At 40.4% G+C, this 223,275-nt stretch overlaps 8 protein-coding genes across 17 annotated transcripts; 4 read left to right on the top strand and 4 right to left on the bottom strand.

Annotated features, from left to right (window-relative positions):
• The first annotated feature begins 5,734 nt into the window (after nt 1–5,734).
• On the top strand, nt 5,735–14,580 carry LOC148325844 (vimentin-like). The gene is made up of 9 exons (XM_088311903.1): nt 5,735–6,328; nt 8,275–8,335; nt 11,220–11,315; nt 11,478–11,642; nt 12,715–12,840; nt 12,911–13,131; nt 13,953–13,996; nt 14,066–14,151; nt 14,224–14,580. The coding sequence occupies exons 1-9, from the start codon at nt 5,790–5,792 to the stop codon at nt 14,263–14,265; spliced, it is 1,380 nt and encodes a 459-aa protein (XP_088168029.1). The 5' UTR covers nt 5,735–5,789; the 3' UTR covers nt 14,266–14,580.
• Nucleotides 14,581–16,140: 1,560 nt separating this feature from the next.
• pde1cb (phosphodiesterase 1C, calmodulin-dependent b) lies at nt 16,141–106,626 on the top strand. Of its 5 annotated transcripts, none has more exons than XM_088311121.1 (19): nt 16,141–16,686; nt 34,663–34,713; nt 35,805–35,970; nt 55,312–55,338; nt 84,410–84,523; nt 85,790–85,972; nt 87,215–87,281; nt 87,974–88,090; nt 90,018–90,158; nt 93,586–93,686; nt 94,829–94,957; nt 96,709–96,810; nt 99,197–99,317; nt 101,602–101,683; nt 101,936–102,056; nt 103,225–103,400; nt 105,018–105,230; nt 105,669–105,731; nt 105,853–106,626. In XM_088311121.1, the coding sequence occupies exons 1-19, from the start codon at nt 16,443–16,445 to the stop codon at nt 105,870–105,872; spliced, it is 2,238 nt and encodes a 745-aa protein (XP_088167247.1). In that variant the 5' UTR covers nt 16,141–16,442; the 3' UTR covers nt 105,873–106,626. The 5 variants fall into 5 exon arrangements, with proteins under 5 accessions (XP_088167247.1, XP_088167248.1, XP_088167249.1 ...); XM_088311123.1 differs by lacking the exon at nt 16,141–16,686 and adding an exon at nt 30,096–30,421; XM_088311122.1 differs by lacking the exon at nt 55,312–55,338.
• A 4,640-nt stretch (nt 106,627–111,266) lies between these two features.
• neurod6b (neuronal differentiation 6b) lies at nt 111,267–121,698 on the top strand. Of its 2 annotated transcripts, none has more exons than XM_088311108.1 (4): nt 111,267–112,010; nt 113,218–113,302; nt 118,902–119,187; nt 119,372–121,698. In XM_088311108.1, exon 4 carries the CDS (start codon nt 119,377–119,379, stop codon nt 120,397–120,399), a length of 1,023 nt encoding a protein of 340 aa, XP_088167234.1. In that variant the 5' UTR covers nt 111,267–112,010; nt 113,218–113,302; nt 118,902–119,187; nt 119,372–119,376; the 3' UTR covers nt 120,400–121,698. The 2 variants fall into 2 exon arrangements, with proteins under 2 accessions (XP_088167234.1, XP_088167233.1); XM_088311107.1 differs by having other exon boundaries at nt 119,369–121,698.
• Nucleotides 121,699–134,498: 12,800 nt separating this feature from the next.
• On the bottom strand, nt 134,499–152,875 carry wls (Wnt ligand secretion mediator). The gene is made up of 12 exons (XM_088311965.1): nt 152,478–152,875; nt 146,642–146,914; nt 142,407–142,531; nt 142,132–142,293; nt 141,781–141,917; nt 139,950–140,118; nt 139,741–139,838; nt 139,587–139,650; nt 138,618–138,761; nt 138,432–138,515; nt 137,718–137,886; nt 134,499–135,325 (listed from the first exon to the last, which is right to left on the bottom strand). Exons 1-12 carry the CDS (start codon nt 152,581–152,583, stop codon nt 135,216–135,218), a joined length of 1,641 nt encoding a protein of 546 aa, XP_088168091.1. The 5' UTR covers nt 152,584–152,875; the 3' UTR covers nt 134,499–135,215.
• A 1,108-nt stretch (nt 152,876–153,983) lies between these two features.
• On the bottom strand, nt 153,984–172,688 carry scinlb (scinderin like b). 2 transcript variants are annotated; one of them, XM_088310860.1, is made up of 18 exons: nt 172,516–172,688; nt 168,917–169,104; nt 166,688–166,842; nt 165,121–165,153; nt 164,190–164,351; nt 162,590–162,739; nt 161,722–161,811; nt 161,407–161,539; nt 161,195–161,283; nt 160,807–161,022; nt 159,894–160,015; nt 159,702–159,792; nt 158,050–158,220; nt 157,796–157,970; nt 157,003–157,118; nt 156,832–156,909; nt 156,667–156,727; nt 153,984–154,687 (listed from the first exon to the last, which is right to left on the bottom strand). In XM_088310860.1, the coding sequence occupies exons 2-18, from the start codon at nt 169,095–169,097 to the stop codon at nt 154,527–154,529; spliced, it is 2,184 nt and encodes a 727-aa protein (XP_088166986.1). In that variant the 5' UTR covers nt 169,098–169,104; nt 172,516–172,688; the 3' UTR covers nt 153,984–154,526. The 2 variants fall into 2 exon arrangements, with proteins under 2 accessions (XP_088166986.1, XP_088166987.1); XM_088310861.1 differs by lacking the exon at nt 165,121–165,153 and having other exon boundaries at nt 172,516–172,682.
• A 4,829-nt stretch (nt 172,689–177,517) lies between these two features.
• ccdc18 (coiled-coil domain containing 18) lies at nt 177,518–196,515 on the bottom strand. Of its 2 annotated transcripts, none has more exons than XM_088311921.1 (24): nt 196,080–196,515; nt 195,384–195,537; nt 194,853–194,959; nt 194,348–194,476; nt 194,066–194,162; nt 192,961–193,082; nt 192,588–192,876; nt 192,358–192,445; nt 191,591–191,808; nt 191,352–191,462; nt 189,700–189,831; nt 189,312–189,446; nt 189,151–189,228; nt 188,763–188,879; nt 187,720–187,887; nt 185,925–186,067; nt 185,203–185,366; nt 184,450–184,663; nt 183,703–183,802; nt 183,483–183,614; nt 182,238–182,351; nt 182,003–182,140; nt 179,008–179,418; nt 177,518–178,634 (listed from the first exon to the last, which is right to left on the bottom strand). In XM_088311921.1, exons 2-24 carry the CDS (start codon nt 195,513–195,515, stop codon nt 177,960–177,962), a joined length of 4,014 nt encoding a protein of 1,337 aa, XP_088168047.1. In that variant the 5' UTR covers nt 195,516–195,537; nt 196,080–196,515; the 3' UTR covers nt 177,518–177,959. The 2 variants fall into 2 exon arrangements, with proteins under 2 accessions (XP_088168047.1, XP_088168048.1); XM_088311922.1 differs by having other exon boundaries at nt 179,008–179,352.
• A 637-nt stretch (nt 196,516–197,152) lies between these two features.
• Nucleotides 197,153–206,662, bottom strand: mtf2 (metal response element binding transcription factor 2). Of its 2 annotated transcripts, none has more exons than XM_088312106.1 (15): nt 206,477–206,662; nt 205,432–205,618; nt 204,917–204,998; nt 203,759–203,869; nt 203,583–203,683; nt 202,684–202,802; nt 202,488–202,583; nt 202,046–202,114; nt 200,469–200,592; nt 199,972–200,039; nt 199,712–199,873; nt 199,409–199,499; nt 199,239–199,297; nt 199,007–199,108; nt 197,153–198,798 (listed from the first exon to the last, which is right to left on the bottom strand). In XM_088312106.1, the coding sequence occupies exons 1-15, from the start codon at nt 206,479–206,481 to the stop codon at nt 198,423–198,425; spliced, it is 1,752 nt and encodes a 583-aa protein (XP_088168232.1). In that variant the 5' UTR covers nt 206,482–206,662; the 3' UTR covers nt 197,153–198,422. The 2 variants fall into 2 exon arrangements, with proteins under 2 accessions (XP_088168232.1, XP_088168233.1); XM_088312107.1 differs by having other exon boundaries at nt 202,684–202,799.
• Nucleotides 206,663–209,566: 2,904 nt separating this feature from the next.
• Nucleotides 209,567–219,658, top strand: dipk1aa (divergent protein kinase domain 1Aa). 2 transcript variants are annotated; one of them, XM_088311579.1, is made up of 7 exons: nt 209,567–209,853; nt 209,963–210,039; nt 214,790–214,924; nt 216,692–216,799; nt 217,192–217,368; nt 217,434–217,565; nt 218,368–219,658. In XM_088311579.1, exons 2-7 carry the CDS (start codon nt 209,986–209,988, stop codon nt 219,046–219,048), a joined length of 1,287 nt encoding a protein of 428 aa, XP_088167705.1. In that variant the 5' UTR covers nt 209,567–209,853; nt 209,963–209,985; the 3' UTR covers nt 219,049–219,658. The 2 variants fall into 2 exon arrangements, with proteins under 2 accessions (XP_088167705.1, XP_088167706.1); XM_088311580.1 differs by lacking the exon at nt 209,963–210,039.
• Nucleotides 219,659–223,275: the final 3,617 nt, after the last annotated feature.

Here is a 223,275-nt window from a genome sequence, read left to right as displayed (position 1 = left end):
ATGCGGTGTCATTTATGTAAAAGCTCCTTGGCTGGGTTCTGTGTTAAAGTCAAACACACAAAGCTGACCCTTTTGTTACTTTTTCAGAATCTCAGTGTTAAATATGTCTGCTCAAACTAGAAGACTTTGTGAAAATGAATGAAAGGAACAAAAGTGGAACACAGTTGACCACAGTCCTCCTAACAGGGAAGACAGGCATACGATGTATTTTGACTTAAGTTATAGTGCAACTTCATGCATTATTCAATGCAAACGAAAGGAAAATGACAAAAAAAAAAAGAAATCTTCATCTTCATCAAACTGTGATATAAAAAACAGATAGCACAGGAAAGGATGGGATTGGACAAAACATGAAAAGGTGAGTGAGTGACTCAGTGAGGCACGGCCAGTGAGAGAGGAATGCCACGAGTAGCAAAAAGGACAGGATAGGACAGGAGCGAGATATCGTTAAAAAGTAGACCGTGCAAAGAAAGGGCTGTCACAGGACTGAACAGGACAAGACAAGATGGTATTGGACAGGACACGGTAAAAGCCAGGCAAAACCTCATCCTCTGAGGAAGGAATGTGACGACGAGAATTTAAACGCGAGTGAGAGGACAATCCACAAAGAAAGTAATCCCAAAGGAGTATCACTTATAGAGTGGCCACACGCCCGAGCGACTAAATCTCATCAGTGTGTGTCTCAGGAGAAATGCCGGTGAAACAACACGGTGTTGCATATTTTTTTTCAAACAATCAAGACTGAAAATCCAATCCCTGTCCCAAGTGGAACAGAGTGTTCATTGGGCGATGATTGAACAGTCCACAAAAACAACCTCCTTGGCAGAGGTGAACCCGTGATACATTCCCCGCGCGGAATGAAAACAATTTGGCCCAAACGGCGACAACAGCAAACACCGGTGGGAGCCCGACAAACAATAATTAGCGCCGACTGTTTGCATTCTGCTCGCTGACCAGTCAGCAATACCCAATCCCTGCCTGGCTGCTACATAAAGAGGCCTGGGAGCAAGAATTTTTACATCACCCACCGCCCACCCCCCTCCAACCACACTCCCTCCCTGCCTCCAAGTGAGTTGATCATGTGAATGTCGATTGTCACTTTCAGCAAAGGGGCTCCACTGTTTACTCACTTTGAGGCCCCTGGGAGCAAATTTTTACTTCTGTGTTGATCATTTTTAAACCAATCTTGCTCCAGCCATTCAACTATTAACAACTATTATGCTTGTCTTTGCATATTATCGACTGGAGTCTCCCTGGGAACCGCATTTTCCTATTGTTGTAAAGGTTTGACCCATTTTCAATGTTAATAACAACATAGTGTGGTGGGGTGTGTGTGTGTGTGTTCTTCAGAAAATCTGGTAAAAAAAAACAAAAAAACACCTTTAAATTAGATTAAAAAGATTAAACTTCATAAATTCTCAACAAGGCGGCACAGTGGCCGACTGGTTAGCACAATGGCCTAACAGTGCAGCGGTTGCGGGTTCGATTCCGGCTCGGCCTTCCTGTGTGGAATTTGCATGTTCTCCCCATGCCTGTGTGGGTTTTCCCTGGGTACTCCGATTTCCTCCCACATTCCCAAAACATGCATGGCATGTTGATTGGACACTCTAAATTGCCCCTAGGTATGAGTGTGAGCGTGGATTTTCGTTCATCTATGTGTGCCCTGCGATTGGCTGGCATCCAGTTCAGGGTGTCCCCCGCCTACTACCTGAAGATAGCTGTGATAGGCTCCAGCACCCCCCCACAACCCTAGTGAGGACAAGCGGCACCAACAATGGATGGATGGATAATTCTCAACATTGTCATCCATTCTACGATTTCATCTTCTACTCAGGGAACCCTCTTCTCCCATTGGCTGGCCAATTTTAATTGAAAATATCCATCCATTACTCAGGCAGGCCGACATTCCGAGATGTCGTCTTGCTTCAGATAGCAACACTTGCCCTAAAAACTACATTTAACTTTTTTTTTTTTTAAATATCGCAAAGATGTCATGATGCTACATTTAGAGTACATTATATTCACAAACTCCATTATAAATAAATATTATGTACTGCAAAAAGCATATTGCTAGCTATGACGTCTAAAATGCTGCTTTGTTCATGAAGTAAACTAGTAACTAAAGTGCAAGGCAGCTTTCATGTCACTTACTTAATTTGTTCTATGTGCGAAATCGTTTTGCCTCTGTGCTGTACTGGAAAAATGCAAATCTTTTTTTTTTTTTACATACATAGTGAACATGAACGCGCAAAACACTGAAGAGTGACCATGTAGTTACCAACGAAGGGACTCAGCAATCAACCTTTTAATGCCCGTTAATGAATGATAGTCTGTATGAGTTAATTATACAATTATTGTGTGGTACGGCACTGAGTCCAAGGACGACCCACCCACTTGACCACACTACTTTATCTCAATTTGGCGCTGCTATTTTGGTTAGCAACAGTAGTAAACTAAGGTAATAATAAAGTGCTTGTGTGTCGGTGTTTTTCCAGTAAATAAATAAATAAATGCCTCCCCCAAATAGATGTCTGTCTGACTGAGGCAAGCCTTTACAATCCATTCCAATGTCTTGGTCTTAGTCAGAGGGCGAACATCTCAAGCTACACAGATTTTTAGAATGCAACATAACAATGCTGCATGTGAAATATTGTCAAAAATAAGATTATGGGCGCCACATTTGCACCAAAAACACTGGCTGCAATTCACAATTATTTAAAGGATGTTGTTTAACACCCTTTTTGTCCTCCTTCGCACATATGAAAAACAAGTAGAGTCTAGCGCACTCACATTGCCAGAAGCTAAAAATGTGAAAAGGTTGTTTGAAAGAAGCATTTGTGTGCCCGACGAACATGATGAGGCTGAACAAAAATCCCCCTTTCACAGGATTCTTTCTGGTTTGCAAGTGGTTGTTCTGTCCAACGGGTATCGAGGCTATCAACTCGAGAGAAACACGCGTCGCTAGGTTATTGTTAGCTCAACATCACTGGTCACCTCCCACTTTCTAACTCCTGACACTCATGTGTTGCACCACTTATACAGCGCCAATGCAATTTGCCAAATGAGATCTTAGCGCAAAATGATGAGTGCAAGTAGCCGCTCACCAGATCCAGCAGATAGAGCTGTGTTGGGAAAAAAAGCCGTTTATTTATAATATTTACCGTACACTAATTACGTAAAAATGTGAAGAATTATGCCCATTATTTTTAGATCCCTGCTGTCACACCCCGTCCTTTTTCTGAGATGTTTGATGGCTCAGATCTCTCCCCTTCTTGCATAGAAAATAAGAAAATGAGAAAAAGTTGGCGGCACAAATCATGTATTGCTAAAGGAAGTCTGCCTAGCAACAAGTGGCAAATGTGGGATGTGGCCAGAAAAAAATCATTCTCAACAATTTAGCAAAACAGGGGCTATCGAGATAAAACAAATTTTTGCGCACAAATTTCACGTATTTTAGAAATAAAATGTTAATTCAATAATGTAAAATCAAACAATTCTAAAATAGTATACAACCTTTTTCTTTTTGGACTTTTCTCTTGTTTAATTATGACTTGATTAACTTGATTCTCATAAAAATGGTGACTTTATTCTTGTAGAAGCAGAGAAATTCTTGAAAATGTATTTATAATTTAAATGTATTTTTTTAAATATATGTTTAGCTTTATTCATGGAACATATATTATTGTGTAAAATTGTGCCAACCCCTCCACCCTCACTTTTACTGAAATAAAATTATGACTTTTACTAAGTATACCTTTTTCGTCCAAAAATTTCACCTCTTAAAAACCAATGGGATTCTTGTAAAATGCTGACTTTTTAAAAATATCACGATTCTTATACAATTCTGACAAAAAACATCTGACTTTATAAAAGTACAACTGACTTGTAAAATGACAACATTCTTGTAAAATTTACAACATTCACATAAAACAGTGACATTTTTTTATACAACTTCTTGTTAAATTCTGCTTCTGCTGCGAAAAAAACACTTTATTCATCATGGTCTGTCTTTGTTATTTTAGTTTTTTTCATGTTTTTCCTTGCGGTCCTTTGTGTGTCTGCCTTGTTAAGCTTATTGTGTCCACCTGTGCTTGTCGTCCCATTCCCTAGTGTTAGCCAATCAGCTCCAGCCAACCCTTCAGGTCTTGTCCAGGTGTTCCTTATTGTCTAATTAATTTGTTTGTATTTTGTTCCCTTGTTTCCTTCAGTCCTTGTCTGGTGATTGTCTGCTGTCATGTGTGTTGTTGATTCCATTCGTCCATGTCCTTTTCCAAAAGTTTGTTTTGAACTTTCGTATTTACATTTATCCTAGTTCCTTTTTTGCCTTTTAGATTTATTTTGGAAATTAAACACTTTTTGGGGGGGGGGGGTTGAACCACTCACTGCCTCGCTCCCCTGCGTTTGTATCTTCCACCACCACTAGAACCTGACGTTATTATTCTACAGCTCTCCAAGTTTGCTAAGAAAATAATGACTTTAACCATGCGCAATTAGAGATTTCCAGAGTTTTTCCTGTTGTTTTATTCTTAAGTAACACAAACGCAAGACCTGATCAGGTTTTGAGCTGTCAGCACCTGCAGACTATAATAGCATTTTTTTGTCAACTGGGGGAGGACTGTTTGGGGGCGATGTCCCCCCACCCTTCTTCTCTTTTGGAGGTACGAGGATTCTGTCTGACATCAACAATATTTGGGCTACTCTAGCTGTGATGTGGGCCTTGGTGTTAGCTATGTCACCCAAGACAAAAGTGTGAGAAGACATTTAAGGTTGAACACTGGCTCAAGTTCATGAGTCTGTCTATGTGTATGTTGTGTTGAGTGAATGGCCAATAGCAACTTTTGGATGAATGCCTATTCCGTTATGCATCTATGATGGTGTTAGAAGGGAATTGCGCGATGACTATAGAGTTGGGTTTAGGATAATAACCCGTTAGCCCATTTTGAATCCCATCCCCACTCCAATTTTGATTTTTTTTCTATATGTCCTTTTAAAACATGCAATAAAAGTTTATAATCGTATAAAATTAAAAAATAAATTGTTTGTTCCACACAGTCTCTCCTCTTCCACCTAACACAGAGCATCACGCTGCCTTCCAATGTTATACATTTGTGGTGGAAGGACTGAGCTTAAACCAGGTTTTTATATTTTTCTTCCCATAACTACTACTGCTCATTAACAGTTCTCAATTTGATGCACTTAAATACTAATTTTTAAGTTGCTAGGTAGTAGTAGTTCGCTGATGTTTTATCTGTATGAATTGGAAGGATAGACACTACCAGTTATGTCGTGCAACTGACAAGCTTGATGCCTACTTTTGCACGAAAATGCACAAAAAAGTGAAACATATGGATCGTGCCTGGTTGGAAGCTCAGCACCCCTAAATTTCTGATCCGAGAATCGCCCTTTGATAAAAATAAACCGTGTCCCTTTGGTGAACACACACAGTCGATAAGGGGATTGTCAAAGCCAAAAATGCCGAATCTTTTTGTCCCAGTCCAGCCCTGCCTCTGCAGTACATGCGGTGGACCCCATGACTGGGTTTGCCTAAGTCCCCCCCAACTAACAAAGTACAACTCCTCGGTGGCACATTTGTTCGTCTTGAATGCAGAATGAATAAATGAGGGAGGACCCCCATGTAGACCCGGGATGGAAGATGGTGGGTGGACGCTTGTACCTAAGACGTGATTGGACGCTTCCACCGTCCCTCCAAAGAGGAGACTATATATGCGCAGGCGCGGGTCGGGTGATGCTGTCGGGACTTGCACGCAGAATAGACCCGTGGAAACACCATGTCTACTTTCAGAGCAGCACCTCCCCAGTCTTCATACAGGAAAATGTTCGGCGGAGATAGAACCGTGAGAAGCAGCTACTCCAGCCGCCAGTATTCCGCTCCCATGCGCACCACCCGGGTGTTGTCCTTCGGAGCGCCCGGGGGCGCCGGTGGCATCTACGCCACTAAGACGCAGCGTCTGCGCAGCAGTGCCGCGGCCATGCCCCGGCTCGCTTCGGAGCAGCTGGACTTCACGCTGTCCGACGCAATCAACAGCGAATTCATCGCCAACCGCACAAGCGAGAAAGCGCAGATGCAGTCGCTCAACGACCGCTTCGCCAGCTACATCGAGAAGGTGCGCTTCCTGGAGCAGCAGAATAAAATTCTCCTGGCCGAGTTGGAGCAGCTCCGCGGCAAGGGAACGTCTCGAGTCGGCGATCTGTACGAGGACCAGATGAGGGAGCTGAGGCGCCAGGTGGACCAACTGAGCAACGAGAAGGCCCGGGTGGAGGTGCACCGGGACAACTTGGCCGACGACATCGGGAGGCTCAGAGACAAGTAGGTTCACTCGCACGGTCACTTCATTAGGTACACCATAATGCAGCCCAAACTCGAGTTGTACAACGTTGAGTGTTCTTCAAGCTTCCTAACAAGTTACCAAAACATGTACATTAGCGTATATCATGTGTAATTTAGAGGCTAAATTGTGTTTATAGGCGTGAATGTGAGCGGGAATAGTTTGTCAACATGTACCCTGCATTTGCTTGGCAAGGTGTACTCAGCCTCTCGCACAGTCAGTTGACCCAAGTAAAGATCAGTCGTAAAATTGGTTGAACATTTTCACTGTGCTTAATTAACTAAAGGGGGGAAACGTACCTTAATAATGACTTAATGAAGCTAATTAAAAACAATGTACATTAATAAATGTTTGAATGATTAAATTCAAATGTATGTAGCTTAAAGTTAAGTACAAATTAATTGTTCATAAGTGTACTGCGCTGGATTAAAAAAAAAAAGTGAAAGCAGACATTATGTGTAGTTTCAACACTTACATTGAACCTAACTAGGTAAATAAAAATGTTTTTCAAAAGTATTTAGTTGAAATGTTGTACGCATAAAAGAACCACAGTTTGACAAAATAATAGTTTGGAAACAAACCGTTGTAAAGATTAAATACAAATGTAGAAAAAAGTTGGGTGAACTCAAAAGTTGAGGGCCACAAACTGACAAAATTTGAAGTTGGACAATTCAACAAAATATTTTACATTTTGCGAATGTGAAAATCGTATTTCCCACAAGAAATTAGTTCACAGAACCACTAGTCGCTTTTATTGTACTCCAACTTAAAGATATCAGAAAAAATAAAAAAACTCCGCAAACTGTTTTGGGGCTAAAATTGCTCTTTGTTGTACTAACTAACGAACTAAATAATTTCTAATTTTGATTTGTGCCGACTTTGTACAACTGAGCTATACTTAACAAGTACTGTCCTGATTAAAGACAGGTTTAATGCATTGTAACACTCTGCACTGTTTAAAGATTTAAATCAGTAGTTCTGCACTCACCACAAGAGGGAGCCCTTGTACCATGAGCATTACACATGCCACACATGGAGAATCACTGACAGAGTGTAAAAAAATCGTTGCCTATGTAAAGATATGTCAGACTAAAAAATGCTTGAATTTGTTTCACGATAAAATTGGATTTCCAATTTGGGGATCCAAACATGACACCCCAAAACTCTTTCGGTCCCACCCACTGGAACGTTAGAAAAACAAAGTTTCACAGAAGTTACAAGCTCAGCAACAGAACGAAGTAAACACTTAAGTCAAGGTACAACTGAAAACTGAAATGATGATCTTATCCCAACTCACATATTTTCTCATGTAGTGTGAAATCGAGGCCTGTTAGAGTCGGCATTTTCATAGTTCTGCCTGTCACTATACGTGCTGGTATAGATAGAGAAGCGAAGACACATTAGTTGGCAAGTAAAACACTAAAATAGACATGGCAGTCAAAGTGTCACCATCAAGACCAACATTAAAATACAAGCAGCATAGTAGGCCAACACCGTTCATCTAAAATTAAGGAGTCTTTATTCCTAAAAATATATATTTATTATTATCATTGTAAACCAGAGTAACATTCTTATTATTAAAGTTTGAACATAACACTGTACTTAGGTATAAGGAAAAAAACTTGAGAAAAATTTAATCATCACAATGTTTTTTTTTTCATCAATAAATAATGAATTAATTTCTGAATTAAGATTGGATTCCAATGAATAATTTTTTTCTGGTTCTAAAACAATTACAAATTTGTCAAATACACAAATTTACAGATGAAAATCTTTTGATGTCTGGGGCATTTCATATGTACAACAAAAAACATATTACAACAAAACTTTGAGAGATGGCATTACATTTTCCAGGTGTGCGTAATGAAGTGTCCAGAGGCTTGAACAGATTCAAATTCCTTGCCTAATATATCGTGTGTCATGCCAGATTGCAGGATGAGATGTCCCTGAGGGAAGAGGCCGAAGCAAACATGCAGAGCTTCCGGCAGGTAACTTATATGATTCCAACAATTGCACTACACACACAATTTTATTAAGTAAGTGTTATTTTATTGTGGGGCATTCAACTTCCTACAGTAGGTTCCTCTGCAAGTTGATTTAAAACTGATCCTGAGATACTAAACGATCACGAGTCTCCCATTCATCTCTGTGACTGTCTCCATTCTCCCTGGTAAGACAGGAATGTGCCCCTGTGGTGGCACAACAGCGGATTGTAGCCATGATCCCAAACAAGCGGAGAGCAGGGCCCGCTCGGACAAGACAGGCTTGGTTGCTTGCTCGGTTGGCTGGGACGATTGTGTTCAATCAGGCCTGCTAGGAGATGAGGTCTTTTTAAGTCTGACTGGTCACGCTGAATGAGCCGGACTTGAGCAACAACAGTGTGGGCGCAATGTGGTTATCAGAGCGAGAGGGCAAGCTACCGTGAGATCAGCCCGCCAGCCAATAGCAGCCGTTACGTGTTGGGGATTAATGTCAAGTCAATGGCGTCATGATGATGAGTCATGCAAGTAGGAGCCATAATAATGGGTCGGGGTCTCACAACCCTGTTTTCATGGCGAATACTCAAAATGATCAGCAATCTTTGATGCCATGCTGGCGCTCGTTTGGAGTCGCAGTTCACCAAAGCACAAATCTGGGAATTAACCCAAAATTGCTGCTTCAAACAAAAACGTCAGATTATCTGTTCAGTTTGATGCACGGGTTTCCTGGACTTTTTTGTGCATTCTTTTATGATTTAAATGTCCATCCAATTTCAGGTTGATTGGTTGTGTAACAATTTTAATGCTGGATCCTTGAGAAGATCTTCAAACTTTGTCCTCATGCTATGATGGCATCAGAAAACAGGTTTGGAGACTTGCTTCCAATTGGGGCCAATTTGAGTTCACGAGTTCACCCTCGAATTAGCACCCAAATGGTGGCTTCAAAGCAAAATAGTTGACTTCCAGTTCCATTTCGGATATGGCTTCATATGCCGTTCTGGCTACAGACAGCGAAGTCTAATACTGTACAATATAATACATGCGTAAAGCAAAGCAAAGACGAAGCAAGAATGAAACAATGATTTAAGAAAGTAGGTAACTTATATCAATATACAAGCCTGTATTTCTTTTTTTTGTAAACAATTTTTATTAACAAGAAAATTCAAACACACACACCATTGTACAGCAACATTTTTACATTTTACGCCAATGAAGCAGAAAAATCCAACAACACCTCCATGAAACAAACGCACGCCGCAACTTAAATATATCTCTGTTGCTCAAATATTAACCTAAAAAAAAAGTTATGAATAAATAAATAAATAAATAATTAATAAAAAAAGGACAAAAATTCGACTAAACACTAACTCCAGCTAATTAACCTGTGTACTCAGAAAAATATACACACAAAGCCTGTATTTCTACAACTCTCTGTTTATATTTTGATCACTTCCACAACATTTTGAAGAAATTACAATGTCCCACCACTTGTGTACTGTTTTTAGAATATGCTTGTGGGTGACTCATGTGGTCTTCTGGGGCTGTGCCCACGGGCCTCATGTTGGTGACCCTGTTGTATGTCCTATTAATTGTGGAAAAAGTTTTAAGATGATTTAAGTGTAGTTGGAATAAGTGTTTGTTGGCACATACTAGATATAATGTTGGCAAACATCTGCAGTGGATGCTTGCGTGGGTAGCCCATACATGTTGTGTAAGAATGGCAGGAAGGAACTCGGTGTGACATGCCAACAATGAGGCATTTGCCGCCTGCACGCTGGCCCGCTCAGTCAGGCAGACAGTCACCCTCCAAGCCCCCGACCCGTTTGGGACAGCCGGGCTGAATAGTGCGCTTTGTTTGTGGCATTAGCGCCGGGCAAAGCCGCTTCATTTGCTGATACCTCATTTGACGACCTGCCAACGTGCTGAGGACAAAGCTTGGCAGTGTGTCGTTCTCAGGGGAAATACAAAACAAACGCTAATTGAAAATGGGCAATGCCATTGTTTTTATCGTCAGGTGAGCAACGCAAGGCTGCTAAATTAAGCCACCACAGGTTTAACTTAGGGGAAAGTTTGGTCGAAAATGAGACTTGGTTGGCTGTAGATCTTGGACTTGTACGCTAAACCCGAAATCGCTATTTGTGTTGGCGATAGCAAGTGACTTTCAAATGGATTTGTATGGATCACTTAAAAAAAAAACATCATAGAATTTGTTCAAAATGGTAAATGGAGTGGTTGGTTTACAAAGCAGCACATTCATTTATTTGAAAACAGCCACAAACGACTGTTCTACTGACCAGAAGAAGAACCAATTCCCCCAAAACACAAAGAAAAGTGTCCATTTGGTTTGACGAAGGGATTTTAGGGTCATTTCAACCATTTCCGAAAGATCTGTCCGATCAGTCACGAACACATTTTAAGGTCAGTCAGTCTCACCCTAGCAACATGAATTTTTTTGGCATGTATATCATCATTAGAGCCACAAAAAAAATCTCAGTCACCTCTTTTGGTTTGAAGAGGTCAATTTCTTTAAAAGTGAGATTTTGTCCAATGGTTACCAACTTTGTACCACAAAAATTAGACAAGTTGTAGTCCAATCTTTCATATCAAGTATTCGCACAAAAAAATACCACCAAGTCAAAAAAAATAGATAAAAATAAATAAACAAAAAGCAACTCTTAATGACTCAATTTCACAAGGTCAGAGCCGGAGCAATCATTGTGTGATGAAGTTCACCACTATTACGTAGAATATCTGTGTAAAGGATTCGGCACAGCATCCAGAGCGGTATGCATAAGAGACATTTTTTCCCCGGTGTCAGCAAAGATCCAATATATAATTCATGTCACCTTCAAATGTCTGCTGACTAAGTCAGATTGCGGGTATCATGGTGCAGGATGTGGACAACGCTGCCCTCACCAGACTGGACCTAGAGAGGAAGGTGGAGTCCCTTCAGGAGGAAATCGACTTCCTCAAGAAGCTGCATGATGAGGTAAGCCTTTTTTTTTGTGTGAGTTTGTGTGACTACTGAGGAAATGCTGCCCACACACAACAAAGGGATCTATTGTCTATCTGCTGATGGGTCAAATCAATGCAGGAATAGAAATTCTAATGAGACATGAGCACATTGCACTTCCATGGCTTCCCGTGACAGGAAATGCTGGAGATGCAGAACCAGATCCACATGCAGCAGCATGTGCAGGTGGACATGGAGGTGGCCAAGCCGGACCTGACGGCCGCTCTGAGGGACGTCCGCCTGCAGTATGAGAACCTGGCCTCCAAAAATATCCAGGAGTCTGAGGATTGGTACAAGTCCAAGGTTAGGATTTAAGACCACACAGTTGCAATGTGTTCACGCCAAAAAGAATTATTGGCTATGTTGAGGGATTTAGCGCAAGTGCTGTTGTCGCAGAGCAACACATGAAAGCCAGAAGGAAAGTGCGAGACTGTCCAAATTCTAAGATGAGGGACTGGCCAGGCATTGCAGACACACGCATTCAGTTACAATCACAAATACAGCACTGTAAAAAGCATACATGACAACATGAGTGACCGGACAAAAAACTGAGATCCTAACATACAATAGAACATTACTCAAGAATCTGTGGGGATTTTTTTTTTTTAAGCTATCCTCCATTACTGATGGAAAAAGGCATCATATTGGCCCTTTTTAGTTCACAGACTGAAACCATGTCTACTGCAAAAATTTGCTTCCACCATCTTGGTGCCAAGTAGCTGTTGATGTGAAGGGAGGAGCTTCGTTGAAACACAGCACTGTCTTATATGCAAAAAAAAAAGTGCTCTGCTGCCACACGGTGGCAGCAATAGGCAATTACAAATTTGTTGGGCGTCAATTAGTTGCCAATTTTGCCACTGATTCATGGTACTTCATTTTACAAGACTACAGTCATAATTTCCCAGAGACTAGTCATTATTTTTTAGGAGTGATGTTTTATTTCTTCAAATAATTGGTGTAGTTTTACAAAAGCCAAAGTTGTATAGTAGGAAACTAGTTCATTTTTTTAAGAATAAAAAAAGCTTGCTGAGAGGTGACAATCTTTTTTTCCCCCTCATGATTTAAACGCTTTGCTTCTGGTGGTCTCAAAGCGAGTTTCTACTGCTCTCTGTGGGAACAAGGTGGTACTGCACTAGAAGCTGCTCTCACTCTCTTTCCATCCAATATCCGTTCCGCTTCTCCTCACTAGGGTCGTGTGCGTGCTGGAGCCTATCCCAGCTGTCTTTAGGCAGTAGGCGACCTCTGAACGGAGAGGCCATTGTGCTAACCAGTCGTGCCGCCTCTTACACTCTAATAAAGAACAAAAACAGGTTTCTTTTAACCTCATTTCTTGCCCATTTTGCAATTTCATTATTTCCTCTCATTTTCCCCCAAGTTTGCCGACCTCACCGAAGCGGCAGCCCGCAACAGTGAAGCACTGAGGCTGGCCAAGCAGGAGGCCAACGACTACAGACGCCAGGTTCAGGCTCTCACCTGTGAGGTGGACTCCCTCAAGGGAACCGTGAGTATCCATCAGTCCTTCTCATCAAGCTTTACGGTGGAGGCTCCAACGCACGCTCGCTTCCCCCCAGAACGAGTCGCTGGAGCGGCAGATGCGAGAGATGGAGGACAACTTCTCCGCGGAGACGGCAGGCTATCAGGATACGGTGGCTCGGCTAGAGGACGACATTCACAACATGAAGGACGAGATGGCTCGCCACCTGCGGGAGTACCAGGATCTCCTCAATGTCAAGATGGCCCTGGACATCGAGATCGCCACCTACAGGAAGCTGCTGGAAGGAGAGGAGAGCAGGTGACTATGTTGAAGTCATTGTATTGTGTTGTGTTTTTTGTGTTGCTGTACATTTTCCATTTGTTTTTATACAAAATTTGTGTATTTCTGCTTTTTTTTTTTTTTTTTAATGTTTTGATGTGTATTCTTCATATTTTGGGTATATTTTGTGATATTTGAAGCGGCAATTTTCCGCCCTTGGATTCGGTAACAAAGGTTATGTCTGTATTTTTCCCCAGCTTTTTGTAATTTCCATTGATTTTAGAAAATAATTATATCTATTTATTTATTTTTACATTTTTGGACCATGTTTCTGTAATGCTGCGTATTATTTCCCCTTATCGTTTTTGTTTTTGTGTCGTGGATTTGGAATTATATTCGTATTTGTTTCAATTTAATTTCTTGTTAAATTTTTTTCCAATAACACAATAATTTTCAGCTAATATTTTAGTATTTTGAGTAGTTTTAATAGTTTATAAAATTTTAAATAAGGTTTTAGGATTTCTTGTCAAATATCTTCAGAATTTCTCCTAATATTTTGGCACAATTTAAATAATTTATTTATCGTGTATTATATTCAAAAGAGTATTTTTTCCTAACATATTTGTGTCTTAAACTGAATACAGTGGTATTCTGAGATTTGAGTTTAATTTGTTGAAATTAATGGAAATGTCATTAATCAGTACCAGTCATTCCAAAAAAAAACATCTCAAAGCTTATTTAAGCTTATTTTTACAGATTGTCGAAGCTAAATTCGATTTTATCTAACGTGGGCACAGCATGGTGTCAAAGTAACCGCTTTCCATCAGGTGTATTCTTACCGGTGTTTACCTTATTTATAGAATCTCCACCCCAATGCCGAACTTCTCCTCTTTCAACTTAAGAGGTAGGTTTACATTTCCACACTTTTACTCCATTAACACGGCTTTGATGAGTAACACGAAAATCTTTACAGAAACCATGATCGATTACAAACCTCAAGTGGAAACCTCAACCACCAAGAAGGTTCTCATCAAGACCATCGAGACCAGAGATGGTCAGGTACAAGACGTGCGTTATTTGTCATGACTTTAAATTGAAGATTTACATGTACTCAGCTGTGTCTCTGTTAAGGTGATCAACGAGTCGACCCAGAACCACGATGACATGGAGTAATAAAGGTCTCGCTGAAAACAAAACACACAAGCAGCAGGAAGATGTTCACCGGCTCTGCACTCAATGACACAATTAGCTTTGAAAAGTGCCTTTTATATGTCAAGATTTGGTAAGCGATTTAGTTTGAAAAACAATGTGTTTAGCTTCCATTTCTGTTCATATTTGTCTCAGACACATTCACTAACAATAAAAACTGTAACCCACAGAAAACATCTCACCCGTAGTCAACCATTTGATAGATTCAGTATGCACACAACCAAATGCTAAACATGTCACCGATGCCTTGTATTCAGCAATAAACTAATAAGACTGTGAGCGAGGTGTGACGCTTCTGTGGTGCACTTACCTTGTCAAATAATAATAATAAATGAACTAGTCATCGAACGCACTCCCCTTTTCCTAAGCAACTGTTCCTAATGGATTCCTACCTCATTAGCACCTGCATTGTCCCCACAGTGTGATGTCAAAATTTGTTTAATAACTTAATAATGATGACAAGAGGTGTGGAAGCCTTTTGAAAGGCGAGGAAGCGAGCAAGATGATTATGGCGTGATGGCGGTTGGATCATTTGGATAATTTTACATCAGTGATTTGTTACCAGTGTGCCGTGAGAGATTGCAGAAATGGTTACTTATTTGGATGGACTATTATTTCTTTACTTTAAAAAAAATGTGTTGTTAATTTATCTATGACAGCCACATATAGTGAGTGACATGTAGATCTATGAAATGCTTTTCCACTAGATTACAGAAAGTATTGGGCGTAATTAAGCCGACTATCCATTTGTGAATCGTTTTGCTAAACTGTGTGCCGTCAAATTATTTCCCTTGAGAAATATGTGCCTTGGCTCGATAAAGCTTAGAAAACACTGTTACAGTAATATGTCACCTAACAGCCACAAAAGATTAGAAGAAAAAACACACAGTGGTGCCTTGAGATAAAAGTGAAATTAGTCTTGTGCGTGTTCATAATGCAAAAAAATGGTATCTCAAATCATTTTTCCACATTGAAATGAAAGAAAATGACCCAGTTATTCATACAGAATTGACATCCTTTAAAAGCCAAAGTATGTCACTGATGGTGTAGTGGTACACTCGCCTGAGCTGTGTGTGGGCAGCGTGGGTTCAGTTTCCACTCAGTGATGGTGTCTATGTCTGCCCTGTGACTGGCTGGCGACCAGTTCAGGGTGTAGTGTGCCTTTAGCCCGTAGTCAGGTGGAATAGGCTCCAGCACCCTCCCGCAACTCTGTACAGGATAAGCGGTGTGACATGAAAGCCAAAGTGAAAAAAAGGAAGAACATATTAAGATTTTTAACCCCTCCAAATTCTTCCAAAAATGCTGATGAACTTTCTATTTGTGCAAGGGAAATGGGATGAAAAACAACTGGGGGAAAAATAAAATCTCAAAAAGTTGCAAAATTGCGAGTCCTGAACTGTTGAAGTTTACTGCAAACAAACATCAAAGGAAGAGACTTAACCCATGTGGAGTGATAACACTGAAACAACTTGGCCAACTTAAGAATGGCCTGCAAACTTAATGCTAATAAAAGATGGAAGACACAGTTGAATTGCTAACAAGTAATAGTCTCAGTCTGTGTAATTCACTAACATTTAATCCGTTTATAATATTTTCACCAATGAATAATTTTAGTCTAAACTGCTTTGAGTAATTTATTTCATTTTATTACAAAAAAAAACTAATGATGATAATGATAATGATAATACATGTCTCAATTTAAAGGCAAAGCAAGTCTCGCGATGTCTTGGAAAAACGAGACTTGGCCTAATCAATAAACGTCACTTAACTCAAACCCCACCTGTGGTCCAATAAAGTCGTGTTTAATAATTGTCGTCAATTGTCAACCATTACACTTTCCGCTGGATTAAAATGGCTCACTTCCGGAGCGGGGTGCCCCCTTGAGAACGGGGTTCGTTGACCGGGCAACTTTCTGCGCGAATGACGCGTCTACGGCGGAAAAGCACACCGAGGGAGACGCCGACATGACCCGACTGAACTCTGTTGTACCTTGATTGAAATAACGCTTCGCCGCCATTGAAGGCGACATATCACGGCCAGGGAGTTGAAATCATCTCTCAGGTGAAGAATTGGAGCCCAAGTGTTTTAGCTAAAAGTGGGACTCCCCCTCCATCCCCACCACGCCACCTCCATCCCTGGCGATGGGCTCCGTGACTTCCGCCCTCACGAGGACACGCCACGCGCTGGTCAAAGTGGGCTCGGAGCCGGAGAACCACGACCCGGAGAGGAGCCACTCGGCGCCGGAGTCCGCCAGGAAGAGTAGTCACAAGCCGCCCAGCCAAGTCGCGCGACAGTCTTCCCGCCAGTTGCTCGTGCAGGTCCTGAGCCGGCAGGACTCGGACGGAGGCAAGAAATTAGCTGATGTCCAACCGAACAAACCGAGCGGTGAGTACTTATAACGATGTCCACCTGTTGCCATCGAAAGGTCGCCTCATGATCGGAGGGCGAACTTTTAGCTCAATTAATTCTCATATAGTTATGATTAGTTGATTTATGTTTAGTAAAAAATATGTAATTAATTGTGACCTTTAGGTGTCAAATATTTCGTTTTAATAACATGTTTGCATGTTTTTTAAATGCAGAATTTGAAATGTTCAGTGGTGCATTGAGATGCGAGTTTGATTTGTTCCATGACCACGCTTGTTAAAGGATCAGACCGATCAAAGTTCATTTTCCAGCATTCAATTCGTCAGTGTGGATAAGGACTAAAAGTGCATATATCAATGGCATCTCATTTCCTGAAAAAAAGCTTGAAGCCGATTAAGTATCAAAACAATGACATAACCTGTACGCAGCCATATTGGACATTTTGGACCGGTTTGTGTAATCCCTGTCATTTCACGCGTGCTGTACATTTATTTCGGACTTGTGTATTGTGCTACTCCTACCGTCTGGCAATATATTCTTCATGGTAGAAAATGGTATGTGGGGGGGGGACATCAACAGTGCAAGTACTGACAAAGTAGTCTTCCAGCCTCCAATGTGATCTCCATCACAACTCTACATCCGTAAAACATCGCCTATAATCACCCAAATTTATGTGCGCAAGTTGAGGCATAATCATTCTCTGAAAATATTCAAAAAAATCCAATTGTAATAGTTGGATGGAAACCCAACTATTGACCTTTCTGGAGTCTGATAGTATATGAATCCAAAATTGGGGCTGTGGATTTAATCAAAATTCAATTACGATTACGATGATCACACTCAACAATTACAAAATTGGCATAAGCGTAACATAAGCGTAACATGTTTTTATATGTATGCATTTTACAATGCCTAATACTATAGGGTGTATACTTTAGTTCAAAATTTGAGCATTCTATTGAAATTGTTCATTTAAACATTACAAGAGGTTTATAGCTATTTATAACTGTATAACAAGTAAAACCCAATGCGCTGTTTCTTTATACAAGGATATCACTCCAATTTATAAATTTGCACCTTTTTTAAATTTTAAAATAACTAGTTTTGTAAATGTTGTATCATCATAGTGTTTCAAAAAATTATTTGTTGTAATATTGTTTACATTTTACATTTTTTTTGTTCCAAAAATGAAAACAAAATGGTTTGAATAATCAGAATTTTAATTATAACTAAAATAAGTGCGATAAATATCTTTTTTTATTTTTATTTTTTTTAATAATTGAGCAGCCCTTGCCTAAAATAAAAGATTTAACCTCATGGTATATTTCAATTTCCAAAACTTGGTCTTGCCTTTGTGTGGAACATGAGGACTGCGACCCCAATTGGACAAAAACAAAACCTGCACGTCACTTGCATATATTTTGGTATCATATAAATGAAGCTTTAAAATTCGTAAAGATGATTAATTTGATTGCGTCTTCACAGATTTTGTCTTTTGGTCTATTTGTCTATCTGTTGTATCAGTGAAACGTCTAATTCCTGGAGGTCCGACTGGTGGGGGTGCCATTGCATCACCCCATCTGCTTATTATTGGTAGTGGTGAGGCCCGGAAACTTGTTTTTGGGTATCGTCGTTGTTGCTGTCATCCAGGACTCTTACTGGTGTTGATTGCGCTGTTGTTGTGCCCATTGTTCTCTTGTTCCTTCCCCAGTCGCTTCAAGGTTTTGTCCTCACCTCTGTTAAGTGCTTGCTTGTTGATTTTCTTATGTATGTCCTGTACAGTCTATAATGTATTCGGACTGTGGTTCTTGACATGCTCGATGTATAAATTGCCTTGAAATAACCTCTCTTTTGGACCGGCATTATAAAAATAAAATTGACTTGACTCATATTTTTTAATTTTGTGGAAAGCTGGTTAATATCCCTTGAGCTGTTTACGTCGTAAAGGTAGGTTTGTAGCCTCTGTAATGTGTTTTGGCTTGAGTTGCATTGAACAATGGCTTGTTTTTATTTGGAAAAGACCGCATGCATGATTTAAAAGAGCCAGCATTTTCTCTGTCAAGGTGGAAATGCTCAATTACAAAGCACTTACATGTGTTTTGGCTGTATACTCATCAGCTGAAGGTCAGGCAGAGGTTTGTCTTCAAGTGAAAGCATCACAATTACTGTGTGCCAAAATTGTTATCATGGAAACAAGAAAAGGAGCGGCGGCACGGTGGACGACTGGTTAGCACGAGGGCCTCACAGTTAAGACGTGAAAGGTTCAATTCCGGCTTCGGCTTTCCTGTGTGGAGTTTCATGTTCTCCCCGTCCCTGCGTGGATTTTGTCCGGGTACTCTGGTTTGGTCCCACATTCCAAAAACACGCATGGTAGGTTGAGTGGACAGCTTGAACTGCCCCTAGGAGTGATTGTGAGTGCGGATGTTTGTTCGTATTTGTGTGCCCTGCGATTGGCTGGCAACCAGTTCAGGGTGTACCCCCGCCTACAACAGCTAGGAAAGGCTCCAGCACCCCTGCAACTCTTGTGAGGAGAAGCGGAACAGATAATAGACGGAAGAAAAGGAGCCTCAGAGGAGACTAGCCCAAGGGCTCATCTCCTTTGCACTCCAATTGTCACTTGGCAAAAACAACAACAATAAAACAAAACCTTTTTTTTTTTCCACGATAATACTCTTTTTTTTTTTTTTTTTTCAGGGGCATTCGGTTCCTCCTACGTATAACTGTTGTGTTATTTCCTGCGGCTGGCTGGTTGCGTGCTTGCATCTGTAGATGAGAGCTAGTGGTCACATCAGAGGTAGTGTTTTGCATATTCTCCTTGAAAGTAGCTATTCACTGGATGAATATCACGCTCCTTTGAAGGCCAACCTCAATACATTCAGCATATCTCCACTAGCGCTCGCTGCAAAAGTGTCCCTGAGAATGGAATAAGCACGACGACCACTGTGTGCTCTATTGTATGCTCGTCAAATTAAAGAAAGGAAGTTGAGCTGGTGTGCTAACTTTAATAGCGTTAGTGAACCAAATTGATGGCTTGCAATTGCACGGGGAGGAAAATCACTCTCTGAATGTTCTGAACCCCATTTGCGGCGAGGGAGGGCACAGCAGATGGAGCGGCAATCAATGAATGCAATGTGACAAAAAATGTTTAATACTTTTTAATTCTGTTTGTCATGACAGTCCGTTTTTATAAGGTACAGTATCATGGAGTGCTATTTTGCCTCATTACAACACACATTGCAACATTTGTTGAGTTTTCAGTTCCGAGCGTCATCATGGAACGAATTTAACTCGTAATTGAAAGCATGACTGTATTTTTAAATATAACATCCAACAATATGTCCCCTTTAAAATGCAAATGGTCTCGTCTTATTGATCCATTCAACTCTTCCAAAGCATCCTTCTCCTGTAAGATTCACTGATCCCTGTTTACAATCCACTCACTCGATCGCTGCTGCCTCAAACGCCCCCAGGCCTCGAAGGGAAGGCCTTTTCCCGGGTGACTCTTAAAATATAGTCTCTGCAGTGGCGTTTCCATGACTGTGTCGGAGCGTAGTTCACCGTCCTGAGTTTGCTCTCCCCTCAGACCGATGATGTTTGTGTGTTGACGTGTCTTCTTCCTGACTGTGTGTGTCAGACAGTCGTCCCTCCAGTGTTTTAATCTTAATGACCTACAAGTGCACGTGACACAGTTCAATTAGTTCGAGATCGATTAGCGATATCCCTTTTTTTGCGTCGAAAAACAAAACACGGTTCTCACTAAAGCGATTCCAGTAATAGTGTCCAATCTAGCACCCGTTTTTTGGGGATTTTGAGCACTAACCGCTGAGGTGGAACCACTTTACTGGAATTGAATGTTGATACTCACATGTTGGTGTGACGTCTTGACGTCCATCCCCAACATCTGAATAAACAAACTGGTGCTTCGTCGGTTGTTCAGGGAATTGACACAGAAGTCACTACAATTCTGGTTTGCCACCAAAGTGAGTTTAGCACTTGTTCTATTGTTGACAAATTTTCAGAAAATGCTGGTATTGTTTTTGTGTAAAATTGCACTTTTTATAAAATGGAGGAAGCCATCTACCTGTTTACTTTTTAAAAAAAATGAAAAGTAACAAAACATGTGTTTTTACTAGATTTGTCCTCGTTGCAATGTGCCTTTACTTTTGCAGGATGTCAGCTCTTTCTTCTATAGACTACAGCCCAAGTGATTCATTGATTTGAATAATTTTTATCCAACAATTTTAGCAATTTTCACAATGGTCATAATCAACCACAGCATTGCTCATTAAATTTTCATGCGTTGCTCTGTTTCAATTCAATCCAATATGTGTCTTTCCCGAGAAGATACAATACCATACAAATATATTTATGTATGCGGGGGTGTGTGTGTGTGTGTGTGTAGGTGCCAAATTATGTACTCTATTTAAGGATGACTTTTGAAAGAAAATTGCATAGACCATCAATAGTGTTGTTTAGTCAAGAGAATACCGTGCTAATTCATGTTTCAGCCTCATACATTTATTTTGCTTCCTGAATAAATTATGTCTCGGCCTATAGCGGGAAATTACTTTTATGATTACATATAATCTATAGTCTGAAGTACTTTAAAGATTGATGTGGTCAACGTCTAGGTCACACCAAGCTTGTTGATGAGATTTAATTGATCAGTTTCTCTCTCTGTTTTTTTATTGTGAAAATGAGACAGGTTTTCCTTTTTGATTAACTCATGGCATGAGACTTACTTGCCTCTTTCGGGCCCGAAACAAATTATTCCAATAGATATACTGCAGCCTCGTTAAGTTGTGTCCCAGAAGTAGGTAAAACAAAATGCACATATATGGTGTGAAAGAAAATCGAACAACACTATTTAGCTGGTCTGGCTTTTTAATAAGACCAACAAAACATCCAATGTGCCACTACACTGGCTACATATCCAGCTGACTAATACATCCCCATAAATCTTGCAATGCCTTTAAAAAAAAAAGAAAAAAAAAAACCATGAGGCAGCCCCCCCTCTAGTGGCCAGATCGTGTCAATGTAAACATACATTAGTTGCTCAATACATTTGTCTCTACTCATAAGTTATTAAGAAGCCAGAAATATGACAAATAATGACAGTGATCTGCTTTTGTTGTGTATCCTGGGAATGGTCTCATGAGGTGTTTCTGCAGCGCAAAGGTAGCTAGTGGCAGATCATCAGGCAGTTGGAGAGAGACAACCAATGGGCAGCACAGAAAATATTTCGCTAACTTTAATTGCATATTGTAAAGATTGCCAACTATAATTTACATGAAACCCATTGAGAAGCTCGAGTGCAAACGTCACGTGATCAAACACTTAAAAACTTAAAAAAGCTTCTTTCTACTCCTGTGAGTGACGTCCGCGCACAAGTCACCGCGTCAGTGCCGCGCACAGGTTATTTTTTGTTTCACACTCGTGCACGCACATGCGACATTTTGAAAATGTGCTGCAGTTTCACTCCAAGTCTGGGGGTGTCGCTCTGGCTAATACTTGCAAGGGCACCACAGGATGTACTTTCCTTTACATGTCATGGCCAATTCCAGTCGTAAACAACAAACAAAGTTAGAACGACCACAGCGGCTAGCAGAAAGGGATCGAGATGATTAGATAAGTAATTTAATTGTATCACAATATCAATCAAGGAGGCGGCAGGATAAAGGCTTCCTCTTTGGTTATTTCCCAATCGAGAGGTTGTGGGTTCGATCCCTGACCATTGTGACCACATCAAAGTATCCTTGAGCAACATACTGACCCCCGAGTTGCACCTGATGGGATGTCATCAGTCGGTACATGACATAATCGTGTGAAGCGCTTTGAGTACCGAAGGTAGAAAACCGCTACACAAGTGACAGCCAATTTACTTAACATGAAAAAGACTCTTACCTTCTTCCACATGAAACGATGTTTTAACAGACTGACGGGAAAAAAACAACCCACATTTGCGCTGACCATATTTGCTATAACTATAGTAGGAGTGTTGCATGTTTTTCGTTGAGGTAATGAGAGAAAATGACATGTCCAGTCTTATGTATAATTTTCTTTTGATGCCGTTCTCTGCAGAAAAATCACCCTTCACAAAGATTGGAGGTTGGAAATGGAAGCAAGATATTCAGAGGTTTTTTTTTTTTTTTTTTTACCAATTTTGATGGCTTTGTTGCCTCATTTGCGAGCCACATACTAGGCAAAGTGAGATTGGTACGTGTGAATCTTATTTCAGGTCATTCCAAATTTGAATAAATATGATAAAATGCTTTTTAACCCAAATATTCCGAGTTTTATCCACTTAAATCTGTCTCGCCATTTTTGCACTGTGCATATTTTTACAATGCCAAATATGAACTAATCAATGAAACTTATTTTATGACGAATATATGGGCAGTACTGGTTTTGACTTGCCCACTACAACTTGGCTCAACTCAAAGTCTAAATGTCACACTGACTAAATGTGTGACTGTTTTCACAAAGTACGTGCACTTTTATGTTTTGCATTGTTTCTTTCCTGTACCCGCGGAACTGAACACTGTTTTTTGACGTGGCATTCGAACTCGACACTGTATGTTGTTAACAAGCAACTTCTTGCGTGGAAGTGCTGCTGTTGTTAATTAAAAGCATATCAAAATGTGCAGTTAGTGGTTGAAGCCTTTAGGGGGGAATACATCTGCTCATTAGTCCGACGGTTTTAGCGTCATCCAAACGTGACGGATTAACATGCAGCTTAAGTCCGCCGGGAAGGAAATGTGTGATGCCGTGGCAGACTCCCATTTCCAATCAGCATGCTCTCATTTATTTATTTTGTTTATTTTTTTTGCTTCTGTTGACCCAACACTACCCACTGACTGTGTCTGCCTCATTTTGTACTGAAACCATGCTGGTTATCAAAAAAAAAAAAAGAACCAAACAAATCGTTAGCCATCTTTGACATTAGTTTGTCCGTGTTTCCGTCAAGATGCTGCGGCTGGTGTCCCACATGGCTGCTTGTCACCGAGTTCCCTCAGGTTCCCAACATTACCTTTATAAAGGTGCCTCTAATGAGCATTTAGCAAGGGAAAAGGAAGGTGCCCGGTCTCTCTGTGTCTTAATTACAAGACTCTGTCACTGTGGTGACAGCGGTGTGGGGACTGAAAAGGCCCGTGCCATTCCGCAGCCCTGCAGAAACCTCTAATGAGCTTGTTTTTGTTTTTTGATTATGTTACGTGTCGTAGTGTAAATAACAAACAAACTGCCAGTTGATTTCCGGACGAACCCACATGTTTATACATTGTACTATCAGAAAGTTTTTAAAATAACAAGAATAGACTAGCCTTTGACTTGACTTAATGCACATTAAATGATACAAATTCCAAATAAATGATCTTGTGTTTTTTCCAAGGTAATAAATTAAATAGCATACATTATCTGCTCTATGTGTACGGACAAGGGCTATGTCATATGGCTTTTTAATTTTTTCTAGATTTTTTTCAAATAAATTTATTTCACAAGAACAACTGAGGGAATTAGAAATTACAGAATTGTTTCATGTATACAAACATGCAAGAAGAGATAAAAATTAAAAGCGAAAGAAAGCAGGTTTTTGTGCCACTATTTTGTTCCTGACTGACTGTGTTCCGTCATGGTTGTGTTATTCTGCTCGTTGCCGCTGATGTCATGGAGGGGAAGTATCAACACTGTCGTCTATACAAACACACAGCCTAATGAGTGCCATGTGCCATCCTAACCTCTTGTCACTGTCCTGGTGCAATGCATGTGTTATATCTGAAACGTCCCGCCGTTGCTAAGCAACAGCAACATTGCCCTCGCCGTAATGACCCTTGTAAAAAAAAAAAAAAAACTTAACAAGGATTTGGCAGATGTACTGCGGCCGACGACACCTCTCTGAATTACTTTTGCACAGCATGCGTTTTAAAAAAAAATGGACAGAGCCATTAAAGACAATTATTGGGTCAGCGTGCCGTGCACAACAGAATATTAGCTGTTATTTGGGTGCAAGTGCACTGGAAGAAATAATGTATTTTTATGACACATTACCAGTTTAGCAAACAGTAGAGCAATTGTTTATTATAATTGAAGAAGTATCTCTCTGAATGTTCAAAAAGTTCTCTTTCAATGCCAGTGTCGTTGTCAGTGCATTACAGCCCGGGAGGGTTTTACTTTCGTGTGACTGTAGCTCAGCTTCACAAACAGTGAACCCCGGGTCTCTATGGAACTATGTTGAAGTGAGGACAGGAGCTTTATCGATCGGTCGCTGTTTTATGCAAAAGAACTGACAATTCGAGCAATATTACCTCTCTTGCCTCCTTGCTGTGATGTATATGCTGAAACCGGAAAAAATAACAAGTTGAGCTCCAAAAGGGGTCGTGCCAATTTGTCGTAAATCTTGTCATTAAAAAAAAAAAACTTAGATCACTACGGCGTCTTTTAGCGGGGAGCATTTTAGAATTGATGTCGTTTTGACATGCAAGCCTATTTTATAAGTGCCAATGTTACCGCCAGTGCAGTGTCACTTTTTAAATTTCCGAAGAAGTACATGCTTGCAGCACAGATTTGCAAATTACTTGTCCCTCACTTGTGACTGTCTCCGATCAGTATCAGAACCAGGCAGAAAGATTTAAACTGAAAATTGAATCCTTTGTCAAATGTAGTATATTCAATCCAGAATCCGTTCTCTGAAAGAGACATTTAAAAAAACCAAAACAATATTGCTTAGCATTTGTGAGCTTTTGTCAACTTACCAAAAGGATGAAGAATAACAGCACAGCGTTACCTTTTTTTTCATGGAAATCGGGCTGTTTAGATGTGGATGATCCTGTCTCTTGCAAATGAGGCACTGCTCACCCCGCCCCCCTCTGCTGTGGGACAATTGATGAGATGAGTACATCTTTTTCAGCGCGGAGGGGTAGGGAGCAGGGTCAGGATGAGGCACTTGTAACTTGTGGAAGCAGGAAGCCATAGGACAAAAAACAAACCGTGAGTGGCCAAAACGACAACAAAAGCATAGATTATATTTTCACTCACGGAGAAAGAACTTCATCATCGAGCCGCAGATTTACACTTGCCAATAAGTATTGAGGATTCCAATGGTTGCATGTGTAATTTCACGGTTGATGGGTGAGCAGAGACTCCAGACTCCAACTATTTGGATAAAAGCAATTATCTAGTCAATTTTCTAGGGAAAAAAGAAGGTAGTTTTTTGTTCTTTGTAGAAGAAAGTGAAACCGTGCCCTTGTATTTGTCAATACAAGCTTTCTAGAAAAACAATACAATTAATGAAATTCATCCATAATACCCGGCCTTTCTGTGTTATGATGCTATCTTCTTTCAGTTGAGAGTAACCATTCAACTTCCTGGGATTTTTTTTATTTTATTACCAGTGCCATATATAATACATGCCTAAATGGTGAAAATTCAGTGTTAATACACATCTCGCAGTTGACTAAAGCATTATTGGAGGGGGGGGTAAGAGGTAGAAACTCAGCCTCTTAGTTGAGTGCGTTATGTAATGTCCTCTGCAACTTTTAAAATGCATTGCATAATACCACATGCATTGAATGGGAACATGCACAGGTAAATATGCTGTAATGAAATTTTACGAGAGAAAAACAGCTGCATGTTGTCAGGAATTATTATTATTTTATTGAAGAAGTGAGGTGCCCATCAGTAGAGGTTGAACAGACTATGAGTCAACTACCACTCCACTTTGTTATCAAAAGCTTAAAGTCGTTTAATTGTTAATCACTTGTTCTTGGCATCTCGTCTTCCAACCGGTGAATTTATATGGGACTTTTGACTCGGTCGTCTGGTGCCGTTGCCGGACTGTATTAAGCAGCGCAATTCTGGAGAACAATACGCTTATACGTGACAAATATGTCAATGTTGCATAAGAGAATCCTGCACATTTTTCAAAGTATTTTTTAATTTAGATTTTTTTGTCTCAGGTCTGTCAAATGTGTTCGTATTTATGAATAACGAGAGTGGAGGACACTGCGGTAGACCGGCACCTGGGACAGCAGTCTAAAACTCAACATAAGCTTAAAGTCGCTTGCTTAATAAGTCAGAAAACTGCAATCACTCGTAATCAAAATGTACGTCGACATCTTATCTCTCGATATTTTGGATTATATGGATGGAGCGTTGTCTCATTACCTGACATTAGCTTTGTAGTGAACACATTTATGGAGGGGAAAACTCCAGTGCCATGAAATACATATACTTGGTAATACCAATACAAAGATGTGGGGAATTGGCAAGGTGCCAGCATGAGATCGAGTCAACTGTTTTAAAAAAAATAATGGCAAGGGGAAAGAAACTGTTGGAATGTTTGTCAGTTGTAATATCTGTTGTTCAATAGCATGCAACCAGAGGGAAGGAGCTAGAAAAGGTGTTGTAGAGGACTGAGTGAGTCCAAGAGGATTTTGCCTCATCATTTTAGTTCTTGCAGAGTCCTCGCTGTCCATTGCAGTTGAAATTTTGTCCGTCTTAGTAGCAGTACCAAACCAAACAAGGATGGATGAACACTGAACTACAGTGTAGAACTGCCTCAACAGCTCCCGTGACACGCCGGGCTCCCTCACTAGCTGCAGGAAGTGTATCGTCTGCTGGCACGTCCCCATAAAATATCATTCTTAGGAACTTTAAGTGAGTAGGACTACATTGTTGTCTTCTATGCGGTGTTGCGGGCGTAGCCACGTGCCGGTGGCACAAGTGGGATGTTGGAAGAAAAGGACTTGTGCCTACTTTCCTAAGCCCAGAGAGTAGTTTGAGATCATGTCTGCAAATGGGTTGGAATGGCAGTTGGGGTCTTTTCCTTGAAAATGAGATTGGGGGGGGGGGTCCAATTACTTACCTAATGGTAATTAATGTCAGGACATGATCTAGCACTGGCACGTTGGCTAGAATGTCCTGCAAGGTTATCATGGAGACCAGACTTTTGGTTTGCTGATAAGGATCATGACCTCAAACTACACTCGTAACAGGGATGGTAATTTATATGGCAGTTGTGTCTTGAGATAAGAGTTAGATTTATTCCATGACTGCACACTCATCTCAAAACACTTGTATCTCAAATAATCTTTTCCATTGGAATGAATGGAATTGCGGGTAATCCGTTCCAGCCGTTTCTTAACAAGGAAAATATTTGCTTGTATCATAAAACACTTGTTTGTGGGTTACACGTAGCTAATGGCACCACGGTAATTGCATTGACAGAAGTACTGAGACACCTTGACCATGACTTTGTTTCAGTGGACCTGAGTGGAAGTCATTGTTATAGCTGCAAAACAGGAATCTATTCCATTTTTGATACTAATTTTCCTGAAGGTGTAATAGCTTGGATCTCGCACTGTGCAACAAAAGTAAGATGTTCACAAATGGCCAAGTAAGGTCTGCATTGGCTCCAGAAGCTTTCCGAGCACTCAGCGGGACCAGCAGCCAGAATCAGTCAGTGGGTAATTATCTAACAAGTGGTGGCCGTAATGTGTCTCTGCAATTGTGGCAGCTTACTGTGGCTCACCGTTCTAATTGGATTGATAGTTTGATTATAATGGATCTCCATGTCCGGAGACACATTCGCTACACTACCATGTTGGCATCATCTGGTGTCTATGGTGTTGTTTAATCTTACGATTACCATTTGGTAGTCCCCTGTATGACTCGTGTTATATTGTTCATGAACTGATTATCACCCACATGACACTCACATTTATGTGCAAACACTCGGTGTGTGATCGCAATGGACGACGTTCTTTGGAGGGATGCATTGCCCCATAGAGCTGCAATTGGGCTTTTAAGTGTATATTTTACAAAGATACTCTAAGCTGATGCTGCAATGATGCATTGTAAAATGTTTTTTTACTTTCTCAGCATGAGCCAAAATGTCTTCAGTGTTGAGAGGTTTCTTGATTTAACTGTCATTTATCAGATTCTCAACTAGTAATAGCTACTACATGGAAGCTTCTCTCTCACTGAGAGCCAGCAAAATTCCCCTAAAAGAACACCCAGCATTTACAGGGGTTCCTCGGTTTTCAAGACCGGGTTCCCTTTCTGTATATGGAAAATTTCAGATTCAAATTAAACAATAAATGTGCAATTTATGTCATTCAGTAATCCAGTTTTCAATTCAAATATTCAAGTTAAGCAATTCTAATTCAAATCAATATTATTTTGATTGCCTATCATTCAATGTGACGTCATTCCATCGGGAAGGACCGGCAACAGAAAAGGTGCGATTGGAGGTGTTGAATGATATCTGTATTGGACAGTTCTCCAGTCCGCAATATCGTGATCATATCGGAAGTGAAAAATAGTGTCATCGGGACTCCCCTACTTTTCAGATTGAGTGCCCTTCTGGTCAAATGGACTCAAACGGTTAACTGTTGTGAACAATAGCTTCTATGAGCTGAAATAATTACCTCGTACGTTTCTTGATAATTGTCTATTTTTATGGAGGTGATTATCTCAAGTGGATGATGCTACTGGTGACACCAGCGTCTATTAAAGAGAACACGACAAAATACAAGTTCTTAGCTGAAGAGAATAATTTGGTTTAGGCTTATTCTAAATTAGTATGTAGATACGCATCCTTGAAAAGTGAATTCCTTAATATATGAAGTGACATTAAAAGGGATGACACGTGGCGAATACCTCGCATCTCCGCTGGAAGGGAAAGTGCAAAGATGACACGGATTTGTCGGGCAAATGAAAGGGGGAAATAATTTTGGAGCTAAATGTCAGATGCTGTTAATAAGAAGAGCATTATTCTTTGCTGATTCCGTGTGTGTATGTGTGTGTGGAAAGCGAGTTTAGCAAACACAAAAGGATGATATCTTGCAGATAATAGTCAAACTAATAAAGAAAGTCCTATCCTTGCTCTGATGAGAATTCATTGGAGATGGCTTTTGTGTACGCTTATAAACACTGTATAACCATTGAAGCGGGAACACTGCATAGTCCACAGAACAGAGCTTTTGTGTGTGAGCGTGTGTGTGCTCATAATGGGCTTCGCCTTTCTGTGCCTGGGTAAATAAGCGTCTACAAAATGAAAAGGCAGTGGCATTGATTCGGTGACTCGTCAGGACTCAAATACATATCATCACTCCTGTTCAGATTGTCGTGACATGTTATGTTAGACATGTCTTGATCAAATCTTTTTTTTTTTTTTTTTTTAATGGACATTTTTAGCCTGCAAAACGAGAATGGATTCCGACATGAGTTTGTCACGCCAACTCTGAGCCTACGACGCTGAAAATTCTTCCTAGTAGGAGGAGTCATGTGCTTTTAAAGATCTCAAGAGATGTCCTCCCCCCCGACCGCCCACGAAACACCTACCGTACCTCTTAGGGGAGTGTACGAGCGAGCGAAAGAGAGAGAGTGAGAAAGATATAGTCAAGAGCCATAAGTTGAAATGTGCTTGTTGAGGTGTGAGGAAACGTCGAGAGAGAGCGAGAGCGAGAAAAATAAAGTCAGGGTGGGGTGGTGGCGATGGAGAAGAAGGTCTGTGTTGAAAAGGTGGCCAGTGTGAGAGTTCTCCGCCAGCACTGAGCACCAAACGGAGTCCGACGACCGTTTCTTTTTAAATTTTCACAGTTAATGATCTGAAAAAAAAAAAAAGACTCAACAACTGAAAAAGCAGACTAAAGGCACTGTGCTGCCTGAGGTATGGAGACAAACTCAAAGAAGCATCACTTCCGAAAGGGTCGCAGTGCCACTTTCAGCATTGACGGCTTCAACATCACCATAGGTAAGACTTTGTGTGCATGTTACATTTGAGACCGGACGCTCAACTCAGCGCATTTGTCCAGTCGGTTGAAGTTGATGCTTGCCGCTGCGCTGCGAGCCCTCCATGGAAACAAGCGAGCTTTCAAACTGTCGCTGACGTCACCTGGGATTCATGCTATTGTCCTGACAACCTGAGTGTGGATCAACTTATGTGCTTGGGGGGGAAAAAATACACAAGAAACAAAAACAAACAAATGTATTTAACAGTTTTGTCACACATGGCACATCGCTGTGAAATTTTTCAAGTCAACTTGCCTGCTTGTGTGGGAAGAAAGAACAAAAGTGTGAAGGTTTCTGGACTGGAGTCACAAAAAAGATTATTTTTTAACTACAAGTTTTCCGCTTCAACGTTTGCTTCATTCAGTGAGCGAGAAGAGGCAACTCATGGCCACTTCACCGTGACCCCATGCTTGCTCACAGTACCTTGAGCATGCAAGAGTTTGTGGTCGAGAAGGGGGGAAAAAAACATTTATATATCTTTATCAAGGCTCGAAATATTTTTTTTCCTTTGCAGAACAATTTTACGAATTAACAACTTCATTTGAGGAGCAACTTTCTAACTTTGTGGTGTTGCTTTATTCTGTATTTTTTCACATGTTAATCCCAGAGAGTTGAATCAAGGGTTTTACTAAACAAAAGAAAACCTGGCAATATAATGAATGCACTCTTGATTTAAAAAAAAAAACAACATTATTATAATTTTTTTTTATAGAATCAACCGTTTTGATTTCTTAAACTGGTTTGCAGCAGAGTGTGAAGAAAGTACCATCACTGTTATAGATATGGTAAAAGATAACTCACAAAAAGGGTGTAAAATTGTCCTCAAATAATCTCCAGGTTTCTCATTCAAGAAGAAAGAAACGTAACCCAGAGCGTTTATGGCCTTGCGTTAATTCACTTTGTTTACATGGTCGTAAGTCTTAAAATCCACTCTTGTCACATGCTGCCCATATTTCAATGCTGCGCTCTCGCTAAGCATGGACAGTTGCCTTGGCAACCCAGACGAATCACAATCAATGGCTTCACCGGGCCAGGGTTTTTGGAGCACGCGGTTCGCCAATCACTTCCTCTGAAGCGTGACTGCGAAGCACGGCTCCCTCATTGCCCCTCATGTCCAGTGCTCTATTAAATGTGGTGTTTAGCCACTGATGTTTGGACTATCTACTGTGGCGCTTTGTCACAAGCAGAGTTTGTCAGCATATAGAATAGAATATATAGAGAATTTTAACTTCTTAATTCAACTTTACTCAGCATTTCATGAATAGTAGTTCTTTATCGAATTCCTACACTTCCTAATATTAAAATAAAAAAAAAAAAAGAAAATGAATAGGTCAAATTGACCCGCTATATAACAGATAGTGATAGACACGGGGTCTAGGACTTTGTAATGTTTCCGTGCTAACAGTTAGTGGTCCCCATTTATGCACAGGGATTGATTCAACCCTCTTGAAACAATGGTTTCTCAAGAACGGCACTCGTGTTTAGGTGTCAGAAACAGGCAAGCAAATTCCCAAAACATGCGCTGAAGCCAATATAATGACGACCTTATAAAGCTAGAAAATTTTACAATGGTTTATTTTGAACCGTAACATAACAGGACGGTTACATTTTTCTATATATTTTTTACCCCTTCCTTACTCTTCTGTCTTTCTCAGCATGACATGTTTTCTTTTTTTGTTGTTTTTATTCGTTTTTGTCTTTATTTTTGTGTGACGTGATAATTTGCTCTCACCTTGTTTATATTACACCTCTTTTTAGTCGTTTTTATCTTGTTCAAAATGTCTGTGTCTTATGTTTATATTGATATATATATGTATATATATATATATATATATATATATATATATATTTATATATATATGTATTTTTAAAATAGTTAAAATATGATTGTGCATTGTCCAAAGTATATATGTCTTCTGTACGTCTCTGATAATGGATGGTAGACCGCTCAGGAATAACAGGTGTGTTTTATTTTTTTATTTTTTTGTATTGTTAACTGTAAAACAAAAACAATTTGTGTGTTGGCACGTGAGCAGTTATAGTGATGTTATTGTTCACGTGCAACAAAAGTGCATCCCTGCTTCTTCCTCCCAGTGTGAGGTCTCCCCCAAAAGTACACAGCAATTTTCTCTTTTCAAGCGGCGTGATCTTGTTCCTAGTTTAATTTTTTTTTTTTTTCATGTTAGGGTCAGTTCTGTGTTTTGCTCATGGTGTGCGTGCGTGAAAGAGAAGTAAAGAGAGCGAGGTGATGTATGACAGAAAATAGGCTGGAGAGTATGTGTGGGTTTGCGATGTTGACCCTTAACTGGTCGCTCTCTCTTTGGCTGCTTCAAAAGTAGATCCTGGGTCAAAATAGTTTGCGCCTCTCTGCTCGAAAGGACCTTGTGAAGGGTGCTTGTGGCTGTGCCAAATATTGAAAACACAACCAGATCTATAGTCCCTGAAACAATTCTATGCATGTGGATTATGTTAATGTTCTTAAAAATCAAATGCCGTGGTGTGTTGAATGTCAGTCGTAATTCGTAAATATAATCTACCACCTGGTTGTTGACCCCCCCCCCCTTAGAGTGGTATTTTTGCCCCCGTCTTTCATCTGGTTGGACTGCAGATGGTCACGTCCACCCAGGATTTACATCTTGCAGTGGGCCAAACCCAGAGACATAGTTCAACAACGGAGGAAGCGAGGGGTACCATCTGTTGTCATCTGGATGCAATTTAAAGTTTCTTACCCCATAGTGGAATATGTGTGGACTTGAATCCAGGACTTCTGGTTTGGTAGTTGTGAAAAGCAGCACGCTACCTTGCAATCCGATTCCAAACACGGGAACTTGGGGTGCTTTCAAACATATTTCCTTTGTTTGTCATTAGCTTATGGGTTTAAAATGTTGTTTCATGGGTTGGTTTCTTGTCGATTGGTTAAAAAATGTGCAGGGATAAAGATTTAACTCACCAATTTGCAACCTGCAGGTGCCAGTCACAATTTGTCAGCAAGATCAAACACAACTGAGCTAAACCAAACTGAACATCACCAGATTTCATTTGGCACTGACTGTACACACTGTTGATTTGCGTGCCGAAGTTTGTGTGTGCACCAAACAAAACTCAGTGCAGCTGTGCTTATGTTTTGACTTTGACACGATTATCTTAAGATATCAAATTTAAAGTCTGTCTTTTTTTTTTTTTTTTTGTAATTTTCAAAAGGGAATGGAAATCATCACAACTTCTACGCTTGCATCTCAAAGCATAATGTCGGCCAATCATCTTAGACAAACTTTTATAGCCAAGTCAATCGTATATGATCGCACCCTGTATTTAGTTGTTCAGTATGGTACTTGATTGGTGTGCATGTACTTGAGAATTCATGGGTGAGCTCGAACCTGTCCCCGCTAACGTTATGTTGCGAGGCAAGGTACAACTTGGACTGTTCCCCAATCGCTCGCAGTTCACATGTGGACAAAGAAACATTCACAATCACAACTCGTAACAATAGTGAGTCTTAACTGACCTAAGGTGCATGTTTATGGAATGTGGGAGAGAAGCCGCAGTATCCAGAGAACATGAATAGTCTGATTCGAACCCAGAACCCCTCGACTGTATAAAATAATGAGTAATCCCAAATGTACATGGATGACTTTTAAAAACTTATTATATTTATCTTTGTTTGCTTTCAATCCACAACCTGCAGGATTTCACAATTTGTTTAACCTCTCTCTCTGACTGTCTTTTCTACTAGGATTATGAGACACCCAAAAAAAAAAAAAAAAAAAAAAAACAGTTCACTGCCCCTTGCCAAGAAAAATGCAATATTCCCGTTCCAAAACACACTGAAAGCGCCTGGAGATATGTGGTGATAAACCTGACAGTTCAGGTGTGCGTTGTCTATGTACAAAGATGGCACACTCTCCAGTGAGCCACATCACCATGGTAACTTAAGCTTCTGGTCTAAGATGCTCTGGCACAAGTTAAAATAGGGGGGAAAAAAAGACAGAGAGAGAACATTATAGAGTAGCTAATTAGTTTTCCTCAATAACCTGTCGCTATAAGATCCTTTCAACCAAAGTAAATGTGAAATGGGTTCAGCAATATTGCACAACTTTGTCAATTTCCTGACACCGTTTCATTATTTGTATTCATTTTTTTTTTTCATGCTCCCAGCTGGGCTTTCTCACTTGGCTTCATCATTTTTGTTTTTCTCCTTTCCAGTGGCAAACGAAGATGGAGAAAGCTCAAGTCGACCGCAGGCCAGTTTTGCACGTAAGTGTATGAATTGCACCATCATTCATTCGCCTAACGCCGTCCACTGTATGCGAGGTGAACATATAACGACTCTCAGTCATGTGCAATCAATATACTTAAACTTACTTATGAGAACAGGGGTCTCAAACTCAACTTCTGGGTGTGTCTGGGCCACATCAAGTGTTCCTCCTCAACGGTTGTAGTATTAAAAAAAAAAAAAAAAAAAAAGTACAACTAATCCAATTTTCTTAATCTTTATTAAAAACAATTCGGAACATTAACGGTTCTTCAGAACGAGAACCCGATTGGCAAACCAGTCATCTCTCTTATATTCCTGCTACTTTGCATACTCATTATGGTGTCACGACGTCAGAATTTTAACCTACAGCAACTTTCTGTTTGGGTTCCCCTGTGCTCAACAACAATGAAAAAAATCAATCTCCCTATTTTCTTGAAGTTGGCTGTTCTCGTCACCAACCTTTTTGAAAAAGACATGACTGGGACCGGGTGACAGGACAGGACATTTTTTATCCCTCTTGGTGTCACTTCAGAGTTATAGCTCGCCCAAAGCTGTCATGAGTCCGACCTAGCCCGAAGTGATTTAAAAAAAAGAAAATACACAAAAACACCCACGACAAAAAAACGCACCAATATTGAACTTTGATGTCAAGTAGTGGGCCACAAATATCTTCCACTGAGCCGCAAATGTTGCACCTTTACAAACTACTTGAAGCTCCAGCTTTTTTCATTCGTCAGTTATACTTTTGAATGCAATTGCTGCAAATTAATCCAGAAGAGATTTTCTAACCGCAAACTTCAACATGAACAGATTTCCAATCCAAATTATCATTATGTTTTATACATGTCATTGTGGGACAAAGTTGATAATATTATATATATTTGTTGTTGTTTTAATCTATATATTTTTTTCCTGTCATGTCGTGTCATTTTAGCCTGTGTTACATCACACACCCACATGATGGCAGCATTAGAATGCTCCTCCAGTCCTCTTAAGTGACTGAGCTTCAGTGGTCCTCACCAGTAAACAAACTAAACTCCCTGTGTACAGCACACAGACACACGTAAAACATCTCTTGTCATAATTGCAGGCTCCAAGTCCCAAAGTGCTTTATGGAACGCCATCACAGCAGGGATGGGCATCAAAGGTAAAGAGCAGAAGCCCACCCAGAATGACCCCCGGACTCCTGAGGAGATTCTGGCAGATGAGCTCCCCCTGACGGATGAAGCAGACGCCACAGAGAAGACGGCCATCAGGTTTGAGATTTCTTAGAAAGCTTCACCGATTCGAAACCGTATCTTTTTGAGTGTGAGGCAGCTGTGCTGATCATCACGCTCCCTCAAACTAAACATCTCTCACCCGTTCCATTTTGTAACGCTGTGTCCTTTCTTGTATTGCGGGTGAGCTGGAGCCTATCACAGTTGACTTTGAGCGAGAGGCGGGGTGCACCCTGGACCGGTCTCCAACCAATCAAATGCAATGCAATTGGCTGTGAACCTAACATTCATGTTTTTCGGATGCAGGAGGAAGCCGGAGTACCGAAGTCAAATTGGGTGCATTGGAGCCAAAGGTTCAATCTTGTTGGATTAATACGATTTATAAATTCATGTGGAAACCAAAAACAAGTTGCCATGACTTTGTCTTCGTCTTAGTCGTCGTCTTCTTCTTTTAAAGCAGAAGGACAAGAAGAAGCAACTTCATCTGGAAGTATGGAAGTTGAGCACTGTAGTCATGACAACTTGGGATTCGCTTTCCCTTAAAGATTTGCAAGTCTCATTAACCCACCAGGATTCTACCTTTTGGCTTCAATGCGACACATGATTTCGGTTCAACCAATTTAAGGCAAAAAGACAAACTTCAATATGGTTTTTAAACCGGCCCTTTATTATCCTTGTGTGCTGTCAGAGGCAAAGTACGCTCCGCTCAAATTTCTGAACACAGCTGTTTACTTTCCTCGTACTGCCTAAACTGCACCTCATTTTTGGGGGGGAATTATGAATAACTGAACAGCACAATTGAACGTCTTTCTTTCCAAACAGTTTGAGTGAAGCAACATGCTCAGAGCGGATTACTGAACACATGCACGATGAGGGAACTGGGATTTGGGGGACGATAAGATGTCCCACGTTCATGTTCACGAGTTTTGTAAAACACATTTCCCCATTTTTAAACAAACAAAAAAAAAAAAAATCTACAATTTTTGAATGGTTCGACTTGGAATGAAGAAAAATCGCAATAAAGGCCGCAAAATAGCGAGGTATAACTGCAACAGATGAAGTTATGGATGTAATGAAAACATGATAAAGTGACGCCTCAATAACTGAACCGTGGAATAGCGAGGGAACATTGTCCACTTAAATATCACTTGCATACAATAATTTTATTTACCTATTGATGCTATACATATAATAAATATGTTATGTAGTCTGTTACACATAATTGTCAGCAAAACTCTCATCAGCACCTTTCTTTATTGTATTTTCATTATAGTGTCTTTTCTTCTTCAATCACTGCCTGATCAATTAATGAAGCTATGTTTAGTCATTCACTTTCCCAACCGTAACTTCGACTATGACGTTTTCACTGTATATTTCATAACGGCGCAATGCTCCCTGGGACATTCATGTGACACTTGAGTGCATTCACCGGGGAGATAATACATACAGGAGAAGCATACTTACATACTGTATGGCTTTCATTTGCATTGGGTCAATGCGGCAGTCGCAATGTGCACATTTAGTAAGTGTCTATGCTTCTTGGCATTCAGCGCTCATTTTGTGATTTGTTTTATTTATTTGACTGTGAATTTTGAATTGACGAGGCACCATTTGAAGAGACGATAATCTCTCTCACATTTAATCCTACCTGCACACTCATGCACATACAGTGCACACGCGCACACCACTGTGCTAATTGCTATGTAAGGACGTTGACCTCAAGGGATGTGGCCGAGATTTACTCCACCTTGATAACAAGGACTTCAAACGACCATTACCATAATGCCTTGTCACTTTTGGAATATTGAACAACTCTTAACCGTCTAATTCCAATTAACCTTCATGGCTCCGGAGACAAAATTGCCACAGGTGGCGCCACACGGGCATTTCCAGGCGCATGGTCCAAATGCATTTTGATGATTGTATTCAAGATTTGAATTGGAGATGAGATCATTTTGTTTCCTACCCTTCTAGTGTCTCTGTTTTCGTCTGCCATTTCAAAATACAGGGCAGTTCTTGTCGCCAATAATCTTTGTCTCTATGACACAAACATTCATTTCGCTGAGGGGGGGGGGGGGGTTAATTTCTTTCTGAGGCTTGCTCCTGTGTTATTTTAAGATATAGATAGCTTAGCATGAGCACGCTATTTTAAATACTGCACTCATCTCATATGAAGTGTTTATTTGCATTACAGTCTCACATTTAGATGTTCAAGTGTCAGTAAGGATGTGTTACTTGATTTGGACTGCAACTAGTGATTATTTTCTTAATTGATTTTTTTTTTCAATTAATCAATGAGTTAGATAAAAAAAAATATTTCTTTTTCCTCCCATCATTTAAAAAACAGGACATTATTTCAAATGAATAGTGCAGAAAATGCACAAGCACTACTTTGGTCTGTAACATTTGAAATTTTTCACATTGTTTTTGAAAGTAAAAGCGGATGTTTACCAATTTCTTATTTTATTAAACACAAAAATAATTCATTCTGCTTTGAAGGTCTACAGAAATCTGAGTTTATAGACTGAGAGACTGAACCTCCGAGGGTTAGAGCAATTTTATGTTAAATGTCAGTCAATCAATTATCCAAATATTTGTGGATTAATTTGATTACTCAATTAATATTTGCACTTCTATGTGTGAGTGATACTTAGAAATGTTTGAACCGTTTTGATTGAAATGAAAACAAAAATCAGCAAAATTCAAGACATAATGGCATTATCAAGTATCGGTAATTGGTATTTGCAAGTACTCAATTTATATACCGATAAACTAAATCTTTTTTTTAATGAGTCGTTCACTATGTTACCAAAGTTTTTCTTATTGTGAAGAGATTTGTTCACTGCCGCTGTATAGCTCTTATAGTTCAAGTTTAGGCTCGTAAATCAAAGCAAAATAGTCTATCAAAACATGGCTGGTACCCCCAGAAATCTTAAATCTGCTCCCTCGTATCTCAAGGCACCACTATAGTAGGGAGTCATTAAATGAGCACAGTATTTTGCAGTAGTCCATAAAATGATGTAAATGCTGTGTCACCTCCGAGGCCCGAGCTGTTTTTTTTACACTCTGGGGGCTATGAGAATTAGATTTTATAGAAGGAGAAAGTGCTGGCATCAACTGCAGCTGGCAGGACAGGAGTACTGGCTATTGACTTTCCCGATTTGAACAAAGTTAAGCTATATTACACATTTAAAAAACTGCTCACGTCGCATGAGCGGGCGAAAATGTTCAAGAGTCGCACTCGCCGCATGTTCAAGTGCCTCAGTGACTCACTGTAAACAATATAGAGCCATTGGTATCTTAAAAGTCGCTGACTCATCTGCCCAACTGGTGTCACGCTCCTCTTGCCGTTTTATGTTTTAATGAGCTGAGCAGTGAATCAACGGCCTTTTGCTGAAGGTGAAAACAGAAATATTTGTCAATGGCGTTGGCGTATGTACCACAAGTGACCCACTGTTTTGTGCGCGGCCTCACTCCTCAGCTGGTACCGACTGCGGGAGACATTCACAATGTTGGTGTTTGATTACGGAACGACATCATTGCTACATTGTCATTTGGCAGGTTAGTGTCATCTCTCCTAGGTAACATTTAAAATGACAATTTTGATCAGGAACACACATCAAGACTTGAAGAAGCATTTTAAAACGCGTATTTACAGACTACTAAGGCATACTTGCGCTTCGACATCCACAGATTTGCATATTTGTGGATGTTTTTAAAATTTTTTTCTTTTTAATATTTTAGAATATTTTCACATTTATTTAGAAAACGTTCTATTATGCGCATAGTATTTTGTAAAACTTACAAAACAAAATAAACTCGAGGTTGTTCAAACATCTGCGACATAAACTCAAGTCCAGTCATTCTTATGCTGTATTTTTTGGACTAGACGGCACACTTTTTTTCCCATAGTTTGAATGGACCTGCGACTTAAAGTCAAGTATGACTTTTCTATATTAAAGGTAAAGCTCGGACTCCTACCCAATATCCCCATTTCCTAATTGTGTTGACAGCAGCAAAGAAGTTCCATTTGAATTCAAAATTTCCACTTCTAACTACATAAAATTTTTTTCTTTTAGTTTAAAATGATTTACCTTAACTACAATGTGTCACATCAAACGTGAGATTGACTTTATTTCACATGACCCCCAACATCCAATTCAAAATGCAGTGGCGTCACAGACTTCAAATTCACACGGCCGCACGATTGACTTCAGAGGCCCGCATGGCTTCTGCGGTCAGTGCTGTGATTTATCTGCTTGCTAATTGGACGACGCGCTGCGCAGCTGATTAAAGCGTCCGCCTCTGTGGCAGCCCTGTTTGCGCTGGCCGACCCCTGCTTTGGCTACCGCTGCTTTCATCACAAGTCCACAAAGCGGCTAATGAGCCTCCACTGATGTGTGAGTGTGCGTGAGCGAGAGTGACCGAGAGTGCTTAGACATCGACCGAATAGAGCGTCACCTCGCAGTCGTGACGTTAAAACTGCGTGCCTGAGGGCACGTCATTTTGACATTGGCTTTTAATACATTTGCACTACATTAACGGGCCGTGTTGCCGTGCCGAGGTTCCCAAAATCCCACGCTGGCTATTGTTTTGTTTATTTTCCATAAATTTCATCAATGTTGTTGGTGAAAGGCTTTTAACCTTTGCTTAAATCAATATGTTGCCACCGTGTAAGTAGCCCCTAAAGCCCTGCTAATTTTACTTCGCTAAATTTGAAAACACACAGCAGTGGAACCTTTTTTGATTATTTTTAGACATCTCAGTTAGTAAACACGCAATACACAGATACATATTGAGTAGATATTAGTTTGTACGATAGTGTTACTTTTGGACTTTGCCCCATTGAATCACACATTTTACCCACACTTTTAAAGCTGGCATTTTTCTCAAGTCTCCAATGTACTAATTTTGTGTAAACTGCCTGAAAGCCCCTTTTACAATATCTCTAAAAGCCGGACAGACTTGTTTTATTTTTTATTAAATACGAACAGTCACTTGGCCAATTTTTGTTGTTTCTTTTTTGTGTTTACAGGGCACTCAATTCATTTTACAATAGCAGCCCTTTGGCAAATAGTAAACAGTTCTTAGTAAGAGGCTTCAAGCTGTTTAATTCCACTCTAGTTGAAGTTTGCTAACTAAGCAAAGCAAAATGTCCGTGCATTACACATATAGTACATTTGGAAAGCATTCACAGCGCTTAAGTGTTTCTACATTTTATGTTATGGACTCATTCCAAAAGAGAATCAATTCTTTATTTTTTTCCCCTGAAAGCTCGATACACCACACCCCATCTTAACATTGTGAAATAATGTTTCTTTTTTTTTTAAAAAAATGAATATATAACAAAACAACAAAAAACATGATGAAATCACATGTATGTACTGTATGTATTCACAGCCTTTGACTCAAGCTCAAAATTGCGCTCAGGTGCATCATGTTTCCACTGATCATCCTTGAGAGATTGCAACAGCTAAAGTGGAGTTCACCTGTGGTAAATTCAGTTGATTTGACATGATTGGAAAAGCACAGGATTTTCTCAAGAGACAAATACGAGGAAGGGGACAAAAAATGTTGAAGGTTCCAATGAGCTCAGTGAGTGGCCTCCATTGTTCGTTTTTGAAAGGCGTTCCGAACTCGCTTGGATTTTCTGAGAGCTGTCTGCCAGTCTAAACTGAGCAATCACATGGTGCTGGCCTCATGAATGTCAGGCGTCCTATTTAGAGGTCAACAATACCCTCCTTTCAGTGAAGCATGGTGGTGGCAGCATCATGCTGTGGAGATGTTTCTCACGGTAGAAACCAGGAGACTAGTCACGATTGAGGGAAAGATGAATTTCGCAAAGTACAGAGACATCTTCGATTATAACCTTCTCCAGGGTGTTCAAACCTTAGACTGAGGCGAAGCTTTATCTTCCAACAGCACAAGGACCCTAAGCACACAGTCAAGACAACACAGAAGGAGTGGCTTCAGGACAACTCTGTGAATGTCCTCGATTGGCCCCGCCAGAGCCCACACTTGAATCCAGTCGAACTGAAAATGGTTTTCCATCTATGCTTGTGGCATCATATTCCAAATGACTTCAGGCTGTAATTACTGCCAAAAGTACATCAACCAAGTATTGAGCAAAGCCTGTGAATACTTTCAGTGTGTACGTATGTTTGATTTATCTATTTTTTAATTCCCCTCCAAAAAAAATGTTTTTTTTATGTTCCCATTAGGGCGTACTGTAAATTTAATTTGGGACATTTTTTATTCCTTTTGGGATGAGGCGGTAACATAAGAAAATGTGGGAAAAATTTTTAAAGGTTGTGAATAATGATAATGTGACATTCAAATAGTGATAATGCTTGGTGCAAATTTTTTTTCTTGACCCATGACCTCGCTGGCAGCGGTGAGTCAATGATTTATTATTTTTGCTCCATATTAGTGTGTCATTTATTGATTGTTGTAGCCTATAACAATATCTTAAGGTGTTCTTTAGCTGTACAGTATTCACATTGTATAGCTCCATATAAAATACTAAATGATGTGCATGCGTCACAGATGTCTATAGTAATCTGGACTGCTAATGCCGCCAAAATTTTCTGCGTGAATGCGCACCTGCACATCATTTTCATGCCCCTCTTATTATTATCCACGAAGCAATATATTTTTTTTAACCGAAACAGTTCCACAATACAATTAGGCCTTCATTATAACAATACTCAGTTCTATCTTCTTGAGCTTGTGAGAAGCTGAGTTGTCCATTTTGTACTGATGTCCATGTTTTTCTTCCACTGCTCCCAGGTGATTTAATTTTGTCATTACAGCAAATATTTTTTTTTTAAAAACACATGACATACTAGTTGTCGTGCAATTGTTGTAATATTATGCCTCTGCCAAGTAAAACGGACAGGTAACCCTGAATTCGCCGCGCAGTTGCCATCAATTTAATAGCACAGTGTCAAGCTACTTATTCAGTTATGAGTTCTAAAATGTGGAAAGGAAGCATGAATCGCGTGAAACGTAAGTACATCTAGCAACAAACGTCTAATCCAGTCATTTTAGTCAAAGTTTACATGAAGAGCACCATGGTCGAGCTTTTTTTTTTTTTTAAAGTTTGTTTTTGCTCCTGTAAAGGGCACTCTGGCTTGCAACAACCCAGGAGGGGAGGCACTTCAGGTGAAGGTGTAGATCTGCAGGGAACTTTGTCACTTTTACATGTTTGAGTTACCGCCAGACCGCCGCTTGCCAAAGCCTTGACCCTGAAGTGAACTCGGGAAACAGAAAATGGCCATGCGTCACCGCCCGGGACAGCCGTTAGTGTTGACAACAGAGAGATGAGCCAAGGTTGGGATGACGCCCAGCGTCTGGCTCAAAACTACTGAGGCAAAAACCAATGACTTTATCGACAGCTACTGAGTGATGCAATTTACACGTCGCGCTCATTTAGACCAGAGCGACCTTTTTTTTGTAGAGTCTATACTCTTATTGGAAGGGCTTACTTTTGCAGTTTTGGCCTCCATCTTGGAGATGGAAAAAATCCAACTCCTCCGGCCAGCCATCCTTTTAAAAACATTTCAATTCAATTTGTCAAAATTGAAAATGAAGTCAACTCTCCATTTGTCGTCGTAAACATGATTCAAAATACACAGTTTTTGTGCAGGAAATCTTTTTTTTTTTTTTTATTTACTTTTCTTCATGTAGAATACAGAGAACTTGTTACTCGCCTCAAGTGTTATTTGCCTGACCGTGCTTTGTCATCTCCATCCACCCTAACCCTAAAAGTGTGAATGTGGATGAAATATGCAGGGTTGTTTATTCTTCTGACAAATGAATGATCTTTTTGGTGGCCTCCACATGCCACTTGAGATACAAGCGACTCGATGTAGGAGATTTTCAACATATGTGCTGTCCTGGCAAACATTTTGCTTTGCTTATATTGCAGTAGTCAATTCTCTGGGAAAAATAGTGAGCAGTTCTGAAAAAAAGGGACTTCAAGCTGTTTAATGCCACTTCCAGTTGAGGCTTACTGACAAACTAAATGTATATCAAAGAGAAAATAATGTATTTAAAACAACCAAATCGTTTCATATTTCACTCTGGTTGCTAAATGCTAATGCTAAATAGCATCTATGTTGCGGTGCTAACACTTAACGCAACGGATGTAACAGCATTCCCTTATATACTTCTTTGTCTTCTGAAAAGAATGACGAATAGTCCCGTGCTGATGAGCTGAGAGATGTTGAGACATTTCAATAATGTCTGTCTGTCTGTCGTGTACTTCCTCCTGGGGTTGAGTGCAATATTCAGTGCTCATTTTCCTAATTAAAATATGTTATGATATGAGTGTTTTGAGGATAACTGTGGTCAAGGAACAAATTAAGATCATGTCTCAAGGCACTACTCTGTGTATCCATCCAGGTAAAATGCATTTATTTTAGGGATCTTGCACATAATACAACCACTTTTAATTCATGGAAAGCGCTTTGCTTTACATGTATGAAAAGTGCGATGCTAATAGAGGTTGATTGAGTTTGACTGAAAAGGTCTCAAGGAAGGACACATTCCGAAAATGTAAAAGAAACTTTTGGCCAATCCCGGGGCTGGTTGTCTGACAAACACTTAGTAGGGAAACACCAAAGAGAGCCGCAATTAGAAGCTTGCGTTTTAGTTTAGCTAGACTGATGGGTGACGCAAAATTGCATCACCCATTTTGCCTACGGCATGTAATGTTGGTCCAACCTGGAATTTCGCAGCGGTTTAAAGAATTCGCCATGAAAACGGGTCAGAGGGCCTGTTTGCAGCTTTAATATTCATTTTGCATTTAATCAATAAATTGGATTGGGCCAAGTTAATTCTTCGTCTTCACCAAGTCACGCACACTCTAAAATATCTCAAACAGAAAAGTGTTCTATTTTTGTTTTTTCATTTTCACCTCCAGTCATTGTCCATGTTCTTTGGTATATGTTTCCTCGTCCGTTTTTTGGGGGAATTGAACATACAGTAGTGGCTGGATGCTCATGCAACCTTGGACTCTTCCCCCGTCATCCAATGCAAAAAGCAAAGTGATGCCTCGATGGGAGATTACGTATTATGACGGATAATGATCCCAAAGTGTGACTATTACTGGCACCCGCATTTGCTATTTCGATGCATAGATAGCCTTAACGACTTGCTTGGGAATTTAATGAGATCTGAATTTTTTATGTACCTCCAAATGGCCGCCGCCGTTAATGTCGTGATTGTGATACGTGGGCTTTAAGGCGATGGGTGCTGTGACGAGAATAGCTGAGCCGAGTGCAGTTGTCACGATGACGAGCATATCTTTGGCCTGTGTCATTCGCAGCCTTTGTCAGAGTCATTTGAGTCATTAATTTTTGGACGACTTGATTGTTGAGTCTTTTTGTTTTGTCTGTCACTGTGATCGTTATTAAATTCCGAAGGCGAAAATTTAGAAAATGTAAATTCCACTGTGTCATAATAACTCATTTGGATACATTTTGTCACATAGTGAACTTCAAGGCGAGACTTTAATTCATCCGGCAATGTCCATCCATCTTCTGTACCGCTTCTCCTCACTAGGATCGCAGGGGGTGCTGGAGCCTATCCCAGCTATCTTCGGGCAGTAGGCGGGGGACACCCTGAACTGGTTGCCAGCCAATTGCAGGGCACACAGAGACGAACAACCATCCGCGCTCACACTCATACCTAGGGGCAATTTAGAGTGTGAAATCGGCCTGCCATGCACGTTTTTGGAATGTGGGAGGAAACCGGAGCACCCAGAGAAAACCCACACAAGCACGGGGAGAACATGCAAACTCCACACAGGATGGCCGGAGCCGGGATCGTACCCACGCCCGATGCTGTCTCTCACTGTGAGGCCATCGTGCTAACCAGTCGGCCACCGTGCCGCCCATCTGGCAATGTGTCGCTCTTAATGTCTTTTTTTTAACATTCCTGGAGAATTTTATGTTAGTGTAAGAACCACAGGCAAAAATATAGCAACCTAAAACCCATATCCAAATTTTTGTGCACTTTTTGTTTTTTCCATTTTTTTTTTGTCTCCTTAGCTTGATAGAGCTCATTGAATTCCCTCAAGCCTTTGGGAGCAGCTATGTGCGTTAGCAACTACCTGACATATCCCTCTGGTTGGTTAGTTGTATTCACTCCATGATAAGTTACTAAAAAATCATGACGAGAGAGTGTTCCCCCAGAATCCAGCTTTAATCGAAGCAGACTTTTCTAAAACAAAATTATTGGGTTGCTTTATATATAAAGTGTAATTCTCTGCGTTTTTTGTTGAGATTGAGAGTAAACTTTGATTGGGAGTGGCTTTAAGCAGATTGAAGTGCCTATATATACGTCAATGTGGGCATGTATTGATCCGTGAGTTTATGGCGATGCTAATCTCAGAGTTGTTAAGTTTGAGAATTAGTGTTGTCCCATCACTATCAATAGTTGGCAAAATAACTTTTTTTTTATGTGACTGTGAATTTTGTATTTATCACATTCACATTCTGTCAGTAGCGAATCACATTATTATTTTTAACTACGTCTCCCTTCATCATTGTTATTGTCACATTGCAGACCACATCTTAATTTACTGTATTAACCGCAGAGCAAATAAACAATCACAATTGCTTTTCTTTCTATTTGTCTTTTCCCATCCGCAAGGATATTTGCTATCATTATTGTTCGACCTTGGCGAAGGTCTGCGCTCAGCTGATTTTCTTTGTTCCACTCTGTCTGCGCTTGTGTGATATCAAATCTTGATGCATGTTGCACAACTAATGTCGCCGGGTGCGTCATTCACTTAAGACAAATGAACAGCTCCCTTAAATAGAAGCCAGCTTTTTCCCATTTGGAAACAAAACTCTGGTAGTGTAGTCATAACTAACTATCTCACCTCATATTGTTTAAAAAGCTAAAAATGCTGAGCCATAGCCATAACCAAAATAGCAGAACTATTAACCAAAGCACAGCTCGAGTCTCTCCAATGAATTTAAGTGTGAAGAACCTTTTCAAATTCACTATGCAACATCAAAGATATTTGCAGAGATGGCGTCTTTAGCGACAATCGGCATTTCAGCCGAGTCTGACAATATGATCATCTTATGATGATGATGTTTATGGGCTCGTGTTATTATCCGTTGTAGTCATCTTTAATGTGTTTTAAAACTCCAGTTTCACTTGTCATAAATTGTAATTTACCTGTGGTTCTCCTACTGGAGGCCTTGTAATGCAACCTGTTGATGACTAATGCCCTCAGAGAACATCCTTTTTTAAGTTCATCCTTAAAGGGGAAGTTGACCCCAAAACAATCTTTACAATAAAATGTTCAATTTGCCTTCACAAGTCTAAACATGGCATTGTGTTTAATATTGCTTGTGTGGAATATGAGTGAAGCAGCAAAATCCACCCGTTTTTAGCCATCTCATGGGGCCGCCATTTTGCCACACAAATTAATGGAAAGTTATCACATTTGCTCAGGGTTCATGTACCAATCGCAGCTTACCTCTTTTCTGAAGAAGAGCTAGGATTGGTCGTTATCTGAGCAACTGTGATCTCTAATATGGCTTGCTGCTTAATCCGTATTCCGCAGACGCAATATTAATGAACAAGTGCGTCTGCATAGAACAGTCTTGTAAAAAAATTTGGGTTTAAAATTTCACAAAAAAAAAATTCCAATATCCCAACCTTTTTCGCGAGTTTTGTATTTGTTAATATTGGTAAAATCAGAAGCCATCATCCCATGTCGGTGTGAAATATGACATGGCGGAACCAGTTGTAACATGCTCTTCTGCATTCACAACTTGCATTCAATTCCGAATGCTGACTTTCCAAGCTTTTTTTTTTTTGACATAGCCGTTGTCCTATTAACACTTCCCGACCTCCCTGGGATCCAGTTCCCGGGTGTGCAAACCCGCGAACAGCAAACCGTGAAATTTCCAAGCAATTGGTGTCGACACTTTCCCCTCGCTCTGACCTGCAGTCACCCGCCTGCCGCTGCAGGTCCCCCGAGAGGGCGTCATAGTTCCACAAAAAGCCGTGATGAAGAGTGCATTTAGGCAAGCGCGCCTTTGAAGAGTACATCAGCAGGCTTCTTGATGCCCGGGTGAACCTGTTGCACCAGAGCCATCACCGCAGATGAAAGGGAGAGACGCGTTTGAGGTGTTGCCCCGGCTTTATCCAGGCATCATGCATCAAGTAATTGAAAGACCACAGAGTGTGGCAGGGAAGGCGCTTTGGTAGGCCGGGTTGAGTCATTCTTGCAAGTTTCGGAGAAAAGAATATGAAGCTTGATGTTCTTATCACCTTGTTAGTTGACAGAGGAAAGAAGTAAATATACTGGTCTCGTTTGCGGAACGTCAATGCTCAACCACAGTCTTGTTTCGCCGTAGGAAATGATGGACAGTGAATATACGACTATTTAGGTTTTGGAATAAACAGCTAAAAGCCATTTTTTTTTTTTTTTTTTTTTTTAGGAATTTACAAATTCTATCTGCCATGCTCCATTTACATCTGCGAAGTTGTGTCACCGTTCATCCGTTCAAATCGCAACAAAATTAGTGGCAGGTAATTGACACACCACAACCCAACATTTTGGGGGACATTCAGCTGAATGTGTCAACGAACAGTTTGAAGCCGCTTTTTTCTTAAGAATATTTACCAACGTTGTCTGCCAAACTACTCCTTGTTGTGAAATGTCACTTACCTTTATAAACCGCTCGTATCGTTTGTGCTTGCAAGTCAAAGCAAAAAACTAGCAGATTGATGGCTCGAATCTCAAAAAACAAGCAAATAGTGTCGCTCGTATCTCAAAGCACCACTGTAGTGACCATATAAACCACAACAAAATATTGTGACCTCATCACACCGGCCTAAGTCTCACCCATTTTGCTGTTTTTGCAACTATAGTCAACAGCGAGAGGAGGGATTGTTATGATTACGTGCCACAATGCCGCTTGTGTTGGGGCTGCCCATGTGAGATGCTGAGATGCTCTCATTGGATCAGCGTAATCTTGGTCAGTTCAGCGTCAACGCCGCTGTCTGCATGCTAGTTAATCCCGCTCTGCTCTGCAAATGTATTATTTGCATGTTTAGATGACAACAGGCTGTATTTCTGATCATCACAATGTCAATGTCAGTTTATATCAGCTGGCAACTGTATAGATTACTTTTGCTGCATTAATGTTAATCCTGTGCTGTTGGGTGTGTCAAGAGTATTTTTTCCCCCTCCCTGGGGGGTTCCCTTTAAATTCAGATGACAAAAGGATGCGCTGGAGTACATGAAGTGCGTGCAAAATGCATTGACAGTAAAAAAACAAAACAAAACTGCAAGATCTACACTTGCGGATGATGTCAAGTTGGCTGTGGGTGGGCACTTAGAGACGCCTTCCAACCGTGATTGTGCATCTGTATGTGAAATGTCACCAACCGCCCTCCTGTTTTTGGAAGTATCTGACATTGTTACAAATTGAATAAAGCACCTATATCTCAAATTTGTGCCAAAAAGTAAAAGCAAAAAAATAAAATAAAATAATTGGCCAAATGACGACTCTATCTCAAATCCCCTAAATCAGGTCACTCATATCTGAAGGCAATGCTGAAAAATCTCACTGCACACTGTCAAAAAAAAAAAATGTCACGAAACATATATATAGTATATTTAAATAAATTTCACTTTTGTCTTAATTTACCGACAACTTTACTTATTAGTTTGTTAACCAATTTTTGTTATTAATGTGATATTTTTCAGTGATTAAGTGATTGGTTTGATAAAAGAAATGGAAAATGGGGATGGCAACCCCAAGTGGATAAAAATAATAGCTGCATCTCACGTGCAAATTGTATTACAGTTATGCACAATGCTTTAAAATATTCCTTGTAAATTATGAGGATTTTGTGGGTGTGGTCTATTACACCTGCATTAAATGAGGATTAACATATTGATATTCCAAATATTTTTTGCACACCTTGTATGTATACAGCTTCTGTGCTGCCTCTTGCTTGCAGTTTTTTCATTTTCTTCCCTCAAGACACCCTTTCAGTTCTTTTTTTTTTCCCTTCGAATTTTAGTGGCTTTTGTTGTCATGTGAACGTTTTCATAGTAATCCTGCTCATTCAATACCGTCATCCACTCTTCTCTTATCTCCCCTCCCTCTTCGCCTGCCAGCGGATGAAACGGAACATGGTTTCTCATTATCAGCCCTGACTCCTCCCTCTTTGACTGCCACCGTTTCTCCTCTCCCTCCCCGGTGTGTGTGAAGAGCTCGGCAGTGGTGCGCGTTAATCCCGGATTGCGCTGCCCTGCCGTCATTGCTGAGCGTCATTGCTGAGCGAGCATGGCACGGCTGCAGGACCCCTGTACTCGCGCAGGAGACGAGTGAGCATTCCGGACAGTTGAGAAAGCGCACAGCTGCCTCAGCTTTTAAGACTCTCTCGCAGAATTGAACAAGAGGGGACAGAAAAGATTAAAAGGGGGGGGAATGGAAGCGTGCCGGCCGGCACAACGTAGCTGTGGGCGCCAGTGTGAATGAAGAAAGAGGCAACGTCGGGTCACACATTGCCATCTCGCTCCCTTTCGCACGTGAGGGATTAAAGTTTTTCTTCTTTTCTGCCGCTCTCCCGTTGGCACAAGTGTCGTCACTCGTGAGTGCGCGCGTGTGTCATGGAGTCTCCTACCAAAGAGATTGAGGAGTTTGAAAGCACGGCCCTCCAGTACCTCCAGCCGGAACAAATTGAGAAGATCTGGCTCAGGCTCAGAGGACTGTGAGTATTACCACTTTTCCTCAACAAGTGTGTGTGAGTGTGTGTCAGTGACGTATGAATGATGCCAGACAGAGCTCGCGAATCCTAAACAATTATGATGAATAATGGAGTGTGTTTCGGGTGACGCACCAAAAGTAGGTGAGGGAGCATGTTGAGACAAAAAGCCAGGAAACGTTAAAGAAGTTGTTTTTTCAACGCTTGTCTGTAACACTTAAACTCCCAAACCGTAGAATTACTTGATTTCTGGATCAAATTGACAACTCTCTGTTCGATTACATGCACTCCCCATTCCACCTCTGAAACCGGGAAATTTGTGGCAGACCTTCATGCATCTCGTGCGACTCACTTTCATAAACAAACTCTGCAAAAGAGAAAACAAAATGGCTGAATGGAGTTTGTATTTGAGAAGCCAGTAATGCCAAATGTTGAAATTAAAATTATAGCTCTCCATCTGATTGACATAGCAGCCAAGTTACAGGAATTTAAAATGTGAATCTGTGCTTTATGCTTTTTCCTCCCGCAAACACAATTCGGTGCATGACAGCGGCAGTTTCTGCTGTGACAAAATTTACATAAACTCTGTTATGACTGCGAGACTCTTTCTGGATGAGATAACTTGTTAGTGCAGTTTGTATACAACTTGTTGGTCAGAGACACAAAAGGGAAGACAGATCTGAAACTTCAAATCCCAACTGACGTCCTAACTTCAAATCTGTAAAATGTTGCCATGTTGCTACTTTTCACACCAAACGGCAACAAACACAAAAACTAGAGGCAGTCTGAAAAGGGATTCAGAAGGTTCAATTTCCTGTTAAGCAGAATATGAATCGTCAGCCGCTCTAGTGTTTTGCGATGGTTGACGCAGGAAATTTACTGCCTGTTCACGTCGCCCTCGTCCTTTCTCTCTTTTTGTGCCGTTTTTTCATTTGATTACACATAAAAGAGGCGGACTCAGAGCGTTGACATTTTTACAAGATATTTTCAAACCGATGCCTGTTTGCCAAGCAATCAACACCTTCCTTGACCTTTCTTGGCTCCCGGAACTCAGCGTTGCGTTCCGCGCCCAAGATGGAGTGGCAATTAGCTTTTATGCGCTCTTGAGTTCTCGTCATTGCGAGCCAGCAACAGGGGATCTAAAGCTTTCGTAATGCGATTGTGTCCTTGTTCTTAAGCGTTATCACGCTATCATTAAGGTTGCTTATCATACTTTATTCCCATTCCGCGGATTGGTCCTTATTTCCTTCTGTCTTCCGCTCCCCTTCACCGACCTCCATCATCCGCTGCCACATTGAGTTTCCTCGGCCGACTTCCATTTTGTCACAGTCTTAACTTTGCCATCACAACGCTGTCCCGTCCAGATATCTGACATTTGACAGTCAGCCCGGATGATGATCCGCGTGAGTCCTTAGAGTGTTCCCGAGGCACATCAGATGTCACTTTAGTCGCTGTCTGAAGAAAGGGAGCTCCAGATGTTGACAGGGCGTCAGTGGACTCACATGTGGACAGCGGCGGTGTTGTAGAAACCGCTTAAACCGAGACAGTGCAGAACAAGACCACCACTGAGAGATGCAGCTTGATGATTTGCTATTTTTAGTCACGGCTGGTCTTAATATAGCCAGATTCGCCAATGTTTGAATCGGAGACGAGCACAAGTTAAATGATAATGTATTCAGAGTCCAAAGTTGTCTTAAATGACATGCATTTTTGGCAGGCTTTTTCTCAAAATACCCCAGGAGTTAAGAAATACAGCACGTGTGCACACGATTTATTTTCAACCCCACTCAACTCAGCCTGTTTCGAGATCAACAATGACAACAATGCCAAGTACATCTTTCATCGCGATGACAGAGCTATCGAGTGAGCTTCCAGAAAGAAAGCAATTGCGTTGTCACCTGTGCTGCTGACTTACATTCGTTCCCAAATACAAATAACTTCATCAACATTCAAGTATGTGCAAGACTCGCACACCGGAGCTGCTGTTGGCCATAGCTCACCATGAGACACTCACACGCAGACTCGCTGATGTCACACACTACTCCCTAAAGCCCCGCCTCCTAAAGGCATATGTACAGTAATCGATACAATAAGTACAGAACTTTTTTACACTTTATGCTTGGATTTTTTTCTCTCATATCTTACTTTATACAACTATAACTAACTACGCTTTAAAATATTTCCCCGTATTAGGGCTGGGAAATTATGGGGAATGTTATAATCATAATTATTGTGATTGATATTGAAATCATGACTAATAAAAGTGATTGATTGATTCTGTTTTGCAGTATCTTAGACTCATGCCCATCCATCCCTTCATGAAAACTTTATTTTTTTAACATTCTTTTTGTCAAGTCCAAAATGACTTTGTAAATGTCATGCTTCTAACATTTACATTGTGCTGCTGCCCCACATTTGTTGCATCCATACTTTTGCTGTATTGCGTCTTTGCACACATTCAACCCGTGAATACTCATCTCTCATCTCTTTATCGTATTTATTTCATCGTATTCTTGGGACTTACCAGGCTAACCTGGGACATCGGGTATGATATTTCATGCCATTTCACGTGGAAATGTGTGTTGGTTTAACAATAAAACTTAATTAAATCCTGGAAAACTCAACTTGGAATATAACTTGATAGACCAATCAAAAAATAAATAAAGTACTAAATAATATACTAATAGCGATTAAAAAAAAAAATAAAAAAATAAAAACATAAAAATGTGATCCTTTCGGCTGTGCGTGTGTTAGCCTCATAGGGGCAGTGTGGTACCGTCCATGCACAGTATGGAGTGCACGCTTTCAAGAGATGAGAAGAGTTGAAGGAAGTTGAGATTGAGCTCTATTAATACATAACTTGTATTTCCCAGATTGAGAAGAATATTTGCCTTTGAGTACTGTCATATGTGTTCCTAAAATGTTTTTGCGTGAATATTCGATTCAGAAGTCGATGCGAATTTCTCCTTAGCATGTCAATGGGATTTTACATTGACTTTAGCGTTAGCACTGGCAATGTTTTCAAAACGTTGTATGTCCCGTATTTACATACATAATGTGTGTTATTGTGTAGTGTGTACTTTCACATTGTACATGGCAATCGCTGGTTTTCGATTCTAATATTTTAAGATTGAGCAAAGCCAAAATCAAAATTCAAGATTACGTTTCAATTAATTGCCCAGCTCTACTATACATCATGTATTTTCACCAATCGAAATGTCTCCTTTGAGAGCAAAGCTCACTCAACACATGGCCGTTTGGCATGTCTCTATGGTGATGTGGTGACATTTACTGTATGCGCTGTAAGCTGCCATCCGACTGCATGATTGGTGCGCCTGTCATGACACAGAGTGTCTTACGGGGTGCACCAATCACCCGTAGATGGTGAGCGTATTGGCTTTAGACACGTTTTGTCCTTTCTACGCAGTCAATTATGCGGCGTCAAATTTTGTGACATCCCCGAACAGCGTGTTGTGCTTTACTATCCCGCCATATTCTACCCCAATTGACAAATTGCCCCTTTATGCCTTTGCATTGTTTCCAATGGATTACCATAAATAAATTACACGTCCGCCACGGACCGACCTCGCTGTTGACACCCCTGATTAAAGGAAATCAATTAATTATTTAATGACTTTATCAAGAGTTCATCATGGAAGGCTCCCTTGAGGGATAGGCGACTTTGACTCAAGGTGGAAGACCACCAGATGACAACATGAAATAATAATTTACAAATGTTATCCAAAAAGCTCTCTCAAAACATACTCATGTTTTAAAATGAAATGTGTAAATCCAGTCATTCAAATTTTACAATTTGATGAGCGGGTTGAAGGATGTGGTGATAGGTTTTGCCGTCCTGTTTGCCCATCGTCTTCCCCTTTTAACCTCCGTCGCAACTCAAACAAGATCTGGCACTATGAACACGACAGAGTGCGTTCATGCCAATCGTTTAAATCACTGGACGCCGGCCAGATAATAGCCGTTTTCTTTTTTTCTATGGAGTTCCTCAGCTCGAGGATGGAGCTCTACCTAGAAGGATTGAGAAACAAATCAAACCAAGTGCTGTCAATTGTGCCTGAGCAGCATTTCAATCCAAGCCCACGTGTTTTCGGACTCAAGTGGGACCCCCTCAACTCGTCGATGATGAGTGCCTGAAGTGTGTGTATGCATTGGGCTTTTAGAGGCACGCTGGCGGAGGCGTGGGTGTTTGTTTCAGGCCAAATGTTAGCGTAAGTGATAGTAGGTGTGTGTAGGCTCCACGTCGTATTAAAGTAGGCAGGATGTCAGAGGGTGGAGTGGATGTGTGCACGCGTTTGTGTGAGTGAATGCTCATGTTTTATTCATGCTGTTCTCCTAAATTATCTGCCTAAGTAATTGCACTGTTGTTGAGTTTACTGCGTCTACTTGACAAGCTTATGCTATTTCTGTTATATAAATAAATTAATCTCAATAAATGTCAGACAGGATTGCTTTTGTATTCTTTGCTTTAACCACTTTTGAAGTCTGTATTCGTAGTAATTCTGTGGTTATTGCATTGTCTTTGATAGTTTCTCATTTGCCTTGAGTACAAGTACTCTTGAAAGTACTTAACAGTCAATCCAAATGTAACTTGGTGTTTATCTTTGGCAGGCGGAAGTACAAGAAGACATCCCAGAGGTAAGACTTGACGATGGAACATTGGACTACCCTCATCACATCCCAGATGATTTTACCTCCATCACTTTGTTACCGAGGAATATTGGGGCCGCATAAGAAAAAAAAAACACTACTGAAGATTCAGTGTTACGGGAAGAAAGTCGCTATTTTTTATTCGAATAAATAAACTGTAATCCATCCCTCTATTTTCTTTTGCTTACTTGGTGTCGGCTCACAGGGCAGCATTTTAATTCGGGAAGGCCACACGTCCCTCTCTCCACCTACTTTGTCCAGCCCTTCTCGGGATCCCAAGGCGTGTCCGGGTCAGGGAAACATAAACTCTGAAGCGCGTTTTGGGGAATCCCCAGGGCCTCCTCCCGGTGGGACATGCCCGGGACTCAGATACTCGAGCCTCCTCATCTGGGTGCTTGCAACGTGGAGGAGCAGCAGCTCTACTCTGAACCACTCATGGATGATTGTGCTTCTCACCCTTTATAAAGGAGAGCATAGAAAACTAATTTCGGCGGATTGCATCAGTAAACTTCTTTTGGTCAGGTCATGACCCAGTGCTGATGATGGTTGGAACAGAGGTCGACTGGTAAATCTAGAGTTTTGCCTTTTGGCTCAGTTCCTTCTTCATCATGGAAGACCGATAGAGAGTCTGCATCACTGCAGTGCTCCCGCTCCATCCCTCAGCACAATTAGATACTCCTACTCATTGGGCAGTATCTCAACTTCAACACAGAGAGACACCCAACCAGTTTCAGAGATTCAGAGATCATTGAATCACATCCAAAGTACTTCACACTTAGCTGTGAACATCTCCAGTGAGAGTTGAAGATTGTGGCTTAATAAAGTCAGAAGAACCACATCATATACAAAACAAAGACTCAATAATGAGGTCAAAACCCAATCCTCGATGACTCAGCTGCGCATAGAAGTCTGTGAAGGTTAAGAACAAAATCATTCACTGACAAAGGGCAGTCTTGTTAGAGGCCAACCCTCACTGGAAACAAATCTCAGGCAATGTGGACCAAACTCTGTCGTCACTCATACGGTGATCGAATATCCCACCTTATCCTTAAAATCACCCACGGGAATGATTGAAAACCTTCTCCAAGTCTACAAAGCACATGTAGACTGGCTGACGAACTCCCATGTACCCTCGAGGACTCTGCTGTCCTTTGTTCCACGGCCAGAAAGAAACCACATTTGTACTCCTTAATCTGAGATTTGATTTGTTGATGGACCCTAAATGAACCTGTGTATGATCCCGCTGGGTTCCCTTCCACACCACCACCGCTTTTTGCCAATCCAAATTCACGGTCCCCAATATCCACTTGATGTTGCAAAACCATGTCAACCAGCACAGTCTCACGGCATGTAGAGACTTGAAGAACTCCGTGCGTATCTCAACCAGCTCCCAGGCTTTTCTACCGACAAGCTTTTTGACCACCTCAGCGTCCTCAACCCCAGTCTCTGCTTCGTCATATTTGGATGTGTCAGTAGAATTGAGGTCTTCAAAGTATTCTTCCCAACGACTCACAATGTTTTGAACCGAGGTAATCCCATTATACCTGCTGCACCCCACCCTGAGACGCTGGACGGTTTACCAGAATTTCCTCCAAGCCATCTAGAAGTCATTCTCCCAGGCCTCACCTGAACTCTGGCAACAAAAAAAAGTTCTTAATGTTATGAGAAAACAAGCTGCAGTATCAGGCAAATAAATTTATGATGAGTAAAGAGATTTTACGAGTCACGAGATTGAAGTAGTACTGTATTGAGGAAAAAATCTTCATTTTACGAGGATAACGCTCTAATCTTAAGACAAAAACATCCTAGTATTTCAAGAAGAAAAAATTTCCTTTTTATAGAATGACAATGTAACGAGAACAAGGAAATGTTATTAAAAAGTATTGTAGTTTTTATGTTAAAAGAATAAAATAGTTACAAGAAAGATGTTGCAGGTTCATGCAAACTAAGTAATGACATAAAACCGCTTTGCTTTGCAAGACTCAAATTGTTAATGATATTGGAAAATGTTGTAATGTTATTAGAAAAGTCTTAAACTTGTTAAGATTAGGCCTCTTTGAAACCAATCAATAGGTTGCCGGTTTACCTCTGCTGGACCTTGTATTTTTAATGCCAGCTACACTGACAGTAACTACCAGAAGACTGTAAATTCTTAGTAGAACTGTTTAACAGATGCCAGAAAGATTGACACAAGGTTGTAGAGCTTTTATACTGCCAGGTGTCCCCTTCTCCAAAATGATCCCTATTCTTAGATTTCATTAGCCGCACCCACCGCTAGGAGTGCAGCCTCTCCAAAACAACATGTTTGTATGTTCTATGTGTGACTTCAATGTCTTAACTGGTTTCAATTGGTAAGTGTGCCAGGATGCAGATTGATTGGACGATGCAGAATGAGGACAAAGTGTGCCGTAGAGGCCTAATCTAACAATATCGCGAGAATAAAGTTCTAACGTTTTGACTTTTAAGTTACGCAACTGCACGTCAATAATACCTCACTTGCATATATTGTCTAATCGCTGCGCCACAGATTTCATCTGTTGCTGGGGTGGTCTGGAATATCACTCCTGCAATAAATGAGCGATTCCAGTATTGCATACTGTAACTCAGGGCAAATGTATGAAAAGAATATCGCAAATCCTTGGTTCTCCATGATTACGATAGCAAGTGCACTTAGAATGAAAGTGGCCATGACATGTTTACCTGTATACAGTGTGCCGTTTCTTTGCGCTTCCATTTTTTTCCTCTAAATTGATACTCCCTCCCCAGGTTAGACATTAGTCCCGTGCTGTTACTTGAGTCATAAATATCTGATCGCAGTATGCATTCAGAATCACTTTGTCTTATCCCCTTGTCTCAATTGATCTCCGCTTGTGATTGAGAGCTCATTGTTAGCCCGGCATTTCGAGACTGTATTTATCTGTGTCGTAGGCAACCTCACCCATCCCTGACAAAATAAATCTCATGCCACATTATTGACGGCAGTGTGAAACTTTTCATTTATTTGCCCCCTGTCGGAGACGCCCGAGGGAAATCGGGCCCTCTATTAACTTGACTTAAATGCATTGTGTTACAAGCACAATTGTGACGGCTTTAATTAATGCCACCGAATGAGGAGGTAATGGATATTTAAGTATCATTTATAAAAGCTGTGTCTTTATTGATCTCAAACATGCCATCGGGGGCAATTATTCTTTTCAGGTCTCTCAAGTGATTATTTGCTCTGACTAAATTCAATAGATTGAGCAACCAAGAGGCATTTTAAAGTTCTGATGTTTCAATTATCTCAAGTCAGAATGCATTATTCTACTTTCTACATGAATACTTGGAAAATTTTGCGGCTCTGGCCCCCCATGTCCCTTATACTGATAAAACTCTACATTTTTAAAAAGGGGTTGAAAAGCAGTCTTTTTAGTTATTAATTTGAATGTTGACATTTATCGTGAATGTTTAACAATAAAAGTAATTTGCATAACTTTCGCTTTGCACAATAACATCAACAAGGACATTTGGATAAAATGCAACGCTTAGGGGTTTAAAGCACAGTTGGGGTACCCAGCTAGGGTTCAAATTAGTAAGTCGGTAAGTGAGGTTTTAAGACAAACACTTTAACATTTTATTTGCGTCGTCCTCGAGATGAGTGAGCCCTGCTTGCTGGGTGAGGCTGCGATGATGCGCAGCCAATCAGCTCACGGTATAAATCCACTCGTGCGCTCATTGGTCCATCTTGCGTCCGAGACTATTTCACGGTTATAGGGTAATAATATTTTTGTGAAAGTCCGCAGAAAAAACACTGAAGCACGAAGTGGAGAGGGGTTCCCTGTATTCTTTATCCTCAACAAAACAGTTGCAGCTATTTCAGTATCTTACTGAGTCACTTTTAGTAGTATTAGAAAAAAAAATACTATTCTTCTTCATTTGTCTCTGTGTGACTGTATTGTCTTTGTACTTTACCATTAGTACTGCCTCCCAGTGGCCAAGGCCGGCATAAAAGAAGGGGTAATGAAACCAATTGCAGCAATGAATCATGCTGTTTTTACATTGTATTTAATTGTCTTGCTACTGTTTTAATTACATAATCTTTGTTTATTTTATGCTATTCTTTTATTAAAAAAAAATGTTTTGGTGGGGTGGGCCATTTCCACTCCTTTCAGTCGAGAAAGATGATTTGAGAGTGTTTTCCGAGCATGGATCAAATTAAATTCGTATCCCAAGTCACCTCACCATGGCCACCGTATGTGTCGTTCCAACCTTATATTGTATATAGCTTAAATATCTGTATATTAGGTTGTTGTTGTGCTCCTGTTACAAATTGAATCTGCTGCCAGCTGCCATCTGTAGAGTGCGTTGGCACAAAGTGCATTAAGCAAGAAAACAGGACATGGCAAGGAGTCCATAAAGCTGGCTGCAAACAAATCAAGTTTTGCAAGGCACCACTCCAATGCCGTTTTCAACGCGACCCGTGGGATTGCTTGCGCAGTTAAGTGTAATTGAGCAACCTGGTACTGGTCGACGTAGTTTGTGGTCTCTCTTTCTTGGTGGCAGGAGGGAGAGTTCCTGTTTGGAGGAGCGGCGTGATTGACAGCTCCACATGTGTCCGTGTAATTACGGCCGGGCTAATTGGCAGAGAGGAACACTGGGACATTGTCATTACTGACACACCAGGACAGCCTCTCGTGCAGATGGAGAAAGAGAAAGAGAGAAGGAGAGAATGTACTTCTTGCAGTGATGGAAAGAAAGAGATGATTTGTGTGGGGGGTCTATGTGGGTTGGGCGTTGGTGGAACAGAAACTGTTTACCGGTTGCTATTTTGGATTGTGTTTGATCACAAGGTCACTATTATTGTCATATGGTAGTCTTATTTACCAGTTTTCAAAGCTCAAAGTATGTTGTGCAATGCGTAAAACAGTAACACCAAACTGTACAATATGATATATAATATAGATATTTTTAAAATATATATATATATATATATATATATATATATATATATATATATATATATATATATATATATATATATATATATATATATATATATGATGGATGGATATGGCCAATCGGAGTTCGAACAATGCCTCATGGTTACATTTTATCTTTAAATTGCCTCTCAGATTTTGGCATACTATGCCCTCTAGTCACCAGTCTGCCAATTAACGTAGTCAACCTTATTCAAGAGATTCCAACACCAGTCAGCTCGTGAATGGTTTTCTTAGAATGCTGCTCACCAAATGACATGGCCGGTTTGCTTTCAATAAAAGTGTTTGGACAGTACAACCATGTTGGCTCCCAACCTATGAAAGGGTTTTTGTATCTACTCCACTGAGCTGCCGATATCTTTTCCAAGTGGTGACGTCTCTCTTTTTTTTTTTTCATAAAGAGGAGGTCGTGACTACACTCTGGCATTTCCAGTCGGCTTCACTCAATCTTTGTAATTATGAGTTTGCGCGGGCAGCGTTATATTGAGAATTGGAGGTGGTGCGTTTCAGCGTGTGATTTGTCTTTGACATTTGAGCCGACGCGGTTGCGTCCGTGTCGAGTGGTGTCAAAACAAATGAAGTCAAATGGCCTTCAAACAAAGTCAAATTGTTAGCCATGTTTTCATTTGGATAGATTTAGTTCAACTTCAAATCCAGTAGTGATGTTTATAATTTAATCCTGAAAAAATAGCCACACCTTCCTTTTTTTGCAACATGAAGCTAAATTTAATGTGGTGAACCAATCAATACGGTTCTCTAATTACTGTTTTAATTTCTTGATCATAATCTGAGTTAGGGTGGAATAGACGCCAACTGGTTTGCATATCCACCTCACACTTCCGAGTTTGTGGATTCTCATCTGGGCTCCGGCCTTCCTGTGTGGAGTCTGCATCATTTCAGCCATGCCTGTGTTTCAATTCACTGCCTAAGACAATTACATTCGTAAAACAAAATAGTCACGCCCCCTGACAAACTGTTTTGTTTGTTTGTTTTTGTTTTTATGAGATGAGTGGGACAAAGTCTGGGCCATCTCTGAAGTTCAAGGTTGGAGGCAATTTTTCGCCACAATTGGGTGGCAATAGTGGATGATTCACCAGCCAACCTGAAAAAATTGAAAGGAGGAAATGGGTTAGGGGGCTAAGAAGGGTGAGCCATACTGGAGGACGGAGGATTACAAATCGCTGACGCTCGAGCAGGGTATAGTGATGCTAAACGGACGGCAAAGATGTGATCATTGATTATGACGAGAGAAAAAGGAAAGATGACGTTGCAGATTTAAAAAGTCAAGTTAAACAATCTGTGCCATGATTCAGAATTGACGCAAGGATAACTCCTCCCCGACGGTAGCAAAGGTAAGTTGCTAACCGCACGCTGTCATAACGCATTGTCCTTCAGTCACATGCATGTCATTATTCTGCTATAATAAACATGTCGCTAATACTCATGTATGTATAGATGGCGCACCGGTGTGTAAATATGGAAAAGAAATATGTAACGCCGAGATCATTAGAATTGTATACATTTATACAATTTCCAGATTGTGCATCCAGCAAGGACTTTCCCACTCCGGTTGGCAGAGCAAAAAAAATGTAAAAAAAATTACTCACTGGTGTAACTGATTTTTTTTTAAATGAATTTTTAATATATATATATATATTTATATATATATATATATGTATATATATATATATATATATATATATATATATATTTGTAATTCACAGGCCTACATCAAGCCTAAAGAGTTGCACTCTGAATGTCCTGTTGAAATGTAAAAATTATAAATAGTTGTAACTTGGGTGAACAAATACACATGCGCACCACACGCACGTACACACACATGCACACACAGAAATGGACATGCACGCTGCTCGCATATTGTTCAAAGTACATACAGAATAAAAAGTGTAATTACTGTAGTTTTACTTGCAAATATTATTTTAACATCAAAACTACATTGTTGGTGTTGGTTGTGTTGCTGGAAAGAAGGGAAGCAATGATCAGATGTTTGAGATGCCACAAAAAAAATAAAATAAATCAATAAATATTCTGTGGGCCATGAAAGATCAGTAAAAATCCTTTAAAACGGCTGGAAAGGTGGAGGCGACTGCTCGGAAATTGGTTGGCAGTGACTGAGTTAATGATGGGTACCGAAACCAGTTCTTGTTGCAAACCGTTTCCCAGAGTTTCAATTCCTCTGGGTCGTTTGCCGTAAATAATTCCCCTATCAATTCCAGTCGGGGAGGAATGACGTTATCGCGCATGTTGCGTAGCAAAGTTATTTACTAGCATGGCAAGTAAAAAAACAATGCCCGAAGGTTTGGTTACATTTTACAAGAAAGGATTACAACCGGGCAACTTTCAATACTTGCAGTTTATATGAATATTCAGTATAAGCGAGGAAACATAACCACCATACAAAAGTTTTGGACACACAGCAAGCAATAACTTTTTGATGACAGTCGCATGGTTGAGCGCTATCTCTTTCTCTCTTTCTTTACGGGCATTCGGCTCTAATAGATGACCCCTCCCCACGATTATTCCGTTAAATTGAGGTTCTGCTGTATGTGACTGGAACTTTGGCTGTGAATATAAATCAACTGAAAAACAGGTGGTAACTAAGCTTGCATTCGAACGCCGCTGCGCATTCTATATGCCTGTTCTGCACTATGTATTTCTTGCAAGGAAAAAAAACCTTAAAAAAAAAAAAAAAAAAGCAACTTATTTCCACATCAAGCATTTCACTCTTTGGCATGCGATTAGCATAAAAATAGCAACAAGAGAGCACAATGAATAAATCAGGACGTTGACAGAGACGAGTGTGACGGGGGAGCAGAAAAGCCACTCACTGGGGAGAATTGAACTCTGGCTAATGTCAGTAATCAGGGAGAAAATCTTGCAGGCATTGGCTGCCTTCAAGAGCAGCCCATTAGATGCTATTACCCAATGCCTCTTGTGTCTCCTTGCCATTCGTCACTCACTGCAGCCGCTGAGGCTATTTACTAGAGAGCGTTCATTAAAAATGCCACGCCGTCTTGATTTCATTCTCACGTTTGTATTAGCTGGCAGCACCGGCCAGTGCGGTAATTGTCGTAGAGCAAATAATTGCTTGGCGTGAATTACATTGGCGTTAAAGATGATGATACACACCATTAACTAATCAGGGAATTCACATAATGTGTATGCTTTTTAAAAAATTTTTTTTGTTTTATATATACCGTATTTTTCGGGCCTTAGGGAGCTCTTGAAAGTCCCTAATCTTCCCCAAAACAAACAAAGCGCCTTGTAAAGCGACGCGCCCATTATATGGACTAAGCATCACTCGCGACCATCAACCCTTTTACTCGTTGGGCTGTTCGGAGTGCATGTTAGCACACCCTGCTGGACAAAGTCGGAGTCATCTATGCTTCTAATTGACCGTGACTTATACATTATGTGACTATGGTGTTTGGGTGATGGTGTAGGAGAAAGCTGGACAAAAGGGCAGCTGTCCACAATGTTGTAGTCTGTCTTATCATTTATGTTTTTGCAAGCAAGAAACATACCAGGTTTAGACAACAGACTGCAAAAAGCCCAAAGCACAACAGCACATCTCTCTAAACAGCCATGTGATTGGCTGAGTCTGAGTGGCTCCCAAGAAGCCATTGCTGTAATTGGCTAAGGCTGAGTGGCTCCCAAGAAGCCATTGCTATAATCTTTTTGTGTTATTTTTATTTCTTTTGGGTATATAGATGGCTTGAGAGATACATGTTTTGTGTTAATCTCATTTCTTTGTTTCATTGTTTGCTTGTATGCTGAGTTTTTATTTTGGTTTTGATTTGAAACCGTGACTCTAGTGTGGTGACCAGTGAAGTCCCTCCCCTGACGGTGTCTAGTAGACTATTGCCAAGACACCTTGTATTGGTTGGTGTCATTGGTATTGGCAATGATTCCTAATAGTTTCATGACTCAGGCAGCAATCCCTTAGGGGATTGAGTCCTGGTGAGCTGGCATCAGCTCGCGCGAGCAGCCGAGCTAGCGTGAGCTGATGCCAGCTCACCAGCACTCAGTCAGTCATCGGTGTTAACCTGGGCATATCCTACATAAAAATGACTTTAGTTTGGTCCAGTATGTTGTGCATCGCACACTACAAACCTTTGTTAGCCGCCTAAACAGACAAAGTTTTGGTCGTGTGTGCGGCTAACGATGCTAACAACAATGGTTCAGATTTCAATAAGGTAAGGTCACAATTTCGGTTGGTCATGCAATCGAGTCAGTGCCCTTCAGAATGAAATGACCTGGATGAGAATATTCCCAGATCAAGGTTGGACGAGTTTGCCGTCTCTATGGGCTACAATAGAAATTGACATTATTCACAAATTGAGTGAAGTATAGCATGGAAAACTAAGTGCATGAAAGTTGACATTTTCAACCTGCAACATTTTTGATCTGGTGAGGTTCCCAAGACAGGGAAAGTTGATGTCTATAACCTTGTAAATATAATACCATGATGGCAAACTTTATGCCATTGGTAATTAGTCTAAAATATTAAAGACTCCAATGTGTCATTTACTCTACTGTTCTACAAATTGCATGTGAGGAGCAATCTAAAAGGAAGGAAGACGGGCTAAGTTCGAGACCTCAATTTCAACCATGACTAACTGTGTCCTTTCTGCAATTGTGCCAATAAATAATGGAAGGGTTAGGATCTTGTTCCACGTTATTTTCTATTTTCTATTCCCCCCCATGCTCAATGCAGTCTTATAGCAGTAAAGGTTTTGAATGCTCTCTTAATGGGAAAATGTGTTTTCCCATGGCTCACAGGACTGATTGCAACTCCTGGCTGTTGTTTCTTTTGTCGCCTTTGTCTTTCTCCATTCATTTCTTCCTCCTGTTGCCACTTCTCCTCCTTTCTCCTACCACCTGATGATTACTGGGGTAATTGCCCTGTTCACACCAATCTCAGAGCTCCTGCTAATTATATAGTTTTTCCCCCTTGGTCCCCGTTCATCCTTCTTCCCTTCATTTTAGTTTCTCATATTTTTCATTTTATTTTCCTGTATTTTTTCACACTGCATACAAGTGGAAGTGAAAAGAAAAGCTTTGCCTCCCTACCAAGGCTTCTGGCTGGGAACCCAACAGTATCTTCTAATATGATATTCTCAGGTTTTGCCATTAGCAATAGTGCCATTTTTCATTCTAATATAACGATACAATACATCACAATTGATATGTCATACCTCTAACGCAGGTGTGGCCAAACTACGGCCCGGGGGCCACATGCGGCTTGTTAAACGTTTTAATCCGGCCCGCCGAACTTCATAAAAAAATTAATGAATAAACCATGTTAATGTTTTATTTTCTAAATACTTTGGGTTTTTTTTTTTCAAATACATATATTTTGTCGTAATGCTTTTGTTCACTTTCATTTAGAATTAAATGTATTTTTTTTCTCCGATGAAGTGAGGTTACCAAAACACTCCATTCATCTGCTCCTGGTTCAGCCCCTCTGTCAAATTTTAGAACCCATTGTGGCCCACCAATCAGAAACTTTGCCCACCCCTGCTATAACATGATGATGAACAGCGATAATATTGATACCTGATATCAATACTGTACCAGTAAGAGGTACAATATATATCAATATTTTGTCCCACACCAACTTGGACATCGTGCTGCAAAGTTATCTATATCTTTATATAGCATGGCCACAGCAGTGAGAGATGATAATGTGCTACAGTGAAATAAATATATTTTGTCTCAAAGCTAATTTGGACAGCAACAGTGTGGACACCTAACGTAGCATATCGATACTGTGCCATTAGAGATAATGACACCAGTCAAACCGTACGTTGCATGGTGGAATCGCTATTTAGTTCCCAAAGTATTCACCGTCTTTGCATGCTCAAGTGCATTGTCTAAGTATGCATAAGTATTTGCATTCCCTCCCCCTGCTGATTGCTTCCGCGCTGATCATTTTCTCCTCTTTAGCCAGCCTCAGAAAGCATTATTGAGCCAAGTGTATTCCGCCGTTCCCGTGATTGATTCTGAGGCTTTCAAGTGTTCATCCCCGAGTTTAGGCTACGGCCAGCGATAATAAAACATCACAGGCCGCTCTTGGTGCCGGTCCAGCTCTCTGAGCTTCCTCTCCCTGCCGCCCGCAGCAGATAATATTGCAGATTTATGGTGGAGATTGTCTCCTTAATCTGGTTGTTTATATCCACCAACCCCTGCATCTCCATCCCTTTACCTCTGTGGGTTCCCACTGGATGTTTGTCCATAGTTCATTACCTCCTGGAACACATGCAGGTTGATGGAGGTGCAGGAATTAGGGGCAGGAGCAGGAGTTTTTATGAGAACAAGAAATCTGTCAGTTTGAGATATCGTGGCGGTGGGGGCGGGGGGATCTTGCAGTTCTTGTTTTGTATGCCGAATGTGTGTAGTTGTGTGTGAGATGCCTGGCAGCAATCTGCATGCATGTGTGTTTCCATTCAGCTATCTGTCAGCTCACCTCATTCATCTCCTGCTAGCCCAGTGTTTTCAGTCAGTCAGAGTCGCAGCTTCTCAAATGGTGTATTCAAATAGCTCAGCTTCTGTGCCTTCAAAATTGGATGAATACATCCAAGTCGAATGCAGGAGGACTCGAGAATGCATTTTTATGCAACGGAAAAAAAAACAAATCACAGTCAACTGTCTTCGAATGGCTTCTTTATTCCTTGATTTTTTTTTTTGAGTGTCCCTCAAAAGAAAACACTTATTTTGACATTTCCTGGGATTGCCTAAAAAAAGAACACATTTTTACCCCTAACATTTCAACGACTTTTAAATGTCATCGTTAGGTGTAGGTCATGTCCTTCATTCCCAGACTAGAATACATCATATATAAATCCTTTCACAAGAGCTCAGTGATCAATGAAGTCAGTCTAAAAAAATAAATAAATAAATTCCTCCATCAAACCACTGTTGACGGAGCAGCATAGAAACTAGAAGTGACTAAGACTGTACACTCTCTCTCGAGACAATCGTGACCCGAACACTAACTAACACTAACCCTGAATCCGAACCACTAGCCCAAAACCACAATTTTAAAACTAATCTGAACCCGTAATGCCCTAATCCCAATTTCAACCCTAATCACGCCCACAAAATTTAACCCTATTCCCTAACCATGAGTTTTCCATCCTGACCCTTACCCTAACTCCTAACCTTAACCACAACCACAATGTGACCCGTTTCCTTCAACTTTTCTTCATCTCACAATCCCAAACAACAAACAATGACCTTCCACCCGATTCATCAACCCTCACATACCCCCCTTAATGCTAACCTCATCCTAATTTAACCCCAAACATTCGAACCCAAACCCATAATCCTATCCAACATCTCCCTTCACCCTCATCCTAACACACAACCATGTGACCCTTGATGCCAACCCTCGCCCCAGATTTTTAACCCTAATCAACTAAACCAAACCTATACTCCTAACCCCAACTCTAAACCATGACCATGCCAGAGAACAGTTTTTGTAGTTTTTTTAATTGCTTTAATTTCAACCCTCAGTCTTACGTGAACCCTTTAAATAAGGTCTCAGAATATCGTCTGCTATGTAGCTGTCTATTCTGGTAAATTTCCACCATACAGTGGTGCCTTCAGATATGAGCCATCGCTCGGCTGATTTATTTATTTATTTTAAATAAATAAATATTGGATTTATGAGTGCAAGTTTGACACACGAGCACTGTATGGCAGCGAACTCAACTAAGGACACTTTACAATCAGCAGCAGTTTAGCAAATGATGGACAATTAACCAAAAAAGAGGCATCAATATGTTTATTGCCACTTTTTACCATTTAGTCAACAGATATCTGAATACAACACATAATAATATAGCATAATATATCTTACAGGCATAGATTCTTTATCCTCTATGAAGAATGACTTACAATAGGCTACTCCAGTACTAACAAACCGAGAGTGAGGAAAGTAAGTCCCTATGTCTGTATTTTACTACCCCCAAGTGGCCAGAATGAGCAGCACAGTATGCATTGTAGGAGAAAGTGTGAGAAAACTTTTTAAATACTTTTTATTACCATTTAATTATGTCCGTACTGAATTTTCTAAAGAATTAATCTAAAGTTCAATCTTCAAGAACCGATTAATTGTGTTTGCATTCATTTCAATGTGGGACGGTGATTTGAGTTACGAGCGAGTTCACGGAATGAAATGAGCTCGAATCTCAAATCACCACTGTTAAAGAGTTTCCATTCATGGTTTCAAGCTGCTTGTTTGTGCAAGTGATCAGGGCCATGTAGCGCAACTGATTGGCTCCCTCTTCCACAAACGCCTCTCCTCTCCCCAACGGACGAAGACATTCAATCGGAGAGGTTTCAGCGGCCTCAACAGTGCTCTCGTCCCTCGAGCATCGTTCCTGAAGAGCATAATGAGGCAGAATCGAGACATACATGCGACATTCATTTTGGAATCCTCTCTCGGGGACTCCACATTATGAGGTAGCCTATCTCATCGTGAGTTGAAGAAAGTTCCTCTACTTTGCAACAAAGCAATTATATTCAGTGGGATGGAAATATCTTGGAGGGGAACAAGACAAATGGAGCCCACTTGGCTCTGGCTCATTAGCTGAGTTTAATTTAGTAGCAATTTTGCAATTTCAGGAGTTAATTTATCTTTCTTTCCCTGCATATATGAAGCTCCAAACAATAGATCTTCTTAGCGCTGTAACTAATGCTCATATTCATTAGCAGCATTTGCTGAATTGTTGATGATTATTAAAAATGATTGCAGATTATTCTTCTGACCATGAACAAAGACATAGATTGGCGCAGCTCCCGTTAAATAATGTACAAAGTAGCTGTAACAAAAAGAAATTAGAACACCTACCGTTTTCGCCATTAAATTCATTTAGATAACCTTTTGGATGAATTGGACTTCAAAGTTGTTTCAATGCAACATACTTTTTTTTTATTTGACCGAGAGACCTTTGCCTCAAATGAATGATTGACTAAATTTTACCAATGAAACTGCCAGGCAGTCTTAGCGGCCCAATAAAGAAGCAAAGTTTTGATGAGTGTATCCGGACACAAATGATTTTATGAACGACATTTTACACCATTAAAGTAGCGATTGATTGTCACGGGTCAAAGATTCTTGTATTGAATGGAGCCAACATGTTTTACCCACCCGGACTCAAAATAATTATGAGTTCAGCCTCTTGACAGCATCAAAGTCTTGCCGAATGTAGGTACTCTTCCTTTTAATGAGGTAATTTGCAACGTTGTGTGAACTTACTGGCTTCATTTCACCAGTCTGATTTTGAAAGTACATACGGATCTCTACCTCCAACCCTCTGCATATCGACTTCGAAAGGCTGGCTCCAGTGTGTTGATATAATGGATTTGTGTCTCATAGTGAGATTTTTCTCCAAACTGTCGATAAGGCCCGTTGTCTTTTTCTTCCAGAAACTAAGCATTGTGGGTAAAAAGACGTCTACGAAACGAGTCTATTGCGTTGTCATACCTGTTTTATTTGGAAGTCATTTATTTTGACGTTGGCCTTGTCAGCACGTATGAAAAGTGACTGGCTTGACTTTTATTCTGAAAGTGCAAACCAAATAAAACTTACCTGAGGCAGAAAAAAAACTGTATTTTCAATTGAGGTATCAAAATAACTTTAAGACTATTTCACCCCTATATGGATCAATCTGTTTCATATGATAGGAGTGTAAAATGATGTGTCCTTGAAGTAATACACGGGACTCAGATGTACGAATATAGCGCTGTCCTTGTTTCTCGCAGGTTGAAGGACGGAGCATTGGTGACTTCACTCACCACAGCACACCACTTTTCATCTTTTATTGATTGGTGGGCGCGCATGTGTGTTCATGCATGTGGCAGCTGCGATTACCTCCTCCCCGTCTTTTGCGTCTCACTCTGTTGGTTTTGCAATTAGCCACCTGAATCATCTTCCCTACGCCATTTCCAACGGCTATATCTGCTATCACTGTTGCTCAGCCTAAGAGGATCGGCCTCTCTCGTGTGTATGTTCACGCGCTGATGCACCTGCTGTTTTATCACCGGCCGCTCCCCGCTACCTGGATTACAATTGTAATAATCTGATAGACTCACAGAATTATACACTATCTTTTATTGCATCTCCGGGATCAGCATCAACCCGATAATCTCATTGATTCCACCGGTTTTATCTCACTGGTCCACAGATGAGTGGCCACCATCCTTCACAAATGTGGTTATCTTGAAGTTGTCTTTCAGGTTATCCTACCTATTTGTTCTCTAATCTTCAGATATCAGCGGTTCTCAGGCCTGCCTCTAAAGACACGTTTCTACTTGCCGCCTCCGGCTCAGTTCGATTAGCAATGGATTGCGTTTGCCATTCCAGTGTGAGATGGTGATGCAGCTACATGGCGCGTAAACGGTACTTGCACAGTAGTGCCTTGACTTCAGGTTTTGAATTTGTTCTGTGACACTGCTTTTAAGTATCTTCGCCGGAATTCTCAGCATTCTGAACAAATTGATAATAATGCTCTTCCATAGTAAGATTGTTACCCCAAACGTGTAGTCGTCAGTTTTCTGGCTACACAAATGTACGAGTAAACCCAACTTTAATGCTTGATGGAAGCGGCAGGCATTTTCATCTCATTTTCATTGACGTACTTTGTGTGTCACCCTTGCAAGGAGAGTCAAAATCAATCGATATCAATCTGGAAACTATCTGCTTCCTTTTCTATTTAAATCATTTTCAGGGTCGGAATGTTCATTTTAATGTTTTGGGTGGCAAATCTTGGCTAATACTAAATGTCGGAATATAAAAGTCATACTCAAATTGATTCTCTCCATTGTGTCAGCTCTCTGTCATCTCATTGACTCACCCATCCTTTACTGTATTTAAGATTTTTCAGTGTGCCATCATTTTACGCAATGTTTTTAGCTTTGGAGCTTGACATGCCCTTAATGTGCTTGACAGCCTGTGATGGCAGGGGGAGAGGGAAAAAAATCGATGTTGAAATCATTATTACAGCATCAGAATTTGGCAGCGACGACACCTGTTGTTGGCATCCAGTGTGGCGCTTGCAAATCAACGTCCCGGAGCTACAAATGACATGGCATTACAAAAAGATGGACTAAATGCTCTTGTTGCAATCATTACTGTATGTCATATTAAATCGGGATAACGTTTTTAGTGCGTTGGGACTATGCTGCATTTTTGACAAGTGGAGCATCTGTTTTCTAGCAAATAATTTTGCTTTGACTCACAAAAGAAAACTCAAGATAGGCGAGCTGTATGGTGCCAGGTGAATCCCCACTTCACAACACGCTGCCGTTATAATTAGTGAATATTTTTCAAAAAAGAGACTTCAAGCTGTTTATTGCCACTTTCAGATGAAGGTGATTGACAAAGAAAATATTTGTAATTGTCTTTGTTTTATACCATTCAAAAAATGTATCAAACAATAACATAGTTTCCGCTACCTGAATGCTAATATACAATGTCAACTCAAACCACACATGGGCTAACAATTAGCATCTGCTTTATGTGGCAACGTTTTTACCTTTGGAACGCAAACATTATACTTCGACAGATGATATAACAATACTTACGAGTGTATACAGACCTGATCAAAATCTTAAGACCAGTTGGAAAAAATGCTGAAATTTGCGGTTTGCACATTTGGATCTCAATGAGGGTTTTAAGTAGAACCACAATGTGCAAAAGTAAGAAGGGCTGTGACAAAAAGCACTTTGAAAAAGTTATTGGAAAAAAAACAATATATTGACAGTTTATCACCTGATCAAAAGTTCAAGGACACAGGCTATGAAAGCTAAAAATCTGCTTAAAATTCAGCTTTTCTGTCAGGGATTCACACAATCATGCTTCCCTGGTAAAACGCTTTTTCTTTTTGAATGTGGTCGGATCGTCGAGCTGCATAAGCAAGGCCCCTCGTAGCAAGCCATTGCTGCTGAGGTTGGATGCCGTAGACACTCTTTCTAAATATTTTTGAAATCTTTTTGATCCTTAGCATTATAGAACCAAAAAGTAGTAACCCCATAAAAATGACACATGCAGCGTCTCTATTAAGACGCTGGGCACTCCTCAACCCAAATTGAGGCCCTGGGCTGATGCCGACTGCCGCGCACTAACCATCACATGGCATCGGCAGGGTAAAACAAGAAACAAATTTGTCTTGACCTCGTCTCCTTCAACACCACAAAAGTGCCTATTTAGACTTTTCCACGAGGCATCAAACATGGGACATTGAAAGATGGGAAAATGTATTCTATGATGAGGAAATAAATTAACTTTGATGGTCCAGATGGCTTCCAACGTTACTGGCGTGACAAGGAAATCCCACCTGAGATGCACAGTGGAGGGGGGTCCATCACGATCTGGGGTGCTTTTTCATTCAGTGCATCGCTGGAGCTTCAGGTTTTGCAGGGTGGTCAAGCGGCGGCTGTTTACATGCAGATGTTGCAGCGAGAATCCCTCCTGACTGGTGAGTGGAGGCCCTCGTCTGTGTGGTAACTGCTGGTTTTTCAACCGAGCCACATTGGATGAAGGACTTCCTCGGGGAGAATAAAATCGCTCTTTTGGACCATCCTGCATAGTCCCCTGATTTAAATCGCATAAAGAAGACAAGGGGATGGATGGCAAGGGAAGTTTATGAAAATTGCCATCAGTTAAAGACATTTGATGTCCTCCGTGAAGTCATCTTCACCACTTGCAGCGATGTTCCCATTCGCTTCCTGGCAACACTCGCATCAAGAATGCCCAAATAATTTTTTGGAGTGATTCCCAAAAACGGTGGAGCTGCTCATTATGGAGTCATACTGAGAGTTTTTGGTTATTATTTTGGAGCGATGGTCTTGAACTTTTGATCAGTTGATAAACAGCCTATTTCTGGTGTGGTTCCGTTGTTTTCAAGTGCTTTTTGTCAATCTTGCTTTTCCAGTTTGTCGCTCTACTTAAAACATCATTGAGATCTAAATGTGCAAAAGGTAAATTCTAGTTATTTTTTAACTGGTCTTAAGTTTTGGATCTGTTCAGTATTCTTTATGCTCTGCAAAAAAATGACCAACATTACTGCTTAACTGAAAACACGAGAGGGTAGCTGAGCGTCCAATCCGATCATTACGGAACGTTTATGTAACGCATGATATTATAGAGAGATTTTCTTATTTAAAACACATTGCAAAAATTGTTATGGTCTTTTTTGGAAGGCTGCAATTGATTAATGCCATTCATTCAATAGGAAAAGAATATTTGCCATATGAGTATTTTGAGTTGCGAGCATGGTCGTGGAACAAATTAAGCTTGTCTCAAGGCACCACTGTGTGACATTTTGGTTTGCAGCGCTTGCATCATGACACATATTTGACTTTGGACAACTGCCTGCCTCCTCGCCCCCGTTCCACCTGCTTTCTTGGACTTGATTCATAAAGTCTTTTCACCTCGTATTCCCAAGGCTTTGCTCATTGTGGACTGCTGATTTTGAATCTCAGGCCTTTAACCTCCTGAGGAGATGGAGGTCACATGCCAGTTGCAGGTGGCTGATTGGGTTCATCTCATTCCACCAGAAGAACGTGGGTGGCTTCTATCCAGAAGGACAATCGCTACACAGGAGTGCTGTCATGGTGGCTTGGTGGTTGGTGATATGTTTTGGCAGTACAGTTATCCCTTGTGTATTCTTGGTTTGGCATTCTCCCATTCACTGAGTTTTTGGAAGTCTACTATCGTTTTTTATTGTCTCGAAATCTTGCCTCCTCTTTGTTTTTGTGCTCAGGCAAAAGCCATGTCTTTATATAACACTATTGCTTTGGCCCAAGGAACTTAATTTAAATGTGGATAAGATCTTTATTCTGTTTGACCATAGCCTTGTCGAATAGAAATTTTGTAACCTCAAAATCATCTCGTGACCGTTGTAGACCAAAGACCCCAGATTCATTGGTAAAATTTATCTGTTGTATTGTTAGTAGCTGTTTTCCTCCTTTTACGTGGAGGCTAAAAGTCGGTGCCTCCATCAGTTGGGTGTGAAACAGCCTTTCAAATGAGAGGTGAGACACGTCTCATGGCTCAGCGCAACTTCCTTAGTATTGAATTCCGATAACTGAGGACCACGGAGAGACCGAGTTATTTACTTGAGGTCATCGTAGGGCCATTTTGAGAATTAGAAACCAATTCCTAAACTCTGATATGGCAAACCATTGTTGGAACTTCTAGCAGTCAAATGCGTTTTCTTGAAAATGGCTTTTCGTCACACTTCCGGCTTCTTTGGCTGTACAATGGTTCTTTGAGACACACGTTTATTTCATTCCATGACAGCGCTGAGAACTCCAAACAGTCAAATCTCTGGAGGTAATTGGGCTTGAAAATGAACTGAAAAATGTGATTAGTCGCAGGAGATTCATGATTTGACATGGGCTGGCATGGCTCAGTGGTAGAATGATTTTTCCGTATTAGCAAAATGTTTTTAACGGGTGTGAGGCTAGAATGTCATTTTAATTCATTTCAAATGGAGAAGGATGATTAAGGTGCAAGTGGTTTGAGTTATAAAACGTGGTCCCGGAGCAATTTAAACTTGTATCTCAAGGCATCACTATACACCGTTAGCATTGAACAGCCACAATATGTGACTGAATATATCAGCCAACATCGTTAAAATTCAAATTTTCTCTTTGGCACATCCTTCTCTCCCTCATTCACACCAATGCACATTTGGGATTCAACTTTCAAGTATGGACACATATCATAGGAGAGTGCATGTTTGACAGGACAGCACGCGCCGGAGGTAATGCCCGCTGGACGCAAATCAAGAGGCAGGATTTTGTGAGATTATGGATGATGTTTTATTTTGTTCTGCGGCTCTTTCTGGTTTTTAAATGATCCCTCACAAGCGTCCATTTGATGTGCTGTTTTCCTGACCTAAAAGGACAAAACAGAAGGTCAACGTTTTTAGCGTTCAGTGTACTTTATGGACACATATGTTCCAGTGACAAGCTGATGTGCTGTAGATGCTCTGGTCAAAGACTATAAATAAGGTCCATGTTTATTATCCGGTGTGTTCATCTTGTCCTAGTTTAAATAGTTGAAGGGACAGAAAATGTGTTGCTGGGTCAATTAGTGCAGTTGGTTTGTTTTGCGTCAGGCCACTGAACTGAACTGATTACACAATGAGCTATTCTCAATTCAATTCTACCATTTATAATTTCCCGTCATTTCAAAGTCTGTTACGTTTGAATGGACTCCAGTTTCCCTCCGCTGGCTTTGCTAACCAGGTAAAGATGCCAGTGAAAATGGGAAATTAGGCTTGTTTTTATCAGTACTTCACTGTCTGCAGAAGAGGTTTTTGGGCTCACCGCAGCTGTAAAATGTCACGATTATAATATCAAAGTTGGGGTTTCCTGCGTAATAACTGAGAGAGAAGGGCTGAGACAATATTGTCTTTTTAGACCAATTCGGAGGCCACATATTTGCAGGCAGCGATACAAAGGCTGCATCAACACCCGTTAAATGAACCGTTTCACCTTTGGGAAACTTTCTGCTTCACAAATGTTCAGTCCTTTCCTCGCATCAAAGGCCAGCTCGCAAAACATGTTAACATTACAACCCCACAGAATGTTTTGTTGTCCTGTTTTCTGGCATTAGGTTTCAAATGAGCGAATCCAAGCATATTTATTCAAATATAATGGGGCTTAGGGCTGGGCGATAAACCGAAAATGTACCGTTACCGAAATGTATTACTATGACCGAAATCATTTTGCCCACGTCGGTGTTTAAAAAAAAGAAAAGCCTTTTCTGTCTGCGGCAAGGTTCATGCCCCTTTAAAGACCGCTACAGCGCCTCTAGTCACGTGACTCCACCCGCCTGATCGAGAAAGAAAACAGACGTCGCTGTCGTGGCTGGCGATTGAAATCCAGAAGCTTTTTCACCACCCACAACACAACCATGCTGTGCTGAAAGTTCAAAGTGAGAAGCAAGGTTCGACAAGTGACAACAGCCCATTAACGGAGGCGACACCAAACGAGAGAACATCTCGGAGGTGGACGCGATAGCCTAGCACATAGCTAAAGATAAAGCTCCTCTCGTTCCAGTGGCGCGCACAGGATTTAAACGCTTCATGAAAGCCGTATTTCCCGATATGGACTACATCGGGCCGGGAGCTTTGACATGTCAAGCATTTTGCATCCACATCCGACTTGTGGTCGGGTCGCAACATGGATCCCTGATTGAGCCTGACTGTGCATTACGTAGATGACGAGTGGCGGCTGCGCACCAGAGTACTCGAGACGGCACATTTTCCCCGATGATGCACACTTGTTTATTTGGCTTGCATTGACATTATCTTTCATTTTATTAAGCATTTTTTTGTTTGCCATTATTTACATCATGACAGCATCTTGGTGCAATCTATTTGCAGAAAAAGATTTTGCAAGAGGTACCCTTTTTCTTTGTGATATTGTTCAAGTCATGCAAAGCAAGCTATTTGGAATGTTTATACAAATGATTTTTGTACTTTTATTTTTCATTGAAAGTAATGTGTACCAGTTGGTCAATAAAAAAACAGTCAATATGCATTTCCTGCATTTATTTTGATTTTAGTCCACGGGGGAATTTATCGTGCATTTATCGTTATCGAGGTAAAATTGCTCAATTTCTCGCGATATGGATTTGAGGTCATATCGCCCAGCCCTAATAGGGCTGCTGTATTTAAATGAATCATGGAAAACTAAGGGAGCCTGCGCGAAGCTCATCGCCTCATGTTTTCATTTTTGAGTCACAGAGCTGCAATTCATTCATTGTATTTATGCCTTTATCTTGATGCATATTGAATAGATTTTTTTTCTATAATGTTTGCCCTTAATGCGTGACTCCTTACTACTTTTAGTAGTACTGAACATCTTTTCATCCTCTCCGGATATTATGACCAAACATAGTCTGGGCCCTATCACAATTTGTTGTGCTTTCTTTCACATGGAAATGTCCGCAGAGGTGAGCATGACGGTAAAAGCCCCATATGCCAGATGAACATTTGGGCCTTTAAGAATGATGACTCGGCTGCCGCTAAAACTAACACCGAAACGGCCCATTGCTTTTCATCGACTCGTGCGGACAAGAATTTCACAAGTTAATTTTCTTACAGCTTTGAAGCTTCGCTCAGCAGATGTTTGTTGCACTGAATGAGGTGGTTATGCCAGTTTTTTTTTTTTCTGTGCACTCCCAATTATTTTAAATTATCTCTGTAGTTTCAAATCATTTTTTTTTCTTTCAAATTATTATTTTTTTTTTTTTTTAATCACAAGTCTTTGGGAATTTGGCTGTTTGTTGAATTGGGAGGACAATAAATGTACACTCACGTTTCTAAAAAATTATGCTTAAGATGTTAAGAAATTATGTGTGGAACCTGCTATACATACACAATTTCTAGAAACTGACATTTAGACTCTGAAAAAAACATGAATTTAAAAATGTCCGGGCGCGTCATCGTCCCTTCACTAAATAAACACCTCACTTCAAATCAATGCCTTTTTGTGTTGGCATGGCCCAGAAGGTTTCTGTAATTACTAGGGATGAACACTATAGATTAAAGGATTGCCTAGAATGATGTCCATTTGTGTGCTAATTGATTGTTGATCAATCGTAAAATGTTAAGTCAAAAAAAAAAAAAAAGGGAAAAAAAGACAAACCGTTGCACTTTCCGAACAAGAAAAGATTTACACTTGATTGGGATGTTTAATCTTTTACGATATCTATTCGTTTTAATAATTGTTAATTTATTGGAGATTCTCTCCTAGCAGTTTGTCCTTTTTAATTTGAATTTGATTCTTGTTTCCACAAAAGACAGGCTGAAACTGATGAATCCATTTCCATACATTCCAAAGAGAAAAGATGATGCTCTTGTTTTGAGGTACGAGCATGGTCACAGCTCAAATGAAATTTGTATCTCAAGGTGTCACTGTCATTTTTTTTTTTTTTTAATCATTCGAATTTGATGGGGATGTGAACGCTTTGCTCTGGTGTGTCAACTTTAGATGAAAATACAGTATTTATTTTCACTTGAGACGGCCTTTACAGGACGTGGCGCTAATCCGCATTCATTTGGCGTTTTATTTGATTTGAGTCACTCTCCGTCTTCATCTTTTAACTCCATTAGGTGCGTTTGATTGAGACGCTGACATGAGTGGGCTGCGTTCAGCCGAGCAGTGATCTTTTTTTAAGGATTCTTCTCTTGTCACATCTGTCACGCGTCGCCTCCCACAGGAAGGGCTTTGTTTAGAAACGCGTATCGGATATTTTCAAGGAGTCGCCTCTATTGTTCAATGAGGCGCACCAAAAAAAAAAAAAAAAGTTTCATTTAATTAGAGCGGTGGCAGCATTTTAGTCCACACAGCAGCTGGTTCCTTCCCAAACTCAAGTGTGGGTGTCACTTTATCATTTTTATTTACGTAACACAACACGGAATGAGTTCCATTAGGCCTACTTTTATTTTTCTGCTGATCACACAGCAACTTGAGATCAAATCACATCTCTGCTGCCCCCCCTCTGGTCTAGTCACAAATCATGGTGCGGCTGCAGCAGCACCTCATCTCAGACATCGTGTTTTTACAGTCCTCATGCCGCTTATCTTATCACAAAACAGCGCTGCGTGTTCCCCGAGCGCACACGCTAATCTCCACGGGTGATTACATTGACCCCAGGTCATTGATTGCCCACCGTTGAAGCAGGAATGTCATCGGAAAATGCAAGCAGTGACCAATTGCTAGATCCCGACATTCTCATGCCTCACCTTATTTTCTTTTCGCGCTGGTCAAGGCTGAAATTGGCCTTTTCTTACAATTGCAGTGCGAGTTGGGATGAATAAAGTTCATCACATTTTCCCGGGAAGAATGTCTTTTCTGTGTTGTTCCACTGTTTGCTTGTTGTGCTTGGTGCACAACTACCTGCGGGTTACGGCTGGCTCGTTGACGTGGCTAATCACGATGCAGATCTGTCGAAGCAAAATATAAGCTATGTATAATAATAATCAAAAAGGATTTTCACAATTGAGTAACTAAGATGTAATGTTGTATGTCTACATGTGTTGCCTCACCTTTGTGTTCAAATATAATTTTTTCTATTTATAACTACTGCAATATGGGTGCCAGTTTTGTTAGCCTGACCATGGTGTGTTGAATTCTGTTAGCATTAATCTTGCAAAATTTGTGTGATTGAGTGGTTGAATGAAGTATCTTTTTATTTCATTTCATTTCAACTAGGAATGCCAATAAAGCTTGAAGTAAGAACTTGGCCTGACTGAGATGTCACCTTGCTCCACTTCGGAGTACCACTGCATAGACATAAGTTTTATTAGTGAAATAACATTTTACAGTGAGGTACACAAAGGTCTTGTGAGATTTCTGAGACACTGCACATGTGCCCGACGTAAGCTTGTGAGCATCTGGCGTTTGACGCGCGATTAAAGCGCATCATCAGAGGGTCAAGTGCTTACCTCAGCTGTCAGAGCAATAGTGAACGCACACACACGCGCACACACACACACAAAGGGACTGCAAACAAATATTAGCGACCTCATAGCCTTGTAGCGCTGGGTTAAACGAGTTGTACAACGGTCAAACCATTAATACAGCGGTACACTCGAAGGTCCAATGTCGACCTGGATGTGTGACGTCAGTATAGAACGCGAGCTGCGAGCGTACCTCACTCGACCTCATTTTAGCCCGTGGCAAAAGGTTAGCTGTGCTTGTGTGTTTTGATTTTTTTTTTTTTTTGTGGCTTTTCTGAAAGGTAATTGAAGTCGGAGAAGATTATGATAGAGGAACAATGCTGTAAAATAAGCCGACTTTTCTGCCAGTACTTGTGAAACATTAAGCAAGCATTTAGTACATGTCCCGACTATTTTTTAAATTGTGAGAACCCTCACGTGACTTAGTCAACTGCGTGTTTTTACTGCTCTCATTGAACGCAGTGCACCCCCAGTTGGCCAACATGTGTGACGATAACTGCAACAGTACCAAGGCTGACCTGTGAGAGGTAGCACCATGCTATTCAGACTGTCAGATAACAAAGTGCATAGTGAACAGTGCCTTGCTCAAGGGCTCCTTAACAGCAGACAACCTCTCCAACAATCAGTTGCCTTTTTTTCCTTTTCCGCTGTGCAACTCAAACCCGTGACCCCGCAGATGAGCTGACACCCCCCTTTATCCCCCGCCACTCTCATTTTGTCACTTTGCTCCGAGCCCGGCAGTTACTTTAAGCCACTGTAGCTGGATTTCTATTTCTCCATCAAGGTGGAAGGAGACAGTTTTGTTTCCTTTGGTGATTGCATCAATCACTCATTCCTCCTGGCACTAATGCTGCGTGAAACAGATACAAATTTTATATTCTAATATAGGTATTTTTTTAACCCGATAACGATATGTACTATACATCCTATGTAGTTTTTCCTTAAAATTAGATGAAATGCGTAGCAATTTGCTTTTTTCCTCCATTAATTTAGTAAACAAAAAAAATGTGATAAAATGAATACAACTTTTTTTTTTTTTTAATGGATTCTAACTCCTACCTTTCCCACCAAAATTGAACGTTTTCTAATTGGTTATATACTGACTGTGATTTTTTTTTTTTTTTCTTATCGTCAATATGTGCAGGGAAGCTCTGTGGCACACAGCTGCTCTTAATAACCATCATTAGCTAACCAAAATCACATGTGCTGATGCTCCCTTCATCCAATCACTTCCTCATAACTCTTTAAATAGCAGTATAGCGCAACACGGGAATGGACAGCTGTGAACAGACATAATATGTTGCTTATTAGCATCAAAAATAATAATCTAACGTTAGCATCGGCAATAAAGGCATCAGGGTAGGGCTGAACTCTTTTGAATAATTTAATTGTTATTTAAATGCAGTAAAAAATGTGGATGCAGCAGAATGAAAACGCAAGAGGCTTATATTGCACATGATTTATCCAAGGTCATTTTGTTTGTGACAAAACGAACAGTGTTCAAGGATAAATCGTTCAACAAGCAGGGTTATTTTTTGTTTATATAATTTTTTATTTCTTTAAGAAAAAGAAATCCTAGAATTGCTGACCCTTTACTTGCCCTTGAGATCACAGTTCAAAACAACTGTCTCTAACCTTATCAGGAATATTTTTTGAAAATTCAGCCCCACAAAGGCAATTTCACTTAGCAACATGAAATTTAGTTGCCATTTGTATCATGACAAGACACACAAAAAAGTTTGAATTAAACTTTCCTGAAAACACTCAGGAACTTTCAAAGACAAACTCGTCTTGGAAACTTTGTCTGATTGCTCCCAAATTTTAATCACGTATCTCGCAACAGGAGAGAGACGCTTTCTTTTGAAGTGTTCAAAATTTCATCATTGCTGAGAGCAGTGTCATGACTCTGCACTAACCTTGGTCCTGATGCTCAGAGTTTCTTCAAATTCAGTATTGGATTATTTCCCCTTTTAACTCATTTTGTTTCTTTGAAGGCTTTACTGTATTAAAAATTTCGTAACTTGGATAGTGGTGGTAACATATGCACAGTGGTTGGCCCATTATATCCAAATCATACCTCAGTAGCTTCAAGCCCCCAGAGGATTACAGAAGATTAGATGCCATGACTATTGCATTCAAAATCTGGCACACCTTCAGAATTTTCATTTTTATTTTTGATTATTTTTTTTTTTTTTTATGTAGCAGGGAACTACTCCTGGAGAATTCAATGGATCACCACCAAAATATAACAAATGGACCGAGTTTGATAGCAGACCACACGATTCACCACAAAGTGGGAAATTCTCACAACTTGGCTACGCAAGCCTAAAATGTGGTCGGGGTCATTAGATCAGAAAACAAATCCAAACCACGACTCTGTGTCTTCAAAAGATGCATTATTAGTCACTCTGTTTTCTCTGGCCTTGAGCTAAAACAGAGTGACATCGAGCTTGACATGATGGATTTGTGACATTGATCAACAGGAATTCTGAAGGGGTCCATCTGCTTTTTCAAGGTTAATGTGTTCACCCACTTTTGCAGCATAAACACAATAAACGGATAAAATCGGCCGCTGACATTGGTTAAATGTTTCCCCGCCATCGGGCAATCTTGGGCCGTTTTAGATAACATGCGTATGTGAATCTGGTGACTGACAGTTTTAATTCTTTAGACAGCCGTGTTGGGAGAATTGTTGCATGCCGAAGCCTTCAATTAGGAGGGAAAATATGGCCACTGTCAGGGAAGCTAATCAATGAGAGCATCTGAAACCTTTCCGCTTAATAATTCAGCAATACCTATAGCCTGCATGGGCTTTCACTGTGAGCGATCACATGACCCTCCAGCTCAGTGGCAGCAGCAGGTGGTATCCTGCAAGACCTTGAATATGCCAGAAACAAATTACCCATGGTCGTGCATTAATTACTATTACTGAAAATGCCACCTGATAGGTTTATTGAAGGTGCACTTTACAGCTATTTATAAATAATGTCTGTCATATAATGTTGTCAAATTTAGTCGATTAATCGACAAATAATTGGTCATCCTTTTGATCTGCAAGTATTTTGATAATCGATTTACTTCTGATTTCAGCCTCTCAAAAGTAAATATCTGTTTCCGGCAGTCCTTCATGAAAGCAGATTATATTCATAAAATAAGACATCTGCAAACATGTAATTTTAGTTTGGATATCAGTGATCAACATTTTTACCTATTGTCACGGACCCAACCGCTAACTGAGTATTTATCAATTCATGGATGAAATAACAGTTGCAAAAATAATCGTTATTTGCAATCGTAGTATGATTAGTTGAGCCTGAAGCCTATAAATGAAGTCATTTGCATTTATCAGTAACCAAGAAATAGCTCTGAGTTTCAATGTTGGTGAGAAAATCTCCCCCATTCATGTGATATTGTTTGTTTGTTTAGATTTGTTTAAGCATTACACAATAATTGGTTTAGAAACAGCAAACATAAAAAGATGAGTTTGCAATACATCTTAATGCAAAATACATTTTTTTCCGATTAATCAAATGGAATAATCAACCGTAAGTATATTTAATAGTGACTGACATATCTGACATATCTACAGGAAAAAAAGCAAATATTGGCACGACCAAAAGAAAAAGAATACCTTAAATGTAAATATTCTGAATGTAATACTCAATAAATAAGAGCATCTTATCCACTGACATTCACTTCAGCTGTCATTGTTGTTGACAGCTGTGGAAGGACAAGCACACTTTAAAGAGGTTAACGATGGACGCTCTCATCAAATATGTTTTTTCAAAGTCATCTACCTGAATCTGACACTTGCAGATGGAAGGTAGCTATTAGCTATTTTTAATGTTGTTAATTATCTCGTGTTTGACCCGTCACAGTGTCCCTGTAGGGATGTCATTTCTAAAAAAGACTTACTGACTTTGACTTATCCCAAACCTCTTACTGTATTTATGAAATTACAAAGGTGCCTTGAGACACGACTGACCTGACTTATGAGTTTTGTGAGGCTTGATCTTCATATTTTTTTCAAAGAAATTGAAATAGATGACTAAATCTTTGTTTTAATGCATCCTTCATTAGCCTTTATCTTAGATTATGACTAAGATGCACAAATGTTTTCAATTTACATGTATTAAATTTAATACTGTTTATCGTGGTTTTAATGGAGAAGCATTTATGGATCGTGTTTGTTGAAAGACGAAATGCATATTCAATCACAATGACTATATTGGGTCGTATATTGTATTACGGTATTTTCCAAAATCCCGCAGCCTTAGTTTACATTCAAATGAACTGAGGAATTAACTTTTTTTGTATCTTCGCGTGAACAGTAGCTCTAAACGGTGATTATTTGCTACCTCTTTTTCCTGACAGGAACCTAGAGGTGTCCATTTAAGGGAGGATTTCTATTTAGCTCCTACTGTGCCTCTGGCGTGTTATTGATCATTGCCACAATGAAAAACAAGCAGCCGAGGCAAACTAGATGATTCGAATATTAGCCAGTTAATGGCTCATGTCAACATAGCAGAGGAGTTAATCCACTTTAACTGGCTTGTTGAACGTCTGTTTTAGATTAAGATGTCTGGTCAAACAACTGGAGAGAGGCGAGGCTTCCCTTGCCGACCTCAAGAAGAACCTCGAGTATGCAGCGTCTGTGCTGGAGTCGGTCTACATCGAGGAGACGAGGTGAGCTATGAAATCCGTCGGTCTATCGCCATGCTTTTTATTTTTTTGCAGAAGCAGAGATGAAATGATATGAACAATTCATGTGTCATGACTGTTGTAAGCAATAGGATAGTGATTATCAGTATTTTTTTTAAAAAAAATCTTTTATGGTGGTAGTAAAATATTACTATTTGGACAGTTTGGCAAGAGCCAAAGCAATCATACTGAGGCTATCACAAAAAAAATAAATCTATAAACACAAAAATGTCATTTGAAAATAGTTTTAGAAAGTTAATTAGAAAAGAATACCTACATATTAGTCACACAAAAATACAAAATATATTAATTAAAAAGCACAAATCGCCGTCAATCGTCTCTTCTTGCAAAATTAGGGGCGAATAAAGCGTTAATTCAGATTTACGCAGAAATCGGAGTTGCGTCGCCAGTGTAGCGAGAGCCGCCTGCCCAAATATATTGCAAATACAAGAAATAAGTTTAAAAAATAGACTTTACTGTTACAAAAATGTCCATAAAAAATACATGAAAATTAGGAATACCACAAACATTGTAGAAAAATGCCAAATATCCAATGAAATATGCCTCTCAAAAATTTTGCTAAATAATTTGCATTCTTACAGTCGTCATATATATACTATATTAAAAAAAATTTAATGAAAAGGAATTGAAAATATCACTTTACGTGACTAACATTGTCTGAGTGAAGTACAGTATTATTGATAATTACTACTTGAAACGGTAATTCTGAGTTTTTCTTTTTTTGGGGAGGAGGGCTGGACTCTTTCATCCCTAATGTGGGGCAAGTGGAGGTGAAAGAATGGTGCGTGTGTGTGTGGGGGGGTGTGCGTGTGTGTGTGTGGCCTGCAGGTCCAGAGTATGAGATATGTCCAGGATTATGGAATTATGTAAACCTCTCCATCATGTGGAATCCAAACAGATTAGGGCCGGCGATAGCACGACCACCCTGGCCGGGATGGAGGATGATGAAACCATTAGAACGTAGGACTGCGCTTACCAGCTGTGATGCAGGCGCTGTGGCCTTGCGATCACAAATTGTGCTTGGTTCAAAGGCTTTGACGGTACACGTCAAGCGAAACACTGGCGAGAATGCAGTCACACAATTGGATTTGAACAGCACATCATGGCATTTTAAGAAGCAACGTTACATAAGATGTGATGAAATTTGATGGGTATCGCTAGGATTTGGCTTTGATCCCCTTGCCAGACTGCCGCTAGCTGAATTTTACCCCCCGCCCCTTCTCCTTTCAGGCGTTTGGTGGACACAGAGGATGAGCTCAGCGACATCCAGTCCGAGTCGGTACCATCGGAGGTGCGTGACTGGCTGGCCTCCACCTTCACACGTCAGATGGGCCTGATGCTGCGGCGCAATGAGGAGAAACCTCGCTTCCGAAGCATCGTCCATGCCGTCCAGGCAGGAATATTTGTTGAGAGGTAAAACTAAGTACAGTGTTCTTTGTCTTATACACAAATCAACACTATATATAGGCGCCATTTTGTACGAGTGACCCGTCTTAAGACGACAAGATAACAAACCGTTGTTTGGCCTTTTTTTTTTTTCCCCCGTGATACAAACACTGCATGGTGGCGCTGAACTCAACCCAATTCATTTTACACTTAGCAGCACTTTGGCAAATAGTGAAGATTTCAGCCAAAAAATTTAAGCTGTTTCATGCCAGTCTCATTTTTAGTTTCCCGTCAAATTAAACAAAAAGGAGAAAATTTTAAACACGTTTGCCTTCTGAAAAAACACCATTCAAGAGGTCGCATCGGAAGTTGCAGCAGATATTTGAACAATGGTGGAGCAACACATTTAGTCAGAAAAATACAATACTCAGAGGCATATATTGATTATTGTTTCCGATATATAATATTACCGCATCCGGCTTAGTCACTTAGTTTTATCCTTCCTCATTTGTTTCTGCTTGACTCAACGATTAGACTGCCGCGTGGTGGCCTTGGTGGGTGCATCAGAAGGAGCAGCACAATCAATTGAATTGCAGCATTGAATCCGAATGCACAAGCTGTTTAATTCTTTACGTTCTATTTGATTATTAATCTTTTTTTATTTTTGGGGCAAATTACAATATTATAGTTTGGGGTTTTAATTTCGAACTCAAGTAATCTGTCAGCCATTTATTTTTAGGTTGTAATGATGCAAAATGTGTTTGAAATGATATTGAATAGTTTTGGGATCATCGTTTGTGCTGTTTGATATTTTCTCTGAATGTCGTCAATTGAGCGGTGAATGTACGCAAGTGGTTCAGCACTTTTTTTGTTGGGTTTTGTTTCAAGTTGCAAAGACTTTTGCCAGACGTTCGCAAACATTTTCTCTTGTCGCCAAAAAAATGTAAACGAGATCTTTGCAACCCTGCCAAAAAAATATTCACTTACATTCACAAATGCTCACAAGCCTTCATCGCTTCCCCAGTTTCAAGATATCCACTTACACAAGCATGTGATTGTTGTGCTGCGATTGTTTGGACTACAGCAGCGTTGGAGTGTTGGGCCACATGCAGCTTTAATATGCCTCACGAAATATGCCGCATGTAACATTACAAAATGGAAAAACGGTAGCGACAGCAGTTGTGTTTTTCTGTAAAAGTGTAATTGTGTATTGTTGTTTGGGGCCACTTGTGTTTACGCTCAGCTGTGTGTTTTATCTCATCCAAACAGGATGTACCGACGCACTTCCAATTTGGTGGGACTCAGCTACCCCCCTTCCGTTATATCTGTGCTTAAGGTATTAACGCATGTTCTCCAAGATCAACAACAAGTAGATCAGAAATAAGACATTTTGCACACACACAGTACTATTACAAGGCTCAAATTAAATAGACTCCATATTGTTGCTGTCAGGCAGAACATCCATATGTCCAAATATGGTCAATTTAATAACTTGTCACAATATGATTGATTTACCCGCATGTCATTATTTATTTTTAATGAATTTAGATGGTTGAAAAGAACAAATGTATTAATGCTATTGAACACTCAACAGTCTGACAAGTGTTAAAAAAAACTCCACCTTTTGCCTGACCATTGCAGATCCATATGACATAATTGTGACCAAATTAAAGTCGTTTTTTTTCAACCATGTGTGAAAAATTATTTGGTGACTTTTTAAACAATAACAAGGGAAACTAATCAGGTAAGATATGTTACCAGTTTTGTTAAAATCCATCATTGCCATGCTTATAGATTAATTCACACCTGGTAGATGTTTTTGTCAGCTGGTTATTTTATTTGTTGCATCACTTATGGCTCTAAAAACTATCTAAAAAAACACAATAGAAGAATTTCATGTCAATCTATCAATAATTATTGATTTTTTTCTCACCTTTTCAAAATGAGAAAAAAAGCTAACTCCAGTTAAATTATAAATTTGTGGAAAAAAAAAGAGTACAGCATATATTTTTTTCTTCTCACACACAGAATGTTGACAAGTGGTCATTTGACGTGTTCGCTCTGAACGAGGCCAGCGGCGATCACGCGCTTAAATTCATTTTCTACGAGTTGCTCACCAGATACGACCTCATCAGCCGTTTCAAGGTAAAGACACATTACTACTACCTTCTTTGTCCACATACTTAAAAAAAAGAAAAGTGGAACAATACCGTAATACTAAAAAAAAAATCCAAATTTATTAGATGTAAAAATTGACTGGAAAAATGTTTATATATTATATTATTTCATAACTAATAATTAATAATAATATAAGTAATATAAAAAAGAGGCACGGTGGATGACTGGTTAGCACGATGGCAAAATCGGGCGTGGGTTCGATCCCGGCTCCGGCCATCCTGTGTGGAGTTTGCATGTTCTCCCCGTGCCTGCGTAGGTTTTCTCCGGGTACTCCGGTTTCCTCCCACATTCCCAAAACATGCATGTCATGTTGATTGGACACTCTAAATTGCCCCTAGGTATGAGTGTGAGTGCGAATGGTTGTTCGTCTCTGTGTGCCCTGCAATTGGCTGGCAACCAGTTCAGGGTGTCCCCCGCCTACTGCCCAAAGATAGCTGGGATAGGCTCCAGCACCCCCCGCGGCCCTAGTGAGGAGAAGCGGTACAGAAGATGGATGGATGGATAATATAAAAAAATAAATAAATATATGATAGTTAGAAGTGTGTGTGTAAATGGAACTTACACACAACAGATTTCTAACTGTTGCCACAAAGCAAACATTTTTATGTGGATTTCTTTGGGGCGTTTACAGCCAAAAGTAACCTTGACGTTATTCTGGGAAATAAAAAAAAAATAAAAAAAAAAAACAGCATAACTTTGTCAGTATGTTAGGTACAGAGACAATGATGGTTAAATAGCACAAGAAGCGCAGCACAGATCCGTCCGCGGTTCACATTACGAAACATGCTCAGAACTAGAGACCGCTTTTCTACAAACATTTTGTGTGTAGCTTGAAAAGTTCATAAAAGGTGTCATTTGTAACTCAAGTTTCGGCTGCGATTTGAAAACATAAAGCATACTCAAAAGTAATACAAGGATACTAGACAAAAGGAAGCGTCAAAATCTTCCAATAATTTAAAATGAAAACAGAGGTTAGTGGAAAAAAAAATAATTTTAACAATGCTCAAGAAAGTATGAAGAAAAAAAATGGAAAATAAATATAAATAAAAAATAAATATGAGTAAAATACGAAAACTCTACTTGTAAAATTGTCTGGCCTGATGCGGCAGTGACAATGACGCACAAGTTGCGCACCAGATACATCATAGACTGTTTATAAGTCAAAAGATCTTTTTTTTTTTTTTTTAAGTTAAAAACAAAACATTGAAATGTCGCTGTCTGTGTAATGTGCAGCACTGACTGAATTATGCAGGAGCTTGGACACACTAGTTTGTGAAACATTTTTTTTTTTTTACTCTAATATCACCGCACTCCAAGTAGTGACAATACGTTAGTGTAAATGATGGGGGCAGTGAAGCGTGCATGAATATGTAATCAAAGTCCAAATGATGCACAATCCATTTTACGCCACCAACCTTTGTTGCTGTGGGGCAGCAGTTTATAACATGATGCGCGTACCAGACATCTGTTTGTCAGTGTCATCTAGCAACATAGCATGTGGTCGGCCGGTCTATCGTGAGTAGACGTGCAAAAAAAGCAATGCCCAAAAACCATTTTGGTTGGAAGCGGCCATTTTAGGGCCATTTCCAGGCATCCTTCAATAGCGGACTGCAACAGGTGATTTTCTCCGCCCCCCTTGGAAGGTTGGAAAAAAATGTCAATTTACAAATTGACAGAATATCAGTTTTAGTACGATGAGGGTCACACATGAAAAAGTCTACAGACCCATGCCCAAAATTGAATAGGAAGAAGATTTGAAAGCAGCCATTTTGGGGCCAATTCCAAACCTCCATTTGTAAAATGAAACCAGGGCTCAAAGTCTGATGGTCATTTTTGAAAAGCCCGTTTTTTGCTGCTCACAGTAGTGACAAACTTTGTTTTCTTTGTTCTCCAGATCCCAATTTCTGCAGTCGTGTCATTTGTTGAGGCCTTGGAAGTGGGATACAGCAAACATAAAAACCCCTATCACAACTTGATGCATGCTGCTGATGTTACGCAGACTGTTCATTACTTATTACTCAAGACAGGCATGGTGGTGAGTATGTCGAAAGCACATTGCACCTGTTGCTTTAGTTTCAAGTGGAAATAGTAGAATAGTGAACATTATACCACCTATATTGTTGGCAAAGTCCCGTTGCGAATAGCAAAAATTTGCGAACTATTGACCCTTGCCCTAAAAGGGGTTTGTAATTGCTTATTAACGCCACAAAATGATGTCAAGACCCTTAAAACCAAAATGATCATAAAAGAACAAGTACTTATTTATTTTAGTCTGTAACAACACCCCAAAAAAATATGCAAAGCATCAACATGCATCTAGCATGCACACAGTGTCATACCCATGTTGTATTAATGACTGTACTCAATAATTCAATGCAAACAAACCATCTTCACGTGAGGCTCATCACTCGTATTGAAAAACTGAAATGGTGTCACGTATGGGCAAACAAATGCTCGCACGAGCACCTCAGACAAACAATATAAGTCATTAAACTCACCTCTTGGCATTAACTCAATAATAAATGACTACAAAAACATTATTATAATTTTTTTAAAATGATAAAAGACTAAACCAGCTATTATTTGAAATGCTTATTGCTTATTGGCTTTACGCCTCCATTACACTGTTGTGACCCCCCCCCCCCTACTAAAACTGTACTCCGTAAAACTAACATGTTTTGTATTTAAATACAATGTGCGCAATTCTTTGTTGGGTGTTCAGTTTTACAGTAAACCCAAACTGGGTGTCATTAAACAGCTCAAAGCACGCTCAGCGAAGGCAGAAACACACACGCTTCACACTTGCTTTGCAAACCACATGGTGCATTCAGGGTACTTTCACAATGTTGGAAACTTGTAAACGCACCTACACATTAATCGTTTTTCATCTATTATAGTGTATTAAAGATCGAGAAAAGCCAGCATTTAAATCAAGATTCGAATTTTGATCATTTGTCCAGTCCTAGTTCCCAGTCATATATTCTTTATCATCTGCGAAGATTAATATTAGTACGGATCTGCTGAGAGGAATTGAGACGTCTCAATGAACATTACAGTCGACACCAACACCAGGGCCAGCCCACAAATAGAAAAAAAATCTGCAAAGAGTTGATGCCCAGTGAAATTTGCATGCATTGGGGCGGATTTCATTTAATTTTTTGTCAATACCATAAAGTACTTCAAAAAACATTCATTATAGTTTTCTCTGAAAAACACATTAAAATGGGTCCAAACAAATCCTCGGAACTCAAAATATATAAGATTATTGAAAAAAAAAAATGTAAATATTTTAACTGTCATTTTTGTTTTAGCTTTTCATAAACTTTCTCATTAAACTATACATTACAACAATTTTTGCTATTGTCTTGGGAGTGTTTTGAGTCACTAGCGTGATCATGAGAGGAGTGAATTTCATAACTCCAGGCATCACTTTATTTGCTTTGGCCTGAGCACAAAAACGAAGTACCCTTAAAAAAAAAAAAAAATCAGTAATCAGCAGGAAAACAAAATGAATAAATAAATGAATTGTCAAATTTGCAAATACTGGACGACCATTATGTGCGGGTCAAGTTTAAAACATTATATCATGTTCCTTTTAGTACTTAAAATAACACCACTGGATCAACGCTTACTTATTCCTCCACACAAGAAAAATAGCACCAGCCTCTTCTCATACCCGAATTCCATCCAGCCACCCCTCGCTTCCACAGTGTTTTTCTTTAATCACCTTAATAAGATGGCCGTGACAGCCGGCGACATGCTGCCTTTCCTGCAGGTCGTGCCTCGCACAGGAAACCGTATTACTGCTGTGACCACGGGGCTCCTGGGAGAGCTGCGCCAGAGCATTTGTCATTCCGCACGCCCTCCAGACTCCATTAAATCAACAATCAACAGGTCATTCATAAAGCAAGCCCACGAGCAAAATGCACCAGGGGGAGGTTGTGGCCATCTTGCTCTCTCTTGTTCTTAATGCCTCGAACCCCCCCCCCCGCTGTTGATTAGTCAACAATATCGAACTGAATTCTCTCTGCAGACATGATCGAGTGCACTCTGCCAAAATGCCCACTCACAGGTGTGTGCATGAATGTGTGTAACATAAACATCCACATGAAATCTTAATAAACGCTGACGCATGCACGCTCACACATCAAAGTGCCGCCATAATATAGTGGCAAGGTCGGATGACGTTTATGACATGAAGTCTATTCAGAAGGGATTTGGTGTGCTTTTCCTAAATGAATAAATCTCTTACAAAAACTACGCAGTGCGAATACTAAACCATACATATACAGGGGTTTACTGCATAGGTATAGTAAATAAAAAAATCAAAAAGTCACTCTATTAATGATTCAATTAAGGTTTCTTTAGCAGTCTACCTAAATAAATAAAAACTAGCTGAACAGTTTTGAATGATGTCATGCGAAGGCATTCTGCTACAAAGTTAAATACAACTGTGCTGTACTTAAGCAGTGATTCTTTTGTATCCACTAGAGCAGGTGTGGGCAAACTACGGTCCGGGGGCCACATGCGGCTCATTAAATGTTTTCATCCGGCCCGCCGAACTTGAAAGAAATGAAATGAATAAACCTTGTTAATGTATTATTTTCTAAATACTGTGGTTTTTCAAAGACATATATATTGTTGAAATGCTTTTGTTCACTTTCATTTCAAATTAAATGTATTTCTTTTTTCTCCGATGAGGTGAGGTGACCAGAACACTCCATCCATCTGCTCCTGGTCTGGCCCCTCTGTCAAATTTTACAACCCATTGTGGCCCGTCAATAAAAAAGTTTGCCCACCCCTGCACTAGAGAGAGCCCACGTCCAACTTGTGGTACTCGTACTGCACTTTGAGGATCACACACAAAACCCGTACGTGTTGACATTGGCCCGGCAGGAGCGAGGATGGAGCGACTTGTGGCTCATTTGCATAAGACAAGCCGTGCTGTGCTGTAATTTTTCAAAAATATGTTAAGTATTTGGGGTAGCACATTTGACATTGCGGGGGGTCGTCTGTCCTTTTAAAATGTGGTGTTACGTACAAAGAATATGCTGTCGAAACCTGATTTAAAGAAAAAAAAATGTTCACAGTGCACCTTTACCTTCAGGGGCCTCTCATTCAACAAGATGTAAAAAGAACACTTTTAATATTGAATTAGTCTTGTCTAAAGTTTCCTTTTTGCTCTTCTGACCTTGACCTCGTCTTCCCCCATCACACAATTTGTTTCCGTTCATCCCAAACCGTAATGTATTCCCTCCTACACATCTTCATAATGCAACCTTCCTTGCTTTTCCATTCGCTGCCTTCCCATTTCTCATCACGTAATTCCTGTCCATTATTCCCTCCTCTGTGCATTCTTTCTCACTCATGGCTGCCCTTTCCATTGTATCGTCCTCCACCTCTTCCACCCCCGCCTTCTTGTCTTCATCTGCAACCCCCCCCCTCCTCTCCACCACCTCCAGCACTGGTTAACTGAGCTGGAGATCTTTGCCATGATCTTCGCCGCGGCTGTGCATGACTACGAGCACACAGGGACTACAAACAACTTCCACATTCAGACAAGGTAATGGCTCATAAAATCAAAAGCGCTCAGCTCTTGACTCTGAGATCGATGCCGTCATTTAGGAAGGCGAGAGGGGCCTTTACACACGCGGATGCTGGTGTGGCAATAACATAAGAGGAAGGGCAAGAGACCCAAATAGAGTGCCAAAGCCTGCAAAATAAAGACTTATTTCACTGTATAAGGATGCAGGGAGGGGCATTCAAAGAAATATGCTTGCTCCTATATCATTAATTATTTTTTTCTCTGATGGAATCGTTCATCCAGCCGGTGATTAATGACAACCCCTAGCTTGCATAATAGAAATAATCACAATGGCTTGAAATTAACACCAAAGACAGGAAAGTTCTAAAATTGCAGTGTTGTATCATGAAGTATGGATGAGTTCAAAGCCCCGGCTTGACACATTGACGGGTCTTATAAACTATGCAGTCGTGTGTCCTGAGAGTTATGAATGATGACCATTACTTTGCGTAACAGAGTAAAGTCAAGACAAAGTAAGCGACAAAGTCAGGCAAGTTGCACTCCTGCCGTTTCAAATCATGAAGTGATGGCACGGAATGATGCTTTTGTTTCTCATGCCGGTAATTAATGATAACCACAAACTCCATTAGAATTAAAAGTGACTTAAAGTGTGCTGAAGCAAAAATGTTCCTCCAATCGGTTATTCTTGAAATTAAGAAATTGAGTCAAAATAAGATGCACTTGTGCAGAAGTTACAGTTTCCCATCGGTTAATTATACATTAAGTAGCAAAAGAAACAGCTATCACTTAATGATACAACTCTGCGTGGCTGTAACTTGCACAATAAAAGTGAAGCGATAAACTCAAGGTAGGACACATGACAGTAATGCAGTTACTGGGTGTCGTAATTTCAATTTAAGCAGCAAAGTAGTTAGGCCTGAATTGAAATCCATTATGTTTTCATCCAATTTAACCTCATTGATATGAACATTACTCCGATCTAATTCCACTCAGGCGATAAAATTCCCCCACTAACCAAAATTGAAAAATCCTGGGATGAGTTTGAAATATCATGAAAGCCATCTCTCTAATGATACAGATGAAAAGGAGCAGCGGTGACATTAGTCGGTCGCCGACGGTCATAAACGCCGTAATGGACTATTTGCTTGGCCTCCTCCCAGGTCCGACGCGGCTATTCTGTACAACGACCGCTCGGTGTTGGAGAGCCACCACGTGAGCGCGGCCTATCGCCTGCTGCAGGACGACGACGAGATGAACATCCTGTACAACCTCTCCAAGGACGACTGGAGGTCAGAGCAAAGAGGAAGGAAGAGGGAGCTGAGTGAGGACTACAGGGAAATAAAATAAGAGTCCTGCCTCGATTAACGAGTGACACCATTTGTTAAGTGACGAGCCGTCGCGTGGTCGTTTTTGGGCTTTGTGTGATGAGCAAGCTTCAGATATGTCACCACTCGAGTGAAGTGCGGGGGGGGCGGGGCGGCGGCATCACCTTCACCTGCACACTTGAGTTCACAAGTGGTCGCGTCTCAGCCACTGGTTTTGCGGCAATTCAAAATTCGAATCGCGGTTGCATGGTGTGGTAACTTTGCATTATATCTAATCAAAATGCACGGAAGCGTTCACCCAGGCGTAAAACCCATTTTGCGGCTGCAAGTGAAGGAGATTATGGTAAAAAGCAGAATACGTTTCATGCCTGTAACATTCTAATGAATGGGACCGAGCTCTGCCTTTCAGCATATCGCCATTTTTTTCGTCTTTATTCTCACCCATGTCCTCTTTCTGTAGCAACCTGCGTCTGTTATGGATTTTAAAAAAAACATATATATTGAATGAGGAGCCACAGAACACAAGACATCCTCGCACAGTTTACATAGCAAGGAATCCTTATGCTAAATTTCCCACCTGGCATTCTTTGCCACGGTCAGGTCGTAGTGGGATTCGGAAGCATCGCGCAGTGTGCGGCAGCCCTAAAGGATTTTGTGGTCGTTAAATTCAACAACTGCAATCCAATTTATTCATCGAGTAGGTTTTCAATGGGTAGGCATGAAAAAGAATCTCACCCAGTGTGTCTTTGGAATTCAAACCACTTTAATGACTGGCAGATGGCAATCATGTACAAATTTAAGATCAGCCCAGGTTTTGCGTTTAAGATGATCAATGGGAGATCTCGGCTTGAGATATGAGGTAGATATGAGACTATGAGGCAGAGAAATACCAACCCGTTGGAAGTCTCACGTTTAGAATCTTGTTTTCTTCGCTATTTGGCGAGAAAGTGTTATTTTGTGTGAAGTCGACCTATGCTCTACTGCTGATTAGTTAAGAATAAAAAAAGCTAGTCACAAATGTTGGTCTGGTAATAGAAGAGTTTATATTTCTGACATTGTCACAGAACACAATATTTTGTGGTAAAATGCGCCGAATGAAAATTGCTGCGACTACTTGTTGCAACCTGCAGTATTTAAACTTGATAAAATCTTTGAGTTTTTAATCCAATCCAATCTTTATGAACAACTTGTTGCACAAAATTGCTGGTTTAGGGGGGGGTGGCTGGAGCGGAATAATATAATTTCAATTAATTTCACTGGGTAATCATCCATTTGAAGTAAGAATAGAGTGGCAACAGAGAGCATTAAACTCAATTCAAGTTAGCACTGCACCAAAAATATTGGCTGTGTAAATATGAAGCAGCGATACAAAAGTTCAAGCCCTTGACCTCCGTGTACACATTACACATTCTTCGTGAACTCGCTTTTTGTTCCGCGGGAAATGACAAGCGCTTTCAAGGTCCAACAGTTCTGCACTCAGTGAAACTGTGATAATATATTAAAGCAGACAGCAGCAATCCAATTTTCATAGCATGAGCCCGGACCTGTCAAAGCAAGACATTTATAAATAGCTCTCAAACGCTATGCCGGCTGCTCGCTTTGTGCAGCAGAAAGCTTTTAATTCTTTTATTTCTTTTTTTTTTTTTTTTTTTTTTTTTTTTTTTACCCCTCTCAGGTGAGTGACTGTTCAATTTGTCTTGTGTTTGTTCTCACAGAGAACTGCGTGCTCTGGTGGTGGAAATGGTGCTGGCCACTGACATGTCCTGCCACTTCCAGCAGGTGAAGGCTATGAAGAACTTCCTGCAACAGCCCGAGGGGTCAGTTGACGTTTTTCCGCGATTTCCGTTATACTCCACAGTCTCCACTTGGCTGCACCATTCACCCTTTTGCGCTACAGCACTTGTCTTTCATACTCGCATTCACACACAGTTTATGGACATATTCTACTATTTATAGTCACGGCTGAGAGTTAGGGAGCGTGGCATGTTTTCTTATTCCTGGGCGTTTGGTATAACAGAAACCGTACACCCCAAAAATGCATCTTATCTACGGAGGAGCTGGGTGAGTGATCCCTCAGTGACCTCATGAGCTAACTGCTGGCTAGCGCCTCTCATGCCGTAGTACATGGAATATATTCCAGCCAACGGAGGCTTGAAACGGATATATTTTCAGTTTCTCCAGGATTTGTAGGCATAATAAAAATGTGTGAAATTTGATCGACAGCTGGGCGGGGTTTGGTTGGACCGCATTCAGCGGACACGCTCGTAAGTGTTTGAGAAATGTTTCATTTTCACATTTTGAAGCCTTTATAGCCTTTATAAATGTTTTATGTATTCTTCTAAATTGACAAATTTGTTGATACTTTGTGAACTGTCAACTTTACGAGACATTTATTTGCACTTTACACGGACTACTAAATAGAATACTAAAATGTACTTTTGATTTATAATCTTATCTCCTAGCTGGAATCAATTCATGTCATCGTTTGAGCTGGTGAGACATTCCTGCTTGTGTCGCAGGTGTGGGGTGAACCTGTTGACCTCCATGGTGTCATTTCCGAAAGTGCCCTGAAGGCATTGATAGCAGCTAGGTGACGGCTTCAGATTAGTGCGCCTGGATATGTGTGTGTGTGTGTGTGTGTGTGAGCGAGCTCCAAGCGAAAGCCCGAAGAGTGCTGACTGGAGGGTCTCCTTCCATCACACGCACACGAATGCTCAAGAGATTGCACTATGTAATGCTGAATGGACTGTAATGTAATTCGAGGACGGCTGCTGCAGGCCCGACGCAAATGGGATGAGGAGGGGAAATGCGAACCGGTCTTTATCACCCCCCGTGTTTAACCTTCCGTGTGTGTTTTTGTTCGTCTCTTTTCCATTTTTGGATCCATGTGAATCCGTTTGTCAAGCGTGACTTGGTTTTAATGCTATCTGGCACCAGTAATGCCCGATAATGCGAAATGATCTTCACAGCGTATTGCAATAAAACAGACAATTAGTCTTAAGCAGGGAATCGCGTTATGTGGGGAAATAAATTCAGATTTGAGGCTGTTTTTTGTTTTTTTGTGGTTGGCCAAATAGTGGATTGAAGAAATATTTGGTTCTCTTTAAAAACTGCTGGGTGCAGGTGGTATGTTTTCCACATTTTTCCACACCTGTCGCCCCAATTTCCCAGAGTCTTACCTTGTGTTTTCCCGCCTGCCTCTTGTACATCTCGTATTCCATTTGGTCATGACTTAAAAGAGTTTTACCATCCAGCACCTGGTTCTACAATAAACATTCTACAGAGTGTCTGCTGTGGACAAAATGAACAGTGTGATGGATTGTCCTTTGAATACACCAATAGGTTATGTGCTTGCTTTGTATCTTTCTCAACGCAAGGCAGTTTTATTTCTTCAGCACATTTCATACACAAGGCAACTCAATGTGTTTCACACAGGCAAAGTCACAGTACCTACTATCCATTTACAAACAACGATGAACAACTATCAAGAATAAAGCCGAAAAAAACAAAGTATCTTACAAAGATGACAAAATTGTACGTTGAAATGCAACAGAAAACTTCAAAAGAAAACGTTTAAAAGTAAAGAAATAAAAGAGAGTGTTTAAAAATACTAAAAGTTGCATTTATACCGCGCTAGATTTTCCTTTTGTGCTGCAAATAAGAAGCCGAGTTGCACCGTTTATGGAGTAAGACATGAGGCAGTTACTGTTCCTCATGGGAGCTCGATATGTCTAAAATCTACATCTGTGTCATCACGCCACTGTTGCATGCTCTTAAGCGAGAATAAATGCCTGAGTTGCTTTACCTATTTAATATGTCTCCATTTCAGTGTGCATCATTTGGAAGATCATTGCAAAACCACAACAGTGCAACTAAACGGTGTGTTAAGTGACCCACAGCAAACCTGGTGGGATCCTCCGAGCAATTAGCATTTACATGACCGAACACTCACACTCTCAAATATTGTTCCTCTTGTTCCTGCACCGGTACACGGCGTTCCATTTTCATCTCTTAAGGGCCATTATCTGTCAACCCCCCAATTGGCTGTCTCGTCTCTTGAGGTTTCGGCTGTGTATTTCTGCTTTTTCCAGATTTTTTTTTTTTTTTTTTTTTTTTTGCTTTAATAACCTAATCCACTTGCTTATACCTGCATATTGGTGCTTTGGTGTATTAACACGACACTCTATTTATTGTCATCTGTAGCATTGATAAGCCAAAAGCCCTGTCCTTACTGCTGCACACTGCTGACATCAGCCACCCAGCCAAAAGTTGGGACTTGCACCACCGTTGGACCACATCTCTGCTGGAGGAGTTCTTCAGACAGGTGAGCGTCAACTGAGAAAGAAAGCCAAGGAACAAGCAAAACACGGTGACAATTAGTCGTTTGATGAAGCTTGTGCTAACATGATGGTGCAAACCTGAGAAGACATAAAAATGTCACAACATAATGTGAAAAGAAACATATAAGGGATTTGCTCGAATGTTTAAAATGCTTAAAACAAATACACAAATGTTTGGAAAATAAGTTATTTAAATAAAAATAAACAAATAGTAGAAAATAAAGAATTAAAAAAAATACATAATTGAAATAAAGAATTGAAAAATACAAAAACTTCAAAAGAAAAATATACCAGACTCTCGCTCTCGCCTTCCATAATTAATTATTGGGACGCAAGATGTGTTCTGAGATGTGTGTTAGCATGTTTTTCCCTAAATAAAATAGGAACAACATTTTTTTTTCCAAATTAAATTCACATGCGTCATAAGTCATCAGCCAGTCTATGACGACTGCTGTCTGGCCCGGTCCTCTGTCTCTGCACCCCCCTTCAGACATGTCTGAACAACTTCCACTTGCTTGTCAAGCGTCGCCGTTGCTAATGGCTCTGAGTGGCCCTTCGGTGCCTCCTCAGTCTGGCGCCATGGGATCACCGGGTATTACACTACTAGGGGTGGTCCCGGCCTGCCAGAAAATCGTCAACAAGGATGGCAGCCTCGCGGTGAGGGTGGGGCTATATGGCTCGGGTACGGTCGTCTGTACGGGGACAGTGACAATTGCATCAAGGTGCTGGAACTGAGTGAGGTGCGTCCTTTTTCAGACGTACCTATGGTGTCGGACAATACCACAACTGTTTTGAACAAAAACCACCAGGAGCAGGACGGCGCCTGCCTGGTGTTTGCAGGTCTCCCAGAGTCTCCTCACATGGGCTGCCTCCCACCAAGCCAGTTTGCAGGCCGTGTATCTTCCGGGAGCCCTGAACCAGGTTGCAGGCGCTCTTTCCCGCCGCGACCCGCCTCCAGGGGAGTTGCATCTCCACCTTGAGGAGGTTACACCAATTTGGGTTCTTTTTGGCAGAGTGTCAGTCAAGTCAGTGAGGCTTGTGTCGTGGGATTAGGTTCTGAGGGACTGTCTTCTGGCAGGGGTCACTAGTGACTAAAACTTTAACGGAGATCAGTCACGCACTTTCTTCTATTATCAAACATTTTGTTGTCAATATGGCTCCTTTTGTTATCGCGCTTGCTATCGCAAGACTTTTTTGCCTCGAGGGCTGCGCTTTGTCAATTAACAGCTTCTTCGAACAACGCCAACTCCCACCTCTGTATCTTGTGTGTTCAGAACGGGAAAATGAAACCTGTTTCAAAGGCAGTCGCCGGGCTGAGCCGGTCATCAAGCCTGTTGAGCGGTGTCACAAGAGCAGGGTCCCCCTTCCCTAAACATAGAACACGCACTGAACATGGGGCCTCATACTCCGTGTAGCATGAAAGCGAAAGAAGAGGAAGCTTCTGCTTCATATGAAAGTGGGTATGTTTGCTGCTCATCAGATAGGAATCGCTGTCTCCATTCTCTGTCTAGGCTGAAGATTCCTGCCAGCCACAGCAGGCCAGATTAAAACGTATTTAATAGCCTGTTTATGAGTAGTAGTAGTAGTAATGGGCTAATATTTAATTATGTAAATACGGCTTGCTCTTTTCAATGACCTCCCTCTAAATGTTAGGCAAGCCTCCTCTCTGTCCATCGTATCTCTGGCTTTTGACTTTGTAATGTTTAGTGTTTTCTGGTGTTAACTGTTTTTGTATTAAGTTGTTGTCGGTGTTTTTTATGTCTGATTTGCACTCCATGTACAGCACTTGCATGCTGGAGCCTATCCCAGCTATCTTCGGGAGTAGGCGGGGCACACCCTGAACTGGTTGCCAGCCAATCGCAGGGCACATAAAGACAAACAACCATTCACACTCACAATCACTCCCATGGGCCATTTTGAGCATCCAATTAACCTACAATGTCTTTGGAACGTGGGAGGAAACCGGAGTACCCGGAGGAAACCCACAGAGGCACAGGGAGAGCATGCAAACGCCACACAGGAAGGCCAGAGGCGGATTCTGTGCTGTGAGGTGGACGTGCTTACCAGTCAAACCCCGTGCCTCCATGTTCATTATTATTATTATTATTGTTACTACAACAACTGTTAACTGTTCAAAAAAAAAGCTTATCAGATGGCATGTTGCAGTATGGTCATGAAGCGCTTTGGATGGGGCCTCCAAATAAAATTTTGCCTGGGGCCGCCCTGAGCGAGAGCGTGGTTTTCACAAGTGACTTTTGTATTTCCCAGGGGGACAAAGAAGCAGAGCTCGGCCTTTCCTTCTCGCCGCTCTGTGATCGAAAGTCAACAATGGTGGCTCAGTCTCAGATCGGTGAGTCACGATAGCACGAATCTACAATTGTCTTGTGCTGTATTGATGCCATGCCGCAATTAACCTCTAGGTGTGTCATCCAATTTAACAAATAAATGCCCCGCCTCTAATAAATTCCTCCTTGATTGGGAAAATAACAGGTGGTTTCATTGTAATACTACTACAATAATATAGAAAACGACATCTCATTCAAAGCAATTGAGAAACGTCCATCTAAAAACTTGCTCACTACTAACCTGCGAATGTGCTCAGGTTTCATCGACTTCATCGTCGTGCCCACCTTCACCGTACTGAGCGACATGATGGAGCGCATCGTCACGCCGCTCATCGACGAGGCCTCGCACTCGGGTCTGGCGGGCTTCCGGCGCTCCAGGTGGGCTTTGTGCCAAAAGAGGCGCACCATTTGAGGCGGTCTTACTTCAATAGCGACGTATCTAATAGAAAGGAAAATGCAAGTCGCGCCGTGCACAATCCGCATTATCCATGTGGATAAAGGCATTTCTGTATCCAGAACCTGCATTTGCCTCAATTAAGTTTTATTAGCATCAAGAACTGGATCCAGAGGAATCCAAGGCCACTAGCGACCCCGCCAAAAACATCAATCTAATGACTAACAACTATCCCGAGAGCGCTAATTAAAAAGTTTGTCTGTGTAAAAGGGCGTATTAAGCCTCCCTTCAGCCCGCACATCAATATCAGCCTGCTTATCGGTGCGCTCAGCAGCTGCCATTAGAATCACTTAGCGGGGTATGGAACTTGGTGGCCTCCCATATTGGAGCCAACCGAGCATAAATCTCACACGGCCGTGGCGATTTCAACTCACCTGATGGGCTGAAGCGCGTCAGAGCTCTCATCTTCCTTCACACCGCTTATTGCCGCTTTCAGTTATCTGTAGCCATCTAGCCGTTATCGCTCGCCTCTCATCGCTCAGACAGACGCACCAAGTCCAAAGTGAATCATCTCAACGCACGGCGGATGGATCGCTTTGCCTCGCGCATCTTCACACGGTTCCTTTCCCCGAAGGATGAATGGCGCTGACTTCAGTGACATCCCGTCTTCTCTAATCCCTTCACACAGCTGTCACATGATGGGACTCTGCTTTTACTAATCTATTCTATTGATGTTGGGGGGGGGGGGGGAAGCCGACAAAACCGATTTAATCTCATCACAAGTTTATAGGAAACAATCCAAGTTAGGCGCTGTACAAGACTTCACACACTCGTGATGTCACGATTCCAACATTTTAGCTTAATACTATGCCTGCACAAACTACCTTGATATTGAAAGGATATCACCATCTGTTAAAAGTAGTGAAATAATATCTGACATCTAAATAACTAAATTTTATATATATATATATATATATATATATATATATATATATATATATATATATAAGTATATATATATACTTATATATACACAAACTCTATGCACTGTATGTAAATTTCGATGATGTAAAATAAGAATAGGAGGAACATGATAAAAATATGCAACGGTTGTCCGTGCTCTGAGCTCCTCGTCTTTTCCTTTGCACGCAGTCTTAACAGTATTAGCTCCGAGGAGGCCAAGAGGCACAGCGTGAAGAGTATGGCCTGCGACAGCTGCTCGTCGGGCCAGAGCCCCCTGATGGCCGTAGACATGAAGAACTTCAAGGCACTGTGGAACGAGGAGGTCTACCAGAACCGGGAGCGCTGGAAAGCACAGGCCACCAAAGGTGCACCACTTTCTTTTGAAAAAACTTTTCAAATGCACTTCACAATTGCAGCTCTTCAAAAAAGGATTTAAGATGTTTAATGCAGCATCAGTTAGAGGTCTACTGCCAAACTACGCAGGAAACAGAGAGAATTACACCTTGTTTGAAACAACCATATGGTTTAGCATTTCAGTCCCACTAGCTTAATGGCATCTGTCTTAAGATGCGAAAACCCTTAAAGTAACAAAATTAACACAAATGGTCCTGCAACATATAACATGTACTGCATCTATTCTTTATCCTCTGCAAAGAATGACTAATATTAGTGCCGCTGTGCTGATGAACCAAGAAAAGTATATTAGATTGTCAAAACGCCCCCAGGTGGCCAAGTTAGGCACACCAGATAGCGATGCAATGTAACAATAATAATTAATTTTGTCAATTTTGTATGTTTTTATAAAGTACCTGCAATATCATAGTGCTATTTTCCTCATTAAAATTCATAATATACAACCTAAATGAATGAAAATGGCCATTCATTTCAATGGGGAAAGATGATTTGAGAGTCAAGTGTTTTGAGTTGCGAGTATAGTGGAATGAATTCAACTCGCATCTCAAAGGGCCCACTGGACAAAACGTGAAAACTTCTTGAGTTGATTTTTGTTTTGCCTAGCATGTTTAGTATTTACATGTGTAGCATCTGTGCACACCCACACAGTCTGCGAGCTCATTTTTGCACTTGTTACAGCTCCAAGCTTGGCATGAATACAAATTCTAAGCCTTATTTCATTTCACTTCTGTCTACTTCCCACTCATTAAAAAGCAAGCTGACATTTATTGGTTCCACCAGGCTCAGTGAGCCGGCAATTTGGTCTTCATCAATCAAATAAGAGTTTGTCATTTGAATCAATAGCAGATTTAACACCTTCTTGCATATGTCTGACTTTTCCCTTGAAATTCTTGCATTAGTTACAGAGAAATGAAAGGCAATGCAGGCAAGAAACGTGTTTTAAGTTATATCTGATTTTCTTTTTTTGGATATGCATTTGTGATTAATGCAATACAATATTTTTATTAATACAATGATAGTTTAAGACACAGTAATACTAATTTAATGTTCACTTTTATTTGATTTTTTCTGTTCCTTTTTTATTGAGTCATATTATATAATGGGTTGCTTAAATATATTTCTAAACAATAATCTTATTCAGAAAAAGGTTTTAATAATCATATTTGTCTAGTTTGATTGTTTTTTTAAATGTACATTTTGTGCCATTGTTAGGTTATTCTAGATTAATTTATGAGGGATTAATGATTACAAACTACATTCTGGTAATTCTAAATTGTAATATAATAATTCAATATGTTTTAATAATTTTAATAAATGAAAATGTGTCCCGTTAGCCACTCCAATTTTTCCAGGTTAGTAATTGTCTCGTTGTAAATATCTTCTAATATATTTTTCTCAGTTGTTTTATTTTCCATTTTGTTCAATTAAATAATAAAATATAATGCAATCTTTTTTTTTCTCTCTTCTTACTTCATGTTTTGTTTTTGAAAAACAAACTAATGATTGAATGACATGGTTCAACACACTCCCTGACTTGTCGCTGGGTCGTGCCTCATTTTTAACCTCAGAAGCGGAGGAACGAGCCAAAAGGGAGGCGGAGGAGCGAGCTCAGCAAGAAGACGCCATGGAGCCTCAGGAAGACCACGCCGACTCGATCGAGCCCAAAGACGGCCAACAGGAAGCGGGAGACCAGGAGGCTGAGTCAAAGCCCAACGCTGATGATGTGGCCCCGCTACCGCCGCCTGGGGGTGCCGCACATGAGAGTCCCTCGCTGCAGAATGGTAAACTTGTCTTTGTCTTTAGATTGGGTGAAGCAGCACGTGACTCATCATTACCCAAGGTTGTTTTGAACAGGCAATTGACAATTTTACGTTTGGGACCACCATGTTGAGATATGAGCCCTCATTTAGCAGATTCTTATTTATTTGTATTTTTTTTACACTTTGACTTCAGACATGAGCGCTTCATGGTGGATTAAGGAATGGATATTTGAACACCAATGGAGGCGCAACACATGCAGACATAACAATACTCACAGGCATATATTCTTTATGCTTGATGAATTATTACTAATATTACAGCATTCTAATATGAACATGGTCTCCAATCTGCAATCTAATCTATCAGTCTATTTACAGTATTTATTTATTTTAAATCTATCTTCTTCCAAATAATACTATAATAATACATTTAATAAGTTGGATCTTTTGATGGCTTAGGTGAGTTGCCTCAAGGCGGAGACTCACCGGGAACTGAAGATACCAAAAACACAGTGATTGATGGTGAGTGGACGTCAACAACCCTAAACCAAAATGTGTTTCTAGCATTTATTTGCTGAGCATCATAATTCTTAGATGTGACTGCGATTGCTCCTCATGTTTTCTATTTTGTCGTTGAACACAGCCGAGGTGTCTATGGAATGAGAAGGGCCTTGGACCACTGGTGAGGGAGGGAGGGAGACAATCAGTTGGACTTTGTCGCCCCCTGCAGGAACATGAAAAACTGACTACGCGGTCCTTTTGTGACTTTTTGTTTTGACTTTACATATTCTGCCACGCTTCTGGTTTTGTCTCCTTTTAGGCTGGATAACTCAACGGCATTTCTTTTATAGTTCTCTATAGTTTCAAGCTCTGTGAAATGTACATTTAAACTGAGAAGGGAAGAAATGTTTGTTGTTTTGTGTACGCATCCTGTGCACTTGTTTTTTTTTTTTTACCTGTATTTAGTTTTGAATGTAAATGTCTCTGTTGGTAAAAGAACCCAAAGTATCTCCCTGATTTTTTTTTAAGCATTTTCTGTTCTTCTCGATGCCTTCTCTCGTGTTTTTGTCTTTTTGCTGTCCCGCTTTCCCCCTAATCTGCGACTATAAAATGCAAAATATTGCTGATTGTGCATATGTAAAATAACAAACCTCTGCTTTATCTGTTATTGTAAATGTGTATTTGCAGTTAAGAGCGAGACAAATGGGCAGTATTTGTATTCCTTTATTAACATAATTGTGCACTTGTGCAATATTATTTGGGTATAAATCCATAGTGCCAAGATGTTGGCATGTGATGTGCTTCTTTCTAAACCTAGATTCAAAAAGGGAGAATTTAACTGAACATTTTCTAGGAATGTTGGAGAACCTTATGGATTATTTTGACCTTTTTTTCTGTTTGACATGCTTATATAAATATATATGTATATATATATATATATATATATATATATATATATATATATATATATATATATATATATATATATATATATATATATACACACACACAATAGGGTGACGTCATGTGCTGTGAAAAGTTACTTTTCTCTCTAATCTACCTGTGTGCCTCTTACTGTTCATGTAACTGCACCTGTAGGAACCAGCTGGCATTGTTCCTGCAACCTGATGGTCATGTTTTGTGTGCTTTTTTTTCGTGGCAGTTCTTTTCCTCTTTGCCTTTTCTTCATTGGCCAGTGAGTTTCATTTATTTTACTTTTATTTTGTATCGTTTAGTGACTCACCTTTTTTTTTTTTTGGGTTAAAATAGTTTTTTTCCTTCCTCCCATATTTTTATTTAAACTTTTTTTGCATTTCAAAAGTGATATTTTTTTCATATTTAAAGTAATCTTTTCTTTTATTTACTAAATTTGTTTTATTTGTCGTTTTTTTCAATGTTTTTTCCACATTTTTAAATCGTTTATGTAATAATACTATCAAAGTAGATGGCTTTGATAATTTACCTTGATTAATTTTTCCTCATATTTACTTTCAGAAAGGCTCCGGACTTTACCCCTTAAATTTGACTTGACTTTAGCTCCATATTTCTGCCCATTTACATTATTTGTAATATAGTGGAAATGTGAAATATTTACTTGGCAATTCGATGTGTGTGCCCCGAAATTCTAAATTTCTTACTTGCACCCATAAAATTTCAGGTTAGGGTTCCTCTGTATTCCTGCTAAAAAAATATATATATACACAGTCTGGAGCTTTCATTATATAAATTATATTATTATATAGTTGGTTATTTTATAAGAAGATTGTTTTATTTAATCTTTTCTTTTTTTTCAAATTTTTCCCCTGTTTTCTTTTTTTAAAGTTAATTTATTCTTCCTTATTTTAGTTTTTGGGGTTTATGCATTTGTATGTTCTGTATTCCTTAAAACTTGCAACTCGAGTGAAAAGAAATTCTCGTTTATTTTTTTTAATACCACATTCAATTCATTTTAATTCAGTCCACTATAGTATAGTGGACTTTCTCATTTTTGTTTGGATTTGTTTTAGAAAACAATTGGATTAAATAGTTTGAGTTTCTTTTTTTTTTAATCCCATTGTCCCCATGTTTTTCCACTTTCGTTTTACTTGAATACTTTTTTTTTTCACATTTTGTTGAATATTATTGTAAAATGAGTTGCATATTTAAAGGTTGTGCTTTCTCCACCACAACGTCCATATTCTTTCATTCCCTTAAAACAGTTTTTTTTTTGTCATGTTCTTATGACCTCTTTGTAAACTTTCTTGTGCTGTGACAATGTGTTTTGTTTTTTTTTTGCTATTTTTTTAGCAATGTATCTTTTGTGTGAGTGTGTTTTATAATTTCCTCAATGTGTTTCGAACAAATACTTGCTTGTGACATTGTCAAGTAGCCTGTTCCTGCTTTTACATGCTCCCTGCTGTATGGCATATTTAGCAGGCGTCGTCAACATCATAGTCACATTTCTTCTCTACGTGGTGTTTTTGTAACAATTTATCCCTCCTTGCCCCCGCTCCCACTCCATCTTAGACGACTGATCTCAAACGTCTCGAGGTCAGGTGGATGTAAAAAGTGTGCGAGGTTTAAAAAAAAAAGGAAAAAAAAAAAAAACAATACCGGAAAATACTTAATGTGTATTTCTGATCTCCTCACTGTGACCTGCTCTGATTATGACTGTGCGTGAATGAGTGCGTGCGTCAGTGCGTGCTTGCGTTTATAGAGATATGGTGGACTGCCATTCAGCTTTTTATTTACGCGTCATTTGGATTCTTAAATACATGTTGGATATTCATTAGCAACTTGGTTATCTTCTGTGTCACTTGACAAAATCCAACCTACAGTGGTGCCTTGCGTTAAGAGTGCCCTGACTTGAGTCACATGATTTGACTTTCACTTGCAAGTGGAACTGAAAAACTAAATATAAGACAAAGAAAACTACACTGTTCATTTAAAACGACCACAAAAATTTGCTTTAGGAAAGTTTTAGCTTAACACTAACATATATTCGAAAATGACATTAACAGGCTAACAGCTAGCATCGGGAGGTGCGGTTTTAGAAGCAACAAATGGTGGAGCAACACTTGTAGACCGATCCAACAATACTGACAGGCTGATATTTTTGTGAATCTCGGTTATTTATTTCTCCTTTTGTCTGCATAACTTTATACAAAGTCAAAGCAAAAAAAAAAAAAAATCTGAACGTTGGCTCGTATGTTGAAAAAAACTTTAATTCGGGTCACTGGTATCTCAAGGCGCTAATGTTTCCATTCACATTGCATGCTACAAGAATAAAAAAACAATCAGATCAAGTATAATCATTTTTTTCCGCTTTGGTGTTTAAGGAATTCTCGAGGTTTAAGCGACTTATGTTTGATTATTGTTGATTACAAAATCACAAGATGGATGCCAGACAGTCCACCAAATCTCTGATTGGAATGACCGTGAGTGAGTGTGAGAATGTGTGCATGCAGGTGCGTGTGTCACTGTTTCATCGCGGCCGCGTGCGTGTGCGCCACCATGCTATGTGACTGCACAGCTGTATCAATAAAGTGGACTCAAAGGGCTCAGATCCTGTCAGCATGTCTTCATTCTTGAAGTTGTTGTCTTGCTCAGGTGGTCGCGTAAGAGGCCACCGCTCCGACAGGTAAGATGCCTTCAATCGAAATGTCTTCTCATCACATTTTGATTTTATCTCGATGTCTCTGCTGCACTTAATAAACCACACGCGTGCGTCAGAGGCCTTCTTTCTTGGGTGAACATGATGGCACAGTCACCTCTGCTGCGAGTTTTTATGGTATCCTCTTGGAAAATGACACTGGAGACTTTACGTCTCTTGTTTTGTTGGTTCTAACTGCAGCGTTTGCTATGGTGGACCATAGTATTCTTCTGGCTCTATTACAGCACCAGGTGGGCATTTGTGGTAGCGTCATTAGGTGTTCCGCAAGGTTCTGCTTAAGGGCCCTCGCTGTTTTCATTGTGTACTTGCTGCCACTATGATCCATGCTACAAAAACATGGAGTTTACGTTCTCAATTTATTTATTTCTACATCTGAACCAAGGATGGGGGGCTGGTGGCCCATGGGCTGCCCTCTCGAAGTAGCCGCCGATTAATTTTTGAAAATAAAGTTTACTATAGCTAAGATGTCTTACGTTGTAATAACAGCGTTTACCACTAGATGGCAGGCATCCCTCATCAGCACCTTCAATCCCAAGACTGTATTTTTCCACTAGAGAAGAAGTACGGATCCTTGGAAACAGCCATGGCCAAATTAGGTCAAGAAATTTGTATTTTCTGGAAACTATATTTTTTACCAAATGTAAAAGTAAACATAGTTTGTTTAGAGACACTATCAGCTATGAAACCTTTCACATTAGTCGCCAATGAAACAATCTCAAAAGTACACAAACAACAGCAATTCCCCTCACAAGAGACGCCAGCAGCTCATTTGAAGTGCATTAGGATTTAGTAAATGTGTCATTATTTCAAATAACATTTTTGTTCATACATCTTAGCGATATGGCACCAGTTAAGTTGCACATCCCCGATTCTCAGCAATACTTAGGCAGTAATTATTTTTGTACACCACAAGAGGGCGCCAATGTACCACCGGTGGAACGCGTTGCGCATTTTGACAATCACGAACACTCACGAGGTAAGACACACGCCGCAACAATCCATAGTGGTCTGCATGCATATTCATGTTGATGTGCGGAGATGGCGGAGGGCGACAAGCAGAAGGCCAATGTTAATTCAATTACACGCCAGCTGTTCCCCTAAAAGCCCGTGTTTGCACTGGAACACACGTCTTCTATTAGGCCAGGAGCCCCTGCAGCAGTAGAAGGCTGCCAGGATGCCACCACTTCTTCTTCTTCTTCTTCTTCTTCTTCTTCTCTTCCTCTTCTTCTTTGGGCTTGCGGCTGATTTACGGAGCCTTTGTTTTGCACCATTACTCTATTTAATAGTCAATCTGCGCGCAAGTGAGATGTGCAAATGAGCTTGTACGCTTCTTTCCAGACATGCTTTGTGTACGCGCGCGTGAGCGTGAGGAACTAAAGGCGTGCACACACACACACGTACACGCACTTATCTTATATGGATGTGAGTTCACTCGTTTTATCCATTGCACGCTTAATAAAGCAAACACATATTTCACACACGACGTTGCTGCTTTACATGTGCAATTGCGCTCCAACCATCCATCCGTGCGAGCGTGTGCGTGCGTGCGTGCGTGTGTGTGTGTGTGTGCTGTGTTGGTATTTGTGCTCCACCCCACCTCCTGTCCCGACTCGGGCGGAGCTCCAGCATGCATCTATCGTTTTCTGGAGGAAGAGGAGGGATGGCGAGGTGGTGTCCTCCGCCAGTCTGTCCTTCTGTTGCACTTTTGTGTGTTTGTTTCTTTCTGTCCACTTGAGGGACTGGCCTCGACAATACCACGTTTCATTTTTCTTTGCAAGGACTATTTGGCATCCAAAGATATGTCTGTCTGCATGTGTTATTCCCCCGTTGATGTTCAATCAGTTGCTTTAAGTGTAATACAACGCAATATATGAGTGGAATTCTGTCGGTTGTCATGTTGTATCTCAAATCATCTTTTGGTCTTGAAATGGACATGTCAACCGCTCCAACCTTCCTCCCAAAAAAGCAACAAATCTCATCTATAGTGCACTAATATTAGTCATTCTACACAGAAGATAAAGAATTATTATTTTGTCTGTCTGCATGTGTTATTCCCCCGTTGATGTTCAATCAGTTGCTTTAAGTGTAATACAGGCTGCTTCATTAATACACAACGCAATATTAATCAGAATGGTGTGTTTAGACTATAATGTGGGTGAATAAAACATTATACAGTGTTTTTCTTTGGGCTTTTTTATGTTCCTTAATTTTTGTGTATCTTCATACCTCACGTTTATCTTTTATTTTTTTTTATTTATTGTAGTTATTGTGTCATGTATTCCCACTTTGTCGTTTTCAGGTCTAGTTTCTGTTTTTATGTGCAATGACAGACATGTCCGGCATGTAAAGGAAGCGTCACGTGTGTAATAATTCAATTTGCAGTGAGTGATGGAGGCAGTGTGTGTAATTGTGACTTGGCTGTAATGTTAAAGAGGCGAGCTCATCTCGACCGGGGTGGGGGGGGGGGGTGAGGAAGTGCTTCTGTTGGCAGACGAGCATTTACTTCCTGGAAGCTTTTCAAGTTGGAGACGGGGGTTGCCTGCCAACTCTCTTCCATCCCCCACCCCGACGGCAGGGAAGACCCCCATCCAACTTGGTCCCATGCAGACGTCGTGTTGGCCGACAGCAGATGCCTCCTGACAATCCGTGTAAGATCTCACTTCTTGTTTCCTGTTTGTTGGAGTGCGCAATTCCATGTGATCACATGTGATCCTTCAACTTTGCTCACTTTTCCTGTCCTTGGAAGCACCGCCCTCTTCCCCTCTTTTCAGCCAATCAAGTCTCATATTTTGTGCTCAAGGGTTTATTTATTTGTTGTTTCACGTCAGTCTTGACCCATTCACGGATGAGAGTTTGATTTATACTTTATTGCAGAGGATATTGTGGAGGAGGGGAAGGGGGGCAATGAAATTATCACTTTGCTATCTTGTGGCATCTTTGTGCTGAGGAATTAAAGTAGAATGAAGTGAGTTGAGGATTTTCATTTATACAAAGCTTTACCGGAATCTTCATGCGAAGGAAATATGCTGAAGTGAATTATGCAGCCTCATTTAGACAAAAGTAGTGTCACCACCTGTTATGAAAAGACACAAACCGTTTGTTGATATTCATGTTTTTTTTCAGTTTATGCTGCCCAAAAATATTCCAAAAAGACATCAATTGAATCAAATGCTTAAGACTTTAACAAGTTGTGAGGGCACACTTCTTTAGCATGACATGTCGTCATTCTTTTGACATTTTCTAATTGCAATCAACGTGGCGCTGTTTTAACACGGCATCGACACGCTAAATGTGTTTAAAGACAGCTGGCACGATGTCACGTGGGGATATTTCCAACGAGGCCACACTTCAGAATTGTTCATCGATGCTAACTTTGATGCAGTTCTTTACGTTCATGTTTGACGGGTTCATGAGAGGATCATTGTACAGTATTTGGGCTGCAACTCACCATTATTTCAATAATCAATGAATCTGTCGAATACTTTTTCGATTAATTGATCATCAATTTTTACAAAAAAAATGTTGATATGAATGGGAACACTCATTATTTTCTTATTGTCTTCCTTATTCTTAATTTAGCTTCTAATTTATATGTTTAACATATTTATATTTAGTACTAAACACATTTTTAATTGAAATGGATTCCTACAAAAAATGTTAATGAATATTTATTATCGTCAAATCAATTCACCGTGAAATGGAGCATATACTGTATGCGGTGTTGTGTTCCAGCTGTTTCCCAAGCGGCTGCTGGCAAGTTGCTAAGGTTAGAAGTCTGTGACATGACTTCATTAGTGGCCTCTAAAGAGAAAGTGTGGCTCACATTAAAAGCTCACTTGATGTCACACTTTTTAGCCGGAGAGGAGGAAAACGAGGACACTTGATGAGAAGCAAGGAGGAAGAAGGGGATTGTCACATCAACGCAGAGAGTGTCGATTAGGTGAGGAAACACCTGTCAATCATCACAGCATCCGGTCTAAAAAAAAACTTGAATTGCTATTTAAAAAAAAAAAGATTTAAAAAAGAAAGAAAGTAAAGTTAGCGGAGAGTTCATTGTTCTCGATATGGGGGAATCTTCAATTTTAACTGACGTTATTTGACATTAACTTGTAAGAAGATCATCGCCATTGCCACACTGCAACCTAAAACCGCACTTATTCAAACACACTTTTTAAAGCAGAGCAGGGCACCCTTAAATAGTGTCGGATTTATGGCATTGTCATTCATTTCAGTGTGAAAAAAATGATTTGAGATACGAGTGTGAACATGGGATAGATTAAACTCGTACCTCAGGGCACCACTCTTTATTGTACACAAACTATAAATAAAAAAAACATCTTTCCATATGTCTCCTTTAAGATCTGCACATGTTTATTACACATTTATGCTGTTGTCATTACAATTCATCATCGACTTTATGGAATCCGTACATAAAACTCATTACCAAAAGCTCACTTAAATATGAGCGGCTGACTCGTTTTAGCAAAAAAAAATACAAAAAGTATTTATCTTGTCGCTCGGCGAAGCGACAGATTGAGCGCATGCGAACAGATTGCTTTCGCTTTGGGGGGAGAAGGAAAAAAAAAAAGGATGGTGTGCCCACGGCAACATCTCACACGTCTTGTGACAAACATCTTTACATTCTACATTTTCAACAACACATCCATTATGCATGACGCCAGGCTGCACACACCCACGGAAATACCTGACTGCCATCTACTTCATTGTCATATAGAAACCGTGTGTGCGTGTGCGTGTGTGTGTGCGCGTGTGTGTGTTTGTGAGTGGGAGGTGTGGCCAGCCCGAGTGGCGCAGCATATGGAGCTTCTAATTGGCTAGAACAGCACAGCTGGACGACACCAGTGCAGTGCAAGCCATGACCCTCCGCTAATCATTCCCACAATCGTCAGAGCTCCTCCTCCTCGCTGCAGCCGCCATTGTGCCGGTGGGTGGGTGGCTTGGTGTCACCGTGTCAGGGTGCAGCAAAGCAACCACCGCCAAAAGCCACTCCAGTACTTCACAACTGGAATCGTTCACATTATTTGTCCTCTTTCTTTGATTGGGCAGATATGAACACTTGCCAAGTTAGCATTGGCATCAATGCTGAGGATTTTTCGAGTCGTGAGTGTTGGTGCGGTGCTCTTACAAATTTAACTGAAAAATGTAGAATATACAAATGTGATTATTCCTGTTTCTGGAATTTTCTGGCCGTCAGGCTTTATTGTTGTGTTCAACTGTTCATTCGAGTGTGCCAGTGTTATACTGAAAAGCTCTGACTCCTCCTCCTTAATTGGTTGCCCTCTTGCCTGATTGGGCCCACCTATTGGCGTTAAGGTTGTTGTAATTAACATGAAAAAAGAAAAAGCTCAAACTAAAACTGCCGCGTTTCGTTGTTTGGATTGTATTGGGTTTGGTTTTGTGTTAATGTCTTGTCTTCTTGTGGTCCCGCCTTTTTTTCAAGTTTATCTTGTTCGGTTTTTGTGTCTACCAGTCTGCTGCCTCAGCCACTCGTGTCTTGTCCCGGTTTGCTTGTGTTTACTTCCCTGGTTTTTTTTCCGTTTTGCTGGGCTTACTTGGGTTTATTTGACACAAAATGATGTATCGCTTTTTTTAATGATACAATTTGATACGCTAAAGCTGATTTGATCCCATATTTCAATTACTATAACAATGGCTTTTGAGTTAATAAATCTATACTAATTAAAGGTAACTTCAAATAGGCAATGGACCTGTTTTATTGGATTGTATTCTAAACCAACTTTGCCTTACTGATTCCAAAATGTAAAAATAAAACACAACAGAATTGATTTCAGAACAAGATCAAGAACTTTTCTTAATATTCTAGCATAAAAAGTGCAAAAGAACAGGCTTGTTCTCTTGCTTTATCATTAGAATAACATGGTTCTTCATATGCATTAAAACATCAAACCAAACCCTTATAAAATGCTTCATATATCTGAACAATATTAAACATTCTCATTTGTGGAACAAATCAAATCATACACGTGTTAAAGTTGTATACTTTTCACATTAAATTTACCTGCTGTGACTGTTCTGTTAAAAGAAAATGCAACAGTCAACAATCTTGTTCTTTTTCAAAAATATCAGCTGGTCTACATGTTGTCTTGCATGAAAACATGCATATGCAATAAGCTATGTTTGCAAAAATAAAATGAATACATTATATTGAGAAATAAAGTTGCTGAACCATCGCTTAGACTTGGATCCCATTGCTTGTCCTGTCATGCCCCGATTTGGAGTTTGCTATGATGTGCCGTGATGCTCCGAGCACTTCTCAAGTGTCAGCTTTTACAAAACAATTAAAAATAAATAACTTTTTTTTTCTCTTGGTATTTCTGCTGACTTAATAACTCCACCGCGCCGCATCCCTTCGGCGCTGACATCCATTGAGTAAAAGCGTAAAAGCTGATAATGTGATAATTAAAAGCGCTGACAGGCGGGAAGGCGTCTTCGACAAGCCCCACCCCCTCCCCCGCCACGTGTCACACCTCCTTAAAGCCGCGGCGGCACTTTTTTAGGTGATTGACGGCCGTCGACCTGGCACTCGCGAACACGGTCCGTAGGCGGAAAAAAAAGATCAGTCTCTCACGCTCTCTTCCCCCTCTTCTCGAGCACACCGTGATTTATTACCTGAACAGACAAGAGAACTAATTAGCGGAGTAATTAATTAATATAAATTTGCATATTTGCATTTGCAATTAGTGCAGTCGACTGATTAGTCTGAGACGGGGAGTCGGACTCATCGGATGCTCCTGAAACACAAACACACGCGCGCACGCACGTATTGTATATGTATGAAGGTATGTCTTTTGTCCTCATGTCTTGTAATGTCCCATACAGCAAGATTGATATTGGGCTTTAATTGATTCTCCTTGTAACAAGGTCATTGGCTGGCATACGTGTGCGTTTGTGAACGTGCGTGTGCGCGCGCGTGTTGTTCCGCATAACTGAGGCGCGCATGCAGCCATATCAAGTGCCAGCTGTGCCCCCCCCCGGTGTGGAGTTGGCAGCCTGCCACCGGGCCTTTCTTTTTTTTTTCTTTTATATATTTCTATCCTCGGGGTACACTTAATGTTTGGACTCCCGAGGAGCTCCGGTTTCAAACGCACCCCTTCATCATCATCATCATCTTACCGCATGCTGAAATCTCTTCTCTAATGCGACTGGCACCATTGTAGTTGAAAATATAACAGAAAAAGAGAAGCAACATCGGAGGAGTCATTTCTAAACTGCTGGGAGACATAGTAGTGGTACCTTGAGACAGGGGTGACTTGACTTGCGAGTTTGGACTTCAAGTAGGTTTGCTGGTGCGGAACTCAAGTCAATTCATGTCACAATACGCATCCCTTGAAAAGATAACAGTTCATCAAAAAAAGGAGGTATCAAACTGTTAAATGTCAAGCAAGCAGTACATGATTTTTGTACTTAAAACAAGCACATTGATTGGACTTTCCTCTGCTAGCTTCATGCTAATGCTAACACGTGAAACACCCAGGTAACCCTTGAAGCAACTAGTATTTGACACACATTCAGTAAACTAGTCCTCACTGTCCAATATTCTTTTCCTCTACAAGCTATAGAAAAAAAATCTGATTTTGATGATGTTGACTGATGTTTTTGTTTGTGTCTTTGAGCAGAAGAACACGTCATAATTAAAAAAAAAAGAATTAGAGGCAGACATTGAACAAAGACTATTTGAAATAATGACCATAGACAGCAGATAAGTGTGACAGTGTGTCAAAAGTGGTTTTATTTTGAGTCTTTATATTTAATTGTGTCATTGCTGTACATTTTCATGAAGTCAAATATTATGAAGTGATATTTTCCCCAATAAAGATGAAGAATCAAGATGATTTGCAACATGAGTCAGACTTATGAAACTGTTCTTGTGCTTTATAATGTTTGTGACATGCGGCGCACTGACACACAAAAATACCACCACAGTGTCGACAACTTACCCAAGGAATCAAGCACAATCAACCCCCACGTATTTTAAGTGCGTCATTTCTCTGTTTGCAGAATTTCAAGGGCGTACCTGTCCTCTATTAGTTGCTGAAAAACTCAACTATTGGCGAAATTTGTTCTATGAAACAAGACCATGTACAGACCCATTCCCAAAGCCCATCCTGAAAACATGAACCAAAACTCAATGCAGCTCTGCTTACCTTTTGCTTCTGATTCTCCAGTTGAACATGAGTTTGAATGTGATTGGTTAATTCCAAACACAGTCACGTGCGCTGTTGCAAGTTGTTCACAGTTGTGCACTCACGTTATTGCAGTTGTTTATTTTTTACATAACTCTCTCAAAAAGATGTTTGTGTTTTTACGTTATACATTAATGCTGTCAAGTGTTTCGAAGTGATTTTTCTTGTTGTCATTTTATTATATCGCAACAACCTGGCATGCTCGTCTGCACTTGGTCTTAATGACACTCCTAGTCCACAACATTTGATCGAGCTGAACCACAAAATTTCTGCCATGATAGCAGAGAACAAGCACATTGCATGTTTTCCTGCTTGGTTTTATAGTGCAATTCGCACTTTGCTCAGAGTAGAGTATATAAGAATTTACAAGGTCCATCAAAGGCTCCGTTTGAGACATTTATGTGTAAGCAACGAGAAGGGAACAGAAGGAACACCTTCACCCGTTCTTCTTTAGGTTTTACTTTCCCTCATAAACGTGCCTTCAACTCACCGTATGACTTCGTATAAATGTGACAACGTGTTTATCGTCCTGCATTGACTACAATGTCAAAACAATCGCTAATGTTGTTTTACTACAATTTGTGCTTTTAAAATACGATATGATTTTTTTGCTTTGACTAACAATTGCAAACTGTGACACAAACATGATTTGGTGGCAGTGAATTCAACTCAACTTACTTATAATACTTACTTAAATAAGCAGCAGTTTGGCAAATTGTGAACAGTTCTTAAAAAAGGCTTCAAGCTGTTCATTACTATCAGTTGAAGTTTACTGTCAAACGTAGTATAAGAAGAATTACAGCCATTCAGTCCACTTACATAAAGCCCAAGCTAAATAGGATCTGTTTTGCGGTCCTCTAACACTTTAGAACACAATCAGCAACACATGTAGACCAACCACATAACTATATATTTATATATATATATATATATATATATATTTTTTTTTTTTTTTTTTAATTTATTTCAATTCATTCAATTTGCCTGTGACTATGGCACCAAATAGTCCGCATACCAGTGGGTGGAGACCACTGCATTATCTTTTACATTATGCAAATGCCAAAATATTCCAAACACATCTCACTGAGCAGTGCAGCAACACTGTTAGTCAGTTGAAAGTGTGTTTTGTACTTTAACAGATAATGGGAAGAATTGCATTCCCAAGGTGCTCCATTCTGTAAAAATCGATTTTTCACATGAACATGCATGAACAAACGTACCTGTATACCTGTTGACAATGCACGCACGCGCATGAAATTTGTTTTGCACGGCTCTTACTTGTTATCTTTTCTCTCCAGCTCTGCGCCATGCAAGAGTCCCCAGGGACCCGTCGAGCACGTGGTCCGAGCTGCCATGAGACGTCAGCGGCAGATGGCACCACCACCGCCATGCATACCGGCTGCTGGCACCAGTGGCAGACAGTCCTGCAAAAAGAAGACGACGGCGACGACGACGAAGAGGAGGAGGAGGAGTAGAGGAGGAGATCGAGAGGAAGGCTCAGTGTGCTCTTGTCATTATTGTTGTCATCTTTTTGGGGGGTGCTGGAGCAAGAGGAGGTTTGGGAACATGCATATTTCGCGTTGACCCCCCTCCCTGCATGGTGAGTTGTCTTTTTTGTGTTAAACTCGTGTTTTTGTCTTCTAAAACTAGAAAAAATAAAAAGTTGAAATGCCTTTAGGGGTGCAAAGATGCCCGCCAATAAGTTTTCTCTGCGGTGGAATTAGGATAATTAAGTAAAAACCTTCAAAGCACTTTAAAAAAAAAAAATGTTTCTTTTTCAGCAGGAACTATGTTGACTCTGCCATTCGACGACGCGCACACGATGTGTGAGCCCCGCTTCGGTGCCGGTTACCCCCGCGGAGGTACCCCCGAGGACCGAGCCTCCCCTCGCGCTCCCCACCACCTGCACGATGACGACGAAGACGACGACGAGCCATGCAGGTCCGCCGGGGACGACGCCGCCTCCTCGGACCGGGACTACGAGCAGGACGACAGCGGCCTCCTGCTGCACAAGAAGCGCGGGCCCCGGAAGAAGAAGGCCACCAAGGAGCCCCGCGACCGCTCCAGGATGCGGCGGCAGGAGGCCAACGCCCGGGAGAGAAGCCGCATGCACGGCCTCAACGCAGCCTTGGAGAGCCTCCGCAAAGTGGTGCCCTGCTACTCCAAAACGCAAAAGCTGTCCAAAATCGAGACCTTGCGCCTGGCCAAGAACTACATCTGGGCTTTGTCCGAGACCCTAAGCGCTGGCAAGAGACCCGACCTGCTGGCGTTTGTGCAGACCCTCTGCAAAGGATTATCGCAGCCCACCACCAACCTGGTCGCGGGCTGCCTGCAGCTCAACTCCCGGAACTTCCTCACCGACCACAACGGGGAGGTGGTGTTCTCCGGGCGGCCTCCTTACGACCCGCTGTACTCCTCGTCCGCCTACCCGGGCTCTGAAGTGGGCGCTCCAGCCGGGCACGGCAGCTCCGGCCCGTCGGACCCGGCCAAGCCGTTCCGCCACTACGGCTACTCGGCCGCCTACGAGCCGTCCTACGCGTCCCCGGAGGCCGGCAGCCCGCACTTCGAGAGCCAGCTGAGCCCGCCCGTGAACCTGAACGGCATTTTCGCCTTCAAGCACGACGAGCCGCCGGACTACGGCAAGGGGGCCCACCACTACGGGATGCGCTACTGCGGCGCCACCGGACGCGCGGCCCTGGCGCACGGCTCCATGTACAGAGTGGCCCCGGAGGGCCGCTACCCGTACGATCTGCACGTCCGCGGCCAGTCCTTCCAAGCACAGGGGGAGCTCAATTCCTCCTACCACAATTAAGATGCACAAACTCTCATTTTTTACATCCACAACTCAAAAATGCTTCGTCTTTTCCTCCCTCAGATAAACTCCGTCAAAGTCGGCACTTTGGAAGCCAAAGCACAACAAACTTTAACATTTACAGAAACAAGTCAATTAAAATGCCCAAAACTGCACCCGAATTCAACGAAGATGCATATTTGTTTGGATTTAAGTGTCATTTGGGGGATCTTATTATTATAAATTTGGATTGAGCAGTCAAATGGCAATGAAGCTATGCAAGGCAATCGTTCAAATGACATGACAACGGTCAAAACATTTAATCTAAATTGTTCCCGGGAGTACTGAACAATTCAAAATACATGTGCGGGCGTGAGTGAGGAGTAAATTGTTTTAATGAGGTTGATGTAAATTATGATTATTTATTTATTTGAGCATATTTATTGACAGTCATTGATAATAGGCTATAAAATAGAATTATTGTACATTTCAAAACAGTGTTTTGTGAAAGATTTTATGTTGTTATTGTTGTCATTTATTGGCTTGAGGGGGGGTTTATTATTATTATTATTTTGTTGACATGTGTCACATGCCTTCAAAAGGGACCACTATTAATATGCAATGATAGTGATATTTTGGAGTGGATGAACTTTTTATGCATTGTGTCACAAATTGTGTCTTTTTTGGGGGGGACGGGGCGGGCACATTGTTCCAACTCGTTATGGATCGAAACCTTCGTGAAGGAATGTTTGTGTTCTGTGATGAGCTTGTGTCATTGACCACGATTTAATTAATAAATGAATTAGGGGGAAACCAAAAGTATTTTTTTATTGATTTATTTGGAGAAATTCCAACATTTATTTTTATTGTAAATCCACTTTTGGGCGAATTGTGCACTTGTAGGCAGGCTTGGATGTGTTGGAGTTGTACTTGTTGGATTTGGGCCAGACTGCACAGACTGTGCAATCCAGGGTAAAGGTAATAATTGTTTTGTTACATTTTTTTAAACCTCTCGAATGAGCACTTGTCGCATTTGAATGCCAAACTCCAAAACGTTTGAACTCGTGACACACTAATTTAGCTGAACGTCTCTTTGCGGACTTCCATCAGTGATCTCGATTTTTTTTAAACAATTAGTCAAACTAATAGAAACACCCCACCCGGTCTTAATAAGGTTCTGCTCGTGGTTTGGGTAAAAAAAATTAACTGACTTCTGCAGTTATAATTTTACATTACGTACACAGGCCTACTGAATTATATATATTCTTTAGTATTTCATAGATGGACAGTTATACAAACTAAGAGAACCGTCCTCCGAAAAATTAAAGTTAACTTTCTCCAGTGATTTTTTTAATTTTACACTTGTTAAATTTGGTGTGGTTTTACGTATATTTTAAGTTGATATATTAATTTAATATGTAGTTAATATAATGTAACACAGCCCGTAACGTTACACACATTTGTATTCGTTTTTTTATTTAAACTTTATTTCTGCCTCCATTTGAAAACAAAAACAGAATTAGTCATATATTGTTCATGTGACTTTTTTATCGCAGAGCTTTTGACACTGCCAAGAAATATGTATTTCTAAGTATTTCAAGTAAGAGATGTATGCAACAAAAACGCGCACATACTCATGTTATATATGAGGCCATATTTATACTTAATAACCATCTTTTGAATTGTCAACACAATTTAATAAAGTGTATCGTATCGTGAAGCTATTTGACAAATTTCAAAACGATATCTGTAATATTTTCCCACAGAAACACAACAAAGGAACAACTAAAAAATCTACATGGATTTAGGGGTTTGTTATGTTTCATGTTTTTTTCCCCCTGAAATCCAATACATATGAAAAAGGTTTCAAAGTCTCACACGCCCCCCAAAAAACTAAAATGAAACAACTGAAATTCCTTTCATTCAACAGAAAATGTGTGTGACACGACATATGATGAGAAAACGTGTTTATTTCATTCCACTCATTTTCTCCTGCCTCATCATTAAAACCGGTGATCCCTCGGGGGCCCCGAAAGGGCCTCTTTAGCCCCCTCCCAACCATCCCAGCCCACCCCAACTCAAACTCCACGTGCACATTTGTCCCATTCAGTGTCCCACTCTCTGGCTTGTCACTGTGTTTGGACAGGGGAAGCGAGGTTTGAGTCCTGAGGTGGGGTCGGTGAAGTGGGTGTGTGCGTGTGTGGGGGTGGTCGACGCCCACGTGGTCCATGAGCAAGCAAGCGACAGTTTAACACGGGGTCAAAAGTGTACGTGTCACCCCCCAGCCCCCCCCCCCCCACACACACACACAAACGCACCCCCACACACACACACCACCACCAATACGTTCATCTGCTCATTATCCACGCAGCATCTGGCCCACTTGTGTGGGCAGCTCACAAAGACAAACACACTCAATATATTGTTTGTGTACATTAATACATGGAGGACGCAAATAATTGAACACTTCTAATGATCTAATCGGGGGAAAGATGAAAGCGAGAAAGCAACTAGTTGAGGATGGTATAAGAGGAAGGACCGGAGGAAGGGAGTGTGGGAGGAAGGATGGAAGCAAAGGATTGAGAAGGGAGACAAGAATGGTGTCAAAGAATGAAGAGATTCCAGAATAAACGAAAGATGGAAGGAAGACATATGATGTTAGAAAGGAGTGAAAGACAGAAGAGAGGAGAAAGGATGGAAGGGAGGAGTGATTGATGGAAGGAAGAGATGGGGGAATGTTATGGAAGGAAAGAGAGAAGCACGACTGGTGTAGTAGGGAAGAAATGAAGGAAGGAAGGGAGGACCATGTAAAGGAAAAAAGGAAGGAAATTTTTTCGGGACTTCTCTAGACCAACCCACACACCCACTTGGACTTCAAACTACGACACTTCTTGATGCGCTTGCATGGCCTCCTTTGTCCGGCGCTTGAAATGTTGGAGGGATGGTTTACATGCAACGCCAATGACAAACACTAACCCAGGCTAAATACCCTATTTTGGGACCCTCACCCTAGTTTGAAACTCTGCATTAAATTCATGAGATTAAACTACGTTTAGTAAATGAAATTGTAACAAGTAAATATTCGATGTGCATGGGGTACAATGAATAAAGGCCTGCTTTAATTATAGACGTCTCCAGCATCGATCCATTTGTCAAATTACGGTTTCTATTGTCAGCAATGATCTGTGGTTAACTTCTTTTTTCACTTGAAACATATGCCAGTTCACAAAGCTAAACGGTTTCCTAAAAAGAAATCTGATTGATAGTTTTACCTTGAAACACGCAAAAACATTTCTCTTTTCAGTAATAATATAGAATTTATGAGTGGTATAAAAAAATACTTTTATTTTATTTCATTGTCCTATTTTAAAATTTAATATGATATCATGATCTTATTTAAATATAAATGATATACTTTGGGCATTTAAATTTGTGTATTTTTTTTTCATTCTATTAAGGCAACTGAGAACAGATTCTCATTTGCAATGCCAATCTGACTTTAAGATGGCAGAGAAAAACAAAGTAAATATCAAATCAAATACAAAAAACACACACACTCACACACGCACGCAGACACACGCGCACGCGCACGCGCACGCACACGCACACGCGCACACACGTATACACGCCAGCACTTTTTTGCGCAGCAAAATTTCAGCACTCAAAGTTTTTGGGTGGAAATTGGGAATCAAAGGAAGTAGGCCAAAGGTCAAAGTTTAGAAGTGACAGCTTCACACGGGTACATTTTATTTCAGTTTTAATTTCCGCTAACCTTTTCCTGTGACCAATATATGAAGTTTTGTTCCCCACATCTAAACTGTAAGGCACGAGATCAACTGTTGTTGTTGTCGCCCATCTCCTCAAATGTGAACAAATGCCGTTCCTCGTCAACAAGGGTCCTCAAAATTCCGTGCATTTCCCAAGCCCCAGATGGTGATGGTGGCGGGACGGGGACACATTTTTCCCATTAAATTCCTAATAATCATTTGGAATTGTGGATGGGAGGGTGTGTATATATACGTGTGTGTGCGTGAGTGTGTGTGTGTGTATTGGCTGTCTTGGAAGTGATGATGGGGCTGGTGGGTGAGGGGAGTAGTGGGATTTGGTGGTTTAATTAGACAGATTTAAGGAGATAACCCCCCCATGCCACCAGCGCCCCCCCCCTCTTGCTCCTCCAAATGTGTGGATGCATGTGTGAAAGAATTAAACATACGAGCGTGCGTGGGTGTGTGTGTGTGCGTGTGTGTGTGTGGGTGTGTGTGTCAGGTCATAGTGGCGCAGCGGAGAGGAGGTTTGACGCCAGGCCACGATCTCATTAAGGTGTCAGATTGGTGGATCAGCCCTTCTGGCATCCGACCCGAACCCCATTCAGCAAGCTTCGTCTTTGGGTTGCCGACGCTGGCGTGGGCCTGCTTGGATGGTGGTGAGCATTTATTATCATATTTGGTCGGATTAGATGAACATGAAGCTGAAGGGTGGTGCTCTGAGAGGGGAGAGCAAGGTGAAGCTATGAGTTGACTCTTCACGCGCACGTTTTGTTTACAGGTGTTCAAAGTTGGGAGAAAGAGCACATAACGACAGTATACACTATATAAAAAAATAAGAATTAAAAAAAAAGAGACTGGTGCAAGTACGAGTCCTGGACTCATAGGTGTTCTTGGGCCATTTTTTGGGGATGCTCAAGCACCCCTAAAATTTTAGTGATTTTTTTTTAACTCTCTGTCCTTTTTGAATGAGCTATAACGACTCAATACCTGGTTGAAACGGCATATTTTTACAATAAAAATAAAGCATTGCCATTGATTCAGCAAAGGTTTGTTCCACACAGTCACACCCGTCCCCAAGGGTGGGCCATAGGGGGCCAGGCCCACCCACGAGATGCTTATGCTCCCCTACATGAGGCACAGAGCGCTTAAAATAAAAAAAAAAACTGCTATTTTTGTGCTGTGAAATATTAATTTTAAGTTCTTTTTAATCAGTAAGTCCATAAAAGAAACAATCGTATCGATTTATAGACTGAAAAAATAAAATAAAATAGATTCGTTTGACCAATGGCCACACGTAACTGTAAAAGCCTTAGTGAAAATAATGTGAGGTGAGCAGGCCGACACACAACCAATACATCAATGTTTTATGGAGTGAATTTGTGACTTTTTTTTTTTACATGACGTTGTGTAATGCGGCACGACATGTCTCTAAAATATGTATTTGTAAATAACAAGAGCCGAGGACAGACTGGCTAGACTGGCACACCAAAACAGTTAAACACAAAAGATTAACTATGATTAGAATCAGTCATTCATCATGAAGATTTTGCAAAATAATAAAAGTGTAAGCGTTCGTTACAATGAGGTGAATATTTGCACGCATATCAGTACAAGTCTTGTAAATTCTCTTTTAGTAATCATTCTGACATTTTGCTGTCCACCCTGTCATTATGGGGTAACTGATTACCAATTAGGGAAACTCTCTGATCTTTTCATTGACAGGATGAGCAGCCTTAGTTTTTTTGTTTTTTTTTTGTGGCGGTTGAAACACTGGAAAATGACAGAATAAACTTGTATCATATTTTTATTTTATAATTATAGCTGGTATGCTGTCAATCTTAATATGCCCAATCTGTCATTGTGAAACATCAATTGTTGTTAAAAAATTGCAGAATTTCAAATATTTCTCAAGTAGCTAAGTGACGGTTCGCTATGTAGTCATTAAATGCGAACATTAGCCGAGCATGTCCATCCCGTCGCGAGATGTGATGTGGACAAATTTCACATTCCAGTAGACTCTGCCATGTGTTGATCCCGCCAATGACACTGAAGGTATTGATTGCTTAGCCGTTGAAGGCCGTAAATCGTGGCTTCGGGTTGGGGACCCGTCTTTACACACGTCCCATGAATATGGAAGACAAGATTTGAAGTTGACAAGCAGTGAGATAAAAGGATAGGATGAGAAGTGTGAAGAACTGGAAAAAATGAAATCAAAAAGTGGTGGAGCACGCGCGAGAAGAAAAAAAAAAACGGTGGCGTCACAAATCCTCAGATCCATTTCCATTTTGGAAATGAGGAATGGCCCGGCATTAAACATGTAAGAACAAGTATAGGAACTTTCCTGGACTAATCACACAGGATTCATTAGCTCCATAATTAACTCCATATTAGCACAGAGAAAGAATCCATTCGTAACATCCACTTTTCTTTTGTGCTCCGGTGACGTATCGTTCCATAATCACGCGCCCTCGGATTAAGAAGAATCTCCTTCGCCCATCGAATCTATCAATTATCTATCACCGAGATGGCATGTCAGCGTTTATAGTACAGTACAGTGACTTGGAGCGGCATGCTGCACAACAAACGTCCCCATATACAAGATGTCTCCTCCGTCGGCTCCTTTTAGTATTCATCTCCACTGCGCGCCATCGCCAATCTGTCCCATACTGCCTTTCAAGCATTTCCTGTGGGACTCATGCTGTGTTCACCCACACGCACACACGCACACACACACGCGCACACACGGCGCAGAGGGAAAGTGAGCTGTCTGCCGAGGGTTGGATTTTTGGTGCCGGTCCAAAAATGTGTCACCGGGGACACGCGTGGCCTGCTGGAGGCTGGGATGCTGTCGCTAATGGGCCCCGCAGCCGTCAGCACCACCTGGGGATACATGCATGCAAGACGCCATGCGTGGATGGAGGGATGGAGAGATCCGAGGAGGGGGAGAAACACACAGTAAAAATCAGGATCTATCTATCTATCTATTAATTTGTCAATGGTATGTTATTCAATCATCCGTCCATCCATCCATCCGTCCATCCATCCACCCATTCACACATTTGTTTTTCTATTCATAAGTTGTGTCTGTAAGGAAAAGACGTAAAACTGTAATGTATCTCTATCGCAGTTGTCCGTGAACGTAGTACAGTTTCGATATTTAAATGAGGAACTATCCAAAGGCAGACTTTGCAAAAGTCTATTGGACATGAAAAGAGTTGTTTGCATGCAATATGTTGTTTGAACTTGTGGAACTAATGCGTTTTGCAGGAAAAGTCAATGTTGCTTCGTGGCTGCCATGAAAGGCGGCTTATAAAAACAAGGGAAAAAAAGGCGAAGAAGGAGAAGAAGTGAAGGCATAAACAGGCGGGGCAGGTGTTGACGATGCAAATGAAACGGATGACAGATGGCGAGCCTCGCGATTGCTCACTGTGCAGATAATGGATGGAGGTAATCAAATTCCTCCGAGGCTTTGGGACTTTTCTTCGCAACTTGCCCATCAATTGCACCATCAAACGCTGCCGTCGTCAAATGAAGCCCCCCCCCACCCCGCACCGAAGCCCCCCCTCCACCTCAAAAGATGCCCTACAAAGAACTTACAAGATGTTTTCTCATCAGCGAGAATTTGGTAGCAAATTCTACAAAAACTTAACATCACTGTGTCTCTTTGAGCTTTCGGTAAAACGCAAACATGCCAGAAATGCAGCACTTGTATCCAAATAGAGGAACAAATATTGCACCATTCTTGATATAAAATCAGAATTACACTTTGTGTGTTTAAAACTAACACATGGGTCCTCCACTAGCTTAATACCACGACTAAATAGCATCTCATGTATACTGTGGTGCCATAACCCTTTCAACAATGGGTTGAACAAAAACGGTGCAGCAATACATATAGACCGACAATATAATAGTCACCACACTCATGCATCTTTTATTTTCTGCATGGAGCAGCAAATATTAGTGCTGTACTGATGAGCAGAAAGAGAAGTTGTTTGTCTTGTACTGCCCCCAGGTGGCCAAGGCAGGCACAGCAAGAAAGAGCAGCATAATGGCCATTTGAGAACCTGATTTAAAACCTGAATTTGTGTTTCAAACCACTCAACCGGGCTTGGAAACCTGACTTTGAAACCTTGTAGGTGGCTTGGAATCTAACTTTGAGCCCCTTTCACTGGAATTTGACGTTTTCATTTTGAAACCCAAACCCTAAATCTTGTTTGAAACCCAAACTATTGTTTGAAAACCAAAACCCGTCTTAAAATCCAAGTTTGAAGCCAGAACTTGTTCTCTGCGTGTTGGTGTTGTTCATACGTGTAAACAAGCATGTGTATTATTAATGACGAGCTGCAGCTGTTGGCGGGAAGCAACGATCCCCCAGCGGATCTGCAGGGGAGCGTCTGCTTACCCCCCAAACAAACTTTTTCATGTTCTCTGATGTGATGCTATAAATTATTTGATCAATTATTTGAGAACCGCCACCCATGTGCTGAAAATGTGAGATGTGCTTTGATTGCATGACATGCTCAGTAGTTCATTTTTCTCTAAAATGTAGTTTTATTTTTCTTTAAACTACGCTTGTATTTCATTTCAAGAAAGAACATATTCCTTATCCTAATTTGAAACCCTAATTTCTAACCCAAACTACGTCTTGAAACCCTTATTCTTTTTGAAACCCAAATGTGTTTTGAAACTCTTCGCCAGGCTTAAAACCCTAATTTGAAACCCAAATATGGTTTGAAATGCCACTTTCAAACCTTTTAGTTCGGCTTTAAAATTTCGATCCCAACCTTGTCTTGAAACCGTAATTTGAAATTCTAAGCCTGGGTTGAAATCTTAATATGAAACTTGAACTTTTTGCTTTAAAGGGTTAGGGTGAGCCTAGTCTTGTAGTTTAGGTCACGTGTGGGCAAACTGCGGCCCGGGGGCCACGTGCGGCCCATTAGACTTTTTAATCCGGCCCACCGTACTTGGAAAAAAATGAAATGAATAAACCTTGTTCATGTTTTCTTTTCTAAATACTGTGGTTTTTCAAAGACATATATATTGTTCTAATACTTTTATTCAGTGCCGTTTAAAATAAAATGTTTGTTTTTTTTCTCTGATGAGGTGAGGTTACTAAAACACTTCATCCATCTGCTCCTGGTTCGGCCCCTCTGTCAAATTTTGCTCGCCAATCAAAAAGTTTGCCCACCCCTGGTTTAGGTTAACTCCAACCCTTGTTTCTGAAACCTTAGCCCTTATTTTTAAATCCATGCACTGGCTTGAAATCCTAAAAGCGAATTGATAATCTAATGTGAAACCCCTCATTTGGCTTTAAAGCTAAAGTCCGTTTTAGAAACCCTCATTTGAAGCCATATCTTAAAAGCCTTCTTTGAAAGCAAATTGTTTGTATGTTTACACTGGGCTCGGAATAGTAAATACTAGATTGGCTGACAACTCTGCGTTTTCCAGCGTCGTCCTCGTCACCAGCACGGTGACAGCCGCTTGACGTTCACGTCAAATCTGAAGGTCAGTTTAATGGCCCGTTTGCGTGTTTCCGCTCGTCTCGCTTCCCCGAAAGCCTCCAAACAAACGAGACATGAACGGCGCCATAAACGAGTCAAACGCGTCGTTAAAAACAACTTCCACCGAGCGTGAAATCTGCGACGTTCCGCGGCCATCTCGGGCGCAGCGGACCGCGTTCACACTTTTTTGCAGCGGCGCTCACAGCTTGCAGCGCGACGTCATGCCGAGTATCGCAGGGGCAAAGTGAGGAGAGAAAAGTTGTGAGGTGATGCTATTTTTTTTTTTCGGAAATATGTCTTCATTTTGCGTGTATGAACGTGTTAATTGCAAGCGCCAAATCTCAGGACGGCCGCGCACCAGATTGCTCGTGTTCAAGGTGCAAAAAAGAGCGGCGGCGTTTCTTTTGTTTTGGCTGCGTCGAGGATGGCGTTAATGGAGCACTGGCGGCTTGTTGGCAGTGAAGCTTGCCAAGCTGCTGCGTCGTAATAACATTCGCACTCACCTTTTAAAGGATGACCATCACCAACATGTTCTTTTAATATCATCTTGCACTTGATTGAAAAGTCATATTTTAACAAACCTAATCCAGCAACCACCCAATCCGTCCCATCGCTTCCTGACGAGGCCGAAGCAGTCGTGGTGTAAGAACCACGACATGTGGAACGTTTCTTGACTTCTCCCACTGAATACCAACAAACTATAATTTCATTACAAGCATTCGTTTCCGTCTGGATTTTATTTAGCTCACTCTTCATGTGGTTAGGTCGGCGTTAGCGGATGTTTTAATTAGCTAGACATCGGCAATGTCCTCAGTTTGGATTGAAACCTTACCCCAAACCTGAACTTGGTTTAAGTCCTGACTTTGAAACACTGCTGCTGACTTGAAACTCTAAATTTGCAAGACTGTTTGAGAAGCAAACCCTGGTTTAAAACGCTAAACCTGGCTTGAAACCGTATTTTCAAACTGCAGCCCTGACTGAAAGGTCAGATACTGCAAACGATACAAACCCGAATGTAATATGGCCATCAGAGGCCTGCGCTCGCCAGTCATCTCCGAGAAAGACTCCCCGCAAATTCCACTCGAGCAACACAAAAGCCAAAATGCTTTTGCGCGAGCGTGGCATAGATGAGGCATGCATGAGAAAAGCACACCGGGGCCGACCGTGGGGTCCCTCGCCGTGGTGCCCGCTCACGGCTGACAGCGTGTCGCTGTCCTTGGGCGGCGGCTGCCAGGCTGCCAGTCTGTTCCGTCACACCTTGCCGCCTTTAAAGATTGCCCTGCAGAGACACAGAGGAGCAGAGGAGTGGGGGGTGTGCCCATGGGTATCCAGGGGGTGGGAGGGGCTGGTGGGGGGTGCGCTCAGGTTTTTAACAGGCTGGCAGCCCGAGAGAGTTTACGAGGCAGGATGGGTGCCAAGAAGGACGGGGCGAAGGGGGCAGCGGGGGATGCGGGGGTCAGCGTGTGTCACATTGAGCTTCGTGGGCATGAATATGTAGGGAGGGGGGCAAAGAGGTGAGGGTGGGCGGGGAGGCAGCTGGGCCTCCGATTGGGGTGCGTGGCCAACAAACGGTCACGTCAAATCAATTCATCGGGCTCACGTGTTAAGAAAACGAGCGGCGCGTGCACGCCGTTACACGCCGCGCGCGCAGCTCCCTCAGTAATGCGCTCAAATGGCGCTGGATGGCAGAATGTAAATGAGCTGGTTATTACACAGCAACGTTCATCAAGCTGAGCTGGAAAGACTTCAATGGCCCTGATGAATATGCATGCAAATTTGTTAATTAAGTTAATTATTCTGCTGAAAATTCATTTGTCTTCCCAAGGACGTTTCCGCGATGATTTTTTAACACGTTGCCATTAGTTATGCACGCCGCCGTGGAAAATCACTCGGCGACTCACCTTTCGCAAAGTTACGCCCCCACCCCCACTCCCACCCCAAAAAGGAGGTAGAGCACCTACAAAGGAGGAAGAGGATGACGAAGGCAGGTAGTAGAGGACGCCATGTCAGGGTGTGTGGAATGCGGTCGCAAGTAGACAGCAGCTGGTGCTGCCTGAGGACAAGGAGGGATACGCCAAAAAAAAGGCCCAGTCTGCAGAATAGCTCCATGTGAGCTGGGGGGGTCGGCGGCAGTGCCTGGAAAATGTTTGTACACACATAAACTCATAATTGCGCAGAAAGAACAGTAAAGCTCAAAAAGCAGCACAAACGCATCTGGGGGTGTTGCAGTGCATTACGCCCTTTTACGTCATGCTAGCGGAGGCTACACAGAGAGATGAGCTAGGTTACGTTAGAATACGATATTGACAAGTTAAAAATGATATGAAGGAGTATTTTATGTTATCTAATGTTGGACTACATTATCATGTGCGTTACATTGTCATTAGCTTAATCGCATACTCATTTGTAACGTAACGTACATCACAATATCAAACAAACAACAATGTGCTTGCTGAAAGTATTTTTTTCAGTCTCCTAGTTCATGGTAATCTGAGCAGGTTAAATCAGGACAACTGCACTCTTATTTGTTGAAGTTGTTATCTTCTTGTTTTATGAACAGGCAATAATGCTATTTGGCTACAATTATGCTGTGTGACATAATTTTGATTTACATACATTCTGTGATGTTATTTTATGTAATGTTGTGTTACTGTTAAGCTATATTATGTTAATCAAAGTTACATTCTAGGGAATTGTGTTGTATTATGTTATAAAGAAAGAAAAAAAGCAAGAGAGTAATCCCTCACTCACTTCACGCCTCAATTTTTGTGGCTTCAGCGTTTGGCGGATTTTTCCAAAATATTCATGGAAAAAAAAAAAGAAAAGAAGAAAGAAAGAAAGGGGAAAATACAGCCATATTGCGGAAAGACGCATTCTTTCAAAGAGATGAGTTGAGTTCATGTTAGTGACTTAATGTTACGGAACTTAAGTTTTTTTGTATTGCCTTACCCTAAGTTATGTTACAAAACAAGAAAAATATGAAAAACTGAAAAAAAGAAAAGATTGCAATAGGCATTTTTTTACTAACATTTGTACAAAATAGCAGTTCTTACCATCAAACGCAGCAATCCAATGAATGAACAAAATACATGTTACTATAAGCATTACTTTAGGCCATGTTATGATGCGTTCAGGGGCGTCGATCTGGAGGAAAAAATGGGGAGATTTGAGTGTGAGGCCACATGCATGTGATGAACCCCAAGGCCCTACCCCGCCTCCTTATTGTAGTTTTACAAGGGAAGACATGGAATAGACAAAAGTAATGAATATTAGTAGTCGTAAATTTAAAAATCAAATAAAATAATGGTTAAAAAAGAAAAACAATAGCCAGATGGGGATATTTTCTATGCAGGATGCCGTGTTTGATCCAACACATAACCAATCTTACGAGAGGCGCCTAAGCCTACCGGCCATGTCCATATGTTTGATTCGTTAATTAAGTCTCCATGGTAGTTAATCGCGGTAGTTTCTTTTCTGCATAACAGAAGGGAAGTAGACGAGGACGACCCTGAAATGGAGACGTGATGCTTGCGCTGTTTTGTGAGTGTTCATGTTTGATGCAGATTTTGCATTTCTACTGAAGGCGGGACCAGATTTGAACTAAAAGTAGGAATTTGACCAAAGCTCACACGCAACTTTTCCTGTCATTCAACTCATCGTAATTTAAGGTATCCCGTTTCCCTCTAGTGGTGAAATGTGCAACTGCACCTACAATACAGTTTGCCTGATACAGTTTATGCAGAGGATACGCTCCTGGCCCAAATGCAATAATAGGTGAAAATCTACTGCGATATAAAATGTTGCCATGGTTTTAATTTATTTATCTGTAAATCATACATTTTAAAGTATTCCTTTAACCCTGTTCTTACAGACTCAGAGTTCAGGTCTACTGTGTAATCCCCAAATGTGCTGGCTTCAAGATGTGGATTTAGTTCAAGTTTACTGTAAAACTGACACAGAAACCAAAATAATTAAACACGTTGGGCTGTATTTTTGTAGACAGAGCACATAAAAATCCTGATCGAAAGGTTGAGCTTTGTAAAGGTCAGGGACCGGTGATGGGCCAGTCCCAACTGAGCCATGTACCGGTAGATCATCTGGAGCGGCTCAGAATGATATTCATCTGATAACGAGACACAATGATAAACTATTTAAATATTTTATCATACTCACCAGACGATGACTATAATGTGACCAGATGTCAGATGTGTATTGATAGTCTAACTTCGCAGTCTTGCTCTGAATCAGAGCCTCTGACCAACAAAATTATAAATGGACCACACGGTTGTTTTTAATGACAGATTCACATCATGAAATGAACAGTTCAACTATGAGACTCTGGGTGGCGCTATTCGTCCATAAATGCAAGACCATGGATCAGAAGCTTGAGTTCAGCAATTTTCTAAGACTGTAACCACGGAATTAATTTTTGTGTGTAGTGGGGTGGCTAAGTCCAATTTCAAATCACACACACAGACTTGGAACTTGAATGCACAAAAAGTACAAAGTGCTTTCCAGTGATTGGCTGGCAACCAGTCCAGGGTGAACCACACCAACTGCCTGAAGATAGCAGAGAAGTGGCTCAGATAATGGATGGATGGATGGTTGAGTGGTAAACATCTGAATAACAGTGCTAATGTTCCAGGATTAAACCCAAGCAGCTTCCACGTTGTTTAATTTGTTGAACATTCTAAGCTGTTCATTGTTATGAATGGTTGTTTGTCTGTGCCCTGTGATTGACTGGCGACCAGTCGAGGGTGTACACCGCCTCCCGCCAAAAGTCAGCGGGAAAATGTTCCAGACAAACTGGAAGACAAATGCTGTAGAAAATGGATGGATACACGAAAAGTTTAAGCAAAAGTACTTTTATTTAAATTACAATAAAAAGCAAAGAACAAAAATAGGGATTTTAATAAGACTACTGGCAACTTCTAAACTCTTAACATGGTAGAGCCTGATACATGTTTTTGAAGTTGGAAAAACACTATAAAAATAGGTTGTGGTCTATACATTTTCCACAATGATATTTTAAAAAACACTAATAACGTGTGTCACATGATGCACTTTCTATGGAAGAGATTAGTGACAGGTTAGAAGGCCTTCACTCTGAATATTACAGGATAGAAAGTGAAGAGGCAGCATTGCATCCAAAATAAAAAGGACGCTGTCCATTCCCATCCAAATTTCAGTCTTAACAATAAAACGGCAGCACAAACCGGAATTAATGTAACATTTTGAGCTAATACATTTATCTATGGAGCAGCTTTCAAGTACCCGACTTGGTGTCAAAAGTGTTGTGCAACTTTTTACAAACACAATAGTATACAGCAAGTATGAAATGTATCCAACATGAAATGAAAAAGACTTGACAGTCGTGTCGATCAACAAGCCGCAGCTGGAAGCTGAAAGGTTCATGCAAGGTGCACTGTCGCTGTTGCGTCAGGTAACAAGGGTATCAAGAGAAAAACGTGCAACTTATGTACAATATGTCAGCGGGAAAGGGGCTCGTTGGAACAGTAGGCAATAAAGGGTGGGTGTCAGTAACGATGTGGGGGGGGGGGGGGGTCTACTCTTGGGCTTCTTTTCCAGTCATCTTGTAGATCTCAGTAGGACCGTCAACGTGAGTGATGGTTGTCGTCAGCTGGATGTCTTCTCCGCTGTTTGCAGCGGCATCTCCTGCAAAAAGAGAGAGGGGCCGCTCTTATGGAAGGGTTTCTCAAACTTTTTGCAACCAGGGACCACTTATGAGGGAGAGATTTTTCGAAGGTGCGCGTAAACCGAACGGCAATTAAACGCAACTACCCCAACATGTCGCTGAAATCAAAAAGTTGCCTGCTTTAGATGGGGCAAAAAAAAAGTCACAATAACATTCAGATATCTTGTTTTATTTATTTATTTTTAGAGGGAAACGGTTTTAATTAAGGCTGGTCAAGTATCAATATCAGTTATTGGGCCGATACCCGTCTTATTTTAAAGTAACAGGTACCAGCCACCAATACTTAATGCATAAATAAATAAATGAATAAATAAATAAATTTGACAGAATAATCACTCCTCGGCAGAAGTTGGCACTATACTGCAGCAGTTTGACACATTGGCGAATCATTTGCGTCAGAAAGAAAGGTTTTTGTATCCATTTTTTTGTCATTGTGTTGCTTTGTGACACTTTCTTCCGCATGTATCGAACCGCCATGGAACCCCAGTTTGAGAACCACTGTTTTATGGGTCATGTGTGGACTAAATTTTTGTATCTTGCTGCCGATGACTCGACAGAACTAAAGGCTAGGTAAAGTTAATCAAGATAGCGGCGCAAAACACACATCTCATGAGACTGTTTGATGCATTTTTGGGAAAGCCTCCAAAAACATCGAACCCTCCAACTTGTCTCTGACACCGAACCTTGAGAGATGAATGGTTTTCATTACTTCCTAAACCCGTTTCTCACTGTTGCCTTACTTTGAGCCTGGACGGAAGCCACTCAAAATCTACTCGTCAGCCAAAAAAGTCTCAGGAAATTCCCCACCAAATAATTAATTTTGCTAACGTTTGCCGTTTTAAAAACCCCAAACTAAGTAGAGAGTTTTTGGCCTCGAATTTACTTATTGTCGAATAAATCAAAACCGCCTCCATCATTATTACAGTTTGTGCTGGCTAGAATATTCGCAAAGGTTCTGATAAAGTAGTGGAAACAGCTACTGTTTTTGCACTGGCATTCTCTTCATCAGGAGATGAGGGGGGGGGGGGGGGGTTGTGTTCCAGAACCCCACGGAACAGACAACTACGCAAGTAGTGCCCAAACACCGATAGTCCGTGAACGAATCTTATGGGGCCAGTTTTGTTTCGCAGTCACACATTTGGAGATTCTCGCTTCACATTTGTGACTTGAGTCACGCATTTGCAGATTCATGTTACACATTTGTGATGGTGGTTACAGATCCAGATTCTTTTTACATATTTTTGGATTGAAATACACATTTGTAAATGGTTTTGGTCCAATAACAGCCCAAAACATTGTGCTTTATTACGCGTTTGCTTTCTTATCGTTTTGTTCAATCAAGTGTCTGAAAGTGTGCCGGCAGCTCTGTCCATCCTTGACCACCTCTGGAGAGTTTCCAAGTCGTTCTAACTAGCGGTACACTTTTAGTGACACCAAACAGCAAAATGGACAGGAAATTTAAAAACTGAACCGTCTAAAATTTTTCAATGGCACTAGGTAATAATTTAAGGTTTTCATGAAGTTTACTTTTTTGTCAATGTCAAAGCGTGCGCTAGCAATACAGAACTTGCGACCTTGCTTTTCGTGCTGTCCACAGACACGTGGAACGTGCCAACACTTTCCCAATACAAACTTTGACGTCTTCACATGCGACACAGGATTCTAGTTAAAGTAAACCATTTTAAACCAAAAAAAAATAGATGTATATTGCAGATTTAGAAGCGAAAGTTTTGAATCCAACCTGAATTAGTTTGCTGCTGTCCAACAGAATTTTGGGTACGTTCAGAAATGTGGCCGTTAGGAAACTCAGACTGTTGTCCCAATGTGCTTTTCGGTTCGTCAGCATGCCCCGAAAAAGGAGTGGCGCAGTGTGCAACTGGGGACACGGTGCGCCCAGTGCGTCATGCAGTACAGATGAAGCAACATGAGCTGCTGATTGGTTTATATAACACAGGCTGCGCTCGGAATTGAATCGGAGGGAAACACGCTCTGCCTTACCGAACACTCACACACACACACGCACGCGCACACGCACGCACAAACACACACTCTCAGAGTGATGTCAGGCCGAATGCACCCTAGGGCACGGGGATTTTGGGTGCCAGTCTTAGCTTTAATTTTATTATATACGCTACAGATATATTATATCACACCTGAGTGTAATATGCAGGAGAGGCCAAACTATGGGGGAAAAAATGCAGCTTATTGTCCACCAAATACAGTAAAGTTAGGTCAATTGATGTGGCAGTAAGGAGTCAAGAGAAGCCCGAGTCGCGCTCAAAGTAAAGTTTTCAGAGGAGGGAAAGAAAACATAATCATGTAGAGCGCTGATTATTCAAGAAATGTCGTTACCAGTGATGCACTGTCCACTTGACTGGTCGTCTCCATATCGCTTGTGAGAGGGCGCGTACAAGAACATGATGGCGAATACGTACAGGTTCCACATTCCGTAGATTCCCGTGAAGAACGCACTGTTCACCTGCACGGTGTGTTCCCCCCAATGCCAGTGACCCTCATTCACCTGGACAAAGACAGGCAAGTACAATTATGGTTTGTCCTACCAACTGTTCCAAAACTGTGAATATATGTACACTACTCACAAAAACTTACAGCTGGTTCTTCAGATTGTGAGTGAAACTAAACCTAAAATGCACTACAACTTTTCCAGGCGAACTTACACTGAACAGAATGATAAATGCAGTTTTCTATCTACACAAAGAGTCGATTTCTTGAACATTTCTCACAAGTCTGACAATTGTTAGGTTCAGATCAAACGTGAAATTTACCCTGCATGTATCACATGCGTTTGTTCGTTGCTAAGAGTTGCGCCTCCACCTTCTATTCTGACAAAAAAAATATTTATCTCTCTTTATGGATGAATAAACAAATTTGAGGGTGCTTGTCATCCTTCCTCCCCCTACTTTCATCATTTTTTGCGCAACACCCGAGCGCACACTGATTAGACGGCAAGATTATGTGCCCTCGGTTTCCCCAATATAAAAGGCCACCGTAAAACGTGTAGTTTCACTTTTTGTGAGGAGTGTATGCTATTATTACAAGACCCACCTGACTGATGATGAAGAAGATGACAGTCATGGCAGCACAGGCCAAAGTGACCAACATGAGAAATTTGAACCTGAAAATCAAACCCTGTAAGAAACGCATTGACATTAAGATTGAATCCACGCTCATTACTTTGGAAACAGATTACTTGGAGCAAATGAAGAGATGGATGATGCCAATAATACGAACCTCATAGTGCAGGCGTCTAGCCTTGGACATAGCGGGCAGTGAAGTCCTCTTACCACTGATGTTGCGGAAGACTTGGAAAACCATGAAGCAGAGGAAAAGGAAGTAGAGGCAAGCGCAGATCCCTGCCACTATTATGAACGCCATCTGAACAAGCAGTAGTCAAGGAAATAACATCTCCACTTCAGGGAAATAAAATCCAATAGAACATATCAACATTTAAAACGTTTTACTATTAGAGAGGGGAAGTTTTTAATTGACAACCGATTCACATTTTTCAAATAATGACTATTTTTCTAAATATTCATGACACCCGTATCCATACCAGTCTTGTATTGAAGAAAATTGATGCCCACAGGAGTAACCATAGCAGAGGTGTGTGTGAGTGTGGCTGTGCAGCAGCTCTATTTTGCCTCACCGCACATTTGACTAACAGTAAATTATTATCGTTAATTAGCCAAGATCGCTAGACAGCTAGCTAGAAAAAGGAAATTCAGTGCTCTTGTTTTCTCTGTGCTTCGATGTGTCCACATGAGATTTACAAGAATGCAGCAAATATTTTAATCAAAAGACCATCAGTGAGAGACAAAAGCTTGGAAAAGAGAGATGTTTTAGTGCTACTTTTTAAGATGTCAACTCTCAGCCTGGCTAGCTCTGAAATAAATTTAAAAAAAAAAAAAAAGAAAAACCACATCCATCCCGGGCTGCTAACAACATATGGCATTACTGAATTATTCCTCCTCTTATTAATCAAGGGAGCTCATCTAGGTGAGAACAACAGCAAACCATGAAAAATGTAGTGTACCTTCAAAAGGCAAAGTTAGATCTTTTATTATGCACATATCAATAGATGCAGATGACAGTCTTATTTCCAAGCCTAAATATGATTTTGGTGTCACATTCAGCCAAAATGGGACATGATAATTTGCCAATTGTCTGCTGTTGGTCACATATTGAGTGCAAAAAGGATACAGCAAGCTCAGTCCCAACATCAGATGCCCAGATGCTGTAGAAGGGGTTTGTCAGCTGGACACCTCTGGTCACACAAAACAAAACAGTGAATTTCAAAACAAAAAGTTGTTACGACAGTAATGCCGTTTTTAACAGAAACAAAAACCCTTCTCACCTCTCGCACATGTCAAAGATAAAGAGACAGAATGACCCAAACACGATGGGTCCAACTTGCTTCCAATATACTGAGAAACGATTCCTCTCCGTCTGGTCCTGAGAGAAGGGAACAAAATATATCCAAAATGACAAGTCAGCAATCAACAGTTGCCACGATTTGTTTTGCAATAAATAAATAAAAAGGTTATAGGGTGCCAGGCACCCTACCATGAGGTGCTCCCCGCAGAAGATGATCCAGAAGGAAAGCAACATGGAGTAGAAAATGCCTTGTCGAATATCTCCAAACAGCAACATCCAGGTCCAGTTGAAGCCAATAGAAAACCACTCCACTGGGATGTTGATGAACGTCATGGAGATGCCCAGAGCAAAGATCACTCTACAAGAGCAAAAAAGGTTTTTTTAATTTAAAAAAAAAAATTACTGAAAAGTAATTGAAAGCGATACGTTGGAATAAGAGAAAACCTCGCAAGGGTAGCGGATGGTGATTTTTTCATCAGGGTTCGTTCAAGGTCGCAAAGACATTCGCCAACGGTTTTAATGGTCTCAAACTGTTTTTCCTGTAACCTAGAAATTTTGAACATATTCAAAAAGTTTCCCTGTTCAGAGGAAAAAAGCCTTTAGGATCTCGGACTTTCCCTGAAATCCTAAAAGGTAAAGAGTGAATGACTGATTGGAAGGCAATTAACTCATTGACTACCATTGACGGATAAATACGTCAAAGATAAAAAAATTTTACTTGGCTGGTAGTGAATGAGTTAAAGGTTCAAAGAGTCCAAATAGAGGTTGATTTTCCAAAAGCAGGTCTCTGCATGCCACCAGCAGATAAAAGGAAATCATGAAATGAGGACACAAGCAAAACAGAGCATTTCAATTTAATTGTAAATAACTTGTAAGAAAGGCATCCATGAGGCCAGGTAAACCAACTATCAAAAATCGTTTTATGAAAGTAAACAGAATCAAAATGGGACATTGTAACACACAGGAAACACTCGCACAAAATCATCGTTCAGTACTGCAAATACGGTACAGAAATGTTTAAATAACCACCAACACACCGTTTTGGCCAAAGAAAATTGGAAAAAGGGACTGAAAGTACAGCATCATTCACCTCCAGACTCAACCCTTTCAGCAAAGCTTCATGAAGTGAACAAGTGAAACCTCACTCGGGTGGTATGCAAGGAATGTGCCCTGTGCAAAACCAACATAGCGAAGAGCACTGTGAGTGTGTTACTATGAAGGTTCAAAGAGGGTTTTGGACACATGAAGTGAAGGAGAGAAAATCCCCATGGAAGGAAATGGCATTAAAAAAAAACACTTTCTAACAGAATATTACATTGAATTCACATACACACGTGTCCACAAAAAAAAATTGGGTACAAGTTTCTAAGAGCCGGCTACTCATCTGGGAAAAAGAGGCGTGAGTCGCAAAGAGCAAACGAGAGACACTGACTGGCTGTGTGTGAGTGTGTGTGTAGAATGTCGGTTGAGTGCTAGCAGATTTTGTAACGTCTCACGGTTCGCCAAGTTCTCAGCTTGAACTCCAACTACCCGTGTTACCGGCTTTTTTTTTTTTTTTTTTTTGCATTATATCCGATGCGAAGTCAACATTCTATTTATCAATAGAGGTTTTAATAGCAAGTAAACTTTCCTCAGTTTATCAGTTCAAACAAATCAAAATGTTACACCAGGTTAAGAAGAAGGTGCCAGCAACAAATCTCTCTCTATAAATAAGTCAACCATCATGTTGCGTCATGTATGAGCGACCTTTTATTTGCTCAACACCTTACTGAGGCAGTTCAGCAATGAGAATACGCCTCAGACACTCTTATCTTGCTGCCTTTAAGTGCACAGTTTGCATGACCCACTTGCAAATTTCATTCATAGTTAATATGCACCCTAGCGCAGTGTCTCGGTGGCTTGCGATGAAACTTCATTTATATCCTCCGGCTGCATGCCTTCTTCGTTTAAGTTGCGAACACAAATCCTTTAAATGATGACATCACATGACGAGACTGTGTAGTCGTAGTATGTGGCTTACTTCTCCAGCAGCACAGGGGGTCTCGTCATGAGTGTGATGCGCCTCCAGTACCAGATCATGATGATGAGGATGCTGGGTGTCAGGAACGTCTTCATGGCAAACCAAACCTTAGTGAAACCTCCATTTTGGTGGATGCCCTTGGAACGGGGGAAAAAAGCATATCTTGCAAATGCTAAAACTCACATGTTCACAGAGACAAAACAATCTCTTCTTGAAAGCTATGTGATGGCATAACAAAAAGACAGCTGAGTATCTGTTGTCAAAGTTGCCGTGATGACACAAGAACGATGAGCGTTTTATGAAAAATGTTGCCATTGCTCACACTCAAGTCACGGCAGAAAGTCAACTTACAACCAGGCGAACGTCCTTTATTTCTCCGATGCCCACGTTGATCTTCTTGCGCTCGTTGACGGGCAGACGAATGTTGAGGAGATAGTATTTATGAGCCACGCTGCCGACCTCCATGAAGGGCAGGAGGTCACATTCATAGTAACGGCCCTCATTTTCAAATGTCTGAAGAGTGCAAACAAGGTCTGGTTAATGCACATTCACCTGAGAACTGAGTTTGAGTTTAGGCAGGACAGCAATTTGTAGTTTAAAAAAAAAACTCCTCATTTTCTACACACCTTGGTAGTGGTGAAATTGCAATTGAGCTTCCGTTGTTCAAAAGAGTGAGCCATTTCCGTCCACTCACTGACTGTATCGTCTCTGTAGGCCAGGCCCACGTCCACGGTAACCATCGCTCCATCCTCTGTACACAAGAATAATAGAACATTGTAACCCAAGAAGGTCACTTGGAAAACAGTTCAGAGGTTAAAAAAAAAAAGAGAGAGAAAAAAATGCATTCACCCTTGTGCGTGTCCTTTTTGAATTCCTGATTAAACTTTTCAATCGTGATAAGGTCATAGTGACAAACGGCTGTGACCTTTTTTTTTTTTTTTTTTGCACTGACAGGGAGAAAATACCCACCTGACTGCAGACATAATGTTCCTTTTCAGTGAACATATAATGGATGCTAATGTATTCAGAGCAAGGATGACAATGTGCAGTTCACCTTAAATTAACTTGCAACCAAAATCGTCATTTGGCCAATCAAGAAAACGCTACTGGCGACTTGTGTGGCTTTTGTTGATTTTTTCCAAAAACTTTGGTCACCTTGAATGAATGAGAAGTAGCGCAAAAGGATTATTCAAATGCGTAATGCATCCATCAGCAAGATAATCATCCTGCCCCGAATCTAGTTTACGTCTCAATTGATACAAAAACCCATTGAGATGGCCTCCAAGATTTCAGCACACAACTCTTGATCCAAGCTATTAAGAGAGAATCTTTAGATCCGATCATGAATCCAGGTGTTCTCTCCTCCATCCTCGTGTGCGTTTACAAAATAAGCTAAAATAAAGAGAAAGAAACCCAGTAACCTGTGCTATGGGGAAGGCTAAAATACAGGAAGGGGAGGAGAGGGAGTCAGATACGAGCTGGCAGTAGACGTCTCTGAAATGCCCTTCACGGCCATTAGTCTGCCAGTCTGCCTCGGATGTGAGCTCACTTCATGCAACATTCCACTCCAGTCCAGTGGATCATTGCCACGGAAACTAAATCTCCTCAACAGCTGTGTTATTGCTGGAGCTCAGCCAAGGGGTGCTGCAGGTGGGTGGGACTCTTAATGAGGATAAAGCTCTTCTTTGGTACAAACAAGGTGATCCAGATATGGCCGTTGACCAAGGGATGGGCGGAGGCAACGGAACTTTGTAATATTTGCCACAGCAAACTTTCACAGGTTAGAATTTAAGAAACATTTGGCAGCAGTCACAGAAAACGGCATCGAATGGGACAGCATAACCTCATTGGAATGTACCACTATCAAAAAAAAAAAAAAAAGTTGAAGACTGACACCCGTACATTGAGAGACTGAATCCGGTGTATCTACAGACACTCTACAAGGAAAAACTTTCTCTATAACGGTTTTGAGGCTCCACACTGTTTATTGTACTATATGAACATTATTAAGATAGCGGAAAGGAAGAGGACAGGCTAAAACTAAACTTTTTTTTTTTTTTTAATAAACACTATCAGCATATTTAAATAATAAATGTACAATTGATCGAAATGCAAACCCTAAAATAATCTGTATTAATTAATTAGCATTCAATTCTTAGAGTCAACTTCAATCAAAATAATTGCTTTCATACCACTGACAGTCATGATTCATGAAATAAAATGCTCACACAGCTATCTTGCACACACACATACCCAAGTAAAAAAGAAAAATGTAATTGTGAAGAATTAAAAGACTGTTTGGTTATGCTTGTGATTGTTGTTAGCTAGCGAATCGGTGCATGAGACTGAAGTGGACTAGTTAGGGCAAAGCAACAGCAAAGAAAATGAAAATTATCTAGGAAACTAAGATCAGCAAAATATGGATTTTTTCTTAGATTTATTCCAGCACGATTGGGAGTGTGATGGACATTGCACGGAGATGTTGTCACCCAAGCCAACTCACAGGAAAAAAAAATCTGGCTATGCACCAGCTAGGTACTGTAGTTTTAGTACTGCAGCCTTGTGTTGAAACTGTTAATGTGTGCTCCATTAACTCGTCATATTGTGGCACTTCCTGTGGTCCAAAATCCTCAAAAAGACTCTTCAGTCCATGACAGAAACATCTGTCTGAGGTCCAGTTGAATCACAGGCTACTCTGTCTGGCAGCCAGACAATAAACAAATCCCCAGTTTGCTTACACACTTCCACCAAGGCAGAGAATGTCGGCACATTAATTGTGCTGAAGAGCCGGCCATTATTGCGACATGGCTATTTAGACAAGCTCGACCAGAGAGGATGGCTCATAAATAATTACGACACAAGCATTTAAACTTTTTGTCCAGCAAGCTGGTGCCCTACTACTATTGTATTTCAATACGCAGCTCAGCAATGACGCATGCTTGGTGTGTTGAATGGATGTTCTCATGTTGGAACTACAATATTCATTTAACAAGTAATTACAGTGGTGCCTTGACTTACGAGTTTTGTTTGTTCCGTGACTACATAGGGTACTGAAAATACGCGCATGTCAAATCATCTTTTCCCATTGAAAAGAATGGAAACGCCCTAAATCTGTTCCTAAAATAATTTGTGTTTGATTTTTTTTTTAACAGAAGAATAATAGCAACGTACAATATTTTACTTTATAAAGACATGTATGTAATACAATATAATTTTATTGATATATCGCATTTCACAACAGAAGGAGCTGTAACAAAACGCTTTCCATATGCCGTCATATAAATTAGCAGGTAATTATAAGTTTAGAATATGAAGAATTCAACAGTGCATCAAGACTTCATGTAGGGCGGTCGCTAATTATTATTTTTAGAATTGATTATTCCGGCCGCTGAAAATATGGTTTTAAAATAATCAATTATTGTTTGAGGCTGATATTTTTGTGTCGACTTGGCACAGTTAGCTGATTTTTTTTCCTAGTCCTAATTTCATGCTTTAATTCAATGTGTTGCTTCTCCCGGTGGACGTGTCTTAGCCACCAGGGGGCAGTATAAGATATACTACAGGACGATTTCGTGATAAAATGAAGAAAAATGACACATGTAAGATGCGGTAATGTTAAACATTTTTTTTAGAGCATAAACACATGCCAGTAAGTAGAGTTGGATGAAAATGACTCATGGCTGAGTGACGACTTGTATCTTCAAAAGCAAAACTCGTAATTTGTGTCTCTTTCAAGCCAGATCATTACTAATCTATCAGGGTCTTACAGTCTGTCCCGACAATATGTTGGAACACATGACAACATCCTGAAAATTAGGCCAACTTTGTCTATTTTTTTTCTATCAATGGCCATTTACACATGCTTAATCAAACTAGTAATGGAGAGTAATCTCCTCACAACCGTCTGAACTTAAATGCTTGATGGAAACATGGTTTAAATCACAGGTAACCACACGTAAGTGCAGCTCATTTCATTTACACAAACTATAATTTGAAATATAAAACTTGATTGACTCATGTTTCACAAACCCAATGAAAGTTTATGCACAAGAGTGGCATATGAATTTATGATTTTACACAAATCAGTGCATAGTAAATAAAATTGTGGGTTATTTAAGCCGGCGTGCCCAAGAGTTACAAAGCTACAGTGGAGTGACATTTCTTGAACTCAATCACCCAGAACAAGAGCAGTGACGTCTCGTTTACAATAAACAGCGAGGCTGCGGGGGAAATGATGGCAACTGTAAACAATATGATTATTTAAGCGAGTGTGCTTGAATACAAATAACTGCAATAATCTGGACTAATAAAAGTGGCAAATTCCAAAACAAATATATCAGAGTGTGACTCTCGGCAGGTGGGGTATTACGGTGTCTTTCATTGCTCAAAGGCAAGAAACAGTAAAACCGATCCAGAGCATTACACTTTTGTTTCTCTTTATAGCTGTCAATTCTCTGTCAAGACCAACTAAAGCCATCCCCCTGACCCGTGTCACTCTCGAGAATATTAACAGGCCATCATCACTGTTTGCTACCTTTCAGTGTAAAAGGAATGCAATGATGTGAACACAACAATCACCATGACCGACCCAGCAGAGTAGTTGCATGACTCTACTCTTGAATTCATTATGTGAAGTGGCAAGGGAGGTGAATTTTTCAGAGGCTCGCCCAGTCTCAATGAGCCGCCGCAAATATTTGCCAAGAAATCGTGAAATGAAGAAACGGGGATGGCGGCGAACATTGACACTTCAGAAGAAAATACCGATGGAGAAAGATATCGCACACGCGCACGCACGCGCACACTGAAAATTGAGGATGTTGTATTCAGTTTTTAATGAAATCATAAAGGATGCGTTTGTCACCTATCTGGTTGTACATCTTGAACGCGATGTCGAACTGCAAGATGACCAGCATGAACTGGAACCAGGGGCTCATCTCCTTGTTCGGCAGAGGAATGTGGACAGCAAACACAATGTTGTTGGCCTCAATCATCTTGGCCGGGGCCTCATCAAAGGAGCGGATCTTGTCGCATTGATTGGGACCCCAAGGCATGAACCACTTTGCATCCTGCCGGTGCTTGACAGTGTCCACGCATTTGGTGGCCAGGTAGTGGACTGCTGTGGTGGGGCTGGGAGCTGATGAGACAGGAAAATGGACAGATTTAATTTCAAGGTGATTTGCTTGAAAGACAAGAGCTGCTCATGAAACTTTACATGGACGAGAGGTAATTTCATGAGATCACAACCATTCGGGGCGAATCCTAACACTTCATTTCCTCTTCACGCAGCACTCTCTCTCACTTCCAGACAGAATGTCAAACATTCCTGATTCCGCCAATGCAAGCGCCTACACATTGAGATGCAAGAGCTGTGGTGTGATTGCTCCTCGCCAGGCTATTGGCGACACCTTGGAAATGCCCTTTCTTTGTCATGAGAACACAAGAACATTGAAAAAGAATCAAGTGTGAGCTGAGTTGTAGCCTCGAGGCGAAAAAGCACAACACTCCAGTGACTGCACTTTGCAGGTCAGATAATGAGAGGCATGTGGAAGGGCAACATTTGTTAAACATATTTCCAATATTAGGTCCAGAGAACCATCGCCAAGCCGTTGTTCATGATTCACGAATTTGCATATTTTTTGGTTGCGCGTCCTAACCGCAGCCATTCACAGAAAAACTCGCCTTTTCACATTTTAGCGTTCTGAATCTGAGACGCCTCAAGATTTGACTTTCCACATATCTGGATGCATATATCAAATCAATCAATATTAACTTTATCGAGCTGCAATCGATAATCGAGACCCATAACTGCTGGTCTGTGGTATCATACTGCAAATACAGTGCCGCAAACAGCAGACATCAAAGTATAGTTATTTAAGTTGGAGAATTGACCTATGTGAGGTATCGACGTCGAAGACAGTGACTACGATTATACGCAGTCAATATTTGGGTTAAAGTCGAAATTCAGATTTCGGAGTCATTCTGAATAACCCGATTGAAACGGCGACGCACGGACAACATTATCACGCAGTTATACGTCATCTCCACATGTTCTTCCGCTTACTTCCTTTAGTGGCATTTGGCTACTATGTTTTGTTTATCGCTAATTGTGTATTTTTGGTGGTTTGCGCACCAAACACTGCGCATACAAGCGCTTCTTGTACTACAAAGACCAAGACTCCTTCCGGTTGAGCATGCGTACAATGTCCCGTGAGATCGATGCATTCCGATAAGCGTATACAAACTCACATATTCGGGTTAGAAAAGGCCATGATATTTGGAATTTTAAAAACCAGAATACTGCCAACATTCGGGTTTTAAACAGTCACATTATGATTTCAAATTCTTGGAGCACATGAACACAAGATGAAAGCATTTGGTCACATTAAACGAGCAAAAAGTGAGGAAATGTTTCTCGTGTTCTTACTTTTTTATACCACAAAAGCCCGTCAGTGCTGCGGAAACATTTCATAGCCACTTCACCGTATGTACAACCGAGACTGACCTTGGCAATGAGAGCAAAGCTCCCACTTGGAGCAGTTCTGCAAGAAAGAAGAAAACTACCGGCCGTTCCTTACAAGCCCCAAGTGACATATCCAAGACGACTCCCTAATCTGTGAAGAGGAGTGATTCAGGAAAGCACCGACTCATGGCGGTGCACATCAAAGCACGGAGCGCTCATGAGAAAGATTAGCGGCACATTTGAGAAGACTTGACGAGGTAATCAGTGCCAAATGTGCTTCTAAGCAAGCAACTACTAAATGAAAGAAAGGCATGAAGTTGACCGTGTTTCTGGAGCTAAAAGGTTTCAAATCTAAATCCTGGGCACCTTGGTTCAAGATGATAGCGACACTGTGGACAACCTTTCAGTTATTTTTAGTGAATTAGGCTAATTTAGCTTCATGCTGCATTTTGTAGCGCCGTTTCGCTAACTATTCCATACACCAAACAGTCTTCCCTTTTACATTCTTGCACATGCTGCTGACTAATAGGAGGAGAGAGCGATGTCACATGGTTTGCAGTCATCATCTGGAACCATGGAAGGAAATGAGCTGAATTTAAAAGTTGCTTTCACAAGATATTTTATAAATGAAAACCTACTTGTATTTTTAAAAATGTGTGTCATTTCAGTTTACCGCAACAATTGCGTTTTGGAGATTGCGCGCCAAGTTGCTGTATTTCAATTTTTCCAAAAATCACATTACCAGAAAAAATCTAATCTGCGCACGCCAAGTCCCATTGGTAAATTGAGAGCAAATAGTGTCACCACGCAATGGAAATATTAGCCTAGAAATTGAGACTCATTGCTGAACCAGCTCCAATACTACTTTACCTGCGTGACATAACTTCTGGGCAGGTGGAGTACGAGTCATATCAACCATGTGGAAATGGTTAAGAAAAACAGATGACAACACTTTACTGCAAGTTACGGTCAGGAAAATAGATGATGAACTGTGCAAGTTACAAATGGCGGCACCACTACTTTCAAAGAATATTGTCACGACAATGACACCAAACGGAATCAAATCCAGTTATCTGAATCCCCTTGGAGTTCAATTATCTCGTGACCCTGAGCCCAGCGGCTGCTTCTGAGTGCACAACACTGTGTCCAGAATAATGGCCGCCCCCGCAGCCCGCCAACCCCATGCCAAGCTCTCGGCATTTGTTGGAAAACGAGGGTGCGAGGGGGGCCTTTCTACTTAATTGTCCCCGGTGCCCCCGGGCCACCAAGCAAACACAAAGGAATCCGGCTTCATTAAAACCATCTTAACCAGACGGGAACCAAACGGGCTAATTTGTCGGCGAGAGGGACGTTTCCAGATTAAACCTGTACAGGAAAGCGCTTCGTCACTTCAATTTGAGTGTGTGTGTGTGTGTGTGTGTGTGTTCTGCATGTGCGTGGGTGGATGTGAAGAAATTTGACAGTGAACCTAACGCAGCCCCCTGAAGACAGGATCTAACTTTGACAGCTGTGTGTGTGTCCCTGTGCCTCGGTGCAGCTAAAAGTAGAGGGAAAACACGAGTGCGCTGGCTGGCTGGCTGGCTGGGAGGCCATTGGGATTTGGGGAGAGTGGGATCCACACAAGGGGGGAGGTTAGCGGAAGGTAGAGATGCTGCCTGGGGCCTGGCACAGCAGACAGACATGACATGAGGGAGGAGGGGTGAGGAGGATTGGGATGAAAGAATTGAAAAGTAACAAACAGCTGGCTGTAATTTAGTCTTCGATGGCAATCAAATGTTAACTATGGGGCGATAGAAAAGAAACTCTATAATTTGTACGATAGATTTTGCCTCAAATTATTCGCGTTTGCGCTTTAATTTATGATTTCGTTTTTCTTTCTTACAACTAATAAGGCAAGTGTTAAGCATGAGCTTTGTTTTGGGATGATTTTTTAATTTGCGATGAGAACTAGCAATCATCCTCTTGAGACACACCGGAATCACGTCAACTGTTTACTTCAGAAACTCTTGCAGACAAGCGGTTTGTATTTGCGGTTTGTATTTGCCCATCAAGTTCTTCCAAGTTCTTCCAGTCTTTGGAATTTGCCCCTTTACACAGCCCCAAAGTACGGTCAAACTCTTACTTGAAATTCTTGAGACTCGACTACATGACGACTGTTTAGTGTACGTTTAAAAATCTGAATTTCCAACATAGTGTGCCTTTGTTTTTTTTTGTTTTTCAGTAGTTTGCACAAACCTGATATCACACCAGTATGCCCCATATGTTGCACAGTACAGAGGCCGCCTCATGAAGCAGTTATCGTGGCGGGGGCTCCCAAGTGTATTACGTTTGGATTCAAGGGTTCCGTTCGTGACAAGTAGCAACATGATGGATCGCAACTCAAACATAAAAGAAACAACTATGACACCTCACTTCATCCGTCGCAATAGGAACCACAAAGACAGGTGAGCTAAACTGTAAACTTCACAGTTTAGCTCATTGGCAGTTGGTCAAACATGAACTCAACTTCATGGCAGTAATGCTTTTAACTGACATGGCAATAAAATAATAAACAATCTGGAGAATCTTTTGGGGATCATTTAACAAACTATGTGATTGAGCGTGTGTGCATGCGCACATTTTGTGACAAAACAAGCTCGTATGACTTGACTTAAGACTTGCTAGAAATCTAGTGAGAACTTGACCGGACTTGTCTGATTTTTTTCTTTTTTTTCCAGAGTAATTTGAGACTTGTTTAAAACTTGAAGGTTAAAACTGGAGACTCCCGCCTCTGGTGTTTTCAGTATTCGTTGGATCATAAAGAATGAATGGCCACCACCCAGTCCAAATAAAGTTACTTCCCAATACTGATACAGGGTGATTGATAAGGAATTTCTGATTCAGATTTTGTACTTACACGCAATTATTTTTTTTTAGGAACATGTACTTTATGTATTTACTCTTGTGACTACTTCTTACTTTTAGTCCCTTATACTGTACTTTCAACTCCCTTATTGATATTTTTTTCCAACCTCAGTACATGAAATGATCACGTAAACAAGACACCCACAGAGTCAACCAGCGCTGAGATTTTGATTGATTGATTGAAATCTGAGAGTGTTACAAATTGCAGACAGTGAAATGCATACCAGGAAGCTTCAACAACAATGGCAACAGATGCAGAGGAGCAAGATATTCCCCATCCATGGCCCAATTTAAGAGATTTGTTTGACATAGTCTGCAAATGTGCCGTCTTTAACCAGCTTTAAAATCAACATCTTTTGATGCTCAAAAATTCTCCATCGAATACATTTAAATGTACATTAAAATTGTATTTTTAGGGCTGCATCTCACAATTATTCCAATCATCAATTAATCTGTCCATCTTTGCCGATTAATCAGATTTTTTTTTTAATTGTTTGAATTTGCATCCATTGATTCAAAAACAGGACAAGCCTACAAATAACCGAGTAGAAAATGCACAAACAAAAGTTAATTATGATGCTGTTTCAGGTTTGGTCTGGAACATATCTAAAAAAAAATAGGTAAAATCAATTTTTTTCCAGCACAATCAAATGTTTTATTATAATTCAATGCAAAAATAATCAGATTACTTTAAGAGAAGATTACTGAAATCAAATATTTACTGTTGAGAAATTGAAATTTCGAGCATTTGGACAATCTTAAATTGAAAAGGAGCTCTAAACGATTAATCGATTAACAAAAATGATTGATTACTTTGATAATAGATTACCTGTCGATTAATTGTTGCCCCTGTAGTATTTTTTTCAGTTATTTGCCATTTGAGTCAATTCAGAATGTTAGCAAAGCAACAGGAACACATTTTGATTCAACGTTAGATAGATTCCTTTACTTCTGTACTTAAGTACATTTCAGTCTGTACTTTTCCACGTTACTTACTTACAATAGTTGGTTGTACTTTTAGGAGTCTCTTTTTACTCGAGTATGTGGACTTCTACAATTGCAGACTGAGTACTTTTGTCACATTTTACACTGTGAATAATGAAAAAAGGTATTTCAATCACTAATGGCGTTTCAGAGAACAATCGGCATGAACATACAGCGCGTACAATCTTTTCTTTGTCACAAAAAGAAACTATCATGGAGGAAGGTTCACAACTATTAAAGTTTTCGGTTTAGTCGTTCAGCATTCGACATTTAAAAAGGTACAAGATCGCGCAACAAAATGATAAAAGTGAGCGATAACGAGGTCGGAGGAACGTGTCGAAAAACTTACCAATTAAGCCACCGACCATGAAGGCGAACGCCTGGAACAAAAGCAGTATAACTCCCACGATCACCAACTTTTTGGTGCTCATGTTCTCGATAATTGCCCCCGCCATCGTGATGGATTAAAAAAAAATGGACAATGTGGCTCCTCAAAAGGGACGAAGTCGTTGCATCCGCGACTAGTGTGGGAAGGCAAGAAAGTGGTTGCTCCCTTCCGCCACTCGGCTCCAGCCTTTCAACTTCGACGGAAGAAAAAGAGAGGCAAAAAAAAAAAAAAAAAACAGGGATCACATGACCGCACGACGCTCGTCTTTAGTTTATCCCCCCAGTAAGCAGCAGGGAGGCGGGGAGAGGTGCTCAGGAGCTCCGCCGTATTGCATTATCCAGGTTAGCATGCCACTGGATGCCTGTCATAGCGTTCATGTTGTGTCGCTCCTATTTAAAGACGTTGTTAAAGTCCCATCTCGTGTTTTGGACTTGATGACCTGCTACACGTCCCATTGACCACCTACACCATTTTTTTTTGTTTCAGCCCATCACCCTAAATTATTTTTTTTTTAGGATTACAGCAATTGGTGATATTCATGAAGTCATCATATCATTTGTGGAACATCGATGTTCATTGCCGTCCTTTTGAAACGCCCAGAAATGCCACAAGATGGCGCCAACGTACTGTCTAATAGGAATATAGCACAATGCATGATAGGGAGTGAGACCTGCTACAAATAGTGAAAGTAGTCGTTAGTTTGTTTATATTAAAAAATACAATAAACACTGATAATCTGGGAATAAGCATTTCAATGGGAAAATAAGGGTTAACACCCCCTAAACCCAAACAAAAACGCCGCCAAATTTGGAAAAAAAAAAAAAGTATTTTATTGTCATGTCCGTGGGTGCCGAACCGCGACTATGTAAATTATACTTGGAAACTGTAATTAGAAGTATTATCCCTTGAATTTAATTTATTTCATGCTAGTAACTGTTCCAGCTGCAATCTGTTCTAGCCTCATTTTGGACTATTTTTGGTGTGTGCACCATGGCCTCCTGGCACCAGTACAATATAATCACAAATGAAAAGGCTTTTCACATTATTGGTTGTTTTTCACAGAAGGTAAATAATGTATGCCTGTGAGTACGGTAAGTATAAATATTGTCTGTCAACAACTTTTGTTACACCATTTGTGTTTGAATAGCCAGTGCTTAAAAAGTTAATAAACTGCAACTACTCTATCCCATTCTGTTATTATTAATTAGTGTTGTGTATTAGCTTTAAGCGGGCAAGGAAAAACGAATGATGTCATTTATAATCGACTTCAACTCTACTTTCTTCACGTTATAGCCAATTATAAAAAAACAAAACAAATCTTTGTTCATTCAGCCCACTACATGACATGAGCACATTTGGTTTAATTTGATTAATCTGTATTAATAAAAGGAAGACCAAACCGAATGCTTCTTCTCTTCTTCTGTATGATTGCCCACATTCTGATTCGTTTCATACACAAACAACGTGTTTTAACTCAAAAGAGTTTTATTTCAAAGCTTCCCATGAGAGCATTTCATGGACACAGTGCTAAATTGTGGCATGTGTGCATGCATATACTTAGACGTTTCACAGCAGGATAAAAAAAAAAAAATGCAGCATGCAACTTCCGAGTAAGCGCAAAAATCCAGTACTAAAAATAACACAAAAGTGTGGTAATGGATTAAATGGTGTGTATGGAGGTAAAAAGCATGTTGATATAAGTAGTTGCACACAGCTGTCTAAAATTTCTTGCAAACAGTATAGCTTTTTTTTAAACAAGAGAAGGTAGCGAAATGATGATGGCATGCTGTTGAATGCAAAAGACTACTAAACCGAAACTATTGGTCCACTAAAGAAGGAACGCATCATTTTCTAAAACACTGCACCACTCCCTCCACCAGTGTGTGCTCTCGGCGTTTAAATCTGATTACAGTTTTGCTTTTGGCACTTGGGGATTAGAGGTAAAACAACCAAAATGGCATCTGGCGCTAAATAGGTGCAAAGTTAGCGAAAGACTTTGGAGTTTAGTGTTCAGAAGCGAGCGCGGATTCTGTCCAAGGGATCCGTCTCCCACATCTTGGGGTCCCAGGCGTGGAACCAGCCGGTGAAAAGTGGCGGTTCCGCTCCCTGTTTGATGGTGGTGATGGGCAGCCCCTTGCGGCCAGACGGGTCAGAATCCAGGTAGTCCCTTGCTGGAGGAGATGGATGGAAAAATGGGAAAGTGGTTAAAAATAAACAAACATTTTTCTGAAAAGTTCAGTTTTATCCAGCAGCCAACCAGCACATGCAAAGAACGAATGATACCCAAATTCAATTGTAAGAAAAGGATATTTCTGCATAAAAATTCTACAACTCCACAACCCAAACTAGATTGTGTTGAAAAAAAAAATATTCCTACAAAGGTAACAATACGACATTTTGATTAACACCAGCAAATTGAGATATTAATTTTCGTTTATTATTGTGGTTGTAGTTTTCAGTGATGAACAACTGAAGGGAGTTTCTTTAAATGCTCAAAAAAAGTTAAATGTGATTTAAGTGTGCTGCATTGTGAAGAAATAAACACAATAAAACAGAGTAAAGGAGAACAGAAAGAAAACGATTGGTTTTATTATTTTAATTACTGTATGCACTGTAGTATTCGTATGTTGCATGTGTGTCCTGAGTGGGTGTGGTCTAGTGAGAGAAATTCAGAGCCCGAGCTGTGGCCGACACCAGCTCCCTGCTAGTGTTCTCATTTTGTATTAGCATGTTTGTTCAAAGTATATTGACAGCTCTCTTTGCTCAAGGCACGGACATTACAGTAACTGTTAATTCTCCTTTTTTTTTTTTTAACACGGACAGTTTACATGAATCTCACTTGCAACCGAATTATTGTTTATCATAACACAGAGCAATAACTCAACCAAGCGACAGATTGTAATTTATAAAAAACGTCTAAATTGTCGAGGTACCACTGTACCGTCAGTCTTTGCAGATTTTTTGGATACATCTTTTGTTGTCTCTCAAAGTGGGTCTGCAAGCCACACTCAGTTTCATCCAGATGCGCATTGCTGACATCTCTAGAAAAGTGCGCTCATAAACACCGCTGCCCTTGAGCAAAAGAGTAAAAGGGCCATCTACATTGTGACTGCTCAAAAAGCCATAATGTGAACGTGAAATGGCTAAAGTGAACGTCTCTTGAAAGCGCCATTCAAGTGCAAAGGTTTTAGGCGCACTCATTGCTCATTTTTAAAGGATGATTATTGTAGAGTTATGCTGACAGATGTTGAGTCCAGCAACATAATATTCAAAAAGAGGTTATAATATCAAGTTAAAGATAAAGCATTATTCAGGGAATTAATTTAGATGAAAAAAAAAAACCCACATTTGTCCCGTATCTGTAATCCAAAAATGACATTAATTCTAATATACCTAAAACCTTTTTATACAACTGTCCCCAGAAGATCAAACACAACACCAACAAAAAAAAAAGTCTTCTCTCACTCACGCATACACAACTCAGATGTAACTAAAAATCTCTAAGGTACAGACAATCTCGCTCAAAAAACAAAAAAACTTACTCAAGTACTAACAAGAAAGCTCACGCACACCCAACTCAAACACAACTAAAAAAAAAAACCTCTCACACCTACCCCCAAAATTCCCCAAAAATTGTCACTCAACAAAAACTCACATTCACGAACAAAACAAAAACACACACACATCCCCTAAAAAAAATCCTATCGTAAAAAAATAACCTCGCTCTCACAAAAAAAGTAATAAACTATCACCCTCAACTAAATAAATCTTTCATCAACTAAAAATCTCTCATTAAATAAAAAACTATCCATGCACACGAAAATAAAAAAAAAAAAACACACACCAAAAACCTCTCACGCAACTGAAAAAGTTGCTTCTCACCAAAAACACTCTTAAGTCTGGAATTCTCAGCGATGCAATAAATAAAGTTAGTTAGTCCCTCCACCGGGTTATTATCGAGAGATGTGTGAGAGCGGTGTGAGTTCTGTGTGTGTGCGGGCGTCTGGGTGTGAGTGAGCTAGAGAGAAACCTTTTTTAACGTGTGTGACAGTTCTGTTTTGAGGTGGTCAACGAGAGTTTTTGTGGTGAGTGTGAGAGGTCAACATAATTGTTGGCCGATACAACACCTTAAACATTTTGTACAACTAACCTAATTTGGGAGCTCCACTCCTTTCCTGAGCATTAGCTTCATTGCCAATCCAAAGGAAGAGCTGTGTGGAACACAGAAGCGCAATATGTCACCAGGAGCATTTGTAAAATCGATACTAATAAGGACACAAGAGAGAACTCTCCACACATAACCCAAAAGTCTTACTTGGACCCAAGTATCCAGAATCATGACATCATCCGTAGCCAGGTCGGACTGTGTGAAATCTCCTGGTACTTCTTCAACCTGCGCCAAACATACATTAAGGCATATACTGCGGTATGAATGTGTCAAACCATTAAAGCGCTATTATCGTTACTGTGTCATGTTTTCACGTACATTGAGTCGTCCAGTTTTGTTGGAGCAGCCAAACAAACGTGGTCGCTTGATCACGTTCTGCAGTGCCTTGGACGTCTGGTATTCCTTTTTGCCACCCAGAGCGGACCAGAATGCAGCTGAGAAGAAGAATAGTTTGTACTCAACATAGTCACACACTCAGTCCTTCAATAAGAGTAATATTGGCAACTTTTTCATTCTTCTCATTTAATTAACACTTGTCATGGCACACTTCATTCGGTATAATCCACTAAAATCAATCAATCCATCAATTAATCTATCAATCTATCTATCTATCAAGCATGCTAGCTAGCTAGCTAGCTAGCTAGGTATCAAACTAGCTATCAAACTAGAAATCTGGCTAGCCATCTACTGTATTTTAGAATCAATATTTGAAATGTGAATAATATATCTTAGACAATCAGGTTAATTTAATTAAACCTATGACTTTGGAACTTATTAGACTAAGCGCTCCTGAATATCATCAAAGACAATAATGAAGGGTCACCATTCTACTAGTAAATATTTTAGCGATACATATTTGCGGTTCGGCATTCGCAATATTCGCTAAGGCTGTTATTTGCTTAAAAATTCACCATGCCGAATATAAAAAATATTGTTTTGTGGCATCTTGGGGACTAGCAACTATGCTGAAATGCTTCATTTAGTAAGGCAATGTGGAAAAAAAGTGCTTTGCTACCATTTTGTGCTATCAATAGGGAATTATAAACCTTGGATGGCATCAGTTCTGAGTGTTTTTTTGCTATATTGTAAAGAGTCAACAGAGGACACCCACCTGGCTCTTTTCCCTCAGAAACATTGCTTGCGCTTCCTCCGACGAAGCCCACCACGTGCTTGGCGGCTTCCATCTCGTTGTCGCTGGCGCCCACGCCTCGCCACACAAACAGAGCGCTTGGCGACTTCAGCACAAACACATCGTTGGTGTTCAGGTTGGAAGCCAAAGCATCAACCTGAGAGAACAAATCAAGACCGGTGAGAGGTGCGAATCTTCTCTGTGGGTTGAATAACACAAATAAAAGCGATCGTCACCTCCACAGCCCGCGTAGCGTGGGAAGTGCTCTGGCGGATGTGGAAGAGGCGAGTGCTGCCAGTTTGGGTCTGTCCACCTTTACGTGACGTTCCTCCGCTGTGGATGATCATGGGTCTGCCCCTGAACAGGCTCATCAGGTGGGGGGGCTCCTGGCCCTGAGTCACCCTCACCTGTAGATCACAACAACACAGTGAGCACATGATTGTATTCAATATTGAAGGCCAATGGCTAAAACATTGGTTTTCAATTTTTTTAGCCTAAGTATCGCCTTAAAAAATGCTTAAGAGCCAAGTGCACTATCATGACCAACATTTACATACAGTAGTGCGCCTCAAATGTTCATGAAAAACAAGGCAAAGTCTTAATTTCTAAAAAGTCAGTTTAATATGACAAAGCCACAGTAACATTTTGCACATTTAACAAATGTCATTAAATTGTGAAAATGTTTTTTATAAAGCAAATCTGTATAAAATTATTTTTAATCTTCAATCTTCAGAAGAACAAAGACATATTTCCAGGATTAAAAAATCTAATCGTACGAGGATGAAGTTGTAATATTTTAATATTCAATGTCAAAGTTTAACAAGGGAATGAAGGCATTTTAAAGACTGGAGATCCAAAATGCACATATATGGTCATTATATTATTACTTTTTATTCTGCTAAGAACACATTGGTTCTGCAAAAAATGGGACTATATTCTAGTGAAAAAAAAAAAAAAACAGGCAGCTCCACAGAATTGATCATGTACTTTGGTGTTTAGCTAAAGAAATATATAATTACATTGGAAGTGTTTACATTCAAAAATGTTATGTTAATGTTTCATTCATTCTAGTGTATTTATTCATGCTTCCAATTTCATACACTGTGCAATGACTAAAGATTCTAATTATTCTATTTTTGAGGAAAAAAAATCTAATAAATGAATTAAAGGTAACATAGTTCCACACTATACACAATAATACATGGAAATTATGGATGTTTTTTATTTGTGACATAACAATTTATAGCACCTTCTCCTGACTATGTGGAATAGTTTGATTCATGGATAATATGTAACATTCCTTTCAGTGTAACGTGTGTAATATATGATTCAAAATCATCTTGATACGAAGACATGTAGTTGAAGGACCACCGTAAGAATTGATAGAATAGCGCCCTCTGGTGGCCATTTAAAGTTTTGTATTTTTCATGAGATAAATCAATTTAAATTTCTAGCTCCAATATTTACATTATATCTGCGCCGCTTCTCCTCACGAGGACCGCAGGTGTGCTGGAACCTATCCTAGCTATCTTCAGGCAATAGGCGGGATACACGCTGAACTGGTCGCCTGCCAATCGCAGGGCACCCCACCTTTACAAATTTCTGTTTTTAAATTCTTAAATAACATTGGCTGCAACTTCCACCATCTATTCCTCTTATCAGTGCTGTCCTGGGAAAAACACATATGTCCAATTTTGTATAGATATTTTTTTTATTTTCACATTAATGTAAAGCAAAATCCAATTCACATAAAAATAAAAAAAAAAATATGAAAGAATTGGACAGAAGTGTTTTTCACAGAAAAACGATGATTTCTTTATACTGATCATAAGGACTACAGATTTAAAACGGTGGTAAAGAGGCGTGGTGTCCTTTGACAAGCTCTAACCTGAACCGGAGATCCTCCCAGTGAGTCATCCAGCTTCACGGTGAGGAACGCTGAAGCAGCTAGTTCATCCTGTGTAGCCTTCAGACCCTGCCTGAAAACGTCAAACAGACATCTTCAGAATACTTTTGAGTAGTTTAGCCCAAAGTCAAACCACAACAAGTCAAGAACTAACAGCTCCATACAAACACATACCAAGTGTATATGATTTGTCCTGTCTTGTAGGTGTAGAGGATGAGGTAACAGTCTCCACCGTAGAAGTGACCATAGACAGCGGGATCCACTTGAACCATTTCACCATTCTCCACACGCCAAATCTGAAAACCACACCAGCTAAATTAATCACACAATTTGGAAGACTTATTTCATATAATATTAAATACATATATTTGCCGCAAAAAGCTCGATCCAAGTGGACCTAATAGCTGTGCATCAAAAATATGTGAGATTATTGACAAGCTTCAAAGTCAGAAGTAAGATTTTAAAATATATTTTGGTGGAATAATGGAGAAACTGATAGTTGATTTGGACACAGGAATGGTTTTGTCACTTTGAAGTTGGAGAAGGTTTACACAAAATCAGGGTTGGACTTTGTTGAGAACGTTTATAAAGTGGGGTGGTAGATGAGTTGGATTTGCTCAAGAGACACAATTTGAACTGGTTGTCATCAGGGTAGCACTGAAAGCGAATACATTTTCTGAAGATATTGCTGATTGGAATGAGAAGAGGCGGGGCCCCAGGAAGGACCCTTGGAGTAGTGAAGGGTAAATGAAGGTTCAAATCTGCTTCATGAACCAGTTGTAATATTCTTGGACTCCAGTAGATGGCACTCTCAGTTCAACATTGGGCTGCAAGCACGCTGACTTGCCATTTTTTAAACCTTTTATTTAAAGCAACAGTGCCATCTACGGGACTCAAAAATACTACAACTGGTTCATGAAGCGAATTTGAAGCTTCATTTTCCCATCACTACCTTGGAGGACACGTTTGACTAATACTGTCATGGAATATGTCAGACTGTTATTGAGCTGCATCACCTTTGAGATTGGCTCTCACACTTGTATTGTGCAAGTGTGCTTGCTGTTATTATGCAACACGCATGTTTTACCTGGAACTTGCCCTTGCCATCATCTACCATGCCATGCTGAGCTGCCATGGCCTTATTGGTGTGCAGGCTGGATGCGTCGAAGGGCACTTGGTCCACTTTGGCAATGCGGCCAATAGCGTAGGCCTGACTCGGCCCGGTGGTCTCGTCTTTGTCCTTCCAGTCACTGAAGAACTGCTTGAACAGGATGGTCTCGGCTCCTGCGGGAAGCACTTGGAGCTGCAAGTAGAAACAAGAAAAGTATGATGTTTTTTTTGGGCCTTGATGTGCAGTTCAACTGCATAAGGTACATTGACTTACAAGTGCTCCAGATTACGAGTCAACGTGCCACTGAACACGTAGCAGAACGTTGACATAATGTGATACAAGATAATAATTCTACGGCGTATACCTGACACTTGTTGCTGTATCCTTTTTCTTTGATGAACTTCTGTCCCGCAGACATGGCGACTTTGCGCTCTGACATGTTGGCTTTTGGACCTGATTGAAGGCAATGACAATGAGACAATGAGAGTTTATCCAGCCTCCTCACTGGACACTTCATTAGGTACACTTGCACAATCTAATTAGAGTCAATAAAATGGATTTACATGACTTTATTACCTTTCCAAACAAATATGTTCTTGTCCACTCCGTTATCCAGAATGTAACACTCCTCAGGTGACAACATGGCTTGTTTGAAGGGGCTGGATGGCGCCACGACAGACAACTTCATGGAACCCGAGGCATCAGAGATCTGAAAAGAAAAAAAAAAAAAGAAAAAGAATATTCAAGTAATAATGTTGATTTTATTCACTCATTTTCTAAATGAAGAATTGTGTAGCTGACATCTTCCCCCCCCCACACTGAGTTGACTCAAATATATAAAATTATTAATTAAAAAAAAAATGAAATCTGTGTTGTTTCTTTCTTTCTCACCATGTAGAGGGAGCCCTTCTTCCTGTTGGAGGAGTCCACTTTTTCATCATCAGGAGTGCTCGGTGCAATGGCAGTTTTGGGTCCCAACACCTACCAGAACAAGAGGAGTTCAACACAAGTTTATTTTTGTAGAGACAGAAGTAAACTTTTCTGGATAATATTAGGGTTTTTTTGTTGTTTTTTTTTGCACTGATTCCAAATACGCCCACGTTTTTCTCAAGCACATTAGGTTTTCATAATAATAGTGACATAATCTTTATAATCTAATCTGTCATAAAGTAATATATGTTGCAATATTTATGAATTTAGAATTAGGTTTAGCAACAGGTGGATTTTTTTCTCTCAAACGTCATAGGTATAAATTCTAACCTGGTAAAATACGTATTGAGCAAGAATTTCTAGCGGTAGAAATGAAAATATCTCAAAAATCTGATGGCCGAGCAAAAATCTTTAAAAGAAAAAAAAAATTAAATCAGCGTCAAAAATACTTTTAGGGACATAAAAAGTCATTTGCTCTTGTCCGATATTGAGAACATTCTTTAGATGCCCTGTATATTTTCCAAGCTATAAACAGGAGAAAAATCTGTCCCTTACGTATCCTCTCATTAGTCCTCTGTGGACTTTTCCGTCCTCCCTTCAAGTGTTTACAAGGCAGAGAGTTGGCCCCAATTTGGCCCACGGGCAGCTCATTACAAACAACAGCATTGTGTGCGTTTGTTCCCACGCTGCCAATCTCGCCGGACGTGACACGCATCATTATAACTTGTAGCTACTGTTCACAGGAAACCGACCACCTTTGGGCTCAAACATCAAGTACATGTCTGGGAGCTTCGAAAATGAATCGTGCGTGCGTTTGCGTCGCCATCACCTCCGTGATTGCCTCGGGCTCTTGGCCCTCCTCCACCATGTGCAGCTTGGCGCGGCCGTTCCTCTCATTGTCTCGGATGTGGATGGCCACGTGGGAGGCCTTCAGCCTCTCATAGCGGTTACAATCACTGCCGCACCACTGGTAGATTTCCTGGCAACACGAGACAACAACATTGCTTGGTCACGTGATGGACAAATGGCGGAACGTTTGCACTCAGCATTTGTACTCGTGTTACTTAACTGTACTTTCACAATCACGTCAGTGTTTTTGTGGTTTGGTGGTGGTTTAGTCGAACCAGGCTTGACAATTTCAAATCAATGGCAAATGTGCTTGTTTGTTGTCCGCTACGATATTGTCTACTAGGCAGAGCATTTGGCTTGCTTCCTTTTTCCCCCCTTCAAAAGTGTCATAACATACTAAAGTCGTTCCAGGGTTTGTTTAAAATTGTTAAAAATAATAGGTGCTACACTTATGTTGACTTGTTTTAAGACATCCTGAGAGGTCAAATTTTCCTAGTGAAAGATGATTTTGATTCAATTATGTATCACTATATAGTCCTCATTGGATGATAAATGTTTTCCCTTGGTTTCATTAAAATCCGATTTTGCCAGGTCGACTGCGCCGCTATTCACTTTTCAGAAAAATACTTTGGATATTGGTTTATTTCAGACTGGCTATCGCAGAGCTAAACTATTTGTGGGGTTCACAGTGACTAATATAGTTTGATGTTGTTGTTGGAGTGTCTTTTATCTTTTGACTGTAAACAAACCTTAAATGTGTTGCCGGTCGGTCTCTTATTCCAGATTTGATCAAAAAACATTACGCAAACTCCATTCTTTAATCTGGCCTCTTCCAATTTCTAAAAAAATGGATCTATTCACTTTTATTTATTTTTCATTCATTTACCACATTGAATAATTTGCAAATTAATATTTGTAAAAAAAAATTATATATATTATATTTGATTTAACTGATTACGAACAATATTTGTGTAAAATTAATATGAAAAATAATTTGCTCATCGAAGTATTGTAAATTCTGAAATATTAGTAAATCCAAATATTTAAGTGTTTTATTTTTATTAAATATTGGTTAATTAAATAAAAGCATTTTTATTATAATTGTTTATTATTTAAATATAATATCGTATTTGTTGCATTAATCTAGCATTTTTTCCTAATTGGTTCAATATAAAAAAATTTTTTATTTGTATTTATTTTTGTTTTGCCAAATAATTTGTTGATATATTACTAAAATAATTCGGAAATGATCTATTTTAAATACATATTGAACATTTGTTATTAAATAATTGGTTATTCATTGAAATTCAATAAATATTAATACAATGAAATAATTCATAATTATTATTTGTCAGGGTACTGAATCGATCGCTCACAGGCTGCTCCGTCTTGTTTGGCCGCTTAAGGCTTGGTAAGGACTGCAGTTGGCATGGAAAACGCAACTGCTTACTGTTGGAAATTTTGGGGTTTCAACTTGTTATTGGCAATTTTTAAAACTTGCGTTGTGTCCAAGCATATACACTTACGAATCCACACTATCATACAACCATCCAAACAAAGTCAAATGTCTGAGGGCTCACCTTTCCCAGGTCAATAATGAAGCAGTCCCCCTTGTTGAAGCTGGCCCAGGCCAGTTCCACCTCCGTGGCTCTGATGGCCCTGCGACCTTTGATGTGAAGCAGTCGTTTCACGTTGGCGTCGTTGGTCACCACGTGTTGAAAACCGGAAGCCACCCCACCTTTCTGTGAGGACATGCATAATGCATTCAATTGAAGCGCTGAGGTGAGAAATACAGCCAAGCCTTTTAGCTGAAAGTGACACCACAAATGCAAAAGCTTACTTGAGTTGAGGAGGTACATTTAGATAAATGAGTGGTTTAGCGCCACATTTTGGCATTTTGGTAGCAAGGAATGCTTCAGTTCAACAAAAATAGTGCTTTGCCACCATCTTGTGACATCTCAATACCACGGAGCAACTGTGTGTTGTAGTGGGTTGAGGAGCTTCTTCCAGACAAAAGTAGTACTTTGGTGCCATCTTGTGGCATCTCAGTGCCAAGAAACTTTGTTGAAGCCAGATGAGGAGGTTCATTTAGACAACAAGGGGAGATGTCAATTGCTTTCAGATTTTCATGATTTGTGGCGGCTTGATCTATCCAACACCAGGTATTTGTTTGTTTGGCACATTTTTCAAATTCTATTCGTAACAATGAAAGGCAGGGGAAATTGTGTATCATGTAATATAATGAGGGGATTCTAAATTGATATTTTCAGTCATAATGGCCCTCGGACGGAATCCAAAACTACGGTCTGACCTGCGATGAAATAAATCGAACCCCCTCCTGAATTAGGATGTGAATAATTGTCGATTATCTACGCATGACTGGGTTGGAGGTTTGTTCAATTGGATGATTTCATGAAACAAAGAGTTCACAACTGAGAATGACTTGAACTTTACACAGCACTGTGCAACACAAATGGCCAAAGAGCTATGAGATGAAAACCTGCGTTGTACCTTGGAAGTGGAACTCTCTCGTAAAGTGCCGTCCTTTGAGAAGCCGTGAAGCAAAATAAGTTCGTTTACAAGTCTTGCAAACGGCACAAACACAAATCGACAACAGACATATGCTCGTTAGGGGGAGAATGGAGACGAATCAACGGGCCCTTTAGTTCATAAGAGGACTAACAACGTTTCTTCTGGTGGAACAAATTCCCAGTTTGCCTACAAGGTCTCACCACAATCTGGAGGCGTGGCTTCAAAATGGAAACCACATTCACGCCGCTCGCCCTTCTCAAGAGCCACTCTGTCAAATTTTCCATGGCAACAATGTGGCCTGTGTTTGCTCTGATGGAAAAATTGTTTCCTGAAAGTCTCGCCAAAACTATGAGGAGAATCAAGTACACAGTGTCCTACCAATGAAAATAGACCATTCTTACAAAAAAAAAAAATAAAAAATAAGGACTGAAATGAGGAAAATATTACTTAATTTCAGTAAGATTATCTGATAAAAGAACGGGAGCATTTTACTCTTTAAACAAATAAACATTGATAGCCAAATGACACGTAAAGAAACAAACTTCCACATCTCAAAACTAGTGCACATTTCTCCTTTGAGTCTGGAAGGATTTTTGTTAATTAGCCAAAAATGATTTGCATGTCCGCTCTCTAGTTAAACAAACACCAAACGTCTATTTTTATTTTTTTTTCATTATTACATAACATCATGTCCGACTGTGTTTTGAGCCAAACGTCTTGCACGAGAGGCAGAGTGTTTGGTGGGATAACTAAGACGAAGTTAGAAGAGGAGGTTTTGCGTTTAAGGCAACAACTCAAAACAGATGGGCAGGAGACGCGGGCTTCCAACATGTTAGCAGCCTCAGTCGCGGACAACGACACGCCCTGGCATGGAAATACCGAAGAGGGAAAGTAGTTGTCGGTGAACTTCAGACTGCATCAGCGTAGCAACGCGACAAAGTGCACACGGGGCCGACAATCATTAAACCACGGATGTATATTTCAGTCACTTGCTTATTTACGCACAGCAATTTCAATTCAAGTTAGCCGTGACAAACTGCAGTTTTGAACACAACCACGTCTCCTCTAACATGGTGACAACATGGTAGGAGAAGGTGCTCTCACTAACAAGTTCTCTATTCAAACATCCTCAACTCTTTATCCAATTGGTTTTTATGACTTGATATGTGCAGAAAGAATATCTAACAAGCCGTTAGGTGAGTTAAATGTCAAATGATTGGGTGTCCAAGTCAGAGTTGGGCAAAATAACTGTTAGTGTGGTGTGGAGGCTAATATTGGAGGAAATATAGTACATACACATGGACAAAAATATTGGTACTCCTCTGTTAATTAAATCAATTATGAACATAAAAAAATGCTTTTGTCTCAGGAAATTAAAAAGAAAATTATAGACAAGCATAATAAAGACAATTAAGACGATTTTTAACCTGCGTGGCGCTAATATGACAACAATCCCTAATGTGAGTTTTCTTTCATTAACAGAGAAGTACCAAAAATTTTGTCCATGTGTGAAACTGTAACGGGGTTATTTTTCCGTCCAACTCACCATGTAGGTGATGTTCGTCTTGAAGTAGCCCAAGAATATGTTGGATTCATTTTTCTCCACCTCCCGGAACTGCACCGGCCCTCCACCCAGGAAGTCATCCAGCTGGGTGGCGAAGATGGCTGCTGCACCGCTCTCATCCTGCGAGCACTCATCACCTGGAAGGGAGTCACAGTTGTATAATGGCAATTCTCCCCCCAAAAAATTGGAATTGCCTCACGACGCCACAAGATGGCAGCAAAGCACCGTGGTGCTTAGACAAGGCTATGGCCTAACTAAATTGAGCTCATCCTCTCACATTAACAAAGTTCCTTGGACAGAGACATTATTTGACATAGCATTGGTCTGGAAAAAAAAATCTCTGAATTATAATATTGAACCACATCACGGTACATACTGTGGAGCCTTTTAGTTCCTTAGTTAGTTTGTCTGCTTGTGAGCATCTGGGCGTGTTGTGGCCTACAGCAATTCAGTGCGAGGGTTCCCGTTTTGTATTTGTGTGTTTGACAATGTGCTTAGTTCAATAAAGTACTCCCCTTGTTCACATGTGAACGTATTACAGTACCATAATTGCACCATTTTATTTCATCCATCCATCCATCCATTATCCAAGCCGCTTCTCTTCACAAGGGTTGCGGGCATGCTGTCTTCGGGCAGTAGGCGGGGTACACCCGGCACTGGTTGCCAGCCAATCGCAGAGCACACATAGACAGACAACCATTCACACTCAAAATCACACCTCGGGACGATTTGAAGGGTTCGTTTTATTTCACTCGTTCATTTTTCTTTCATTCAGTTCTCCTAGATCGACTTGGGTGATGTTGTGAGCATGCAACGGTGTCCTTAAGGCACCTCTGAGTCAGGCACGGAGACGCTGACTCACTTCAGCCACAGCTGCTGGATGCATCACAAAAGAAACTGAATTTTCCCTTAAATCCACAACATTCCAAATGACTAAAATCCATGTAAGATGGAGTGATTCATTTTTGAGTCAAGTATTGTTACCAATGGTGGGAACCAAGCGCAAATATATATATATATATTTTTAGTTATCTAGACTTTACTTGAGTGCCTTACATTGTCAAAACAGGCTTTCGGCCTCAGTCACTAATCTTCACTTTCATGGGAGCATTTACTTTTGCATTTCAGAGTCTGCACTTTTTTTTTTACTTTTACCTAAGTATAGCAGTTGAATCAGAACATTTTTTCAAGAATACTTATATATTTTACTTTTCAGTGTGAGTACTTTTGCCAGGTCTGATTCTTGCAAGTCCAACATGTGTGTTATTGCAGAGGCCCATCTGTCTGCCAGCAAACAAGTACGAGCTGGTTTCTGTCCCCCATGGCTCATAAGAAGTATTCCCGATGTGATTTAACCTGATTTTACCAACATTTAAAGGGCATGAGAAAAGATCATGTTGACACCAGATGTCACTCATATGTCAAGCTTGAATTTGAAGAGAGCTCAGACTGAGTACAAAAAGAGGGAAGTGCGGATTTTCACAAACAGCTGCAACTTTTCGAGTTCCGCAGTTAAAAGTCTTGCCGTGCATGTTTTGGCAGTGACGCTGACTGCCTGATCTTGTCTGCATGCACACAGGAGCCACATGTGTTATGGAATGTTCAAGTTACACAAGAAGCTATGCATTACGACAGCGCTCTGACTATGAAAAAGGATTGCACTGAAATTAGAAAAAAAAAAACAACTCCTGAAATTTAAAATAATTTTCCTTATTTTATATGACATTTATTTTAAAAAGAATAAGCACCAAACGTGCTATGAGAAAAAAGTACCACTGCACAGAAATGAACTCATTTAATCCCAGCTATTTTCACGAGAGGAAACACACTATTGACTGATTTTGCAAGGTCTACAGAATATTGTGTTCTAAAGATGGAGCTTTTACACAAAAAAAAAAAAAAAAAAAAAAAAAAGGCTAGGACGTATAAATGCGTCTTTGGGAGACGGGGACTACAATTTTGAAAACGTATATATACGTTTTATGGATTGAATGAGTTAAAAGAAACGTGGACATATTTTTAAATTTATAAACTCCTCCAATCGTGTATTATTATTATTAAAAGTGCTACCAGAACTACATGAAAAAAAGTCATCAGCTCTTTAACTATTAACAAGCTTGAACCATTGAAGAAACAGTTGGATACTGGATCCAAGACTTAAGTGTCATAAAAATATGTTCTGCTGTGTTTTGTGGCGCATCCTGGTCTTACCGAGCCAAATGTGTATGTTGTATGAGGGAGCAGAGGTGGCGAAGAGCAGCAAGTAGGCATCTCCGGTGTAGAAGTTGCCATGCAGAGCCTTCGGAACAGGCTTCAGGTCCAAGTTCTCGATGCGCCACACCTGCAGGCCTGGCTGCTTTCCTGCATTTGCAAACTCCTTGTGGCACACCATGATGACTCTTATAGGGGGGGCGACAAAAAAGGATGTCAAATGACGGATTCTGCATTGTAACAAGTACCAAGGAACTTGGATTGCCACCCGCAGAATGGGAGTCAGGATTTTCCCTAGGATTTACTGCTGTTAGTATTGTTAAATATAACTGAACTGTACTTAAAAATATACTGTACTGGTTTAAAAAAAAAGTTTTGATTTTTTCATAAAAGAAAAAAAAAATCAACCAATCAAACATTGACATGTTTGCTTTTGTCCCATTAATTTCCATGAATTTGTAAAGAACGTTTCCAACTTTGAAAAACAACTTTTTTTTCCCCATCTCTGCAGGACTATTGTTTGTTTAAAAGCTGACAAATGAGTTTTTAAAACATTGAAAAAGTCAACTTTTATAGCTTCTGTCCAGTTTTTGCTTTTAGGAAGTTAGGGAATTTTTATATAAAAGGACAATGTATTACATATTATATATATTTAAAAAAATAGGATAAAAATTAAATTAAAAACAATACACAAAAACAAGAGGAAAAGAACCAAATAAAACTAGTACAATAAAAATGAGACGCTCTCCGCTGCACTTTCAAAGGCAATACTTTCATGAGGCTGGTGGAATGTTTGCAAAATTAGTTCCCGTTTTGAAAATATTTTTTTTTTAAATGCAAAATTTCACAGAGCAGCAGCAGATGGAAGCATGAACGTTCTGTATTGCAGACAAATAAATGACAATTGGAAAAAAGAACTGCAGACTTTTTTTGCAGAGAATAACAAATATATGTTTTTTTTATTTAATTTTCCAGTGAACCTAAAATGGGTGTGGCCATAAACGGCTTAAAGCCTCTTATTTGAATTATTGTTCACTACCTACAAAATTCTATCTTGTTGGAACAGTTACCACCACCCAAGCACTCCTCACTAAAATGTTTACAAAAAAATATCTTCCACGCGACGCCTTGTATCTGGAAAAAAATCACAAGTCTGATTATTCGTAAATTGAGTTGACACCGTACGCTACATAAGGATTTCGGGAAAAAAAAAATCACAGTAACTTGTTCACAAAACAAATCCTTTCATGAATCCCTCCCGGCTCTGTTTTTCACACACAAAATAACAACATGATGTCCATGAAGCATGTCCATCAAAATCAAACTTTGTTAAACAAACAAGAATTTGCTTAGGCACAATCTATTTTTCTATTTTTGCATAATCAAGTAGAGAAACTGTTATCTGCCATGCCGCCAAAGATGCAAGATTACGCAGATTAATTTCCCCCCACCCCGATTACACAAGAGACAGATTACAAGTGATTTTGAGGCAGTAGGATTACTGTAGATTATTTTTGAACATCCTCACATACAAACTCTTGCTTGTACTGTACACTTTTTGATGAAGTTTAATCTCTTGCATGTAGCAAAAAACATTTCAAACAGTTCTCATCAAAGCACTCCACTTATGTGTCTAAATTGTCCGTATTGCACAGATTGGGTTACAGATGCTGCAAAACACTTGGTGAAGTAGCTCGAATAGGGCTGATCAATACATTCTGAAGCAAGCACTTCACTTGGTTTCTGGGGGACTGCATTAAAATGTCAATATCAACACTTTATCATATGTAGCTGCATTAAGACCACTTAAAGTACGATAACAAAGGGATGGGATTATGGGAACAATGCAGAGTCCGAGACATGACATGCGGGAATTTTTTTTATATGAAGCGATAGGTCTAACCTGTGCATAAAATTCTCATTTTTTGCTACTAAGTATGTATAATATGCCCATGACAGTTACAGTGCTGTGAAAAACGTATTTGCCTCCTTGCTAATTTCTAATTGCCAAGAATATATAAAATGCAGTTTCAAGATGACTATTTGAAACTGAATTTTATGTGTCGTTATGTTGTCTCAACGTGATGTAAAAAAGTTAGTTTGATGAAACGAAACCTTTGGGAGTGACAAATGTGCAAAAAGCACAGAAATCAGGAAAGCGGCAAATACTTTTTCACAACACTGTATATCTGTGTTTAATATTGTCACCAGAATCAACTCGGAATGTCCTTCCTTATAAAACTATCAAGGAGTGACATTCATGTTATTAATGTGTATTTTGTATGTACATTCTACTTACTTCAAGGCCAAAATTAGCATCTTATATGTCATTTGTGGCCACCAAATGCTAATTTGTGGCCATAAAATAGATATAATGTGCACATGAGATGTTAATTTGGGGGTTTGTTATAATTATACAATACAGTACAATAACGCAATTCCCAACAGATGGAGCTGTAACAAAACTCTTTCCATATGCTGTAATATAAATTAGCAGGTAATAAGAACGCAGATTAAAACACATAAACACATTTACAATAAATACCAGAAGAACAGCAGAACAGTGGCATTCTGACGCTGCAATAAACAATCTCTGAAACTTACTTTCTAAATAAGGTGCCCTCTATTTGATTACACAACTATCCAGGAATTAAAAGATATATCCGCATTTTGCGGGCGCATTATACCTATAACCATTTCAGCGGTACTTAAATTGTCGCCAAAAATAGATTTAATGCGCGAACATAATAGTAATATAATTTCATTGAACAACTTGGCACGTGCCCAAAAAGTTTTGCAAGAAATCACCTCGCCTCCATTTGTTTGCCTGACTGTTCTAAAATATGAATACTATTATTTTACTATTATTAAATTTGTGTGGGCGTTATACATTATACATGACCACAAATTAATGTTTCAACTAAATACTAATTTGTGTCCTCTCGATAAGGATAATATGCGCACGAGATACTGAATCGTACCAACAACTGCGGGTAAACAAATGGAGCGCACCTTCACTGGGCACTCCCTTTCGTCGCAATATTATCGTTTCTACTTACGGTGCCCTTCATTTGCTTACCAAACTTTGCAGACACTACATAAATATTATCGTCCACAAATGATCATTTTGTGAATGAGTTATCGCTCCACTGTGGCAAGAATGCAAATGTTTCCCCCTTTTGTCACGTCTCGGGGCTCCGCACACTAACAATGCACAATAATGGACAGTTTGCAAAGGCGGGCTAAATCAAACCTCATAAAACTTTGCGTCCAGAGGCAACAACCACACTATTGTTACTGCTTTAATTCCTATCAGGAATCTCACAGTGACATACGAGACCAATCAGAACTCTGCAGCGTGCTGCTTTTATTACTACGGACGAACTGTTCCGACATTACGTAACGTCGCTCTTTGGCTTTACGATGCCTTCGTGTGTTTTTTTTTAATCTAGTCAATGACTTAAAAGTAAGAGGGGCAAACAGTTTTTACAAGAACAGACTTTCATACGGCAAAATAAATCAAATATTTGCAATAGCCGACCAGAGAAAAAGACCACAGTAATGTTGAAATGAAATTACAAATGAAGGAATAGACTTACGATCGGAGAGGATGGAAGGAAGGACAGAAGTGTTGTCGGAGGCTGCAGATGTGAGAGTGATCCGGATTCAGACGCGCAATGTGTGTGTACGTGTGCGTGTAGTCAAGGGGGGAGGAAGAGTGAGCAGCAGAGCAGGAGGTTGTCTGGCTGAATATACGACGAGCTGATTGGTTGACAGCCAAACGGGAAAAAAAACAAAAAAAACATTCAGATGCTCTTTTAACACAAACACACACACACACACAGCCCCTATGTTTTAATAAATTTACTGATGACAGATGATGGCGACTTCCTGCTCTTTTCCGGATATGAAATGTGTTCAAACTGGGAGGGTACAAAGTCCTCCGAGTTCACTTTAAACATAGAGCAATATGTTCGCATGGTGGTTGTTTGCGTTTGGGATTTATAAAGTCATGTGCGTGCCCGAAGCTATTAATATCCCCGGTAATACATTGTTGTCTTTTTAAAAGTAATTCCGATAAAAGGGAACCAGCGCTAGCTGGTTTAAGTAGCTTGCCACTTGTTGCTAGGCAGACTTTATGGGCCACGCTCATTTTTATCCTCAATACCTTCCAGCCAGCGTGTCACGCTTATCTAATATAATTTCTTATGTACAATAAAGCATTTTTATGCATCTATGCCAGCGACATATATTGACAAGCTTTACAATTAAAACTCATTCACTACCAGCCGGGTAAAAAAAAAGGATCTTTGACATCTTTAGCCGTCAATGGCAGTAAATTTGAATGCTCTCCCACAACAGGGCAAAGGGTACATACAAACCTGTGTCCTTTCATACAACAGAATCAGCAGTGTCTTGAGATACAACTTTAATTAGTTACAACATTCGTGCACGTATCTCAAACTACCCATATCTCAACTACCTTTGCCGGGTGAAATAAATGGAAATACCATTAATCTATTCCAGCCTTTTTAACTGACTAAAAACACGACGTTACGATAAAGCACATTAAATATTGTACTACAGAAAAACATACAATAATAACATAATTGAACGTAATGTAATGATTTTAACAGTTTCTGACACATTTTTGCTTCATTTCCATGGACATAGTGCCACTGCTTCTGGTGTGTGCGACTTCGTTACCTGGGGGCAATATAATATAGACATATTTATATAGATGGAACCAGTCAAAACTACTCAGGAAGCCACAATAATATTAGTGGTTCTCTGCAGTAAAAGGATCAAGAGTATCGTTATATTATCTGTCCTCACGTGTTGCTCCACCGTTTGAGTTCTAATATCTGAAGGCTAAAAGGTTATAACAATGGGACGTAAATGCTATTTGTTAGCTCACCGTTAGCATTAAGATAAACTGGATTATCTAGAGAAAAGAATTGGTCAAAAAGTATTTGGGTATATAAAAAAAGAGTAAACACATACAATACTTAAGTTTTAAAAGTTTAGGAAAATTTTGAAAAAATATATATTCATCATATATGTCACTAATTTTACTTTGCTACCCCCCTGTAAATGTAATTCTTTGTTTTGTTTAGTTAGACAACATGCTACACTTTGCAGTGACTTTGAAGCTTCTTTTTTGAAAGAATTACTGCTGCTGCTAGTGAAGTGAGTTGAATTTACTGCCACCAATGTGGTCAGTGTTTGTATCTCAAATGGGGAAACTGAAAACAAAAATAATGTTTAAAGGAGACACATCATACCTTTTTTAACACCGTAATTCAAAACAGTTCCCAGGTGTTTGTCAAAATACGCCAATGTCAACGTTAAGTTGATTCGTGATACTCTATTTCTTGTCTCAGTAAAATGAGTCTAAGCCTGTAAACTGGCAAACAAAGCAAAACCCACTGATGCTTGTCTAAACAACATTTAAAGTATATATAGCACTCAGACGCAGCTTTGAATACTCATCGAGGCCCACGTGTGGGGTTTGTATATATTATTGACACAAGGATGTGTTTACATTGTGCAGAAACAAAAGCATATCGGGAGGAACAACAAAAGGAGACAAAATTCATGGTTGTGTAAGCACAAAACCAACAGGCTTCCATCAAAATAAGTTGTGCACATTACAGGTCACATTAATGGTGAAAATATTTTGAAAATGATGTATCTTGGTGTGTCTTTTTTTTTTTACACAAAAAAAAAAAAAAACAGACATTTGAACAGGTATCTCCTACTCCACACTGAGGTCATTTGTTTACGTCTGAATGCCTAACTGGTGCTAAAGTGGCAGCGTGGTGAATGTTATCATAAAACAGGAAGTGACAGCAGGCCCCACTGGCAGGCCAGAGACAGCTGATGGTGCACATCCTCAGCCATAATGGATTACAATCTTATCATGTTAGGCGCAGGCTAATCTGGGACACAAAGGGGAAAAGGGACAACTAGAATCCCACTTTGACTCAGTTGCAGATATATAATTGCAGATGTGCTACTTTACGGTTTATCAATATGTAGCATATTAATTTTGTGGGGAGGAGGTTCTTGCTTGGATTAAATTTAATGTTCTTTCAATTCCTCCGCAGTTTCTACTCTGGTGGTTGCACTATTGCAATTGTCTATCAATTTATATTTTTGGGACAGGACCATTTCTATACCAGTGCACAAAACAAGCTCCATAAAACGGCATGGCTCGTTTGTCAATTCTTAAATGTTTATCATGGGAACCACTTCCGCCTTTTATGCATGGGGCTTGACTTCAAAGGTAACAAGGGCTGCCATGACCTTATAACAAAGCGCCCACTGAGCTTGCTCATCAAGCGTAACCAAACATCCACTGAAATACAGTTTGAATAGGCTTCTGATAAAAAAAAGAAACTGTTGGAACATGAGTCCATGTATGCAATACAATTGGAGGTCGAGGGTGTGGGTTTACGCTGATATGGATTGCGCAGCCGCTTGATGACAATTTTCTCTGTGAATGTGGTAATGGAACTGTGAAATATGTCACCTAAGGCAGATAACTAATTCAGACCAGGAAAAAAAAAATCACCAAAAACAAATACTTTGTACGTCATTAATATACTTTGGGTGTGTGTATGGCTTTAAACGGTGAAGCCCGGCCTTGTGAGTGATGTGGGCGTCATGAATGAATGCGTAGACTGCTAGCAAAGGAAAGCTACGTTAAATGAGGTAACGAACGGAGATGTTGTTATGGTACATGAAATCCTTTAATTACAAAGTGTGTTACTAATTACTTTGTGTGTCAACGACTGCACTTTCAGCCGCCCTCAAATAATCCCTGCAGTTATAACTGAAGTTCAAGCTTTGGAACTTTGACAGAGTTGACTGTCTTTTACAAACATGCCTAGCTGAGACACTCGTCCGTCTCGTTTGTCCAGTCGTGAAAAAACACAAGATGGCACTACTATTTGCAAAGTCTTTCAAGTATGTTAGTTCAAGGTAAATACACCTGAAAAATTATATACCGGCAGGTCATATCATTAGAAACACCTGACACAATCATAAGTACGTACCGGGACAAGAGCTATACAATTGATCATTTATTTATTCTCCAGATAAAATGGGTATGCGCAAGGGAGACAAAATGAATAAAAGTCACAAAATGGAGACTAATATTGAAAGTAGGATAGAGCCTTTGTGAAAGCTGCAACTCTGTAAAAAAAAAAAAAGACAACATAGGAAGTTGAATGGAGGAACTTGAGCGCCGAGTGACGAACATTGCAGCAAGCCACACAATCAACCACATCCTCAAGCCTAGAAGGCTCTTAACATGCAAAACGCCAAGAGACGATCGCTGGAAATGGAAATGCTCTTAAAACATCCCATTGCTTCAGTCGGATTACAACACAGAAGAGTGACACTTGGTAATTCACTTGCCATCACCAATGGCAACCATCACATCGCCCCCGACACACGCACGCACACGCACACAGACACACACAAACACGCACGCACGCACACACACACACACACATAGTGACAACCAGGAAAATAAAAAGGTCTTCTACTACAAGCAGAGTGTGAAAAACTGTGTACAGCCTGTTATGACTCCAAAACCCCTCTAGGGGGTGCCATTTTGCCCATTTTTGTTTTTCAAATAATTCGGGACACCTGTGGCATCCAAGGAACGTGTCATTTAACACTTTTGAAGCATATTCGGGGCCTCTTCGGATTATTTTTTTTACTCCTTTCCTATCCGAGTGAGTGAGTTGACCTCTGTATGTTGTGGTGGAGCTAATTTTAGTCAGGACACTCTTCTGTATGCATAAGATTACTTTGACATGAAATTAAACTGCTTTGGTATCATCGTTAGTTAAATATTTATAGTTATTAACTATTACTATGAGCACTTCTAAACACTTATGAGGGAGGTTCTCCTAGGTCATGGTCTGGATTATCATTATTTCAGTATAATGTATATACTTTATCACATTTTAGTTTGGTGGTGTGCTATGAGATTTCTCAAATGTTAGTATGTTCCTTGGTTCAAAGGTTTGTAAATACTGAGCTACGTTGGCTAATTCAATTTTTTAAAAGGGACGGTACTTGTTTTTGCCAGCAGAATTGGCTTGGAAAGAATTTTTTAACAGAGGCTTTAGAAAGTCAGTCTCTGGGGGGCTCATCCAATAGTGGGCCCCTGACTTTATGACCATGGTGGGCCAGTAAAAACTACATAAATTTCAGAGGTTTTGTTAAAAAGCCATTAATTGTGTTCTTGTTATGTAAGACACACAAGTTGGATCCCAAAACAGTTTGAGTCACGCTCAACTTTCATTTTGACCTTCATTGATGATACTAAGCCAAAAATTCATTTCTGGGATTGGAAAGTGGCAGTTGCTATGGTAACAGGATCTCTTGGTCACCAGTTGCATGAGAACTAAGACTGAAACATCTCTGGCGAATTGCACAAGGAAAAATAAGAGCACTTACTGGCGTATTCAAAATGACAACTCTCATATAGTTTAGAAAGGCGTCTGACATACATGTTGTATATAAACATCCTTCACAACATGGTAATTGTTTCCCTGGACAATAAAACACTTTTGAGGTTGATTCCAGGAACACAATACAGTACTACTTTAATAACTTACATTAAAAAGGAACAGAAAGACATGATGACAATGATATAAACAGGATTTCTCTTCTCCAACATTGTTTCATGCCTCCCTTGTGTCCAACTGTGGGCAAACATGCAAGCGTCAGTTTCACCGTGTTGTAGAGAATGTGATTGCAATGTTTCAGACATTAGGAAGCCAGCCACATGCATTCAGTGTGTTCTCTCCATTGTGTGTTACAGCCTGCCCATTGACCTTCAATTTAAATTGCAAGTTGATTGCCGAGCTCAGTATTTTTTCAGGTAGTACTTGGTGTAAAAACTTTGAGAACCACTGGTGTAAACTGCACTCACTGCAAAGAACTACAAAATGGCAAACTTTCTCTACAGTATAGGCCACAACTGCGTATGCCGCCTTAAATGGTTCCTCTTGAGTTTCTATCAGAGCGGAGCAGTTTCCTGGAAGCTATGTTCACTCTGTGATGAGCCCCGGGAGCTCCACAGTGACGGATCCTCCTGATTGGCTAAAGTCTGATTGACGAACTGCAACATTCCCTTTAATGAGCTTGTGCGCTCATCCGGTGTGCCCAACCCAAGCCGTTCATCATCGCCCTCCTCCATGATAGTTCTCTCCGAGCCGGAGCTGGTGTCTCCCACCATGTAGGTGAGGGGGTCGAAGGAAAGCTCGCAGCTTGATGGCGGCTCAGTGCTGCTGAGTCCCTGCCAGCTGTGGTCTACAGAGTCCGAGTTGGACGAGTCCCACGGCTGCTGACTCAGCGCCTCCCTGAGCGTGGCTTTGAGGCTCGGAGGGAGATCTAGGCACAGGTCATTGCTACAGCTCTGGAGCAGCAGCTCAAAGCCTGCATCTGATGGAGGTGAGCTTCTGGTTTGGGAGGGAAGGGAGGTGCTGTGTGCGAGTAATGGAGAGATGGCGGTTGTTGGATGTATATTGGGAGAGGAAGGACGGCAGTGCGAGGATGAGGAGTCTGCTTGGGGGTGTATGAACGGCTGGACAGATGACAGGGAGTCAATGGGATTGTACAGGGCAGGAGTGTGACGTTCAGCTGCTCGCGCCAGACTGGAGATCTTGGCTTGGAGACGAGTGACCTCAGACTCCTGGTAGTGGGATGAGAAGGTCACAAAATCACCAGTTTAGAGGTGGAAAGTAATTCCGTGGGATTTTCAGAGGTGGCAAAACACGCTGTACTCAAGTAAAAGGGATACTTGAAGTATTAAAAATATTTCATATAATCAAAAGTATTGATTCATCTCCTTTACGATCAATTATATTCAATATTGTTATCTTTCAGTTGAATGTATTGGCCAAGAATCAGCAATTCTTACAAATAAGATTATGGTTTTGGGCATATCTTGGTCATATTAATTAATTCTCCGTGATTCAAAGTCATCAGAAAAATAAAAACTCAAGTACAGAATGATATCTGAAAGTAGATTAATTTTGGTATAGCAACGACAAGTGGTGATTTACCTTGACGAGCAAGGACTCACTCGAGGTCTCGATGGACCTCTGAGAGGATTTGAGCTGAGTCTGAAGCTGAGCAGCTTGGTCTCTGGCTTCTTTCGACTGAGCTCTAAGATGCTCCAGCTGCAATTGGAGCTGACTGTTCTGAGCCTTGACTTTCTCGTACAAATTCCGGCTCCTCTCCAGCTGAGTCGCAGTCTGCAGGAGCGCGTTCTGGCTCTGCTCTAACTGAGACTGGAGATGACTGGCTTCGGCCTCGGTACGGTCCAAATCTGTCTTAGTGTGTTCCAGCTGGCTTTTGGCCTGCTCCAGCTGGATCTCCTGCTGCTGGAGTTTAGAGGTGAGCTTCTCCTGCGAGGATGACATGTGCGAGGACATTTTGAGAAGCTGACCTCGGGTCTGCTGCAGGGACTCCAGCTGACCAGGAAAAAACAAAACACATTAACTTACACATATAATAACTGTTTGTCTTTCACAGTACATTACAATCCACCTACGTACATCCTGTCACTGAGAAAAAAAATGACACTTTTGGCTGTGTGGAAGTCAGACGTAGTAAAATTGAGAGGGAAAAGGAGAACCAAACAAAAAGGGAACATGCAATAAAAAAAGGAAACAAAAGCCGACAGAAAAATATAATAATTGTTCAACATTACACAATGAGGAGGAATTAGGAACTATTAAAACTGTCACCGACTCATGATGATCGTGTCCAAGTAAGTATTATCCAGACTTAATAATAATGTAACGAGACAACAGCTACATTGCAAAATACAATAATTACCAAGCCCTGGCGCAACGAGTGCAAAACCGACTGTAATTCGCAACACACACACACATATTTTATTTATTTGATTTTTTTTAATGACTGCTCATATTAATAGTTTAAACCAGATGTATTCAATTAAAAGTCACAGAGGTCCACGACGAAAATTTCTTCCAATTAAAAGGTCCGAACCAAAGTCCAACTTCCCGAAATGTCTAGCCTATGTTCACATTTTTACGTAGTTTCAATATTTAGTCATTTTCAACAGAGCGCACTTATATACTAAATATTCAGCAATGTTCCCATTAAACACCTTTACCAGTCAAACAAATATAAGGCGTATATTTCACATTCAAGAAAATGTGGCTCCAGGAATTTAAGGGAGCCACTTCCAGAAAAAACAGTAAAATATCTCCTGCAGAAATATATCGAGTGCTAATCATTGAGTTAACATCTTTTACCTTTTTTTTTTTAAATCAAAGAGTTATCAGCCTAAAAAAAAAAGGAAAGCCTAATTATCCGAGTAAAACAGGTCAACATGTTCAGTACACAATCAATAAAAATGGCTGTCCTCATGAAAAACTAATTCAAAATGAGCTTTGACACCACTTTTTCTTTTGAATATTTTTTAACTTCTCTTAATGAGAAAAATGAGTTCGTGACTGCCCTGCCAGTGACTTAAATCTGGGTTGGAACGGATTCAGGGCCACTGGGATTTGGTAGATTATTTCACACATAATGTTTGTGCAACCGCATTTAAGCACTCCTTCACAACTTCCTTTTTTATGTTTCCCCAAAATCCATGATACTTTTAATGAACATTCGTTTGCATGCCGCAGGGCTGGAAACGAAAATGTAAAAATCTGTTATACTGCACTCGAAGTTCGATGTTTTTACGTGCGCTCACCTCAAACGTCAGCGGATAACTGTGCACAAAAGGGCGGTGCTTTGTTTCGTAGTGGCGCTTCGCAATGTTGCGACGGTTTCGGAGCATATGATGCACACTGGTTTTGAATCGGCTGCAGCCAGAACGAAACTAAATTTCTCCGTCCATCTATTGATAACAACACGCATCGAACTTGCTAACTTTTTAGCAAGGCATACTGTCAGCAGCACTCTCTTCCGATCTGCTGCGCAATTGGCAGTGGATCGTAAACAAAAGATTTGATTGGCTCAAATCAGTGACGCCATTTCCGTATTTACTAGAATTGCAGCGTCAACGTTTGCGAATGCGCCCTGAAAAAAATTCATCATAGATTAGGCATGGGTCCGGTCCGAACCATCTCCCGGTCCGGATCCGGACCGCGGTCCGCCATTTGGTGATGCCTGGTTTAAACCATCAATATTTTAAAAACAGTTTAACACAATTTCAAACCCACCTTATGTTACCCTTAAAAATAAATGGCTTACAGTGCGGTGGTAGCTGTAAATGCGGACTTTACTAAATAGATGAGACTGGGATGGCTCCGTGTCGAAGGGCTCGCAGCCATTTATTAATCAATACCACAAAAAGAAACAGATTTGATTTATAGTGTGGTACGAGTACAACTAGTGTTACACTAGCTCCCTCTAGTGGTACGTGACCCTCACTGAATTCATAGTTTGCATGCGTTACAGTGCAAAAAATATTTTCTTAATCCTCTACAGTACATGTGTTAAGTACATTTCAGTTATATTTAACTTTTAAGGACAATAATTTTTCCTTTGATCCTCTGGATTTTTTTCTTTCCAACATTTAAATAAGGTATAGTTTTCATTTTAAGTAAATTTTATTGAATCATGATTTAAGTAGTTCAGTTTTTCCAAACTGTGAAACGTTCCAGTGGTTTACAATACAATTGAATGTATATGATATAAATATATTAATATTGATATATTACTTAATATTTTTAGGAAACTGGCTTTTTTGATGAACATTACCTGCATGTATTTTAATGTTGGTCATTATTGTGGTACTTGGCGATCATTTTCTGAGAAACATTTTAGTGTAAAAAGCTTCAGAACCACTGATTCATACAAGATGTGCTGGACATGCACATGGAGACTCCTCTACATCCTAATTTTGCAGCATCACGCCAACCACCAACGTGAACCGCAAAGATGTGCATGATTAGTGTATGTAGTTCGTTGGGGATGGAGGTTGCAATTGTGTCAAATTGTTTGCAATTGAAGCAAATACTTGACTCTCATAATTAATCCAATATAATAGAAAAGTTACAATATTGCATTGTTGACCTCTTTGTTGTGCTGATCCCGCTCCAGATGCAGCTCCTGCTCTAAAGAAGCCACCATGTTCTGCAACCTGGCCTCTGACTGCTGCCAGCGTGTCTCCTTCAAAGCCAGCTCCTCCTCCGCATGGCACAGCCTCCCATCCTGCAATTGGATACACACATTAGGAACCCTAACACACAGTCCAGGCAGCAAGGAAGTTCTCACTTGCAAACACATGATGCATCTGAGTGGTGTTTACCAACTCATTCTCCTGCAGCTTGATGGTGTCCAGTTGGGACGTGAGAGCCTTACAGTGACACTGAGCTTTGTCAAGTTCCTGCAGTAAGGTCTCAAGACTATGCTGATGGGATTCCTGAAATTCAGATTTGAAAGATTTGGTGAATGTTGTGGGGAAAGTTCATTAAATTGGTCTGAAAATGTGTTGACTTTGAAGCTAGGCCAAAAAGTCACAAGGACAAGCAGGACAATGAAATGCTCCTCCACCCGATGGCACAAGGTACAATCAACCTGTGAATTCAGCTGTTTTCATTCATACAACTAAATAATAGCTTTGTGTTCAAATCACTAGATCCTGATTTCACATTGAGTGCGTTGCATTTTGGTTAGAAGTGGAATGAATTTTTCTTTACATTTTGGCTTATTTTTCTCCCCTTTTTTTTCCTCAATTTAGGTCTGGACTTTGACATGGCCAATCTAAATTTAGTTCTGAACCATTACATTGCACATATTGCTTTATGTTTAGGATCATTGTCTGGTTGGAAGGTAAACCTCTTTTGAAGACTCCAATGGGTTTTCTTCCAAAATGGACCTGAATTTGGTTCCATCCATCAAAATATTAACAATAAGAAATAATACTTTTGAAATCGATAAATGAAATTGGTTTCAATAACAATTCAAATAAATGTGAATTATTTTCTTCCGATAATCGTACAACTCTAGAGGGACTTCGAAAATGTTTCCATAAAAAGTCATCTCAAGAGCTGCGTTGTCATCAGCTGTACTTGACCTGCCATGAACCGCAAGATACATTTTATCTCCAAAACAACTGTTCCTTCTGTTCCCAGCTCTCTCTCTAGGTGGTCACATGTGCTGTGGTTTTTCAATTTTACCTCGAACACTTTTTTTAAATAATAAAAAGACACATGGCATTGTGAGTCGATTCGGTCTATTAGGTCTTAGTCACATGACGTTGCTCATGTGCCCTGATGTACCCAAGTAGGCACTCCTCAAGATATCTACGTATTTAAACTTTGGGGTAAAAATTTCAAATGAATCTAAAATTCACTATAACCTTTCCATGTGAACTTAATTTGACCTCTAAACTTCAGAACGCACATGTCCAACTGTTCTAATTTGCACAACCTGCTGCTCTCCAACAAGGAGCTGAATCTCAGAATTCACAACCAAAATTTACAAAGTGACCCTCAAACGCATATCTTAAAAGAGATTTAACTCTTTGTGCCATCTTATGGCCGCGCCTGACCTTTGTTTCCCCGAGCTCCCTCTGAGCGTCTCTCAGCTCTTCCTCTCTGGCCTCCAGACTTTGCTCCAGTGCCTTCACCTTGATCTCCATCTCCTGCCTGTGCTCCCGGATAGCAACATCCAGCTGGCCCAGCTGAGGAACAGACGGCGAGATGGACGCATGTAAAAGTGTTGTCAACAAAATATAGCGAATACCTTACAAATGGAGCTTTATTTCGTACCAGTGTTGCTCTCTGCTGGAGTTCCCCCTGTCTTTCCTTTAATGCACTGTCCATGTCTAAAACCTCATGAGTCCTCTCTTCTAACTCCCTCTGGGTCTCACTGTGAACAACCGCATTAATAAGGTCATCATAATATGTAATAGTTTGTGAACATTAGTAAAGGTTTTTGATGAAACATTCTGGATTTATCCGATGCTTATTCATGTTGCAAAGTAAAGACAAAATGCAAATTAGATACATTTTAGAGTCATTTTGGTGTGCATTTATTCTGGTTGTTTTGGGAGATTTTTCGGGGTGGGGCTCTGCTTATACTTTGCTTATACGCTGACAGTAACGTGTAGTGTGAAGATCAATGAACAGAAGTCTTGTGGTCATACAGTGAAATCTTTATCTTTTCAGTGCATGTTCCCTTGAGTGCTTAGCGTACAGTAGCTGCAGGCAGTAGATTACAAAACATCTTCATAGATCGGTGGCACAGTATGTACCATCTTCAAATAGCAAATGATTACATCACAAAGACAATGTGTGAGCCATAAAATTGAGACTTTTGCCACACAGAATTGACAAGACATATTTCACCTCAAATGGAAAAGTTTGTATTATACACAGACGTGTGTGTCGTTACATCACCACTCTCGCTATAAAAGTATAAAATTTTCACGATATGGTTTAAGAAAAGAACACCAAAAAAGAAAGATCTCAGCATGCCTCCAATCACGTCCATAAGGAGAGCGAATGTACTCTCACCTAAGACGTATGTTTAGTTTTTCCATCTCCACTTGCCGCTCATCAGCGATGGTTTGGGTCCTCTGCAGGACGTCTTTAAGCAACTGGAGCTGTGTCAGCGTCTCGGCTAGCTCTTCCTGCACCGTCTGCAGCTGGCTCTCGAGGAGCTGGACCTTCTGAACGCGGTTGCGCTTGTCTGCCTCGCAGCGATGGAGCTTCTCCTCCAGGTCCAACACTAAAGACGGGAAAAGGAAACTGTGAACGGGTTGAAGTAGAATGTGAAGTTGATCTCTTGAGTTATAAGTTAATTTGTGACCAAGCCCAATTTAATCACATCAAATTCATTTTCTTGATTTAAATGAATTAAAATGACATTAAGCCACTGTAGCCTCTGAAATACTACTTTTTTTTAATATATATTTTTATAATGAAGAAAACTAATAGCACTGAATTGTAAACTGTAAAAGAAAGAATAAAATAGACCGTCCATAAATAAATGGTTTTACAAGCTTAATTAAGATGAAAATCAAATTTTGTCTTGCAGCTCGCAACTCGAAAAATATGTTGGCCACAGTCGCCGATGCACTTAACAGCCGAACATCGAGAGAGCAGTAAAAGGCTGCTGTCTGTGGCAGCTCATGTCCTGACACATCACACGCATCCCCACAAGGCCTTGCCTCTTAACTCATTCAATACCATTGACGGATAAATACGTCAAAATCCTTTTTTTTTTTACTAGGCTGGTTGTGAATGAGTTAAAAGCAAATTACTTACCCAAATCATTCTTGTTTTCAAGCATGCTCTTTGTTTGCTGCAGGTTCTTTTCCATGACGCTTATCTGAGTTGTCTTGATGGTGACGTCCTTCCGCAGGCTCTGCAGCTCCGACTCTTTAGACCTGAGCTCCACTTGGTAGTGTTTCACATCTGTTCTCACTTGGCTTCAAGAATATGAAAAATAACAAGCTTCTTATCATTAGTATTTTTGTTCAGCAACTCTATGCTAAATTTGACAGAAACATCACAAATATAAAAGAGGCATTGGATAATTTGCATCAAATGGAGTCACATTTGCCTCACCTTATGAGCACAGCACCCATTTCTAATAGAGGGAATCCCCAGCAATTGTTCGGAATGCAACAAAAATGATTCACGTCACGGAAAACAAAATAGCAGAAGTGCTTTTCCTCTGAGCTTTTTAAGACATCACAGCAGGAAGATGTCTTTAAACCAAATCGGATCCCGACTTATATACGCACTCATTTTGATGACTGCGAGAGGCGGAGCAAGAGGGACAGAGTCACAGCTACTGCTGGATGTGGTGTAGTCATAAGACACAACGACTGATACAACATAACGTTTCATTAGCAAGCGGAAAAACATATGATGTAAGGAAAGATCTTGTGTAAATGCATTTTGCCTTCATGATAGGGGGGAAAAAAAACAAGCTGATGACAAAATGATTCGATCTACTCATGCGATGGCACAGCTGTTCTTACTTGAGCGTCTCAGCCAGTTTAGTGTTCTCTTCCTTCACATCATGGAGGTCTTTGTCCTTCTCCACATTGTCTTCCCATCTGGTCCTCACCTCATCCTGCAGAGCCGCTCGCGCTCGCGCCAGCTGATGCTCAAAAGTAGACACCTACGTACGAGACACCGGAGCATGCCGTTGTACTCCATGTTACAATTCCACCAAATGTGTGGCGGAAAGATACACACAAAATTTGGAACCACGGTCATGCATCAGACTTCAAAACTTAATTCCACCAGTATGAGAGAGTCAACTCGTTGACATGTTAAGAGAAGAAGAATGTCAGTAGGGAAGAAACTCGAAGTTATGTCATAAAAGTAACGAGCAACCGAACGGTCATGAAATTTGAATTTCTAAATAGAGGATCACCAATCTTTTTGAAACCGAGAGCTTGGGAGGGGATGATTGAATGAAGGGCTATCGGTTTGACTACGATTCTTAAACATCAAATTAGGTACTGATCATGTTAATGACTCAAGATAATTATCAACAATAATTTCGCAAAGCAGTTCGCCGATAAACAGATAACAATAAGCCACAGTTTACTTTTTTAAATCTCCGCAGGTTTTAGCATTTTTAAAGGATTGCTTCTACAAGATTTCCAGGAAATCTCTAAGCACAACGGGCCTGATCTTAATTAAAATAGTTCACCAGTAATGGACATTGTGATTTCCTAGGAATGTTGTTTAAAAATGTAAACACTGGTCGAGATTTAGAGTCATAAAAGTATAAGCGTTGCACATTGATATTTATCCGTTTCCAAATTATTGTGAGAAATCCTTAACAAGATCAGCGTCTTTTCATAAATGAATATCAATAATCGTTAATAATCACATGCAATAACATCCTCAAAGGTAATGAAATAATTAATTTCAGAAGTGGGCATTAATTAATGACACGACCCAAAGAGTAACTCTTTGTTTCAAAAATGTTCCACAGGTTGATTCCTCTCAGAATTATACACGCAAGAACCCATATTTGAAATGCAAACAATAAATAAATAAATAAATATACCAATACATAAATACATTTTGTGTCCAAATATATCAGCACAAATACAGTGTTTTTTTTTTTTTGTAACAAGTTTGGAACTCGTTGTTTAAACAGAATTCTCCCACCACCGCTATCGTGCCAATTGTCTGATTAGGTGTTGCCCTTCGCCGCTCCTCCTGAACAGAACTATGCTTGACTATGTCTCTGTAAAGCTCAACATGCTGAATGAACAACCTTGTTGTCCAATTGTTGACAACAAAGCTGCGGGATAAAAATACTTCCGTGCTATTTATGTGATCACAAGATTAAAGCGCTTTCCCCCTGTAAGCAATGCGCCGTTATCGCTTTCAGATTGAACCCTTTGAGGTCTACGTTCACGCTGCATTAACAGCAAGGTCGTCTACCGACAAACACTGTGGGTCACAAGTGTACGAGATGTTATGTCATCAAATACTTGGCAAAAAATCATTGCTCATGAGGTGCTTCCGTTTTTCTTCGAACAAATATACAGCATCCAACCATTCATTTCCTATGCCTCTTTTCCTCTTTTGAGTTATGGATGTGCTGGAGAGGAGCTCACGCTGACTGTGGCTCTCCTTTCCCAAATGCGAGGGCATTACACTAGTAAGTACTGTAAAAACCCGTAAGAAACGATCCTATAATACATCTGTGAAATAGCTGGCATGCAGAACAGTGTACTAACAAATTCGGTCAGCTGAATTCTAATGATTAGCATTAAACAGTTCATAAACCAGCAACCTTGCTCTCACCTGTTGTTGCAGTTGACTCTGGCTCTCCTCCAGTTCGGCGATACGGGCCGTGCTCTCAGTCAGCATCGTCTGCTGCTGCTGCAGAGATAACTGAAGCTGCAGGTTTTGCTCACTGGAACTCTGAGCCACCCGAGTGACACCGTGAAGCTTGTCTTGCTGAGAGGACAGCTGAAGAGGCGGGAATAAAGGAGGTGATGAGTGACTAAGGAGAGCAACAGATCGGAGATTCTTGACGGTGTCATTGAGCTTTCTTCATGAACACGCCTTTCGAAGAAGAAAAATAAGGGGAAAAGGAAAAAAAAAACTTGACCAGTTCATTATGTTACACCAGTATTTTCCCACATTTACTGATATACAGGTATTACATACTTATATATATTTTACTACACTTACTTATGTTTACGCCGCACTTGCTTGGTAGGATTATGTCAAAGTGTTGTTAACAAGTACTTAAAAGACTGCAAGTCAAAGTATATAGAGAGCCTCCTTACCTACTGTGTCTCCTACTGTGTGTTTCTGATTCTGATTCTGATCAATTCGTGGATCATTTACCTTTATTTTAGCGTAAGCTAAGGGGTGGGCAAACTTTTTGATAGGCGGGCCACAATGGGTTCTAAAATTTGACAGAGGGGCCAGACCAGGAGCGGATGGATGGAGTGCTTTGGTAAACCTCATTTAATTGGAAATGAAAGTGAACAAAAGCATTCCAAAAATATATATGTCTTTGAAAAACCGCAGTATTTAGAAAATAAAACATTAACAAGGTTTATTCATTTAATTCTTTTCAAGTTCGGCGGGCCGGATTAAAACGTGTGGCCCCCGGGCCGTAGTTTGCCCACGTCTGCTATAAGGTATGAGAAAACATTTACATAAATATAATCAATCAAATTTACCGACTAAATCCTTGTTTGTGTTTGTTAAAAAAATATCTGGAAAGCGGACCATGAAAAAATATGCAATTAAAATCGCAAAATTGAGTGTTTAAAAAAAAACTTAATTAGATTATTTTTGAAAATCATTCAGGCCTAGCGGTGACTGTGTACCTGGTCTTTGGATTTTTGCAGCTCAGACTCATAGCTCTTTTTCATCTCCTCCATCTGCTGAAAATGCCACGTTAGCTCTTCTCGGCAGGCTGACAGAGATGACTGGAGCTCACACATCTGACAAACGCGCACACACAAAAAAAAGGTCCAAGTCAAAAACTCACTGAATTTGCAACTTTTAAAAAGAGACAAAAACTGTCAGTTGTGTTTTCCAGACCTTGAACAATTGTATGCGCTTTAAGTATTTAGATATGGAAATTAAAACAGGATGTGAAAATGAAAGAAATTATTCTTCACTCAATTCAACTTTAAAACTATTTATGTGTGTGTGTGTTTCCAATCTCTGTTGTATCTCATCTCCAAGGTCACATGTTGCAGTTTCACTGACCTTGGTGGCAGACTCGGCTGCCTGCTCCTTTAAACTCTGGAGCAACTCCTCACTGTGCCTTGCTTCAATCTGCTTCTCCTGGAGCCACAACAAAATGCATGCCCTCATTCACAACTTACTCAAATTGTGCTCAGTTCAGTTTGCGTCACAGGATTCCTTACCTGTGTGAGCTGTTCAACAGAGGTCTGCAGCTGTAAAGTCGCAGCCTCTGCCTCATCCCGTTCTTTCTGGAGAGAATTCAGATCCTGCTCCAGCTCTAAAACCCGAGAATGAGCCTCTTCCATAGAAAGCTGCAGCTGCAAATGTCAGGACAAGACCATATACGTATTAGACGATTTAAATGCCGTAAAAATATTCGTCATTTTTCCTTTTGGCTTATGGTCAGTGACACCCAAGTGAAAAATGCAAAAATTAACAACTCATGCACTATTTATTCTATCATGATAAAAGTCTGGAAAATTAGGGCGCAGTGATTGCAGTATATAGCGTATTAAGTTGAAGATTATTAAAACAAAACAAAACAAAAAAGCATAGATAAATGAAAGTCACCACGTCTATTCTGTGCTGCTGCTCAGCGCATTGCTGACTTTGTGATTGTTTAGACTTTTCCAAGGATTGTTGATACTCTCTTTGCTTTTTGCTCATCAGTGCTTGGTAGTTTTGAAGAGTGCTGGTCTTCTCCTGTATTAAATACAAGAACAAAAAAAGCATTTTTAAGGAAAACAATGAATACATGGTTGAAGGCAGCAATAAAAGTCATTTTGATTGTTTCCCATGTATTCTTTTTTTTCGAGATAGTAAACTGAAGACATTCCAATTATAAGAAAATAAAATCATGACGTACTTGTGAAGTATAACTGAAACCGTTAATTTTGGCAAAAAACTTATCTGTGCCATATTGGCCAAGACGGAAATCTCAACCACTGTTGGAACCACAAAAAATGTGGACGCCTTATAAAAGTTGTAACCTGTGTTCTGCACATAAACAAAAATATTATCAGTAGCAAACAAATTAGAATCCCAGCAGTTGTGATTGTGATAGTTACATGAGTTTCTACTGAGCTGGCTTTGAAAGACAGACAGATTGTGTCAATGTTTGTACATACTAAGCGGGAAAAACTTGGGGAAAAAAGCTGACACAACTTAGAAGTTTTTCCAGATAGTTTTTTTTTTGTTGTTCAAATTCAACTCCGCTTACTTCACAATTATCAGAAGTTTGCCAGATAAGTACCCTTGTGAGGAAAAGCAAAACAGATTATGGTTGGATCGCAGCTAAGTTAACAATTTTTCACAAAAGAGGTTTTAAGCTATTTATTACTCCCATGTGACTCTTGCTATCAAACTAAATAAAACAAAGAGAAAAAAATAAAATTACAATATTGCATTTAAATTCAAACAAATACATGTGGATTTCAAACTAAGAAATACCCCCTCTAGCTTAATGCGAATAATAATAATAATAATTTGCCCTTTATTAGTCCCACAATGGGGAAATTCGAGATTCGAACCCAGGCCTCCTGGGGAGATTGGGTCCTGAACGCGGCGCCTTAGACCACTCGGCCATCCTGGCAGCCGAAATTCGAGATTCGAACCCAGGCCTCCTGGGGAGACTGGGTCCTGAACGCGGCGCCTTAGACCACTCGGCCATAATGGAAAACACCACAGTACTAATAAATAGCGTTGATGAACCCAGTGTAACCGTACAGGCAACGGAGCTTTGAACACAAATGGTGAAGCAACACATTTAGACAGACAACACCGCAATATTATCTAATAATAGTAGTAAATGATAATAGCCTGTGAAAAAACAAATCTCACTGTAGCTTATTGTGTGAATAGGAGTAGTTAAAACACTTTGTTTGTATGATTGTATTATACTGACCAAGGCGGGCACACCAGAAGGAATGAATGCAATAGAAGCATTAAATCATGATGCACAAACAATTTTTTCATTACTTAATTGTGTTAGGAATCTATATTTTGTAGAAGATACAATCTATTAAAGTGATATTTTCTCTATTAAAAAAAAACACACTGGGGAGCCCAGAACAGGTTAACAGCCTTTTGATTCATTTCAATGGGGAAACGTGATTTGAGATTCAATCGTTTTGAGTTACAAGCATGGTCAATGGGGCAAATAAAATTTGTATCTCAAAGCACCACTGTAAAGTGTAGTCATAGGTTGTGGGTTTGTTTTATACCTGCAGCTGGTTATCCAGATCTGTATTCTTCAATACAGCTTGACTGTAGGCGGACGTTTTCTCCTGTAACTGTTTTTCCAGAGCCGCAACTCGAGCGCTCTTCCTCTTTAGCTAAGTTGAAACAAAGAATAATGCAAATCCTTGACAAGCTCTTGATCCAGACTGTGAAACTATTCGTAAGTTTACAAACTAAAGTGTTAGCGTGTACGATGTGAATGTGAGAATGAAAGTGGCGTTACTTCTTTCTCGGAGGCCGTGGCATGGTTGGCTTTGTCCATCAGCTCTGTCTGGAGGTTTTGGTAGTGAGAAGCCCTTTGGGCCAAGGAGGTTTGCAGGGACGAAATCTCCTCCTGAGCTCGGCTCACGCGGTCCTGAAGCCTTTCGATCAGGTTGCATTGTTTTATCCGCTCGGCCTCTTTCACCTGAAGAACTTGTAATAGATGCTGGTAACCTTCACCTGAGAAGATTAAAAAAGTAAAACGACTGGAAGGGCTGGGGATTCTTATGCGAATGTCATATTTATGGCTTATTTCTTTGATGTGATTTTTTTTTTTTAACTGTGCACTGTATGTGCTTTTCTAATGGAATATGAGTATGCTTAATAAAAGACGATTGCTTGATTAGCGTGTTTAACAAGTAGCATATTGGCCTCAAAATTTTGAGGATGGGGTTGAATCTCAGCTGTGGCCTTCCATTGTGGAGTGGAGCGAAAATAAGGAATTATTTCAATTAATGAACAAATAGTTTCTTGTTTACATTTATTCATTGCATGCATTAATTCTCAGAACGGCTTTTATAATTATAAATATTGAAACAATTAAAAAATGAAGAAAGTGCTAAATGTATACATAATACACAGAGCTGGGCACTTGACCCTTTTTTTGACGGTCAGTACCCCACCCTCCGGCCGTGATCTGGAAAGACTTTCGGCCTCGACCCTGCGGCCTTATTTATAAAAATTGTCCGCCCCCCTTGAAAATGCAGATGACGGACGGGCCCACTGTACCGGGTTTCAGCTTCAGCATTTGTGCAGTTGTGGCGTAGTTCACCGGGGGCAGGATGCAGGGCCGGACACACAATGGTCCAACAGCATCCTAAAATAAATACCGTAAACACATTCTATCATCTGAGGCAAGTATCTTTGATTAGTTTGGCTTTGTGAATCATATTCAACAAATTAATTATGAAATACTGATAAGGAAAATCATGTGAGGCGTAAACCAATTCTCCCCCAACCTCTCGGAGATGCAGCAGGGATAATATAGCCTCCAGGCTGGCGGCCTCTGCTTGGCTCTGCTGAGTTGTTCTGTGGCTCTGGGCCAAGCACAGCTCCTGGTTCTTGGTCAGATTGCGCAGGTCTTCCAGTTCCTTGCGCAGAGAAACCAGCTCCCTGCATTCAGCGCTACGCTCCGTCAGCTGCCTCCGGAGTTCTGAGCTCCGCCGCCCGGCATCCTCCAGCTGGGTCTGAAGTTGCGAATACTCAGCGACAGAAATCTTCGCCTGCCTCACGTCCTCCTTTAGCTGGCTGCAAGCCCGTGAAGAAGTCAAGGTAATGACAAATGAGCAAAACTCATGATCAGAACAAAGCTAGCGGAGTTAACATGCAAACCTGATCGTATGACTCTGATCGGCCTTTTCTCTCTCCAGCGCAGTAAACTTTTGTTCCAACTCTTCTTTTTCTCGATCACAGTCAATAAGACGCTCTTTTAATTTGAGTTCATTCTCCATAACCTAGAATGCACACACAATGACTGTTTTAATTGCTCGTATGGCCATTTTTTTCTGCTTTGGGCAACATACTGAAAAAGAGTTTGAGAGCATGTAAACTAATTCCAAGCAGTGAAACAATTAAATAAAAACATTCAAAATCTGATCTTGGTGGTATTGTTCACAAAGCAAAAATTTTAAAGTGTGCTGCCATTGGTTGGCGATTAATTCAGGGTGTTCATCTTGCCCAATGACAGCTGGGGGAGGCTCCAGTGCGTCTGCGACCTTTGTGAGGATAAGCAGTTCCGAGAATGGATGGATTGAATTAGTATGGTATCTCAATTCTTTTTATTCAAAAGATTTGTTGGCTTTCAACATAAAGAAATCATTTTTTTCGCCTTTTCTCTAATATTTTCACGTCAGATTCTTGTAACTTTTGCTTTATTTTTATTTTGGGTTTTTTTTTAAATAGTGTGCTATTTTTCAACATGTTTACTTGTTTTTAATTTTTGTTTTCAAATTTTAAAAAATGTAGTACAGGCCACAAATGGCCCGAGGGGCAGATTTTGAACACACTGCTTTAATCTTTTTTTTTTTTTAAACATACTGAACAGTGAGACTGCCAAATGCAAACACCCTAAAGCTAAATGTTGTATAATTGAGAAATTAAATAACAAATATGCCTCAAAGGTCACAAGAAAACTTAACTGTCATTGGGAGAATCTCACGAGAATAAGGATTAAGTCCTCAATGGTGTTTTTATTCTTCTTTGTTTTACAATCATAGGAGGTTAAAATGATACATGAAAAAATATTTGCTGTGCAGTTAATAGAAGTTGGCAGTCTGAGAGACTTTAATTACAACTTACTGCTTTGATGGTCATGTTTTTGAATTTTCGCTAAATTGTGTTGTCACAGCTGCAACAAGTATGAAAGCGCTATACAAAAAAAGTTGTATTGTATGGACAACTGTAGAGGTTCCAATGTATCCCACTAAAAAATATATACCTTTTGAAATTTAATGGCAATGGTGGCCTTGTACTCATTGAAAGCTTCTTTGAGTTTCTCTGCATTTTCGAGAGCTTGGTTTCTTTGTTGCTCTGCCCTGTAAAAAATTGGATAAAACAGTGAGAATACTGTACAAAAATACACAATCTCCATCCTGTTTTTGATTACATAATGAATTACGTGCATTTTCTACACAATTACATTCAACCAAATGTCAAAACTGTGAAATAAATATAAAATTGCAACACTGCTGAATCCAAGCACTGGTAAAGGCCCGGTTACCTTTTGGACAGAGCTGCCTTGTTGGCCAGCTCTTCTCTGAGAGTACTTAGCTTCTCCGTCAAAGTTGTTATCATGATGTCACTGTCAGCCGCTTCCTCCTGGCAACGGTCTGCCCTCATCTCTGCTGCCCTAAGAAACACAAAGAATAGTCCAGAGCTAGAACACAATATGAAATATAAAAAAAAAAAAACATGCATGCAACTGTTTTTACTGACAGCACAAAAATGCTTACATATTTAGATGTAACTGTTGACACTTGACAAGTATGTCGATTCACATTGTAGGTTACTTGAAGAATAACAGATTTTCACAGTTTTTCTAATACACTCCTCAGATTGCAGTATACATTTTGAAAATAAGGAGGAAAAAAATTAGGCGCAACGATTAGTCTGAAAAATACGGTCATTTTTTGAAATTCCACTCCCAGGTTACATAACCAACCACATACAACATACTACAGTATGTGTCAAGTGGTGCAATATCATGTACGTATGTCATGACTTACTTTAGTTCTTTGGATTTGGTCTCTACTTCTGTTTCAAGATGCAAAATTTGTTTATTTATGACTGATAATTTGTTAACAGACCGCCCACTGGAGCATCGCAGATGGTCCTGAAAAAGAAAATGTCCATTATTACACATTAAGTTGTGTGATATAACAATACATATCATTAGATATAATATAAAACATCTTCCGTTCGAGATTGCAGTATTTTGCTTATACTGTCTTTTTTGGTTTGTTTTTGGGCAAGGTGTACCTACATAAATTACTAGACATGAAGAGATGTTTGCTCCAGATTTCACAGAAAGATTATTTCCATATGTAATCCATCGATGGTTTGATTTCGCTCGTCGCAACTCAAGAAATTATGCCGATTTTTATTTATTTATTTTACACTAAATAATTTGCTTGCACTGATCAGGGGACTCATTTGTTCACAGCATATTTGTTTCACTTCCAAAAGAAACTATGAATAAAACAGATACTTGATGGACCAAATAAATACGGTCTTTATATGCCTCCAGACTGTTTTACCAGAGAGCTTGAGGATAGGAGTTCATACGGTGTAGCATCCAGGTCAGAGATGAGTTGAACATCTTGCATGGCAAGACGGGCATTTTCTTGGCGTGCGTAACCCATTTTTCGTTTCACAGAAACAGACTCCATCTCACGGGCGGCATGAAGCGGACTGGATGAGAACATAATAAAGCATGAATTAAGGGTGTTTTTCTGTGGTTAGGGGGATACAGGATTAGTAGCTGCACCAATTACTATTTGTATTCAATGTGGTAATTCCTAACGTTGTGCAGTAAAAAAAATTATCGGGAGGGAACCACGTACCAGAAATGATCACGTTTCAGTTTAAGAATAATTACAAGCATTAATGCTTATTGTTTTGTTCATCAATTAATGGCAGTGACAACTAAATGCGATCGTCTTTCCATCTTTAGTGGTGTTTCGCCAGATTTTTTCAATGCAAAATACCGAATGTGACTTTGCTTAATAAATGTTGGAAAACAGATGCACAGAAAGAAAGAGATGGCGTGCTTTAGGATTGTTAGCGGTTTGAGGAGGAACAACACTCAGTCTTAAATCTATTTTAAATCTTAAATGGAATCAAAACAGCACGATCAAATCCATCATTTTACGATTGGGTACAATTAGGTACGACACTCGTGCAACTTAGTACACGAACACTGCAGTGAATTAATGGATATGTCGTGGACTCACCAAGTTGCTGTCTTTCACGTATTGGCAGATTCATCAAACGTGTCCATTAAAACTTTGACATTGACATTCTGCACAATAATTGGTTACATGGAACCAGTTATGTGACCAACAACTTTTCCAGTGGTAAATTGTCGAGTTTAGTGGTACTTGTTGAACGCGTTGAAGAATTAACAATACACGGATGTCAACCAGTTGGCCGCATGTTAGCAGGCTAAATGTAAACAACGACGGTTGCTAATCAACAGGTGGCTAACCAAGAGATGTAACGCTATGCAGTCTGTTAGAAAGTAAAAGCAACCAAAGCCAGTATTTTATATTAGCGTGGTGTTGTTTTGCTGTAAAAAGTCAACAGAAAACCAATCACTCTGATTTGAATTCATCTTGTCATTCCGTAATAGTCGATGTTTTAACATTAGCCACCAAAAAATTGAACGAGTTGTCTCCGCCCATGTTTTTAACATCCGTTCGGGGTTGGTTCGAAACATACAATACGCCATGATTGGTAGACGGTTTGATAATCACACAAATTGCAGCCAGTGGCGGTGGCGGAAGGATGAAATAGCCAATCGTAGGCGGGGATGAGGAACGCAAACTAGCCAATCGCAATCGCCGTAAATTAACGCAGCATTGGGCGTAGTAATGCCGCATTTCATGGAGGTTGTGTAGTCGGAGTTATACGTACCTCAGACCAGGAAAGATGCACTGGAACGCCCCTTTGAACTGGGAGTTCCGAGAAAAAAGGAAACTTACTTAACTTACTCCACAATGTCAGCCCACATAGAGCGTTTTTAACCCATTTTATCAATTGATCATCATTAAATTAATTTTAAAAGTCCGACTTCGCACATTCTCCGAATTCAAGTTTCCGATTTTCCAACTGTTTTCGAATGCAGCATGAGGACAGCATGGCCCTTTTGAAAATTAAAACGCCGGCTTTATATTTATTTTTATTTTTTTTATTGTTTAGCTTTTTTAACTCACTGTATGTTGTTTTAAGTAAAATGAAATCGCTGAAAATCATTTTTAAAGGAATCCAACCCATTAACTGCACAAAACAGTCCAGCATAAAAATCAACGATGCAACACTTTATTTTTTGATTATCAAACAAGGAAAAACTCAATAGGTCCTTAAAGATTTAAATCACACCACTGAATAACATAACATGTATTTCGCTCTCAAAAAGCTTGGGTGGAGCCTAAAATTAAGCACAATGTATGTACGCATCTTTTAGAATGGCCTAAAGACATACAATGCTTAACAACATACTTTGTCATTACATGTTTTGATGTTAAGTATATAATATAGAGGAACATTAGAACTCTGCAAACACTGTACAAAAATAAATGTTATCCAAGTGGACACAAAGGTTTACGGTGCAACATCAGTGGCAAAACAAAACTTCCACTGATTCTCTCCCAGGTTGGCAAGTTTAACAGGCTACATTTCTTGGGAAAAATGTAGCTTTATACTCAGCTGGTATGAAATTGACAAACATATTAACTGATCCTAAAATAAAACTCCATATCTTTGAATGCCTATCGGTGCAGTGCATTGAACAGTTTTATGCATAACTGAGAGCTTGTTGTAAACATTCCAAGCAACGACGACAATAAAAAAAAATACCTAAAGAGCAAAGAGATACAAATATAACAAAGTCTCATATATACCATCAAACACTAAGATATGTTTGTATGTGTTATATTCACAGTGAACTGCACTGAACCAGTACGCTTTACAGAAAGCTTCATAACACTCCAGTCTCAACTGAAAAGGTACATTTTACGTTAGCCAAATAGCATAATTGCCCTCGTCATTTTTAACGAACAAAAATATACCAATATGCTTACAAAAAATACAAAAATAAAATTCTTAAATGTCCGTACATTCTCAGTCATCCAGGTTACGGGAATACAGAACTGAAGCAACTGGACTCTTCATGTTTGTTGAATTTGACGTCATCTTTTCTGAAAAATGACTTGACAATTATGTTATACGGATAGCGACATAATTAATGGTCTGCTTACAAGCCGGATGTAGAGTCAAGACACCTCTATAGAGGACCAAGAGTGCCAAAATACTCTAATTAAATAGCTGTGTCATGAAGTACAGCATTTATTTCTATATTTATTCATTTCAATACGTATTTATTTCAATGTGTATCAATATTTCAAAAGGAGAAATGGTGAAATAATGGAATAATTAAATCTGTCTTGAAAAACATAAGTATTGAAATATTTAAATATACCTAAAAATAAATATTGAAAAATACTGAAATAAAGATTTCTTAACATGTATTTTTTTCCAATTTGTGCACTCTTAGTCCTCCATACAGCACATTTAGTCTAGGAGGCAGTGACGCCCTCCCATTGCACAAGGTACTGCACCTTGCCGTCCAAGGTAACCCTTCGAGCCAGGACTTTGTACTTCTCCCCGCAAGCCAGCCTTCCCGCCGCTCCGAAATAGGTGCTGATTGAGCTCTTGAGGTGTGACAGTTGGCTGTTGGGGTCCATGCCGTGAACTATGTCTGCAGAGTGCAGTCCCGGAAGCGGAGTGGCAACATCAGCGCCAGAAGGGTTTGGGTCTGCTGGGTTGTCAAGGAGGATCTCAGGGTTTGGGGGCAGCGGGGCCCGCCGCGGCCGCCCACGTTTTCTTTTTAAAGGTGGAGAGGCAAGAGGCATGGTGGAAGTAGTCGACTGGGTCTTACTGGAGCTGCACAGGCTGAGGCATTGTTGGATAGAAGAAAAAAAACACGGTTAGTTTGATTATTCTCAGTGATATTTTAGTGTTTCTCCAAACTTTATTAACACAATGTTAACTTTCGGGCTGCTGGAAAATGAAAATAGAGACTTTTTGGGAGAACCCCAAAAATAAATAAATAAATCAAGGTTATCCATCCCTGAGGCTGAAGGTTGCATCGCTGGCCTACCTGGACGGCCTTGAGAGGCTAGTTGAGGTAGTTTCTGTGGTGCTTAGGGTGCCAATGGACTCCACATCTGAGGTTCGAGATGACAGTAAAGACCGGTCACTCCTGGAACGCCAAGCAAAAAAGATAAGAAACACAGAGACGGAAATGCAAAATATGGACAAATGAGTCACTCCAGTTTTTTATTGTGCAACTGCTTCACAGTGCATTTTTTCATTTGCAGCATATCACTTACTTGACAGAAGAAAAGCGATCCAGTGAGTGGGATTCTAGTGGTGTGGGCTTTCTTAGTTCCTGTGAAATGATCAAGAGACATTGAAACCTGTACAATAAAGAAATACTCACCCCGTGTAAAAGTATGTGCACACCCAGTTCCCGCCCACTAAAACATACAAATGTACACACCTGGGACAGGAGCTCACCGGAACATCGGCGTTTGGCCTGCCGCTCCAGTGAACATGTTGCTTGTTTTGTCTTTTTGGACTTCTTTTGTGTCCTATTGGTGAACATACCACAAGTAATATCAGTTAAAGAGAGTTCCTGACAGACTGACGCAGGCCAAGGTTCAATGCACAATTAAGTACGGATTTGTTCGTGAAGGTTACAAATTGTATAGTTTATCACGGTTCATTGATAAAACGTTTTGAAAACCTCAGACAACACTGGTTTATATAATAAAAAGAAACAAGAACACATTCAGCATCTTACCTCATGTCGGCTGGCCCTCTGTTTGAGTTGACAGTGATCCCATGTGAGGGTCGCTCCATCAGTCTGCTGGCTGAATGCTCCCCACTGGGGGGAGTGGGAGGAAATCGAACCCTCAGCCCAAACAAGTGTTTCTTCTTCTTTACCTCTTTTCCCGACATGAACCTAGCAGAGAGAAAAACGGAAGATTTACTTTTAGGCCTTTTTCAATCTTGGAAATGTGGGCCATATGAAAAAATATATTACACACGACAAGAACCTACTTGGTTGTGTTGCTGTTTAATGCCTCAAGAACACACGGAAATCGCATTGATCTTGGAGTACTGGCAAGCTGTTGACATGACACCAAAGACAAAGAGTTTAAAAGTTGTGGAACGCACAAATGCATTAAAGGAACAAAGGACATTTGAAGAATTGTTAAGGGTATGTTAAGAATATGGAAACGATATAAGGACAAAACATCTTTTTTATTATTATGAAGCTGCAAACCGTCATTGTGATTTTATGGACTTTTATTTTATGGACCAATTGTTGGAAGAGAAGCAAGTTCTTGTTTTTTGCTTTTTCTGATTTTGTTTGTATTTTGGCACTTAGGGAATGACAAACATTTTTAAAAAATAGGCAAAAAAAAGGTGACATGCAATTTAATCAGACTGTATATTTTAAATACCAAAATATAGGAATAGAAAAGCATCACCAATAAAAAAAAGTTCACAGGCACTTTTAGGATTATTCACATTAGATGTTGTTTCATCCTTACCTCGCCAAGCTGTAGCAGCTCCCAGTTGTTGTTGATGTAGGCCAGCAGGTCCATCTCAGAATCAAAGTACTTCTTTTTGTGGATCATTGTCAGGTTGTACAGGCTCAGGTGTGTCACATCCTCCCTGTAGCATTTTGGTAGTTTTTTATTATATGTGGAAACCCCCATCTTGGGAAATTATTTACCAACTGAGGTATAACATTAAATATTAAGAACGGGTGACCAGTGACCACATAATTATGCTCATTAAAAATAAAATAGAATTGCACTCCGGTTGTCAAAGCAAGAAAATAGTGTTTGACAATGGTTGTGGTTAGAATAATATTGTAAGGTAAAGAAAGGCAGGAAACAGACATTTGCATTTAGTTACGTTGATGCACATCCAAGCATGATTATCAATACCATTTTCAGAGTTGAGTTAGAAGCTTTTCCTTTACAACCAAAGCTCAGTTTCACAAAGCACGTTCAACAAACTCAGTCTAATCCTGAACTCTTAGTTGATCTACTCTGAGAAAGGAAACTGACAGCAGATTAATACATTTAATCAACTCGGGGTGTGTTCACCTGGAGTTAAGCGTGTGGACCACAACTATGAAAAGCCAGCATCAATGGAGCCCAGAGTGACGAGTCACCATGGCAACGAGGAAGAGGGAGGCTGTGTTTTTTTTTACCCCACGCGAACCTTGAAATATTAATGCGTTCATAAGGTGAGTTCCAACACATTCTGAGGTAGAAGTGCAACATCGCTGCAGCTGCCAAAGAGAGTGGTAGCATTGCTGCTCGGGTCAATGCTTAAGTTTCAACGTACTAGTCCTTTGCAATCAAAATAATATAACAGTGGAAAACTACTTGAATGGAAGCCAATTAATTAATTTCATTGAGGTGCAATCTCACGAGGGAGAAGCGTAACAGCATCCCTTATGATCAGATAATGACAGATGTTAGTCGAACAATGATGCAGTCTTTGACATCTATATGCACCTGTACATTTATGCTGTGACTGGGCTTCCAAATCATATAATCGGCTTCATTACGTGAAGGAGCCATGATGGGAATGTGTGTGTCATCTAGGAAATTAATGATCCCAGTCTGAGGTTACCGCATAATGTCATTAAGAGAATATCATTTAAATGAATTTAACAGATCTCCACATCTGACTCTGACAGGTATATGTCAGCAAAACAATAAAGATGGGTAATTGTGCAAAAGAAACACAGAGCAACACATTCTGGGATGTGAGAGCATGACCACAATTGGGAATAGAAATGAAATGGAGTGCGTGGCTTTGAAAGAGGGCAGAGAAAGAGAGAAACTCAAAGTCCATTATGAAAAACCTGGTCCCGACCAGGTTGGGTGTGACTGCGCCAATTGACCGAGAGCTTAAATTACCTTTGGCTAGAGTTACGCTTCTTGTTTTTAGTTTGTCATACCTCCCTTTTTGAAACACAAAACTAAGACTTATATTTCTGGATGAGCAGAATCTTGAGTTTTTAAAAAACCTGCTTTCTGAAACGGACCCCAATAGAGGGCAATAAAGCAACACGATTTGCTGGCACGACCATGAAGCAGAAGCTTACCATCCGAGAGGCAGTCGGCTCAGATACTCAGGTCCACTGTTGCAAACGGAGCAAATAAAAAGATAAAATCTGAAAGAAAATGAAAAGCAAATGCTGCGTGACACATAGAGCTGAGTAATATGCTTCAAAAAGTGTATTTTGTTTCAGAAAATAAAGAAATTAGAATTAGAAAAGTAAAGATTTAGATGAACTAATATCCAGAGGAAAAATACCATTCAAAGTATATAATATATAATATTGTGTTTAACCTTTAACAAGGAGCTTGTGTGTTAGCTAGCAGGATTATATTACATTAAAAAACAATGAAGAATCTATTTTTGAGATGGATAAAAGTGTGGCTCTCTTTTGCAAGTTAACCACGCCCTAGTGTCCTATGAACTATATTTATGTATTATGCATGGGCAAGTCAACTAGAAACCTATTAGGAATACTGTCGTATCACCTGTCTCCATAGAGCATTGGCATCGGTAAGCAATGGAGGCAAGCTTCATGGAACCACTGCTCACAACTATTGCACTGCAGCATCTTCAGGTACCAGCTACATATACACAAGAAGAGAAGATAAAGGGAGAAGTTGATTGGTCGGGGTCCTGCTGTGACAAATGACATTGTTGTTTTCATTTTGTTGGATGACTCACTTTCCCGGCCCTCCACAGTAGCAGTAGCACTGTTGCATGTTGGTCCGATGGTCTTCGTCCCACACCAGCTCCTCCGGGGCATATGGAAAGGTCAGCTCCGTGGATTGCGTATTCCCCTGCTTCAAAAAACAAAATAGGATTTTTTTTTTTAATTGTACGTGAAAAGTGGCTGAATATATTAAGGTAGGGTATTACATTGTTCCACCACCAGTTTATCATTCGCAATCCCGCTATATAGCATATTTTAAGCCTTTTTAAGTTTTAACAGTATACAGTAGATACGGGCAAGTGTGAATTTGGAGTTAACGTGGCTCCATTGTAGTGGCACAATGTGCCATAATGTCCCAGGCAATGATCTCTACTAGAGAGATGCAGCGTAATAAGAGCAAGAAGAGGTAGAAAAGGTCTCCAACTGAGCTCCAGTAATTGTTAATCCCACAGAATACAGAGAATATGCCTGTATGTATTGTTGCAGCATGTGTCTTAAATAGCATTTATTGGAAGGGTGATAATTACCACAGGTTTTATGCTAATTTCCGTGAATCCATCTATGGCATTGCAAGTTTGCAAGATAGCAGACTTGCGTTTGATGAGATTGTGTGGTTCGGTTAATTTCTTTTTGTTTAAATGTATAAAGTTTAATTTATTTTTGTATTACGTGTCAATTTTACAGAAAACTTCGACTGGGAGTGACAAACAGTTTGAAGCAAGCATGCTTTTGACTCTCATTTGAGAACTATGCAAGCAAGAAAGTGAGAACAAGCACTAAGGAGTACTTTGAAAAGTGTGCTATTTATATCAGTCTCTACATTACGGATTTTCAACTATTGTGGTTTGTGTGGAAAGTATCCCCAATGATAAATGTGGTTCATTGCCCTTAAATTAAAAATTAATTGCACCTTTGGGAAAGAACTCAGCTGACATTCGGAGCAAAGCCATTTGTCGTCCGAGTCAATGACAGCTGCATTAATGATGGGCGAGTGGCACAGCTGATGGTAGCCTGAGTGATGACAAGCACATTCGAGTTATAAAAGGAGTGGGGACACCAACCAGCTCATTCCAATGCAAGGCATACCTTGCCCACACTTGTCGCAAATGACAATCTCATTGGGCTCTTCCGAAGTTTCATCCTGGCATATGGAGCATGCGATGTCATCATACTCGTCATCGTCCTCATCTTCGTCTCCTAAAAGATAAAGAGACAAACGTTTAGAACCAAAAAACATTTGCCCCCAACTTTATATAACTTTGGGAAGAACAATAGTAGGGAATATGAGGATGTATAGACTAATTTACCATTAAAACATATAGATAGCGTCAGAGAAAAGAAGGACAAATATACAGATCTAAATCTTGGGTACACATAAAATATATAAGGACAAAAATAAAGTCAATGTTTTTGGGACACCACTGTCTGTGCTCTGATAGAGAAGCAGTTGCATTGCATAAAGCGGAAGCAACAAGAAGGTCATACCGCAAAGTCCTTTATATTAGTCCTTTACATATTTATATTAGTCCTTTTGATCGCCTTGGCAACGCACTGAGCGCAGAGACGTCCCGTAACTGCACTCTCCCGCAGCACATTGTTCAAGCAGCCACTAGCGAACTCGTCCCTCTGTGGAAGTGACCATCTAGTTTTCTTTTTTTTCCCCTTTCCTTCATCGCAGTATAAGTCGCCTCCACTTTTCGCCAGTCCCGAACAAATTTCTCATTCACTCCAAACTTTCGCTCTGCTGCTCGAATACAGTTTTCGGCTGCAATTTTCACTTCTTGCAGCTTTGTAGTCTGCAGAATAGGATTGTTTTGAGGGGCATTTGTGTTGAATCATTCTAAGTTGTCTTTGTAATGAGTAGGAGATATTGGTGCATAAGTCTCGAGTGCCCTCTTGTGGCTGTCTGTGAAATTACTTTTTTTTTTTCCACGTATAAGTCGCAGGACCAGCAAACTATGAAAAAAAGTGCCACTTATAGTCCAGAAAATACGGTAAATCAGCACTGCAAAAGCTAATGCTTCCTCACAGTATGTCTAACCACTATTTTACAGGAGCAAAGCATCGTCCACTAAATTGTCCTGACTGGTTAAACTTGACTCTGAGAAGTTAAAGCTTCTCCAAATAATTTAACTGAGCTTAACTTGCTCTATCAACACATAGCTAAGCAATGATTATTGCGGGGAATGAAAAGTAAATAAAAAGCAAATGAAAAAAGTGAAGAACTAATATGCGCCAGCTTACCTGTCTGAATATCTTTCCAGAGAACCCAAGATTTGGATCGATCCTCAAACACCACAAAGCATCGCTGCTTGTCCCGATCTATCTGCAAGAGTCAATAAAAAAAATCTTTACGAGTGAATTTGACCACAATTCTCAGGAAATAATTTTTTTTTAAAATTCCACAAAGCAGTTCACCTGACGCGCTTCCTCCCTGACAGTATTCACCCGAAGATTTTGTAAGCGGCTGCAGTGCCAAGCCCTGTCCTTCCTACGGTTGTCATTTTTTTTATTTGGGTGTTTAACAGTTTATCTTGTTCAATAAACAACTGAAAATGGATTGGCCACTGTAGCTCATGTTGTCCACATGCCAGGGCATACAGTAAATTAATAGCTTCTTTTTGTGTTCCATTTTATTTTGAGAAGCACCCTAGTAACTCAAATTAAAAATAAATAAATAAATGGCTCATACATGGGAAGAACTCGGGAGTTGGGACAGTCGTACAGCAAGGTGCCACTGTCCTTCCTTCCCCACTAACCTTAGCAATTGTACCCAAGTAGATCAAGCCATCTGACCACCGGGCCAAGACGTCCTGCCCCTCGGAGAACCTGCCCTGTTCTCCATAGGCCACCCTCTCTCGGCTCGTGGGGGACAAGGGAGCAGCCTGCTGCCGTGAGGAGTGGGATCGCGGATGGACGGACAGATGACTCAGAACGCCCGAGTCTCTGGGGGATGGAGAGAACATGTAGAATGGCAGAATCACAATACACTATACTGGTGTCTATCATGTGTCTAGTAGTCGAACTATAATAGTTCAGAAGACCGACATTGGTTTTTGTATCAATTCCAGAGGTTTGGCTGCATCACTCCTATTCTGCCGTCATAACACCGAAAAAAAGAATGAACTCATAGAACCATACAATAATATCGTAATGTACATTGAATCAATTCTTCTCAAACCTTTGAGCTGTGCATTTCTTATGAAACTTAAAATTTCTTTCTGTTTCTGCCATTGTTGAGCTTTGTTTTTCTAACCATTATGTACATCACAGTCATTTGGTAATGTTCACATTTTTAAAACTATTGGCTTTGTGCATGAATATAAATGGAAAATTGTTTTGTATTGATAGTTAAAGGGCTAAATCAATCAATGAAATGATTGGATGAATCTTCTTTTGGGGCTTAATTGGGAAAGCAACTTGTTGTCATATTGACTATTAAGCAAAGGAGTCGAAACAGTATTTATATTTTATCAGGAGGGGTTTTCCCCCCCCGTCTAATTAGACACCAACTTGTGAACTTTTATTCAAAACTTAGCGTTTTAAAAGATTCGTTCCTTATGTCAGTATCCTTTCGGGACTGTCCCTTTGTTTGAATGGCTGTGCTCGAGCACATGTTAAATGTGATAACGAGGCAGATAAAGGTGACACCGAGGAAGCAAAAGGGGTCTTTTTTTTCGGGGTTGGAATTAAAGCAGAGTCGAAGCGTTTGCATAATTAATCCACAAGGCGAAGTCTTTAGCCAGGCCACCAGACCAGTCGAACCCACACCCCCGACTTCAAAGGAAAACATGACAACAATACCTCATTCGGACACCTCCGCTTCTACAGCTCACGAGAGTTAAACAAAGTGAGTGTTCGCGTGTGGCTCGGTTCGCCGGGGGATTCTTGTAGCAAACGAGGGCGGGCCAGACGTGTCGACTTTGCGCCTTACTCAGAAAATAACAAACGGTTCATTTACCCCGAGCATGTTCGCCATTTTGGTTTCCCGCTGACGGCTCGGCGAGTGCATTATGGGAAGGGAAGCGCTTCAACGGCCGCCTGGCTTCCTCATCCGTTTGCATTTTTTTCTTTGGGGAGATAAAAATGTCGAGTGGATGGGTTGTCACGTTTTTACTGTTTGGAGGTTGGCATAAATTACTAAAATTACTTTATGAATGATAATAAAAGGTACAATGGAATAGTTACTGAGTTCCGTATGTTTTATCTCGAAATGTAATTTTTTTTTAAAAATTCATTTTGATATTTATTAATTTCTTCAAATCTTAATTTATTTACCAGTCATTCTCTGTAATATAACTTTGTTTATATAACGTATTTCACAACAGCAGCAGCTGCAACAGATAAAATATAGCAAAATAAAAATAATACAACTTCAAAACCGGTGAAATTAAAACACAAATAAGTAATACTAACATGGTAGGCAGCAGAAAAACTGCAGAATATTGTCACTCTCGTTGGGTCAAACGCCAAAGGATAAAAAAAAATAGATAGGGTCGCTGCGCACAGTGGACTGGCTCTGAAGCGCATCTTTTCTGTCGGGGGCGTGTAAATGAGGAAGGAGGGTAAGGGGCGCCAGCATCCACGGTTAAAGAAAGAAAAACAAAACAGTTAAATAAAAAAAAACATCTTATTTCAATAAGACTCTTGGATATGTTTCAAGGTAGAAAATGGGATTCAGGTGAAGAAGAAATAATGAGGATCCATCTTTTTGTTTAGAGCAGTGGCCTTCAATCCTGTTCCTTGAAGACAGCTGTCCTGTCTGTTTTCCATCTGTCCCTGCTGCAACACACCTGATTCAAATGACTAGATAATAAGCAAGGTCTGCAGAAGCTGGATGACATCCTGACCCTGGTTGAGAGTATGAAATAAGCACCAATTTAAAAAAGAAAGTAATGTGCAGTATTTGATATAGAGAGGTCTTAAGATATAATGTGTGTGTGGGGGGGTTATTAATTGAATTTAGTAGTCTGTGAATTAAAGGTCATATAAAGCATATACATGGATGAAGGATTTTTTTTAAAGAACACATTATTCAAGTGAAAATAGGAAAGACATTCAAGGATTTGGTCTACATTGATCAGACCACACCTGGTATAATCAGCCTTTTGGAATTTTCAATCATGATTAATGAAGTGTTTACAGAATTAAAGCATGCAATGGGATTGATTATACAGTACAATTCCATCACTTTTTGCATGGATCTATTTAAAAGAGAGGAACACATTTAGATTTTTTTTTAATCAGCAAACTTCAAGAAGCTATTAATAAAATGTAAACGTCATCTTATAAATGAGGTCATCAAGTGGGCCTATTTGTGACATATTTAGAAACTATGCTTCAATCAGTATAAAACTATGTCCTGTATTTGCTTTGTAGTGAATATTTTGTATTTGACCATACTGAAACGGATTCCAAGGGTAATTTAATGCATTTCGACAGACATTTGGTCAGAATATCTTCATTCTCATGTGTGTAGTTCCCTACTCTTCTCGCACGAGCAGGGTCATGTAGAGGGCGGGGCCAATGAGGCGGTGGCCCCAGGCATCATTCTCACCCCCCCCTTACTCAAGATAACAGAAAATGTACGGTCACCGGTAAAAGATGAATGTGCATATTGAAGTGGCATCTGGCTCGAAGAGACGGGCCATATAAACTGCAAGAAACTTCTATATGCACCCCCACCGCTTTGACAAAACTATCACAGGGCAAATATGGCAACGATCGTGGATTAATATGCATGCTGAAGGAGCATCCGTCTGTGATAGAGATGTCATAAACTTTAAACAACGGGCGTCCACAGCCCCATCCCTCTCTTACTCAGCCATAAATTCATTTTCAGGTGCATCAAAATCAGCCATCACCCAGGCATCAAGTGTACGTTCCATGTCACTGCACATAAGCAGTAATCCAATTTACCATTTTGTAAAACCAATTTTCAATCCATGACTATTTAACCATGGGCAGCACATTAGACGACTGGTTAGCACAATGGCTTCACAGTGCAAAGGTTGTGGGTTCGATTCCGACTCCGGCCTTCCTGTGTGGAGTTTGCATGTTATCCCCGCGCTTGTGTGGGTTTCTTCCGGGTACTCCGGTTTCCTCCCACATTCCCAAAGCATGCATGGCAGGTTGATTGAGCACTCTACATTGCCCCTAGGTATGAGTGTAAGCGCGGATGGTTGTTCGTATAAGTGCGCCCTGCGATTGGCTGGCAACCAGTTCAGGGTGTCCCCCGCCTACTGCCCGAAGATAGCTGGGATAGGCTCCAGCGCCCCCCAAGACCCTAGTGAGGAGAAGCGGTACAGATAATGGATGGACGTCTTAACCTATATAAATTGTAGTGTACTTTATAATTTATATCCCATGGACATTATTCAACAGTTTTGTGGAAAAGCACACGCCATACATAAGGTCCGTGATTGTTTGTTATAACAGCGGAGGTTCTGCAGCAGTTGGATTGAAAAAGTCATCCAGTATGTTTTAAATATAAAGGAATATTGATTTGTGATATTGTGTATTGATTTTGGGCTTCATTATGTACACCACTTTGTTGGATCTCCAATTGTTTTGTGCTCTAGGAAATTGAGTGTATTAAAGTGGAACTGCTTTTATTCTGACCCAAGAATTGAAGTTAGTTCACACGTAAAATAGGATTTATTTATTTATTTTTTAACTCTGGAAGATGTCTGGGTTTGGCAATCCTGATTTTCTTAATGCAGTGAAGAAATCGCTTTCTATTGTAAACGTGATCAAATTACACAGTTGTAGAAGAAAAAAGAATACTCATTTTGATACTATAGCATTTTTCCTTTCGCGGAAGTGCTGTTGGAACGATAATGCTTTTATTGTGAAAGGTAACGGAAGTTAATTCACACAAGCAAACAGCTTCAAACTAACACGTTACGCGATTTTCTTTCATTTTCAAGTACGTGAGCCACTGAAAAATGCACTCTTGCACACACGTTTCGAATCGATTTCATGTAGACTGGATCCTAGCTTGTGTTTTTAATTGCTTCTTCAACATCGCGCCTGCGCACTGACTCGATCCTGTGCTGCTGTTTTCTGCTTTTGGGTCGAGCGGGTTTGCTTGGGAAACTTGGGTTTTCCTGGGAGAAGCAGCTGCTGGAGAGAAGCTGCCAATGTGCAGACAGACTGAGCACAGCACCGCAACGCACACGGTGACGAAAGCAACGTTTGTGATATGAAATACTGTGCATTCTATTCCCATGCGCATGCAAGGCGAGACTCTTGATACTGCGGTGGCTGATCTTGACTGATGTTCTCCAGTTTTGAGATGATCTATTTCTGTGATGGCGAAGGGGCTGTTTCCACGGGCCTGGGTGAAGAAGTCATTCTATTTCCAGGTTAGACGGCTTGCTGTTTTTTGGGGGTGATGTGTGTGTGTTTTGAATGCGAAACAGAAACGTGTGTTAATATGTCACATCAGCCTGACAGCTGGCGGTTAGTGAGTTTTTCCTCGGTTTTGTAATACCCGAGGAATGCCGATGAAGAACTGTGTTCTTCACCCAAAAGCTTTAATGATCACATCAAAGATTAAGAGTTTAACGACAGTGTTTAAGTGTAGAGACTGAGTCACGAGTGGAGCGCTGGAGGCTGCATTGTCAACATTTTACAGCTAAAGGTATACAAGATGTGTCATAAAGGTTTTCAGGACTGGTGTCATGACAGACAGATTACAAATGATATTTTCCCTGTTACTGTAAAACCAGACAAACAACAATCGCAATTGCTTTGTTCAGTGCGCGAGAAGAAGTAAGAGTTGTAGGTTGTAAGTCGCGCCTGCTCACTATGTATCAGACAGTTGCAAAATGGACATAACGACGGAGCCGCGGCGGATCCTAGACGAATCCTTCCAGGAGAATGCTTGGAAAATGTTAGTCAGTCAAGCCCTTTTCACACTGCATTTAGCAGAGCGCAGTGCGTCGCCATCAAACCCATTCATTGTGTGGGGGCAGGGACCGCAGAATGAAGCGTTGCTGGACGGCGCCTCAAATTGGGAAATGGTTTATTTGAGAGCGCCGGCAGTATGAGATCAGACAAGCGCCTCCTATTGGAGAGAAGCTGGCGGAACAATATTTTGGTGGACTCATTTACAAGTAAACTATCCAAGTTCCCGGCAAGCCATTATTTTTCTCTGCTGCTTGTCTCCTCACCCTCAAAATAACAAAGTGCGGGCTTTGCTTTTGCAACAGTAAAAGCTGCACCTTGTCAAGTTACTGTCTAATCGATGACAAAATCTCAATTTTTACTTCCTGGTGTGGTGCTTCATCAGCATCATATTGGCACACTGGCAATGCATGCTGTCCTCATCGTTGGATTGAGGTGCGACGCATTTACACTCAGTAAGTGCAGTGTGAAAAGGGGGTATGACCAATTTTTAATTTGGATTTTATTACACCACTCCTGGAACAGGGACGAGTTTCCCGGGATATATATATATATATATATATATATATATATATATATATATATATTTTTTTTTTTTTTAATGCATTCTTAACAAGACTAAAATACGGGAGCCAGGGTGAGAGACAAACAGCAATGTAAACGATCCTTCTGCAAAATGTAAAACTTATAGGTGTGAGGAGAGTAAAAAATGGTGAACATTCATTTTTACATTGTCACCTCCTCGGCTCTCTAAGAAACAGGTTGCTCAGCAACATGTGAACAAGACACTGATGGCCTTTTGTCTTTGCTTTGCTAACCACGCTCATGTCAAATTAACACGGCTAGTTATTGAATGCAGAATGATTTGTGATGTGGTTTTGCTTATTTGTTTGCGATGTTTTTCCATAGAGAGCAGCTCGGTGGAATATTGGTTTGGTTTGCCACGTAATTTTGAGGTTCCTCATGTGGTTGGAAAATCTCCACTAAAGTTTCCTCTTTGGATGGGTTTTTCATAGGTACACTTCTGTCACGTTATTAGTGTTTCCGCTTTTATTGCATTTTATTGGTTTTGTCCCCAAAATTCTTTTTTTATTCTAGTTTCCTATCTCCAATGGCAGAGCTAGGGGACCCTTTTTTTGCATCGGGGTCCGTTTCAGTTCCAGTTAAAGACAAACAAAATGTATTGAAATAAATGTTTGTTATACACTTTTAACTCCTAAGTTGACTGAGTTTTTTTTTGAGGGCTCAAATGATTGAAGTAAGTGGAATATCTAAAAAAATTACCAAAAAAAGTGAGACTGGAACAGCCAACTACACTCTAATTCACTGACGCACAAATCACTCACCAGGCGAGGCCTTACTGTTTGAAGCCACACGTATTCAAATTCACAGATACTACGGTGTAGAGCATAATGGCAGTAGGGCTAGGAAAAAGTGAAAGTTGTTTCAAAGTCTATAGTGTCACCCAGACCATTTTCTGTTTTCCATGAAAACACATAGTTGCGTATATATTTACACCACCATGCAAAGGTTTAAAGGTCACCTATACTTATTTTTAAATAGAAAAGCACTATTGTACCACATCAACAATTTTTAGACTGTATTTCTGATTATTGGCTTCGTTTATTGACGTAAAAAATAGTGATTTTCTATCAAAATTAGGACATTTATAAGTGAGTCCATGGATTTTACTATGAGCTTTAAATGTTTTTGGGATTTTTGTTTTAAAACAACTCTCGGTGAAGGATGATCGTTTTGTATACATTTCACTTGCCCTCTTAATATTAGTGTCTATGTTGCGGATGAACAACACATGCATTTCATACATGCAAATACTACACGTCCATTGTTATGTTATATTGTTTGCATCAGATTCAATGCGAAAGCAAACAATTCCAGCCAACGGAGGTCTGAAGTGAGAGTGTGATGTTATTGTCTCCCATGATACCTTCGGTCCCCGCAGGGCCAGCATTTTTTTTTTCTTTACATGCTCATCTTTCCAAGCCCGAGTTACCTTTCAAGTCGCAATCCCAAAAGTGCTCTTAAAGAGCTATATGGGTCAAATGGATGAAAGGAGAGAATCTGGTTTTCCTTCACCTTCTTTTGCGTTTCATAGAGTCCAAGTTCTCATGACATTTCTACAACAGGTCATGTGCCTCTAATCTATAAAGAAGTGGATTAGCACGACCGAGACTTGAGTTGTTAATACACTAATAGTTTCCTAGGCCTTTTTTTTTAACTCAAGAACTAAAATAGAAATGTAGTTCCTCTCACTCAAGCTGCAGTCGAATAATCATGGCTTCTCAAATAATAAAACTGCTTTATTGAGGACATATTGTGTTGGGATTTGGGAACCGAGTTGAATTAAAAAAGATGCAATATCAAGTACTTGAACAACATCATTTATTCCATGAAATTGTATTTTTCCACAACAGTCTATAATATTCACTTTGAAGCAGTTTTCTCAGCTGCTCTGCTTCCAGTCCATGTATGTGGACGTTACATTTTTTTTCTGTCCAATCAGATTTCAGCCACTGTGTTTCCACGTCAATCTAATCTGCATAAGACTTTCAGCATCAGTAGTACTGGGCTGGTCCGTGTAAATTCAACTGTATCAGCGATAGGGCCATTTCTTTAACAAATCACATTTCATATTTGTCCTCACAAGGCCATGCCGCCCATGTCAGCATTTTTCTATCATCATAAAGGTTGGTCTGTGCAAAATACATTTGTAGCAATTTGCACAAAATGGGTTTAATAATCTGCATCTCTGGTGAATAGAATGCATTGAGATAAATGAAAATATTTTTTTTGGTCACTTTTATACGTTTACTCTTATGAGTTTTACTCTAGTATCTTTGCCGCTTATTTACAGAACATGAGTACTTTTGACACCTCTGCTGGGAAATCTATATGCTTTTGTCACTCGAAGGATCGAAATTTTATTCTCAAGGGTTAGAAAAAAAACGTAAAACAATCATAACTAACAAAATATTTTTCATAATAGAATAGAATAAAGAGTAGCAAGTGCAGCTTGCAAACACAAAACAATTAATCAAGGCAGGTTGTGGGCAGCGAGAATATTATCGTCAACAGGTCAAAATACAGACTGTGATGTTTTTAGTTAGTCCAGTTGGGTGTACCACACTTATTGTTTGAAGACAGCTGGGATAGGCGACGGCACGCCCGCAAACCTTGTGGGGATAAGTTGCTCGGATGCTGGATGGATCAAATTGTTATGATTATTTTTCAAAATGGTCTATCATGTGTTAACTTTCCAAAATGCCAAACTGACTAACAAAAATTTGTAAGACCTGATGTGTGACAAAGGCACCAATCAGATTTTCAAAGTGAGTGACAAATAGTATGATGTGCACGGCCTGACCTTTTTTATCGTCTTCCTAAGACTGGTTAAAGGTCAATAAAGTCACCGTTGCCGTCATGTGCAATCGAAAATGCTTATGCTGTTACCATAGCAACTCACCTATGTGATCAAGAGTGAACACGCGGTGAAAATGTTTCATCAAGCGTATGAACAGAAGTCTGCCAATAATAAAGAAAATGTAGTGGTGCGTTGAGATATGAGTGTAATTCATTTCATGGCCTCACTTGTAAATCTGAAATTTGTATCTCAAATAATTTGACCTTTTAATGAGAAAAATTGGACCGTATGATATGATACTCTGTCAAAACATACATTAAATGCAAAATTAAATAGATCTAAATATATATTATTTAACGTTTTTTGTAACTCTTTTACAGGAGACTCAACTCCTCTAGGATTCTCAGTATGGCAGTAATAGTCGTTCTTCGCAGAAGATAAAGAATATATGCCCGTGACTATTGTTATGTGTCTAAATGTGTTGCTGCACTATTTATGTTCAGATACCAATCACTTAAAGGGTGTCAAAACTACCTCTCAGAAAATTCCTACATTGGGTCACACTTGTCTCAAGTCACCACTCTTTTGGAAAATTTGACAATAATTCGCAAAATAATCAGAATACAACAAAAATGTGGAAAACCACAAACCAAATGTACAAGCAAAAATATCAAAAAAAATAAACTGGAACAAAATGTGCATTTATGAACATTTACCATGAATTAAAATACATATAAACACCCGATTTGCACGGAAAATCAGGGGATAAAAATTGAGGTAGGAAAAATATGAAATTATGGTATTGCTCCTGTCTCTCTTTGCAGGCTCGTATTTCCTTTGTAAGGGTGAAGTACTTGTTCCTCACCTGGCTGACGGTGCTGGTGGGGAGTTGGGTACTCTACGTGCAATACTCGGCCTACACGGAGCTGTGCAGAGGACACCAGTGCAAAACCGCCATCGTGAGTTATCGATTGGCTTGTGCTTGTTGTGACTACATTGCGGGATCCACATTAATTTTTGAAATGAACACACCACAACGTTGGGACGGCTTGTCAATGTTATGTTGGCTGGTTATCTGGGTCAGTGTTGTCTTATAGAATGGTAACTGCAGTTTAGCTCATTTATTAACTTGAAGCTGCCGCTCAAGGTTCACCGCTTAAATGAAAATACAAAATGAGGCATTTATCCGTTTTGGTCGTATATGGAGTCTATTGAGAGCACCACAAATATGAAGATTCGGCCTTTCAGAGGTCCGGAGGCGAGAGCGTTTTATGATGCCGGTTGCAAGAGAAGACTTGTGTTTGAAAAATGCTTCGTGTCAGCTTTGAAACCCAGAAACCCCCAAAACATCGGGTGGAACTTATTTTATTATATTTACCGGCAATTTTTTGTTCATCAGTCAGGGCGCTTTTTTGATTCCATTCACCTCCACTGAGTCAAATGACTCCAGTAGTCGGCTTTCCTCTCACACGCGAAGGCCTTCGGTTGTAAATATCGAACACCTTCGCTGAAAGGCTACTTTGACAAATGAATATCTTTTATCTTTTTCAAGATAAAATAAATTGTAGTGTAATGAGAATAAGCTGAAATCTAAGACTTATTTTTCGGACTCTTATGAACAAGGTCATATTTATCAAGATAAAGTCGAAATACTAATTTTATTTAAGTGAACGAGGGAAGAAAGTAATTTCTTATCATGCAAATTCCGAGAATATTAATTCTTTTAATGTTGCACCTTTTGTTTTAGAAAAGCTGCCTTTACATTATTCTCTAATTAAATCTAATTCAAATTGTGCAATCTCCATGCCGTGGGGATGAAAAAGTTAAGTTACAACAATAAATTGACATAGTTTAGGGAACTGTAATATTATGTGAATTTAAAGTTTTTTGTTTGTTTTTTTAAGAAAAAAAGTCAATCTTTACAGAAACGTTTTTTTTTTCTTGGATAAGAAGTTATACTATTTAGAGAATACGGTTGTATTTTTCCAAGATAACGTCGTAATAAGTCAAAGACTGACAAAGGAAGACAGCCTTATTTTAATAAGTGAATTTAAAAAAAAAAAATGTCATGTTACTCCATTTATGCTGATCTTTATTCTGGAAAAACAAAACATAAAGATAAAGATGTCCTTTAATAGTCCCGCAATGGGTAAATTAGCAAAACGAGCAGTATTGTTGGAAAAATATGGCTTTTGTTCTGTAAAAAAAAAAAAAAAAAAAAAAAAATACTGACTTTATTTTATACACTTTTGTTAATAATCATAATAATCCATGCAGCAATGCGACAAAATATCACATTCCTATCATAGCATTTAATTGCCCTAAAGCTCAGATCGGAAGCAATGAAAATATTTTCATCCAAACATTCAAGGGGTCACTGATGGTGTAGTGCTACACTCGCCCGAGTTGTGTGCGGGCAGCGTGGGATCAGTTTCCACTCAGTGACGGTGTCTATGTCTGCCCTGTAACTCGCTGGCGACCAGTTCAGGGTGTCGTGCGCCTTTCGCCCGTAGTCAGCTGGGATCGGCTCCAGAACCCTCCCGCGACCTTGTACAGGATAAGCGGTGTGGATAATGACATGACATGACATTCAAGGCAGCAGGTGCTTCGTTCTTTTAGCTTCTTTGACCGCAAGATGGAAGTCAACTTTTTTTTTTTTTTTTGTGGTCTTTGCAACCCGTCAGTGAATAATAAACTTGACAACAACAATTCTCTTCAATTTCAAGTGTGACAAATACAAGCGAGGAATCATTGACGGCTCGGCCTGCAGCAGCCTGTGTGATAAAGACACTTTCTACATGAGCAGATGTCTGTCAACGCTGCCAAACAATCAGGTAAGAAACCAGCTGCAAAGTTTGCCCTTCATGTTACAATTCAAATTATAATATTCGCCCCATAAAATTGTATAACTATTATTTCTATTCTCTTTATTTCGTAGCATTTCTCTTGGCCTCAGTGATTCTAGTATGTGGACGTGGTGATTAGATTTATTTTTGTTTTTGTTTTTTCTTTTTTTGTACAATCAGATTTTAGCCTTTGTGTTGCCGTGTTAATCTAATCCACTCAGGGTTCTCAGAATCAGAAATGCTGACCCAGGTCAATTAAACATGATTACTTCAGGATTCAATTTCCTGCCACAAAATAACGGCAGCATTTTTGCATCCTCCGATTGGTCGGTTGGAGCAAAACTGTTTGATTCATGATGAAAAGACGGTTCTTTTATCAGGTGTACACGGGAAGTTGGGGAGATCACGAAGGGATCATTCGCTGTCATTTGGGGAAAGTGACGCACTACGAGATGGGCGAGGAGCCGGAGCCACACAGGGAGGCGCCTGTTTTCGATACGCCCACCAAAGGGACGTCAGTGGAGAAGTTCCGAGAGATGGTTTTTAATCACCTCAAGGTAAAAAACAAACAAACAAACAAAAAAGTATTGGTACATATAATTTGTGCGTGTGACCTTTCTAGTCGAAGCTTGGCGATCAGACCAACCTCGGCGGTCTGGTGAGCGTTATCCTGTCTGTGGCAGACGGCAACAAAGATGGAAAAGTGTCCCTGCCAGAAGCTCGCTCCACGTGGGCCCTCCTGCAGATCGATGAGGTCCAATAACATCAATATTTCCTTTGCGGTGCAAATAATTTGTTACTGTAATTGAGTAGATTTTACGTGTTTCTGTCTTGACCTGAAAATGTACGCATGAACATCGTTTGACTTTGATTTGATTCTAATTGGAATAACATTTGAACATGAGGATCTGTACTTCTACTTAAGTACTTTGGCTATATTTGAGTATGAGGTAGTTTTACTTGGCTTTTTTGATATTGATTGGAGTAAAATTTCATCTGTATTGCTACTTAAGCAGAGCGTTTTAGTCGCTTTGCCACCTATGAGTACTTTTTTAAAAACAAGTAATTTTACTTAGGTTATAATTTGATTTGGCTGCTTTGACTTTTGACATTTGAACGCGAGGATTTGTACTTTGAATCCGTATTACTACTCACAGTACAAAGTTTGAGTAGTTTGGCTACCTCTGCTACTTTTACTGAAGTCACAATTTGACACGGCTGCTTAATTGGCATTTACTCGAGTATTATTGTGCCGTGGGGATCTGTACATGTACTTAAATACAGAGTGTGAATACTTTTGCCTCCTCTGAGTACTTTTTCTTTTAGACTTCGACTCGGGTCCTAATTTGACTTGTCCACTTAATTGACTTCTAATGGAGTAACATTTGACCGTGAGGATCGGTACTTTGACTCTGTACTTGTATTTAAATACAAAATGCGAATACTTTTGCCACCTCTGGCCTTAGGTTGGCGCTTGAAGTGATTTGGTGTTCAGCATGTGAGTGGATTTTTTTTGCGAGTTGACACAGTGTGTTGAGCTGCTGCTTTTCTCTCAGGTGCTTCTGGGCCTGCTGCTCCAGGAGCGCGGCCACACTCCTCACCTCCTCGGCTACTGCGGCGACCTCTACATGACCGAAAGGGTCCCCCACGGGCCCCTGTACGGTTTCGCCATCCCCTGGCCGCTGGTGTCTTGGGTCCCCGGGGGCTTGCAACGCACCATGGACCAGTGGTTCGCCCCCTCGTGGCCTCGCAAAGCCAAGATCTCCATGGGCCTCCTGGAGCTGGTGGAGGACGTCTTCCACGGCACGTATGGCAGCTTCTTCATCTGCGACTTGGCGGCGGCCCGCTTCGGCTACACCGACGGCCACGAGCTGCGTCTCACCGACACCCGGGCCGTGGTGCCGGAAAGCCAGTTTCGGCGGGGCATGCGGGCGCTGCGCTGCGAGACGGACGCCGACTGCGTGTACGGGGCAGACTGCCGGACGTCGTGCGACGGCGTCAAGAAACGCTGCAGGGAGGGGCCCGTCCGACCCAATTTGGCCAAAGCGTGCAGTACGCTGAAGGACTACCTGCTGCACGGGGCGCCGTCCGCCTTGCGAGAGGAGCTGGAGAGGCAACTGTACGCCTGCATGGCTCTCAAGGGCGACGGCAGCCAGTTGAACATGGAGCACTCGCTGCTCCTCAACAACTTGAAGGCTCTGCTGTGGAGACAGATCTCGCACACGAAGGACTCATGACCGGGACGAAGTTGGATTTCACAATGCTGTGATAAAATATGTAAACAAGAGCACATTTAATGAAATTATTACACCGGTCACACAAATTTTTGGGTATTGGTCCATGGACTTGAAATTTCAGGGTTGAGCTGAAAGTTCACCGTAACTTTTACATGGGAACTTCATTTGACCTTTCAACTTTTGAACGCTCGTGTACACATTTTCAATAACAAAACAGCTGAACAGTTACGTGGTATGGCTTTTTTTTCTTTTTGCACAACTTGCTGTTCTCTAACGAGGAGCTGAAGAGGAGAATTCATAACAAAATAAGCTGGTCATATTGGCTTTTCTTTTGCAATTGAATAATTCAAATTCAAATAAGAGTTTCAGTACTTCTTGCACAACTTTCTATTCTCGGCGAAGGAGCTCAACAGACTAATAACTCTGGCCATTCAATGTTTTGATTTAGTTTTGGATTTCTTTTGTAATTGAGTAATTCAAATGATTTGATCAATACTGTCAGCCCTAATTTGTTTACGTGCTTTGTTGCACAACTTAATTTTCGAACAATGAGCTGAAACGAAAACCTCAAAACGCAAAGGGTTTGGTGATGTTTTTTAAAGCTGTCTTTTACAATTGAATTATTCAATTTGTATTATATTCTATTTAATCAAAGTTTCAAATCTAATTTGGTTCAGGGCTTTTAACACAATTTGCTCTTCTTTAACAACAAGCTACCAGCGCAGCACCAATGTGACTTTTTTTTTTTTTATCTTTCTTTTGTAATCGAGTTGTTCAAATTAATCAATTTATCATTTTCAGACCGAGTTTTGTTTGATTGGTTTTTGCTACGACAGAAGAGAAAACTGGAAGCTTTGTAGAAAGGCAGATTTGGATGTGGTTGCATGGAAATGTTCATGGGCTTCATTTTCTTTCCATTCACCTCCTTGTCAGAGAACAGCGAATTGTGCAAAAAGAACATAATTAAAGGTCAATTAAATTCAGCGGTAAAGATAGTGGTTTTAAATTGTCACCCCAAAGTCAAATAGCCCTGACGCTTTCGCAGCGTATAACAAGTTGATGAACGACATGGGCAAAAGTTTCAAGGCATCGCTGTTAAACAATCACGGGTTGGTCTTTATGCGCCATTTTACTCTCACGTCCATCCTAGTTCTGCATCTTACCGTGAATATATTTTTTTTTAACTTCCCGTAGGTGTAATGAGCACATAGCACACTACATTTGCCCGTATTGTCAAGATTCTCGGGCTGGAAATGATAAATGATATTCGGTCAGCGAATTTACGCTGTTTAATCACAATCTGGAAAACTGTAGCTGTGAACACTTATTGAAGGCCGACCAATCCTTGTACGCGTACGTAATTTTTTACTTTGATCAGTGTCGAAGGTTTAGGGTTAGGTCGTATCAAGAAATAATGCAAGGTCTTCGTTTAATGTAATGACTTTTGCATGTTTATTTTTGATAAACGTATTCGTTACAACTCAGAATCTTACGTACACATATGGAATAATGTGACATGATTAGTTTGTGATGGTTCCATTTTTTTTTCTTTATGTTGTCAAAACTAGACACTGGTTCATGATGGCTTTTGTTCGAAATTTGGAAGGCAAACGATGCCTCTTTCTCACATTTTCAATGAATTAAGTACTCAGTGGGACATTGCGAAGCAACAGAGTGGTCCTTCTACTATAATGAAGCACAATCTTTTACTAGTGAGACAAGAAGTCTTTTCCTTTCAAGCCTTGGGCCACGTGAATAGTGTTTGTATTGCACACGGACTCGAGTGAGGGTCACACAGCTGTACAGTCATTTCGGAATGTGACAAACTTCATTTTCAAGATGACGTATTGTACTGAAGTTTTGGGTTTCACCTATCACAATGCCATAAAACATGCTGAAAGATTCTTATGAATGTTCTAAGTGAAGATCGTTTTCCAAACCAGTGGCTCCACTTGAATGCTGTATAGAAATGCACAAGGTCTATTACATATTAAGTAACTTTTGAAAACTTGTCATGATTTCTAGAAAATGCTGAAGCGGTGCACAATGCTGCTGTGCGGACTAAGATGTTTAAACAGAAAATCACATGCATGATTTTGCACAACTGAGAATATGGTACACACTATTTTGCAGTTTTTTTTTAAACCACATGCCTCGTTTCCTTTTTTGAGTAACTAAGTGGGAAAATTATACGTTAGTCACAGAAAGAGGGTTTAGGGGTGAATTTTGAGGATGAAAGATAAAGATAAAGATAAAGATAAAGATGTCCTTTATTAGTCCCACAATGGGGAAATTTGAAGTGTTACAGCAGCAAAGATATAGATCACACAGAGTCGGCGGCGTAATGTAGCCGTTAATGTATAACATTAGCAGCAGACATTCATAAAAAGCATGCAAATATACACAGTATAAACGTATCTAAGTGTAAGGAAACACTCCTAATGCCTGTCCATTATACAGAGGGGGAAACACTGTAATGATAAAAACTACTGAATGATTGAAAATACTGCAATGATAAAGATATTACACTGATAAAAGTACTGTAATGGTGAGAGTACTGAAATGACAGGAAAGTACTGCAATGATAGAAAATACTGCAATGATAAAAATACTGTAATGGTAAAAGTACTGCAATGATAAAATATACTGCAATGATAAAAGTACTATAATGGTAGAAGTACTGCAACGATGGAAAAATACTGCAATGATGAAGTATTGTAATAGTAAAAGTACCGCAATGATAGGAAATACCGTAATTATAAAAGTACTGTAATGATAAAAGTACTGTAATAGTGAACATCCTGCAGTGGTAGAAATACTACAGTGATAGAAGTATTGTAATAAGAATACTGTAATGGTAAACAAAATACATCATTGGTCGATGTTTAAGTACACCCTTGGCTGAAAGTAAAGTAGTAGTGTATATTGCATTCTAGGACTGCACAATTGCACTAATGCCCTCCTGTTTGTAGGCCTGACCCAATGTTCTTGTTAAAAAGCCTGACAGCAGTCGGCAGGAAGGAGCGGCGAAATCTCTCTTTGGTACAGCGAGGGTGTAAAAGTCTGTCACTGAAGGAGCTGTAGAGTGTTCTCAGAGTGTCATTGAATGGGTGGGCTGGTTTGTCCAGCATTGATGACAGTTTTGCCGTCATCCTTCTGCCCCCCACTGAGTCCACAGAGTCCAGGGAGCAGCCCAGGACAGAGCTGGCCCTCCTCACCAGTTTGTCCAGTCTCTTTTTGTCTCGGCCCGAGATGCCTCCTGCCCAGGAGACCACTCCATAGAAGATGACTGATGAAACCACCGAGTCATAGAAGTTCCTGAGGAGTGTTCCCCGAACGCCAAAGGACCTCAGCCTCCTGAGTAGGAAGAGTCTGCTCTGACCCTTCCTATAGAGAGCGTCTGTGTTGTCGCTCCAGTCCAGTTTATTGTTCAGATGAACACCCAGGTACTTGTAAGTTGAGACCCTCTCAACGTCTGTTCCCTGGATATTCACTGGTGCAGGTGGAGAGTGCCGACGCTTGCGGAAATCCACCACCAGCTCTTTGGATTTCCCAGCGTTGATTTGGAGGCGGTTCTGCTGACACCAGTCCACGAACCCCTGCGTAACCCCTCTGTACTCCCGATCGTCATCGTCAGTGATGAGGCCGACAATCGCAGAGTCATCAGAGAACTTCTGCAGGTGACAGGTTGTGGAATTGTATTTGTAGTCCGAGGTGTAGAGGGTGAACAGGAAGGGAGCCAGCACAGTTCCCTGCGGCGCTCCCGTGCTGCAGAGGAGCACGTCAGACACACAGTCCTGTGTTCTCACGTACTGTGGCCGGTTTGTGAGGTAGTTGTGAATCCATGTGATGAGGTGGTGGGCCACTCCCGCCTGCTCCAGCTTGTCTCCCAATAAGGCGGGCTGGATGGTGTTGAAAGCACTTGAGAAATCAAAGAACATGATCCTCACCGTGCCCCCCGCCTTCTCCAGGTGGAAGAGTGAAGTGTGGAGCAGGTAGATGATGGCATCATCCACACTGATGCCAGGCTGGTATGCAAACTGGAGTGGGTCCATTGAGGAGCTGACCAGGGGGCGCAGATGGACGAGGACCAGTCTCTCCAGGGTCTTCATCAGATGAGACGTCAGCGCCACTGGTCTGAAGTTGTTGAGCTCCTTCGGATGGGGTGTCTTTGGAACCGGAACCAGGCAGGATGTTTTCCACAGCTGGGGGACTCTGCCCAGCTTC

The sequence above is a fragment of the Idiotropiscis lumnitzeri genome, chromosome 12, assembly GCF_059441095.1.
Source record: "Idiotropiscis lumnitzeri isolate Australia: NSW breed Sydney's pygmy pipehorse chromosome 12, RoL_Ilum_1.0, whole genome shotgun sequence".
NCBI lineage: Eukaryota > Metazoa > Chordata > Actinopteri > Syngnathiformes > Syngnathidae > Idiotropiscis > Idiotropiscis lumnitzeri.
Note: the sequence above shows the minus strand (reverse complement) of the source record. Positions and strands in the feature narration are given on the sequence as shown.

Coding starts and splice junctions, on each gene's coding strand:
- LOC148325844 (XM_088311903.1), top strand. CDS start 5,790: ATGTCTACTTTCAGAGCAGCACCTCCCCAGTCTTCATACAGGAAAATG. Junction 12,841..12,910: donor TGGACTCCCTCAAGGGAACC/GTGAGTATCCAT, acceptor GCTTCCCCCCAG/AACGAGTCGCTGGAGCGGCA. Junction 14,152..14,223: donor TCGAGACCAGAGATGGTCAG/GTACAAGACGTG, acceptor GTCTCTGTTAAG/GTGATCAACGAGTCGACCCA.
- pde1cb (XM_088311121.1), top strand. CDS start 16,443: ATGGGCTCCGTGACTTCCGCCCTCACGAGGACACGCCACGCGCTGGTC. Junction 34,714..35,804: donor ACCGCAGGCCAGTTTTGCAC/GTAAGTGTATGA, acceptor TCATAATTGCAG/GCTCCAAGTCCCAAAGTGCT. Junction 93,687..94,828: donor AACTTCCACATTCAGACAAG/GTAATGGCTCAT, acceptor GCCTCCTCCCAG/GTCCGACGCGGCTATTCTGT.
- neurod6b (XM_088311108.1), top strand. CDS start 119,377: ATGTTGACTCTGCCATTCGACGACGCGCACACGATGTGTGAGCCCCGC.
- wls (XM_088311965.1), bottom strand. CDS start 152,583: ATGGCGGGGGCAATTATCGAGAACATGAGCACCAAAAAGTTGGTGATC. Junction 140,119..141,780: donor CCCCCTGTGCTGCTGGAGAA/GTAAGCCACATA, acceptor TTGCTCTTGTAG/AGTGATCTTTGCTCTGGGCA. Junction 139,839..139,949: donor TCTGCGGGGAGCACCTCATG/GTAGGGTGCCTG, acceptor CCCTTCTCTCAG/GACCAGACGGAGAGGAATCG.
- scinlb (XM_088310860.1), bottom strand. CDS start 169,097: ATGGTGTGCCACAAGGAGTTTGCAAATGCAGGAAAGCAGCCAGGCCTG. Junction 165,154..166,687: donor AGACGAACATCACCTACATG/GTGAGTTGGACG, acceptor GGCTTCTCAAAG/GACGGCACTTTACGAGAGAG. Junction 160,016..160,806: donor ATGGCAAGGGCAAGTTCCAG/GTAAAACATGCG, acceptor TGTGGTTTTCAG/ATTTGGCGTGTGGAGAATGG.
- ccdc18 (XM_088311921.1), bottom strand. CDS start 195,515: ATGGAGTCTGTTTCTGTGAAACGAAAAATGGGTTACGCACGCCAAGAA. Junction 191,809..192,357: donor AATGCTGAAGCTGAAACCCG/GTACAGTGGGCC, acceptor TAATCTTCTCAG/GTGAAGGTTACCAGCATCTA. Junction 187,888..188,762: donor TGCAAAAATCCAAAGACCAG/GTACACAGTCAC, acceptor CCGCCTCTTCAG/CTGTCCTCTCAGCAAGACAA.
- mtf2 (XM_088312106.1), bottom strand. Junction 204,999..205,431: donor ACTTGGGTACAATTGCTAAG/GTTAGTGGGGAA, acceptor TGACTCTTGCAG/ATAGATCGGGACAAGCAGCG. Junction 202,584..202,683: donor TACTGTGGAGGGCCGGGAAA/GTGAGTCATCCA, acceptor GTGTATATGTAG/CTGGTACCTGAAGATGCTGC.
- dipk1aa (XM_088311579.1), top strand. CDS start 209,986: ATGGCGAAGGGGCTGTTTCCACGGGCCTGGGTGAAGAAGTCATTCTAT. Junction 216,800..217,191: donor CAACGCTGCCAAACAATCAG/GTAAGAAACCAG, acceptor TTCTTTTATCAG/GTGTACACGGGAAGTTGGGG. Junction 217,369..217,433: donor TGGTTTTTAATCACCTCAAG/GTAAAAAACAAA, acceptor TGACCTTTCTAG/TCGAAGCTTGGCGATCAGAC.